This window comes from Pseudonaja textilis, chromosome 1, assembly GCF_049901715.1.
Source record: "Pseudonaja textilis isolate UNSWEBS1 chromosome 1, rPseTex1.2, whole genome shotgun sequence".
NCBI classification, from domain to species: Eukaryota; Metazoa; Chordata; class Lepidosauria; order Squamata; family Elapidae; genus Pseudonaja; species Pseudonaja textilis.
Window position 1 is genome coordinate 142,685,666 of NC_141990.1, and position 288,358 is coordinate 142,974,023.

The 288,358-nt window shown below is 40.0% G+C and overlaps 11 protein-coding genes and 2 long non-coding RNA genes across 31 annotated transcripts; 6 read left to right on the forward strand and 7 right to left on the reverse strand.

The window, feature by feature from the left end:
• The first annotated feature begins 6,178 nt into the window (after positions 1–6,178).
• On the forward strand, positions 6,179–41,663 carry LHFPL6 (LHFPL tetraspan subfamily member 6). 2 transcript variants are annotated; one of them, XM_026710464.2, is made up of 4 exons: positions 6,179–6,521; positions 8,737–9,335; positions 37,642–37,740; positions 38,841–41,663. In XM_026710464.2, the coding sequence occupies exons 2-4, from the start codon at positions 8,939–8,941 to the stop codon at positions 38,957–38,959; spliced, it is 615 nt and encodes a 204-aa protein (XP_026566249.1). In that variant the 5' UTR covers positions 6,179–6,521; positions 8,737–8,938; the 3' UTR covers positions 38,960–41,663. The 2 variants fall into 2 exon arrangements, with proteins under 2 accessions (XP_026566249.1, XP_087774507.1); XM_087918381.1 differs by lacking the exon at positions 6,179–6,521 and having other exon boundaries at positions 8,721–9,335.
• A 1,270-nt stretch (positions 41,664–42,933) lies between these two features.
• Positions 42,934–60,460, reverse strand: NHLRC3 (NHL repeat containing 3). Its single transcript, XM_026710456.2, has 7 exons — positions 60,284–60,460; positions 55,548–55,700; positions 51,229–51,382; positions 47,783–47,983; positions 46,330–46,421; positions 45,792–45,904; positions 42,934–44,196 (listed from the first exon to the last, which is right to left on the reverse strand). The coding sequence occupies exons 1-7, from the start codon at positions 60,386–60,388 to the stop codon at positions 43,968–43,970; spliced, it is 1,047 nt and encodes a 348-aa protein (XP_026566241.1). The 5' UTR covers positions 60,389–60,460; the 3' UTR covers positions 42,934–43,967.
• A 115-nt stretch (positions 60,461–60,575) lies between these two features.
• ESD (esterase D) lies at positions 60,576–77,714 on the forward strand. 5 transcript variants are annotated; one of them, XM_087918359.1, is made up of 10 exons: positions 60,576–60,767; positions 66,967–67,154; positions 67,686–67,756; positions 70,148–70,236; positions 71,559–71,657; positions 72,927–73,051; positions 74,088–74,207; positions 74,547–74,645; positions 75,510–75,677; positions 77,415–77,714. In XM_087918359.1, the coding sequence occupies exons 3-10, from the start codon at positions 67,689–67,691 to the stop codon at positions 77,493–77,495; spliced, it is 849 nt and encodes a 282-aa protein (XP_087774485.1). In that variant the 5' UTR covers positions 60,576–60,767; positions 66,967–67,154; positions 67,686–67,688; the 3' UTR covers positions 77,496–77,714. The 5 variants fall into 5 exon arrangements, with proteins under 5 accessions (XP_087774485.1, XP_087774483.1, XP_087774491.1 ...); XM_087918357.1 differs by having other exon boundaries at positions 60,576–60,706; XM_087918365.1 differs by having other exon boundaries at positions 60,576–60,706; positions 66,970–67,154.
• A 1,094-nt stretch (positions 77,715–78,808) lies between these two features.
• LRRC63 (leucine rich repeat containing 63) lies at positions 78,809–98,445 on the reverse strand. Its single transcript, XM_026710373.2, has 9 exons — positions 98,361–98,445; positions 94,992–95,441; positions 94,017–94,148; positions 90,307–90,464; positions 87,501–87,599; positions 84,488–84,624; positions 83,505–83,588; positions 82,051–82,290; positions 78,809–79,868 (listed from the first exon to the last, which is right to left on the reverse strand). Exons 1-9 carry the CDS (start codon positions 98,443–98,445, stop codon positions 79,709–79,711), a joined length of 1,545 nt encoding a protein of 514 aa, XP_026566158.2. The 3' UTR covers positions 78,809–79,708.
• Positions 98,446–106,830: 8,385 nt separating this feature from the next.
• Positions 106,831–152,669, forward strand: LOC148127849 (uncharacterized). Its single transcript, XR_015740471.1, has 4 exons — positions 106,831–107,081; positions 133,320–133,406; positions 135,264–135,319; positions 151,507–152,669. It is a non-coding gene; the product is annotated as an uncharacterized LOC148127849 (long non-coding RNA).
• PROB1 (proline rich basic protein 1) lies at positions 110,319–121,095 on the reverse strand. Its single transcript, XM_026710372.2, has 2 exons — positions 116,025–121,095; positions 110,319–111,490 (listed from the first exon to the last, which is right to left on the reverse strand). The coding sequence occupies exon 1, from the start codon at positions 121,093–121,095 to the stop codon at positions 116,713–116,715; it is 4,383 nt and encodes a 1,460-aa protein (XP_026566157.2). The 3' UTR covers positions 110,319–111,490; positions 116,025–116,712.
• On the forward strand, positions 120,552–124,491 carry LOC148127850 (uncharacterized). Its single transcript, XR_015740470.1, has 2 exons — positions 120,552–120,708; positions 120,997–124,491. It is a non-coding gene; the product is annotated as an uncharacterized LOC148127850 (long non-coding RNA).
• On the reverse strand, positions 130,644–139,734 carry SPATA24 (spermatogenesis associated 24). 2 transcript variants are annotated; one of them, XM_026710467.2, is made up of 6 exons: positions 139,429–139,734; positions 135,968–136,033; positions 135,594–135,724; positions 133,640–133,710; positions 133,257–133,359; positions 130,644–131,911 (listed from the first exon to the last, which is right to left on the reverse strand). In XM_026710467.2, exons 1-6 carry the CDS (start codon positions 139,645–139,647, stop codon positions 131,821–131,823), a joined length of 681 nt encoding a protein of 226 aa, XP_026566252.2. In that variant the 5' UTR covers positions 139,648–139,734; the 3' UTR covers positions 130,644–131,820. The 2 variants fall into 2 exon arrangements, with proteins under 2 accessions (XP_026566252.2, XP_087774617.1); XM_087918491.1 differs by having other exon boundaries at positions 130,644–132,319.
• On the reverse strand, positions 145,497–156,491 carry DNAJC18 (DnaJ heat shock protein family (Hsp40) member C18). The gene is made up of 8 exons (XM_026710453.2): positions 156,083–156,491; positions 154,368–154,554; positions 153,259–153,404; positions 151,354–151,539; positions 150,601–150,713; positions 149,169–149,278; positions 146,658–146,830; positions 145,497–146,188 (listed from the first exon to the last, which is right to left on the reverse strand). Exons 1-8 carry the CDS (start codon positions 156,117–156,119, stop codon positions 146,049–146,051), a joined length of 1,092 nt encoding a protein of 363 aa, XP_026566238.1. The 5' UTR covers positions 156,120–156,491; the 3' UTR covers positions 145,497–146,048.
• A 39-nt stretch (positions 156,492–156,530) lies between these two features.
• ZC3H13 (zinc finger CCCH-type containing 13) lies at positions 156,531–202,984 on the forward strand. Of its 11 annotated transcripts, none has more exons than XM_087918431.1 (20): positions 156,531–156,664; positions 170,954–171,079; positions 171,922–172,031; positions 180,407–180,518; positions 185,002–185,110; positions 186,690–186,829; positions 187,517–187,674; positions 188,372–188,572; positions 189,673–189,840; positions 191,277–191,587; positions 192,853–193,308; positions 194,204–194,389; positions 194,817–195,267; positions 195,549–195,652; positions 196,818–197,819; positions 198,773–199,276; positions 199,734–199,883; positions 200,854–201,054; positions 201,506–201,669; positions 202,498–202,984. In XM_087918431.1, exons 2-20 carry the CDS (start codon positions 170,963–170,965, stop codon positions 202,663–202,665), a joined length of 4,812 nt encoding a protein of 1,603 aa, XP_087774557.1. In that variant the 5' UTR covers positions 156,531–156,664; positions 170,954–170,962; the 3' UTR covers positions 202,666–202,984. The 11 variants fall into 11 exon arrangements, with proteins under 11 accessions (XP_087774557.1, XP_087774577.1, XP_087774560.1 ...); XM_087918451.1 differs by having other exon boundaries at positions 194,207–194,389; XM_087918434.1 differs by having other exon boundaries at positions 156,537–156,664; positions 170,957–171,079.
• Positions 202,985–204,687: 1,703 nt separating this feature from the next.
• On the reverse strand, positions 204,688–225,368 carry CPB2 (carboxypeptidase B2). Its single transcript, XM_026710449.2, has 11 exons — positions 225,267–225,368; positions 218,022–218,097; positions 216,232–216,356; positions 216,023–216,131; positions 214,727–214,828; positions 214,250–214,354; positions 212,398–212,508; positions 209,258–209,348; positions 207,972–208,174; positions 205,019–205,103; positions 204,688–204,928 (listed from the first exon to the last, which is right to left on the reverse strand). The coding sequence occupies exons 1-11, from the start codon at positions 225,341–225,343 to the stop codon at positions 204,744–204,746; spliced, it is 1,269 nt and encodes a 422-aa protein (XP_026566234.1). The 5' UTR covers positions 225,344–225,368; the 3' UTR covers positions 204,688–204,743.
• A 12,582-nt stretch (positions 225,369–237,950) lies between these two features.
• SLC23A1 (solute carrier family 23 member 1) lies at positions 237,951–259,775 on the forward strand. Of its 2 annotated transcripts, XM_087918503.1 has the most exons (15): positions 237,951–238,162; positions 238,884–238,945; positions 240,715–240,837; positions 242,147–242,304; positions 242,875–242,963; positions 244,339–244,406; positions 246,678–246,859; positions 248,478–248,598; positions 249,318–249,474; positions 251,387–251,534; positions 253,455–253,560; positions 254,790–254,919; positions 255,640–255,783; positions 257,797–257,892; positions 259,015–259,775. In XM_087918503.1, exons 2-15 carry the CDS (start codon positions 238,910–238,912, stop codon positions 259,260–259,262), a joined length of 1,806 nt encoding a protein of 601 aa, XP_087774629.1. In that variant the 5' UTR covers positions 237,951–238,162; positions 238,884–238,909; the 3' UTR covers positions 259,263–259,775. The 2 variants fall into 2 exon arrangements, with proteins under 2 accessions (XP_087774629.1, XP_087774637.1); XM_087918511.1 differs by lacking the exon at positions 244,339–244,406 and having other exon boundaries at positions 237,991–238,162; positions 246,799–246,859.
• A 2,044-nt stretch (positions 259,776–261,819) lies between these two features.
• PAIP2 (poly(A) binding protein interacting protein 2) lies at positions 261,820–281,907 on the reverse strand. 2 transcript variants are annotated; one of them, XM_026710466.2, is made up of 4 exons: positions 281,748–281,907; positions 269,228–269,387; positions 267,794–267,973; positions 261,820–262,914 (listed from the first exon to the last, which is right to left on the reverse strand). In XM_026710466.2, the coding sequence occupies exons 2-4, from the start codon at positions 269,363–269,365 to the stop codon at positions 262,858–262,860; spliced, it is 375 nt and encodes a 124-aa protein (XP_026566251.1). In that variant the 5' UTR covers positions 269,366–269,387; positions 281,748–281,907; the 3' UTR covers positions 261,820–262,857. The 2 variants fall into 2 exon arrangements, with proteins under 2 accessions (XP_026566251.1, XP_026566250.1); XM_026710465.2 differs by having other exon boundaries at positions 281,697–281,902.
• Positions 281,908–288,358: the final 6,451 nt, after the last annotated feature.

The following is a 288,358-nucleotide window of genomic DNA, read 5'->3' on the forward strand; positions in this document are numbered from 1 at the left end:
CCAAGGGTCGGTTTCTGGCAACCATTTATTAAAACATTCAGCTGAGATAAAGAGCAAGGAAGCAATGTCATTCTGCAAATGCCTTTTACATGTTTTACATTTTTGGGTGCTAAGGATGATATCTAAAACTTTGATGACTAGAGTAGATGACTTATTTGATTCTCCAACATTGTGAATTCTATCATGCCAAAACTAGATGCTTGACAAGAACGGGAGATAAAATGCAACAGAGATCTTATAAATATGGGCAGATAAGTAATTGGGAACTAAAGAGATACGTACTGTTGGATCTGAGAGACTTCTCAGCTGCATTCAATATACCAATGTTAATTTGCTCCTGGAGTTCTCTCTGAAAAACTCCCAGCAGGATTGGTGCTTAGCAGTGGAATGATGATCTATAGGATTTCTTGGGGCTTCACTGTCCCCTGTTCCTCATCTCAGCAGATAGAATACTGAACATGAAACTGATGTGCTTGTGATCTTTCTCCTCAGTACCTGACAGGCTTTCTCAACCCAAGTTCTTTTATTGATTCATTTTCAGACATACATAAAATAAAATTACCATAATAAAAGAAAAAACTTTAAATAATAATAAATTTGAAACTCACACAAAAACTATAATTACAGCTATACCCCAGGTTCACCTGATTTTGCAAATCTTTAAGATCTTTTTTGCCAGTAATGAATATGAATATTCCGAAGGAAGAGATAATGTGACATTTCCTGATTAACCAAATATATAATTTTCTCAAAAATTGCTAAATCATACATCTCTGAAATCTAGTCTTTCATACCTTGAATTATAATATCTTCTCATCTAAGGATTATACTTTTTGCTATTGTTAAAACATGAAAACCCTCCTTTGTTCTGAACATTTTAAATTCTAAGTAATTGGTGAATAAATGAGTACAATATAGGCATCTTTAAAAACTAGGATTTTCTCAATAATTCCATCAATATAATGGGTAACATTACTCCGAAAAGGGCATAACCAAAAATATAACCATAACGTATGATTAAAGTGTCCTCAAATTTCTTGCAATACCAATACAAATAATCATTTGTTAATCTTTTATAAAACATTCTAGATCAGTGTTTCTCAATCTTGGCAATATAAAGATCTATGGACTTCAATTCCCAGAATTCCCCAACCAGCATAGCCATCCATTAAGTGGTCATTAAGTGCGTGGCTGTAGAAATTGAATAACAGAATGAATAAATAAACATGCTGGCTGAAGAATTCTGGGAGTTGCAGTTCACAGGTTTTCAAGTTGCCAAGGTTGAGAAGCACTAGTCTAGATGGTGTCCAATACATATGAAAGCCATTTTATTGATGAATGAATTTTATTTTAAATCACAGGACAAGTCTCATGTACCTACGTGAACCTCATTATGATTATTAGGCAATAAAAATTACGTACTGGGACAATCTGGAAGCACAGTAAAACTACAGGTATTCTGATAGAGAATATCAAGGCTGCTAAAGTTCATCACATGTTCATCTTCTGATAAATGTTGTTTCGTGACTGGCTATATCCATCAAAATAGCATGATATGAATTGGCTTAGAACAGGGGTCTGCAACCTTAAACACTCAAAGAGCCATTTGGACCAGTTTCCCACAGAAAACAACGAAGCTAATAATTTAACAACCTGTGTGACAGGGTGGGTGTGGCCAACTTGACCTCAGTAAACTCCCACCCAGTCACCTTCTGCTCTGGAATATGGAGTGAGTCTCCATCCCCCACCATCACCCTTAACTTCTCAGGCCAGGTGAGGAGTGATGGGGAGGGGAGGGACCAGCCAGTGGTGGGATCGGCCAAAAGGGAGTTGCAGCAGAGGGCTGAAAGAGCCGCATGTAGCTCCAGAGCCACAGGTTGCAGACCCCTGGGCTAGAAGAAGTGATGTGATTAGATTAGATTAGATTAGAGCAGAGGCTTTTCAATGTCTTCAGGGTATGGAACCTCTAGGTTGTTGTGTTTTTTTTAAATGAATCCGTGATCAAAAAGCATAGCTCTGGTGACAGAAGATTTATTGTGTTGGGAGTCTCCCATGGAACCCCAGCAGGTCCTTATACAGGTAGTCCTCGACTTACAACAGTTCATTTAGTGACCGCTCAAAGTTACAACAGGACTGAAAAAAATAACGTGATCAAATTCAGATGCTTGGCTACTGGCTCATATTTGTGACAGTTGCAGTATCTTATGCGATCCCTTTTGCGACCTTTTGACAAGCAAAGTCAAGGAGGATGTCAGATTCACTTAACAACCGTGTTACTGCAGTGATTCACTTAGCAACTATAGCAAGAAAGGTCATAAAATGGGGCAAAACTCGCTGAACAAATGTCTTGCTTAACAACATCAATTTTGGGCTCAGTTATGGTCAGAAGTCGAGGACTGTCTATAGTGTTCTAGGGATCTGTAGAAGACAGTTTGAAAAATTCTGATCTAGACTTTTTGGAAATGGCTCTCAACATCGTGCTGATGTTACCCAGCTGCATTTCAGACCCTTGAAGTTCTGAAATGTTAATGACATATGATGCGATTAATAAGTTGAGGATCAGTCTATACAAGAGACCTCTGGCTTTTGGGGAAGATTGATTCAAAGAATAAAACCCGAGAAATGTCTTTTTCAGTTTATTTAATTACCAACATTCAAAAGGTACTAGCTCATGGGGTATCAAACTCGATTTCAATGAGGGCCACATCAGGGTTGCGTTTGATCTTGGGGAGCTAGGAGTGGTCACCTGGGGGCGTGGCCAGGGTGGGCATGGCCAGCTCAACGGTTCACTCGTCGAGGCTCCATTTTCTACCGTGATGCTGCAGCCCTCTGCCAATGAAAAGTGAGCGCACAACCTCCCTGGGCCTCCATTTTTACTGTCAGAGGGCTGCAGGAGACCGTTGTGGCCAAAAACGGAGCCTGGGTGGGCCTTGGGAGGCCTCCCTGAGCTCCATTTTTGCTGGAAGAGGCACCATGGGCCAGTCCTTTGCTGTTTCCAGGGTGGCCCCACGAGCCAGATCTAAGCATCCTGCAGGCTGGATCCAGCCCCTGGGCCTTGACTTTGACACCCCTGTACTACATGAAGAAAGATAGTGGGAAGCCGTTCCCTGAAATTATATTCAACAACTGCCTTCTGAGCTTGCAATACTCTTATCTTCATTGAGTTGGGAGCCCCTGCCAAGTTCTGTCTGAGCTCAGAGACAGATGTGGCAGAAGACAAAATAAAAGTACAAACTGTTTTAGCATCATGAGAGAGGAAGCCAAATCTACCCACGGTATAGTCCTCAATTGTGAATTTCCCCAACTACATGAAATTTCATCGGGACCTCTGCAGTTGCCTGGTAGATAATGCTTGATGTGCCAGTAAAGTATAGTCTTCAAAAGGTTTTGTTTCAAGTGCTCCATCTGCCATCTATTTAGCCTCTTTCCTTTCTCTCTGCACAGTCTAATTATAGGATTGGGATTTATATTTGGAATGTAGAACAATTCTTTCAGATGTATGCATCCACATTCAGTCTGATTTCTCAGAGTTCTTAAGAAATATTCCATCTGAATTGCCTGCCTCCCCCCCTCAACTGCCTCTGCCTCTGTCTGCTTCTTGCACAGGTACTCAACTCACCTGTGCTGTGTGGGCTGTGGCTGCTGTGAGACACCATTGGCCCGCATGTACTCACTGCCTTCAATGTTGGCCATGCCCAACCCCGCTTCACTGGGGCTTACTTTTGGGGGAGGGCTTATATTAGGTGCAGGCATGAAATCCCAGGTTGGGGCTTATTTTCAGGGTAGGTAGTATTTTGGGGGAAATACGGTAATAATAAAAACAATAAATAGGTTTAATGAATAAATTGAGAGTTCAGTCTTAGGCAGCGGCAAATTTTTCTTTCTTAGAGCTCAAAGAAAAAAAACATCTGCCGTGAACTCTGTGTGGCATCAGGAAGGCATCAGGCTGGCAAACGCTCAGTTCCATCCAGTTGACCCAACTTTACCTTGAGTTAAAGGATTACAGGGTTATAAAAAGGGAGTTTTTAAAATGATCCCTATATAAAATAAATCAAATTTAGCTCCCCCCATCTTTACTACAATTATTTTTTCAGAAAGTACTGGAGTCCTTAGCATTCAAAGGCCACATTTGGCCCCAAAAAAGTTGTGCTTATGAAGATGTTGGAAATCATGGTGGCACAGACATTCAAGAGGACGTATAATGTTACAAGGGCAAACCATAACTTAATGCTTGCACTTATTTTTGAATTTGAAGACAGAATTACATAGATGTGCATATCAAATTTCTTAAAAATTTACTTAAAAATGTACATGTGAAATGCAAATTGGACATGTTAAAACCAAGACCATCTTGTTTTCTATCAATATTACTTGATTTCTGAGAGAAAATAAACTATGATTCTGGGGCGGAAACCCAATTAATCTAAATCAGATTTAGATGCCTACTAAATGAGATGTAAAGTTGTTCAAAGTAGTGCCAACTCTTGTGCCAAATTTGAGATATATTTTAACCTGAAAAAGCAGGTTAGATAATAAAAACCATTTTTACTGGAATCCTTAAATACATAACAGGCAATACCGTAGTAGGCAATTCTCTATATTGACTTTTTAAGAAAAATAATATGCTGAAAACGATAAGTGTATTAATATTAACATATTGAAAGTCATGCTCATAAATTCAGTCATTTTTTAGCTGTCTAAAAATAAGGGATCCTTGTTGCTCTCTCAGCTTGGTTGTTTTCTTGCAGATGTTTCATTACCCAAACTAGGTAACATCATCAATGCTAGTACAGATGATGTTACCAAGTCTGGATAATGAAATATCTGCCAAAAAAAAAAAAAACCCAGCCAAGTTCAGAGAACACCAAGAACCCTTCATTTCAACCCTGAGCTACAAATATTCTCCTATATTGTCTAAAAATAATTGATTCAATGTCAGATTTAATTTAGATGGATTTCCATCCATTAATTTATGATTAAATTATAACTTCAAAAGCTGTAGGTGCTTCATCACGGGAGGTTTTTAAGAAGAGATTGGACAGCCACCTATCTGAAATGATATAGGGCAGGGGTATCAAACTCAGGGGTGCTTAAGATCCGGTCTGTGGGGCCGATGTGGAAATAGCAAGGGATTGGCCCGTGGTGCCTCTGCTAGCAAAAATGGGGCACGGGCAGGGGGCACAGAACCCCTACAACCACTTTTGACCTCCGGAGTCCTCTGGAGGCCTTCCAGGCCCAAAATGGAGCCTCTGGAGTCCTCCAAGAGGCTTTCCAGGCCCAAAACAAGGCCTTGGACTCAGAAGGTTATAAAAGGGAGGAAAAGTAAAAACTTTTGCCTTTCAGGCTTGCAGGATTCTGCTACTGTAGCCTATGTCAATAATTTTGTAGTTCTAGTCTTCCTATGGAGTCAGTTTCTTGATCTGGTCTCTCATAAAGGTGATCAAAGAAAATCACAGAAATGTAGGCCTCCCTATTTTTAGAAGTCTATGAAACCATGTCTGAGGAGGTGCAGTCCCACGTCACACCCAGCACGTCCACGCGCCCACCGGCCCTCCAAGATCAAACCCAATCCTGATGTGGCCCTTAATGAAATCGAGTTTGACACCCCTGGTATAGGGCCTCCCGCTTGAGCAAGGAGTTGGACTAGAAGACCTCCAAAGTCCCTTCCAACTCTGTTATTCTCTTATTATGCTAAAAGGCAGTTTCCTAACTTAAAACCTGCTCTCTTATATAGATCTCTCCTAAGAAAGCTCTATTCTGATCGATGGATGATTGATTGAATGTATGTATGAACTGCATTTCTGAAACTATAAAAGGGAAGGGTTAATTGCTCATCCTATTCTTTAAGAAACTGAAGAACCCAGAGATTCCCAGGGAGCCCACCCACCCACCCCCCTATCCGCCAGACAAATAAATCAATATTTCCAGGGATCTGGGGCGCTCAGCACTGCCTTTACTCCTTCAGACATTTCACGCGCTTAATGGGAAGAGCAATGTGACACTACCCTATTCCCTCGGCTCTTCAAAAAAAAGTGAGATTCGCACAGGTCGGGCCGGGCTGTTTTCACACCTGTGTCGTCCCCCCGACCCCCACCCCCACCCCCCTCCGTCCCCGCTCAGTCTTCTGCGCGGTCCTCCCTCCTCTCACTCCCCCACCCCCACCCACCCGCCAAGATGCTAGAGAGATGCGCTCTCGATTTCCGCCTCGCCGCGATCGCTTCTCTTCGGGTGTTGTCCTCCTTCGCCTTACAAGGCTGAGCGCGAAGCTCCCCCTTCTTCGTCCTCGTAGGTGGCAGGGGGGGCGGAGCTCCTCGCGCCCGAGGTTTTGGGACCCTGCTTGGTCTCTTCTCTCCCAGAACCGAGCGCGGCGGCCGCAGCTGGTCCTGCGCTCCGGACCAAAAGCCGCCCCCGCCGCCGCCGCCGCCGCCGCTGCAGCTTTCCCGGCTCCGACGCGTGCCGAGCAGCTGCAGAAAGGCCGCGCTTTGCAAGCTTCCATGTGTTGCCGGATCGGCGCAAGACAGGTTGGTAAAAAAGGCTTAGAGTTAACCGAGAGAGTGGGGGACGGGGAGGGGACGGGGACGCGATCCTCGTCCCGATCCAAGGAGCTGCCGCTGCCCAGCACCGCGGGCGGAGAAGCCGTTTGGGGCAAACGGTGGAAAAAAAGAGACCTTGCCTGCCCCAGATCCAAGAGCAGGAGGGGAGGTGGGGTCGGAACACCCGCCCGCTTTTCCCCCGCCTTCCCAACGCCAGCCCCGGGTCTTCCTTCTCTCAGTGCCGGGGATCGTCTCCTTTCCAGGCGGCAGTGGGAGAGCCCAGCAGAACCCAAACTTAAGCGGCAAGTTCCAGCGGGGCAGGCTTGGCAAAGCGCCCTCTCGGCATTGACGCCCGGCCGTCCGGAGAAAGGCCGTGACTCAGCACTTGGGGGTGGGCGGGAGAGAGACACCCCCTTCGCCCACCTCATTTCCCCGGATTGACAGCCAGCGCGGGAGAGTTTGCAAACAGCTTCTCTTTTTTTCTCTCTCTCTCTCTTTTCGCCGCCCCCTCCTCCCCCTTTGCGCCTCTTTCCCCTCGGTTGCTGCCCGTTCCAGTTTCCTTTGAGCGAAGCAGGCACCCGGGGGAGTGGAGAGGGGCGCGGCGTGCATCTCGCTTTACCGTGGGTGGGCAAAATATGTGTGTGTGTGTATACATACATACATATATGTATATGTGTGTGTATAGATAGATAGAGAGATAGAGATAGAGATAGAGATAGAGATAGAGATAGAGATAGAGATAGAGATAGATATGAATGGTATTCAGCTTTGTTCGGGTATTTTCCCACATCATTATAGTTGTGCTTTTAGAGTTGTAGCAACGTTTCTGCAGAATCTCATCTGCCATCATCAGGCTTCTGTATTGGGTTCCTCTGAACAAAGCTGAATACCATACATGTAAGTACCTGCGAAAACTTAAGAAAACACATATATGTGTGTGTGTGTGTGTGTGTACACACATACACACATATATACATACACATACACATACACATACACACACACACACACACACACACACACACACACACATATATATGGATGCTCAAAGAAGGCTCCTCTGCCTGATCCTGGCCTTCTTCCTTCCCAGGGGTGCAGCCTGGGTTTTGGATTTGACAGGACTGCCAGATTTTCCTCCTCCTGTTATCAAATGCGATCCAGCCCATTCTTTTCCCTTCTGGTTTGAAAGGTGATCCGGGCTGGTGTTTGTTCTCTTGTTGGGATCTAGGCAGGGGCTTATAACTCTGAGAAGAAAAACAGTGGGGGCAGAGCCTAATTTGTGAAAGTGTTAACTTCCCTCTTTTACAGCCTCTTCTAAAAGGCAAGACCATTTGGGGGTTTTGTTCAATTGTCTTCCTGATCTTTGAAAGCTCAGTTTATTCCTTTTAGGCATAAACAGGAATAGCAGGAGGAAAAAGTCTTGGGACATTGCTCTCTTATTTCTCCAATCTTTCTGCCCTAAGGGTTTTGTAGCCATTCCCAGGCGTTGTTACTGGCAGGGTGTTATTGAGCGCTTCATTTAACTCAGGATGGATATTGGAAGGCTAACTGGGCTGCAAAAATATGGACGACCACTTGCATAGCAGCAGTCAGAGCTTTTAGTATCTACTTGCTGCCCTCAATAGTCACCTTGGATTTTAGTAGTTCTTGGCTGTCTCGATCACAAGGCAAGGCAGATGTGGGCTTCCCAGCTGACTTCTGTGACGTGACCATGGGCTTTGTTGGGTGGTATTTCCAGGCTCCATAAAGCTTCCACTGCTGACTTCCTCATGTCAAAAGAACAAGAGAGCTCTTTTTCTTTTGTTTGCCAACTGACAACCAGATGTGGTAGGAAAGATGAGATGGACTGACCTGTTTCTTCACCAAACCAAAAGGTGGGATTTTGTCATTCATGGGTTCATTTCCACTTGACACTAAAAAGCCATAAGAACAGAGTCCAGGGCTGGATGTGGTGACCTCCCTGCAGCTTTTCCCAGCCCCGATGCCTGGTAGGACTACCCATCCTTTCATTCTGAACACCTTCATTAAATGGTGGTTGGATTGGAACAAGTTATCTAACCCAACCTTCAATTTTGCATTTCTTGCATGGCTCCCCAGCTTGGCTTCATAGTGAAACTTAATTTTCATCGCCTACTTTTCTTGGCCCCCTTCCCAATTTTCATTGTCCTGCTCCCGTCCTTAATGCTTCTCATTGCAATTGCAGCTTCCGTTGGGGATGAAGAAATAACAAGGAGAAGAACCATCTCTGCCATACCAGGAATCTTAAGAATAAAAGAAGTGAGTCTGACGGCGCTTATGGAAGATTTCCTTGGACTCCAAGGTTCCTGGGACTGAGGAAATACCTACAGATCTCCAAAACGAGTGTATCAGGTGGCGGATTTTGTTCCAAGTTCCTCTGAGTCATCATGACTGGGAAAATGGCCTCTAGCCTGACGTATGCCGGAGTGATCTGGGCCTTGCTTTCCTTCCTTTGTGCTGGAGCCTCCTGTGTGGGTTTCTTCATGCCTTATTGGCTGCTGGGTTCTCAGCTGGAGAAATCCGTTTCTTTTGGCACTTTCCGGAGATGTTCCTATCCTGTTCGAGATGAGAGCCGCCAGATTACAGTAATGGTGGAGCAGTGTGGACGTTACGCATCCTTCCAGGCCATTCCAAGTGTGGAATGGCAGATCTGCACAGTGGTGACCGGCCTGGGCTGTGGCCTGCTTCTTCTAGTGGCCCTCACTGCACTTATGGGATGCTGTGTCTACGAGTTGATCTCCAGGACTGTGGGCAGGGTGGCTGGAGGCATCCAATTCTTAGGGGGTAAGTACCTGCAAGCTCCTGACCTTGAAACTAATCCATGCCAGTGTAGACACAATGCTTCCCTTGTTCTTGCTGAATCAAATTCTTTCTTATATTCATTTTTCGGCTAGGGCCAGCCTACACAATATGGGAGGGGTATATTTATAGAGAAAAAAAGACAGTGAATGGAATTTCCAATGCCGAACCCTTTTATTACAGTACTATCGTTTTTCCTGTGGGGGAAAAGAACTGAGTTCAGAGTTCACTCTAATCTCCTGTCCCTGAAGTAGTGAGATCTTCCACCCATTCCTTGCAGGGAAAGAGTACTTGACTGCTACTCAGTCATGAAGGAATTGTTGACTGCTGCTTTGCCTGAAGGAGTTGTTCTGGTGAGGACACTATACACCACAGTTCTAACCATTAATGCCAAAGAGAAAGACCACTGTGTTTTTGGACATCCCCTCAACTGCTCCTATTAAAATGGGAAACATAACGTATTAGAAAATAGATTTTTTAGATTGTGGCTCATATCACATTTTGAAAGTTATTCTCCCTTCCCCAAAGTCTGCTCAAGTCTCAGAGACCATTTCCTCTAGTTTATTGTTTCTGACCATATGGTTTTAATTCTGATTTTTCCTTTGTGTCTGTGGCTGTACTCCCTCTTTTCTCTCTCTCTCTCTGTGTGTCTGTGTGTGTTTGCAGCTGTTTTCAATTCCAACTTCTGCAGCTGTGAAGGATAAAACAAACGCCAAGAATTATGTAAGAAGTCACATTTTATGACATTTTTTGAGGAGATAAAGTAGAGTTCTCCCTTGAGCTGAGGAGAACTTTTGGCTACAAACACATCCATGCAGTTTCCTGGTCAACAATGTAGAAGTGATTTTTCTATTACCTTCTCTGGTGTACTTTTTTTTACTTTTCCCCAATTTTGCCTCCAGCCTCGAAATACCCTGGTGATGTGTCATCATAGCACTGACCAGGTTTAAGCTTGCTTAACTTCCAGATCTGTATAAGTTATAAAAGTTATTAAGATGAGCTTATGGGAAGTTTGTCTTCTTTTTTTTTCTTTTTGTAAATTTTATTTGAGTTTTCACAAAGAGAACAAATAAAACATCTTTTTTTAAAGTAGCGTAATCCCGGGTTACATTTCTTCATACAGACACAAATTCAGGTTCATGCTCATTTTTATATTCTATTCCATATTTTATTACTATTTTACATTTTCTACATAGCTTCTCGCCTCTTTTAATTTTCTCAATTTTATTTTAATTATCTCATCTCAATTCAAATCATTGTATTTATATTTTATGTCTGTCCTGTTTCAATTATCTATTATCTTTTCTCATTAAACAAAATTTCTCCTGTAGTTACTGATTGGAGTATGATGCCTTTATATCTTTTCCCTAAAGTTGTAACATTCATTATAATTCAATTCAATATAATACATAACTTCCATTCGGATTCTGCTTGGTACATTCTTAAAATACACACTGTATTCTTAAAAAAAGAAAAAAAATATAAATGTATATAATTAAAACAACATTCCATTCCAATTCAATTCTATCATTAATATTAATATTCATTAAAGTCTTAACATCTTTAACATTTCAATTAAATATCATACTTCTATGGGAACAATTATAAGCTTTCCATAGTTAATTCCCCCCCTCTTCACTTATATTTTATAAAACATTAACTAATTAAAATGTTCCTGTTCCTTCCTAATTCAATTTTCTCATTTATTTTATTTCACTTATTTTATTCACAAACACTTCACTAAATTACACTAACTATTTTATCCCACATTTTAATCATACGTTGTTTCCAATTTTCTAAAGTTATTTCTATTACTAATATAACAATACAATCTTATGTACCTTTACAGAATCCCTTTTTCAGTTAGATTTTCACCCATTATCTCTAAATAGATCCTGTTTCTCTATATCTTGCCCCAGTCCTTTGTAATTTCTTTTCCTTTCCTTCTTCCCTCTCTTCTTCCCTCTCCCCTTTTTACCCTCTTGTCTCTCTACCTCTATTTCTCTCTTCTGTATTCCCCTTTTCTGTTGCTTTCCAGTATTATACTTATTTTTCAAATTATTTTTCTTTTCTTTGGTTGTTTTTTTAAGTCTTAAATTCTCCATTCTCTTTCCCCCCTTTCCTTTTTCTTCCCTACATAGAATTACTTGTTCATTAAAGATGGCTTCTTCTTTTGTCCTAGTCTTCTTGTTTTGCAGTCTTGTTGCTTCTCATAGTTCCAAATCTCCATTTCTAAGAATTGAAAAACGAAGCCAAAAGAACCTTTCCCTTCTTGTGCATCTTCTTTGTACTTTTTAAGTTCCATTTTCAATTCGTCCAGAAGTGGTGCCATTGTATAAATTTTTAAACAACCACCCGATTGATTTTAGTCATTCAAATATAATAACCAAAAATCCAAAGATCACCAAATAGTCCAAATACATGCAAGCTGTTTCTTTTTTGCTCTTTTTTTCCACTTTCTCTTCCTGGGGTTACTATTTAGTTGCAAAGTTTCAGTTAAAATGTATCTTTTAGAAGTCTTGTTGAAGTTTTACTTTAAATTCTTTTTAATTCCAAGCAGTCTTCTCCCTCTTCCAGATCCTGCCCTTATTCTTTTTCTCTCCCTTCCTGCTTATGAAAAAGAAAGTTTTTAATGTCCAGAAATCTTTATTATCCCTTTGGCATTTTGTTTTATTTTCAGCTTAATTGCCTATTGATGTCAAAGCGGATTTTTCCGATTTCTTATTTAAGTCTCTTAGTTGTCAGTATAGGGAAGGAGAGAGAAGAAGAAAAAAGCCAAACCTTTCCCTTTTCACTTTCCTTCTCTGCTTCCAACTCTTCTTTGGGAGCGATGTTATTTTTTGTAAGTTTAAATTCCAGAGGTGCCTTGGTTGTTGCTTTTACAATTTAACCCGGTCAGCCAAAACTCACTTCTTATCTTCCTCCTGCACATTCTTTTCCAGTCGAGTTCTTCTTTGTGGTGGGCATTTCTGACCACCGCTACAACTGCCTTCAGGAAAGGGAGTAATGGCCAGCTGAGGAGGAGAGATGCGGCTCTCCTCGACCCTGCTGGCGGTCTACCCTCTCTTCACCACCTCTACGGGGTGGCTTAGCCCCAAAACCAGTCGGCTCGGGGAGCTCCAGCGGTGAGCCCAGACAGAAACCGCACACGATCGTGGATTTCTGTCTGTCGCCAAAGCCCTTCAAACTGGAAGTCCGGGAAGTTTGTTTTCTGAAAGTGAGGTGATGGTGGTAGAAATGGAAATTGCTGATAAGGTCTTATCTCCTCCCTTTTAAGCATTCTAAAAGAAAGAAAATGTTGCGATGGAAAACTCATAGAATACATCAAATTTTTATTCTGATGGTAATATTAGTGTCTGCCTCTGCAATTTCTCTTTAAAGCCACTTCCACGCAAGCTGATTTAAAAAATGCAAAGATATAAGATGGATTCCAATGTCAGTAGAAAATATTACATTCACCTAATTTTTCCGGATTTCTTCTACTTTACAAGCATACTTTTCAAAGTGTATTGGGTGATAAAATAAATTAGCAATAAAGTAACACAAACCTGGTGTAAATTCAGTTGGATAATGCTAATTAAATTCTAATTAACTTTTCCAACTGACTTTTATGGAAACAGATAAATTTAGGTGCCAAATTCACACATGCTAAAATTAATGCTGTGAGGTGTAGTACTATCGCTATTATTTCTCTTAATTAAGGAAAATGTACTCAATTAGCTATGTTTAGAATAATTATAAGCATTGTAATAAAATAATTCCCAAAGAAAGGTTTTAATCTGAATGTAACATATTCATCTCTCTCCCAGTTTCCACTCTTTCTGCCAAATAAATTATTTATTTTCAGCTAGTAGAAGAAAGATTTTTGAGAAATTTACATAGTATTCATAATTAGCTTTGTTTTTACTATATTTAAATAAAAATTAACCGGTGATATACATTTTTCCATTGACTGAAGGAACTGGAAAACTTTTTTCAAAAGAGTCTAATGTGAAGTCTTCCAGAAAACTCACATTTCTCCCGAAGAAATAAGTGCTCAGACAGTAATACTTGTCTGCTTTTTAAATTAGTTTTGTACTCATTTTCTACCATAATTTTTGATAATTTTCCGTACAAGAGTTTCCTTTTGTGGCTGTTTTTTACCAAATTTCACCTTTTTCATTGATGGACAATCTTACCCTAACAATATGCATTTGTCTTGCAATCTACTTGAAACTAAGTAAACTTAGCTCCATAAATACTGCGGATGGAGAGGCAGAATGAAAGTACTTCAGTGTAGTTTCGATGTAGTCAAAGTGATTGGAACCATAGTTCTTTGCACTTATTTGTAAGGTACATAGTGCAAATTTAGCAACTTGATTTTTTTGGGGTGGGGGTGGGGTGGATGTCAGTGAAAAGCACTAGTAATATATCTTAAGGCAGTGAAAATGAAAGCAATCCAGTTCAATGCTTTGTATACTTCACTGTGAATTGTTGTGATTCAAAACTTCTTTTTAATTGTCTTATTAGTTATATGGTTAATAATATTAAGAGCTTTGCAGTCCTCTTTAGTTGACACACTGAAGAATAACTCCAACTCCAGAAAACGGCTTACAAATTCTGGTTACTTAATGAGGTTGTGAATGTTGAATTGGACCCTCCCTTGCCCAGTTGTCTTGTTCTCATAACAGTAATTGAGCAGTGCTATTCTGTGTCCTACTAAGATGGTTGGTGGAGAGGAACAAGTTGCCCCATGCAAATTAGTTAGTATCCTAGGATCCTTCATTCAGCAGCTGAACAATGTGACAAGGATAGCAAACATGGCAACTATAACTACTAGCCAGACAGAGACTATTCCCTCTAGTTACAACAACAGGGACAGACTACGCCCCTAGCAACCCTGGGCTGGAAAGCCCCAGTCAATAGGCCCATCTTGGACAGCAACTCAAACTGATGACGTTTAACCCTTTGTTTCCCCATCCTTTAGGCAATGGCTGGGGGCTGAAGATTAAGTGGGGGGGAAAAAGGCCCTTTGTTTTTTGCTCAGCTTTTGACTTGCAGCTCCATGGGGACGCAGTGACCAATGGGAAACAAGGGTTTGAAATTTTGCATCTTGTTTTGACTCTGAAACAAAGATAAGATAAGCACCAAGGTCTTAGTATAACATACAAAACATTTTGATACATAATTGTGCAGAAGTGTGACGGGCTGTGGAAAAAAGCAAGGCATTGGAGAAAGAAAATAATGGGCATATGCGTGTCTGCCTTTTTAACATCGTACAGAAGGGCTACGAAGGGAAGTTAAAATCTATTCTAACCCAACAAAAAGAATGGATTTATTTTACTAACGTGTAGCTTCACGGATGTGAATAAATATTTGAATTATTTATTCATTCATTGCTCCCCCTTTTTCATATGTGAACTTGTCCAGTCTGAATTAAATTTAGTCCTTACTGGTAACTTCCAATCTGTTGGCCAGTCTCTATGAAGAGCAGGGCTGTCAAACACCTGGTTTAGCGAAGTCCCGATATGTCATGTGATGCTGCCTATTTGACACCCTGGACGAAAAGCAACGGTTGCTGAATTACTGCATTGGAGCCAGGATGCAAAAAAAAGGCCAGAGGCACATTTCCTGGGAACTCTGTGTTTATTAAAAAGCAACTCCTGCCTACACCCAAGGCACGGCCCATCGCAAAGTTTACACATTCCACTGTTTTAATATCAGAGTGAATATAGCCAGCTAAAAGCAACCCAAATGGATGGTTTCTTCCTTCACACTGTATTTTGTAGTACTACCGGTATTACTTTGGCTGAATCTCTGTTCTTAAACCTGCTATGGGTGGATTTGCAGGGCATTTCATTGAGAAAAATAAACACTGGTTTGATTTCTATCTGCCTCTCTGTTCAAGGTAGCTAATGAAGGTTCAAACAAGACAAAATATAAGGCCTTAAAAATAAGGATTAAAATCAACAATGAACCTGAAACCATAATGACTGAGTGGTTGGTTTTGTAAGCTGTTTAGGGCTAGAAACGTCAATGCCAACATCTTAAGTGCTTAGTGTTTTGCTCTTCTTGCAATTAATACCACAGCTTATTTAAGGTGTTACTTTCTCTGCGCTCAGCTCAGTTGAGGAATATTCCACTACTGTATCATTCTTCATTCTGGAAATTTATATGATTTGGTATTATTAATTCAGAGGGACATATTGGAAGTTTTATTATATCCACTAGCAAGGGTAACTGTTCTTGATTTGTTCAGCCTCCAGATTGGTCGGTCTTTCTCTCCTGTCTATGGAGATTCTAAGTCATCCAGGTCATGGTTATTGCAAAAGTGCTTTTTTCTAAAGGCAACTGGACTTTATTTTTTCTTTGAAGACGTTTCGCTTCTCATCCAAGAGGCTTCTTTAGTTCAGTAAAGTCAACTGAAGTGAGGCTTCTCCAATGAAGTGAAGCTTTTTCAGTGAACTGAAGAAGTTTCTTGGACAGGAAGCAAAACTTCTTTAAGGAAAAACCACTTGCCTTTTGAAAAAAACACCTTTGGGTTTCTCTCCTTCTCTTCAGTTGTGATTCCTTGTCTGTCCCTCTCTTCAAGTTCTTTGCTGTCTCTAAGCTTCATCCACCCTAGTTTAATATGTCATTGCTTTTGAATCAAATGTATCTAATAGTAGGAATCAATGTTCAAGTACAGCCTAGAATACATAGGAGGACTGCCGGTGAATGAGACCCAAAAGTCTGTCAAATGTATATGATTGTAGTTACTATTTCTAAAAAATATCGTTCCTGCACCTTCAGATCTCAAGAGATGCCAGAATCCTATTCACCTCCATTTTTTATTTGATTTATTTAAATGATCTCATAACAGAGAGCTAGGTGAGAAATGATATCAGTTTTTCAACTTCAGATACATTATTTGTGTACCACATGTCAGGGGTGCGAGTCATTTGCTTTGAAATAATAAATAATGGGTTATATAAATGTAATTGATCCATTGGGAAGTTCCCCAGCAGCGGAAATATCTCAGTCAGCTAGTCCTGAGGCTTATATATAAAGCAAGCAACAAACTCCAATTCTTTTCTATAGGGGTAGATGTTTGTCTTAGGAATTCCCCCATGGCTCATTAAAATGTGTCAAAGCAATGAAACTCACACAGCCCTATGTTCTGTAGCAGAGGTGATTGTTGTTTGTTCTTCATTTGAAATGTTTGTCTCAGTTATTCTACATTTCTCTCTGTTGCTCTATTGCTCATCACATTTTGATTCTGCACTAGTTTTTAAGTGAATATTTTTCTCAATGTATCTTACAACAATTAAAAATCAGTGCATTGTGATTGATTGTGCATGACTGCCTTTTCCTCAGGCTTTACAGACAAAAATACAGGACATATAAGTGATAAAATAATAGGAGAAATGGAAAACACAGGAAATAGCAAAATATCAAATGTTTTCTCCTAAATCAAACCTTGCATCGGTATAGATTGCTAGCAGATTCACACAAAGCTCTGAACTACAAGTCAGACAATCACGCTTTTAGCATAGTCTTTGGGGCAAACCTAGCATGTAAGTTAGCTTATTATTCAATTTACAAAATAAATAAAGCACTTAGATTAATTACACAAATTACAGTGTACTGTAGGTGTGTGATGTGAACATTGACTGCATTTTCAAAATTTCAGATCCTTTTTTTACCCAACCCTGCCTGGACTTGCAGAGAGACAAAAGTGAAAGGGCAGGAATAAAGCATATGGTTAATTTTATTTCACAGGTAATAGAAATTGTGTTAAATACCACTTTTCCTTTCAAGTACAAAGGGATGCCTGACATATTCAGCCCACAGCATTTCATACATTGACATAGAATGAAAGTTGATTAGTTAGACTTATGAAGTGGAGAAGTTTATGAAATATATCCCAACGGTGCTTTTTCAGACCTGGGTGACTAAAAATTTCCATAGACATTTATGAAATATCTATTATTCAAACAATATTGCTCAGGGTTGCTCAGGTAATATTGCATGTTATTATTTTAATTGGTTTCTCAAGTCTCTTAAAAATATGTTCCTGTTGATGTTTTTCGTTGTTCCCCCTTCCCTCCAAAATCCCCAATTACCATAAAGCAGAAGTCTTTCTTCTACTTTCACACATTGGTTCATTTATTCTGCCATGCTTTGCAATTTAGGCAGAGCCTGAAGTTGTTGTTTTACAAGTATTTTTAGCTCATCTAAGCCTTTCCTTTTTCCTGATTACTTTTAAAATCTATATTGAGTATCAAATACCCTGGACCACAATGCTAACTAATTTCACCAACAGATATAACCAAGAGGTAACTTTTTGGAGAAGGTTGGACTGGTGTGTAATTGAATGCCAAATTTGTTTATAGGTTCTGGACTCTGTCCAGGGAAATGCATGGATATGAAAATTAGCACAAAAGAGAAAAAAAAAAAAAACAGGAGGGAACATTCCATCATCGTAGGATCCATACACAGTTCAATCTCAAAGTGATAAGCCAGGCACCATTAAATTGAAATATGGTGCATTTCCTCATTCTAAGACTAATTGCCATCCTGGTGCAAAGTCATCAAAGGAAACAAGCTTCTGTAAACTTGGTATAAACATTTATGAAAAACCCATTTAGGCTGCCGCAATATTGCTGAGAGCAGATAATGATACATGCATGGCTGGGAATCTAAATATATGTTCTGCCTGTTTTCCTGCTGATCTGCCCATCATGATCTAGTGGCACATTTCTTCGATGATATTCTACCTGCCAAGAACTCACAGCGTAGTAACCCAAAAGAAGACCTGTTTCAGGGGTCCTTCCACAAATACCTCCCTGCACGAATTCAGTTCGATGCAAAGCCATTCTCTGGTACCAGTTGAGGTCATCGGCTCCTGCAGGCTCTCTGTTGAATTTAGGTGGCCAATAGTACTGATTTTGGTTGCCATCACCATTGCTGTTGGTCTTGCTGTCCTGTAAAATGAACTTCATAATGTAATTGTTGTATTATATCTCTGCTTTGGGATTATAGTTACCTTTTTTAGTAAGGAAACATTTCCTAGGATATATATTTGGTACATCAATTGGACTAAGGTCATAGGAAAGCACATGAGTTGAAGAAAAGGTGAACAGGTTCTTTTTCCATAGAGCTGTCTCGAGTGTCCAGGTTGGGAGGAGCTCCAGTCTCGGCTCTCACAGGCTGAGCTTGAGATTGAGGCACGCCTCTCACCATCACGTGGTCCTCCGGGCGCGCCCCAGTTTTTTGCTCAGCCTCGTGGCAGTCAGGCTGGTTTTCCTTTTGCTCCTGGTCGTTCTAGCACCTTGTGTTTTCTTTTTTTTTTGATCAACTTGGACTCTCAGACAGCGCAGGAAACTGAGGTTTGAGCTCCCTAGGGAGCCTTTTTCTTCTAAGGGAATTGTTTCACTATCCTTTTAGGGAGAATCCAGCGCTTCGAGCGCTGCCCCCTCCGATTGCTGCCTTTTCGCTCCGTGCGAAGCTGCATCGCTTTCTTTCCTGCCTGTTTTTGTTCTTTGGCCGTTTCCCCACGAACGCCTCTAACCCAGGGAGATGCTTCCCTGCCTCTCCAGGTACTTCTTTGTGGCCTCCGGCCTTTTAACTTCTCCTGGGTGATAGCCGCCGCTGGGGATTGCCTCGTCATTGCGCCCTCCATTTTGGGCTCCCTGTGGCGTCAGCCATCTTGGGAGTGGCAGGAGTCGCCGCCATCTTGTGTGTGGCCGCATGGCCGGGCGCCATTTTTCAGAGGCCTATAACAGGGTTTTTCTTAAGGTTTTATAGGCAGACTCTGGACTGCCTATATCCTTGCCTGTTTGCACTTAGTTTCTATCAGGCTAACCAGGGTTAGTTGGCTCTGTAGCCCTTCCCCAGCAGGCGAGTTAGCAGCTCTGCCATCCCCTTCCCCGGTCCGTCCGGCAGGGGTAGCTGCCTGGCGTTCAACTTTTGGCTAATTGGCTTCTGGGCTAGGCCCTGCTGTGCAACAGCCTCCTATTTTAAATACAAAAATTTTTTTTGATCAAAAGGGGGTGCAAAACGTGCGCTAGGATACCCGGCCTCTACGTAGGCCGCATCCAAACGCGCAACTGTCCGAGGACCCGTGATGGCATTTTACTTTAAAATTTTTGGTTGGTAGCCCCAGGACGCCTGCCACTGCTCGAGGCCTACCTGCAGGCCGCATTGTGTTTGATTCCTGGGCAGATCCTTGGAATGTCCAAATCCCTGCTGGTACCTTGCAATCCTGCCTTGGTACTCCTCTAGATATAGGAGTCTACTGGCTACACAGTCTCTCCCCAGCAAGGGAGGTAGCAGCTCCGCCATCCCCTTCCCCGGTCCGCCTGGCAGGGGCGGTTTTTTGGCGTCCATCTTTGGCAAATGGCTTCTGGGCTAGGCCCTACTTCTCAACAACGCAAAAGCACCTCTGTTGCCCTTGACCTAGGGGGTGCGAAACGAGTACTGGGTTTCCCTGCCCTGCTTAGGCTGTGTCCAGCCTTGTTAATCACCTCACGTTAATCAAGAACTTTCCCTCCTTTCTCCTCTCCAGATGGCAGACGACAATGCATCTCGTGGCACTTCACTGAAGGCCAAGGCTGAAGTCTCACCACCTGCGCAAACAAGCACAGGAAACATCCAAAGCCTCTCAAAGGGATGCCCTTAGGCGACACAGGGCCCTTGAAAAGGAGATTGACAGATGCTCTAAGGAGTCAAGCTCTGTGCCTCTGGACCCTTCCAATCCCACTCCCTCTACCTCCACCCATCCTCCCTCCTCCCCTGCTTCTGCCTCTTCATCGCAGCCTGGACAGGCCCCTGAGGCCACCTTCCCCCCGCTGCTGCAGGTCTGCGCCCGGAGGAGCCTCACCCACCCCCCACGGTGGAAATCCCCGAAAATCTCAAACGAGCGATGGAGCTGGCCATCCGGCACGGGATAGCACAACAGTTTCAGCAGCTGACCGGTCTGGCCCCTAGGCCTGAGGCCCCGAGGCTCGAGGATCAGCAACTTCGCATGGTCAGGTAGCTCTCCACGGGGACTTGACCCTGCCCTTGGAGATGGAGGAGATGGAGGCCCAGGAACTCGGGGACCCTACCCTCTTTGGGGACGAGGAGGATCTCGAATTGGGGTCTGTCGTAGACAGTGAACTCCTCTCGGGAGCAGGCCCCCAGAAGGGGACATGTCGGAGGACGAGGGCCTCTCTCCAGGCCAGCCCGCGTTTCTGGGGCTGTTTAAACCACATCTATTTAGGTCCCTCCTGTTCAAGGCCAGGAATACCTCGGGCCTGAACCCTCCCCCACACCCAACCCAGCGGCATCGGGGTTCCTCCCGACTCCATTTTCTCCCAGCCTGTGGTGGAAACCGAAGTGATTCCTGTCCCACCCATATCCTCTGACATGGTCCCAAGGCAGCTAGCCTCCTCGGGGCCTCCTCCTCCTCCCAACGCCCAGGACAAGCGGTTTTTCAATCTTGAACCGCAGTTCTCTACCTTGCTCGATCCCCCTGTGGACGAGCCCGTAGTAGGTCTGGCCTCCCGCTCAACTCCCAGCGAGTCCCTCGAAGCTCTCCAGCCCGAGGACAAACGAGCTGAACTGGCCCTGCGCCGCGCTCATCTCTCTGATGCCTGGGCGGTCAGGGCCTCCACGGCCGCGTCTTTTTCACCAGAACCTCCATCAAGTGGCTCCAGCAGCTCAAGCAGCACGTCCCCGCAGCTAATCTCAGAGCGCACCAGGATATTGCCAAGATCCTGGCCGCAGCCGAGTTCTCTGCAGACGCCACCTTCCAGGCTGCAAAATTCTCCACCAGGGCCATCTCGTCCCAGGTTACTGCCCGTCGCCTTCTCTGGCTCCGCCACTGGCAGGCGGACGTAAAAAACAAGGCTAAGCTAGCATCAGCCCCCATCTCTGGGGGAAGCTATTTGGACCAGTTCTCGACCCATTCCTGGCCGAGACCCGCAACAAGCGCAAATATCTCCCTTCTCTTGCTAGGAGGTCTGATTTCAGAGGTTCCTCTCCCTCTTCTCGCCAAGGTTCTTCCCGCTCTTCCTCCTTCCCCAGGTACTACCAATCATCTCCCTACAGGCCTCCTGACCGATCGGAACCAGACAGGTCCGGAGGCACCTGTCCAGGAAGCCCTCCCGGGATCCGGGAGAGGTTCGTTCCGTCTCCCGATAATGCAGTCGCCCCAGGTGGCTGCCCCCTCCCCCAAAAAAGAAAGAAAGAAAGAAAGAAACAAGTATAAAAACGAGGAGAAGGAGAGCGAGAAAGCCTCCTCTTCAGGCTTCTCGCCTAGTCTGGCTCCACTCTGACACTTAACTCCTGCAAAATCTCTTTCTCTTCAGCCTTGCCCAAACCGTTGGGGAAGCCTAATCCTCATATCTGCCTTACCTCTCCATACCAAGACTCCCGGTAGACCATACGGCTCCCGGACGCAGGCTCATAGTCTGGAGCACCCTTGTCCTCCTCACCTTGCCCCAGGGCATCTGGCTGGCAACACATTTATCCCCACCCCATGTTAGCTGGGTTCCTTCTCTGGGCCCCGGCCCACAGCCTCATAATCCAGATACACGGACCCCTTGCCCTGGTCCTCACTACTACCCTTAGTTCCCTCTGGGGCGGTCCTCGGTCAGTTGGCTCTTGAGCAGGGCCGACCGCCTCGCTCTGGGCGGAACCAAACTTGGTCCCCACTAGCACAGGTCACAGTTTGGGAACTCCTTACGTCTCCCCTCCATCACTCTGACCTGGAGTTCTCTCAGGGGGGTTCCCAACAGGGTCTATCCCATAACACCCTAGGGCGTCCCATCGCCACCCTCGCAACGGTGACCCTCCGGTTATTGAGGGCGCCTCCCTCACTCTGGCTAGGTCTTCTCAGGGGAACTTCCATCCTCGCCTCTGCCCGGGCTCCTCGTGCACCGGGTCCCTAACAAGGTTTTGGCCGCTCTACCTAGTCTCCTTGCCCCACGGTCTCAGTAAGCATCCGTGGCATCCCGGCAGGGCTACCTTTAGACAGCCCCGTCTCCTTCATCAGGCCCTCTCGTTGAGGCATTCCAACCTCCGAGGGGTTCTCCTGTTGGGCGTGCCCTCCAGCGGGTCATCAGGGTTCCAGGAGAGGTCCCATTCCAGACGGGAGCCCGCCCGCAGGACTAGCCAAGCTTTGGTATGTCCCAACCTGGACACTCGAGACAGCTCTATGGAAAAGGGGCGTTGGTTCTTACCTGATACGCTTCTTTTCGTAGAGCTGTTGAGAGTGTCCAGCCCCACCCGTAGGCCGTCTGGTGGGAAACCCTGCTGTTCGACCGAGCAAACTAATATTTTTTTCCTGAGTAAGATGAGAACAGGACCTTCCTTCTCGTCTTCGCAAAACTGGGGCGCGCCCGGAGGACCACGTGATGGTGAGAGGCGTGCCTCAATCTCAAGCTCAGCCTTTGAGAGCCGAGACTGGAGCTCCTCCCAACCTGGACACTCTCAACAGCTCTACGAAAAGAAGCGTATCAGGTAAGAACCAACGCCCCTTTTCCCCCCTGAAGTCCTGTGTTTCTGTTCAATACTTGTGCATGGCATGCAGAAACATCAGTCAATGTGTTCTTTCTCTTTTGCGGGGAGGTGATATAATGTCAACTATCTCATTGGCACATGCCGCAAAAGAAACTTCTAGGGCGTTGTTTTCCCCAAAGTATAGCTTTACTGGTACAGAAAAAGCAGAGCCAGATCTGAGTTTTTTTCCACAAGAAAAGCAACTTAGGTGAAAATCCCCTTTTCCCTCTGAGCTACCCCACTGTCCATTGTCTACCAACATATACAGTCCACTCGGAAAGGGGTGAACCCAATGCTATTATGCACAGTATTGTTATATGCCACTTCCCCAAAAGGCAAAAACTCAGCCCATTAGCTCACGTAACACCGAAGGTACTGCTCCAAGTCAACCATATCTTTAATCCCTGGTATACTTCAGGTATATCTTTAGCAAATCAGCTGTAATGATTAAGCCCAAGTGCTTAACTAACCATTGCTCCAATGATTCCTCTGTAGAACGAACAGCACAAAAATTTCCTACTTGCTTAAGCTTTCATTAGGCTTTAGTATGGGAAATTTTCTTCATCCAAACATTTTTAGCTTCTTTTCACTTAGTGAGAGACAAGCTGTTGCAAAGTATCTGAAAAAAAATATACTAGCTCAGTATTGTGTTGTATTAAAAACAAGACCAAATATTTTATCACCTTCCACATTTCATGGGAATGTGTGATCTGTTAGCAACATCCCTATGGCCCGTAAAACATTTTTGACAAAGGTCTTTTTTCTAGTCCCCGCTTTTGCACACATGGCTGAAAGCTCTTTTTCCCATTTATGTATTTATTATTTCGATTTTATATGGCCACCTAGAGTCATGTATTTGTCATGTGTGAACACATTCCCATGAAATCTGGGAAATGATAAAATATTTAGCCATATGTCTAATGTTCTAAGAAATGGAAGATGATAGATTAATCCTTCACGGGCTGTCATAAGTCCACATCGGCAGACTATCATTCGTGTTGCCAAACTGCCAGGAGTAAAAAATTCCTCTCATTGCAGAAAAATAGCAGGGGATCATAATAACTCCTTGCTTCCCTTTCCAGTCATCATACCAGCCAGCTTAGGCAAGCGCCAGACATGCATTTGGCACTAATGCTGCCAGCGAATATCCCTGGCATCAGTAGGCAACGCTTTCATATAAGTGGCAAATAACAATTTGTCTTCCGAGAAAATCACTCCTTGGAGTACTGCATATAGGTGGTCCTTGACTTATGGCCATTCATTTGATGACAGTTCAAAGTTACTCCTCATAAAAGATTATTTACAACCTCTCCTTGAAATTAGGACCGTCATACCACCCCTGCAGGCACAGGATGCAATTCGGACACCTGGCAATTGGCTCACATTTACAACTGGATACAGCATCGTGTGGTTTATGCGATTCTGATTTGCAACCTTCATAGCTGGTCTCCAACAAGCAGTGCTAACTGGGGAAGCTGGATTCACTTAACAACCATGGTGATTTGCTTAACAGCTGTGGTAAAAATGGTGGTAAAATAGGGTCTGGTTAGGTGACTTGCTTTATGACCACACTGACATGTTGGAAATTCTAGTCCCAGTTGTGGTTGTATGTTGAGGGCTATCTATAGTAGCCAGAAAATGATCTAGAAAGTTAGCTGATAATTAATTTATGATTTTTTTACATCTGTGCCTTAGCCTTCAGTTGGGATTCTAGGAATTAGTCATTTTCCCTCCTTTTCCTCCTTTCCTTAAAATTGAAATACTAGATAGATTTTGTTCAGAGACATATATCTGTGGGGATTCTCAGTCATCCAGCGCTGAAGAAGCTTCTTGGATGAGAAGCAAAATGTTTTCAAGGAAAAACCAGAAAATCCAGTTGACTCTTGAAAAAGCCCCTTTGGGTTCAGAGACATAATTCTAAATTTGGAGATTCTTGCTAAGCAAAAACACTTCTTTCTTTTTTTTCTAATGTTGGCAGCTCATCCCTCTTCCATAGTTCATTAGTTCCCTGTGTAGCTTCATGTTTAAAAGGAGGAGGTTCCAATAACTTCTTAGTGTATTCCAATTTTATTGTATTTTTCTTAAGTTAATCATTAAACTTAGATGCATTTAAACACATGCTGCAGATACGCACACACAGTGTAGCTTTGTATAAATCTAACAAATAAAATGCCATTAAAAATCAATATTCTTTTGTTGGCTTAACTCCAAATTCCGGATAACCAATCCAAATAAGCAAACCTTGCAGATTCTTTTGAAAGCAACCTTGAAGGAGACCGATTGTAGTGAAGAGGCTTTAGGAATCTGGGGCAGGGAAAAGAGCCATCAATAATACATGTTGTGTCCTGAGCTTCCAGGTGAAGATTTTTGGAGGACAACCTTGTGGCAGATTGGCCCCCAGAAGGTGAATTCTAGCTGGCAAAGTCTTCTTGAACAAGGAGAGATTGTGAACCACCCACTCTAGACAGCTGCTCCTTGTGAAGAAACTGCAAGAATTGAGAGGTTTTGGGGGGGTTGACTCGTGAGTCAAGCAGCTGGGAATCAAGGAATTTGAATGAAGCACAGCTGTATAAAGCACTCTATCTGAACACAATGTTTGCAAGAGCCTCCCTTTCGTAAACATTTCTGGATGTAATCAATGTATAGCTAAAGAGAGATTTTCTGAGTGGCAGGATAAGAGCAATCCACTTGGTCAATCAGCACTCTGATTGGATTTATAAGAGAGGGAGGAGAGGGGGCCTCAAGGATACAACAACTTTTATCAAAAAGTTTAACATCTGCACAGATATTGAAACTGCAAGAGGGAGAGACTGCATTAGTGGATAAGGTGGCTATGCAAGAAACCATTTCGTCAATATTATTTCAATTTGCATAAAGGACAAGATATTTCTCTGGAAAAAAAAATATAGATGAATACTTTAAGAAACAAAATTACTGCAGATTGCAGAGGAACAAAAACAGATTGTGACTGGATCTGACTACATGGTGGAGGGACGCTTGCGAAACTTTAAAAAAGATTAAAACTGGAAAGTTGGTTGGACCAGATTCTTATTATAAATGTTTTGCAGATGTCTTTTATGACCTTTACAAAATACAGCAAATCCTAGTTTACAGGGAGGAAGGGTGTCAGAGAGCTGGAAAGAAGCCAGTACAGAATTAATACAAATGATAAAGAGGGAAAAGATTTGATTTTAACAAGAAATATAATTATTGATTAATGCCTATAAGTTTAGAACAATTTTGGCTGAATTTTGGTGAAAACAGGAATGTAAGGCTCTGTTTATGGTCTAAATCTGATAGCTAAACCTGCTGTTTTTTTCTATCTGTCAAATCTCAGATCTTACCCAGCCCCACATTAGGGAGATGATAGGTGGAAAAAAAATTTCACTTGCACAGAAATCTACCAATCATTGCTCCTCACGTTGCCCCAGAGTAAGTTTTTATGACAGCGCCTTTCAGTTGCTTTGTTAACAAGTCAGTACAAGGCTTGGCAGTGGCACACTTTGTGTTATCACTTGACTGGAGGACAGCATGCTAAAATAGTTGTCTAGATCAAGGGTGCCTAATTTGATTTCATTGAAGGCTTCATCAGGTTTGTGGTTGACGTTGAGGGGCTGGGGTGGGCATGGCCAGGGTGGGTGTGGTCACTCGTGTCGGAGGTGCCTATGGTGGCCCGAGCGCTCTGCCAACAAAAACGGAGCTTGGGAGCCCGTTTTCGCTGGCAGAAGCACTGCAGGCCAGTCCTTCGCTGTTTCCAGAGTGGCCCCACGGGCCAGATCTAAGCACCCTGCAGGCCAGACCTGGGCCCCGGGCCTTGAATTTGACACCCTTGGTCTAGATGAACCCTGGAGTAACAAAACATTTTTTTAAAAAAAAATCTGAGTTATTTGCAATGAAAGCAACAAAAAACTCTCCATCCCAATAAGTTGAAATGAGGATCGTCTAAAGCACAGGTGTCAAACGCAATCACGTCACTGGCTGGATTGTGACATATTGTGAGGTGTTTTGGCTTTGCGGTTGTGGGATATGTGTGGCCTGCACATGACAAATGGGCCATGGGCCACCAGTTTGACAGGCCTGGAAAAAGCAACTCTTTATGCAGATATAGGAAACTTCTGGCCAATACTGTTGCCTAGCAAACTCACCAGATTACCACTCCTATCCTGCCTGAAGGATCTCAACTAAAGTGCTTTTCACTGTTGTTCATTTTTCTACTTCTGCTTTGGGGAAATTACTAGGTGAGCCCTGTGAATCCATTTACCATCCACCCATTTTTTTCCTAACACTTTTCTCCATGTGAGAAGATATTCAGAATGATTACTTCAGATATTCTATATGGAGTATGAATATAATCTAATATGCACAAGAAGAATTCTATACACACACACACACACACACACACATGGTATTCAGCTTTGTTCAGGTATTTTCCCACGTCATTATAGTTGTGCTTTTAAAGTTGGAGCAACGTTTCAGCAGAATCTCATCTGCCATCATCAGTCTTCTGTATTGTGTTCATCTGTGAGTCAGACTTTTACAGTTGTTTCAGTTTTAAATTTGGGGCTAGCCTACTGCTGTGCCAGAATGGTTTTTTCTTCATCCTGATTGTTTGGGAGTCTTGGTCTGTATTTATTGGTCTTGGAGTTTGCTGTGTTCTGCTTGATTGGTGTTTCTAATATCTTCTGTCTGTTTTGTGGCTTTTTTTGTCTTGATTGGCTGGCAACATTGTGTTCCTGTATTGGAGGCTTTTAGTGCAGCTTGGCTCCAAGTAAATGGACGGCTATCATTTGTTAGGAAGCTAGGTTTCGTCTGGGTGCCTAGTTGGGGTGTGTTTGAGCTGGAGGTATCAGGGAGAGTCTGTTTGTGCCCAGGTGTTTGCCTGGCTAGTGGTGCGGAGATTTTTTTGTTTCTGAGTGCAGGCTTCCAAATAATTGACAGTCTGGTGGAATCATCTTATATATATATAAGTCTAAGTGCTATTGCTATTGTTATCCTGAGAAATGAAATGTTCCACTTGTAATTTTTGGGCTATTGCCTATTTTTAATCTCAAATTATTGCTCACTGGACTTTCTGTGACCAGCTAAGTTGCAGCACCTTGAGCTGTCTCAAAAAACTAAATGAGGTGGGACTTTCTTAGTTCTTTAATAAAGCAGATTGTAAATCAAGCTAAGAATGTGTTAAAAATTTCTGGAAGGAGGAAATAACAAATTGCTTCCATATTGCTGCCAAGAAGACAGTAAAATCCGTGACACGCCAGGAGATAAACTTGACTTGAGATTCTAATCTTTTTTGTAAACTCGTTCCAGTTTCCCCAATATTAAAACTGCTGACAGATGATTATACATAAAACATTGAAAGATCTCCCAACACAAAAGCATATCCCGCAGTAGATTTGCCAGTCTTTAAGGTGCCACAAGCGTCTTGTTATTGTTTTGTGGCAACAAACCTTGATTCCTCCTCTTCTGTCCACTACCCAGAATCCCATGGCGATTTTAAAGCAAACAATTGATATTTTGGAACGCCGGGATTTTACACAGCACCTCATTGTCCAGGAGCAGGAAAACAAGTCGCTGAAAAAAAGAAAGCTTCCCAGTTGTGTTGCACATGAGTGGATTGACTCGGTCTGCTGTCTGTGATGAATGTATGCAATCAACTGTATGTATGTTCTGCCCGTGAGGCATTGTCAGAAGCTTCAACTGGGGTGGATGAAATAGGATTGGCAGGAACAAGCAAGACCATATTTGGTAGTCACTGCCCTGACCATCCAGTTTCCAGGCACAAAATCAGGGGTCAAAATGTCCTCTATAAAGCTCTCAGAGTTTCTTTCTTATGTTAAGCGAACTTGCTTCCAATTCTCTATCCTCTTTTCCCTGTCCAATATCCTGTGGAGGGTGCAACATAGTTGATCAAGGAAAGGCAGAATTTCAAGTGGAGCTAACAGAGATTTTGATGGCTTCGGTTTTGTGAAACACCCTTCCAAAGGAACCCACTTTTTCAGGATTTCAAAAGGGCTAAAACCGTCCTTTTCCCCCACCCACCCTGTTAAAACAATTGTCCGGGTTGAACATTTAATTGCATTGTCAGACTGTGCTCCTTCTTCGCTTGTGCACCTCTTGCCGGAACGAAGGGGATTTAATTGGCTATTTTACGGTAGATGCAGTTTGAGAAGAGCAGTGCCGTGGTGTAACCTTTATTATTGATTTAGTGGCTTGAAGAGTCTGTCGTGAACACTTGGTTGTAAGATTTCTTTGTAGATGGTCACTTGGGAAACAATCATTGCTCTTTGCACAATGTTTAATCGCTAGGTTGAGAGCCAACAGAGGCATTTTTTAAATAGTCCTAACATTGCTTCGCAAAAAATAAAGCTCAATTTAATGGCAGCTTGGGTGTCAGTGGAGCTTTAAAAAAATCAATTCAGCAATTACTGGCACAGCCTTTATCCTCAACTGTAGTTGCTTGTGTCCCTCACAATCCATGAATATATATTACTAAATTAATTCCTGCTTTCTTGGACCCCTGCTGTTCAGAAATAATTGTTTCAATAATAAAGAGTTACGTTTTTGCAGCTGCATCTAAGCAGCAGATCAGATAATAGCTAGGTCACTTTCCTCCCCAGGCCATGGATCCTTGCCAAAGGTATTGTGTGTGCTGTATCAACAACAGTCAATGTTTTCCTGTTCAGCTGTAGCTAAATTTTTCATGAACCCTGGGCAATTTGCCTAATAAAAACAAAGCTGACTCACAAGCCAGCTTGCAGTACTTGCATGCAAATCTTTAGCAAGATGAGTGAGAAAAGAGAGAGGTGAACAATTCACTTTGGATATATATTTTTTAAAGTATTGGGATTGAGAAAGTAGATGATGCTTTAATGTTCATGAGCTGTACAGTTAGGCTTTGAATGGTTAAGATGGTTTTACAGTGAGGATATGGTTGCATCAATTAAAATTGCATATTTACTTGAAAGCATAAAAGCCAAGGGAAGACATTCTAAAATGAGCAGGATACAATCCTTCAATAGAATTAAAATGATGAAAAAGTGCTTTTAGATTTCTGATGAAAGCAGAATGCATAAGTTTATTAGATTCCACCTTGAAAATCCATTGCAACTACACTATGTATACGCCTTGGCTCTTTGGTAAAGACTTGCTGTTCTGCCTAACAAATAGTGAGAAACATTTATATTCTAGTTCTCAAATCATGCATGCATTTCATGCACCATTGAAGACAGTGGAATTCCAGTTCTAAATATCATAACATCAGCTCAAGATTATTTAATTCTAAACATGTATATATGTCTTTAAAGCCATTCTGTCTAAGGAATATATAAGACAACAACCACATTTTCCCCACAGTCCAATTTATGAACTCTCTCAGGACTTTTTACATTGTACTTTTTTGAATGTGACTTATATTTTCCATTCCTTTCCTGTATGATTGATGAAGCTTTCACAGGCAAATATGTAGCAGTTTGTGAATAAATGGACTCAGAAAAAAAAACTGGAATGGGAAATAGGTTTTTCCTAATTGTACAGAGAAGACTGTGTTTTTGTGTATGTGTCTCTCTGTGTGTTTGTATTACTAGCTTAGAAAAGAATCTACGTATGTTGTGGACAGGTAGAAGTTTGTTTGTTGATTATACATCTTACGTTAAAATAATTTTGAGTAACAGCTCAAGAGAGTGCATGTGAGTGTAGATGTTGAATAATATTTACTGCTCCCATTTCATTAGGATTTGAGTCCAAAGGTAGATACCCCTCCTTATTTTATACCCTAATTTTTGAGTCTATATAATCATGATATATGGCTAACCTTAGTCATGACAATGCCAAAATAATGTAATGTGCAGTGAGACATCATGATATTAGTTATATTTGTTGGTACTTCCGTTGTAACATGGAACACAAGTACACAAAGGATAGAGTTGCATTCTTTCCCATTCAACATTTCCCATTTTATGTATTCCAGATTTTCATTATAGATAGTGGAAATAATACAGTGACGTGCAAACCAAATCTTCTGAATATCAATTCTTGTGCTTCATGATTATAAGGAACACTATAATCTTAATACAGTAGAATCTTAAAGGGTCATCTTCAGTATTCCCTGGGTCTACTTCAGTTTTGAAATATCTTTGAGGATTTCTTAAAAACATTTATTGTGTCAATTCTGTCACTAATAAAGATGTGGTCTTCAGATAACAAAGAGCACTAACACTTATTTACTCACATTTTAAATAAGACCACAATCTTATTTTTCTACCAATATGCAATCGAGCACTGTGCTACAGTCAATAAATTAGATTGAATTGCTATCTCATTCTAGTGTGTTCAGTATTCAGGTGCGCTCCCATGCACGATTAGTCAAAAGCCAGTGCCACTCTTATAGTCCGTAATCCATTGTGTACGTTTATTATCCCTAGGATTTTAGTCTTAGGCTTTATTGACATCACTTCGATATTACAGTGGAATTGTAATATCAATTGTATACTTAATAATATCTGTGCAACTATTCCTAGACTAACAATGAACAATGTCATCCTTTAAAATAGGACACTATCAGCAAATTGAATTAGTATATCCCCTCACCCTAGTCCTTCATGATAACTAGCTGACATTTTTTAATTATTCTCCATCAACTGTAATCATTCTCCAAAAGGGAATAGTGTGATATATGATAGAGTAGAGTAGACTAGAGTAAAGTCGAGTCGAGTCGAGTCGAATAGAATAGAATAGAATAGAATAGAATAGAATTCTTTATTGGCCAAGTGTGATTAGACACACAAGGAATTTGTTTCCAGTGTGTAAGTTCTCAATGTACATACAACAATATAGAATATTAACATAGTCATTGTAAAATATACTCATCATAAAACATTAGATACAATACTTAGTGATAGTCATGGATACTAAATAAGCAATCACCATAAATCATACTAGGATATTAAGTAAGCAATATAAATTGTAAGATAAAGCAACAAAATTATAGTTATAAGAAGATAAGGAGATAGGGTATAGGCAAGACGAGAATAATGATGATAATACTGCCTATTTTAGATAGGTTGACAGTGTTGTGGGAATTAGTTGTTTAGCAGAGTGATGGCATGGGAGAAAAACTATCCTTGTGTCTAGTTCTTCTGACGTGCAGTGCCCTATAGCATTGTTTTGAGGATAGGAGTTGAAAATGTTTATGTCCAGGATGTGAGGGGTCTGTAGATATTTTCACAGCCCTCTTTCTGGCTCGTGCAGTATACAGGTCCTCAACGGAAGGCAGATTGGTAGCAATTGTTTTTTCTGCAGTTCTAATAATATCACCACACCATACCCTTTTGGGGCAAACTATGCTATTCCATATGCAAAAAGGAAAAAAAATAACCCCCAAAATCTTAAACGCGTAAGAAAAAGAAACACAGGTAGTCCTTGGTTATGACCACTTGTTCAGTGACTGTTCCAAGTCATACTACACCAAATGAGGGAGACTTCAGACTGGTCCTTAAAAGTTCTGGAAGTTGCACCATCCTTATGATCATGATTCAAGCACTTGGCAAACAGCTCTCGCTTAGGATGGTTGCAGCATGCAACCATCATGTGTTCAAGCAATCGCCATTTGCAACCTTCTTTACTGGCTCCCCACAAGCAAAGTCAAGAGGGAAGTGATCGAGACCCGTATGTTGCTCCGGCTCCTGATGCTTTTCCTCCAGAGGATCCCTTGGGTGAGCAGGCAGCTGCTGAGTGGCACCAAACTGGAGCAGCACCACTCCCTCTGTGCCCCAGCTGCACTGCAGCAGCAAATCCCTGCCTGCCCTCTCTTGCATACACTTCCCGCTGACCTGCCTGCAAGCTGCCTAAGGGAACGCCGCCTTTCGTGGTGGGGAGTTGTAACTTCTTGCTGGCTTCCTGATTGACTTTGCTTGTGGAAAACTGGCAGGAAGTCCCACGTCTCAGTTAGATGAGATCCTTGTTTAACAGGGTGGGATAAAAATTGATGATTTAAAAAAAAAATTAATGGGATTTTTAAAAAAAAATTAATGGGATTTATTTTTATTTTTATCAAATTTATTTTAATAAAATGCTTTCGGAGTAAAAATCTATCTAAAGATAGTTTTCTACTTAAGATACATTAATAATTTAGTTTATTCAGCATGAAATGGAGCTTAGTTACATAGCATGAGGCTGTATCTTCTGCAATATTATATATTATGCATATATAATATTATATTATATTATATTATAATATAATATAATATAATATAATATAATATAATATAATATATATTATGCATATAATATAATATAATAAATATAACATAACATATTATAAATATAATATTATATATTATGCATATAATAATATGCATAAGCACACCAATGTGCCTACCGTCCCTGTCCTATTGTTTCTTTTTATTTTTCTTATATGTACCCATTTCATGTATTCATAACTATGTATATACTTATACCTATTATCTTGCAAGCAATTGACAAATCAAAATAAATAAAATAAAAAATAAATATTTACTTTTTTGGTAAAGTCATTCAATGAATCCAAGCTCTGCACACTGAGATAACATGCACTCTAAATAGGAAACCTTCATTTTGTTTGCAAATAATAATATTAAAGATTCTAACTACCAGCAAGAACGAATCTTTACATTTAAAAGCACCTGTGGCAGTGGTGGGATTCAAAATTTTTTACTACCAGTTCTGTGGGCTTGGCTTGATGGGTGTGGCAGAGGAAGGATACAACAAAATCCCATTCCCTCCCCACCCACTAACCTGCTTTCCAGCTCTGTTCTCCTGTGCAGGGCAAATAAAGGAGACCCAGCCAATTAGCTGGGACTCAGGAGGCAGAGAATAGATGGGGGCGGGGCCTGTCAGAGGTGGAATTTGATGGTTGTCTGAACTACTCAAAATTTCCACTACCGATTCTCCAGAACTGGTCAGAACTTGCTGAATACCACCTCTGAACCTGTCATTTCAGATCCAGAGATGGCAGTGCCTGTTAGCGGGCATCCACTCACCTGCAACCCGCCACATCTCTCACCTTGTCGTGTCACTGCCCCATCACCAGTCTTCCCATTAAAGTGAATGGGACTGTCGCTGAGTCAAAAGCGGATCAGAGGAGGAGCGGCTGCAGGACAGAGATGATAGTTGCTCTTCAAAAATTATGATTTAAATCGAGTTGATTTAAATCAAGCTTTTTAACGAGTGATTTAAATTGTGAGTTAAATGATGATTTAAATCGACTTGATCCACCCTGTAATGCTTAACAACCTGTGGTCCTTGCTTTACAATGGGACCAGGGACTGCTGGGATTGCAGTCAGAAAGTGATGTGGTCACAGTGATACTGTACTTTATGTCCACATTACTTAGCGAGAGAAATTCCAGTGTCCCAATTACTATTATTAAATGAGAACTACCTGTATAACAACGAGTTTATATTCACCCTATTTATTATATTATTCCATTCCTTTCTATTCATTCAAACTACCAGTTCTGGCTTCAACCAAATCCATACATCGCTTTATACGCTGCCCTTTGTTCTATTACCTTTTGAGGATTGCATTGATTTGGCCATGATTTTCTCTTAACTTCACTTTCTTTTCCACCTCCCATTCATTCTTCTTTCCTATGTTTATTTTATAACTTAATCTTGATTCATTCAACTTGAAAAGTGGGCATTCATTTGTATAAACAAGATTAAATTGCTGTTTATTGTATGGAACAGCTTAGCCAACAGTTATTCCTTTACATTCTTGCAGTTTATTTCAACAGGATTTGCACATGATTTACATACTCTTCCTTTGTTTGAATTTTCACAAAGTTCTCCATATGTTGTTTGACCTTTGGAAACGGTTCTTTTTAGCTATCTTATGTTCTTGCTGTAACTGAAAATACAAGGAACAAAGGAACAATTTTCTAAATAGTTCTTCCTGTATACAAATCCCTCTTTGTCCTAATAACTGTTTTAATTATAATTCCAAACTATGAAAAAGATTTGTAAGAAAATATCTTGGGGTTTATGCCATGAATTCACATGCCATAACCAGTTCAGTTTTAGTTTCCTTTGTATTTATTTGTCCACCTTGGGGGCAGAAAAGCTGTTTCATCCATTCATTTAGCAGATGTGGGGAGCTATGGCCCCTTTATGACCATGCTGGCTCAGGAATTCTGGGAGTTGAAGTCCACAAGTCATAAAAGGGCCGTAGTTCCCCATCCAACTTAGAGCTTGAAGATGGATTTCATATTACTGCACAGACCCATAAGCATAGAAGATGACTTTCTTCACTCCTATTTTTTTTTTTTCCTTTTAATGATCCTGTGTAATCCCTTGCATCAAGGTGGAGTTGGGGCGACTGAATGGAGCTGAGAGTTTATTGGCTAGATGCCCTTCCTGCTGCCTCTGTGGAGTTCACAGCAGACAATTCATCATTGCACCCAGAGAGAGAAATATCTGCCACTACCAAGGATCAAACTCACAGCCTCCTGATTAAGAGACAAGAATTCCACCTCTAGGCTACCGCACTGCTCTTTGGAACTTCTCTTAAATGCTTACAAATAATTTAAAACAAGTGTACTGCTCAAGTGACATTTTCTACAGGTAGTCCTTGATATATAACGTTTGTTTAGTGACAGTTTGAACTTTGAACGGTCACTAAATGATGGTTTTAGTCAAGGACTACGCGTACCTCTTTTTTTTAACATTGGCATCAACTGCTGTGTTCCTGTGACTTCTTCCTTCTGGGTAGCCTGTTTTCTTCTGGTCAGCCGCAGGGCATTTCAGATTGGAAAACTTCCATCTGGAGTTCCTGAGGGCTCAAGAGCAGGTGGTTTTCTCATTTTGACGAACTCTAGTTGAACCTCTTGATCTCTAATTTCACAACTCATGAGTAGATTAAATTTTATGAATGAATATGACTTGGATTTTTCTATTCGGTTTCTATTCAGGTTCACATCTTATTAAAAAGGTGCAGCTTCATTTCTTCTGCTTCTGTGAGCAGTTCCACTACCCCAAAGGCTTGCCTCATCCCATCCTCTTAGCCTCTAGGCTCAAATGAGAGACATTGTTCTTCCATCCCACTCCCCCAAGCAGAGAGACTACACTGCAATCTCTAGCTATATATGTAGCTGTCTGGAACAGTACCTGCTTACAGAATGATGGTGTCATTACAGATTTCAGCAGTTTGTGTTTAAATATAAGAAGAAAGAAACCTTGATGGCCAGGAGCTTGGTTATTTTCCTCCTCCTCCTCCCAAATACATTCACACAAGTATGAAGCATCAATTTAATTTTACCCATGTCACTGTGAAGCAGGGGCAACGGGCTTGTTGTTTTACCTAGAAACTGCCATGTCTTAGGAAGTGGCAGAGTTATTAAGAGCTTTGTCGCTTTAGTCAGCTGGAGGGAGCCTTCATTGGCTGTTAGTTTCTCCTATTTTACCTCAGCATTTGAGATTTTAAAATGGGAAGGAAATTGTGCTAGATGATAGTTAACTGAAATTTAGGATCTTAAACAAAGCTGGTTTGGGATGATCACACTTAGAGGTCAGTCTTAGAAAAACATTTTTAAATATTACTCTGGTGCAGCTGATATAAGGAAAACCATTTTCTGGTAGACTGTGATATAAAGCTGAAATGAATGCAAAATAGATCCCACAAAAAACACTTCAAAGGAATAACCAGTGATAATCTGTCTGGATAGATACAGATAATCAGAGTTGGAAGGGACCTTGTAGGTCATCTAGTCCAACCCCCCACCCAAGCAGGAGACCCTACACCATTTCTGACAGATGGGAGTCCAATCTCCCCTTGAAAGCCTCAAGTGATGAAGCTCCCACAGCTTCCAAGGGCAAGCTGTTCCCTTGGTTGATTGTTCTCACTGTCAGAAAGTTTCTCCTTGTTTCCAGGTTAAATCTCTCCTTGTTCAGTTTCCATCCATTATTCCTTGTCTGGCCTACAAGTTTATTGATTTGATGTTAAATACATTGCATTTACTAATTGCTGTGCCTAAGGAATTGCATAAATTAAGGCACCCAATACATTTAGATTTAGATGATGTATTCTTAGATGCAAACACTTCTGAAGAATTTATCAAGATACCAAGAATCATAAATGCATGCATGGATTCTGGGCAGGGTGAATTGCAAAAATAATAATTATGTACAATTGATAGGATGACGTCTTCACTTGGATTGCTGACATGTGCTCCTTCTCAACATTTGTATTCGTTTTTTTGTGAGGCAGAGAATCAGAGCAGCTTCAGTAGATAGCAATACTTGATTGACCCTAACCCTGAGAAGCTAAGCAAGATAGAGAAACTTGGTTGTACTTGATGGGAGCTTTTCAGAAGACTCCAGAACTGAAAGCTGGATTTACATATTCTGGAAGAAGGCAGTTGTAAACCATTTCATATTGTTGTAAGGAAGATTACATACTGTAGGTGTGCCCATAACATCACCCTAAGCTAAATTAAACCTAATGGAAACTCTGAAGAAAGAGCAGCAATCTGGTTAATTTTGCTTTGGTCTGATACAAATTTCCCCCTCGCTGTCAATATAGCACATGATGTTCAACTCGTATACTTTAATACTTTACATTTGGATTTTTGTTTGTTGAGTAGAGGAAAAGTTAGAGGACTCAAGTAGTCCATTCTTTTCTCAAGGGTCCACCAACTGCGGACACAGAGACAGGGAGATAAAACAGAAAATGAAATCTGCCACCAACCTTCATTCATGCCATTCGTTGACTATAGTCCAGCTAAAATTATGTTACTTTCTTTCACCTATTATAGGTTTGTTGATTGGTTCTGGGTGTGCTCTCTATCCTCTGGGCTGGGACAGTGAAGAAGTCAGACAAGCCTGTAGCAATCTTTCCGACCAGTTTGAACTAGGTGAGTAATCCTAACCCTGTGGAAAATGTCCTGAAATGAAATGGATTTCATTTAAACAAAACCAGAAAGAGAAAAGAATGAAAGAAGTTACGAAAGAATCTTCCATTCTTTAAGAAATGGAACAGCTGCCCAGCCAAAATCTATACCTATGAGTAAAGTAAAGCCACTTCAGAAACTCATGCCTATATGCTAGTTTAACTGTGGTCTGATCTTGGCTGTGTTTGCATAACATGCTGAGATATAAATCATCTATAAACTGCAGCGATTGGGTTTGCTTAAATTGTAAAGCAATAATAATATAATTATAGACAAAATTTCCATCTTTTGATTACAAGAGGCCATGCAGCTTGGATCCGCACATATCCTAGGTTCTTGGGAAAAACTCAGTGCGTATGAAGGTCAGCACCAGCTACAGAGCTGGCAACTGTGATTTCACATTGTTGTGTGTATAATTAAAAAAAACAAAACCCATTTAGACCGTAGTGTGAACTGCGTCCTTAAGTATATTTTCTTCCTTAAATTCTGTCTGCTCTACTACTGCTCTACTGCTGCTCTACAAGTCTTGTAATTCCATAAACTTTAACTCATTTTGAAATGGTCATCCTGAGTTGAATGTGGGGATCCAACATACAGAAACCAAAAGGGATTGAGTCCCCCAAACCATACTGCAGTAGAGAGGGAAAAGCCCCTTTTTTCAATGATGGTCCATGATTCCTGAAGATATACCCAGGTGCAAGCTAAACTAGGTTTAGGGGCAGATATCCGGACACCATTTTTGAATCTGAAAGGAGTTGTTAATGCCTAAAAACTCTGATGAGTGCCTGTTTATATACAACCCTCTAAATTCCTAGGCACTTTATCTACGCAGGCATCTTTTGAAGGTAAGAAAACTTCAGACCTTGGCCTATCCTCATACCAAGGAACCAGCATGTCTACAAACTTGATGGGTGAGGAATAAATACATGTGTTTTCCTTCAATTATTGAATACAGCATTAAAATGCTACTATTATTCCAATGGGGGACGGTGGGGGAAGAGATCGAGAAAAGAAGGACAGCACTTTCAATAATACTGTCTTTGTGTCTTCTGTCTCCCCTGCAGGCACCTGTCAAATTGGCTGGGCTTACTATTGTACAGGAGGAGGAGCTGCAGGGGCAATGTTGATATGCACTTGGCTGGCCTGTTTCTCTGGCAAGAAACAAAAACAATATCCTTATTAAAGCCAGAGCAAAACAGAACAAAAGAAAACAGTTTTGGGGAGAGGGGTGGGGTGGGGGAACAGTTTGTATGTTTTCTTGAGAAGATGCGTATTAACTCTTTTATTGTAGCCAGATAAATGCAAACAAGAGTCAGTGAAGTTGGAACTGATGTGTGATACTGTGAATAGGAATGGGGGTCTTAAGGAGAATCTCAGATTGAGAATCTTAGCGGGGAAGGGGCTAAGTTCTAACTCTATTCTTCCTAGCCGTTTATGGGCATCGTCCAACCACATGAAGTATCCCCTCTCATGAAGGGTGTGGAGAAGGGATTGGATTTTAGCACACCATCAGTTGAAAAGAGTTGAAAAACACCTTCAGAGACAAGGATTGGGCCTCAGAAAAGTTTCTCAACAAATAGAGAAGAAAGGGAACATTTCTTCCCCTTTGTAACCTGCAGGTACTGTGGAGCAAGAGCCAATTTTCTTACAAGGGTGGCTATCACTTGCTTATCTATAGGGAGACCTGTTTTTAGGCCTTAATACAGTTTGCCTTTAAGGGCATCACGGGCTGGGGATTGGCCTCCTGCAGAGTATGTTTTTTCTTTTGAATTTGAATTTGAATCTGAAGTAGGCAGGGGCCTTCTTTGTGGGGACTCTTTAAAAGCACAGCTTCCTACATTTGCACAGACACTTTCCCCTCAAGCATACACAACAAACGTTCAGCCTCGTGGATCAGGTTTTTTTCTCAATGTACAGCCTTCAGGTATTTGACCAATCTGCCTGTATATATGTGTGTGTATGTGTGTAAAACAAAGCAGTTTGAGCAGTAAATTGCTGTGGCAGTTACTGTTACTCAGGCAAATTTCTAAAGCCAATATAAATCTTGTCACCTCTGCCTAAAAGCACAGAAATCCACTCTAGATATTTCTTTGTCTTCACCTATGCATGTTATCCGCTCATTGTTTCATTTATAGGATATATACAGATTTGGCCAAATTACCTATTTTATAAAAGAAATACACCTGCTTTTTCAAATGTAAAAAAAAACCCCTGATTTTAATGGACGGTTGGAAACAGTAAGCTGATGAGTGTTCTGTAGAATGAATTTAAGACCACACGAACATACTTTTCGACTTCCAAATGCCTCCTTGAGGCAGATTTTCACATCAGAAAAATCTGTCATATCACACACCTATAGTGTGAAGTGTGATCAGCCCTAATTTTCATACTATTGTAACGCATTCAAAAGACTTTTCATCCAAATGAACAAAGCCACATACGTTGTTCCAATGTATTTTCCCTTGAACTTCATTTCCCTATACATTTAAAATATTTATTAAGAAGTTTTTAATAGTTTTAAGGACAAATTTAAAAAAAGAAATGCAAGAGAGAGAAAAAAAAGGGGGGGAAGGACTAAATTTAAAGAATATGTGATTTCTGACGTGCTTTTCAGCAGGTAATCATAACCTTGTTATCCTTCCTCTCTCTTAGTTATTATAGGCCCCTTCAGCACCTTGTTTAATCCTTATCTTTCTTAATCTTCACCAATGTATTTTCCCTTGAATTTCCATTTTCATCTATGATCAAGCATACAAACTCTACGCCTTTTTCTTAAGAATAGTACACACAAACCCCCCTCCTTTATCAGGTAATTAAAGCAAGAAAAAGGGAACATTTCCCCTTCCTGCCAAGCTTTCCCTCTCCTCCTTCCCTTGGAGAGAATTAACCTAGGGTGTAAATATGCCTTTTTCTCCTCCAGTTCCTTCATATATTTACTGGGAAGGGCTAAGGGCAGCGGGGGAAATGCCACTACCTCTGCTCGTAACTCTGTGAAGGGTTGCACAATGCTTGCTGCAATGCAAAATCGGTTTTACATAGACAGAGCACACCTGATTTCGATGATGCACAAAGCCACAAAGCTCAGGCCACCATTTTTACTGGGCCAGTCTTATTTCTTTGCAACCAACTACATTTCCCGCGTTATCATTGCTACAGGATGCAAAGGCTGCAACCAGAATGTTCCAACCCAAATATTTCAGAAGGGATCGGATCCACAACCAGTATCAGAGTTGGAACATTCAGGGAGAAAATGCTTTGCCCCTCCCACTCCATTGCATTATGGGGGGAAAGACCCCCCCCCTAATACCAATACTGTGGAATAGAGCAGTTGCAATAAGTACTCTGTGCACTTAGTTTGTTTTTGTATGTGTGTGCGCGTGTGATAAATTTGAAGTTCAGTATTATGCCACATTTTAAACAAACGACTAATGGACTTACGGGCCATTTTTTTTTCCAGTATTTTATATAGTGTAGATGTGATCTCAAGTTTTATTGTCATTTTTCAGAATTTGATATCGATTTTATTAATCTCAACATTTTCAATGTTATTAAAAATGCAATATTATATACTCAGCATATGTAGCCTTTTAGATAAAAAGAGTATTCCTACAAAGGGACACCTCTGTCCACTGACACTAATGTGTACGGCACAGTAGAATATTACTACTTATACAAGGGCAATGAAAAGCATCTTCCAGGTTTTATTACTAATACTGTTAATAATTATTGTTGTATTGTGCTGTATTGTTTAATATTCATTTTTATAACGCAATATAAAATGTACTATTTTGTTGGTACTTTAGAATCTGTACGAATAAATGTCTTCTTCATCTGTACGTTTTTCCTCATATAATCAAATATTTGGCTTAGTCCTAAACCTAAGCAAAGGCTGACTACCTGTGGCTTAATCTTTCTCTGTATGGATCATAGAAGAGAGATATTTGCAGTCATGATGCCATGCCACACGCTGGAACAGAATGCAAGAGAATAAAGGGGAAATTGGTGTCCTTGCTTCCTTTGACAAAAAAGGGACGGGTTAAAAGGTCCCAACCACGTATGCCTCCTAATACAAAGCTGCCTGGCTTCTCTGGCAGCAGAGAAGAGAGTTACCCAGCAGTAGCCCCTGTCTCCATATGTGGAATCGAGTTCCAAAATGGTCATAAAAAGAGAGTTCCATCCTGTGTAGCTGCGATTGTACATGGGCCCTGAACGGCTCGTGTAGCTGTAGGACCTGAAATATCAGAATATATGTGAATATTTTGGAAAGAATATACAGGTAGTCCTCAACTTATGGCCACAATTGAGTCCAGAATTTATGTTGCTGAGTGAGAAATTTGTTAAAATGAGTTCGCTCCATTTTACGACTTTTCTTGCCGTGGTTGTTAAGTGAATCAGGCTTCTCCAATGACTTTGCTTGCCAGAAGGGCGCTATGGGGGATAATGTGACTCTGGGACGCAACAAAGGTCATAAATATGACCTCAGTTGTCAAGCATTTGAATTCTGATCGTGTAAGCGAGTGATGCTGCAACGGTTGTGTGAAATACGGTCATAAGTCCCTTTTTGGGGGAGAGGTAACTTCGAATGGTCACTAAACAAACTGTTGTAAATCAAAGATTATCTCTACTAGAAAGGGAAATTATTCCAGGGAATAGAGCAACTTTGATTAAAATATGGAAATGTTCCCGAATTAAGGAAAGAGATATGTCTCACGCAGGTCAGTTCCCAGTCAGCAGGAGTTCCATGACACGTGTGTGTGTGTGTGTGTGTGTGTGTGTGTGTGTGTGTGTTATTATTTAGAAGTGACTTGCCTTTGCCGCCTAGGATTCTTTTACCTCACAATCCTACAATTTCAGGTTCAAAGCAATGTAGGTCAAAGTTGTTAATATCCTAATATCTTGCAGGAACTTTTGGAGCAGAGTAACCCAGATGCAAAGTTCAGAGGAATAATGTTACGTAGTTAATTGATAAGACGGATTATGTGTCATCAGATTTTTGATTCTTAGGGACCATATCACAACATAGATGCATCTCAGCATTCGAATATCGTTTCCAAGGCCTTTGTCGCTGCTCTACAGAGCTCCAATCTGCAGCCCTTTTTTCTTGACTGCTTATTCCTGTACTGTTTGACAGTCGATTATAAAAGACAAGAGACTATCCACTATTTTGGCATCTTTACTGTCAATTCTAAAGTGGTCTACCTGCTGTTGTTAAGTTGTCCCTCTTTACATTTATGTCACAAATGGTTTACATATAATGCTGTCTTTAACATGTTTATAACATGTCAGTATCCCAAACAGTGCTTTTTTGTGCAGATTATAAATTGCTGTTAGCTTTGCTTTGCTTAAAAAGTAACAGACATGTTCATTGTTCAAAAAAGTTTCTTTAAAAGATAAGACCCATCACAATAATGAATATAAAACAAGGCAACTTATAATGTATGGAATTAGCTTTGGTAGGCTGAACAGTCACAACCTATCGTATTTTTAAAAATATTTATTTCAGAGAACCATACCAAAATATAACAGGAAAACGGACGAGCAATTGAAGGAACACTTTAAGTTGCCTTTGAATAGGGGCTGCGCTTAGAAAAACCTTCAGTGGACAAGGACTGCCAATGGTCCAAGCTCTGCTAATGCTGAAGTGCAGTTCATATTTTTCAAAGATGTTACCATATCTACTCATGGAGCAGGAGTTGCTTCCTGAGATAACTGCAATAGCCTTCCTTCCTTCCTTCCTCTTAATTAATTAATCAATCAAATATGCTGTTGTCTCCCATTGACTGTAAACAAATTTAAGGCTGGCGGTAAAACCACTGCAAGCGCGTAAGCCTGATTATGTTAAAAGAATGACAGAAAGACTCTTGGAACTGTATTGCAAGAGAAATAATTTATCTGAAAAAAAAAACCCAATTAAAACACTGTCTGTAAAACTTGGCTAAAATACTGAAAGACAGACCATTCCCTGAGATAAATGCACAGAATGCATCATTAGTTATTTCAAGTATTGCACAACTGGAGAGATCACGCCATCTAGGAGAGCAAAATCCCTCAGCCAGCTGTTCCTAAGGATACGCACACCAACCAGCACAGCCATTAGCTGTGAGACAGAGGAGTCCTAAGAACTGCAGCTAACCCCATCTGGTTGTGATGGACGAGGTTCCACACTTGCTTGTATGGCGTGAAAGATACCATTAGTCCAAAGGTACATATTTCTGTACTTGTTCAGCTCCAATTTCGGCCACATATATGGCTCCGGTACTTAGGCTGACATCCAGAAGATGAGGCTTGACTTCTCTTGCAAGCTGGATTGTGTCCACTACAATGCAATCCCCAATTAATCCTACTGGTGGGGCTGCCAAGATAGAAATCTTATCAATATTTAGGTGGGCCACAATTATATACTGCTGATCGGGAGTAAACCTGTAAACAGAAGGGGAAAAAGGAAACTTTTTAAAAAAGGAAACGTTGAATCTTAAAAGATCTCATTCTGTGAGCAAGATCCATTTCTGTTGGATCTGAGACAACATTGCTCTCTCTATAGATAACCACATTGCCTGAAATGCTATCCTAAGAGCTTTTTGAAAATCCTATTGGTGGGAGTCTCTTTTGGAGCCAATTTTCAATAGGCATGTTGGTGCAAATTAAGAAAAGTGACAGTTGCCCTTCAATAACAAAACAAAACAAAAATTGTTGTTTGGAAACAATTTCAATATTCAGAGGTATAATATTTTTGCATTTTTTAAAAAAACATCAATACTACTAAGAAAATGTGATCCACAGACTCGTTATTACAAACTCTTATTGGTCCATGACAAAATACAATTATTTCATACAGTTCCAGAATAGTGAGATTACTACACATGAAAAAGTATGTCAATAAAAGAATGCATAAAACCCCACTTTAATCCTCTTCACTGCAACTATACATTTAAACAGAATGGAAATTATTTAAATTGTCCATGATCCAAAACAGGGTGTGGGGTTTCTCGCTTGAGGAAACAATTTTCAGCTACACTTCCCTTTCCTAGAACTCAACCTTCCTTTCTGACAGCATAAAATACACTGGGGTGAAGAAGGTATGTGTGTGTGTGGTGAAACAACACAAATATCATCTCCCATTCTAGTTTGTTTCCAACTCCACTCAGTGAATACTTGGATCCCACCCAAATGCCACTTTAAAATATCAGGCAGTTTAATGGAAAGTGAAGTTGAGCTTTTTCAGGTCAACATCACAGAAAAAATGCCAGGGCTACCACTCCCTGGCAGCTCACTTTCAAAAAGGATATGAAAAAAATTATAATTAAGGTGATTCAAAATCAGGGGGGTGCAAATTGTTGGTGAACCCACTGGTGCATTCAGAGTGCTACATACAGTAACTCTTATCTGGCTCTATCCTAGGAATTGAAACCTTTGTCAGAAATCCTATACACAAAAGGTTCCTTGTTCAATTAGTTAGTTGAAAAGTTTTTCTCTCCCATCCAATGGACACACACTAGCGTGCATACACACAGACAGGTGGGATTCTACCAGTTTGCACCTATACGCTAGAACCGGTTGTTAACATTCTAAGTAGTTTGGAGAACTGGTTGTTGGAAGAAATTACTGGCCTAATCCTGTAAGGAAGGCAGGAAGGAAACATTCTGGGGTTGCTTACAGAAACTGCCTCTCCATTAACCTTTATTACATTCTTGGCAGGACTAGACTTCCTGTCTCTGGAACGTCTCTGGAGGTTTTTTCTCCTCCTTTGCTGGTACTTTGCTTGTGTGGAGTGACCATTCAAAGTTACAATGGCACTGAAAAAAGTGACTTATGACCCTTTTTCACACTTACGACTGTTGCAGCATCCCCAGTCACGAGAGGCCAGGCGAGGAGATGTGTGCCTTGATGTGAGTGATACTGAGTTGGCCACACCCAGCCAGTCACATGACCACCAAGCCACACCCACCAACTAAGCCACACCCACAGAACTGGTTGTTAAAAAATTTGAATCCCACCCCTGCACACAGATACCATACCTTACAGAGTAAGGGCCATCTTCTGTGAAGCAGTTATCCCAAGATCCTAACCATTCCCCAGTACTTTTTTCAAAAACTTGGATTCTCCAGTTGGCTCTGTCTGCAACCCAGACCTGGTGCAAACAAAGACACTGTTCTGAACACCGAGAAAGAAATACACAAACATTTTCTAACTTAAACGGATTGCACTCTAAATTAATAATCAGCACCTCATTAATCTATGTTGGGGAGGAACCAAATCTTGATATTCAAGCAATATGTACAATTTTTTAATCCACCCAAATGGTTTGAATAGCCATCAAGGCAATTTTTAAGGGCACTGGGAGTGGAGGGAGGTCTGGGGATTTTAAAAAGTCAAGTTGGCAAACTGCATGAGTGAAACCTTCCTTTTGTATGTGTGTTATCTTGCGCACATACAAAGCGCTGAGACAATGAAAGCTATATTGGCTGTTAGCTTTGCCAACAGTATCCTCATCAGTGTGATCAGTAGTATTCTAATGTTTATGCTATTATGTCAAAATTATCACTGCTCCCTTACCCGCCCAAATGAATCCACCGTCACACTGTGTGGAATCCTAAATTGTGTAGGAGCAGTACCATTCTCCCCACGTAGCCATAGAATCTTTAAGTCTGTGGATAAAAAGTTGTTGATCAAGCATTATTTCCTGCAATGAGTTTACAGTATAACATCAGAATTAAAACAAAAACAGGAGTAGAGAACCCACAGTCCAGGGATACGTATGAATCTTTTATTGTCCTAATTCATACACCTTGTCAAAGATATAAAAACGAGTGCAATGAGATGCTTTGAGACTTCTAACTCGATTTTTATTTTGAAAGCTACCAAACTGCTTCTGAAAAAGATAAACATTTTTCCCCTCATCTACAGCCAAAAAAGTTGCCTTGCACTTTAAAGGAGTTTAACATTTTGTATGGTATAGTCATGCTATTCTATCACAACAGAGGGAAACGGAAGAAAGCCTAACATTAGGGAAAATAAAGCAGGCACATTTGTGTCATAAAAATTCAGAAAATACCATGTTATATTTCATCAATATGCATTAAATATGATAATCTAGCTTTCCACTGCAGAATACATTAGGACTTCAGCTTTCTGACTATTAATATATCTATTCCATTCTGCAAAATAATGCTGTTTAAGTTCTTAAGATATCACCAGAATATTACTGAAAAAGTATTTGAATCTTATAAAAGGATAAGGTATCAGTAAATTTGCAGCATTAATTGTATACATATTGGTGGCTTATGTTTGCAGAGGCTCTAAGATCATAATCTATGAGTCACCAAGAATTGAGGTACATGGGAGAAGACTCAATTTCCTTATTTAGAATCTCATCGTCTGTGTAAATGACTTACAGCAAGTGGTTGCACCTCCAAAAATCTTGGCTAATCTCAAAAAAGCTAACCAGGATTGAATCTGGTTAATGCTTGAAAAAGAGAGGCTACCTGGAAGCCCCGTCACTGTAGGCTAGACGGCAAAGTTTAAAAATAATATTCCCGAAAGAAGAACAATGTTGGCATATTGTTGCCAAGAAAACCACATGGAGACATTCGTGTGGTCAACAGCTAATGCTGATTGCATCAAAAACACAAACCACTTAAGCACTCCTAATGTGTTCTGTTATCATAGAAAAAGCTACTAAGGCAGCCTTTCCCAGTCTTATGTCTCCAGATATGAGTCTCATATTCTATAAGTTATAGTCCAATCCAGGGGTCCCCAACCCCTGGTCTGTGGACCGGCACCGGGCCACAGCATGCCAGAAACCGGGCCGTGCAAACAAGCAAAGCCCCATCCTCAGGATGAGGCCTCATGAGAAACCACGCCCCGCTCCGGTCCCTGGAAAAGCTTTTCTTCATGGAACAGGGCTGCTGGTCCAGTCACAGACCAGGTTATGGTAGCCCAGAAAATGGTACCTCAGCACATTAGAAATAAAACCCGGCATCAACATTTTAAACATACATTTGCTTACCTTCTGTCAATTTGAGCAAGCGATTATTTAGTCCTCCATCACCGTCCACAATGTAAATGTTTCCGGTTGGTTCCACAAAGACCTCCGCTGGCTGGTCAAACTGTAGAGGTTCCGTATCAGAACCTGCTCTACCTGGAGTACCTATGACTCGGAGGAGTTCACCTAATGGGCTGTACTGTTTCACTGTATGTCCATATTTTCCTGCATCAAGGAGAAGTTGAGATTTTCCAACGAGGTCACAAGTATGACAGACTTACAGATAAAAGAAGGATCTATTCCCTACCTTCTTCTGAGGCAAATTGGTAGAACTTCTGGATTCTATGTACAGGTAAACCTTGACTTATAACCATGTGTGTGTGTGTGGTGATGGTTCAAAGTGACGACATCATTGAAAATAGTGATTTATAACCACTTTTCACACTTGGGACCATAGCAGCATCCCCATGGGCATATCATCAAAATCTGGACCCTTGGCAACTGGCTCATATTTATGATAGTTGCAGTGTGATGGGGTCATGTGATCACCTTTTGCAAACTTCTGACAAGCAGTCAATGAGGATGCCAGATTCACTTAACAACAGTGTTACTAACTGAACTGCAGCGATTCACTTAACAACTGCGGCAAGAACCGTCATAAAATGGGGCAAAACTCCATCATAATGTCTCGCTTAGCAACAGAAATTTTGCACTCAATTGTGGTCCTAAGTTGAAGATGGCCTGTATAGAAACTTTCTGCTCTGCATCACACAGGCTTCTTCATAATGAACCCTTGTTCCTGCCTTTTCTCTCCCTACCCCTTGATTGGCAACTCCTTTTCGTCTTCATTCTCCTGCAACTTTGAATAAATAACAAGATCTGCAGAGGTGTGAAAAGAATTCAATAATAGGGTACAGGCTGCAGATACCCCATATAACCAAACGTTAATTAAACGATCCATGCTATGATGTTTGGAAACAGATTTTTTTTTTGTCAAGCATAAAAAAAGAATCAGGCTGCAGCCATGTCAGTTGTAGTGCTGTACCTGCGAAAACACTGAACACATTCTGCCACAGTGCCACAAGCCTTTTGTTTTCACACTGCCCAAACCCTTCAGTGCTACTATCTATTAACAACCCCCTTTCTTCCCACTCTGATGGGGAGAAATGACTTACTAAAACAAGAATGCAGTCATCAGCTATTTGCACTGCATGCTTTGTTTGAGCTGTAGCCAAACTGCACACACATTTGGGCATTACCTGTAGAACTTTTCACAAGGTGTGTGAGATTCTGGGGTTAGCAACAGAGGTGCTATTCAACCAGTTCGCACCTATTCGGGTGAACCAGTAGCGGTTATTTGGCATGGGTCGCCGAACCGGTGGCAATCCCTGGCTGGCAACGCCCCCAATCCAGTTGCCTGGTCGCTCACTTGCCATCACTCTCCTAGCTTTCCATTCCCGACGTCCTCTTTCTCCCCGGGAAAAAGGAAAAAAGACATGGATGCTGCATGTATCGCTTTCCTCGTGTGAGTTAAAGTGTCGGGAGTGAGAAAGAGTGCGCTCTGACAGAGGGGGTGGGGGTGAATCGAGCCTTGGAGCACTTTTGCAATGTAAAAGAAATGCATTTTGGAAGCAGGTCTTTTAAAAACTTCTCCAAGGATTTCCCGTGGATGCTGCAAGTATCGCTTTCCCCTTGTGAGTTAAACTGCTAGAGTGAGAAGGAATGCGGTCTGACAGAGGGGGTGGGGGAATCCACTCCAGCCTTGGAGAAATTTAAAGGAGCTGCTTCCAAAATGCTTGTCTGTTAAGTGCTCTGTGTGTGTGTGTGTGTGTGTGTGTGTGTGTGTGTGGTGTGTGTGAAAGAGAGAGAGAGAGGGAGAGAGAGGGAGAGAGAGAGAGAGAGAAAATAGGAAGAGAGAGAGAGATAAAACTCTGTGCTATTATTTTTAATTGTTCCATTATTTATCATGTGTTAATATTTTACACTATCCCTACACCTAGAGTGATTTTTCTGCCTTTCTTTTGCCCAGGGCTACCACATATTTTTCAGGGTTTACATGCATTCAATGTCAATAGTCCAGAGCATAAAATACACATGTGTTTAACAAGAGTTGAAAGGGACCTTGGAGGTCCTCTAGTCCAACCCCCAGCTCAGGCAAGAAAACTGAGGATAGGTGAGAGTAGAAATCCTGGGAAAGGTGTCAGAATAATACTTAGAAGGGACCTTGGGGTGAACTCTATACCATTTCAGATAAATGGCTGTCCAGTCTTTTCTTAAAACCTTCCAGTGATTGAGCACCCAGAACTTCTGGAGACAGGCAGTTCCACTGGTTAATAGTTCTCACTGTGAGAAAGTTTCTCCTTAGTTTTAGGTTGCTTCTCTCTGTTCAGTTTCCACCCATTGCTTCTTGTTTGCATTCTGCTTCTTTGGAAAATACATTGTCCCCCTTTCTTTGTGGCAGCCCCTTAAAAGCCTCTTGCCTATCACACTCTTGAGTAAAGCCTATCACACTCTTGAGTAAAGCATGTGAGCCATTTCCTCGTATGCAGATAATAAAGTCAAAAAAGGTGAACAACATTTTTACAGAACAATAGATAAGTTGAGGCTGGGTGACAAGAAATGGCTGGGAGGGGAGGGGCCAGGTGAGGCAGCCCTTGATGTGAGTGACATTCCGTTGGCCATGCCCACCCAGTCACATGACTACCAAGCCACACCCACCAAATAAGCCACACCCACAGAACAGGTAGTAAAAAAAATTGAATTCCACCACTGGTTTGCACTGATGTGCTTCTCAGTCACAGAATTTCAAAAAGCACACCAGGTGCTGATACCAACTCCCATTATAAGTATCCTTACCATATTTTTCTATCACTGAAAACCCATTATGAAGATGAAATATTACATCAAGGACTTTTGACTACTATGACTAGAAACCTTGGTGGAAGCAATGCTTGGCTTGCTAACACTCAGTTGGAAAGATCACTGTCCTCTTTTATCTGAAAAAGGAGGGATAATAGCTTAAGAATATGGAAGAAAATCTTAAGAAACAAACTAAAGTGGTTAGAAGAGGGTCAACCTGGGTCAGCTACCTAACCAACTGTTCGGTTTTGAAGACACTTATTCTAGGTTTGATTATTGGTTATTATATGCTGACATTTTAATGGTGACCGATGCTTTTTAAAGATTGATATGAGGTCTTAAAATGACTCTTATCTTTCAGATTTCATTGTGCATAGTCCACACTCATTTGGACTTATAGAATTTGAAAACTGAAATAACTGATGAGTACCAGACTGATATATGTTTATTGTAAATATATATGACCTATGTTTAATCTTGGGTTCCAATTTATTTTTGGGGAAGGGCAGCAACTCAACTTAAATTCAATCCAAAATACACCTTCAGTTGCAAAACATAAGATACACAACAGCATTCTTTTTCCACGTTAAAACAACAATATTTCTACGCACCATTTCCTACATCTGTGATCCACACAGAACTTCCATTGGGTGTGGTCAGTGCAAAGATTCCATGGGGCATCTCAATGGTGGCTGTTTTCCATGTTTGTACAAGATAGCCTTCCTCAGAGTACACTGAGACCTTTGGTACATCTTCATTACCTCTCTCAAGGTGCGCAAAGATAACAAAAAAGAGAATAAGGGGGGTGGGGGTATGACAGACAGAAAAATCCAATCATTTTTTTTCATTACAGCTCCTCATGCAGTAAATAGCCTTAAGCATTATTATATTGTAACTGCAAGGAGCCTGACCAAGTGTAGTTACCTCCCCAAAAAATAAACAAGGAAAATAAACATATTAAATAAATACTAGTCATTTCACCTCTCTCAGGTTTCAGAGTGCGCCAGCGCAGCTATGTAAAAAGTAAGTAATTGGTGGGTCCAAGGAAAACCAATATTTCCTGAAAAGCCGATATAGCAGTACAATAAATGACACCCATCATTTTGTGTGCTGATTAAGGAAATTCTTACGGCTATTTTGAAAAAATTAGTCCACGCTTCCCTAACCCAAGCATCCTTCAATTATGCAGACATTAACTTTCAGGATTTTCAACAATGGCCATGTTGGCTTGGAAAGGCTGCATTTGGAATTCCAAATGTAAGAAAGGCGCCCAAGTATTTAGCTCAAGGCAAAAGACAGAGGAAAGTACTTTCAGATAGCTTTACAGCAGCCCAAGAAGACAATAGCCTTTCCCTTCTTACTTGTGCTCAGCATTTGAACATTTGAGATTCAGGTACCTAAATGAAGGTTCCAATAAATCCAAATTTAATCTCTTTCGCTATTCAATGAGAAGCCTTTCTGAAGGACAAACAGAATTGTAACTAAATAAAAATCACAGGTCCAGAAATAATAAGAAAATATTCCAAAAGAGCTATAAATACTGTATGGACAACATATAATAATAGAGGGTTCCAAATTAACTTTTGCAAAACTAAGAGTGAAATAAAAGCACGGTAAAAAAGTTAGAGCATCATGATACATTTTAAAAGATCCACTTATCCACTTATTTTTAAATCCTGCACTTGGCTTAAAATACCTCAAACTTGGCACCATGCAAACTTGCCTTCCATCCACACCGCTTAAGGATATTTCATAAACGAAAGAGCAGAGGGCAGACTATTTCCAACCAGTATTGCTTTATTTATTCATTCCTCAATCTGTCACATTGCTGCCACATAAATGCACTTTTTAAAAAATGCTTTTGAGTCATTGTTGACTCCTGGTGCAGGGGTGAAATTCAACCACCTCGCACCACCTTGGGAGAGGTAGTAGGGACGATTTGAATCAGTTGGCCCACCCATGCCCACCCGCCTTCTTCCTTTTAGACACTAAGTCCCACCAAGCCACGCCCACAGAGCCAGTAGGGAACATTTTTGAATTTCATGGTGACTGCCTGGACTAAACCTTGTAGTTTTCTTGGCAAGATTTTGGAAGTGGTTGGTCACTGCCTACTTCTTAGGAATAAAAAAGAGTGATTGGGCCAAGGTTACCTGGATGGCTTTGTACCCAAGGCAGGCGTAGACTCGTGGTCTCCAGTCCAATGCCTTAACAACTACACCAACAACATGGCTCTCTTTTTAAAATATCCACGTAAAAACGAAACACATTTCAACATATGTTTTTTTAATCACAAAGAATGCTAATGTATTTTAGCTTCATAAAATTAGCATTAATAATAATAGCCTAATAATAGCCTAGGCACTTTTCCCAAACTGAGAATTTTGTTATACAATACAGAGATATGAGCAAAATGAAGGACAACTGCATTGCAACTTACACAACAGCCTGGTTGGTGCTGATCATATTGCTTTAGATCAGGGTCTTCAAACATGACAGCTTTAAGACTTGTGGACTTCAACTTCCAGAATTCCTCTTCCAGTCATGTTAGCTCAGGAATTCTGGAAGTTGAAGTCCATAAGTCTTAAACTTGCCAAGTTTGAAGACCCCTTGCGTTAGATTGAGAATTCAAAAAGCCTGAACTCCCATGAGCATTCCTGTCAGAGGGTGTGTTTTTTTTAAAAAAAATGTCCTGGCTCTCCTAGTTACCTGTCGTACTCTAAGAATGGTGTTCAATGGGGAGATGTGGGGGGCTTTAAGTACAAACCCCCAAGTTAGGAAGTACATTAAAGATTGCAACCAGTCATTTTTAACTGCCCCAAGAAATTCACCAGGAATCCTACAATACTGGCTTAGGACATATACCGGTATAACGCTGGATTTTGTTTCCACTGTTGTACTGACCGCAAATTCCTTGACTGTTTTCAAAATGGCAGCTGTACTTATGTCTCTGGTTGACAGTCGCAAAATATTTCCCAAAGCAAAACTCTTTACAGAAAGGCAGCCTCTGCTGCTTCTGCCACGTTGGTATCATCTGTTAAAGCTACAGCTGGGAAACAGCTCACGGTTTCCAGCAATTCATGAAGAGATCCAGAAGTCTAGCTGTCTGGTCTTCAATTTTCCTTTTATCAATCTGTCTTACCCTGGCTGTTTTTCAATAGTTTGGGAATTCAGGCCAATTAAAAAAAAAATTACAGTAATTTTATTAAAGTTTTGTAATTACAACAGTGGGAATTCAGATTAATTTTAGACGCATTACATCCCTTAAAAATACATTTCAGGCTTTAAAGAGCTTTAGGCTGATCTTGAAATGCTGCAATTATACAAGGGCCTTTCAATGTTTAATTGTTTTTAGCCATTGCTGCTTGAAAAGTATGAGCACACCACGATTTAAAAATATACACAGACCTGCAATGTACTTATTGCCAGATTTACGGAAGAAAACTAGACATTAAGATGGATTACTTGGAGCTGTTCCTATGAAGAGATGACCAAACAGTACAGCAGCTGGTTCACTATTCTAGGGTTTGACTTTTAATCTATTAAGAAAATAACACAATAAACTTTAAAACAGCACGTTCACTTATCCAAGGTTTATAGAGTCAGATGAGAGGGATGTATCATTTGAGAGGACTGTATAAATTAAAGAAAGGAAATAATCAGATTCCTCTTTGGGGTAATGTATTGGGGAAAAAAATGGAATCTGCGTTACAGATGTGTTCACACAACACGCTAAAGATTGTAGATCCCAGTGAGGTATTTACTCAGCGAACATGTACAAAAGGCAAATATGGCATGGTATGGTTTCCCAGTCTTCAATCAAAATTTCTGCATGTTTATGTTGGCCGAATGACCAGCCCTTCTCATTTATTTTCATACCCACAAACTTACAAGCCCATACTAATCCAACTGGGGCTCACAGACAGCATATATAACGAGGAAGGGGTAATTCGCCCACTCTTCTGTGTCCCTAATTCAATCTTCATTTATGTAGGATTAACTCCAATTTATTCCTGCTACCTAGCCTCGTTTTCTTAGAAATACAAACTCTGTATGCTAGTAGCATACGCTTCAGATGACAGATTGGACCACCACTGGATAAATAAATTAAACCAAGTCATGGTTTCAGATCATGATCAGCCTGTCTTATGATCTGGGTTCAAACAGTATTTTAGGCCACGTCACAATATGTTATGCAAACCAGATCACAGACTTCAAAGGAAAACTGTGAGAAAACTTTGCACATCTGAGCAAAGTACCATCAGATGCTGAAATAGGAGAATCTGGATGCCATCTGAAAAAAAGCCGCCAAAATAAAATCACAGTCACATCTCCGGAAATATAAAATCTAGCTTTTAACTTGAAAATATCTCAATTTTTCAGTGAAAACCATAATTTGATAGACAATAGACAATAAAGTTATTGTAATAGGTTCGATATTAATAAGGCTGGGATGCTGTAATAAGGAACCACAGACACCGGAAGCCAAATAAAAGGCTTTATGTAGAATTGGAAGAATAAATATTTTAGATAATCTCAGATGCAGTAAAATTCTCTGCTATAAAATGTTGCTAATTTCAAGCACATTTTTGTGTGTGTAATTTGAAGAACTATAGGAAAAAGGCATGCAGGGTTTTTAATGTCATATTTTTTAACTGTATGAAACTGCCCAGAGTAATTTTGAAACTGAGAAAGGCTAAATGTAACAAAGAAATAATTCATCAACTTAATTAGAACAACATTTCCAAAGTCAAATCTTGTAACAATGTAAAGCAGAGGTGTCAAGGCTCAGGGGTCAAATGCAGCGTGCGGGATGCTTAGCAGCGGAATCATGCAGGATTACAACACTGTATTATTCACCTCCTCACTGTAATAACTATATCTTGGGTAAGTATAGTGGCTCCATAAACATTTTGATTTTGTTGTTTCTTACCTGTCCCACGTAGACTAATCCCTGGAGATGATCAACAGCGACACAAAATGTTTGACCAGTAAATTCTTCTGGAAACTTCGGCCACTCTAGATCAAGCTTGTAGAGTGGTTTCTGTATCTGCCACAGTGAATAAGTAGTCCACTGATTTAACACCTTACAAATTAAGCACAGAAACAATACCGTTAAACGGTGGTCTGATTTACCGTGAGGCATCATTCCGGCTATTAGTAAATTGATCTGTCCAGAAAGGGTTAACTCCACCTCTTTGTTAGATTTATTTGCTACACAGTTTCCTCTTTTCCCCAACAACAATCCTGTGAGGTAGATTAGGCCGAGAGAGCATTAAAAGACAAATGTTTAGGTCTAACTTGAGGGAACTCTCTTTCTTCAATCATATGTATTGATTTAGCTGAGGGGAAAAAACACTTTTAAACAACTTTATTCATTTACAAACAAAAAAAACTTCAAAGCATTTTCAAACAGCCCCACCCAGAGACAAGGTGGTAAGTATTGTTTCTTTCCAAGTTGAGATCAATTCCTCCCCCCTACATGGACGCATGCGTGCAGGTAATGCTCAACTTATGACCACAATTGAGCCCCAAATTTCCATTGCTAAGCAAGACAGCTACGTGCGTTTGCCCCATATTATGACCTTCCTTGCCACAGTTGTTAAGTGAATCATCGAATTTGTTAAGTTAGTAACGTGGCTGTTAAATGAAACTGGATTCTCTATTAACTTTGCTTGTAAGAAGGTCGCAAAAAGTGATCACATGACTCAGGGACACTGCAACTGTCATAAATACAGGTCAATTGCCAAGCATCCGAATTTTGATCATGTGACCATGAAGATGCTACCAGTCATAAGTCACTTTTTTCAGTGCTATTGTAACTTCAAATGGTCACTAAATGAATGGTTGTAAGTTGAGGACTACTTGTATACCTGGCAATAATATGGAACTGATTTTTCCATTCTTGTTCTTCAAAATTTTCTCAACTTCCTAGTCTAGCTCACAAGAGGAGAGGTCTCCTTGACAACTCTGCTGAGTTCAGTTTACTTTACTTTACTGTCATTGCACCTCGTACAATGAAATCAAACACCATCTTCAGTGCACATCATGACCATGACCATGAAAATAAACACACATACACATCCTTCACCCTTCACACATTGAACCGGAAACCCCCGACACCACACCAACACTGCACTATACACAGAATTCAAAAGAGCTACTGCCCTGGGATAGAAGCTGTTTTTCAGCCTATTTGTCCTTGTTTTTATTATTCTGTACCGTCTGCCAGATGGTAATAGTTCAAAAAAAAAAGGGTTGCCCAGGATGAGATGGATCTTTGAGAATATTTTGAACTTTCTTAAGGCAGCAGGAGCTATAAAGCTCTTCCAAAGAGGGGAGAGGGCAACCAATGATCTTCTGGGAAATGACGTTAATCCTCTGGAGTGCTTTCCTATCTGCCACTGTGCAATTGGCAAACCACACAGAGGTGCAGTAAGTTAAAATATTCTCTATGATGCAGCGATAGAAGGTCACCAGCAGTTTTTCATTCATTTAGCTTTGCAGAAATCAGCCAATGACAGCAACACAAAAATTGGAATGTGTCACTATCCATACACTCATAAACTATCATTTATCCTCATCAGTATTTATACTGTAAAGTCCAATGATCTGGCTTCTCTACTTGTCTAGAGAAGACCAAGTAATGCCAGGAAATCAACATCATTCTGTTAAGATCAATTTTGTTGGGACAGCGGCACATGAATAGGGATTAATTGGAAAAGATGGTTATATACTGTCAAAAGATGCATTTCAACTGCATTTCCTATCATTTCCATAATATGGAAATCTGGTTGAGACTTCTTAGAGTTGCAGCCTCAGTACAACTAAATGATATTCAACAGGGGAAGAAGGCTCATGTAAATACAATTCCTTGAAGGGAAAAAAATGCAGGCTTCAAAAAAAAAATCTAGCTTAAATTGATTTACACATAAATAATTCAGAATTAAAAAGGAAAGTGAAATCATTCAAAAAGTTCCCTTCAAATTGGGAAACTGAATGTTAAAACAGCAGATACGATTTGCTAATTAAGTGTGAATCTTGCATATTAGCAAAAACTTTCCAACATCAGAGGTGATACAGTGAAGTATTCTGAGATAATTACGACTGATTGTGAAGTGGTTGAAGTTGTCATTTATAAAAAGTACTAAGTAACACTTTGGCAAAGCTGCTCCTCAATACGCAGGGCACCCAAGCAACACACGATTAATACTTTAAAGCAAATATTAGTTGAATTCAGAATGTAAAATACGGGGCATTATACTTCTGGATTTTGCATGGATATACTTTGCAATCAGTTTGGTACAGCGGTGAAGGCATCAGGCTAGAAAGCAGAAGACCATTCTAGTCCTACCTTAGGCACAAAGGCAGACGAGTGACCCTGAGCCAGTCACTCTCCTTCAGTCCTATGAAAGAGGCAGTGCCAAACCACTTCCCCAAAACCACGCCAAGAAAATGGTAGAGATTTGTGTAGGCAGTCTCCAAGAATCAGACATGATTGATTGAGTGGAAGAAAAAATGTATTCACAATTGGAATATTGTACAGTATACAGCTTTGATTACTGCATTCCCGCGCCCCCCCCCAAAAAAATTAAAGAACCAAAAAAAAGCACTAAGCATCAACCAAAATTATCAGAGCACTAGAACACCTTTCCCTTGAATGCCCTACTATGATATTTACTCCTATAATTTTCAGCAATAATCATGCTGGCGGATTAATTTAGGGAGTTATAATCTACACATTCTTGGCAGAGTTAGAGCAATTCTCTTTGAGGAACCTCTGGCTGGGGTATATCTGGTTCTAGAAAAGCACTAAATGAAAAGATGTCAAGAGGTAGAGAAAAGTGTGGCATGTGGACAAATCTAGAGGCAATAAAGCTGGGCAATGGTTCAAGAACAGATAAAATGAAATAAAGTTTGATACACGATGTGTTGGAATAATGGAATTTGCTACAAGATGTAGGGATGGCTGTCACCTGTGGCAATCGTAAAAGGAGAGCAATCAATTTAATAAACAAGGAGCAGCAAACAATAGCTACAAGTCATGAGAGGAATACATTATTTTCCAGAATCACAGATCATTTCATTTTGAATATCATGAATCACAGATCATTTCATTTTGAATATAAGGAGATGTGGTTGCTTCAGTCAGGCCCTGCTTTACAGCTTCTTGTACATATCTAATTGACTAGATATGTGTAATGGATTGGAATTTTGGATCAGTTAGGCTTTTGGTCTTATGATTGTACTAAATTATCCTTATTCGGGGTTAATAGGCTGGATCAGCATCTGATGAAAGATGAGGTCTTAAATGATATCCTTAAAACTGATCCATATCAGAAGTACAGTTCCATTTAAAAGACAGTGAGAGACATCTTCCAGGTTAGGCAAACCCTATCCCTATCTCAGATACCCTAATGGTATCTGCAGGAGACAGGCAGTTTAGAAATACGGTAGGAAATATAAATAAAAATACATTTTCTTTGGATTAGGTTTCAGTGTATGGCTCTCACTGTATCCATTCCTAAATGTCAGACACTGGTTCAGATTTTCCATAGCTTCAATTTGAATGGAAAACAGGGAAGCTGATACTGCACTGTGCTTACTCACACTCTGAAGGTTAGTGTAGCAAAAGGAGTGATAAGATAAAATAAAATGGAATGCTATAACTATCTGGAGAAAAGTAAATTAAAACCATTTATGGATAAGCATAGCAGTTGGGGCACAAGGATAACACTCTAAACGGCATTAAGAACCCCAGCACTTTATAAAGGTATCAGAAATAAGGAAATGTCCAATTTTTTTCTCCTTATACTGAGCCTTTGCAGTGTCTTAAACTGTCCACAGATTTGCCAGCCTCAAACCTTAAGATTTTTTTAGTTAAATTTGGGCAGAGTGGCATGTGGAGAGGACGCAAGTTTTCCTCTTCTCCTGAAATATAAAGAAGAAAGTTATTAACTTTCTATTCTGAATATAAAGAATGTTATTAACTTTGCATTAGTTGGCCCAAGCTAACCTCCAACTATTTCTTTTCCCCCCAGCATCAAGAATATTTATTTAAGCTCTCGAAAGCCCTACTCAGTCAGTTCCCACACTTCTCTCTCTCATTTCCTTTTTTGGTTTCATTTTGAAGTATGTCCAAAGAAACTACTGCCATGTTTGCCCTTGCTCCATTTTTTTATTGACATGATGAACTAGACAATTTGTGTGTGTTTGTGGGTGGGTGGGTGTTTTAGATGTGTTATTTTATGCCACAATATTAATCCACTAATCATGCTGCCCGATGGTGAGGACAACTGTAATTCAACACAACTTTGAAAAGAATAATGGCAAATTTGATATACATATATATTTGGTTGATTGGACTCAATATCCAAAATTATTTTACCAAAGCTCTCACCTTATTCAAGAATTCTAAATCAATTAATAATTTAAGTTTGTCAAGAGATAAAACAATCGTTTTTGATTATTTGTAATTATTTTCTCAAAAATCACTTAGGGCAATCACGGACCCACTGTTAGATCTATGAGATCTGCGCTGCCAAAATCTGGCAGCCTCATTTACAATTGAACTCTGAGTGCATTAAAATCACTGCGAAGCCTTTTGAACACCTCTATATAGAGACATATATAACTGATCGTTGTTATTAATCCGGCTTGCCAACCCACCTCCAACTCGGACCCGACTCTATACAGGACTATCAACAACAGGAACAAACCAGCCCCTCCGAGTCCCGTAAACAACCGCACCCGAGAATGATCGTAAGCCCCCATTGAAGCTCTGCAGCGGCCGCCGACGAAAACAGGCACACTAACCCGCGCATGCTCAGTCCGCAGCGACAACGGGCGCGCGAAAAGCTTCTTGGGAGATTGAGTGCTGTCCTTCCTTCCGAATCAGGCGGGCAAGGGCTTTAGAGAACTACGAGTCCCATGAAAGCATCGGGGTTGGGTGGGCGAGCCTATCCAAAGTAAGAGAGAGGAGAGAGAGAGACTGATCAGGGTCCTATAATTCAGTGGCCTTTCTTCGTTCCATCCAGGGCCTGGAGTGACTAAATTGAAGCGCAACCAACGATTGCAAGTCCATTTAAAAAGGTGAGCGCTCCAGCAACGGTGCTGGTTTCCCGCTCTTTTCATGACCATTATAAAAAGATTGGTAAGCTGCTTTTATTTTTTGCTCATGCTGGAACGTAGGTGTGCAAGCTGCACTTCATGTATTTACCAAAGAGGGAAATGGGGGGAAACTATATGTGCACACTGCCACTTTGGCTTTGTATAAAAGGACCGGGGGTAAATTAAGTATATTTTCTCCCGCTGAGCTTTCTTTTCAAACGGTTTTATTAGTTGGGATAAATTAATGGTGTCTGGTTTTTCCCACGTGATTCTTGAAACATGGAGGTTACAGAGTTACAAGGCTATTAAAAAGAGAAGGCTTCAATTCTTTTGCTTTTAATAGAAGAAAAACAGCAAGTGAAGAGTAACGATAGGTATCAAAGCCCCCGGGGCAGCTTGCATTCTCCCAACCGTTTCGTTTTACAAATGCACACCAATTTAAAAGAGAAAAATAATATAGATTTAGGAGTCAGCCCAACCCACTTTCCAGCATGGCCTGTCTCACTGAAGTAATGCGAACCCACAGGTGTCTGTCTGACTGTGTGTCTGTTAAAACGTGGCAGCTTACAATTTAAAACAAAGCATGCACATACAAGTGCAAAATATATAACTGAAACAAGTAAATGAAAATGTATTAGTCAAATTGGATTCTATACAAAATAGATACTTAAGCAGAACTGTGAGTTATTTTTATGTTCCATTTATAATGAAGTCCCCCCATAATTATAGAAATGCTGTTGACTTTAAATGCTGTCAAATTCATGTGGCTAGCCAGGTTGTATTGTATATTGTTGCTGGTTTCAACCCATGCATTTTTCTTCCTAGTGGTTTTTTTTAGTGGAGGCCCTCCTTTTTTTTGTCTTTTTTAAGAAAGTGTTGATCCATTTATTGCAACAGAAATTGACTGACTGGCTTGTTGCCCAAGCCCTGACATCAAGCCTAAGTATAATGACTGGGCCCAAAAGTCACCCAGCCAGGTTTCATGCCAATGGCAGAACTAGAACTCAGGGTCTCTTGGTTCTACTCCCTAAAATTATATATATAATCTAGAGATTGTGTGCATAACTAATATGTGCCCTTCATTCCTTACTGGACTTGGGAAACAAGTATGAAAAAAATTCTAGTAGCAAGCATATATATTCTCTATGAAAAAATTGGATAAATTTTATACTGATAAGATTTTTCTCATTTGAGCATTTGTTTTCTTTAAAAGAACCATTCAAACTTAATAAAATAGGCTCAATCTAATTGTTTTCATATCGAGTACAGGTAGTCCTCAACTTAAAACCCCAACTGAGCCCCAAATTTCTGAAATATTTGTTAAGTGAGTTTTGCCCCATTTTAAAACCTTTCTTGCCACAGTTGTTAAGTGAATCACTGCAGTTGATAAGTTAGTATCCCAGTTGGAAAGTAAATCTTACTTCCCCGTTAGTTTTGCTTGTGAGAAGGTTGCAAATGGTGATACACATGACCTTGAGATTCAGCAATGGTCATAACTATGAACCAGTTGCCATGCATCTGAATTTTGACCACATGATCATGGGGCTGCTACAAAGATGGTAACTGTGAATACCGGTCATAAGTCACATTTTTCAGTGCTGTTGGTAAATTTGAACAGTCACTAAATGAACTGTTGTAAGTTGAGGACTATCTGTAATATAGCTTGTGTGGGCAATGGATATGGAGATGAAAATGTCAGTTGGGATAATACTTAAACAGTTTCCAGAAAATCTATATCTCTTGTCTGAGGTCAGTAGTATAGGAAAGGCAATATTTAAAAATGTTATTAGCAAGCTGTATAAGGACTCTTTCATTCCTATCAATTTTTAGAAGAACAACGAAGAATGTACTTCATGGACTTTTTAATGGATAAAATCATTCTTATGATATGTGAAAGGAAATGTAAATTGCACTAAAATCCTTACAGTATAATGTCATTTACTGGACATTTAGTCCTCGCTTGATGGTACAAATTCAGTGCTACTTACCCCACAGGGCATCTTTTTATAGATACCTGTGGGAAATATAAGATAATACTGGCAGAGTTTATCGTTATTATTTCATTTTATATAGATGGGAGAGAAAAATATTAGATTGTTCCATAACAGCCTGGCATATGAAAGTTAAGCAAGTTGATATTAAATAAATGACTCGGAGTTGCTGGGAAAGGAACCTCTGAACTGGCGTTACCTCCTGCCTCCACACATCGAGGAGGTCGAGCAACTGCCAGCGATACCCTCAGGTGAAGATGTTGTGAGGGGAGGCTCAACCCTTCCCCTCAGGAGATGCAAAACATTCACAGTTCTTCTGGAGTGCTTCTCTTCCTCCTCTCAAGAAGTGCTCACATGCCCAGCGGGAAGGAGGAGGTTTGGCAGGTACCAGAGGGGCTGCGAGCACTTTGCAGCTCCTGAGGGGAGAGGTTGAGCCTCCCCCTCACAACATCTCCACCTGAGGCCATTGCTGGTAGCCGCTTCGTGCAGCTCAGGAGGTCCGCGCTCTTCCCACTGCTGCTCGGCCTCCTCGATGCGCGGAGGCAGGAGGCAGCAACTATGACACGGGCTTGCTAGAGAGACTGCAGGATTGCCCCACCTCCCCACCAGCCATCTGGTCTTCAGCACGTGGCTTGTCAGCCTCCGGACATCAGATTCCCACCACCCACCACCAGTTGAAAGGTTCCTTTGCCCGCACCCCCTCGCAGGCTAGGGAACACCCGGGAAGGGCTCCGATGCTGCAATTTCCCATGCGCTGCCCTCCCTCCCTGCATGCATCAGTCCATCTGCTACCGGTATCACCCCTGTTGCAGATACGGGTGCGCTGTGGCCGACCAATTTTTTCTCACGGACCACCAGTGGGCCACGGCTCACCGGTTAGCAACCACTGTTCTAGGAAACATTAAAAGAATATTTTTCCCTAAAAGAGAAATATAAATCTTAGAGGGCACAGAAAATCAACCCCAGCAGATATTTTGGTGCCAGCTTATTTACAGATAAAAGGCTGGGCCAGCTTATCTACAACACAAAAGACCTTCACTCTCAGGACATGATAGGATTAGCCCTCACTCAGATCCAAACCAGGACAAAGCCATTAAGCCTTAATAGGAATTGCCCAAAGCCCCTTAACTACATCACCCAGCAAGATTCAACCAAGCCTGGGACTCAAGACAACCTACAAATTTACCAAGTCTGACAACCAATCAGGATACATTTCTTACCGTAGGAACAGGAAGCAAGTTCAAAGCCTAACAGAGGATATAAAATTCTCTCCCTTTCTCACCCAAGTGCTCATTTTTTTGCCCAGGACCTAAAAACCATGTGGTCCTGTCCACCATTAAACCATCCTTCCAAGCAGTCTCCGTGTTTCCAGCATTTTTCTTCCCACTTGGAACTGAACCCAAGTGAACATTTCTTCCAACAGTGCTATGGAAAATAATTTGACTCCCTCATCATTGGAGGAGCCCCTCAAATATTGGAACAGAACTATCATGTTTCCCCTAGTCCTTCTTTTCTTTAGATTAGACATACCCAGTTCCTGCAACCGTTCTTGGTACATTTTAACCTTCAGTCCCCTAATTATTTTTGTTGAAATTCTCTGTATTCTTTCCAGAGTCTCCACATCTCCTTTATTTTGTGTTGACCAAAATGAATGCAGTATTCATCCTCGTGTAGAAAAAAAATCTTATAAATCAAGGTCTTGTGGGAAAGAAAGATGTTCTGGACTGGCAATATTGTCACATAATTTATGTGATTTGGCCTGAATGTTGGTATTCTATTATTTATGTAGTGCAATATGTATAGTGCAATATGCTTCCTTGCTGAATATCATTTTCATACTTTTGTCTTTTTACTTCCCCATACTTGCAAACATGTGATTGTAAGAGCTAGAAAACTAAGAATTTACTTGCTTTAATGTCACAGTGTAAACAACGCTTGCTCTTTCTCCTGGTAACCTATTACCATTACATTTCAAATGTGAAATTTATTTACCATATCACTGAATGAATTGTATATCTCTGTTGATTGACATAATGATAGTATTGCTGTTATAACCCATCTTACATCAGGCTTAATGTAGTTGTGACCTTTGATTTTTCAGTTAAAGACCAGGTTCCTGCAATCTCTTGGCTTACGGACAAGGGTGCTTTGCAGACTTCCTAGAGAAAGAAAAAACCATTTAGTCTTCATGTTCAATTGCCCTCTCTGTTTTCTTCATACATTTTGTGTGGAGAAAACCTGGATTTATTTTTTAACTGTGGGTCATGCTGTAATTTAGAATGGGAGAAATGAGAGACACCAACCCCTTGACAGAACACGGAGGTCTGGCTGTGCTGGTGTCCTTGCTTTTGCCAAGACATTGCCCAGTCTTGCGCTTGAGTGCTGCGGTTGCACCATTAAACATCTGGATAATTCGGCTTCGCTCCCTATTGCATGCTTATAGCCCCCGTATTCTCAAATGTGTCCCTGAGATTTGCAGTTCTGAAGCTGAGGTGGGGCAGTCTAAGGGTTATTATTATTATTATTATCTTTGGATATAAACCAGCCTGGTGATATATGAGAATTTTTTTAAATGTAGGAAATTAAGATTAGGACAAGATTAAGAAAAGGAAAATATGATTTTGTTAAAGTTGAATCAATCTTCCCATATCTCACTGATTATAAGAAGGTTGCTTCTTGTTTCATCAGAACATTTTCCTCCATGATATGTTCTTAATATACCTAGTTTTTCTTAATGACACAACCCATATTCTTGCATCTAAGCGTAGCACGCAGAAACCAATAATGTCTGTGTTTAATTGGTAATCTTGTTTTCGGATGTTGTTCATTCTGCCCATGTTGCATCGGGCCATTTTAATAAATTTCTATAAAGAGCAAATAAAATTTCAAAATATTGTTTGTGGATGCTTCTGTTTTCCTCTTTGAGAAGTAATTCTGATGCCAAAAGCTTTGAATTTATGAAGAGCAAGCAGGTATTGCAAACTGCTCTGGGGGAATTTCCCATTTTCAGTGGTATCTAAATCAGAACTGAGTGAATGATTTACTTCCTGGTATGGATCCTCTTACACAAGAGAGGATTCAGGTTGGTTTTGCTCACTTCAGCTGCTTGAGAAAAATTGAACTGCTCCCTAGATAGCTGTAGGCATTTTGCTAAGCCATCCTGTGATTTATTTTATTTTGGTTTTGGTTTAATTGATTGGGCAGACTCCTACTATTGTGGTTTGCTGATCATGGCTTGTTGCTCAGCAAATCAATCAATGGTTTAGTGCAGCGTAGTTCTAAGTGTGCTATGTTAAATGGATGAAGATAATATAAGAGTTTCAAGATGTCTGTGTAAAATGGCTCAAGTGTGACAGATGAACCAAATCCATACTAAACGTTCATTCTCTAAATGATCATTCCAGAAATAAAACTAATTTCTACATAAAGTGGAAGTCAAGCATTATTGTAATTTTTATACCCTTCCCCTCCTAGGACAGCAATTATTATGGCAAAAATCATTTAGCAGATTCAGTTTGCATGGAGCACAAGTACTGGGAGGAAAAGTCGAAGTAGTGCTGGTTTATTTTCTGCAAAGTCTTGGGAAGAAATTGAAATGAAAATAGTAGAAAATGGATGTAAGCACTGTAACTGTAACTGCAACTGTAACTGCGAAAGAGCTGAATATTTGCCTTCCCTCTCAACAGCATTTTTCTGTTAGTTTCTTGGCAGGAACTTCTAAATGGAATTCAGTCAGATTTCTATCCCTGGCATGGAGCCCTACCTCCCAAAGTAGACCACGGGCTAATTTGAGATAGGCCTTAAGCAAGGCTGTGTTCCAAAACCTCTTCTCCTTATCAAAGGCTTGTAAAGCAATTGTAAATATTAATATAAGAGTGCATCTCTACCCGCCTGAAGGACCATGGGTTCAGACTGAAGTAGTAAGAGTTTCTGTGTCAAATGTTAAGCAAAGCACCAGGTCTGATAGCAAAAATCAAAAGGAATCTGATAGCACCTCTTGTAACTAACACATGTTATTAAAAGGCATACTTTTTGTGAGCTGTAACTCACTTCATCAGATAAATAGGATGGTTTGATTCATGTAGACTTTAAATTAGAATGTGGAGAGGGTAGAAATGGTATCTTGACAGCTTAAGCCTTTTAATCAACTCTATTGGTTGGAAAAGATCTGCAGTACTGGAATAATTCTGTTTTCTAAGCTCTATTTTATCTAATTTGGCTGGTGATTTCTGGCCCCATCTTTTCTTCCAGAAGCTCAAGGTAAGAAGCAGTGTGGTGTAATGGTTAAGATGTCAAACTAAGATCAGAAGACCCTGATTCTAGTCTACCCTCAGCCACAGAATTTCACTTGGAAATGTTAAGCAGTTCACTAGGTAGTGTTGGACTTTCTCAGCCCACCTCACACCAAGGAAAAAATGGAAAGAAATCTTAAGTGAAAGGTGGGTTATAAAATAATAAGCTATGTATACTAGCTTGTTATTTTTTGCTACATATTATTTTTTTGCTATATATTGCTCAATTTCTCTGTAGATCTAAACTAATTCAGTCAGTTTTCATTGCTGAGTGTGGACTTGAACTAGAGTCTCCTTGATCCTAAATCCAGTATCTTTAGTCTTACCAGCTCTTTATTCTTAAGTAGGTATTACTTGTGTCTTCTGCTCTTCCCTTTATTGGCTTACTGATTTGTGAAAGTTTCTGCTGACCAAGAAATACTATATGTGATGAGAGAGTTTTAATTGTCTTCAACTGTGAAGAGAAAGGGAAAAAAATGAAGGCTGGTGGGAGATAATGATAACAATTTTATGCTTGTTTTCATGTTAGCACTTTAAAACAATTTTGTTGTTTCAAAATCTATGAATTTTTTAGCAACTTAAATATTGCTAACACTTTTTATATACAGGTGTTATGTATGATGGTGTGATTTTGCTGAATGAAACGAACTCATGAAATCTCATTTTTCCTCAACACAGATCATGGCCATGAAGGAAGTTTCTAGCAACAAATGCTGTGGAGGTTTTCAGAAAGTGTTTGAACATGACAGGTTAATATGCTATTTATTTAAATAATTTTATACTGACTTCTTCTTAGCAAACTAATCACAACATACATAGACAGACAGATAAAAGGACTTAAACACTACAGTTGTAAAAGTAGCAGTGAAAACACTTGGATAGGAAGATCTGGGGTAATGAGAATATGCTTCTTTCAAAATGAAGAGAACAAGCGAATTTCCCTTGTAAACAGAATTCATCAAAACGAGAGCACTAACATTATATTTATTTGATTTTCTCCATGACAACCTGTCCATAACCTGTTCTTTCAAGTCTCTCAATGGTGCATTCATCTTCACTGTAACTGAATGTATACATCTTGCAGCTGGTTGTCTTCCTTTTTCCTTCTACCTTTCCCAGCAATAAAGCCATTTCTGGAGATCTGGATCTTTACATAATAGGATATCAGAGCCTGATCATTTTGTGCCTTGATTGGGAATTCTGGTTTAATTTGTTCAAGGATTCATCAGTTTGCTTTCTTGGCTGTATTCAGTATTCTCAAGAATCTTCTCCAATAGCAAAGTTCAAAGTGGGCCATATTCTTCTTGTCTTGCGTCTTTAAGGTCCAACATTGTATAAACCAAAATTAATTTCAGTTGCATCTAAGTTCCACTGTAATCAGTGGAACATAAACTTTTATAACACCAAAGTTCAACTACACTTGAGATTCTATGTACATTTATCTTGGAAGAAGTTGCATTGCGTATAGCAGGAAGGCTTGTGAAAAAACTTGGATAAAAGAATGCTGCTGGTCTGAATAGTCTGTTTATAATTAACGTGGGCAAATTTTCTTTTAAAAAATGACAGCTTGGATGGTTGTTCTAACATGAACCAGTAGTGCTAAATATTATTGAAACTAACATGTTGGCATATGCTTTCTTGGGCTTCCACATTTATAACCCTTTTCCAAAATATTGTTTTTTTAAATGCATTGAGACTAGAGCTTCTAGAATAGAGAGCAGCCCTTCTGTAGAAAGAGACCCCCGGAGTCTTGATATTTATGATGGGTTCTGGTTGGAGGAGGCTATGTGATTTAGCAAAGATTTCTGTGAATGGAAGGGAGCAGGGAAAGTAATATTTATCAAATCATCATTCCTTCAGCTACTCCCAGTGTTGTTCAAAATGGTCTCTTTCGAACAGAAAGTACAGTGGGTGAAAAAAAAAATCAGCAAAAATGCCACTCTCCCCCCTTAAAAAAAAAAAGGAAACCTTTACTGCTTCAAGATTCTTTTGTTAGTAGAAGATGCATTCCAAAAGCTTTATGCTTTTTTCTTTTAACTAAGTCTATTCCTAGCTCTTTTCCTAGTAGCTTAGTTCTGTCCTTTAAATCTAAGGTCCACTATGTGCTTGTCGTCTTTCCAATAATACGTTGGCAGTCACGATATTAAAAGAATAGTTAAATATTATTGTGTTCCTTAATGACATTAATTTATTTATATATCATTTCTAATCCCATCTTTGCTTTTTTTTAAAATCACTTAAGGGGCTGAATATACCTAACACTCCTTTCTCCCTTTATTTTCCCCTGAACAACAACTCTTGTGAGGTGGGTTGAGCTAAGAGAGGGATTGGCCCAAAGACACCTAGCTGGCTTTCATGCCTAAAGCAGGATTAGAACTCACCATCTTCTGCTTTCTAGCCTAATGCCTTAATCCCAGTGCACCACACTGACTTTCTGTTGGCAATTTTATTTTCCTATTGCATAATTTTGGCTTATTAGGCGTTATGGTGGAAATTGCAATATTCAAAATGTTGGTTAGTTTGAAAAAATACCATGTTATTTTTGGTCGGGGGTTCCTGCTCCGTTTCCTTCAGGCTTTGTGCTAGAGTCCATCCCATTCCTTTCATATACGTCCATAATTTAGCATTTTTCTTTAGTTATTTTCTGTCACATTAGCTGCATAGTCTCTCCCGCCAAGAAGAAAACACTAAATGATAAAAACAGCTCATTCAGAAATAAATTTTTACAAGCTCTAATTTAATTCTCAATTAGATTAGATTAAATTAGATTGGATTATTTAGTGCAGCCATGTCAAACCCGCAGCCCATGGGCTGTACACAGTCCTAGATAGCTAGTAGTAATGCTGCCCCACAAGGTATAATAAAAATATTAAAAATAAAGGAAGTTTGTTATTTATATCCATTAACTATATTATATATTTTATATGTGGCCCGAGAGAATTCCTCTTCATTCAATGCGGCCCAGACAAGCCAAAAGGTTGAACACCAATGATTTAATAGTGTATTATATATTAATCAGCCCCCAAAGCCAGAGTTCTCTGAGCAAGTTGCAACACTGCTGAAGCAGTAATAAACAGCCAAGTAAAAACATTACACTTTTAAAAAATGTTCTGTCTTAACTGCAATATTGTTGCTAACAGTGTGGAGCTGAAATGTAAAATGAAGTTTGGGATTTATTTACCGCCAAAGGCAGTAACTGAGAAATGTCCTGTGTTGTATTGGCTATCAGGTGAGTATTTTGAAATTATTTGTGAAAAGCATGGTTATGATGGTTAAAATTCAGTTGTTTAGTTAGTACAACTAAGTCAGGCCTTTAAAACAGTAGAATGTGTCCTTAGGTTACAGATCTTTGTGTACCTTTTGTATGTGAGTCAGTATTGAAGAAGACAGGTTTTCTTTTATTGTCAGCTAAGCCTTGTTGAGTATTAGGTAGAATTTGACATCTTTCTAATCCTCTGGCTTGTTGAAATAGCAATAGCACTTAGACTTATATACCACTTCACAGTGCTTTACAGCCCTCTCTCTAAGAGGTTTACAGAGTCAGCCTATTGCCCCCAACAATCTGGGTCCTCATTTTACCCACCTCAGAAGGATGTAAGGCTCAGTCAACCTTGAGTTGGCGGGAATCAAACTGCCAGCAGTCAGCAGAATTAGCCTGCAATACTGCATTCTAACCAGTATGCCACCATGGTTCAATAGATGTTTATATCTGGGCGAGATAGCGATACAGACACAGAGACAGAGAGACAGTGAGGTAGAAATAGAAAGGTAGAAATGTAGAAATACGTAGAGAGGTAGAAATAGAGAAATAAAGGTAGAAAGAGGGAGGGAGGAGGAGAGAGAGAGAGAGAGATGGAGACAGAGATGAAAGGCATCACTACTCAGGAGATGCCTTTCCAGATTTATCTTCTTGCTTATCTGTCACTTGTTGAAAAGTTCAGGGTCTTCCCTAGATCTCTTAGCAAAATGGAGCCATACATCCTATCTGTAGTATCAAAGGATTAAAGGCACTTGATTTTACTATTGACTTTCTCTTGCTTCTGCATTGAATGCTATTTCCCAATCTAAATTACTATACACAATTGAGGATTTATTGGACTATAGCAGTTCCGATTTGGGGGCTTGGGTGGAGCAAGGCGGGGGGGTTACTAGTTTTTTATATTTCTTATTTTAGCTTGCATGGGAATCATTGCGGCCGTTCTGTGAGTTTTATGAATTTATCTCTTGTTTATGATGACTGTAAACTGGCCAGAACCTGGTGATTGGAGCGGTATATACAGTGTTTTTCAGCCTTGGGAACTTTGCGTGGACTTCAACTCTCAGAATTCTTAAAGTTTCCAAAGTTGAGGAACACTGAGTATAAAAATACCTAACTTCGTCTGATCATTAGAATCTAGAGACCAAATAAGTGGTTCATTTTTTTCCCTATGAAATGAAAATGTAACCAGGAATGTGTAGCTTCTCTTATTTAGGCACAGAGGCTGCCTTCCTGGTCCAGATTAGTGATAAAGAATGTTTGTTTAGTATTAAGGTGTTCTGCTCTCTTCTCAGGATTAACATGTACGGAACAAAACTTCATAACCAAAGCTGCCTTCCATCAAGCTGCAGCTGATCATGGCCTTATTGTAGTTGCTCCAGATACCAGTCCACGTAAGTGGTTTATTAAAGAGCATCAGTTTAATTGGTTTACTCATGGCTTGGATACAGAAGTTCTGACTCTAGCAAACTTAAGTAACAACTAGTTACTTACCAACTATTCAGAGTTACAATGGACATCCCTGGGAGTACTTACAACTTGGTTCTGAAGTTCCAGTGGCTGCCATCCCACACCCTCATGGTCACATGGTCACGTACATGGTGTTTGTCAACTGTCCTGCATTTATGGCTGCTTGCAACATCCTGTGGTCATGTGGGACAGTTTTGCTGAAAACTGGAATTTATTTCCAGTTTTCTGCAAAACTGGCCCCACCACAAACCATTGGTTCGCTTAAAGACCACAGTGGTCACTTAACACTTGCTGCAAAAGGTCATAATGTTGGGTCAGTCATGCGGGTGACCTGATTTACAACTAGGCAGGCTTCATTGTAAGGCGAGGACTATCTGCATGTACGTGTGTAAATCGTACTTATTTTACCTGTTGAAAATATCACGTTTCAGGTATCTGCCACTACTTTTGACAATAACTGGTTTACATTTTCTCAACAGGAAAAATAGAAATTATTTTCTTTCTGTCCTGCCCTCCCTGCATTTTGCTCCTGAAATGAAGTATCTTGTCATTGAGTAGCTTCTCTGGCAAAAAGGGGCTGAACAGCAGATAATTAGGGGGGAATCGGCTTCCTGTGTATAAATATAGCCAGTTTATCAGTGACTGGGTGGTCCTGCTTCTCTGGCAGCCATTAAATTTAGCATATTGCGGGAGGTGGGGGGGTGTCTTTCATCAATATGAATGGTAGATAGATTTTGAAAGAGGAGATCCTGTAGGCATAACTCTTAGATTAGGTCGGGAACTATAATGATTACATTCCTATCTGGATATACTGTATATTTCCCCAGTGGGCTCTTTCTGGATTACCAGAAATCCAGTCATAATACATTTTTCCAAGAAGTGATCTTCTTTCTGAAGAAAAATATGCACTCGCATTGAATATCTGTCGTCTTATGACACACAAAGCTAATTATTGAGCCCTTACTTAAAGTTTCAGAACTGACTTTCCGCAGCTCAGCAAAATTCCTGCAAAGATTTTATAGTTATCAGGTAAATTTTTCTGCCCAGCCTTTAATTCCAGAAGATATTATTGATTTTGAGACAGATATTTTCCCCCTAGCCTTGTGGTTAGCCCTGCTCCACATGAAGACAAAGTATCGGCCCCCGTTCCTGTACTTTGCTGATTATTGATGTAACATTTCTTTCCTTGGAAGGTGGATGCAACATTCAAGGAGAAGACGAGAGCTGGGATTTTGGCACTGGAGCCGGTTTTTATGTAGATGCCACAGAAGAATTATGGAAAACAAATTATCGCATGTATTCTTACATAAAAGATGAGGTAATTTGAATTACATTAATCTAAATCAGTGTTTCTTAAAAATGAGCGATATTGTCCTCTGGAGGACATTTGAATTATTTAATGTGACAGCTGGGGGGCGGGAGGGGCGGGCATTAGATGACAAGAGGCCAACAGGAGGAGAGGGATTAGGATAATGGAAGCAGAAGATTATGCATCACTTATCCATCAAATGTTTATTGAGTGTGTAAAACTGTAAACTTTGATTGTTATAAATATATCAAACTTTAGATGCTTAAAATAGTGTCACGCTTAGGATTGTTTTGACTGCATGCTGTGAAGCATACAATTGTGCTGGTTATAGTAGTGCAACAATATGATTCACATGAGCTGCACATCTGGTTACACTTTATTAAATTACTACTATGATGACTTGTAATTTTATGATGTAACTATGTATTTGTAATTGTTAGGAAATAAATAAATGTGCAATAAATGTTTTTTCTTTAATAATTGCAAGTCATGCATGAAGTAAAGGGACAGGATGCCTACCCCAAATGTTGGAGAAATGCTGATAATAAGTGAATTGACGAAAAAGGGAGAGTGGGGAAAAAGTGAGGGGGGAGTTGGGAAAGAGAGAGAGAGATATCTACAATTACCATAATATAATTACACATTGTAGGTAGGTATTAAGTAAAGAAGTTCTAGTGTAATTTTTTCTCATTTATCTCAATCTGATCTCAGACCAGTGTGACTTTCTGGTTTACTTCAATGAAAGAAATACAACATACGTTTCATTGAGGATGGAAGAAATTACCATGCCTCTGGAATGCTCCCTTAATATATTAAGGGCTTTAAAACTACATCCATGATAAATTTACTAATGATTTATTTATCTGTATCTTTAAAAAAAGACTTGTATGCTGTAAACCTGCCACTTTTAGACACAGTGATTGACAAAGTAAACCATTATTTCTATGTAGATGAAAGTAAATATGTGTTTTCATTTTATGCAGGAGAAAATGGAAGTACGCTGACTTTCTTCTTCTCCTTTGTCTTTATCTTCTTTGTCTATTAGTTACCTAGTCTGATCAATGCCAATTTCCCAGTTGATTCTGGAAGGATGTCAATTTCAGGCCATTCCATGGGAGGCCATGGGGCTCTCATCCTTGCTCTAAAGAATCCTGGAAAATATAAAGTAAGATTCAAACTATTTAATGTGTCAAATTAAATCAAGGAATAATTGATAAGTCTGGTTGGTCTGGCACCTAGTGGGGGAAGAGTTGTTTTGTTTTTATTCTGGTTTTTATTGGTTGTTAAACCTCCCTAGGAGCACTGTGTGTGATAAGCAGCTATGTAGGTTATATAAATGTGTGTGTGCGCGTGCACACAATAATCCTGACGGTGGAATAATGTTGGTTTATCAAAGTGGGAAAATAACTATGTTCTGGAACTCTGTAAATGACAGCTTCATAAATGTTTATTTGAAGAAAAATAATTTCGCATTGTTGTGCATTAATCATCAATATTTAAATAGTCTGTTTCAGCATTTGCTCCAATCTGCAACCCAATGCAGTGTCCATGGGGGAAAAAGGCTTTTAGTGGATATCTAGGATCAAACACAACAAATTGGGAAGTATGTACTGAAAATGTTGACACATGTATAATATAGAATAAGTTGCAATTGTTTTTTAAAAATATCAATCTACCATTTCAAAACTAACCCTGTGGAGTCCAGTTGTGATTCCACCAGCAGACAAAGGTATGCAAGTCAGCTTTTAGCATTGAAGAACACTTGTTATGTCAGTTTTGTTAATGGTATATACAGTATTTTTATTTCAGATCATTTCAAATTTGAAACTTCCATTCTGAGTTGCAATCAGTTCCCCATTCAAAATTAACTGCTTTGTCATTTGTTTTCATTTTAGAAATGTTCTTGTTTTTCAGGTACAAGTGTTTCCAACTTAGATATGGTTGGAAATAGTTTGCTTGGAAGACAAGACATATTTTCAATTTGAAAACTTTTGTACACCTGTAGATTTTATTGTTTCTTATTCATTTATTTTTGACTGAGTTATTAATGTTGTAATTATAACTATCATATTATAGCTAACGATTTACAATCTGGATGTTGATTTTAAAGCCGCTACTGCCAGGAAAAAATAGATAATCTTTATTTGTTGATGCCCGGGAAATGTGAAGTTGGAATACTAGATCCTTCTGTTTAATAATTCTGACAGATGAATGCCAGATTGAAACTATTTTATTCTTCCAGCTGATAGTGGCTGCAGAGGAAAGGGAACTTGTTCCATTCTTGGGGCTTTTAAAACAGAAGAGAATTCAAATCATATGCATTTCATTGTAGCTAATAGATGCCAAGTGGTTATAAGTCTGTTGCATGAAATTGCCTTTTGTCTGCAGTCTCCCTTGTCTTTCTCACCTTTTAATCTGGCCAGGCTGATGCTATTGTTAGAAGCAAATGCATTTTTTTTTCTTATAGGCCTATGATGCCACACACATTGCAAAATCTTACCAAGGCTCTCCTCTGGATATTCTAATAGACCAAGGCAAAGATGATCAGTTCCTTACAGCAGGACAGTTGCTACCCGATAATTTCATTGCTGCTTGCACAGAACGGAAAATCCCAGTCGTTTTTAGGTTGCAGCAGGTAATGCTCCAGAACTGGGTTTTAATTTATTTGCATCTAGTGCTTAAATCTTATTTGAAAAGATAAGTAAAAAGTGATAATTTAATTAAATGATTTTTTTAAATGACTATATCGGTTCCTAGAATCTGAAAATCTAGCCCAGTGGTAGCTAACCTTTTAGGGCTCCTGTTCCAAAAATTGAATGAGCACTTGCACGCTCATACTCGTGTGCCAGCACCCAGAAGGCAATTTGCATGCCCTCCACTTCCCCTACGCATGCGCGTGCAATTTCCACCCACCTACCTCCACCATCCTCTTACCTGCACTGCGCCTCACAGCTAATTTTGGGCAATTTTGAGGCCTTTTTCGGCCTCCCAAAGGCTTGAGGAAGGCTTCTGCAGGCTTCTACAATCTTTCTAGGCCGAAATCTAGCCCCGTTTCATCACTTCCTGTTTTTCTGAAAATACTGGAAGTGACAAAACAGGGCTAGATTTCAGCCTGCAGAAACCTTCCTCAAGCCTTTGGGAGGCCGAAAAAGGCCTCAAACCCACCAAAAATCAGCTGTGAGGCACACACATGCACAGTGAGGTAAGTTTGCTTGCAGCTCGCGTGCCGGCACAAATGGTTCTGCGTGCCACCTGTGGCACGCGTGCCATAGGTTCACCATCACAGATCTAGGTGTTAGATTTGTGTATCATACAGATTTCTCCATCTTACTAAACGTTGAGCCTAAAGCATCTAGGAATGTTAGTGGTTAATCAGACTTTTTCTGGGCTTTGCTCCCTACCCTGGCAAATTCTAGCTTGCTAAGAATCAGCTGCATTTTTTTCTGCAGCCCATTCATTACCAGTAAAATGAATTGCTTTTCCTTGGAAAAAGGAGCTCTTTGTTCTGGTTTGTCGCTCCCAAACCAAATTAGAAATCATACAAAAAAATGTGTGTACTTGGATTATAATTTCTGTGCATTCCGTGCAATATCAATTCAAATAAAACCTTTTAGAAGGGAGAAGCAAAGTAGGAGAAAAAGAATTACATGTCAGGTACTCAACGAATTCATAGGAAGTCTTTCAGAAGTCCAGTTTATAGTGCAACGTTGCAGGAACAGCCACTGCCTGGTTAGGTTTAGGATTGACACTGCTTTCAGTGGCTTTAAAGATTTAAGATGTAATTTTGAGTTTGTGATATCAATGAACAAGAGACTGCTATGAGGTTAAATACTGTACACAGAGGAGAAAACTAAGGGTGTGGAAGACTTTTCAAATTCAGCAATTGTTTATGGTTTGAAATGGCTCCTCTAACTTATTCCAAGGAGTTTTGACTGTTCTGGAACCATTCCAAACTTGGAATGGCTGTTACAATTTACAAGTATTTAGAACATTTCCAGAATGATTGGAACAGGATCAGCACACTTACAGTAATAGTGAAGAGGTGTTTCAGGTTTGAAACATTGTGCACCCAGTTGGACGTTAATTACGTTTTAAAAGAAGTATTAAACATTTATACTACAATCCTATGCTTTCCTTTGAAGCTTGTTTACAACTGGGTATCTATTGTATGAGATTAAAGCCTTAAATTCTTGTTCATTTGAGAAACTCCTAAGGAGATGATTTACGATCTATGTGCTTGTAATTCAGCTTTCCTTAGTGGTAGAGAATATATTCTCCTGCCAGAATAATAGTTGTAAAGTAGTTTTATATGCATATGCTTTTGACCTTTTGCTTAGTTTTTTGAAGCCACCTGGTCTTTTTCTCTCTTTAGGGCTACGATCACAGTTACTACTTTATCACAACGTTCATTAATGACCATATCAGGCACCATGCCAAATACCTCAATGCTTGACTGAGTCTAGCTATGGGAATGTCTGACAGTGAAAAACCTTGAAGGAGATCAGTGGAAATAAACAACAAAAGCTCTGCCTGTGATTACTATTTCTGCAAACTGCAATGAAGTCCTGATTTGATGATTCAAAACAAATATTTTTAATATATATGTCTAACTTGAAATTAGACATCACTCTTTCAAATAACACAAAGCAATAAAGGCTGCAATTGATATACAGATGTATAAATGTACACACTTTCTTTCATGTTTATGTCCCTAGGCACATGTCATGCTTGCATCTTACTACATTATATGTATTTTTGAATGGAAATGAGAAAGTGGAAACATTTCGAAACCAATCAATGTTTTTTTTCAGTAAAAGGCTATTACTTTCATTTAGTTGTGGAGAGGTGGCAAGGAATATAATTAAGCACCTTCTGCACATTTTCAGAAGGGTTGGAGTCTTTTTCTGAATTCTGCCTTTTATAGCTTGCTATAGCAAATAACATTTGAGTCCTGATTTTATTTATTATAGCTTCAAAGAAGGGTTTGTTTTGCCAGATGCATAATGGGCAAATTAATAAGAAAATGGTATTTACAGCATCATATTTTTGCTTTAGAGTCAAAGGAAGTGATGCTGGGATTTTCACAAACAACTTGGGTTACAGTAACTTTGATTACCATTGGGGTAGCAGTCAAGAGAACTTCGTAATGTCAAATTTAATCTTAGACTCACAGAAAGTCTACATAATATACACATCTGCAAACAATGTTTTTCTAAGCCATGCAAAACTAAGATTTGTGCAAATGTTACATTCCAAAAGCCTTAAGTATAATTGGCATCATCTCGTATCCCAGGCTTGTCCAACCTGCGGCCCAAGGGCCGCATGCGGCCCAGGTCACCTTGTAATGCGGCCCAGTGCCCACCCCAAACTTCGTGCCAGAGCCAGCGAGGAGGAGGAGGAGAAGCAGGCGCGAGGCAGGGCGAGGCAAGCACCAGGCCAAGCAGCAACAGAAAAAGCAGGCGCCGTTAGAGCGCCACCTCCTGCTGTTGCCACCACCGCCATCGCCGCCGCTTCTGCCCCCGCTGCCACTTCTGCCCCTGCCGTCGCTGCCGCTTCTGCCCCCGCCACCACTGCTGCTTCTGCCCCCGCCGCTGCTGCTGCTGCTTCTGCCTTCCAGTCCTGCCTCATCCAGCCGGGCCATTTGCAGGAGGAGAGGTAGGCACGAGGCGGGCGAGCTTTCTCCCCCCACCCACCCCCCGCAAAATTTGGCCGGAAAATAAACCATGATAAAAAAAACTGTGATAAAAATAAATAATTTTTAATAAATAATTAATAATAAAAACATCTCACTAACTTCATTTCCAAATAAATTTAATATGTTAACTATGTTTTCTATGGTTTTTTTGGATGATCAGGTATCATTACTGTTATTTTATTTTATGTGCGGCCCAAACCAAATTTTCATCTTCTAATGTGGCCCAGGGAAGGTGAAAGGTTGGACACCCCTGTCGTATCCTGACCAAAGTGTTATCTATTGCATTCTAAATGCACTGCTTCTTACATTTGTTGGTTGATTGAGTTTATTTAAATTTCTACAAACAGCACAAGAAACTAATGAGTAAAATGGCTGTGATTATCTTGCCTCATACATAACAGTATACCATGATTCTAGATGCCCATCATTTAGTTTGTCCTAAAGCAGGAAAAGCACACTATCAAGCAATGTATCAGTACATACATAGTGTTTTGTTTTATTACAAGGCAGAATATACAGTAAAAAGTAGCATTATACCTATCGGATGCACACATATATCCCTTTGATCATATTTACAATCTGTCTAATGACATTGTAGGTTGTGCTAAGAAAAAGGATCCCCAAATCCTGAATACTAACTTACATTAAAAGACTTAAAATGTTACTCTCCTTTTTTTTTTTTTTTTAGTTAAAAGCTGGAAACAGTGCTAGGATTTTCACAACGTGGCTTACGGATGCGCATACTAATCAAGAGAACACCCAGAGTCCTCTAGGAGGGAGATGGGCAGTTTCTCAATGTGATATATAAATAACTGAACTTTGAATGTCACAATAATGCTTAAGACGCCCCCACCACACCAGAGATCTACATTGGGGGGGGAAAAAAAATCCCATACCCAAAGCACTGCTTGCTTGCTTTATTCAACTGGTTATTCACTTCTGAATCTCAGTTGGCTAAACATTAACTCCCATCAGGTTGGCACAGCTGACTTGACAAAGGCTGTATAGCAGTCTGGTGAGCAAGCTGAAAATTGATACGGGAGCCGTAGTCCGTAAGCATTCCTATAAATGAGGATAAAACGGAAGCCTTTTCCGTACAAGGGCCCCATGCAGCAATCGCAGCCTGTAAAGCTGAAACGGGAGAAAGTAGGTCAGTGTCACATACTAGGGAGAGCAAATTAAAGCAGATCTTTTAAACTCGCTACGGAAAATCTAGGGCCGATGTGCGGTTTGAGGTAAAAATGTGCTGCTGGCATTGCTGCTTGTTATCAGTTTCCAAGGGCAGCTAAGTACAGAGTATATCGGAGTAAACAAGTCTAGGAACCTTCCTGATCAGGCAATAGTAGAACATCTCCACACTTTCTTCATCAAGTACAGCTATTTGCTTTTGTAAGGTTTATAATATTGCAATGCTTTACCCTCCTTCACAGGGTATATAATATTACGATGTAATATTACCATACTTTACCCTCTTTTAACAGGTTGTAGCTTTCTTTGCATGGTGTTTCCATAAAGCAGGAACTTTTAGCAAATATGTATTAAATTCCTATCTGCCATTTAGAGGTGAAACTAGGAATAGGAATTAAACCGTGAGGGAAAAAGGGTATGGCATCTGTCATTTATAGTTAACACTGAAGCAGAACCTGTTTGGAATCAAGTACTGCATAAATATTATGCTAAGAAAAGACGAATTCACAGATGAGAATATTAGGTGCCAAATACACCCACAAAATTGGGCTTGGCTTATCCATGGATGGATTTATCCATGTGAATATACGGTAATATTTTTTTTAAGTACCCATATATAGTATCCTGTATATTTTTCTATATAAGCCCATCTGTGGATAAGCTAATCCTTGAAATTTTATTCAAAATACCATGAAAACTGCAGATCAGCTTATCCATGGGAAGCATATTATTTTTGGTTAAAATAACTGAGGATCAGCTTATCCGTGGATGGGTTTATACTGGGCTTATACACAAATATATACAGTAAATATATAGATATGAAATCTGCTCAAAAGGATTTTCTAAGTGTAACTAATACAAATCTGTAGCAGAAAAAGAAGAAATCTATCAAGGACTGTTAAAATATGCCTACGCCTCATATTGGGTTTCTGAAGAAGGAATTGACCTATGATTTGCTTATGCCCAAGGAACTGTTGTGGATACACAGTTGGCAATGTTAGCATTGCACACTAAAGAGCAAGGCAGAAGGCTGCCATTTTGTCTCTTATGAAATGAACCAAATATAAATCATCTTGGGTAAACATATATGAATGCACCTGGTCCACAGACTACTTTATTAACCCATACTAAGATTGTCTTAAAATCTAATATGCACTTGGATACTGTATCTTTAAAGTACGCAAAGATAAAATCTGAAACTGAAGTTAAAGTTATAACTTGAAATCAATATTCAAGTCACGTCTTGATAAACAAAATCATCCATTTTAATTTGATGCATTTTATTTTAATTTCAGTTACAGTGTCAGACTGGAACTTGGGAGTCTTAGAGTCAGTTCTTTTGTTCTTTGGACAAAACTGTATTTTCTGGTCTTATTTGGGAATAAGTTCAATTGGATTCAGCAGGTCTAACTTCTGACAGGTTCACATAACCAGCTAAGCAACAATAGAATTCGATTGGTTTGGGGTTAGCATGTTGCATAAATGCAGCCATTTTTATTTACAAATCTAGCCAATTCTGATTTATACAATAAACCATGACTAAACTCTAACTAAATATGTTGTGAGAGTGCATTCACAGGAATGCAATCAGAGTAGGATATTAATAAAAATTATTATGATTGGTGCTGTTTGTTAGCTCAGGGTGGCTTTGAAGAGAAAATGAGTGGTAGAGGAAATCATATGTATAATGCTGAGCTCCTTGGAGGAAAAGTGGAAATAAAAATGATACAAACATGACATGCCTGTACTTCAAACGTACATAGTCATTAAGTCACTCTTATTTATTATTTTTTTATTAGGCCAATGTAAGACCTTATTATACTATGTTTGCTTCACCCATTTCCTTCCATTACCTTAGCCTTATTCAATGAACTTAAATAGATGAGTGTCTATAGTCCATTACTTTAAGTACAGTATTATAGTTTATTGAGTCATAACAAATGGCTGTCAATGTAGCTCCACTCTATTTAAAACACTTTTCAGAACCTGGTCCTGCTCATTTTGGTATGGACTGGTGGCTCCCTCTGAGGAGACATTTTTTTTGGCCCTGTGGTTATTGGTGAGCTTTTTCATCGCCTCCTTTTTGCACTCAATAGAGCCCTTGCAGTGATGGCACCTTACTTACTCGCTTATGATATCGTGAATCTCCTCTGGCAAATGATGATATATTTTCCACAGCTGGTGCTTAACGAAGCACAAAGCAGCCATGTCTCTAAGGCGCTGAGGTTGCATCAGGAAAGTCTCAGACCAGAAACAAGCATGCAAGAAGTTGTTTTCCACCAGCAGGTGACTCAACTGAAGTTTCAGAATCCCACAAGGCAAGGAGTAAAGCAGATTTCCTTCCAAGTTCAGGTAGACGAGGCTTCTGAGAATTTAGAAAATGACACTCTACCATTTATGCATTCATTGGGTCTATTTGGGGCATAGTTCTCTTGGATACCCAGGTACGGGAGAACAAAACTATCTTGGCATGGAAATTTTACAGGCAAACTGGAACTGGCAGAATCCATCCTTTCAGCCCACACCAAGGAGCAACTGTTGCCACTCCACTACTAAGGGGCTTCCCTCCAAACAAAGACAGAAAGTTAAGACTCTCTGTTTGACTTTTCTCCCCACACTGTCAAGACGCACACAGGAGAAAGTAATCTCTGCCTTCTACCACATTAAATCTACGCATTTCTCTGTAACCAGACACAGTTGACAAGTGCTGAGAAAAGCTACTCGCAACACTCATCAGGAACCATGGCAGATGGATAGCTTCTTCCCCACACAGTGAAGCAAAGGAAGATGGATGAATGGGTTATGTGCCATCAAGCCACTGTTAAGTCTCAGAGAGTATATGGATTTTCTCCATGGTGATCTTTTCCTAACCTGATCTTTCAGGCCTTCACATCAATGAAAGTGGAGACCGTGGAAGTGAAAACAGGAAATACAAATCAAGAGTAGGTGTCAATCTAGAGATGTGGGAGTCCTGTTCTGCTGTTTGCCAACTCTTTTTGTCCTTTAATTCAGTGTTTTTCAAACTTGGCAACTTTTAAGATGTGTAGATTTCAACTCCCAGAATTCCTCAGTTGGTGTGCTGGCTGGGGAATCCTGGGAGTTGAAGTTCAGACATTTTAAAGTTGTCTGAAATACACTATTCTTATGTGAATTATGGGGGAGTTTAACAGAGCTTTTGTTAAAAACAGAGCATTCTGGCAGATTAAGAAAAGCCTCAGCATCAATGAATGCTTTTCTTAATCTGCCAGAATGCTTTATTTTAACAACAGCCTGCGCAAAAATTAACACTGTCCCAAGGATTTAAGGCATAAATAGCTCAAGACAGTCTCATTAAGTCTAAGCAGAATCCTGTGTCCCTTTCACACAGGCAAGAGTTCCACCTCTAGGCCACCACACCACTCCCAATGTGTCTTACTTATAAAATGGGGGAAATCCTAACATGTCACAGTTTCCAGACCACAGATGTCAGCTTGCCCAACTATTGTCTATGCTGGTTGGGCCTGCTGGAAACTACCCCAGCAACACCTGGAAGACCAGAAAAGACTTCCTCTTCTCAAAATTGGAAAATCAGTACAATACCTGAGATTTTGTATTTCATTAGGGATATATTCGAGTTCATTATAGGAAAGATCAAGACTCTGAAGACTTGGCAGGGTAAATAGCCTATAAAAACAGAATGCCTTCCTGTCATTTGTAATCACTGAAAAGCAGGAAAACTCTTGTCAGTTCCATAGCCTTTAAAAGCGAGTTTGGTCATTCTGATGTTGAGTTTTCCTAAGTGAGCTACACCTGTTGTGTGAACAGGTACATTTATTGCGACAATTTTGTTTTCTTTTCATTGTATAGTTAGCTGCCCAGAGTCAGATGGCCTCTACATTAAATAAACAAGCAAACAAACATTTGTGGCCCACATCATGGGCGGCTTATATCATCCCCTAGGCCATTTTTTTTGAAGCTCTCATAAGGTTCCTAACTGTTTATAAAGCAGAAATGTTCTACTGTAGCCATTTTGCCTCATCCAGCCTGTTACCTTCTTCTGGAATTCACTCCTGTTCTGGCCAAAAAATGTTTGCAGCAAGTAGAGATGGGATATAAAATCCATCTTACCACCTGAGCATACTTTCTCTAAGTATTGAAAGAATTGAAAAGAATTGAAAGTCTTATCTTTCTATAGATTTCTAAAATGGCTGTTTTCTTAAAAGTAAATTCACAGCCTTTGTATTGATGTATTGAAAACCAAGGAAATAACTTGTATCAGGGCTTCAATCTTTAATGGGACTAAGGCTCTGTGCTTCAGGCCTTTCTCCACTTGTACAAACGTAATTTCCTTTTTCTGTCAGAACCCAGTTTTGCCAGCTTCATCTCATCTGCATCCCCATGAGATAGACAGGCTTAAGGTGAAGCTGTGGTGAAAAACCCTAGTCGAAACAGATAGGCTTTTTAAAAAATAACTTTTTAAAAATACAATAATTTATGAGAAGTCTTTGCTTCCTTGCCCCCCCCCCAACTTGAAAGCTTCTTTCCATATATATTTCTAATTATTAATTAAAATTATTACACACTCAGGTGGGAGAGTAGTCAGCAGGTTGAAGGACATCGTCAAGAATTTAAGATTCCTCATATCAGAGATCTCCCCTGGGATGGATTTGATGGGGTTATTTCGGAGCTTTAGCACTTGTAAATGTTGCAGATGAACCACCTATAAAAGACAAATTAGGTGTAAAGGGGTTGAAATTACCATAAAGGCAGTATTTTAAAAAAACGTTAGTAAGTCTGGTTTCTTCATTGATGGGAATTCCTGTTTTATGTTACAGTGTACCTTCCAGCACTTTAAATTTAAAACTATGATTACAGTACTTTTCTTTTCCTCCTGATGTTTCCATAGATACAGGGTTATTTCAAAGAAACTTCATTGCAAGGCTATGGTTAGGTGACGGAACACTGTTCTTCAACTGAGTCAGATTTTATCTCTCCTTGATGTTGTCATTAACTACAGGGACAGCTAGATGGCTGTGTTAAAGCTCTTTTTCAACAGGCCTTGAGCTGACAGACAATTACTATCTTCGATTATAGTAAGAAAGCCAGCAATTGGGGCTCTTCTTGCAATTTTAATACAGCAAAAGAAAGAAATTGGTGGATTGCCCTTTCTTCTATTAGTCCATCTATATGAGTTTGTCAACCACTAGCTTCTCTTGGACTGGACTCCCTTGCACCATGAAGGCCTCCAAAAATGTATCAGCTATGAAAGTCAGCTAGTTTCATGTCTTTCTCCCTTCCTTTCAATGCTTGCATACATTTTGCTGATTCTGATATCACTTTGGTCTATGGCCATCCTAGATAGATAGATAGATAGATAGATAGATAGATAGATAGATAGATAGATAGATAGATAGATAGATAGATGGATGGATGGATGGATGGATGGATGGATGGATGGATGGATGGATGGATGGATGGATGGATGGATGGATGGATGGATGGATGGATGGGCAGGCAAGCAGGCAGGCAGGCAGGCAGGCAGGCAGGCAGGCAGATAGATCACTTATGGGTTGGGGCTGAACTGAAGGCTGCATCATGAGCTCATGTTATAAAAAATGAGTTACCAGGTTATGTTCCTGCTGTTGGACAAGGAGAGGATGACCCCAACAAATACTTTATTGTTTCAGGGTGAGAAAACCATTTACTTTTCTGTGCAAAACCCTGAATGTAATACATCTCAAGAAATATATATCTTAGTAATAATTAACCAGAACTATTTGAACTCTGGCTCAAATCACCCTCCCTTCTTAAACAAGGGCCAAGGTCATACAGCAATTTGGCTAGTTCCACAGGCAATAGGATTAATTAATGAATGGGCTACCCTGTTATATGAACACAGACGAAGTAAGAAAATTAATTCCCCCCATTTTTGTTTCTTTGAGTCTGCTAACCAGTTTATGGCAATAACCACATTGGTGGTCTAGTGTCCGTGTTTTTCACATAAATGAAGTCAGACACCATCATGTTATAACATCATGAGGAGTGCATGGTGAGGAATCACATAACTGATCTTTTCCTAATAGAGGTTCATAAGGCAGATAGGAACATGGCAATAATTATGATGGTAGATTATGAAGCAAAGATTTAGCTGACAGAATACAATGGAAAGAGTGGATTTTTAGAATGATGTACATGATAAAATTATATGTCTTGTCAACAATGGAAAAAGCAGAGCAGAAAAGGAATAAACTGAGAATAAAGCCAAGGCAAAGATTGTGAGTTACTCAATTGAGTAAGTGGCAAAGTTATTGACATATACCTTAAGAGCAATCATGGAAAGAATTGATAGGTGCTGAAAGATTCAGATAGCACAGTTAAGAAATCCTGAGCAAAGATAATTATGAGACAAAGAAATAGATCTTTTTTTTTCTCAACCTGATCCCCTCTAGCTTTTCTGGATATTGCTCAAGGTTCTCCAGTCAATGGTTATGGTGACTGGATTGAAATCTGTCTTAGAGGCAATGGGGATAGAATGGAACTGGCATTCAAATATAAAGAAGTGATTATTTAAAACACTGTTTTAGGGATGATCAGTTTTTAATATGCTCCATAAATTACCATATGCTACAGATGGCAGGCATACAACTTTCTCGGGGCCGAGGCCCATGCTTACACTACATTCCCTAAATTAAGGAATCGGCCAAGACAAAAACTGTTTTATAAGTATGATTTCATTTACATTTTAAAGTAATTAAATGCAGTTCTTCAGTCAAATTAAAAAAGATGTAACAATGTTTGGAGGTATCTGGTGTTTGTTTCAGAGGTGGTATTCAGCAGGTTCTGACTGGTTCTGGAGAACTGGTAGCGGAAATTTTAAGTAGTTCAGCAAACCGGCAAATACCGCCTCTGACTGGCAGTCCGCAGGTCCTTACTGGTAGATTCCTCTGCTTCTTTACTTTGTCACCCATATACTAGGAAAGCAAAGGCTTTCCTTTGCAGTGCTAGGCCTCTGAGGACATACAGTTTCTGTATGAGGAAACAATATGAAAGTGCAAAGTTGAAAAGGACTTTAGAGGTTTTGTAGTTCGTCTTCCTGCTCAGGGCAGAAGATGGCTTGCTCGCAATGACCTTTCCTCAGCCATCTGACATAGCTGGAGGGCACCAAGTTGGGAAAGTTTCATTGGAACATACAGTAGTTATGCCTTCTCAGAGAGCTAATAAGATGCAGCGGTAAAGACATCAGAGTGGAATTGGAGATGCCCAGGTTCAAATCTTGCATCATTATGGTGCATGCTCATTGATAGCTCCATCTATCTCACAGACTGAGTCTTTTGAAAATAAAGTAAGGGGGAAATTCCTTATATGCCATTTAAGCACATAGAAGAAAACTCATATAAAAATATACAGTGAAATAATTATTCAATGCGCAGTTATGATCAATTCAAAGAAACTTTGTGTATTGGCAGCTAAGCCACTGAGCAATAATTTCTAAACATCTAGCGAATCAGTGAGGAATATATATCACAAGTTATATTTAAGGATTATATAAACAAAAGCTTCTCTAATATACATTTTAAAAGCACATATTACACTCACCTCTAATGGAAAGCAATCCAAATTATTATATGACAAGTTTAGGTACAACAAGAAATCAGACAAACGCAAGAGGTCAGGAAGCTGAGAGAGAAAATGTGCCTAAAGATTATCAAGCAAAAAAAAAAATCAAATTAATGTTTATTTTAAGAAGAATAGGGATTTGTCAGAGTTTAGACTTCAAGATTTGAATATATAGAGATGCATCAACAGAATCTGTTTCCTAAATTAGATGATGTAGTTTCAGGGAATTTGTTGATTACCAGCCCCAATGAAGAGTGTGTGTGTGTGTCAGTCTTGACTCCTGGTGTTTATTTGGCAAGTTTTTAGAAGTGTTTTGCCATTGTTTTCTTCCTAGGGCTGAAAGAGAGGGACTGGCTCAAGATCATCCAGCTGGTTTTGTGTCTAAGGTGGGACTGGAATTCATAAGGTCCCCGTTTCTAGTCTGGTACCTTAACCACTGCATCAAACTGGCTTTGCACTGAAGCTAAATGTGTGGGAGATCTGGAATTATAATCACTTACCACCACACTTTTTGTTTAACAGCTCCTTGATACTACAATACTCTAAACAATGAAATGGTATTGGGGAAAAAAAATATTTCCTTTCACTCCTAAAATTAACCAACCAGACACTACTGATAATAGGACTGTGAGTGCATGGGTGGGATTCAAATTTTTAACAACCAGTTCTGTGGGCATGGCTTAGCTGGTGAGCATGGCTTGGTGGTCATGTGACTGGGTGGGTGTGGCCAACTCAATATCACTCACATCGAGGCACGCATCTCCTCCCCTGGCCTCTCATGACTGTGGGGATGCTGCAACAGTCGTAAGTGTGAAAAATAGTCATATGTCACTTTTTTCAGTGCCATTGTAACTTTGAATGGTCACTCCACACAAACAAAGTACCAGCAAAGGAGGAGAAAAAAACTCCAGAGAAGTTCCTGAGACAGGAAATCTAGTCCTGCCAAGAATGTAATAAAGGTTAATGGAGAGGCAGTTTCTGTAAGCAACACCAGAATGCTTCCTTCCTGCCTTCCTTACAGGATTAGGCCAGTAATTTCTTCTAACAACCGGTTCTCAAAACTGCTTAGAATGTTAACAACCAGTTCTAGCAAATAGGTGCGAACCGGGAGAATCCCACCCCTGTGTGAGTGGCATTCATGTTTGAGAGAAAGTGATACAAATCTAATCTGCAAATTCATCTATTACTTATTACTTATAAAAAAACATTTTTTTTCATCCCGCTGTCCTGCCCTGTAATGCTCATCTGGCTTTTTTGCAGCCGAGATATGTTGTCCCTACCATTTTGGTTTTTATGCTATATATAAATGAGACCCTATGATTTGTTCAATAAATTGTGATTGGAAGTGGGAAAAAGAGGTTGCCTGCCATACACTCCCCTTCATGTGAATGCACTGAAGCATCCTGTGGTCCCATGACTCATTTGCAACATTTTTTGCCAGTTTCTGGTGATTTTTTTTTTGTCACTTTCCAACAAAAAAAATGTGTCTTAACCGTGTGTTGTTTTTTTTAACAACCACATGACTTGCTTTAGGACTATTGTAAAAATGGCCATGAAATCAAGTTAAGTCACATGGTGACCTGCTTCATGACTGCAACAATTTACAACCAAAATTGCAGGCTTAATTTTAAGTATTAAGTGAGGGCTACCTGTAGAACATATATGTACTATAAGTCATCTCCCACAAAACTTGCCAGATGCTTGCTTGAGGCTTAGACCTTCTTCTAGACTAGATGGACACTATTTTGGAATAGTAGTAACCCGAGTAGAAAGCCACAACAAACCTTGGTTTTAAATTCTGGTTTCCACAAATCCAAATCCCAGTTAGGGACTGGAAAGTATACACTATATCTCAGGTAGCCTCCACGTGTGATTAACAAGCCAAGGATGACCAGAAGGTTTGCTGGAATGCTGACAGGAAGTAGATAATAGCATCTATGACTGTCAACTCTTTATAATGGATAGATGATTCCTCCCCCTGGGCCATCAGTCTACTGAAGACGTAATTCCCACAACACTACCTCATTTTTCATCTTTTCTAATCTTTCTTAGCATCTTCTCCTATTGGTTTCTTGGGTTTATCAATTGTAGTTTGTAACTTATGATTATTGATTGTAACTATGGTTTATGACCTATGACCTATTACTTGCTATTTTTATGTACATTTATGCACTAAACTAGAGACAAATTCCTTGTATGTCCGAACTCATTTGGCTAATAACAAATTCCATTCTATTCTATTCTATTCTGTTCTGTTCTGTTCTGTTCTGTTCTGCTCTGCTCTGCTAAATAATAGACAAGACAGACAGACAGGCAGATAATCTTTACTGTGGCTTATTGTGTCATGTAAATGAAGCCATTGTGTCATACATAATAGTGTTGGATTTTTAATGAGAGAGTCCAAAGTTCAATCCTTGCTTATCTATTAAGATCAGAGGGCAATTGTGTGCAGCCTAACTTTCCATGAAGATTTTTGAGTCAATAAATGGAAAATTCATCAGAAAACATTAGTCTATGTCTTGTGAAAATGGACAGAAAGTGTGTGGTAAGATTATATTACATAAAAAATAATATATGGCCTTATGAAATGGCATATTTATTTAATAGCCATATGCAAAATCTATTCTGTGTTTCGACAGAGTATTCTGAACTAGCAATTCTAGACATGATCTGGTGTTTTCTGGAAAAGAAAGTGATTGTGGCAATTTCAGTTATTACCAAATCCTAAAACTAGTGTAGAAAACACATTTACAAGACAGTATACTTGGCTGTTTGGAAACTATACCTTAAGATTAAGTCCAGTTTGTCTATGCATGATGCAAAACAGAATCGCCATTTCAGCCTTCTCTAGCAATTCATTGGCTTTATCTATTGCACTTAATTCAGTATTGTATCCAGCTCCGGAGACAAATGATTTAATGAAATCAATTTCTTCTTCTAATTCTGCAATCAAAATAACAAAGAGTATTAGGCAATATATATATATATATTATATTAGGCAATATATGTATCACATGTTTTATATATATAAAAACAGGTGAGGAGAGAAAAGCCAGAACAAACACAGGCACCATTGTCTATGGAGGTTCTCAGTCATTCAGGTCATGATTGTCCCAAAGATCCTTTTTCAAGAGGTAACTGTTTTTTCTTTGGAGGTGTTTCACTTCTCATCCAATAAGTTTCTTCAGCTTGAAGAAGTTTCTTGGATGAGAAGCAAAGCGTCTTCAAAGAAAAGCCAGAAAAAAACCTCTTGAAAAAACACATTTGGGACCCCAATTCTCATCTCACCCTGATCTCCCCTTATCCCAGCACATAGCAAAAGAGTCAGTCAAAAAGATAAAAGGGGAGGGGGTCTATCTATCTCAGGAGGGAGGGTATTTCATGGGCAAGGACTTGTTAACTTAATCCTGCGTAGCTTTTTCTCCGGTAATATTGTACTACTAACTAGAGCAGGTGTCTCCAACCTTGGCAACTTTAAGACTTGTGGACTTCAACTCCCAGAATTCCTCAACCAGCAAAGCTGGCTGGGGAATTCTGGGAATTGAAGTCCACAAATCTTAAAGTTGCCAAGGTTGGAGACTGCTGAACTAGAGCATACAAAACATTTGCTAGACCAATTCTCGAATACAGCTCATCTGTCTGGAACCCGCATTGCATATCGGACTTTAACACAATTGAGAGAGTCCAGAGATATTTCACGAGAAGAATCCTCCACTCCTCTACTTGCAACAGAATACCTTATACCACCAGACTTGAAATTTTAGGCTTAGACAACTTAGAACTACACCACTTTTGGTCCGACCTAAGTGTAGTACATAAAATTATCTATTGCAATGTCCTACCCATCAGTGACTACTTCAGTTTCAACCACAACAATACATGAGCACACAATAGGTACAAACTCAAGGTTAACCGCATCAAACTCGATGGCAGGAAGTACGACTTCCGCAACAGAGTGGTCAATGCCTGGAATACTCTACCTGACTCTGGTTTCTTTCCCAAACCCCAAAAACTATAACCTTAGACTGTCGACTGTTGACCTCACCCCATTCCTAAGAGTAGTAAAGGGCATGTATAAGCACACTAACGTGCCTACCGTCCCTGTCCTAATGTTTCCTTTTTATTCATATCCATTTAATGTATTAATAAACATGTTTATATTTATATCTCTTATCTAATACATGCTTGACAAAATAAATAAATAAATAAACAAACAAATAAATAAATAAAATAGACTGCAATGTATGTTTCTGAGAACCCACAAAATGGCAGTGCTTAAGGAAAGGGTTCTGGAGCATGCCTATCCTATGTTCCTTAATGGCATGGGCAGATACCCTCAAAGACAGGTGGTGCCACAGATAAACTGTTCCTCTGCCATGTAGGCATTAGGTATTAAAAAAGTAATCTCTTCTCTCCCAAATTAATTTTTCTGAACTCACATTTGAAATAAGTAATAGGATGGGCTGTTCCAGCCTTACCCTCCCTTTGACATGACAACTCTAGAAATATTCTTACTTTGAAAGAGGCAAGTACTTTAAAACAAATGCTTTGCTCTCAAACTAGGCTATTTCATACTTGAAATATTTCCAGAACAGTTGGAATAATTTTGGAATGTTTCTAGTCAGGTGGGAACAGCTGTTTAGGAAATGAAAGGATACCCTTCCAACTCATAACCTTTCAAAATCAAAACTATACATTTTGCACCTCAGGGGTATGATGATTAGCCAACAGCACTGTCAAGCTTCTCTTGACAGAAGATTAACATTTGATCATAATTGAATATTTAATACGGCTTGTGATATTCACCTCAATTTGGAAGGTGCTCAGTCTGACCTAAAAGGAAAGGAAGCCTCTCTAAAGAGAGCCAAAGATGAATTTTTCCAGAATTTTGCAAGCTGGTTGAGAGCAAAGCTGAAGAGCAATGCCTAGCGCATTGTTCAGCTGTTCTGCAGTTGGCAGCGCCACACACAGCAGTGGCAATGGAGCCAGCAGACTGATTCTTAAACTTTTACCACACACTGCTATCTATAATGCTGGGAAAGCTTAGAAAGAAACAGCAAGGAGGATGGAGTCAGTTACAAAGGCAACAGATGCATTGTTGGAAGACCTGAAGGGCCAAGTTAAGGACAAGAAGCCTTGGCAAAAATCTATTAACTGAATTGCTAAGTGTTGACACTGACTGACTTGATGGCACATAATAAATCATCAGCTCTTGCAAAACACAAGCTTCTGATATTGTTGGTGATATATTCATGAAGCAACATCATCCTGGATTTGTAAACATTTTCTTGCTTACTGGACAAATTACTTGCCACTCCCTCGATGTCACATTTCAATCCAGCCCAGTCCAGAACTCATGATGATATAGCATTTATGGTTAAGAGAAGGCTACAGGCGTCTATAAACGGATGGCTTTATCAATATACCTCCCTTGCAACTCTCCCAGATAATCATACACTGTGGCTTCACAAGGCTTGCTAATAGACCACCATAGTGAATAGTGAATAGTTTCAGGCCTTTGCATTTGCAAATGACCTGATTAAGGGACATCCAACTGTTTATTCAAGCAGGAAAGGTTTAGCAATATCCATGATAGGGAGTAGACTATGAACCGTGTCCCTTGCTTTCTTCAGAAAAGCAGTGCAGGGAAAAGAGAATGAAATGGGGACTTTGTATTAAATTTGGAATGGGAGCATATGAGAAAATGCATGCAGGGCTGAGAAGAAGGAGGTGTGGCAACACAGACAACAGAAATGGGCCAGAAATAATTCTATTTATTTCCTCAACGGTGCTACCCATACTTCTCTTTTGGGACATCTTGGCAAACATTGCTTTATCATACAAAATACATTTTTATTTATTTATTTTTGTCAATTGCTTACAAGATAATAGGTATAAGTAAAAACATAGTTATGAATACATGGATACATATAAGAAAAATAAAAAAGAAACAATAGGACAGGGACGGTAGGCACGTTGGGTGTTCTTATGCACGCCCCCTACGGACCTCTTAGGAAAGGGGTGAGGTCAATAGTAGACAGTCTACGGTTAAAGTTTTGGGGGTTTGGGGAAGAAATGTATGATATGAAAGAAAGGAGACTAAGGGGTCAGCTGTGCACATTGTCCTGAATTCAATGTATAATTAATTCAAATTTCCATTATGTGACAGGAGTCAGGACCTTGGTGTGATTTATTTATTTTTAGCATAATTGGTGAATGTAGCTGTGGTGGCTTGTAAATGATGTTTTATGTTTTTGCAAGTTGTGAATCTAGACAATTATGGCTTATTCAATAAACTATGGTTACAATCAAGTAATTGCATAATCATCATGCAATGTATAAATCAGCCAATGTGGTTTATGTTGAGTGGTATGAAAGAGAGGGTTTAATCATGGATCTACATTTGGCTGGGTTAGTACACCCTTTCAAGTCACTTCCACCACAGACTATACAAACAAATTATACCTTCCTAAAGCATGTTCTATTTTCTCATACCCTTTTCCATATCCATCTCTTCTTTATCCTGAATGATCTTCTCTTTCTCTTGCATGATCTGTTCCTCATCCTGCACGATCTGTTCTTCATCCAACATGGACTTTGGACTTTTTTTCCTCCTTTGTCTTGCTTCTGAAAAAACATTATCCATCTAACAACAGTTGGTTCATTCATAAAGAAGAGAAATCCTTGTAGCCATTTATCTGCCTTTGAATGTGTATCTGCCATTCATGGTAAAAACCCAAATAAGTGAGTACCGTATAAGGAATTTAAAAATAGGTTTTGCTATGCAAGATACATCCAGGGAATGTATTGCTGTGTGGTATCCTCCTATATTTGGAACTGCTTGTACTTCAAATTATCAAGAAAAAAAACCGAAATATTTTATATTGGCATCTGAGAGGTTACTGTTATGCTTAATTAGTGTTTGCTGTAGTCAATTTAAATATGTTTTATTTATAACTCAGCAAAAGTCATGCAGCTCAGGAAGGCTGGGATATATTTCATTTAATTTGTTCTTGAGTGTGTCATGTTTTCACCATTTTAGGAAGTAGCATATGTTTTTTTTACAAGTGAGGGTTTACAACAAAATGCTGCAGTTACATTCATGTCCCGTAATAGGAGTGCTTTTGTTTAAGTCCCAACTAGACTAGCGCAAGATTCCATATATACTCGGTTGAGAAAAGACAGAATTTCTCCTAATGTCTTCAACCTTTCATCTGCCCACTTTGCCCTATGACAGCTCAGAGTTCACATAAGAATATTATTAGAATCCCAAACTCGAGTTCTATTGCCTTCCCAGTCACAGAAACTCCTTGGTTGACTTTGAACCGGTCATTCAACCAAGCCTAGTTCACATGTGTGCTTCTGAAGGGATAAAATGAAGAGAGACCCCCACACCCACACACACACACACACTCCTTCTCTTTCTTCTCTAAAACAAACCCAAACTTAGGAAATGGAAGGACTCAATACCTGGAATTTCCAGTTTTCTATCAGACTCGCTCAGTTTTAAGTATATGGTGGCAACTTTCTCTGGACTTTTCATCTCTTTAGCAATCAGCTGGGCACTGAAGACTTCACAATTATAATGAGAAATGAATGGCTTTTTAGGGACATATTTTTGGACTACAGAACGGAGAGGAGAGGTTACCATAGTCACACCGCTCACCATAAATTCTGGCGGTAAATGAAATGGGTACAGCGTAGGATGCTGTAACCGCATAGGGGCACGGCGGTTTTTCATTGGGAAGCTAGGGGGACCAGTCAAATAGACAGGGATAACGAAATTTCTCTTAACGGGGCCTGGAAGCTGGACACCAAAATCATCATCTGGAAAGCACAAAGAAATTGGTTGGCTCTTTTCTGGATGGCTGTCAACATCTCCAAGCACTTTTTCAGGTTCTTTCGCTTTTTCACGAACACCTGCTTTGTAGAAACAAAGATTTTTATTGATTTATTTGATTTGGTTTGTCAATTGCTTACAAGGTAATAGGTATAAGTAAAAACATAGTTATGAATACATGGATACATATAAGAAAAAAAATATATAAAAGAAACAATAGGACAGGAACAGTAGGCACATTGGTGAGCTTATGCACGCCCCCTACAGACCTCTTAGGAAAGGGGTGAGGTCAATAGTAGACAGTCTAAGGTTAAAGTTTTTGGGGCTTGGGGAAGAAGATAGATGCCAAAAATAAAACAACACAACATCAGAATTAGACAACTGCAAGCTGAACATATATTTGCGATGTAACTATAAACGTTATCGGTAAAAAAAAAATGTATTAATTTGACATGAATTATGCAGAGCAAAATTGCTGGCTCCAGTCATTATATTCACATGTACGTATTCTCACACCAGCATCCAGCAAAAGATGATAAAGAACAGCCCATTGGCAATTGTTCCTGAAGCAGAAGTAATGGAGCAGTACAGGAAGTCCTTGACTTATAACCATTCGTTTAGTGACTCTTCAAAGATACAACAGCAGTGAAAAAAGTGACTTATGACCATTTTTCACAGGACCATTGCAGCATCCCCATAGTCACATGATCAAAATTCAGAAGCTTGGCAAGTGGTTCATATTTATGATGGTTGAGTGCCTCGGGGTCACGTTATCACCTTTTGTGGCCTTCTGACAAGCAAAGTCGATGGGAAAGCCAAATTCACTTAACAACCGCGTTACTAACTTAACAACTGCAGTGATTCAATGAACAACTGTTTATAGCTTGTATTTATCACTTTGAGAATTGCATCCCACTGCATCCCAAAAATATCTGCTTCGATACTCTGATGTGGGTTGAAACATTCCTGAAACCAGGATGGTGTTGAATCAGTACACTGTAACAGAGATGGTATTCAGCAGGTTCTGACCAATACTGGAGAACCAGTAGCAGAGATTTTGAGTAGTTCAGAGAACCGGCAAATCCCACCTCTGACTGGCCCCGCCTCCATCTATTCGCTGCCTCCTAAGTCCCAGCTGATCGGCTGGGTCTTCTTTTGTTGCCCTGCACAGGAGAACGGAGCTGGAAAGCAGGTTAGTGGGGTGGGGAGGGAATGGGGATTTTGCAGTAACTTTCCCCTGCCACACCCACCAAGCCATGCCCACCAAGCCATGCCACACACACCAAGTCACACTCACAGAACCGGTAGTAAAAAAATTTGAATCCTACCACTGCACTGTAAATACCTCCCCACCTTATGTTGGCTTGCATGGTAGGTGCTAGATTAGAGGTTTTAGCCTGAAGGGAATAATGTGAAGAGGTTGAGAATAAAACTGGGCTTTGTTGAACTTCTGGCATGTTAAAAAAAAACACAGAACCAACTTTGTTATGAGGAGGAAGCACTCTTCCTTTCTAAAAGTGTGATTATCTAAGGACTCCTGGGGTCCCCAAGGCTCTCTCAGAGATCCACAAAATCAAAATTATTTGCCCGATGTTGAAGACATTTGCAAAAATGTAAGACAGTGTCGTTCTTGTCATGTTTTACCTGTTAAAATAGATTATTTCATGAACAGTATTTTATTTATCTTGATTATATAATGGATTTAATATTGTTATTTTTACATAATTCAATAAATAAATATTCTACAAATGTGTCAATTTCAATTTTTAAATCTGGTAAATATTGATAAATTTATTTATTTGTTTATTTCTTAACTATATTTGCCACCCATCGCACCATGGGGCTATTAAAATGATAAAAATATAAATATGTAAATATTAACAATGATAAAACAATGAAACAATAAAAATACCAGTAAAAGTACACCAATATGATTAAAGGATGGGTATAGATAAATATAACCCGTTCAAGCAAAAACACTTTGAGGGTCCTCCATAATTTTTAAAAGAAGGAAAGTATAACGAGAGCAAAAAAAATTAAGAAACACTGCTCTACATTTATTTTACGTGCTTTATAAGGGTTTTTTTTGTAAAGAGCCAAGTCCCACCTTCTTCTATCTCCACAGGTACTGCTGGCAGATCTGTGCATAAACCAATATTTTTGCTCTTTAGCAGGTATTTGATATAGATACGAAAAAACTATTGCAGGTTTATTGATGTAGAGCAGGGGTGTCCAACCTTTCACCTTCCCTGGGCCACATTGGAAGATGAAAATTTGGTTTGGGCCGCACATAAAATAAAATAACAGTAACGATATCTGATCATCCAAAAAAAACATAGAAAACATAGTTAACATATTAAATTTATTTGGAAATGAAGTTAGTGAGATGTCTTTATTATTTATTATTAATTATTTATTAAAAATTATTTATTTTTTATCACGGTTTTTTTTATCACGGTTTATTTTCCGGCCAAATTTTGCAGGGGGGGGGAGAAAGCTCGCCCGCCTCGCACCTACCTCTCCTCCTGCAAATGGCCTGGCTGGATGAGGCAAGGACTGGAAGGCAGAAGCAGCAGCAGGGGCAGCGGCGGCTGGGGCAGCAGCAGCAGCAGCGGCGGGGGCAGAAGCGCCGGCGGGGGTGCGGGGGCGGCGGGGGCGGGGGCAGAAGCAACAGCGGTGGCGGGGGAAGAAGTGGTGGCAGCGGTGGGGGCAGAAGTGGCGGCAGCGGCGGGGGCAGAAGCGGCGGCGGTGGCGGCAACAGCAGGAGGTGGTGCTCTGACCACGCCCGCCTTTTCTGTTGCTGCTTGGCCTGGCGCTCACCCCGCCTCATGCCTGCCTCTCCTCCTCCTCCTTGCTGGCTCTGGCATGAAGGTTGGGATGGGCACTGGGCTGCATTACGAGGCGACCTGGGCCGCATGCGGCCCACGGGCCGTGGGTTGGACAAGCCTGTAATAAAGAGTTATGCTATATGTAGGTAAACTTGAACAAGAAGACCTTACCTTTAGTCAATTTCTTCTTTGGAATATATTGTTCAGGTTCCAACTTTGGAGACAAAGGTCTCCGGAGCAACTGAACCTGAGACATGGTTTTATGTTTGTTAAACCTGTGGTAAGTCAAGAGGTAATATAGGGAGAATGAAAATTTAAAAAATAAATCGAAATAATTAACCACCTGAAAGAACATTAAAGGAAGCACTAAGGAGATAGAGAATTGTATTATAAACAAATAGAACTTCCAATTTTAAAAATAATTTTGTTAAACAAATTGTTTGGGAAAAAATATTTTTCCTTGGTTCTTTATCAAAAAAACATTAGACAACAAATGAAACTAAGAAGGATATGTTGAGTTGGGAGAAAATTCAGTTATCATTACTGGGGAGAATTTATGTACACACACACACACACACATATATATTTGTTTTCTGAGGTTCTCGTGGGTATTTGTATGTGGATCTTTGGATATTTGGGTTTTCTCCCGCGTAAGATTGGCAGTATCTAGGCAACGTTTTGATGAAGTCTCATTCATCATCTTCAGGCTTCTGTATGGCTCGGAGGGGTTTGTTTTCTACGTGGAAGTGTGGTGGTGGCATCTTGTGTGGCTCTCATGGGTGTGGGTCTGGTGTCATTCTTCATGTTAGGTACTCGTCTGTTCATGAGGGCGGGTTTCCAAATGGTTGGTAGGCGGGAGGTGTCATCTCTGTGGCTTCTCTGATTATTCTGTTGTTGAAGTCTTGAGTTTTGGTGATAGTTCTGGTATTTTTAAAGTCAATCTCATGTCCTGTGGCTTTGAGGTGCTGGAGAAGATTCAGAGAAGCCATAGAGATAGAAAAACTCCCACACAGCATGAATAAACGAGATGACACCTCCCGCCTACCAACCATTTGGAAACCCGCCCTCATGAACAGACGAGTACCTAACATGAAGAATGACACCAGACCCACACCCATGAGAGCCACACAAGATGCCACCACCACACTTCCACGTAGAAAACAGACTCACACCCACTCAGAAGATGAGACATGACCACGGACCAGAAGCCGCACTGCAGCTGCATCACTACCCACTTCAAACCCCTCCAAGCCATACATGAAGCAAACCGACACCCACTATGAAGATGCAGCACAACCACGAACTCGAAGCCAAACAGCAAGATCACAGCTCACCAACTCAAATCCTCCAGCAACTAAGACTAACCTGAGCACAACCAAGCCCCCACCTGAACAGAACACGCCTCCAGCCAATCAGAACACGGCCAACCCCCCAACCAATCAGAACACAGCCAAACCCCCTACCAATGAGAACACACCCCCACCCAATCAGAACACAGCCAAGCCCCCACCCAATCAAGTCACACCCCCACTAGCAGTTAAAAGGAAGAAGCAGCTGCAAGCTCACATCACTCTGAGAAGCACAGAGTTGAAGACAGAAGCCTGAAGATGATGAATGAGACTTCATCGAAACGTTGCCTAGATACTGCCAATCTTACGCGGGAGAAAACCCAAATAACCAAAGATCCATATATATATATATGGATGGCCTGAGGTTTAGGTGGCATGGTGTGATTGGGGTTAATATAGATTTTAAAAATCAGTATATTAGAAGTGCCATGGATACTGTATAAAGCCAGGCAGTGCCTGAAAATGCCTTTGTGAGTCTCAGCATAAGAAGTATTTCATAGAAAAGGAACAGCAGGCAAAGAGAAACAGTTAACATACCAATAATAGAACAAGACACAGTTGGAACAACAATTGAACCCAGAACTTTTCTTGCTGGGACTAGTGGATAATTAGAAAAAAGGATATATATTTTTTGGTATATGATAAGTGTAGTGAGACTCCTGTATTCACAAAAATGGAAAAATTCTGAAATACCTACGATGGAAGACTGGTTGGTGAAGATGATAAAATTAAGCAGCAGAGATGGCAAAATTGACTTGTGAGTAGAGGCAAATAGTATGTGTGCATATGAAGGAATCTTTCAGTAACTTCATTCCTCTCGTTTTGAACCCTCTGTATGTATTTCCCAGTTATAATTGTCCAACCCATTTGATCTACTTTTCTAGTCATGCTATAGAAGTAAACCAAGGTCATGCAGCAGAAGTACCACAAGCTTCCTGATATCACCCAAGTATACAAATCATTGAAATAAATAAACGAAGCAGCTATTTTAAAAGGCAGCGGAGAATGTGTTTACTGTATGTTTTGAAGGAGGTCTTGGAACAGTTCGGCTTCTCATTTGCGTGGATGGCTTCCACTAGGCAGTCCTAGAATAAGTCAATGGGAAGCTGTTAGATCTCTCAGGAGACAGGGAGGCACCCATGCTTCCATTGCTGAATTTCTGTCTTTGGGGAAAGAGAAAGAGACAGATTTTCAAGTCTGGTTTGTTTGATCTGGACACCCTTCCCAACCATTGCTTACATAGGTTCTGCTCTGCATTCACTCAGGACGTTTGAATCCATTCTTTTTTTCACATTTGAGCTCTGACAAACCTAGACATAAAGTAACTCTTGGTTTTCTCTACTTAAAAACATGGAATCTCGACACACTTTTTTGTGTGCTTGCAAAATCAGTTTTTGATTCTTGGCAAGTCTTGTAATTTTCTTGGCAAGGCTTTTCAGAAGCCATTGCCATTACCTAGGCTAAGAGAGAATAACTGGCTTTGTGCCTAAGGCAGGACTAGAACTCACGACCTTTCCAGTCTTTATTTATTTGGTAGTTATCTTGCTACAAACAGACTATTGATACCTTACAAATATTATAGAAACTTCATATCCGTTTTCTTCATTTTTTTCTTTGACACTAATATTTATAGCATTCATTTCAGTTCCAATCCTTGAAATATCACTATGCACATTTCTAAAACATTTCTTTGAACTTTTCCTCACTTTACTTTCATTCCAAATACTTAGATTACTTTTACTTTTGCTTATTCTTCCCAGAGTTCCTGCTTTAACTCTTTTACCAGAGTTTCTTTGGAAAGAAACTCATAACTCCTAGAGCTACTACGTTCTACAGAAAAAAGCTAGTAGCAAGTCTCATTCTAGATTGCCTATATTTTATATAATTTGGTCCAAGTTCTAATTGTCAGGGATTTGCAACTATTGCCACAGTTGTTTGCATTAACTGAAGACCATTAGATTTTATAAAGGTGTAAGTCAGTGGACCTAGTATGATACACATGTCAAAGGTGACACGCTACAACATTTTGGGTGACACAGTAGTGTTTACCAATATCGGGGAAAAAAGAAAAAACTATTCTTGACACCATGCCCTATTCTCATACAAATTTTGGATGCTGCAGACATTGCATTTGAATATGGTGTGCTTTTGCCTGGCCTCTAGGTTTCACACGAGAACGGGCCATGCTATTACACCGTTTTCAGAGGCTGTGGGAGAGCATTCTCCAAAGCTGTTTTAAGAACCAAGGCTTTGTGCAGCCTGTTGACAGGGGCCTGTCAACAGAGAAAACGCTGCCTGAAGGTAAGAGACACATGGCATATCTTGAGAAGTATTGGACTTCGGAGGGCAATTGTGCCGTTCCTCACAGCTTGCACACTTTGGCAGAAATGGCCTGAGAGGCAGCCTTTTTGAGTGGCAGTGGTGTCACGCACTAGGGCTGGAACTGAAGGCGGCCCAGGTTTCTACTTCAGGCCCAGCCTCAGCTCTGCGACTGAGTGCTACTGTTCAGGGTAGCCTAGATAGGGGAAGAGAGAAAATTATTCCCATTTTGTAGTTAATTCGGGGGTGGTGGGGTGACACACCAGCAGAGTCAAATTAGGCCATTTCCAAATTTTTGACATGCCGAGGCCAAAAGCTTTGCCATCACTCACTTAAGTGCAAGAAAGTGATCAGAAAGGCAGAACAGGAATTTAGCCTCTGAATGAGCAGGAAATCTCCAAGTGCCAAAGAGCAGGCTGGTCCCATATTCAAAGTAATTTATATTACTATCAAAAAAGAGCAGGGGGAGCTTTTACCTAAAATTAGGTGGCCCTCAACAACTGTTTCTACACACAAATAGGCACATGCATCAGAAAGTTTCATACAGGCCCTGAAAGTTGATTCAGATCTATGTCACGTTTTATAGTAGTACTCCACTCAGCCCTGAAATTTCCTGCCTGAGATAATCTGATTAAACAAAGCTTCCTGAAGATGATTTTGTCCCATTTCTATAGAAGAAACACTAAGATGTAACTTTCAAACTGAGGATATAAATTCCCCGTGTCATCTCCCAGCTGTCTATTCAGAATTCCGATATAGATCAGAAGCACCTGTTAAGAAGGATCAAAATATTTATTTCAGTGGTGTTCGGGTTGCATCTTAAACAGTTTTCTTTCGTGGGTGGTGGATCACATAAGCACAAAAGGCTTTTGCAATGCTGATTTCCGAAATTAGTTGTGGAGTAAAAAGTGTTTTTCAGTCCCATGTGATCTAACCCTTTTAGCTCTTCTCAGGAAATGGAGAAACGAATGGTGTGCTATGCTGTCTAGTGAATTCTTACCTTCCAGTTGTAAGCTGAGAGAGCCATGCTCTGCTGGACTTAAACACTGGCAAGGTGTACCTAACATTCTGGGAGACAAAGGAACAATATGATGGAAGGATCTTTGTGATTGGCTAAGGGAATAAATGACCATTCCATTCTACAAAGAATCAGAAGGAAAGAATCCATATAATCGGTAAGGGAACTGATTCATACACTCTAGATCTCTTGCAGCTCAGAGGTTGAGGATTGTGGGCCATCCAAGCACTTAAGAGGAGATGTCTATGGAGATTTTCAGTCATACAGGTTGTGGTTGTCCTAAATGTGTTTTTTCAAAAGGCAGCTGAACTTTCTTTGTTTTTTTTCTTTGAAGATCTTTTCTTTCTCATCCAAGAAGCTTCTGCAGTTCTGACTGAGTGGTGGGAAGTCTTACTGAATTCCCCACCATTCAGTCAAAACTGAACAAGCTTCTTGGATGAGAAACAAAACATCTTTGAAGAAAAAAACAAAGAAAGTCCAGTTGTCTTTTGAAAGAAAGAAAAAACACCTTTGGGTTAAGTGGGTTAAACTCAGAGGTGGTATTCAGCAAGTTCTGACCAGTTCTGGACAATTGGTAGCAGAAATTTTGAGTAGTTTGGAGGACCGGCAAATACCCCCTCTGACTGGAGATTTAACAAAATCCTTCCCCTGCCAGGCCCACAGAACTGGTAGTAAAAAAAATTTTTTGAATCCCACCACTGGTTATAGTATAAATAGAAAAAATGAAATAAATGTAGGATTCCAGCTGCTCTTTAAAACTACTCAGTGGTTAATCTAGGACACGTAGTGGGTTAGATTATAAATGTAAAACGTCTCCAAATCTGCTCCATTTGTGAGAATTATATGGACTCAAGAACTGTAGTTTATAAGCTGTTGTTTATGGCTTTGCATGTTAGAAAAACCTAGCTAAATAGGTTCTTATTTTCCTCATAAATTGTGGTTGAAGAAACCATGACCAATGATTGGTGAATCCAGTTTATAAGCGGGGCTCTTCCACATGTTCTGCAAGCTAACAGTGCTTTAACAGTTTCACTGAAGTGCCTTCAATGGACAGTGTCGCCCTCAGCTTCTCCTTTTGTGGTTTAAGGGCCGCTACAATCATGCTTTCCTCCTCTGCTTCAAAACTAGTGTGTTACAACTTGTACCAGTATGAAATCAGCTTTGTGGATTCCACGGTTTAATTTTACCTAAGCCACATTTGCATTCCCCTTGGCTACCATATGGAGCTGCTGGCATGCCCTCTAGTCACTGGTTGCTGCCACCTATGGCCATTTTGGAGGTGTTACATCTCTAAGAAAAAAAATAGGGGCACATAAATTCTGCACCCCACTCTATGAGGTAGGTAGGTCTCAGATATATTATATGGATTATTTATATATTTCCAATACGTTTGCTCAGCTTACCAGTTCCTATCGATTTGAGAAATTGGTCTGCCGGCACATCATTTCTGGTCTTCCACATACATTTGATAAATATCAGTTTGCATACAGGAGAAATAGATCTACAGAGGACGCTATAACCATCACTCTTCACACGGCTCTGACGCATCTAGAATAGTGAGAGGGCTATATGAGGATGCTTTTTGTAGCTTTTAGTTCTGCATTTAACACAATTCTTCCACACAGTTTAGTGTCTAAACTTCTGGACTTGGACTTTCTTATTCAATCTGCCTTTGGATTATGGATTTCCTGTCTGGCCGCTCACAGGGGGACAGATTAGGTAATCAACCCTCTTCAGCCCTTATTCTTAACACTGGTACACCACAGGGTTGCGTGTTGAGTCCCTTACTGTATACTCTTTATATGCATGACTACGTTCCCACTCACGCTAGTAATACTACGCTAAATTTGCAGATGATACAACAGTGATGGGACTCATCTCCAGGGGAGATGAGTCTGCCTACCAAGATGAGGTAGACCGGTTGCTTTTGTGGTGTGGAGACAACAACTTGGTCCTCAACACCAATAAGACCAAGGAGCTCATAGTGGATTATAGAAGGAACAGATCAGACATCCAGCTCTTGCTTATCAGTGAAGACTGAGTGGAGAAAGTGACCAGTTTTAACTTTCTGGGTGTTACCCTAAAAGAGGACCGATCTGGGGTGCCTATATTGCAGCCCTGGTCAAAAGGGCCCAGCAGAGATTATACTACCTGAGACTTCTCAAAAAACAACAACTGAATAAAAAACTGCTGATGACCTGCTGCACCACAGAGAGTATTTTAACTTACTGCACCTCTGTATGTATTTTCAATTCAGTGTGTGGAGTGTGAAGGAAGTGTGTTTGTGTTTATTTTCATGGTCATGATATGCACTGAAGATGATGTTTGATTTCATTGTAGGAGGTGCAATGACAATAAAGTAAACTAAACTAAACATTTGTGCAACTAGTGTGTCAAACAGGCAATAAATAGTCAAAGACTTTTCTTCTTTTCCATTAGTGGACTGATGAAACTTTTTAAAAAAGCAGGTTCACCAGTGAATAGTAGATGTTCTCTTCCTTCTCCCCATTTTTCTTTTGTAACTGGGCTCTGTCAAGTTTCCCTTTTAGCCCAAATAAAAGGAAGAAAAGTCAAATTATGGTTCTTCACCTTCCAGTAAACACACTACACAGAAAGATGTTAGGTAGAAAGGGTCATGAACATAGGGGCCTATTCTAAAAAAATCTACCCATGAAAAACTCAGTGGACTTTCCAGAACTGGAACTTGGTTACCCACCATTTCAATAAATACACATATTGTAGCCTTCTGATTTAGATGAGATTCTTGCTACACACAAAGCCATGAAAGACGATGGACTATATTTACATAAATATTGACCTTTTAAGGCAAAGACACTCATTATGCTGTGCATAATGAACTAGATCTTAGTGAATATGGTGAAAAGTATTTTCCTTTTTTTTTTAACTTGAAAATCAAAACAGGTGCGCATTTGATATAGTCTGCTCTAGCTGATATGCTCCACAAGGCTGATAAGTAAATATATAACACCTCTGGCAATGCCTCTTTACCTATATAAAGTCTTTATTATTAAATTACAATATTCATGTCAGTTTTCATATATTATACCTGGTTACATACCCGGTGCATTTTCTAAAATCTCATGACTATTATTAAGAATAAATAATACACTGTAGAAACTTAAAGAAATATTATAAACATTGCATGATGTCAGTACTGTAGTAATTTCTCTTTACATATCACAGATAGAAGGACATCCTTCCAGACACTCAGCTTGTTCAAGTATATCCCAGTACCGTAAAACAACCAACAGTTACTTAGCCATGGGGTATTTAAGAAGAACCAATTTTTTTTCATTAGAAATTATCATTAAAAGCCCTCCAAGCCAAAGATATACGGTAAATCAATGGTGGGATTCAGCCGGTTCAGGCGAACCGGTAGTTATGATTTTGCGCAGTTTGGAGAACAGGCAAATCCCGCCACTGGCTGGTCCTGCCCTTTCCCTCCCAGTCACTGCTCATCTCGTCCGCTCACCCAGCATAGCTGCTGCTGCTGCTTTCTGTCTGGCTTTAGCCTTGGAAAAGCCTGCCCTCATAGTTGGACTCCCTTTCTTCCAGCACTCGTACAGGGAATCCTGGGAGAGGCAGCATATTGCATGCTTTTCACTCCAAGCAGCCCCGGACAGATAAATGCATGGCGGAGGAGCGGTCTTCCTTAACCATTCCCCAAATTGTTGCTACTGCTGCAAGCTCAGCTCTGGCTGCAAGCATACAATTGTGAGGGCAGGCTTTTCCAAGGCCGAGCATAGAGGAAAACAGTGAGTGCTCCTTTGCCTCTCCACGGCTCTAATTCTTTAAAATTTGGGGGGGAGGGGTTGCGCGCATGGGCCACTGGGGGGAATCGATGCCTGGAGTGAGAGGGGAGTGCAGGCTGACTGGGCGGGGAAGGAATACCGGACTTCCAGCGCTTGTGCGGGAAACCCAGGCTTGCAGCGGTAGCAACAGTTTGGAGGATTGTTAAGGAGGACCGCTCCTCCGTCCCGGCCATGCATTTTCCAGTCCGGGTTGCTTGAAGTGAAAAGCATGCAATATGCTGCCGCTCCCGGGTTTCCCTAAATCAGTGCTGGAAGAAAATCGGCCAGAGCTGGGCTTGGAAGAGCAGCAGACAGACTTCAGGGCAAACAATCTACTCCTCAACCTCCCAGTGCCAGAGCCAGCGAGCTGGAAGAGAGATTCTCCGTTGTGCTGGTGAGTATGTATGGACCGAGTAGGCTTTTTGCTCCCCACCTCCTCCTCATCCTGATCCAACACGGTGCAGTCACCCCAATAGAGGTGGAAAACGGGGTGTTTCCATTGGCCCTTCTCTTCCCCCGCCCCCATGCCTTCTTTTGCCAGCATTTGGCAGGTAGGCTGGGCAGTCATAATCTTTAGATTGGCTTTTATTTTGTCAGCCCAAGAGCAAGGGGGTGGGGAAGGAAATCGCCCCGTCTCTGCAGCATGGTCATGTGACTGAATGGGCGTGGCCAACTCGACATCAGTCACAGCAAGGTGCCGCCCCACCTTGCCATGAGTGACATCGAGTTGGCCATGGCCATTCAGTCACATGACCCTCCCAAGCTACACCTACCCAACCAGTCACTAGGAGAATCGGTTAAATCCCACCTCTGCAGTAAATATTACAAAATAGTGATCTCTTACATTCACTCTACCAAATACAGACTTTATCCAAAAACAAACTTTAAAGCTCTGTTTGAGTCTTAATCATTAAAAAGTATTTTGCACCACAAACCAAGTATTAAAATAAAATTGAAAAAAGAAAGCACAAACAAGAATCGTGTATGAGATTAACGGGCAGATTATGACATTAAATGCTTTTGTGGGTCAGCGTCCACTTGAGATGGATCAAGTGGATCTTCTTTTGGCAAATGTATAGTGCAGATTGGTCTCAAAGATTGTGAGAAAGGAGTCTATCAGTTTACATGCTGCAAAAGATAACAGTTCACCTGCTCTTCAAAGTAATCTACTTTGGCTCTGTGCTGCGGGCATGGCAGACAAACCCTGTTCGCGACATCCTTTCATGCCTGGCTGCCAATATAAGGTAATATTGGGGTATGAAATATGAGGGCGGTGTTGTTTGTCTGCTGTGGGGCTTACACAGTGAGACTCTTAGGTCCTGATGGATTCGCTTAAAACTCCCTTTCCTAGCCTTTTGCAAAATACTGCTCCTAAAACACATAAGGTTCTACAATAAGGGGGAAATCCAGCAGTGCCTGGGTTCTTGATTAAGGTTGCTCTGTTATTGTTGTGAATCTAGCTAAAAATCACCTCTCACATTAAATTAAAAATAGAAGAACTTTTCAGGATTTTCGGGATTCAGATGTTTTATTTTCAATACTGATTCTTTCTGTTTCTCACTCGTCTTCCCCCTTTCTCCTTTATATTACCTTCACTTGACTCTTCCTTCTACAGAAAGGCTAGAAAGGCACAACAAGCAACTCTAACACTTTGCTCCTGTGTGCAGTGGCCGATTAAGGTTCACTGGTGCCCTAAGCACTGACAAATCTTGGTGCCTCCCATCCTTTGTACATACTGTACAATCGAAGCCCTATTCTCAACTTTGTGGTGCCCCCTTTGGGTCTGGTGCCCTAAGCACGTGCTAAGTCTACTTAATGGTTAATATACTACTGCCTGAGTGGTTGGAAAACAGACCGCATCTTTCTTCATCTTGCTTGATGGCCAAAAATGAAAGCTCCTCTACCTTCCCCTTGCAGAATTTGTTAAGCCATAGTTCATAGTGATGATTGTTCTCCTACATGCAATACTTATGGCCAAGTGACTCTTAGCAGCTCCTGCTTGGAACCTGCTAGATCAGTGTCATTCAAACTTGTTAACTTTAGAATATGTGGAGTTCAACTCCCAGAATTCTCCAGCCAGAAATCGTGCCAAGAAAACTGGAAGGATTAAACCAGACCAGAAGGCAATACTGACTTGAAGGCACAAAAGAAAAAGAAAGGGGGGGGGAGAAGAAAGGAAGGAAGGAAAGAAAGAAAGAAAGAAAGAAAGAAAGAAAGAAAGAAAGAAAGAAAGAAAGAAAGAGAAAGAGAGAGAGAAAGAAAGAAAGAAAAAGAAAGAAAGAGAGAGAGAGAGAAAGAAAGAGAGAGAGAGAAAGAAAGAAAGAAAGAAAGAAAGAAAGAGAGAGAGAGAGAAAGAAAGAAAGAGAAAGAAAGAGAGAAAGAAAGAAAGAAAAAGATGCTGGGGAAAACTCATTAATTTAAAATTGAGCATTTGAAGTTAGCATTATTGCACAAGTCTTGGGATATTATTATCATGAGAAACAAATAGTCCTCGACTTACAACAATTGAATCCAAAATTTCTGTTGCTAAGCAAGACAATTGTTAAGTGTTTTATGCCCCATTTTACAGCCTTTTAGTAACATGGTTATTAAGTGAACCTGGCTTCCCCTTCTGCTTGTTGGAAGGTTGCAAAAGGTGATAACAGTAGCAATTGCACTTAGACCTATATACCACTTCATAATCCCTTACAGCCCTCTCTAAGCAGTTTACAAAATCAACATATCGACTCTACAATCTGGATCTTCATTTTACCAACTCAGAAGGATGGAAGACTGAATCAACCTCAAGCCAACTTTGAGCCCGCCAGGATTAAACTCCAGGCAGTGGGCAGACTTAGCCTGCAGTACTGCACTCTAACCACTGTGCTCTGGTCATATGACCCCAGGACACTGCAACCATCATAAATACATCCCAGTTATTATGCATATAAATTCTGATCACGTGACGGGGATGCTGCAACAGTCATTAGTTTGAGAAATGATTGTAAGTCACTTTTTCAGTGCTGTTGTAACTTTAAATGATCATTAAACGAATTGTTTTAAATCGAGGACTACCTGCATAGCAGGAGGGGTGTCATCTCACTCTGTTGATGAATCTATAGTCTAGTCTGTAAGCTTCAAAAATCATTCTGTAGCTCTTCCACCTTTTCCCATTTGAGATACTTTTGTGGGCCAAACAAAAAAATGTGGAAGAAAGAGTAAGAAAAGATACAACTGGCTAACAGCATCTAGACCTTCCATCTAAAACTGCTCAATTATCCTCAGTCACCTTACTAGTAATTCCTCTTCATGATCAGTGGATTCCCTATCCCATCTTCTTTCTTATCCAAATTAATTTTTAATTTTGTTTTCAACTTGCATTTATTTGTTTTAACATCAGAAAAGAAAGTCAGTTCAGCAACAAAGGAAAACAAAACATGGGTTTTTATATCCTTTTCAGTCTAAGGAAATAAGATTTGTGAGTATTCTATATATGCTGATCATAGCATAACGAATTATTCTGGGCTTGTTATTTTATTAAATTGTGTGTATGACTAAGCTGCTCTACAGCTTGAGAGCTTAGCCTACAAAACATACACTAAGCCTCTGAAAGTTGTCACTCTTTAAATAAAAAGTATTGAGGGATCTCAGAGATTGCATATAGTTTAATATCACATAATGCAACATAGCAAAGAAAGCTTTTGCTCAACTGGAGCACATAGTTTGTATGCAGAAGGTCCAAGGCTGAATCTCCATCTAGAGATAAGGGAGAGAAAAAAATCAGCTTGAAGCTCTGATGAGGTGCTACCAATTTGTGTCCATTACACCAGGCAATTATACCACTAGATGACTGGCCATATTCCTATATAGCAGTTTTTCTATAAAAGAAAAATTAAGCAGGTAGAATTGCCGGGTGACCATGTGGACAGTATCAAGCTTTGTAGCCTGGCTTAATAGTGAATTACGTACTTCCAGACATTTAGATTAGAAGTAGCAGGAATGACTCATCTAGATTAGAATCTTTATCACAGACAAGAATGAAGCTTCAAACACAGCAGTACAAGGAAGTGCAAAAAAGGCAATGCTCTTTGAAGTGCAAAGAAGTTGGAGACTTTAATAATGAAGTTCCAAAGTCTAGGCTTGTTCACCTCAACCATCTAAATCATGGGTGTCAAAGTTGATCATGTCCCATGATTGACATTTTTTTTTGCCTTTGCGGCATAGCCAGCATGTGATGTATCTGGCCCGCAGGCCCGAATTCTAAATTAACTGAAACTTGGCAGGTTGTTTGATGTCTAAGGACTTCCCAGCTGCAATAAAAGCTGTTGGTTCCTGCCTCACTAAAGCCAATTCTATTACGCAAATATTGATTGAAAGATGTACTCGGATATGTCAAATGAACCAGAGGCAGCAATGGACCCAAATTTTAGTTGCTTCGAGAATCCTCTTATTTATAAATTATACTCTTCGAATAAGACCAAAATAAATATCTTCCTTCTTGGTTTAGAATATAGAAAAAGATTCACTATCATATTGGACCAGGGTAAATAGTTAATAGATGTAACCTAGCAAGAAATTATGCTACAAGCAATAGCTATCACCATTTTTTTTACAAGTACACAAACGTTTGAGAACTGAGGTGTAAGCTTGCTTCAGGACAGCCGAACAAGATCAAACTCTGACATATTACTTGTACCGACTTGCTTGTGACAATCAGACACCAAAGATATTCTCTCTCATTTCAGAAGTAGCTTAATGTTACAAATTACTGCGCAGAAGAAAATTCCCCTTTCCAGCAGTGACGTGATCCTTGGGTAGCCTGATCTGCTCAGAAACAGATAGAAAGGAGAGAGAAAAAGAGAGATTGGTCGTTAATAAGGGAAAGGCTTCTGGTTTGCGGCTAACTAGAAACACATTCACGCCACAGTGTTTCCACCAATTTCGGAATAGTTTTTTTCTTCATTTCTCCTAATCTGAAATGCAGAGAACAGCGTAAACAAATTACTGCGCTCCTTCCAGCCAACCAGTAGAAAAGTAGAACCCTTCTTCTCCACTACTTTTCCTGGAATAGCCAAAAAAATCATGCATTCTCCACATTATTCTAAAACGATGAAAAATAAATTTCCAGTGCTAATCCTAGCATGTATTGTGTGCAATTTTCTAGACATTCTGTAAAAAGTCCTAACAGTTTCTGTCAAAGCATATCTGCAAAATCAACAAGGCACTGTTTCCTTTTTTAAAAAAAAAAATCTTTTGCTGTCTGCGATTGTGAAAGAATAGCATGCTGACAACTGTGCAACCATATGTTGTTGTTTTCTTAGTAATATTATAGTTGTACGATTACTGTGGCATGAGGTTGACTGGTTTGAAGTTCACTGTGTTCTGCAAACACAATCAACAAACGCTTGTGACCTTGAGGTAGTCTAACAGAGACACGGCTCTGAATGAATTTATCAGATTTCTTGATGCCTGAATCACTTTGCCAGCTTACTGGATTCCAGATCAAGGACCGTGGTCAAGGATGATAGGAGTTCTAGATGCACATCTTAGAGACCAAGCTTGGAGAAATCTGGTCAGAATAGTTTACATACCTGAGGTGGGATTCAGCAGGTTCTGACCAGTTCTGGAGAACTGGTAGCGGAAATTTTGAGTAGTTCAGAGAACCGGCCAATCCCCCCTTTGACTGGCCCTTCCCCCATCTATTCTCTGCCTCTCATTGGTAGTCCCAGCTGATCGGCTGGGTCTTCTTTTGTTGCCCTGTACAGGAGAACGGAGCTGGAAAGCAGGTTAGTGGGGTGGGGAGGGAATGAGATTTTGCAGTAACCTTCCCCTGCCATGGCCACCAAGCAATACCACATACACCAAGCCACGCCCACAGAACCAGTAGTAAAAAAATTTGAATCCCACCACTGTTACATAACTATGCAAAGCATCACACTCCCAGCATTTCTGCTTGTTGTCCCTTTAGAAGTTCCAAAGCGGTGGCAGAGGCTGGGCCTCCTCCCTCCTTGCCAGTTGGGAGAAAAACTAAAAAACAAAACAAAATGCCTATTGTCTTAGGTCCTCTGTCAGTTAACTGATGGGCAAAAAATGGCAGAATTTTCATAGTGCCCAGAGGAAACATTAACCCTTTCCTGTGTCCAGTGAACGGGACAGGTAACTTTCCACATCAGTGCTCAGTTCAGAGTAAGATTATGCCACCATCTGGTTGGTTTGGCTTTTGCAAAGCAGGTGTTATGAAATTCCTGCTATGGTTTGCTGATCATATTTTACAGCACCCATGCAAAGATATGCAAACAGAGACGAAAGTCATATTTTCAGCCATTCTTTTGCTGTGAGATTTTACTTTATTTTTTTCTTTTTCTACCACAGGGAAAAGTCAGTTGGACATAAGAGAAGGTATATGATCATAAATGGAAAATCATGTTATCTATGTATCACTAATGCCCATTTACAAAATACAAATTAAATATAGCTAATAAGACAGTGGTGGGATTCAAAAAAATTTCTACAGGTTCTGTGGGCATGGCTTGGTGGGCGTGGCTTGGCTTGGTAGGCATGGCAGGGGAAGGATACTGCAAAATCCCCATTCCCTCCCCACCCCACTAACCTGCTTTCCAGCTCCATTCTCCTGTGCAGGGCAACCAAAGAAGACCCAGCCAATCAGCTGGGACTCAATGGGAGGCAGAAAATAGATGGGGGCGGGGCCAGTCAGAGGCGGTATTTGCCAGTTCTCCAAACTACTCAAAATTTCCACTATTGGTTCTCCAGAACTGGTCAGAACCTGCTGAACACCACCTCTGTAAATAAGAGCCTCATCTGGAAGCATCTTTTAAGAGTTGGAGAAAGCTGCCTCTTAAAGGCTTGGCTGGGGAAAAAATCTTACACTTTCAAGCAGGCAAAAGAAAAAAGCAGTTTAACTGAAAAATGAGGCTATACCTTTGTAACATACATTAATAGAGACATTATTGAGTGTTTAGATGGCTTCAGTGAGGTTCATACACAACGCTAAGCCAAAATAATAATAATAAAAAATCAGATGATAACTTAGATGTTGTATGAATCCTTACATTATGGTTTGTGAAACTTGTTTTATGGCCTAATATGCTGAATGAATATGTTTTTTTAAATACATTTTATTGATTTTACAATTAAAACAGACCAACAACACATACAAAAATGCAAGAGAGAAAAAGAAAATAAGAAAAAAAAATAGAAAGAAAAAGATAAAAAACAATTAAAAACATTTTCATCTTCAATAGTTTGTGAGACCTCCTTTTTATCCTTATTTTATGCCATATACACACTTAATCCTTACCTATATCTGTATATCACTACTACGATTCTGAATGAATATGTTTGATGAACTATTATTGTGTAGCCATAGCTTATCATGAGGGCACTGACACATTTTTAAAAGAGGTCCAAAGAGATGCACCTTTTTCAGCTATACCACGCTTTATAGAGGGAAAGCAACACTGAAATTATATTTTCAAAATTGGCAGGGATCAACTACACTTAACAATTTTGTAGATCTTATCTACACAATTGCAGGAAAAATTGATTTTAAGAGTACAAATCAAAAGAAGGAGCTAGAAGTGATATTTGTAAATGTTGTGGTTGATTCCCTCTCCTCATCTTCACCTTCAATTCTTTTATTTGATTCTGGCACGACTTTGCTGTCTTTAAAAGCTTTACTATTTCAGAAACATTGCATGTTATTTTCCTAATCCCTGACATGTTTCTGACCATCATGTAACTTTGTATGTAGCTATACATTCCTGTGAAGGGGAAAAGGCAGAATCATCAGCAAAGGCTGAAGTGAACTAGTAAAGATTGTACAGGTCGCATATGGAGCCATTTGTGCAGGCACGCAAGACCCAGCCAAATTTACCTGCACTGCGCATGCGTGCACCTCCCAGCTGATTTTCGGCCCATTTGAGGCTGTTTTCGGCCTTCCTGAGGCTTGCGGGAAGCCTCTGCAGTCTCTGGAGGCCGAAAAATGGGCCTTCCTGAAATACCGGAAGTACCCATTTTCAGCCTCTGGAGGGCCTCTGGAGCCCAGGGGAGGCCATTTTTGCCCTCCCAGGGGCTAGAGGGAAGCCTCTGCAGCCTTTGGAGGCTGAAAAATGAGCCCGTTTCATTGGAAGTTTCACCGGCGCAGTGGGGGGGGGTGTTGTGTGCAGATGCACAGGGGGACGGGGTGCATTACCTTCTGGTGCTGGCACGTGCAATTTTTGGCACGGGAGCCCAAAAATGTTAACCACCATTGTACTAGGGAAATGTCTTGCAAAGTTTCTCTTATTAACAGCATTATGATGAGAAAAACTAACCTCACAGAAGTCTGGCCTCTATATTATTATACCAAAAGGCTGGGAATTAGAATAACTTAGGGACAAAAGGCAACAAAAAAGGGAGAGTGATTTTATCTCAGAGCCAGTAAATGTGCTGATCATGATCTTCTTACTCTAGTTTGGCGTCCTAGCCTTCTAAAGAATGGATCAAAGTAAAGGGCGGCAACAACAGATTGACTTTACTTCCACTTTTTATCAGCAGGAGTATTTTTCCTGTTGAAAGCAACTGGTATGGCTGCCACTGAAAGAGGCTATCAAGAGAAGAAGAGCTATTTTGTCTTCTCTAGTCCACAGGCAGACGAGATGGCTTTTAATCGGAGAGCTAGCAGATCTGGTCTGAAAACTCCAGATGCTCATGAGATTGCAGCAAAGATGGTTTAATGTGTCTCTTCCCTGACATCTAGATGTTTACAGCCCAGAAGCAATAACCCTCCTTTACCTCCTAATTCCCAGGGGTTTCACAACATCTGGTAATCAAATAGCAATATGGTCATAATGCTGTAGAAATGAAGATATCAACAGCACCTGCCCAGATTCTCTGTCCTACATAATTATTAAAGGAGCCTGCTTTTGTGCTTAGTTATCCTGTGTTGGGCATCACTCTAAGATATGAATGCATCATTTAGCTACATTGGTTTCATAAGCTACAGCTTGCTTTTTAATTACGTGAATGCAAAACCAAATCATGAACGTGCGAAGCCAGATATTAACTTGCTCTGTTAATCACACCTAAATATTAAGCCTTCTTCGATGAACTCTTTCCTGTCTATTGGCAAGGATTAGTCTCCCTTCTGGTACACTAGTATTGGCATTCGTAACGTAGGCCTTCAGTACTAGCCATGAAGAAGTTTCATGGATCGTGATGTCATCATAAGAATGACACCCTGTCATTTGTGTGATGATGTCCTTGCACATGTGATGTCACACACAATATCTTTTGCTATCAACTCACAAATATCCTCCCTTTTTTAAAAAACCATTTCTTTGGTAGTTGCGCTACTCACCAAGGCTGACGTCACAAGATCTCTGTCCCTTTCGTACAGAGCTCTGGCAAAGATGAAGCTCAGGGGATGATCCCAGCCTTCTCTCAAGTTGTCCAACCCACATGGTCTTCGGTTCTCATAACAAAAGCTTTACTAATTGACTCAACTCTAACGGCAAAAGTGGAATACTGATAAGAAACAACGATGTCTGTAACTATTGGTGATTTGTCCATAATATTCATAAAATTGACTGAATGAACATTTCATTTCAACAGAAAAGTTAAAGGTGGTGAACAACTGGATTCCTCAGGAGCAGAATCAACATTAGAATATTGAACTTTATGACATACCTCAAGATACAAACTGAGAACTTGTAAATGATCCTTGTAGGCTGATCCTGGCCCTTCCATCGGAAAAGCCTCCCAAAACTCCCATTGGGTTCACTTAGCACCAGAATGTGGCGTATTATGGACAGAGATGTTTCCATAAAAATACATTTATCAAGGAAGTGAAGTATGTTACCTCTTGAATCCTTCAGAACCCAACAAATTAATAAACTGAACAAAAGGCGGCCAACTTTCCTGCCATATCCTTTTCCAAGATTCAGGCAAAGAGGTTTGGCTTGACGTTTATAAGAAGGAGAAGAAGGAGGATCTGAAAAAACAACAACCCAGTTTTTGGCAGAAGTGTTTCTTTGTTTCATTGCATGTCACATCCTAGGCAAAGGACCAGAACTTGTAGACGGAGAATATAAAACTTGGCTAGGATTAGGACTCGAATTCATCCCAGTGGGAATATAATATAAACTTTCCATATAGTTGCCATCAGGAACTGAAGGAGCTTCATGCTTTGCAAAAGGGTTAAAATCATCACTAAAGTTTGCATTTTCTTGAACAGGGGCTTGGTCTTGGAGATCCAGAGGGCCAGGTGGTGCAGGTGGAGGGGGAAAACCTGGACATCCAGAATATGTCATGTAAGGTTGCCCATAACTTCCTGGATTCATGATCATTGATGGAAAAGGCGGCTGGTAAAGTCCACTGTGTGAGGGCAGAGAAGCTGGTGGTATTAACACTTCAATGTATTGCCCCGTCTCTGGGTCATAAAGCATCTTCAACTGAGGTTGTCGTGGGGATTCTACATAATAGCATTTTCCACTCTCGGGATCAACCAGCATTTTTCGATGTGCCTGTAGAGGAGCGGCGAAATGTCTTGTTGGGCTTGGAGCACTTTTACCCAAAGGGGAAACTCTTTCATTTCTTCTTGGGAAACTGGGGGACTCTTCATGTCTTAGGGGCAGTTGCCCATGGCATGGGGCATTATATAACAAATTATCAGAGGGAGTTTTCCTCTCCATTTGTTTTGGTGGGAAAAATTCATTGCTCATTTTATTTCCAGATAGGTCCACTCCTGGCTGGAAAGAAACGTTGGAGGTGAATGAAGTGTTATCCGTGTGCAAAGGTGGCGACTGCTTAGGGTCTGGCTCAGATGGATGTGTTTTCACAGGAATAGTTAAGTAATTTGCGTTGTCAGCTTGGGTGGTAGAAAAATACTGTTCATTTGTTGCCTGGTGGCTATTATTAAAGTAATCGCATCCCGAGTCGTGGACTTTTTCACCAGAGGTTTTTGGGGTAAACATCGAATTCGACACAAGCTTGATTCCCTCCATATACTCTCTTGCTGATAATGGATTATCTGAAATTATACTTTCTGAATAGTTTATGTGGTGGCCGTCTAAGGGTTTTCTGTCTTCCAATGCTGTTGTTTCATATATTCTATCAACGTATTGATTATTTGTCGGAGTTTGCATCTGCAAGTTTGGAGTATTTATGACCGAAGCTCGGGTAGCTTGTGGGTACCTATAGTTTTCACAGGATGGCAGAGATTCAGAAAATATATTTTCTTCTTTTGACAGGACAGAATAACCTTTACCGTCCTTGGGACCTACTGTGAGGGTTTCGCAGGATCGATGTTTCTGATAGGGCAATTCAGCTTCTTGCATTTTACAAGAGTCCAGCCTATGACTTTTAGTTGAACGATTATTTTCTCTCATTGAGATTTCTTGGACGTATGCCGATGGTGGGATCACAATGATCTCAGATGAAGCAACAGCTTTATTTTCTCTGTGATTAAACTGAGGCCAGGTTTCTTTGTTCGTCCTATCGTCTACTGCAGAATAACCCACCCAGGGGAAATGGTCAATTGCTGTTGTGTGTGGCTGCTTGGAGATAGGACTGTTCACTTGAATATTAAGCTGAGATTCTTTCTTGATGGTGGTGGAAGAAGGTGTGATGTTTAATTCACTCCGCTCACAAAGTACCGGCTTCTTTTCAACTGGGGGCTGGAATTCTTTATTTTCGACTGCTAACTTCTTGGGGTGAGTTGTAGTAATATGCACCCCAGATTCACCCATTGCTGAGCATTTGTTTGACACCATGGGAGGAAAATGGTCCCTGGACTTCTTTGTACTGGTCTCCTGGAGAGAAAGCATTGACATATCTAAGCCTTCAGTGTGATCTTGCTTTTTCTCCCGTGTGTGACTTCTTGCCGGTACATAGTCTTTCCTACATATGGAGGTGCAGTGTATGAAGAGAGGAGAGGTCGTAGTAGGTTCTTTTGGAAACCCAACTAAGTAGTCGTTTTCACTTTTTTCTGCACTAGAACTCTGGTCAGCACTGGAATCTTCTGTGGATTGAAAGCCAAGGTTGTAAGTCTCATTCACTATTTTTCGAACATCTCTGGATGGATGTGTCCTTACACCCTGTTTGTCTGGCATGTGAGTAGATCCCTCGGTGAAAGATGCTTCAGGACAATCGAATCTGCCAGTGTTCTGGAATTTGCCAGAAGCTGGAACTATGATTGAGGACAGCTTCATGCTCTGAAATGTCGGCATCCTCTTGGTGGCGAAACCTCTGTCCCAAGAGGTGTGCCTGAAGGCATTGGGAACACTGTGCTTATTCTTCATCTGTGGGACAAGTTTCATTTCTTTAGTTTTGGATACGAAGGTGTTCCTGGAGGTCTCTTTGGGCACTGCAAGGCTTGAAGGTTTAAAAGGAAAGGTATCTTCTTTTGAATGCAGGGCCTTCTTTTGTTGGATAGCTCGCTGCTTCAGATTTGGCCATGGTTTTTGTGACTTTGCAAACTTGGGGACCAGAGGCAAGGTTTTGGGGTCATCCTGCATGGCTTCAAACACGGCTCGGGCTCTCCAATATTCCTGCCTTTCCCCCAAGGCCTGTTTTCTGATGTTGCTCGATTCTAGCACGTCCACCCCGCCTTCTGCCAAGACAGGGAGTCTGTCCAATGGAGAGTCTTCTTGGTACTTCATTCTCTCATTCAGCTCATTAAATGTATTCTTCAGTTTGTAGACATTCTCCCTTAGCTGCTTATTAAGCACAACTCCCTTTGTTGGCCTTAAGGCATTTCTGCTGCCCTCACTGATAGCTAGAGGTTCAGACTGCTCGCTGTTGGTGGAATGGCTCTGCACGTCCTCGGTTGAGAAACTGCAATCAGATTTGGACAAAGAACTTGACTTGCCTTCTAAGCTATCCCCCTGGAGATCCGTACTGATGGAGGAAGGGACCGAGGAAGGTGAACTGTCCTGGATGGAAGCTTGTTCCATTTTAATCCTTTGCTCATATTGCAATTTTTTAGCTAAGACGTTTTTCACTAGATTGGAAGCAAGCTTAGTTTTGGTATAAGCGTTGCCTAGAGAAGCTGCTTTTAGAAACTGTTTATAATTGATCCGAAACTCATCACTAATATTCCTCCCCTTTGCAGACAGGTCTTTCCCTGGCTGTGTGAATGACTGCATGGATGCAGGCTCACTAGGAGCACAAAAGCCCGTCTCCTTCTTCTCCTTCCGTCTCAACTGGATCTGGCGTTTGGGCACCATTCTCTTTTTAGACAGGCTCTTTCTGCCATCTGCATTCTCTTGTCTGAGATCAATGCACTCAAAGCATTCCTTCCCCAGGACTCCGCTGAGCAGTTCTGTTTCTGGGTCTTTGCCTGGTGTTGAGAATGGCCAGTTTCCTTTGCTGTGGCCAACCACCCTTGTTTTCCTCTGATCACTGCACGCCGGCCACCTGTTCAGTCCATTACAATCATCTGGCAAGGAATTGGACAGGCTGGATGACGTCCCATTACTAGAACTATACATATCTAGGTAACTGCCTTGAGGACACGAGAGGCTCCGGAAAGACCCAGCGGTGAGCTTCTCCACTTCATTATCAGCCTCGTCGGAGTCACTCAAAACACTTGAATTTTCCACAAAATATCTGGGGCATGCCGATTTGCTACTTACAGGACCATGAGGTCGGCTGCCAAGGCTGCTCTTCTTCAGCTTGCGAGCACTGGGCAACATTTCCTTGGATTTATCAGCACTGAATTGTGCAGGATGATCCAAGTATTTAGATCCGCTGCTGTCTCCTGACTGCAGCCTTGGTGTGACTAGACCCATTCCGCTACTGCATACTGGGTCTGAGCTATTATTAGCTTTGATTGACGTCTGAACCTGTTGGCTTGCCTTACCATTGGAACAGAGTTTGTCTCTCCAGTTTTGATCTTTTATAGCACTGGGAAGGTCTGCTTGCAGGCTCGGCACTCTCGCCCCTTGGACTGGCATTGAGCCTCCTAAAGTCTTGCTCTTATTTGGGGGGAAATGAACTTGGACGTCTCCAGAAGTTGCAGAAGAACTATTCCTTTTTCCTTGGTAAGAGTTGTTGAAACCATTCAAAGTCCTGTGGGGTTGTCTGGCAGTAGCTGTGGAGATTCTGCTTTGGCGAGCAAGTTTTGTCTGATCTGCAGAGAGGATCAACATTGCTTGTTCGTATTCCGCGTCGCAGTAAGTGCATTGCATGATACGACCGCCTTCAGCGTCTTCCAAGTATTCAATACAGTCTTTGAAACTCTCGGCCTCTTCTGAGCTCGGCGCTGAACGGTAAGAGCTAGAAGTGTCGGAGGTGCAATTGCTAGAAACATGGCTCTCTTCTTTCTCTAGGGCTGAGTGGACTCTGCAGTTGTAGTTGCTAAGCGCTTCTTCGTTCACTCCATCAGGCTGAGAAGACAGCGGGCTCTTCCTTGTCACAGAGGAGAACATTTTTGGTGCTGTGGAGATCCTACGAGTTTGTAATGAGACAATAGAAGACTAGATCCTTTTTTCATCCGGGGTGCAGCTGGGACTCTTCCCACTCTACCCTGAGAACTTGATCTTCTAATTGAAGCTCAGGTTCCACCTCCACTCCCCCTGTCATTAATCCCCTCATGAGAAAAAAAAGGCCAAATTCTTGGTTCGGTCATGTGGCTTTGCAAACCGTGCCGAGAAAATAGAAACACATACACACACACAGGAACACACATATAAACAGTATGCTATAAAAACAGCATACAAACTAAAATATCACTGCGACCTCTGATTGCTTGGGGTGGGGAGAGAGAGAGAGAGAGAAGTATCATGTGTCAATATGTAATAGCTGGTTTCAAAATGCAACTTACTCTGAAAAGTGAATGCTTTGCAGAACACCTTTTGCCCATAAAAATGAGTTAATATAAAATGACGGTAACCTCTGGAATCTTCAGCTTGCAATCCAATTAAAGAAATGTTAGTTTTTGAATGGTGTTAATTTTATCTACATACAGTTGCATAAAATAGTAGTGAGAACAAAGGGGGAAAATATCTGGAAGGATCTTGTCATGGGATAATTTTTTTTAAAAAAATCCCTTCTACCTCTGTCTTTATATATCTAAAATGTTCATGAATAAGATTATGGGGGTGAGAAACTTAGTCAAGGAATTCTGTTGCACATCATTCACTCTATTAGCAATTCATCCTAAAGGTGACTACTAGTCTGGCAGTTTAGTGAAAAGAAGGACTAGGGGTGGCATAATAGCAGTGTTCCAATATTTGAGGGATTGCTATAATGGAGAGGGAGTCAATCTATTCTCCAAAGCATCTGAGGGACAAGAAACAATGGATGGAAACTAATCAAGGAGAGAAGCTACCTAGAACTAAGGAGACATTTCCTCACAGAACAATTAATCAGGGGAACAATTTGCTTTCAGAAGTTGTGGGTGCTCCAACACTGGAAGTTTTGAAGAAGAGATTGTCTGAAAACAGTATAGGTTTTCCTGTCTGAGCCGGGGGTTGGACTAGAAGATCTCCAAGGTCCCTTCCAACTCTTTTATTCTGTCACATCTGAAACCCAGTACATAGTTCGTTCCACTTTGTTTTCTCCATCAGATGATTCTTCGCGGCAATGAGTTTGCAGAAACTACTTCATCCTTCCCCAGCCCTTTCTCCTCCTCCTCCTCAAATCAGCCAATTGCTCAATTTTGAATCCACCAACAAATCTACATTGCCAATGTCTACTTTAGTCATGTCTCTGAGGGCTCCATTAAATCAACAAGTGTCCCTTATCTCTCCTGTAACACATCAAAAGTAAAACAAAAAAAGGCCTATTTTGGGTGGTTGTTGACCTGATTATGTGCTGGTGAAAGGCAGCTTTAGGTCAAAATGGCTTCCATCTGTGAACCATGAGGAGAAAACAAAATGAGTGTAAAGATTGATGAGGAAATTGGGTTTCCATTGGTTTGTTATTAGAGCCATATAAGTACCAGGCTTTTGTTTTGCAGTAAAAGCAGAAAAAAAATCACTGCGTGAAGCAGTTTGATATAATGATTAAGCCGCAGGTCTAGAAACCAAGCGACTATGAGTTCTCGTCCCAACTTAGACATGAAAGGAGGCTGGGTGATTTTGAGCCAATCTTCTTTTTTCTCTCTCAGCCTAACTCACCTCGCAGGGTTGTTGTTGCTGGGTAAATTGAAGGAGGAAGGAATATTACGTAAATTTGCCATCTTGAGGTAATAAAAAATGTGGGATGAAAAAAAATATAAAAATCTAATGATGGACTAAATCTTAAACTCAGATAGTAGATGGTTGGAATAGGGCTGTTTTTGTGTTATACTTTGCAAATGATTTAAAAATTGTAAGCTGCCTAGAGTGTAGTTGGGTATCAGGTGGCATTACTATAATTATAATTATATTATTATAATAGGAGCCTGGGTGCTTCAGAGGTTAGAATGCAGGTCTTGCAAGCTAACTCTGCCCAGAGACAGGAATTTGTTCCTGACCGGCTCAAGGATGACTCAGCCTTCCATTCTTCCAATGTCCATAAAATTAGGACCCAGATTTTTGGGGGCAATATGCTGACTCTGTAAACTGCTTAGAGAGGGCTATAAAGCACTATGAAGAGGTATATAAGTCTATTGCTATTATCTGGTGATTAATTTTTAAGATAAAGTAGAATGACTTCAAATCAGTAACTTTTGAGGCAAGAGACATGAGGATTGTCACAAAATGGGGTAATGGGAAATTTGGTTTTCCAATTCACAAAATTATGGAAATGATCAATCACAAGACAAAACGATAAACCAGCAATACCAAAGGAAAAGTAACTTGGCAAAAGGTAGATCAATTTACCAGGAACGCCGAGGCCTTAATTGCAGAATTCAGATCCCCTCTTTCTGAACATAGTTTTCTGCTCCAATATTCATGTTTCAAAAGACAATTTGATGAGAAACTGCCAACTCAACAAGGCAAAGCAAAGATGATTCAGACCCCCAAATCCAAATCACATGCCTCTCATGCATAGCAGACAAAAAAAACTCCATTTCAAAGAGGTGACATTAGGAAAACATTCACAGGAGCAAAATAATGGCCTATTGCCCAATCTTTATTTCACAGACAAATATGTGCAAAAATAAATAGGCATGCAAAACCAGGCAAATAAGTCAGCGAAAGTCCACACTTGCTTACACTTGCTTACTCAAACTACCCAAGGAGCTGCTGATCCAGTTCTACAGAGGAATGATTCAGTCTATCATCTGCACCTCTATAACTGTCTGGTTTGGTTCTGCAACCCAACAGGACAGACACAGACTTCAGAGGAGAATTAGGACTGCAAAAAAAACCAATTACTACCCACCTGCCTTCAATCGAGGACCTGTATACTGCACGAGTCAAAAAAGGGGCTATGAAAATATTTACAGACCCCTCACATCCCGGACATAAACTGTTTCAACTCCTTCCCTCAAAACGATGCTATAGAGCACTGCACACCAGAACAACTAGACACAAGAACAGTTTTTTTTCCCCTGAAAGCCATCACTCTGCTAAACAAATAATTCCCTCAACACTGTTCAACTATTACAAAATGTACACTACTATTACTGTTAATCTTCTCATCACTCCTTATCACCCATCCCCTCCCACTTGTGACTGTGTGGTTGTAACTTTGTCGCTTGTATCTTTACGATTTATATTGACTGTTTCCTAGTATGATTTGATTGCTTATTGTACCCTGTGACTATCATTAAGTGTTGATTCTTGATTCTTAACAAATGTACCTTTTCTTTATGTATACTTAGAGTATTTACACCAAGACAAATTCCTGTGTGTCCAATCACACTTGACCAATAAAGAATTATATTATTCTATCTATCTATGATACAAACAAAAAACACCAAAGCTGGCAAGCACAGAGTTTGAATAGGCACAAAATGAAATGATCTCTTCATTTGGTCTACAAGTGCCTTTGGATGGGTTTCACACTCCAGTTGTCTTTTTTCTGTTTTATTATTTTTTTCCTGGGCCCATGTTAGAACAAAGTGCATGCATACCTAGTGATATTCTGCTTCTCAGCCTCTCCCACTTGGTTTCTCCTGCCAGCAGAAGCTCTTTTCAGAGGGTGTTTAAGTGAGGTGTCCAAATTGGGACTTCTGGCTTGTTACTAAGGCAGTTTGGAAGCCACCCCCTCCTGCTTCACCCTTATTCCTGGTCTCCGGTCAGGACAGAAAGTTGACACTGTGACCACTTGCTGCTAGAACACTCCTGCCCTCTTCATTCCATTTCATAGCAGGCCAAATGCTTTGCATAGAGAAGACCTCGCTCCCTTTCTGGTGTCTCCAGATAGGACTGAAAAAATGTCTGTCTGAAAGTTTGAAGAGCTGCTGCCAGAAGATCAGATTGCTTCAAGAGGCATGAAGTTACGTCCCCACAAATTCATTCAGCCTGTCAGGCATTTGTTTTGTTTTTTTAATTGGAAAACTGCTTGCTAATTCTCCCCAGCCCCTAATTCACTGTTCTTAGTGGTGGCTCAATGGTTAAGACGCTGAGCTTGTCGATTGGAAAGGTCGGCCGTTCGGTGGTTCGAATTCCTAGCGCCGTGTAGCGGAATGAGTTCCCGTTACTTGTCCCAGCTTCTGCCAACCTAGCAGTTTGAAAGCATGTAAAAATGCAAGTAGAAAAATAGGGACCACTTTGGTGGGAAGGTAACAGCATTCCATGCGCCTTCAGCGTTTGCTCATGACCACAGAGACGTCTTCGGACAGCGCTGGCTCTTCGGCTTTGTAACGGAGATGAGCACCACCCTCTAGAGCCCGAAATGACTAGCACGTATGTGCAAGGGGAACCTTTACCTTAGCTATTGTTAAATGAATCCATCTTAGAAATGCGCCATTGTCATTGCAGCTTTTGCAGGAAAAGCCCTTGATTCAAACACTGCTGGGATGCTCAGCAGGACCAACCGGTAGAAAACCTTTGATGTGTCTCTTGGTGTATTTGTTAATAGTTTCTAAGATGAGTCCTACCCTCCATAGCAGCTTACCAGAAAGAATGTATACAATACCAAGCAAGCATCCAGAAACACCCACTTGCAGAAGAAATATGTGTGTCAAAACAAGCAAGTTGGAGGGAGGCTAGAAATGTAGTTGCTGCTCCTTTGTGAAGGGAAGGAGTGAGATCCTTTTTCACTCCCTGATTTTCTTAGAACATTATCGTTACTTTCATCAGCTTTGTTGAATAAGCTTATAAACATTATTTGCTTTCTCTCCCTTCTGACCCTCAGTATTACAGGCTGGCTTGATCCAACAACGAGGCCTATAATCTGATCATGGGGTTCTTTTCCATACTAGTTGAACAATTGTCTGGTTACAAGCAAAACATGACATTTTATTTATTTATTTACTTTACTTTATTGTCATTGCACATCGTACAATGAAATTAAATACCATCTTCAGTGTACTATACAGTAGAATTCAATAGAGTTATTGTTATTTCACGTATATGTCAAATTTGGAGGCTGCCCATTTCACTCACAGAGCAACTCTGGGGATTGGACAATTAGAAACATTTTAAAAACCCATATCAATACTATGTTCCAATAGGAGGCAGTTAAAGCAGAAATGGAATATTATACGGTATCTTCAAATTACAACAATTGAGCCCAAAATTTCTGTTGTTAAGTGAGACATTTGTTAAGTGAGTTTTGCCCCACATTAGACTTTTCTTGCCCCAGTTGTTAAGTGAATCATTTTAGTTGCTAAATTAGAAACCCAGTTGTTAAATAAATCTGGTTTCCCCGTTGACTTTGCTTGCCAGAAGGTCGCAAAAGGGATCACGTGTCCCCTGGAACACTGCAATAGTCATAAATATGAACCAGCTGCCAAGCATCTGAATTGAGATCACATGATCATTGGGGTGCTGCAAAGGTTATAAATGTGAAAAAACAGTCATAAGTCACATTTTCAGTGCCGTTGTAACTTTCAATGGGCACTAAATGAACTGTTGTAAGTCAAGAACTTCTTGTAATTAACATTAAAGAGCCAGAAAAAAAGTGGGGGACCTTCAAGACCCTAACTGACCCTAAATTTGTGTGTCTTCTTCAAGCATCAAGCGAATCTGCAGAACCAGGTCTTCAGATACTTCCGAAAGGCTAGGAGAGTGGAAGCTCACATCATCTCTGGTCATCAAAGCACTGCCTTTTTTCACAAGGACCAGAGGTGGTATCCAGCAGGTTCTGACCAATTCTGGAGAACCGGTAGAGGAAATTTTGAGTAGTTCCGAGAACCGGCAAATCCCACCTCTGGCTGCCCCTCCCCCCCCACCTATTCTCTGCTTCCCGAGTCCCAGCTGATTGGCTAGATCTTCTTTTGTTGCCCTGCACAGAAGAACAGAGCTGGAAAGCAGGCTAGCAGGGTGGGGAGGGAATGGGGATTTTGCAGTATCCTTCCCCTGCCATGCCCACCAACCCATGCCATGCCCACCAAGCCACATCCATGTAACCAGTAGTAAAAAAAAATGAATATGGCAAGGACCCTCTCTCATAAAGGTTTTATCACCTACTTAGAAGTACCACAATACTGCAGATGAAAACCACACTCCATACGGAGTGAGGAGTTTTCTGTCGCTATTATCTTCTCTAATTAGATTACAATTTATAATTTCAGATCAGGTCAGTGGAACAAGGGAGAATCATGGCACAATCGGTTACAGGGGGTTAAAAATGGGCACAGCTTGCTATGGTCACTTGCCTCAATTCCATTTATTGTGTCTTTGAACTGCTATTACTGTCTCAGAGCCCCATGTTGGATATTTAAGCTGATTTATTGTTTGGAGAAATTATAGGTCATTATTCACAACTCTCATATCCCTGGATGCCATGAGGTTTTCATGCCAGGCAAAACAACAGGAATAGTAACGAATTGCCACTTACCTATGTACAGCACTTGGAAGAGTTCCTACTGTGACAGCTGAGAGAGCGAGTTCAATCTGACAGTTGTCCCTTGGAGGATTGGATTCAACTGGTATGGGGTGGGGCAGGAAGAGGCTATCTAAGCTGTGCTCCTTTGGTGGGTCTACAAAGGCCCTGAGAGTGCAAATATCCAATTTGCTAACAGGAGCTCTTAATTGTACTGCATTGGACTTGTCATATATGGCAAAAAGGATAATTTATCTCATTCAAAGGAAGAGATTTATGTCCTAGCTAGGCTTGGCCTTAGGCCACTTAATCTGTGGCAGCATTAGCAGAAGTCTTTCTCACAATGAGATGGTGTAACAGTGAGGGTGAACCTTTTCGGAACTAAATGCTCAAACCGGAAAACACGCATGCACGCACTCCAGAGCACTAGAAACTCGAAGACCAGCTAGCAACAGTGCGTATGCCCACAGAGACGGCTCTGCATGCCATCTATGGCACCAGCACAGTGGTATAACCATCTTGGTTTATTGTTTGTATATTTCTTAATTATTAAAACATCAGTTTTCTTTCATATGTCTGGTGTAGCATCTTTTTCCATGTCATTCTTGTAGCCTGTCATTTATAAACCCCTTTCAATCAGACTTGATCTTGTCAGGTAAAACTTGTTCCTCTTCCATAACATCTTTTAGACACAGTCTTTCCATACTACTAGTATGAATTTCTGAATCCATTTTTTAAAAACAATATCCTTCAATATAGCCAGTGTTAGAATATTTTGCTTAATTCCGCAATTTTAAAAGTTGATGTGTTCTATTTAATTGTAATCTTTACTTCCCTCTAGTGTCCAATTTTTAAAATCGGACTTTTTAAAAATTCAAAACAGAAATATTTTGCTCTGGGAAGGATTTTTTATAATTAATTTCAAAATCATCTTTCAAATTTATCTGGACTCTTAGTCCATTTGTAACTTTCTAAATAAAAGTTTTAATCTCCCTTTTGTTTTTAAGGTTGTACTTAAAACTATCTCTAGCCAAGCATTCAAGGAAATACACCCAGTGCTGTCAAATTTGTTGATCCTAAAGTTTCTAGTAGCTGAAAAGCAGTTGGCAAGCAATTACCAAAAGTGAATAGAAAAGGAAGTATGCAAACTCAGTGTCCTTTCAAAGGTGCTGATGCATTTTGAACAAGATGGTTATTCTCTTATCTCTCAAAGTTGTAAACACACCAAAGACAGTTAGTTACTTTCTCACCTCCTTATGAGGAGCAACTATCTAGCACACTTGTGTGCAAACTCAAGTCCTCTCCTTGTCTGGAGATTTCAAAGAGCCAGTCTATTCATAAGTTCTTCATTCAGCATGGTAGTTGGCTCTGCTTTTCACAGAGATGTCTTCCGTCTGCCATTTTTGGGGTCTCTGTAAGCCATGGAGAACATGACTTTTGTGATCTCTGTCACTGAATGTGGTGAAATGAAGTTTAAAGCAGGGGTCTTCAAACTTGACAAGTTTAAGATTTGTGAACTCCCAGAATTCCTCCTCCAGTCATGTTAGGTCAGGAATTCTGGGAGTTGAAGTCCACAAGTCTTAAACTTGCCAAGTTTGAAGACCCTTGGTTTAAAGCAAGCTCATCGGTATCCTTTCATAAATCGTTCCCTGGGAACCAAGATCCCATGTCCTTTCATCCAAATAATCTTTCCCAGGGATTATTTTGAGAGAGGAGACATCCACCTCACTCTCCTATTCAGAACTATGCACATGCAAATAAAAAGATTTTTTATCACACTCTGGCTTCTACATTCCTTTCCCCAAATGACCATCTCTTGATTACCTAGATTCCCAGGCTGAAAGCATGAAGCTCTTTGTCTCTAAATGGTAAATAGAATACTATATCCTCACTGGGGCAAAGATAGATGCATTTTTTAAACCTGGTCCGTGATTCTGGAAACCTCCTGGCTTATCCTGGGACACTTTATGAGAGAGAAGTGGCTCAGCATGAAAGCACAGCTGCTCTCACCAGTGTTGGCTTACAAGTTGAAAATCTGGCTGTACCTGGCTGAATTTCTGAACCCTTTTGGCTACTCCATATCAAATATGGAGTATGCTGTCAAGGAGAGATGTTTCATAAAATGTGGCATCTCTAATTATTACTGTATACACTTTTCTGGTCATAGGATTAATACATTTTAAGGTGACTTTGTTCTACAACAAATTACCTCAGCATGTAATAGGAACGTACTGACCTAGACAGGGCATAGAAGTTAAAGATGAATACCATTTTGGAAGGGAGACCATGGAAATCCCAGTTCTATAAACCAGACTGAAAAGTACAAATATATTCTGGAAGGCAGGGGAAAGCCATTTCTCCTTGACTGAAAACAAGATGGACATTCCATATAAATACAGAATCAAGTTGAGTCTTCGCCTTTTTTAAATAATAGAAGCAGTGCATACAATATCAATACTATTTTGAATGCTCATAAAATAGCTTTTAAAAAATCCTCTTGAGTTACCTTAGGCTAAATGTTATTCACCAGGACTAAGGAAATTTCAAGCATTCTTACTTACTTTCCATGTCATCTTGTGTTTAATTTCTCATGTTATGCTTTGTCAGTGTGACTGATTCATTCTTCATATACAAGTATTGAAAATGTTTTTCAGTGGCAAGATTGAATGTTCATACCAAACAGTACTAGCAACAAAGCCTCCATTAATAAGTAGATGCAAAATTAAGATGCTTAATATTAAGTACTTGCAAATGTTTCAGCATTTAAATGTCACATGGCTTTATTGATCCAATTCTCCAAACATCACCTCAGTACTGAAATGTAGCCAAGATAATTAACTGAAGTTTACCTGACACTGATTAAAATGGCTAATTCACAATGGAGAGGTTCATCCATTTGTTCCTAAAGAGGGGACCAGAAAGGTTTCAGTTTGAGCTAAAAGATAGCTTTTCAAGCCTTATATAAAATATCCCTCTAAAGTTCAATATCCATAAAATAGGAGATTTTTTTTTCTTTCTCTTCGAACCAACCAGCAGATAAACATAGATATGTGTATATCAGTTTACAACATGTGGAATGAGACACAACAGGCTGCGCTTAGTGGAAACTATAGCAAAGTATGTTGTTTATTTATTTTTTTTCAAAAAGGGGGAGCAAAGGAACAGCAGCAGGTGCTAATCCACTACAGCCATGCCAAGATCATGCTACAGGATACCCTGGGTCAGATCAGTTCACCGATGGAGCTAAATTTAAAGGCTCAGGAATTAATTTGAAAAAGCATATAAATTTCACAACAATTTAAGGGAAACACAATATATTAAATGAGATTTTGAAGAACCAGAATCCAAAATGTTACCTAAAGTTGATCTCAACTCACATAACGCAGCCACTCATATAAATCAAGGGTGTAAGCTCTAAGTAAGCTGGGAGAATCAATTCATGGGGATCATATATGGAATAAAGGCCAGTTGGTGGACATTTACTAGGAAAACAACCAGCAGAGACTAAACTGAAATTGACCATTTCTGTCTGAAGTGGGTTTCACTTTTTCTATTGTCTCTCTTCCTCCTATAAATGGTACATTATATGGTTTTGTAAATGTGGTAAGCCAAAATATATTACTTCTCCAATGTATAGTGTCTTCAAAATAGGGCATATTTCCGGGAGATGTCATCTAGAACTAGCTGGTTACCTGAATCCCAAGAATCCCTTTTCCAAGATAGAGAAAATTATAAAGTATTTGTGATAATCTGTGAAGTACTATACTAAAATAGCTAGAGTGCTCCAATCTCATAATTAGATCTTTATATTTGCCTAGCTGCTTCTTCCTCATCTGTAAAACTTTTCAGATCCGCAGAACTGTTCAAGTCTTTTCTAGTGATGAGAAATTCAGAAGCTCATTTCTTAGTCACTAAGAAATATATGAAGTACATGAACAATTAAATGAGAAGTGTTGCACTAAGTCCAACACTTCTCATTTAATTGCTCATATATTTCACACAACATAATGAATTGGGATAAGATAGTCCTGTTGTTTTATTGCCCTTCCCACCATTAATTATGTTCCTTGATAGGAATTAAACAGAACATTCAAACAATAGGATTTCAGAATAGCGGTGTTGTATTCCCACTATTTTAGACAAATGTATAAATAAAGGATATTCAATTTTGGCCCAGAATGAGAAATGAACACTTCATATTTTGTGAACTTTTCAGTGAGAAAACCTGGAAAATTCTTTAGAGTAAGAAAACAGTCCTAAGCTGGTAATTTAAGGGAATACTTCTGTAGTTACTTAATTTTTTTCTTGAGCCTTTTTCCAAGTACATTTGCTATGTAACTTTCTTGTTGCATCTGTATTTTGAATTCAGATGCTTGTTTCCTGCAAAACAATACATAACCATTAACAATATAATAAGAGCCCCTACCATATAATGCTGGTGTGAGATCATATATCCAGGCAGAATTTTATATGTTGAATAAGTCAAAGAAATAAATGGATGAATGTCATTCCCAATATACATATTGTTGAAAAGAATTATTATCACTCCTACTTCAGTGATAACAATATATGGGTGCTTCGCCAGTAATGGAGCTGGTTTAGCTGTCATAATAACCATACATTATCGGAAAAGGAAGGAAGGAAGGAAGGAAGGAAGGAAGGAAGGAAGGAAGGAAGGAATTACAGCAATCCTTCAACTCCTGGGTTTGATCCATCATATTTTCCCTTGCTTTGGTATGATTGCTAAGAGGCTCACACTTTTCTATTACTTGTGATCATCATCAGCATCTAAGAAATCCAGAAGAACTATGTTTAATTTAGCCATTTTGTTAAAGTATGGTGATTTTACAACATATGGCAATTTTGAATTAAATATTACCTCATGAATATACTGAAGAAAGGGGAAGAGCATATACTTGTTTAAACCATGTTATATCAAAACAAACTGGAAGTTGTCAAAAATAAAGGCAGATAGAAATGAAGTGAAAAGAATAAAAAGCAGGTGACCTAGTTAGGAAACTAACAATGGATATAAATCAGATATAAGCAGGAATATTATGACCCATTAAATATTATATCAGCTTTTTCTTTGGTTTACCTTTTGAGAACTAAAGAACTAACAGACAGAGGACAGTTTGAAATCAAACAATATACATATAACAAAGGATTAAAATGGAAAGAAATTGATTATATCAAGAAAATTTAACAAAGCTGCCTAAAGGAATTGGGATGGAGCAGGTGGAAACTGTGGCCAGGAGGATCTTTGCCCATCTTATGAGCCATTTATGCCTATTCCTGGACTGGGAAGTTTTGTTCAGTCATTCAGGCCTTAGTCACTTTCTGGTTGGATTACTACAATCTGCTCTATATGAGGCTGCCCTTGAAGACCACCTATAAATTACAACAGGTGTAGCATGTGACAGCTGCATAATGCTGAACATCTTTTAGTTTGCCATATTGTTGCAAGATGAACTACACCGGCTTCCAGCTTCTTTTCAGATGCAATTCAACCTTTGGGATAAAGCCAGATTATTTATGGGACTGCCTTTCTCTGTGGCTATCTTCCCATCCTACTAGTCAGATATGGTAAAAGAGGGGCAGCCATACAAATATCTTAAATAGATAAATACAATTTCACTGAATTTGCTAAAGTATTTTAAAGCATTTGTCTCCGGCTGAAGTCAACAGTGAATAATAGAAAGAAATTTCTGCTTGAGATACTTACTTTAAGATTTCCTTTTGCTTGTTGACGAAGGAATGTAATTCCTCGATTTCATTTTCTTTGCAGCTTAGAATATTTTCCTGCTTCTGAATATGGGTTTCAATTTCTACAATGGGAAGTTGGAAATCTTTTAGCTTTCCTAAGTCTCAAAAGGTATAGTACAATCTATTTATGAGTTTCAATGAGCAGTACTATTTTCCCTCCTAATACTCAACATTCCCTTAGAATTCCAACCTTACATGGCAATTTTTAAGAGTAATGTACCTAAAAATATTAAGCAGACTGATCTTATTGCAAGATAGATGCTATTTGAAAGCATGCATTTAGAAGTTTCCCTAAAAAAATCAATGTGCCCTTCAAACATTTCAAATTTCTCTTAAACTTACCTATACATTTGCTTATAAGTTTGTCTTTCTGAAGTGATTGTTTTAGCATTTTACTGTTTACTTGAGAAAGTCTACAAGACAAGTAACAACAAAGTTTTATTTACATATTTGATGTACCAGTTATTAACTACAGAGGAAGTAGGGGACAAGCATTTTTGGTTGTATTTTGGGTAACATTAATTGTAATACATATCACTTAGAATTTTCCAGATTCATTTCTGAAACTATCGAATTGTCTGACCTCCAGAGCAATGTGAGTTACAGATAGGCCTAAACTTACAACTGTAATTGAGCCTGGAATTATGGTGGTAAGTCATGCTGGTTGTTTAAGTGGATCATCGTTTGTTTGTTCAATTTCTAGGGCTGTCCATCTCAGTCAATGACTCTGGGTGGCTTACAATTGAAAAAATATCTTACCTAAAAATGTTAACATTTTAAAACAATAAAATAGTAAGGCCAATAAAAACATACAAATTAAATACACGTAGGAGCACTCAGCAACACAGCAGGAAGAGGGACCCTTGATAGATTCAGCAGCCCAGCCTCAGGAACATAGCGAGGATTTTGGGCCTCATGAAAGGCTAAGGGACCACACTAATCTCTGAAGAGAGGATGTTCCATAGAGCTGGAGCCAGTGAGGAAGAAGCTTGTCTTCTGGTCCCCACCAGCGGACATTCTTTGGCTGACAGGATCTGCAGCCTGCCTATCCTGCTTGACCTGGTTGGATGGATAGAAACTCTTGAAAAAAGGCAGTTCGTCCGGTACGCTGGTCCCAAACCAGATAGGCCGTTACAAGTAACACCAGCATCTTGACTTGCAACTGGAAATATGCCGGTAACCAGTGCAGCTCATGCTGGAGTGGTGTTACATGTGCCGTGTATCTGGCACCATTTACTATCTGCATGGTTGCATTCTATACCAGTTGGGAGTTTCTGAATGGTCTTCAAGGGCAGCCCCATAGAGCATGTTACAGTAGTCTAACGTGGAAGTTACAAGGGTGGGAGTTATTGTGAGCAGGGCCTCTGTCAGTCCTCCTGGTGCTGGACTCCCTTTAAGCTTCTGCCATTTATTTTATATATGCAAGATGTATTTCATACGTGCAATATTATATTGTAGTGATTCAAATTCACATGTTCTTTGTAGCATTGAGTATTCTTGTTGTGATCAATTAATTCTACTAATATGTGGCTCCTAATGTGGGCATTGCCCAATGGCAGTATCTGGAAAGGGACTGTCAACAGGTTTGGTTTAATAAAATCTTTTTCAAAGCGGTCAATAGGGACTATTCGTCACTGTGTGATTAGTAGTATTATTCACAAAACTATTATTTAAGATAGCATTTATTAAATTATTTTCATATAATAAATATTTGGAGATCAACGAACAATCTGATACTTCATGAGAGGGTTGGTGAGTTGAAGAATTCGGGGACTCCTAGTCTAATCTCAATATTAACCAACAACATTCCACATTCCAGAACATTGTCGTAAGTTTTAAATCTGCTGGCAATATTTCCAGAAATAAATAGCTTCTGATTTAATGCAATTAAGTATGTCTAAGTTTATTGAAACCAGTGACTGAGGTGACCTTAACTTTACATATCTTCATGTTTTGTTTTTCCCAGCATTTAAATGATTGATCGCCAGGCTCAAGGTTGATTCAGCCTTCCATCGTTCCGAGGTGGGTAAAACGAGGACCAAAATTGTTAGGGCCAATATGTTGACTCTGTAAACCACTTAGAGAGGGCTGCAAAGCACTGTGAAGTGGTATGTAAGTCTAAGTGCTATTGCTATTGTAGCTGCTACCAGCAGGATCAGAAGGTGAGAGAAGGGCACAGATTGGCTCCTATTAGACTATGTGATGACTGACTTAAGGAGGGTGAAATAATTTACCCCAGACAAACGGTAAAACCACTTCTATTCATAGGGTTTCCCCCACCAAGTTACAAGCTTACGCCTTGTCAAATGCTTGTTTCTCCCACTCAAGCTGTTTCGACAAAATATCAATCTCTCCTAAGGCAAACTGCAGCCGTTCAGATGTTATAGCTAGGGTATTCTTGGTCTCTGCATGTTCTTTCTCTTCTTTCTGCAAATTAAAGTACAACTGAAGAATGTGTGTTATAGACTTAACGTTAGTCAGCATGTATCATGTTTGTTCTCACCAACTTTCAAGTATTCAGGTAACTCTGAAACCATTATAATCTTACAGTGTAATTTTTACCATTGGAAATAACAATACATGTTCAGATATCAGAGAATTTTTTCTTATCTCTGCCTTATATTTACACAAGAGAAGAAATATCACAGATTAGTATGGAAGCTTACACACCTCTAGTTTCTTCACAACAGTGTCATATTCCTCCTTATTTACTGAGTTCGCTTTCTGTATGTTTATCTATAAAAAAGTTACATTTTGTAAATCATTATCTGTATATAAGAATCTTATCATTAGATCAGATCTCAACTTTATGCAGTTCGATCTGTTGAGCTGAGTATACTTAAGTGCATCTAAATATAAAGTCAATCTGCTTATTTCAAAAATTGTTATCTATTTTAAATTACTACAGCTATGTTCACACAACATGGCTGACTAGGAATCTGTTACTCCAGTGAATTAACTGTCCGTGGAAGTGCATGACTTGGGATGTTCTCTCTCTGTTGTCCTTGTGGTCTTTTAACTCTGATACTATGTGCAAACGAAGCAGTCACATCCTTTTTAAATTTAATTTTCATTTAGCATACACACAAAAAACGAATATTTGCAATGGTCCAAATGGGATAAGAACCTCTTCAGATAGTCAAGAAATTCCTCATTTCCCTTGTACATCTTTTTTTAATCATTATGTTGCTCACAGGAGGAAACTGAAAGCAACAACAGAGTGCCTCGAGAATCCCCATTTTCATCAGGCCTACCATGTTGTCTCTTGAGATGTGCAAATGAACAATTAACCTACGCTGTTTGCTTTTTGCACAACAGACAACCAGACGAGAGGTTGATTTTTCTGACCACACTCTTCAGCATACTGTAATTGTAGCAGCAGTGGCATGAACAAAGAAATTTGTTTAAGTGACCTGCTCAGCTTGCAGTATCTGGGGTAGCTCCTTAAGAATCTAAATGTGTCCTACAGGCTATTGCTATATCGTAAGAATGACAAAACATGCTCAAATGATCAATGTTTTCAGAGATGGCTGGAAATGGCTCTCATACTTTATAGCCTTTTCTCTCTCTGTCATCCCTTATGTGTGACACAGAATTCACAGTCATCCATCATTTTTGGCAACACGTTGAAGGACAGGTCAGTCACAGCCTCTAAATACAACTGTCCTACTATTTATCATAACTTATAATTTATTATATACTGGACTCTTAACAAAATGTTGAAGTGGGAAAGGCTCATTTTAATACCCCTATTGGAAGAGTTAATTCTACTGCCCGTCCCTTGGATTTTCCAGTCCTTCCCAATAACCAGCATTAACAATATTTCCTGCTGAAGTGGCTTCCAGGCTTGAGTTTGCAGAAAAAGAAACCAGAATGAAATTTTGTGGTCACTTTTGTCAAGCACTAGGTTATTTGTTTCAAGTCACTGTTGTCACATCTGATTGCCCTCCCAAGGCAAGGAGTAGAGAAATTTTTTTTCTAGATTTTACACAATGCAATTTTAACCCTGAAACAGTTCAGCTAAGGGCAACATAAGCCGACTGGGGACATGATCAAGGGAATATCATGTAGATCTCACCAAACAAAAGGTCAAGTTAGATGTGAATAGGGAAGATCCTGTGCCCACAAGATATACGGTAGCATTTTAAGATACGCCTGGGCATTTGTTCATGTTGGCATTCTTCACAATTATTGTTTATTTATTAAATTTATATGGTGCACACCTGAGTTCAAGGCAACTCTAGGTGGCTTACAGCATAATAAAACATATGAACAGGAAAACAATTATAAAAACAGATTAAAATGACAGAAGGTTAAAACAAAGTACTGTACAGGTATTCCTCGGATTACAATTGAGCCCAGAATTTATGTTGCTAAGTGAGAAATTTGTTAAATGAGCTTTGCCCCATTTCACAACATTTTTTTTTGCCATATTTGTTAAGTGAATGACTGAAAATGTTAAATTAGTAATGCAGTTGTTAAGTGAACCCGGCTTCCCCATGGACTTTGCTTGTCAGAAGTTCACAAAAGATGATCACATGACCCTGGGCCATTGCAACCATCATAAATATGAACCAGTTGTCGAGCATCCGAATGTAAATCATGTGACCAGGGCAATATTGCATTGGTCATAAAAGTGAAAAATGGTCATAAGTCACTTATTTCAGTGCTGTTGTAACTTCAAACGGTCATCAAATGAACCATTGTAAGTTGAGGACTACCTATAAAACACGGGTTTGGAGCAGAGATGTGGTGGTGCCTTCTGTTACTGAATCGACTACTCAGCCAACAGCTTCTCCTTCAGGGCCCTATGTTAAGTTTGAAGGCTTTTCCTGAAGGCCAGGAAAAGTGGGTGGATCTCAACCCCAACTATAAGATGTTCGAAAGGGCAAAGGCCATAGTAGAGAAAAGCTCTTCCCCTGGATCTCACCAGCTGCAATTCCTTGGCTGATGGGGTTTGCAATTCTGTCTCTTCTGCCAGCGTGAGTGGGGCGGGCACATCCCACTGGAGCAACACAGCTTCTCGGATAGCCTGGATCCTCAGATACCCCGAAGCCACAGAGGGCTTCAAATATAATGGCCAACACTTTGAATTGAACCCAGTACTATAAACAAATCTTTTTTTATTTTCTTTTTTTGCTGAGAGGAGAGCATCCTCTCAAACTGTCTCACCGTTGCACTCAGTTGGCTACATTGGTTATGCTTGTCAATGATGTCTCAGAGGGGGCGATCAAAAAGCCACTCCAGAGATCAAGGATGGGTGCATTATCCCTATCCTGCTCCCACCAGCGTCATTGAGATGGTGGTCTCCTCTCAGCAAAAATAATTAAAGATTTGTTTATAGTACTACTGGGTCAGGTTAGTGTTAGGGTTAGAGTTAGGGATAGCGTTGGTTCGAGGTGGTATTTGGCAGGATAGGGTTAGGGTTAGGGTAGGGTTATGGTTAGTGTTAGTTAGAGGTATTCAGCAGGTTAGGGTTAGGATTAGGGTAGGGTTAGGGTTAGTGTGTAGGGTTAAAGTTAGAGGTGGTATTCAGCAGGTTAGGGTTAGTGTAGGGTTAGGTTTAGGTTTAGTGTTGGTTAGAGTTTGGGTTAGGGTTAGGGTTAGTGTAGGGTTAGGGTGTAGGGTTAGAGGTGGTATTCAGCAAATTAGGATTAGTGTAGGGTTAGTGTTAAGGTAGGGTTAGGGTTAGCGTGTAGGGTTAGGGTTAGAGGTGGTATCAGCAGGTTAGGGTTAGAGTAGGGTTAGGGTTAGTGTAGGGTTAGGGTTAGGGTTAGGTTTAGGGTTAGCGTTGGTTAGAGAGGGTTAGGGTTAGGTTTAGGGTTAGCGTTGGTTAGAGAGGGTTAGGGTTAGCATCGGTTTGGGTTAGGGTTAGTGTAGGGTTAGGGTGTAGGGTTAGAGGTGGTATTCAGCAGGTTAGGGTTAGGTTAGGGTTAGGGTTAGGGCTTCCCGCCCCTTTCTTGGCCAGACCAAAGACACTTTCAGCTGCTGCTTGGGCAATATTTTCAAGCATGCAGGACTAAAAGCCCCAAACTTCTGAGTTCAGCGCTTGAGGGCAGCTGCCCAACACGAAGACCAGGGGGTCTCTTCCAACCCCCTCCCTTCCCCCCCCCCGCCCTCTCCAGCCCAACCTTTAGTCTCAGTTTATCCAGTAAAGCCTCCTGGATCTCGATCAGATCTCTCAACTGTTGGGCTGCCGCTGATGACGACGCCATAGAAAGCCGGCTTCTTCCTACTCCGGCCAATCCAAGTTCGGACCCCGGCGCCTCGGGGGTCGCAGAGCCGTCCCTACGGCTAAAACTCCCGTGCGACGCTGTGCCCGATCCCGCTGCCGGATAAAAGAAACACATCAAGGGAAATAACCGGGAGAGGCGGGGCGACTCCCGCTTTTTTGAATCCACTCGCGAGGGAGCCGCTATTGGCTGAATAGGCACGAAGCTCCTCCTCTCCGTTCGAAAATGGAACTCTTCTCTATCCTAAAGGGAGGGGCCGAGTTTGAGCCAGGTGTATCGCGCCGCTTTGCTTAGTTTACCACAGAAAAGGTGTCCCAAAGGTGCTTCCCCCACCAGGAGGCAACTGGACTTCCTTGTTTTTTTTTTCTTTGAAGACGTTTCGCTTCTCATCCAAGAAGCTTCTTCAGCTCTGACTGGATGGTGGGGGAATGGAAGCATTTATATGATATACCTTGCAGGCAGCAGCTGGTCATTTGCATTCTTTTTAGGGGTCTTTGAAGCCCTTGGAGTGACCCTGTGTCCTCAGGGTGATCTGAGTACCTAGTGCTCCTGGGTACTGTAGTCTGCAATTTTTTTTTCCCCTCAGGGACTCCATTCCTACTCCCGCACCAATTCCAACGGTGTTCAGCCCAAAATTGTATAGCTAAAAGTCTATAGAGATTCTCAGTCATCCAGGTCATGCTTGCCCCAAAGGTGCTTTTTCAGGAGGCAACTGGACTTTCTGGGGTTTTTTTTCTTCTTCTCCTTTTGAAGACATTTCACTTCTCATCCAAGAAGTTTCTTCAGCTCTGACAGGATAGTGGAGAATGAAAGGTTAGGAAAGCTAATACACAGCAGTTGCCCCTGCTATTTGTGTTTAGTTGAGTATCGCCTGCTTGGTGGCTGAAGGATGGCCCTGTAGGCCCAAGTCAAAGGCCTGGGTTTGCACCACACACTGCCGCCTTAATGCTACCAGTACCTCTGGATTTGGAAGGCGAAAGAAATAAAGAAAAAGAAAGGAAGGAAGGAAGGAAGGAAGGAAGGAAGGAAGGAAGGAAGAAAGAAAGAAAGAAAGAAAGAAAGAAAGAAAGAAAGAAAGAAAGAAAGAAAGAAAGAAAGAAAGAAAGAAAGAAAGAAAGAAAGAAAGACCTCCTGCTCATTTTCTTCCTGGTTCCTGAGATGCTCAAATGGTGTCACTGTCACTCCTTTGCTTGTCCCACCTGCTACCAAGCACAGCTTTGGCCTTTTTCTTTCATGCTGCCCACATTACCATTTGCAGCCTGTTGCTGGCAGGCTGCAAATGGTAGTGCAAGGTAGCGCACTACCATCAAGAAGCGCTGCAAAGACTGTTACTTCGTTCGGAAAAAAGTCCGTTTGTATATATATGTATACTGTAGAACTTTCCTGTGACATAAACAGAGGAAGTTGTAAAACTGTCCTAACTGCACATTGAGGAGACACAAGGCCAATCAAGTGTTAATTCATTGCAGAAAATAATAAGTCTGGAGATAAAAGGTTGTGGAAGACTGGTATAGGTTCCCCAGCATGAGCAGGGGACTGGACTAGAAGACCTCCAAGGTCCCTTCCAGCTATTCTATTCTATTCTATTCTATTCTATTCTATTCTATTCTATTCTATTCTATTCTATTCTATTCTACTCTACTCTACTCTACTCTACTCTACTCTACTCTACTCTACTCTACTCTACTCTACTCCATTCCATTCCATTCCATTCCATTCCATTCCATTCCAAATTCTATTGTCAGGCCTTTGTAGATTCTCACTCATCCAGGTCATGGTTGTCCCGAAGGTGCTTTTTTTTCCAAGGGGCAACTGGACTTTCTGGTTTTTCTTTGAAGATGTTTCACTTCTCATCTCGACAACACTGGATCTTTGGGTCAAAGCTGGGTTGTTTCTTTCTTTGCTGGGCAAGGTAGTCCTCGACTGACAACAGTTTGCTTAGTGATTGTTCCAAGTTACAATGTCACTGAAAAAAAGTGACTTGGGGCCATTTTTCACATTGATGACCCTTGCAGCATCCCCATGGTCACCTGATTTATATTTGGATGCTTGACAACTGATTCACATTTATGACAGTCGCAGTGTCCTGGGGGCATGTGATCCCCTTTTGCGACTTTCTGACAAGCAAAGTCAATGAGGAAACCAGATTCACTTAACAACCATGTTACTAATTTAACAGCTGCAATAATTCACTTAACAAATGTGGCAAAAGTCGTAAAATGAGACAAACTCACTTAACCTATGTTTCACTTAGCAACATAAATTTTGGGCTGAATTGTGATCGTAACTCGAGGAGTACCTGTATTTCATTTCTCGCCTCGACTGCTACAGGTCGCCCTCAATTTAACGCCCACAATTGAGCCCAACATTTCAGTTGTCAAGTGATGTTTATTGAGTTTGGTCTCATTTTACGACCTTTCTTGCCTCATTTGTTAAATGAATCACTGCAGTTGTTCAATTAGTAACACCGTTGTTAAGTGAATCTGCTTTCTCCATTGACTTGGCTTGTCTGAAGGTTGCAAAAGGGAATCACGTGACCCTGGCACAGGGCAACCATCGTAAATACAAGTCAGTTGCCAGGCCTCTGAATTTTGATTAGAGGACCTTGGGCAAAGGTTATAAGTGTGAAAAACGGTCCTAAGTCACTTTTTTCAGTGTCATTGTAACTTCGGTCATTAAACAAACCATTGTAAGTTGAGAATTACCTGTATTTTCTTTGTCTGGCTTTACCTTCTCATTCTTCAAAATTCTTTATGAACATCAAGTAACGTTGCACCTTTGAGCTCTTCACAACCTGGGTCTGCATGAGGAAGCATGATTTTATTATGCAGTCCCACAACTATGGCATTGAAACACACCCATAAACTAACCACATGGCTCTTGAGAAAGTGTGGTTGCCTAGTTTGTGGCAAACTGAATTATCTTTTGGATTCAGAATAAACACTTCCTTTTGGCTTCTTAATAGTATCCGCTTGATGGCAATGTTTTGCCCTGTTAGAGGTAGCTAATGCTTTTTTCTTCTTCTGGATTTCGCCTTATGTCTCTATGAGAGGTTTTATCACTCACAAATCAGCATTTGTAAGGATTTGATTGCAGTAATCCAGCCTCCCCCCAAGCGCAACAAATCTTACTGGGACTTTCGATATTCATATCTTTTATTTCATTTTTTTAAAATTTTCATACAATAGAGCCACTAGGTGTCTTTTTAAAGCATTACATTTAATGATTTGTGTAATAAAACACACACCATAAACACACAAGATTTTGTTTCTCAATTCAAGGGTGAAATTTTCAACAGCAGATGCACTGAAATTACCCCAGAATGTGGTCAAATTAATGGAAAACTGTTTACTTCAAATTCACAAATTGCTCTAACGAAATATTTTTCTCTAAATAAGGAAAGCATCTTATTTATTAATCTTCTGGAATGTTACACATCTAACTATTTTCTGAAAAAAGTGAACTATACAGTAATGATTCAATGCTATCATGTAATCACCATTTTGCCAATATATATGTACATTCCGAGAAATAAATATCACCAATAACTTAAACATTTAAATAAATAAATAAACAATTGGTGCTTGATGTGAAAATAAATATTTTTTCAGAACTCATGCACATCTGAACAACATTTAAAAAGAAGCTATTTCACAAAGGCTGAACCATGCCTTTAGTTTATGCAAAAAATCTGCTATAGATTTACCTATTGCCAAATGGGCATATGACAAAATACAGAATTAATTTGGGATATCAAAATTCAGGAGCTTGGTTTTCCTGCAGTTTGCAATATAAACGTTTGTAAAACATAGTTGATGAAGTCTTTCAAAACAAATTTTAATATCAGTTACCATCTTTGAGAACTGTTTAGTCCTGAAAGGTGTCTTAAGAATATTTCTTATTGTATAAGCCTGCACCTTTCAGCAAGGATGCAACACTGGGATGTGCGGGTCAAGTGAATTGTGAGAGTGACATTAAAGATAAACAATGGATCTCAAGGTGATAGAACAAACTGTTTAAGCATACCTATTAATTGCCTTTGATGAAAGTACAGAATTTCATAAAACTCAGTTATGTAGTCATGTTACAATGCAGCACAGGATTAGGCCACATTTATCTCTTCATCTAATAATTAAAATCTTTAACCACACAATCACCTGATATAATGCTATTTTTTCCAAATGGTATTTCACAGGATTACAGGTAGTGGCTCAACTTACAATAGTTCATTTAGTGACCATTCAAAGTTCCAACAGCACCAACAAAAGGGGCGTATGACCATTTTTCACATTTACGACTGTTGCCACATTCCCAATTTAGGGCATGGCTCATCAAATTTTTCAACTTTTAATTTCTAAACCTTAAGGGTTTGTGACATTCCTTGGGGATTGTAGAGATATTTTGGTTGCTTTAATATAATTTGGTTAGTTTAATATGCTTTAGGGGTATGTGGTAACATACATAAATATCAGAACTTTTTAACACTTCGTTTGTTTCACATGATCAAGATTTGAATGCTTGGCAACCAGGGGTGGGATCCGACAAAGTTAACTACCAGTTCGGTCATTTATGAGGTTCGGTGCTTTACGATGTGCTTCCCTGCACGTTGTGCGGGCGCGCCTGTAAATCGTCATCAGCATGCTGCGTGCAGAGAAGCAGCCTTTCAAAAAGCCCTTTTTTCCTACTTTTTTAACTGCAGCTGTGCCTCGCACGGCAGCTGAAGTTGAAAAACATCAGGAAATAAAGCTCAGGTAAGAGCCTGGGTGGGCAGGTGGGCATAAACTTCATCAGACATAGAACCAGTTCTATGTCTGGTACTCTTCAGAACTATCAGTTCTACAGAGGTGGACAGAACCAGTAGAAAGCCACCTGTTGGCAACTGGCTCATATTTATGACTGTTGCAGCATCCTGGAGTCATCCTTTTACGACCTTCTGAGAAGCAAAGTCAATGGGGAAGCCAGATTCACTTAACAACCGTGTTACTAATTTAACTGCAGTGATTCACTTAACAAATGTCTCAAGAAAAGTCATAAAAAGGGGAAAAATTCATCTAACAAATGTCTCACTTAGCAACATAAATTTTGGGCTTGGTTGTCGTAAGTTGAGAACTACCTGTATTGTATATTTTCTTTTGGTTGGGAATTATTGATGACTCTGGGTTCATAAGTTTTACAAGAAGAACAAAAAAGCAAACCCTGCAGCTGCTATGCTATCACAGCCCAAGAGATAAGGCTACCCATTAATATTGGTAGAATAAAGTTATGCCAAATGCTTCCTGCCAACAGACCCTAAAAAGACATGGATTTTATCTCTAGGCTTTGTAATCAGGCAATATTGAGAGAACAATAAGGCTTCAGCTGGAACCCTCTCCTGTAGTTCTAGTTATAACCATTTTGCTTATATCATAAGGAAAAGATCTTTGCAAACGAATTTACCAATATTTGTGCACTGGGTTTTAGCATGCCCCCTCCAAACAAAACATTCAACACCCAGGATGCCAGCACCGTACTATGATAACATATTCCTTCGATGGCACCTCCACACACATTCAGTTTAGGGATCAGATGATATCTCAACTCACCTGGAAGGAACCAGCCTAAGTTGCATTGATAGCAAAGCTTAGGCTTACAGAAATGTAACCTAGATCCCAATGCTCTATTACTTACGTGGAAATAAGTTCCCTTGGCCTGCCTAGAACTTTCCTCTAGGCCAAAATTTGGAACTTAGCTCACATTCTGACGTCCGTGAGGACACCTGGTTTGGCTTCTCTCAGAATATATTTTTATAGCATGCTCTAGAGACCTAAGGCTGTTTTCTTTCTTTGATTACAAGTCTCATCTTGCAACCGGAATACTAATCCATCCTCATCCATTGGCCAGAAAAGCAATTAATGTTCCAGTTCCTGCTTTGTCTTGTCTCCCTGTCTTTTCATATTGTTTATAGATGATGAATCTTCAGGCAGCACTTCAGCTTTTCCAAGTGCTTTATTTATTGCAACGTAACACAGTATATATCCTTAAGACACTGCTCTGTGAAGTTCTCTTGAAACTGAACTGCACGTGTTTTGTACAGCATATATGTCTGTGCATGAATCTATCCGCACTGCCTCTGTATGTATCTATATACACCTACATACATACATGAAAGACTAATGCCATCTTTTTCTCTTCTAACTATGATGTCTTGCAAGATAAAAGTTGACAAACCATAGGCTCAGTAAGCATGGCTATAACCCTGTAAAGCACCCAATTGGCACTTAAACAGCGGCAAAGTATCAACATGAAGACTATAACAAAATGAAGGCAAATGAAGAATCACTAACACTGAAATAACTCTTGAAACGAAATGTACTGTATACACTACAGTAAGGGCTGCCTTTATGTCTCAGTCCATATACAGTTTCCATGAACATAATGATTCCGTGTGTGGTTTGTATGGGATGCTTTTCTCTCATTACGCCTTTCCTCTTCATTATAACAGAGAGTCCAATTCCTGCCCACAGAACAGCGTTGTTCTCTCACACCTCGGCCAATTGGTGACTCCTTTGAATCCCTATGAGGTTGGACAGCTTTTCACAGTTCTCAAGTTTTATGGATTCAGCTTTCTGTTTCAGTCGCTCATCTCGATATAGCTTGGCCAAATTAGATAACTCTGATTCTGAAAGATGAAATGTATATTTCAGTCATGGTTTTTTGGGGGTGGGTGGGGGGGAAATAATAGTTCACATTTTATATACATTTCAAATTCTGACTCACATTGGCTTGGTCAAAATGTAAAGCTACTTACACACAGGAAGTTAGACGTGAATATAATTCTTAGATACAACTGGCAGAACAGCATCCAGTAAAACTGAGTGATTAGAGAAATCTTTTGATACAGCTGGGGTATCAAAACCATAAACAAATATTTAGACAAATATTATATTAAGACAAACCCTTAACATCAAATACATAGATTTCATGTTGTCAGTAGGCAATGGCAAAGAGTGAATTATCTATTATTTTTGCTTTATATCACTACTAAACAATAGTTTTCTTGGCAGCAGAGCCGGCTATAGCTGATTCTTTCTGAGGTTTTTTTCAACCTAAATTTGAAAACAACGCAGGATGCTTGGAAAAGAACTTACTTTGTTGTTTTTCTTTCCTGCAACTAGTTTGGACATAGTCAATATAATCTTTCTCAATATGTTTTTCAAGTTCTTCAAGTTCTTCTCCATGATAATTATTTTCAAAGTTTTTATCCACGTAATAAGGCACCTGCAGGTTTTGTGTTTCTCTAACAACAGTGTGCCCTAGAGACCTGTAGTAGGGAATAAGGAAATAGATTAATGTCTTAATTGCAAACCCGAAATATCTTTTTCCCCCAATTAATTCTTCTGTTTAACATTTCCTGCTCTCTGAAAGCGAGCAAGGGGAATCACTGACATGTCCTAGCAGAGGCAGAGGATGGCTGATAATAACCAGGCCTGACACCCTGTCTTCCAGATGGTTCCAAACTCTTCTTTCAGGTTTATTTTAAAACAGCTGTGTCCTGTAAAGTGATCAGGAGCGCTACATTAAGCATCAAGTAGCCAGAAAGAAAAACCACTAACTCCTTAAAACAAACTGCAAGTTTTCCATTTAAAAAAAAAAAACAGCTCCGGTGGCCTAGAAGTGGAGCTCTTGCCTCACGATCAGGAGGCTGTGAGTCCAATCCTAGGTAGAGGCTAATAATTGGAATAGACTCTCCTGCTGAAGCAGGGGGTTGGACTAGACAACCTCCAAGGTCCCTTCCAACTCTGTTATTCTATGAAATTTCTATGAAAACATCTTTTTAAACGGAAGAAGCTACTGTTTGTCTTTACCTGATGCGACTTGAAGACAAAGCAGGACTAGTTGACCTGCAGCTCCAACACCTCAGTGAAGGAGAAGCTTTGACTCTGTTACCATAATAAAATGTATCGTTTTGTTCTAATCCATTTATATAATCCTATAAAGTTCGGAATCCTCCCCTTATGTCATGGCTTACACAACATAAAGGCTTTGAAATACTACCCACAAGAATTACAGATTTTTCAGTTTTCCAGTAATTAAATATCATAAGGTTTTTTTTAAAAAAACTTCATTATCTCATTTCTGAAAGGTATAGGCATACAATCTAGAACATGTAAAGAAATTATGAGAAGATGCAACATTATGCCTTTGTAAGAGTACTAATATGATTTAGCACGCTAAATCTCTTTGTTATTTTATTTGTAATAACTTTCCTTTAAAAATTGTCTACCCTGGCTTTGTGCCTAATTCAGAAAGGCATACAACACTTTAAAATCCTACCATTGTAAAAATTACTAAAAATTCCAGGAAATGGATTCTGCAAAGATTGGGGCAACTGCTTAGAAGATTCTAAAATTTGTCCCCATTAAGTCTGTTCTAAAGAAAATACAGGTAGTCCTTGATTTACGACCAGTTGCTTAATGACCATTCAAAGTTCCAAAAGACCTCCCTATGATTACTTACAACCCGGATTCAAAATTCTTACAGCTATCTCACTCACACACACACCAGCCACAACTGCATTTTGGTTGCTCAGAAATTTGGCCCATTTATACCTGTCTGCAGCATATGCTGCTGTCACATGACTGTAATTTTACAACATTATTTGGCCAGAAACCAGTATTTACTTCCAGGTTTCTGCCCCCACCCCCAAAAGCCCATTACAGAAAATGGATTGGCTTATTGACTGCTACATTCAGTTAATGACCACTGTGAAAAAGATCCTAAAATTAGGCACCCAGTGATCCATTTAACAATTGGCATGATTTACAACTGTAATTCCAGGCAGAATTACACACAGGGAAGGAAGGATGCAGCACCATATGGAAGGAAGCATTCCTACAGGTGCCCTGGACCTGTATCATTTAAAAGATATTAATATCGTAGATAGTAAATGTCTGAATTCCAGCCTCTGTTTAGTCCATTTTTTATTTGCTTTAAATGTAACTGATAACAGCTAACCACATTTCATAGGCAATGAAGCAACCTTCCATAAACCTGGGTCCTTGTGATATATTGAGATTACAACCCCCAAGATCCCTAAATTGCCATATAATCTTTGATACTGTTTTTTTAAAAAAACATTCTATTTAAAGTGGATACTTACAAAGTAAGACTGGCATTTTTTTCTGTTTAGTTTTTGTTTAAAATTGCCTGGTACAAAAACCATAAAAAACTATTTGATCATTTCCTCTCCATCCCTTGTCATTAAAATATTTAAGCTGAAAATGGATTTCTGTGAAGACATTGTGGAACTTAATGTGATGTATTCGGATAATAAAAGAAAAAAAAAGAAAATACTCACACTTTTAATGAAAACAAAATTGCTTTCTATAGAGCAACGTTTATAGGTTTAGTGTCCTATTCCTCAAATAATTTGCAGCACGGAAATTATTACGGTCTCTCTTCAAAAAGCTTTTAACTTGGAATGTATAGCCTATAGGTATGCCTTTTCCAAGATAAGAAGCTTTTCAAATTAACTGCTATTTATATATAATGAAGTAAGAGGCCTCTTTGAGCACCAAGATTAAACCTGGTGTTGGAAAGTTAGTGTCAAGAAGTACCTCTACTCTCCCAAGAGCAGAAAGAAACAGATCTAGACTTACGATTTAAAGAAGAGGCTGTAGGGTGGATTAGTAGCCATCAGCTGAGTTACTACTGATACAAGTATTATAATAAAGACTGGCAGTAACTGGATAAATGCTGAGTAGGTATTCTGAAAATGAAAACTATGGTTAGTAAAGCATGTAAGAAATATATGGTGAAAATGGAAACCGCAATGGTAACAGAACCATCCCAGATAGGGTGCTTCATTTTAATTTAGAACAAAAGTATTGGCAAAAAACGTAACATAAACATTAATATTTAATCTTATGCCCAAAAATCTCTTGTGGTTTTCAATTTTGGGAGGCTTGTTTTGTTTGTGGATGCAAGTAAATTTGATGGCTCCTGGTGGGGGTCAGTCTGGATTTCTAGTTTTTTGACAATGATAAATAGATAAAATGAAATAGTTATCTACAGAGTCATAAAGAGTTGAGCAGCATATAAGTTTTATTGTGGCTGGTCAACTAGATGTTTAGACAGGATTTGGCATTTTTGTCTGCCTGTCAAGTCCTTCCCAAGGACCAAGGATAGGCTATTTAAGACTATTAAATGTCAAACTGTTTCAAGTAAAGCCGCCTTTTGCAATTGATTGATGGTTATTTGGTCAATGCCAATGGTATTCAAGTGGTGCTCCAGATGTTTAGAATTGTATCCAAGGCACCTATTATTCCATTATTACCATTTTCTCCTTCTGCCTTGTACTTTTTAAATGTGTTCCAGAAAGTTTGATAGAGGTTTGATTTGGTAGATTTGGTACTAGGCTTACAATTAGTTCCTGTTCTAGCTCCAGTTTTCTTTAGAAGAAAGAATAAAAACTGGAGATCTGAGAAGCAGAACCATTTAGAATTTAGTCTGATTAATTAATTCAATGGAAGGTACATTATCACTGCATGACAGAATTGATCAATGTGCTTTGCAAAGGACAGCTTGTTATTTAGTCAGAATGTAACAAAGGAGAAGTTAGAAACTAAATATGCCCCATTTATAACAAAACAGCTAAGATTTTGTTAATCAGCTTAGAGAATTAAATTACTTCTCATGTTGTAAAAATAATTCAACCGATTTTGTCCTTTACGGTTCATTTCTCATCAGTGATATACTGTATTAACTGTATTAAACTTTGATTAATTCCTTCGTCCACCTACTAATTTTATATCTCTGAATCAATTTAAAAAAGGCCCTCCAAAGGAAACATGCAGTTCATTGGAATTTGTAGTCACATTTATATAAGGCTATAAATCTGCAAATGCTTTCAAAATCTTTCTTAAAAAGGCAAGTTACAATTAAGATCCTTCTAAGATTCATAAATATCACTTCACTTTAAAATAGTTCCAATATTTACTACTTCAAAATCCCCAAGCTCCCTTTTCTCTGGATAGGCAATAAATCAGCGCTGTTTAGGTATGATTGTAATGTCTTCCCTTCTCCATGTACCTGTGGTCTAATTTCTTCTTCCTGTTCATCCTGGGCCCATGTCCTTTCATGTCTGTTCCGCTGTGGATAACATGGGGGGTCCATTGAAGAATTGGAAAACATATGTATATTTCCTGTTGAAATAGCAGTAGAACAAAGGTGCAATTTTTATCCCGTATTGCTTGTGTCATAAGAAATTAAGATTTCATTTTATTTTTAAATTGCTAATTTCAAACATGCATTTTTAAAATAAATACAAGAGCTCTTTCAGTCCATTAAAAAAAAAAGAGAACTTCCCATGCTGTTTTCATTGTCCTGAATGGACTTTCAAGGAGCTGCATGTTTTAGTACTGGGAACATCTAAGGAGAATTTTACATGTGGAACTTAGGATCAAATATTCATCTGTCGTCTTGGTCTTACTAAGGTAAAAAAGGAAGGCAATGCTATTGTAGAAAACTTACTGTAGTATTAAGAGTAGGAACAGCCTAAAGAATTGAGAAAAACTATTTTATATTTCCTACCCTACAGATCTATAGTGCAATGTCATGGTCTAGTTGAAATAGTTGAGTAGACATATACACAGCACTTTGTAAGAAAATATAGCAAATTGGTTTCTGAAGTTCTTTGGAAACTTCAAATAGTCATCAGAACCGCATCTGGAGCTTCATCAGCAATTAAAGGCCCCATGAAGCAGGGGACAAAGGCTTGTACAGGTGACTGAACAGTGCCTTTCATTGCACTTTAAAGCATGGCTTTAAAAAACAACAACATACCTGTTGGAAAATTCCCTCCAAAAAACATATTAAATATTTCCTCCGGTGTTATATCTGCTTCAAATTCTCTGTAATAGTTATAGTGGTTGGGCATGTTGGTATAAAAAGTATCTTCCTTTTCTCCAAACTGATCATACTGTAATCTCTTTTCAGGGTTGCTCAGAACGGCAAAAGCTGTGCCTATTGCTGTAGAGTGGAAGAGAAAAATAAAGAAAACCAATCAAAAAAAGAAACCAAGTCTGATGAAATACATAGCCGTATTATAGAAGTAACTCCAACAAAACATCTTTTTTGTTCCACATCCAGCAGAAATGTCTAATGTTTGTATTCTATTATTTGAATATTAGGAAATCGTAATGGTAGAAGAAATAACCTGGAAGAACAGGGGAAAGATAACCAAGTCAATGATTAAAAAAATCTGAGTCTTGGACAGAAATGTAGTTTGAGGAAGTGTCTTAGATATGACCCTTTCTAGTTCTCATAAACATTTTACTCTAGCATGACATGAACTCCTCTATAGGCAAGGCCTACTGTTATTAATACCCAACTATTATTTCCAGTCTGATGTTAGAAAATAAGAATGTAAAGGAGTATGGAAGGATGCCAAAAAATCAGTAAGAAATGACATACTAAAATGAATGAAAGATGATAGATAGATAGAAACAGAATATCCACCAATATAAGATATGTGCTATCAAGATTTAGAATAGAGGTAGGAATTAGAAACAGGGAAATATTGTTATGTATATTCTTATATAATGTTTTAAAATTAATATATAGAGGGAAGGATCAGAAGCTAAAAGATGATTGTATTACTTTTAAATAATATTAAGGTTATCATGGCTATTAGCATTGAGTAATAAAATACTGAATAACTAAATGATGAGGGATTATACACAAGATGGAGCAAATATTACAATGTTAACAACTTTAATTGCATATTTATAAGGTTATGCTAATGATATGAGTATGACTAATGTAATTAATACAATTGAAATGGATAAGAGATGAAGGATAGAAATAGAATAACTACTAACATAAGATTGGTGTTACCAAGATACGAAATAGAGGTAGAAATCAGAAAGGGGGAAATACAACTGAATATCACATGTCAAAATCAGTAGGTAGATGAAAGAAGTTGAAAGATGATTGTATTATGTACAACGTTATTAGAATGATGTGAGTTTGATTAATGTAGGGTCATCAAAATTGTCAATTTTATTATTATTTGATATCAAAATTAATACCCAGAAGCCACATTGTTCATGGTATGTATGTATGTATGTATGTATGTATGTATGTATGTATCTTAATACAAAATGAAAATAGGAAATTAACTCTTTCTGAAAATTGGTTTTTAGCACAATATTGAACAAACACAATTGGAATTAGACCAGAGTCTTTACAAGCCAACTTGCATTTAAAAAAGTTCATCTCTCATACTGGAATGACTTTTAAATGAGACAGACTGCATTCATTTCACATCCTTCCTGGTGGTAACGATTATTGTACTTGATACACATTCTCCTTGGAATGAGATCCCAATACAGTGCTTGCTTTTACTGTTCTCTTAATTATGCATGGTCTGCACAGCCAACTTTAGTGTCCAATGGCAACACAAATATGGAATTTCAAATCACATGTTCTAGATTAGGATTCAGAGTTAACCTGACAAGTTATATCAATCACTGACGCCAAATGCTTACAAAGAAATACATATGAGGAATATGCAAGTAACACCTAAAGAGGTGGCAACGTTAGAATCTTTCTTAGTGTTTCAGTTAGAATTATGCAATGCTACAATTGTATGTAGGAACATGTTCTAAAAATCCCTTCCTGTTAGCCAACACAGCATTGGAAGATCTTCAAATTTTGCTCTGGTCCCTTTCAAGTTGTTCCATCTACCTTTGAATGCATCCGTTGCTCCCGGAGCACAATTCTTGTCAGGATGAAATTTAAGGGCAAGTTTCCGGTAAGCTTTCTTTAGTTCTTCATCTTTCGCGTCTCTTTCTACGCCTAGAATTTCATAGTAATTCTTACTCTCCTTTATTCTGCAAAATAAGCACAATTCTTTAATTTTGTAACTTTTCCCCAAGTACAACCTACAGATTCTTCTTATTAATACTGAAGCATACCTTCCAATCCAGTAAGGTGCTTTTCTAATGTTGTTAAACTTTGCAGATTTGCTTCACTGATAGAAAGGGTTTCAGCTGCTCTTGGCCATAGAGTGCAGTTCAAGTTCAAGTTACACTTCGAGAATTTAAAAAGGGAGCACCCACAATGAGAAGCAAGATGGGGTTTCAAAAGATGAAACCTGTGTTGCACTATTGTAATGCCAGGTCCACTGCTTTTGTACATACATTGTCACACATGTAATGGGCAGAGTTTGGGTCACAACACTGCTTTCATAATTCTGACAAAAGCCTCTGACCCTACAGAAGTTTGAGCGAGAACGCTTGTCCTATGCTTCTTGGACCGTGTAGCAACTTCTGGCATAATTAAGCAAGCTATATTTCTGCGGTTACTGAGCCAATTGTAATCTCACATTCAGAACAGGGCAACTACTATTCTACTGAGACTTCTTCTAAATATGTGAGATCTTTTTAGTATTTCATGGTATCCCCATGTTATCCAAAAGTGGCATAGCTGCTGTACAATATGTAAGATATGGATGGCCCCATTCCAAATGAAACAGAGGATTTCATTTCTTTGGTAAGCCATTATCTGAAGTCAGTAATGCATTATTTAATTGAAATTCTGTGTCCACAAAATAACATGCCCAGAGTGAACAGAACTTCCCAAATCAGGAGCTCTCCAAATGTCTTGCTCCATAATTTTCATAACTCCTAGATTTATTTAATTTAACAATGCCTAGATAATAGGACACACAGCTCAACCTATTTGGTGGGCACCAGATTGGAAAATATAGAGATTTATTTTATAAATTTATTATTTAAACGGGCTGCAGGTCTAATAAGTATGAATATATTCTAGTTAGGCAAGTTCCTATTTACCTTTGAACTCCAAGTAACTGTTCCTTGGTGTATGTCATGCTGCCTTCTCCAAATGTTGACTGGCTTCTTCCACTGTCACACATATGGCCCTTTTTCATTCTCATGCAGTCACTACAGCCACAGCAATCAAAATTGTTTCTTACTTCCTCCAATGGACATGGATTTCTTCTCAGCTCATCAATTAATGCTGAAACAATGACAACCTTCTTATGTATGTATATTTACCAAAGTGGATCACAAATGACATGCTTGTTTTGCTTAAATTCTAAAACTTTGCAATTGATTCTTTTTTCAGGAGAGCTAATTTCAAAGAATATTAAAAAGATATATTTTGAAATGATAATAAGCAAGGACAGTAATTCAGCAGTTCCCAAGAAACCAGCACCTAAGGTTTAGATCTTTGGAAACAGTTCACAGAGGTCTCTCAGTGTGTGAATTCTGTTGGAAACGTACGTTCTTCCTCTGGTTCAGAAGGACAACTTATTATAGCAAATTTCAATTCATTTCTAACATGTGGTCCAACAGCAATGCCGGCCACGGAAGATTTTCATTAGTAATGTGGATTAAAAAAACTCATACAACCCTATTTTTTATGGTATATTTCTAGCCGCCCTGCATGTACACCCAGTGTACTACATCATATGAAAGTTTTTCCTTAAAGTTCTATGTAGTTGCATAAATTGCAATTCCTTGGCTATATGCCCTTGCCCAAACTCGCAGTAGGTTAAACATCCTCCCAAAGTTCAGTTCTTTGCTTCCTCTTGTCCCTTCCATTATTCTTTTGCATCCTACAATCTATCCATGGCTTCTCAGAACTAAAGCTAACTTCCATTCTCAAATCTCATCCAAGCAACATTTCTTCCTGTTTTTACCCAGCTGTATTATCCTGCTGCTCTCCAGTCCTCTGTTGCCTGAGACATATCAAAGCGCAGCTATGTTTATCTGCTGCAAGAAAAAATGATTCTCAGAGGCAATTGATTTTGAAACAGCAGCACAAACCTACGCAATCCACATGTGTGAATGATTGTCCTACATTGGTAAACACCCCTCCCCACAATTAAGAACAATTGAAAATACCATGCAGGCAAAAGGAAGACATTTATATCTTTCTATTGAAACTCACAAACTTTGCAAGCTCAATTTTTTTTATACACCCTTTATCTGTCAACAGAAGCATCACTTTCCTAAAGTGCTCTCCTTTTCTAAATATTTTCCTAAGCACCCGAAGGCCAGACAAGGAATAATGGATGGAAACTGAACAAGGAGAGATTGAACCTGGAAATAAGGAGAAACGTTCCGACAGTGAGAACAATCAACCAATGGAACAGAAGTTGCCCTCAGAAGATGTGGGAGCGCCATCACTGGAGGCTTTCAAGAAGAGATTGGACTGCCATTTGTTAGAAATGATGTAGGGTCTCCCGCTGGGGTGGGGGGTTGGACTAGATGACCTACAAGGTCCCTTCCAACTCTGATGATCTGTTATCTGTTTTCCTTTCTTCCCACTTGCATTTCTCATTTGAAAAGTGTCCCCGTATCCATCCCTCTGATTAAAAAGCTGGAGCCACAATATGGGATTTGGTCCGTCTGTGATGTCCCACAAGGCTCTCTTCTCTGGGTAACCTGAGCTCTTAATAAGATTTAAGCCCCCTAATCCGGCTGTTTCTCCACCACCACCCCCAGGGCTGCGGCCCGCGTCATCGGCGCGGGAGCCTTACCTTCGGCCCAGCGATCCCCAGGGCTCAGTCCTGCCATTTTCCCATCTGGTGGGAAGGAAGGACCCACCAAGCAAGCCGGGAGGGTCACGTGAACGCGAGCACACTGCAGCCTGGATAATGTAGTCCTGGCCTGTTCGGTAGTTTCCACACAAACACACACACCCCACGCCCCTCCAGCCAAGGCCCAGCGCTTTTGGCGGGAAAAGGAGCGGTTGCCGCTCGAGCTTGAAGGGGACGGCAGAGGGTTCGGGGCGCTTCGCCTGTATAAGTCGCGAGCGCGCGGTCTCTTCCGAAAGCCGAGCCGTGATTTTTTTCACTCCGGAGTTTCTAGAAATCAAACCACTCGGGGTTTTTTACCAGTGAGATAAGAGAGCTAGAGCGGCACTTCCCCCCCACTTTTTTTTTTGGCGCCCATAGAGCGGAATCGTGAAGAGAGCCTTTTGCTTCCACATCCGAAGGGAGAAGGGAAAATATAAGAATGCTATCATTCGTGGGTCAGTTCCGCCGCTCGGAGGGAGCGCTCCTTTTCTCTTGCTGCGGTTAATGCACGCAGAACCATGAGGGCTTTTTATATCCCACAAGGTAGATAAAAGGATTCAGGTCTGGCGACTGTTTTCAATGGCCGCGGCCGCGAAGGCGGTCAGGTCTGGGGTCACCTATATGGCGAAAGTCCTCCGGGAGATTTTTTAGTACTAAAGAAAAACCCGGAGGAGATGAAATTCGGCCAACTGCTAGGCCAGAAGCACCCGCCATGACGTACTTTCAAACGCCTTTACGTTTGGCATTGACGTTTTACTTGAGGGGGGTCCCTGGCGCTCTCTGAGCTGGCTTGTTTCCTTGCAGACGTTTCATTACTCCAAACTAAGTAACGTCAAACTAAGAGTTTACCTAGTTTGGGTAACGTAACGTCCGCAAGAAAACAAGCCAACGGAAGAGACCGCCAAGGACCCCACATTTCAACCCCGAGCTACAAATATTCTCCTTTATTGATTGACATTTACGTCAAAAGCCTGCGCCGCGGCTTCCGGCGTTTCGCCTTGCGCCGGAAGTGGTAGAAAACCAAAGTGCGGGGGGGGGGCTGTGTGTGGAGAAGAGGAGGTTGGTCGCGCAGACGCATTCGGGGCGATTTGGGCCGGCTCTTTTCCCTCCCCTTCTCCCCGCCCCCCCCCGCCCCTCCGGTTGGCCTCCGCGGCGAACAGGATCAGCGGGCGGCCGCCGTCGGGGTGGTCTCTTCCCTCGGAGCGAGCCGCGCTCCTTTTTTTCCTCCCCGTGTGGCTCGACTTTTAGGCCCGGGAGGACGGACTCCCCCCTCGCCCTCTCCCCCCCTCTCCGCCCAGGGCGGCGGCGGCGGCGGAAGCGACGGCGGGACCGACGGCGGGGAGGACCAGGCCGGGTGCGCAGAGAGCAGGTGAGTCACGGCGCCCGGGAGGAGGAGAAGAGCGCGGCTCCGAGAAGGCGAACAGCTTCGCTCCGCGCCTCAGGAAAGTCCACACTTAATAAAGACACACCCGCCGTGACTAGGGGCGGGGTGGGGTGGGGGGAATGGAAGAATACCAACCCCCCCCCCCGTGAATTAATTCTGCGTGACGTTAGTGTGTAGAGAGACGTTGACCGACGAAGAGGGTAGAAAACGTGTGGCTTCTCTTCCCTTACAAATGGAGGGAGGGAGGATGTTTGTCCAGATGTCGGGGGTGAACTCCCAAGCAGCAGGAGAGTTGCATTCCAGCATCTGGAGTCCCATGGTGCTGAGCTACTCCGTAGCATCTTAGGTTTCCTGCTAAACGTCTCTCGCCCTCCGCTTCGCTAGGAGGGGAAATGAGTTTTGTAATGATTATTGTACAGGTATGTTTGAAAGCTGCAGATTATCAGGACATCTGGGTAAGCAGAGGACAAAGGCCTGGGAATGGGCCCCTGTGAGGATGGCTTTAGTTTTGCAGTGACCCTCACTGGATTATTTGTGAACAGGTGCTGCAGCTTTGCTGCTCCCCCCTCCCTTTCCTGTGATAAACCCCTTTACAATAGGGGTGTCAAACTCGGTGGTGTCGGGACTCCCCCCCCCCTTTGCTAAACTGGATGGGAGTGGGGCCAGCACATGACGCATCCGGCCAGCGGGCCGCAAGTTTGACACCCCTGCTTTACAAAGTGCTCTGTCCTAAATCTCATGGTCCCTGTTCAGGTAAGGCATTGTCAGATGTTCTGGATAATATTGCTTTGGATTTTGTATCCCCTGGGTGCAGTGAACAAATTTGGGCCAGAATACTTTGGATCTGGCAGCCTTTTTAGTTACAGTTGTTTTTCACTATGTTTTTGTATACAGGTAGTCCTCAACTTACAGCAGTTCATTTAGTGACCATTTGACATTACAGTGACACTTAAAAAAATGACTTATGACCAGGGGTGGGATACGAAAGGGTTAACTGCTGGTTTGGGATTTACGAGCTTCCCTGCCCCAAGAAGAAGCCTTTGAAACAGCCCTCTTTTCTTGTCTTTTTAACTGCAGCTGTGCCTTGTTTGGCAGCTGAAGTTGGAAAATCAGGAAATAAAGATCAGGTAAGAGCCCGGGTGGGCGGGTGGACAAAAACATCAGCAGACATAGAACAGGTTCTATGTCTGCTGCTCTTCAGAGCTACCGGTTCTACAGAGGTGGACAGAACCGGTAGAAAGTCACCCCTGCTTTTGACCATTTTTCACACTTGTGACCATTGCAGCATCCCAGGGGTCATGTGATTTATATTCGGATGCTCGACAACTGACTCATATTTATGACAGTGGCGGTGTTCAGGAGTCATTTTGTGACTTTCTGACAAGCAAAATCAGTGGACAGCCTAGATTCATTTAACAATCACATTACTAATTTAACAACTGCAGTGATTCACTTAACAAATGTGGCAAGAAAAGTCATAAAATGGGACAAGTTCTCTTAACAAATGTTTCACTTAGCAACATAAGTTCTCTTAGCAAATTTTTCACCTAACAACATACATTTTGGGCTCCCTTGTAGTCATAAGTTGAGGACTACCTGTAATTGTTTTAAAAATATGAGAGCTACATTAGGTTAATGATCAGATCCATCGTTCACATTTGTCAGGTTGGCAAGCATGATTGGGGAGTTGAGAATTAGTTATAAAGACGATAGCTTTTAAAAAATTATTTTCATATATTTAATGTACAACACTTGGTGTAAATTTGTTACAAAGGAGATAAGATCCTTAAAAAGCTTGCACTAGCTTACTGAATTTGGAAAGGAGAGCAGCTGATTTTAGTGGGAGATATTTCTCAGTTTCAGTGTTCTGGAAAGTGATGTCATTGTACTGTTTTTAATTCTACCTGCCATCATTTCTTCTTGCTTATACAGTTGTGATGTTCCTATTTTAGAAAGACTGGGGGGAATCTGGCACATTTTAATGTTTATGCAGAAAATGAAAAATTGTTCACTTTTATTAGAGCCATTTATATAGGTCTGACTTGGAAGAACGTTTCTACAAATTGCAGAAAATTGTAGGGTTATAGATTCTTGCGCATGTAAGTTTTACTTCACTAAATGAGACTTTCTTTCAAATATTTGCATGGGTTGCAGCTTAAACCAGTCGACCATATTCATCAACTATATACAGTGTAGGCTTGCTTTTAACCTATTGGTATGTGTTTTTGCTGCTGATTTTCCTCTACTTTGTGCCACTTTCTCTACAAGGTCAGCTGTGTTTTAGCCTACTGATTTTTGTTTTTAAGTTTGCGATTTGTTTTGAAAAAAGTGTTTTGGATTTGTATTAGACTTATTACAATAATTAGATACAATTGTTGTATTATTACAAAAAGTGTTTTGCAATAATGTCAGATTTCAATTCTTTGTTCCAGTATTTAAGTTGGAATAATAATAATAATAAAGCTTTTATTATTGAATATGTTAAACAGACATTCACTATCTATAGAATATTACAATGAAAAGCATTTAGTCTGTGTTCGTGTCTGCTTCATTGCTATGAATGAAGTGCCGATTGTCAAATTTAACTTTAAATATATAGGTTGACCTGATGATGTAGTTTAACTGTTGAAACATATGGAGATTGTCGCATTTATGCCACCTATGAGATGAAACTCCTCAATAGGAAATTGAAGAATACTGATTTTTGAGCAGAGTTTCTAGGAATTCTGAAGATTCCTAAAATATAAACGTTAGTACACTTTGCCTGAAATACAACTATTTACCATAGTTCATGTTTTGATAGTATTGTATGTAGGTTGAGAATATTTAGTAGTATTCTTTGCTACATGAAAAGGTTATTTTAAAATTAGTACAATTTACCGTTGGTAGTATGAAAATGCATCCTTCAGTACAGTTGTAGTTTTCAGTTTCGAGCTTACAATATAAGAGTGACAGTGATCGTGTTGTTGGAAGTGAGAAAATATGAGTATCTGAATTCTTAAAACTTAGATAATGATGCTGATATGTATTTGGTTATATCCATAGTATAGGCTTAATTATGTTTAACTGTCATGGTGTGCATTATTTTTGGAATTGTATGTTTAAGAAAGCTGATGAATTTGATGATTTTTTTTTAAAAAAATGATATTCCTGAAAAACTAGTTATCCATTTATTGGATTGTAATTCTAGCAAATGAGCAAGTACAGTAAGTTGAACTTTCTCATGTTCTTTGTTTATATTAAATTCAGGTTTGGACCCAGATATTTTAAAAATATAATTTAAAAAGGCACCGTAATTTAGATTTAGTAAAATTATATTTATAAAGGTATTGAACAGGGTATTCATTATCCCCTGTTTTCAATTTAATTACAGAAACATTAGTCACCCTAATAGTAAACAATTAGTTGTGATTGTAAGCTTCCCGGAGTTACCTTATTTATTTATAAATAAAGGAATAAATAAATGCATTCAGGAAAGTTGTTTATTAAATGTATTTGAACATAGCATTTTTCTTAATCCTCCTAATGTAGCACACGAAGAAATGTGAAGCTTTATGAGGCTGTCAGGCTTAATGGTTAACTAAAAAAATTCTTAGTTAACCTGCATTCACCTGATATTAAAAATGTTAGGAAATATTTCAGATAAAGCTTTAAATGCCCAGGGATATATGTAGGGGTGGCTGTTGGGAGTTCACAGCGGTTCGGGAGAGCCCCTAGCTAACATTCTGTGCAGTTCAGAGAACCCCCAAATCCCACTCCTGGCTGGCTTCTCCGGTCTTACCCCTCCCAGGAGTCCCCATGAAGCCCGTTTTGGATGCAGGAAAGTGCAAGGCATGCACAGAGGCTCAGGGACGGCAAAAAGCAGGCCTTTTGGAAGTTTGGGAAGGCCAGAAATGGGCCCATTTCCAGCTTCCAGAGAGCCTCCGGAGCCCAGGGAGGCCATTTTCACACTCCCGGAGGCTCGGGGAAAGCCTCCAGAGTCCAGGGAGGGCAAAAATACCCCTCCCCACCATGGTGTAGGAGTCTGACGTGGCCACCCGCACCCAGCAATCAGGCAGAGAACCCATTGCTAAAATTTTTGAAGCCCACCTCTGAGTATATGTATCCAATCAATTTTAAAATCAAGATAAGTATTACTTTATTAGCACGGATTATTCTATGTATTAATACAGAAAGCTGATTCTGGACCAATGTAAAACTGGAATAATAATTAGATTAATTACAAAGGAAGATAGTGCCATATTTAGCTAACTGCTACATTTTTAATTTGGAGAAATTAATTTTTACTTACCTCAATTTAAAAACATGCTTTCTGAAGTAAGTCCTAGTTACAAATAAAAATAACAAACTTTATTTGTGTGTTGAAAATAGAATGGGAGATGTAAATCCTGAATTATTTATATGGCTATCTTTAAGGTTGCCAAAAAGGATACATTAATACATTAGAAAAATTATATCTCATAGTTTTATATTTTTATATTTAACCCCAGAAAAGTGTCTTATAAAGAAATGTTTGATATTTTTTCTTCTCTTGTGGACATATGATAACAATTTCAAAATTTGTAGGCAATGTTTTTGATGAAATAGAAGTTGCTTTCCAAGATCAGGTTTGTTACGCATATTCAATCATCAGAATAAAAATATCAGCAAGCAAGAAGTAATAAAAATTATTTTTCAGAGTTGCAAATATTTGAACTATTTCTATTCATATAAGACTCAAGATGATCACGTCGATTGCTGTGTTTGGAAAGGTTCTAAGAAAAACTTATTTACTGGACAAACAAAGCAGAAAAGACTACATGAGAAATTGTATGACTCTTAACTCTGTGCAGAGACCCAAATTTGTAATGCAAGTTGTATTTTGGGATGCATGTATGCTATATCTGACAGGTGTTCCTTAGCGTAGTTGTATTTTTTTTTCTCTTGGATTCATGCAACTTTCTTTGTAACTGGCCATGATGTAAGAAGAGATGTGTGTGAATTAAAGTGTTCTAATTGCATGACCAAATATTGTTGTGCTCTTTGATTCCCCATCTCTGCAGCGTCCCAAGGACTTCAGCTCTTGCACGAAAATAAAAATTAATCTTTAGAAATGTATCAGGATTTGTGTAAATGATGCATGTATAATGTGGATATGTAAATTATATCATTTACTTGATAAATAATAGGCCTAAATAGTATCTTCAGAAAAATAAAAACAATTTAACTCAAATAATATGTGAGTGCTAGTAGCCAAGGTATAATTTTTCTTCGAGTAACTAGAAAGTGCATATGCTTTTTTTGCTTAAATCTATGCTTTTTTGCTTAAATATAAACCTAAGGAAGCAAGCGTTATTAATATATTGTAAAATGGTAGCTTTTGATAGAGATAATTGTAAGATAAAACCAATATTTCTATTTGTTATTATATTTCCCTAATCAAATATTTCAGTGGAATTACTTTAGCTTGTTAGTGTTTTATAGTTATTATGCAATTCATGAAATTGGTATGTATTTTCAATATTGTTTACTAAATTTAAAGCAGACATGCAGCAGATCACTAACAATTTAAGGAGAAGAAAAAAGTCTGATTTTGCAGTGCTGACAACAGACAAGCTTTAGTGTTTTACTTAGATAAAATTTGTGTTGGTCTAAAATTCTAAATTGTCTTGCTGATTGAGGTGAAAGTAAGTATGGGAGCAAAGAAATAGGGATAGAATTGTTCACTGAAATTCCTCTAAAACTTACAGATAAGGCATTCAGTTAGTTGCCTCTCTCTTCTATTGTTCCAGTGTTGTTTCATTTAATATTAGATCCGAAGATAAAAACGACATATTAAGTAGACAGATAATTCACTCTGATGTCATTGAGAACAATTCTTTTATTCATAACCAAATGATTTTTGAATATGTGAATAGTTTGAATATGTGAATTGTTGCATTTCTTGAAAAATTGTCAAGAAGATAGTGCTGCTCCCTCTTAAATACTTTTTCCATTGTCCAGGTTACTATGAACCCATGATTGCAATCACTTGCTATCATGGGAATGTCAAATAATTATTCAAGTTATACTCCAAAACCCCTGGAGGGAAATGCAGCTGAATCATGCACATTCATTCATTAATAGGAAGCAATATAGTAGTTCATATTTTAACTTTCATTAGAAGAACATCTTACCACTTCTTGGATAAATCACAGTTTGTTAAATAAGGGTAAATGCTTCAGTTGACCTCCAAATTACATTCTTAACTCCTGGGGTCTCAACAAAAATTTCCTGCAGCAAGTCTGTTTATTCCCACTTAATTCTTTTCGTATAAGCTTTAATATTGTTAAGTCTGCTGAGCAGATATTGGAGTGTATTAAATATTAATATTGGAGTAAGTGAGAATACACTCCCCAATTTAAGGAATTCTTTTTCCCTGACCCCATTGAAGATTAATTACTGAAATTTAAGGAATTAAGAATGAAAATAGGGGTAGTCCTCCAGTTATGATGGTAATTGGAAGTAGAATTTCCATTGGTAAGCAATGTGGTTGTAAAGCATGATTTCACATGACCATATTACAGTGACTGCAATCCTGGCATTCCTCATCATTACCTGAATTCCACTGGTTATTAGCTGAGGACCCACCCATCCCAACCCAAACCTTTCCAGTCTTGATCCCTCCCACCTTCAAACCTCAGTTCTTCCAAGGTAAAAAGGACTACCTCCCCTTCAGCTCCCATCAATGGTCCCCCTCCTCATCTGTGTCCTTTTGATACCCTGCATTCTGCCTTGAGGGAATGGTGGCAAACAGTCCCTAGGATCATGCTGTTCTGATGCTTGTCATGATGCAGTTCAAGGGCATCTTGGTATGTTGTAGCTCTGGGGCTTCAAGAAGCACCTGGATAAAGCGCACTGCTGTCCCAGCCTGGCTTAGCAGTGCAGTGTGATGTGAAGCCACAGCCATACCAGGAAGTCCCAGTAGTGCAGTGCAAAGCTACAGTTGCCCTAGAAAGCCTCAACGATATTGCACAACTCTGCAGCCATCAAAGCCCCAGCAATGGAGCACGCAACTTCCCAGGAAACCTTAGCCACCCCAATCCTAGTCCCAGCTTCACTTGCCCTAGCCACCCTGCATACCTCTGCTTCAGTTCCCTCTGCCACCCAGCTTTCCATTACCACAGTTGACATTTGGTATCATCTTGCTCTTGTTATTGACCAGTTATGCCCATCCTGATCCTTTGCAAGGTAGCTGCTGGTCATCTAAGGCCATCTTCCTTAAGACTTGCTAGGAAATGGGCATTGGTAGAAGTTACCGTGAACGCCCTTTCTATCTATGCTGTGAGAGAGCCCAGGATGGGTTGACTCCTTCCTATGACGTCATAGCTGAGTCTGTACTAAGATATAAAAGCCAGCCCCTGGGAGAGACCCCAGCTTTGGCGAAGATACTTGACAGACTGAAAGGTGTCTCTGAAAGCCCAAAATAAATACAGAAATATGTCTTACCCTCTCCGGACGAATCAAGGGAGGGGCTGGGCTCTCTTGTAGCATAGATAGAAAGGGCGTTCACGATAACTTCTACCAATACCCATTCTCCTCCATGCTGCATCGAGAGCCCAGGATGGGACATACCAAAGCTTGCATGTCCACGGGCAGGTCCTCGTCTGGCTCATCACACTGACTGTGGAACCACTCGTTGAAGTACCTGTCTGCCGAAGGCTGCAGTCGCCGAGGCAAAAGCATCCAGACAATAGTGTCTGATGAAAGGAGATGGGGATGTCCATGTGGCCGCACAACAAATCTCCAAGGATGCTTGGGTCGCCCAGGCAGCAGAAGTGGCTGCGCTTCTGGTAGAGTGTGCCGTCAGACCTCGGGGAACCGGAAGGGCCGCAGCTTTGTAGGCCTGCTCTGACATTATATCGATTTTTCACCTTATTTTTCCCTTTCTTGATTGTTTTTTTAAATCTTGAATTTTCCATTTTCTTTCACCCTTTCCCCTTTTCTTCCTCAACTAAAGTTGTTTGTCCATTAAAGATGGCTTCTTCTTCTTCATCCCAGCTTTCTTGTTGTTGTATTTCCTGATAAGTAGAAATCGCCATTTCTAAGAAGTGAAAAACAGACCCAGAAGAGCCCTTGCCTTCTTGTTCCTCTTCTTTTAGCTTTTTAAATTCCATTTTCAATTCTTCCACAGATAATGTCATTGTGAGAGGTTTTTTTTAAAACAATCCAAATGTTTTTAGTCTTCCAAAAGATAATTTGCAAAAGTCATCCAGCAATCAAAATCAACACAAACTGTTTCATTTAGCACTTTCTTCTTTTAATACTTTCTCTTCCTGGGGTAGAGTTCAATTACACAATTCCAAAATGATTTTTTAGAAGTTTTATTGCAGTTTAGTCTCTGATCTTATAAACTCCAAGAAGTCTCCTCCAGCAAAATCTTAGTATAAATCATTTACCTCTCCCTTCCCACTTATAGCAAAAAGATTTTGATTTTTAAATATCAAAGTTCAGAAATCTGTAATGTCCCCTTGGCTTTAATTTTCAAAATTAGTTACCTTCTGTTGCCAAAGCGGGTATTTTCGATTTCCATTTGCTATCTCCGTAGGGAAGGAGAGTGGAAGAAAAAAACTTTCCCTTTCCACTTTCATCCACAGCTTTTTACGATCTTCTTGGGAAACAATGTATCCTTTAAAGAACTAAATATCCAGGGTATTCAGATGTTGCTTGTTATCCTGGTTCAGCCAAAAACTTTCACTTTCTCAACTTCTTCCTGCACAAACTTGTCCAGCTGAAAGGTTCTTTGTGGCGGCCATTGCTGACCGCCGTTCCACCACCTTTGGAAAAGGGAGTTAAGCCGGCTGGAGAAGGGGGTTGCGATGCCTCCAGACCCCTGCCCGGATCTTCCCTATCTTCAGTTATCTCTACAGGATAAGTATAGCCTCCAAATCCAGCTGGATCGGAGGCACTCCAGCAGCGAGTGCAGCAGGAATTGCGCACAATCGTGAATTCCTATCGCCACCGAAGCCTGACAAACCGGAACTCGCAACAGAAGATGCCATGGCCTTGGATGCAAATTTGGCGGAATCGAGAGTGGCATCCGCAGTGAATTCCTCTGCTGCAATAATCTTATTAAGGTCTTGGTGAGACCGAAGGTCAAAAGCAGGCAATCTATTCTGGAGTTGGCGCAGCCACCGTATGGATGCCCTGGTGAAGAAGGATGCTGCTGTTGAAGCCCGAACAGCCCAAGCAGCAGCCTGGTGATTGTGCTTGAGGGTCTGTTCGGAACGTTTATCATCTGGTTTCAGGATACCTTCTGGCTCTGTGGGAATGAGAACGAGGCCAGAACCGGAATGTCAACAGAAGGCACTGCCAGGGCATTGTCCAGAGCTGCGCTGACATTGTAGAAACGGTTATCTAGAGAAGATGGACGAGGACCTGCCGAAGGAGAAGCGCACTGTTCCTTGACCATGTCCAAGAACAAAATGGGAGAAGGCAAAACCTCTGCATGCACTACAGGCTTGGAGAAGAGCGAATCCACTTGGCTAGAGGGATTTCCTTGTGGCTCGGGAGCCACTTCCTCTGGCTACAGCTTGGCAGTGACCAAGGCCTTGCTGAGTAATGGTCTGAAGAGAGTAGGTTTGAAGACCAATGCAGAGGATGTCTGCTCTGGGCAAGAATCATCTTCCTCTGAAAGATTTTGGTCAAAAATCTGATCCTCTTCACACTCTGAATGAGAGGAGTAACTGTGTTCAGATGGTGAAGGCCTTCCTTCCTCATCAACCTCCTCCTATTCTGGTAGAGAAAAATGGACCCTGAGGTCCTGAGGCCTGTGTAAATCAGGATGATGAGACAAGGAACTTATAGATTGAGAAGGGCCTGAACCCTTTCCAGAGGTTGAAGAATTTGCTTGAAGCCTTGCCTAATGGCTGATGAGACTACATCTTGGATATCCCTTGGTCTATGCTCAAAGGTAGAGGCAGAAGGCCGAAGGCCCGCTGCTGTGGGAGTGAAGGTAGCTTCAGGCCTAGATTGAGGAGAGGTTCAAGGCCTGGAGGGAGGGGGAGGAGCATAGAGCACAGAAGCCTGTTGGAAATAAGGCCCAAATCTGCTTAAATCCTGAGGATCTGACTGTACAGCAAGAGCCTCAGGAGACCAGGATGGAGGATGGAAAGGCTCATAGATAACTTCTCCTCCCCTGGGAGGGCTTGGTTGGGGCCCACGAGTATCACCTGAAACATGCTGTAGTTGCACTCCCTTCTGTTGAATAGTTCTGTTGAACTGCCTCTCTAGAGCTGCATGTCTGCGCTTCTCTGCCCTCAATTCAGCCTGAGTTGCCCTCTTAGGGACTAGAGCCTTAGCTTTGATTTTAGCAGCCACCTCTCTCTGGACTGATTGGGTGCGTTGCCTACGTCATTTTCTCCTATTGAGCTTAAAAGACTGTTCCACTGGGGGGGAAAGCTCTGCCAGAGCCTTATCTTGCTCCATTTGTAAAATAAAGGCTCTTGTGTTGGAAAGGAGCTGTTTAGAAATTTTTCTATTAATCCCGTTAGGGTATAAATGGCCCCCAGGCTTACAAAATGGCCACTCATCTCGTGGTGGAAGGCTTGAATCCAAGATGGCCACTGACTACAGGAAAACAGGCTCCAAGATCGAAGAATTGCTCCTTAGGCTATACAGAGCCCCGAGCGAAGTCAGCAAGGGAAAAACACAGCAACCAGCTACACGATCAGCTGGCTTGAGCTCTTATCAGTTTGCCGATCGTGTTTACGATCCCTCCAAACTGCAGGCGTGGGGGAGGTCTGCAGACGCTGCCCAGCTTGCCTGCACAGAGCTCTGTAAAGCTGCTCCCAACGTTGCAGGAGAGAGCGAGAGAGAGAGAGAGAGCGCCCTGCTCTCCTGGGAGCTGCTTGAAGAGAGGAAAAAAGGTACTGAAGATCGCTGGTGATTGCTATCTAACAGAACGCTTTCAGAGACACAGCTACTGACTGAAAGGAGCTGAGTCAAAAGCTGGGGTCTCTCCCGGGGGCTGGCTTTTATATCTTAGTACAGACTCAGCTATGACATCATAGGAAGGAGTCAACCCATCCTGGGCTCTCGATGCAGCATGAAGGAGAACCACTGTGTGCAACTCTAGGAAGAAATCCTCATGTGGCCAGCAACTGCAGGCCAGGGAAGCTTGGTTAGTAGCGGGAACAAGAAGACAGAAGATCAGCTGTTAGCGTTGCAAGGACCATGGATTACAGGGGGCCAAAAGGTCATATATGAGGGGAGTTGAAACAACTCTATAGTCATAAGTGGGCTACCAAGTATCCAAATTTTGATCATGGGACCATGGGACCACTGCAACAGCCATAACTTCAGGGAATGTCATTAATCCTTTTTTTTTCAGTGCCACCATAATTTCAAATGGTCACTGAATGAATTATCATAACTTGAGAGCTGCCTCAAGTTTTAGTACTGTATAAATAATGGGATGAAATTTCCATGAACCTATTAAATTGTGTATTATTCTGAGTGAGATAGTTTTAAACTTCTAAATAATCATGCTGCTCTTTTTTACACTAATATTGTATATGCAAGGTATCTGTTTGCAATTTGCACATGTTTTATAAATATTGTAAGCCAAATGATAAATATCTGAGTATGGTCAGTATGCCCCTTGATTACTGGATATTTTGCTTGCATACTGAAAATAAGTTCAATCCCTGTGTGTGGGAGGGAGTGGGGTTTATAGCTTTTGAAGTAAGGTCTCTTAAAATCTTTCTACATTTATTTGGACGTTTGCCTCAGCCATGGTACAAAACATGACCAAATAAAGCACAGTTCAAATTTTTCCTCTTCTTTTCCACACAAAGACACTTGAAAATAATAGAATCAAATTATATATAGTGAGGACCTGTGTAGATATAATGTGATCTCTTTCCTGATGTACTCCTTTTTACCGAAAAATCTTTAGGGGCTTCAGAATAGAAGAAAATATGTATTTATTTCTATAGCGTTGTATTCAATTGGGCCTCAATCTCTGTTTATTGCAGTATGACAAAATTTTAAGATAGAAAATTCAGTTTACATTATAACTAAATTTTATACTGATTCCATTTGTTATATATTATAGTAACTGAGTCAAATTGTTATTGTGATAATGGTATGTATTGGTGCTGATTTTATTTCTGCTGATGTTAGAAATACCTTCAAATGATTTGCAAAAATTTCAGGTTCTTTAATTTGATTTTTCAAATCATATATGCAAAGTATGCTAAGCCAAATCTAAATATTTTTAACCGGTTAATTTTAGGGATTATCTAATGTAGGAAGAATATCAATTTACAATAATTTAGAGTTTGGGGTATCTTTCAGATCTCTTCCTTTTGTAGCACAGTGCTTCTCACTTTCTTGCCTTTAGGCATATTGAATAATAGTTCCTAAAATGCCTAATTGCTGTGTATCGTTTTTTGGCTAGAAGTTCCTATAATCCAACACTTTGCAGGGCAATAGAAATAGGGCATTACTTTAACTAGTGATCAAGGTAATTCCTTGAATTAGAGATGCTGCTCGCCTTTAATAAAAATACAAACACAGCTTAAAGCGAGAAAGGTTCAGAACATATTAGGATTTCAGATGGCTTTCACACAGACCTTGTAGGATATACCTGGACAATTTTTTTTACTAGAATTAACATTTATTCTCTGGGTGGGATTTAGCAGTGATTCTTTGTATTTATCCTGTAACATGTTGCTAGCATGATCACATACTTTAAACTTTAAATTTCCTAGTTTATTTCAACAGCATAGTAGCTTTGATTTCCAGCTGAGATTGATTTATATTATAATTGAAAAATTCATTGAAGTTTTAAAGAGTATGTGTTATAATGACTACTCAAGAGGAAAGAATTTTACACCAATCTTCCCCCTCTTTTTTTTTTTTTTTCATTTTGTAAAAACGCAGAGAGTGAAGGACATTCAATAATGGTGGAATTGCTCAAACTGAACACGAGAACTTTGAGAAATTCCACACTTTTGCAAGATTTGGAACAGTTTATTCATTCTATGTACAAGTACATATCATTGAAATCTTGTACAATGAACTAAATAATGTTCTGTCCTCCTTGTCTATCATGAGAAATTTTGGGGACGGTACAGTGAGTTAGAGAATAAAAAGGAGAAAGAAAATAATAGTTTGCATGGGCTGCCTTCCTCTGAGTGAGCTATCTTCAAGTTGTGTCTTTCAACCCAACACTGTGTACCATTTATAAGAATATTTTGGGTTTTTGTGAATAGTTGGTATAAAGATGGATTCCTCATCTTGGAGTGTTCACTAATGAATGGATTAAAATATTCCTTTGAAATAAAATTCTGTATTTGCTACTTGAATAATTTCTACAGAAAATTCTGACAATTAATAGTGTTAACTAATTTTTTTTCCCTATGAGTTCAGTTGCATAGTTCAACTTGAGAATTTTACAGTGTTGCTTTTTTTTTTGGTTGAAGTAGTACAAAATGTCAAAAATTAGAAGGAAAGTCACAGTGGAAAATACCAAGACCATATCTGATAGCACATCGAGAAGACCCAGTGTGTTTGAAAGACTTGGACCCAGCACTGGAAGTTCTGCAGAGGTGAGTCCAAAAGTATTCTTGGTTCTTAATGTGAAACTCTCATAAGCCAGAGATTATGGCAGGGAATGCTTTTCTCTTTTCTTTCTAATAGAGTATGTCACCTTATTTAATGGGAATGCTATAAACCTATAAAGACTTTCTTATCTTAGACTGATATATTACGAACTCTCACATTGTTTCAAATGGGATAAGATGAAGAGGAACATCTTTATTCAGTACTTGTTCCTGATTGAATAAATGTTTGTGTCCGTAGTCTAAACATATTTGATTTCAAAAAAACAATCCCCTGGTGAAGAAGTGGCTCCTAGCTTTTTTGTTGAAGTTGTGTCTCTATGTAATGGGGTTTCTTTAAATATTTGAAGCCATCGGGATAACTTTCTTGGATGCAGAGCACCATGTTTAGCTCTGCTGACAGCTGATTATTCAAACTGGTTTAGAATGCTGCAATTGGATATTATCTATTTCCAACTCTGATTCTCTAGGTCCAAATCCCCCCATATTTGCAGGATGAAGCATGTGGATGGGTGAATTGTTTAGCTAAAAACAAGACAAATTCCAACATTTGAATGCATGCCTCACATTTTTGGTGATACATGTCATTGCTCATGGTCAGGAAAAAAACCCGTTATCTTTTAGTTGTGGGTGAGAAGAGATCTTAGTTCATGTCAATATACCTTGAAATGACTTCTGTTATCCAACATCTGGTAATGAGCACTGTCAGATTTTGCACTAGATAATTGTTTGGTTTAGAATGATATGTGGAATTATTTATTCTGTGAGTCTTCACGCAAGCAGTATTCCAACATTAGTTTGAAATTCACCCAGTAATGTCTGTCTCTTAGACACAGTGCCGTAACTGGTTGAAGACTGGCAACTGCCTCTATGGGAACACATGTAGATTCGTACATGGCCCTTCACCACGAGGTAAAGGCTTTAGCAGCAGTTACCGAAGGTAAATGAAGAACTCAGCTTCCTATTCAAATGCTCTTTCAAGCTGTTTTCTTGTCATCGTAAAAAAAATACAGTGCAATGATGTGCTTTATAAAGAACATATTTTGGAAATATTGCTATTCCCTGACTTTTTGAGTGTTGATCCTGAAAATCAAAATGTTTTTGTTACTGGTTAATTTCTGCTTTAATAAATTTACCAATGATAATCAGAAGTGAAAAAGAAATTATTGCAGTTTTGTTTTGCTCAAATTCTCTCTGGTAGGTGATTAAGACAATACCAAATTCTCAATCTCTCTTCATAAAATTTTACGCCTGGCAGTGTGATCAGTAAATAACTATGCTTTCACACTTTTATGACAAAATTATTTTTCTAGTTGTCAGTATAAAACAAAAATGACATACATGACAAGTTTATTTTCTTTAGTAACTCATGAAGTGCTTTGGCCTTAGGTTTTGTTTAGCTAAAATGTATGTATATAGCCTGGAATCCCAATTAATTCCTTCCACTAACAGATTTGCATCAGGTGAGATGGAACAGTAGCTAATTTTTGCTGTCTCCTATACTTTTCCATACATTTTCTAAGTTTGTTCATGGGAACAGGGATTGGAAGACAGATTTTGAGGTATGAAAAAGTAGTTTATAAAAGAACTAGACTGCAATCCTATAAACTTCTGCGAATAAGTCACATTGCATTCAAGGGGCTTACTTTGGGAATTATTATTGCAAAGAAAGTGATTATGATTCTTTCTTTAGTTTCAGAGGAAGCATGATAGTACTACAGTGTAACTAGCAAACCATATTAGTGGAAAATTTAGGCCTTACATGCCACAAATGTGGGATGGTTGAGGATAGGGTTTCTAATCAATAAGACAGGAGACATACTCAGATAAATTTCAGGTTTACAGAAACATATAAACATACAGTTTGTTTACAGAAACATAAAAACACCTAGGAGAATAACCACTTTTCCCTCAAAAGCAAGGAGAGTACCTAAGTTGAAAAAAAACTAACAAGTAAAGATAGTTCTTGAAGTTAGGCTCTTCAATTAAGTCTCTAGTTAGTTAAACCAGAATAGTTCCTCGGTGGGGAAATGGAAACACCTTAGAAGGAAATCAAGAAAAGAGGGAGGCCATTCCAGCATTTAAGTGTTGGACAGGATGGGAGCAGAAACAGGTGGAGGAAGCACAAGATGTTTAGAATAGGAATGTGAAATTAAAGTTGGTGAATAGACATTAATCTGTCATCTAAATTGTATACAATTTATCACACAATCTTTTCTGAAAAATTCATTCAAGAAACAAGCTTGATTTTATATATTTTTTACTTATAGTTTTATCGCTTTTTAAAATAATGACTAGAAGCATAAAGACAAAAATGCAAAATGCAACAAAAAAGAAAACATATATAATATTTAATTATGTATAATATTGTGTATAATCACAAAATGATATGTTATGATTTTATATTGCTTGTGGAATAGTTAATAAAAATATTAAGTACTAATCACTGCTCTTATTGCATAAGTATAAATTGATAAATAGATATTGTAGAAATAAGAATCCTCAGTGATATTTGGGGATTGATGCTATAAAGTCTAGACTGATGACCGATCATGGTGAATTGATTTTAAAGTAAAGCAGTTCAGATCAATAAATGAAATCATTCAACACTATGAGGACGAAATGATTTAAAATAAATCCCATTGTAATATCTGCAGTTCTCGTTATCCACAGTTCTTCTGAGTACACATATTTTTTGTCATATGGTAATTAATGTATTTCATGAAGAAGTACATTTTCTAGATTGAAGAAAGACAAGACTTGATTTCTGTCCCCCCCCTCACCCGCAAGCATGTAATTCTCTTGAACTCTTTAAATAATTAAATCGTCAAATATTAAATAATCATTAAATCTTTGGGAAAAGACTTGTGAACTGCTTCGGCCTCCTCCCAGTGTGATTTCTGTCCTGTTTCCTTCTCTTATTTACAATATTGATTGGGAGCATAGGAAAATTTGTATAATCCTGTTATTTATGGATATTAAATGAATATAGAGAGTAGAATAGAGATGGGGATCTTGTATCCCTCCAGTTATTGAGACTCCAATTTTATCTTCTGTCCATAAAGTTAATAGTCAGAGATGATAAAAATTTTAATCCAATAAAATCTAGAAGGAAATCATGTCTCTCAAAATGTTTGGGAAAATCAAATGTTAATACTGTTAATTAAATAATCCTGTATATTACATGTTATATTATTAATATACATTATATAGACAGACGTGTGTCTGAGTGTATGCGTACTGACAGAAATACTATGCATACACAACCATATATCTTTATATACTTTCTTACAAGATAATACTCCATTCAGGTGGGAAAATGATTCTCTTTTTACAGGAATGCATGGATAAGACCTTTTTCAGCAGCCCTTAATTGCTTATTAATATTTTTCTATTAATACTGCTGGTTTTTAATATTTATAACATTTTTATTGTCTTGGCTCTTACATGTAGTTGTTTGGTTTTTGTTTGTAAATCATTCCAAGAGCACATAGCATTTGGACCAGATATAAATAGAATAAATAAGAATCTTCCTTTAGTATCAAGATAAAATAAATGTATTCATGAAATTATATAAATGGATTATTATAGACTCATGTTTGTGTGTGGGCTGCATTAAGCTCTATGTAACTAACTTAAATCTTGAGTAAAAATCTATTTAACTTTTTGTTTTCATCTGTATCTCAGTTTCCTAAGGATATGCACTTTTTATTTATTTTTAAAATATAACTCATTTGAGGGCCTGGTGTACAGGGATAACTCTAGGTAATGTTTTTCTGTTACGTTTTTCCTGTTAAGAATGGAGACTCAGTTCAATTGGGAATAAATCAATAAAACAGGACAGGTAGGAAGAGTGAGAAAAAGGCTACCCATGCTGGGGTAAAATGCAATTGTATTTTCATTCAAAGAGGCAGAGATGGTGCTCTGCACATTCTGCCAATATACGGTACTTGTTTGATAGGCTGTGAAAAGTGTAATGAACCTGTAGAGGAAAATTAAAACCTTTTTTCCTTTTCTGCCTCCCTTCCCAATGAGCTTGACCAAAATACTGGTGTTCTTCTAGCTGTTATAGGGAAACAGTTACTCTGAAAAATAATGATGGGGAGTTTTCTTGACTAGCTGTGTGCAAAAATTTGAAATGTTTTAAATTTAAAATACCAGTCCTATCTGTTTTGAGAATTGTTTTGTGTTTAGAATAGCGTAGTTCTACTTCAGTACTGAATGTTTCCAATTGTTTTCAGTTCTTATCAACATTATCTCACTTTCCCCTTTAGCAGCTCTTTCCCACAGGATAATTGCTTATCTTGTTAACAAGATAATTGCTTATTAACTTACTATTGAGAGGATAAAATTAGCAAATGCATGGGAATCCATTTTAATATTTCTAACTACATTAATTTAATATCTTTTAAATTATAAAGAGAATCTTTATCTTAAACAATAGCATAAAATAGGACCATTATTTAATTTTCTAAAGTTACATCTTCTTTAAACATCTGGAGATAGTGAATGTTTACATCCATTTTTAAACTTCTAACCATCTTGGATTTTCTGCTTCATTTAAGTCCTTGCCCTCCTGCAATTTAATATTTGTTTAATATTTGTCTTACTATACCTCAGAGTATAGTTACTATACCTCAGGGTATAGTTGGGCCATATCTGAATGTCAAAATAATAAGCATTTATATCTCATATTCAAAAAAGTAATGTGCATTTTCCTATTAGTTCATCCTTATAATGGAAGAGTAAGGTTGGGATACTGTTTTTCCTACAACAATATGGAGAATTTGTAAATTACACATTAGCTTACATTGACTTTTTTTCACAATAGACAACTGCAACTAACTATATTTTTTCTTGTTGGAAAAAAAGATTCTGCTACATTTTTAAAACTAGAAGTAAATACTTTGCATATCACATAAGAACAAAATGAGAATGGTAGCAAACTAGGATGTGCCAATGAGTGATAAATAAAGAGTGAACATTCCTTGAAAGTATTTCTATAGGCAGTTCCTGGGTAAAGAACAAGTACTTTTCCTAATTCTGTGTTTAATTGGAAGTTGTATGTGAGTTGGAACAGCCTATTACTAAAAATGGTAGACAGTGTTCCCCTTCCTCAAGCTGATGAACTGCTGACGCCATGCAGGGCTTTCAGGATCTGCTGAAAACAGGCTTTATATTAAACACACACAGCTTTCTGAAAGCATTGTGTGATTTCAGCAGTTCATTGGCTTGAGGAAAGATAACACTACCATTTTTAATTATAGACAGCCTGTTCATATGTAGTGGTGGCTCTTAAGGCAGATGTTCCTAACCCAGGGACTGCCTGTTATTTTTTGATATTTGAAGTCTTTAGATTGCCAATATTTGCTTTCAGGCAAAATAGATATGGTATATGTTGCATTCTCTTTCTACCTGTGGAAAACACCCATATTTTTGTATATTAACTTTTATTACAGTTTAGATAAGCTCAGTTATTCAAGCATAGGAAAAATGCGTGTGAGTTGCAGATGCTTTGTGATTTTGAGATATAGATAAAATTTAATCTGTTTGTCTTTGTTGCGTAGCTATACATGTGTGTATGTGTTTCAAACTGGGTATATACCGAGTTTTCAGTAGTTAATGTAGACAAAGTGACATTGAATATTCCCTCAGATTTGAATTCAAATCATCTTCAGATTTGAAGATGCAGAAAAAGAAAGATACTAATTACTCGAAGTTATTGAGGTGATCAGTTACTGCAGACATCCCCCAAACCAGGTTTTTTTTCAATGCAACTGATTATTTGTAAATATTAGGTACTTAAACGTAAAACTGCTTCTCTGTATTACTTACAATATTCTGTAATTTCAAATATGTGGGAAAATTTTTTGTTGAAATAAGTAACAAATCTGTAATCTATCTGTTTCTAATCTGTGTCTTAATTCTAATTGATATATACCCTCTTTAGAGAGCTTACATATCATCTCTTTATTATTTATTTATTTATTGAATTTATATTACTGCCTATTCGCCCATGGCGACTCGTGGCGGCTTACAGAATGTAAAACCATATTTAAAACAAAAAAACCCAATAAAAACTAACAAAAAGAATCAAATAAATTAATAAAGTACAATAGAACAAAATCTGGAAAAAAAATTCCCCCCCAACTCCCCCCCGATGACAGCAGATCACACGAGCCATTTGATGGGCTCTATCCCGCTCTGGGTTCCCCAGGCCCACTGGCAGAGTACCAGTGAGTTCCAAGAGTATTAGTGAGGGGGCCATTCTAATCTCTGGGGGAATGATGTTCCAGAGAGAGGGAGCCACCATGGAGAAGGCCCTTCTTCTGGGTCCCACCAGATGTATCTCCCTCAGGGATGGGACCTGCAACATTCCCTGCCTCCCTGCTCTGATGGGTCGGGTAGATGTGACTTTTATACCAAAGTATTTTGTGTGCAATTGAAGGCAGTTCCTTTGATTGTTAGAAATGAATGCCCACATCTTTGTGCTGGCAGAAAAGAGCTCCTAGTAGATAACTTACTAGGACTTTGGCAGCCCCAAAATCTTGTAATCGCATTGTTTTCCTAGATGTAGCAGTCTGTTTAGCAGAAAGTTGATGTGTGGCAAATTCAAAAATTAGGGAATAGCCATATGTGATCAGGATTCCCTCTAACTAATGTTAGATGTGAACCAGTGATGGAATATATTTATTTATATAATTTCTATGCCACTCATCTAATTGATACAGCAACTCCGGGTGATTTACAATGTAATAAAAAGTACCCCAAAGCAATAAAATTACAAAAAAATATTGAGTAGAAAAGTGAAAAAACGAGGTGTTGGGTGGCCTGGCGGTGGGGATCTTCTCTACTTGGTCAGCTGCCCCAAACATAGCAGACCTTTGCTGGGCCCCCAGACAAACCAACAGAGCCAATTTTTTAGGCTCTTGTAGAAGGCCAGGAATGTGGGGGCAAACCTTAAGAAAATATTCCAGAGGGTGGGGGCCCTAGCAGAAAAGGCTCTTCTTCTGGGCCCCGCAAGCCAAAATTCTTTAGCCACTGGAATCTGAAGAAGGCCCTTTCTGCTGGAACAAGAGGGGCTGGTTCCATTGGGGTGAGGCAGTCCCCCAGATAGGCTGGACCCATGCCATAAAGGTCTTATAGAAGTGTCACATGTACCACCCGAGGAACTATCCATGCCACTGCATTCTGTTCCAGTTGTAGCTTCTGGATACTCTTCAAGGATAGCCCCAGGTAGAGCGTACATATTGTCACATGAAGAAAAGTTGCTGCAGTGAAAATAATACTTGCGACCTATGACATGCTTGCTACCTATGACTGATAACAGTGACATTCAGAACACTAGTCCACTGTTGTTGTTTTGCCTCTCACCACCCTTTGCTGTGTTGTTGCTGTCTTAACTAACTGCTGTGTCTTTCTTCTCCCAGGCAACTCCACATAAGCATAGCGTTACAAGAATCCTATCTGAGCTCCTTCACATGTATAACTTGTCAAAGAAATAGAAATGAAAGAGATTTTTAAGATGCAAGAATTGACAGACTAGACCAGGGGTGTCAAACTCAAGGCCCGCAAGTGAGATATGGCCCGCAGTGTGGTCAGATCCGGCTCGCAGGGCCGTCCTGGTTTACCCAATGTGAAGAGGAATGATCAGGCCAGTGTGACTTCGGCCTGATCTACCCACTGCAAAGAAAGATCAGGCCAATATAGCTTCAGCCCGGCCTATGCAGTGCAAAGAGGAAACATGCCAGCAATTTGGGGAGTGGCATCAAGCTGGCCACACCCATCCAGTCAGGCATGGCCACCTGGCCCCCGAGGTCAACCACAGCCCTGATGCAGCCCTCAATGAAATTGAGTTTGACATCCTTGGACTAGACAGACCCAATTTTATCAGGCTAAATAAAATAAATACTATGTTTAAATAAATGAGAACTTTTCACCGAGTATTAATGCAGTGACATATAAATGGCAACATACTCATCATTCAGTATATTTATCCCTCTCTGGGATATTGCTATTACTGCAGTTTTCTAATTCTCTGGAGTTTATTAATTGCCATTAATGATGACCAAATGATGTCTGCAATATTTAAAAATGTGGCACCGATTGCTAATATTTTTCTGAGCTTAATTCAAGAAGTTAATCTCAACCTTTAAGCAATTTAAACATTTGATCCTATCCTATTTTGACTATCCAGATATTAAAATTTATTAACAGACCCAGAGGGCTCACCTTGGGGGCATATGAGAAAACTTTATGCACCATTTTCAGCAGTGGGAAACTCCTTCAGAATTAAGATCAGTTCTCGTTCTTTAAACTTCTTTAGAAGGTGGAAGAACAAATTTCTTTAATCACATTTAAATTAAATTAATTAAATTAATGTTTATTACTTTTTAATATTTTTAAATGTTCATATTGTTTTGTTTCCATAGACTTTAATTTAACAAGCATACTACCTTGGTAACATTTGTACCATGGTAAGGAAGACATGGAGAATTATTTTTTAATGATAAATATAAAGAGTTCAGATTATTTTTGATTTATTTGAATAATTGATTTATATTTATCATGCTCCCAACCATTTTTGAGAATAGCCAAAAAAGAAGTGAAGCTTGGTCAGGAATTGGATGCTGTTGGAGATGGTTGATTAACATTAACTGGCTTCGTTAGTTTGATTAGCTTAAATCCCATTGATTAAGTTATGTTAATCTTTGATTAGCTCAGCTCTAAATCTTAGTTAAGTCTGTCATGGTCCAATTAATAATACCCTTGTTTATGCATTTTGTGTTGGTCGTTGGTTAGAAGGGAAAATCTTTAATATTTATTCAGAAATTTTCTGAATGGAAAATTAATGAAAATGATTCAACTAAAAGGATTAAAGGATTGAAATACAGGTTCACATTAAGGTTTAATAACTCTTACATGTTTGTTCAGTCCACAGTTTTATCCGATATGGTTAACTAGCTATTGTGTGATATCATAAAACGTCTATTTGTGTAACTTTTTCTTCAGGGAAATGAATTAGTGTCTTTGAGAATATGCCCAATGATTTTTTCAGTGTGCTTGCATTTTCGCTACTGTTGTTAATAGCAGTTTAGCTTTATTAAAATAATCAGACAATTTCCCTTCACCTCGGGCAGGATCAGTTGTGATTTGTTATGCATTAACATGACAGGAACTGTGTTAAATAAAATAGAAAGATTGGGAAATGAAACTGAACTACAGAACTGAAGGACTTAAAACCTACAATTAAGCTATCTTTTTTAAATAATAAACTTTATAGAAGCAGCTGTATTTTCTGTCTTCATTATACAGGTCACCAGAAAGGCCTACAGGGGACCTTCGGGAAAGAATGAAGAATAAGCGGCAAGACATTGAAAGTGAATCCCAGAAACATAATACAGAAGAACAGCCTTCTCCTGTTAGGGTAGGATGCATATGTCTCCAGGATTTCTACAATAGTATAAGAAACAGAGAGGTGTGTCCTGTAAAATATAACTGGGCATAATAGGTTGGATCCAGGTTTGTGTCTTGATGAGCTTCTTAGATTTATAGAGGGAATCAAGAGGATCACTGCTGATCTAAACGATGGTTGATTTTCACCAATTCCCCATAGTTCTTGTATCCCTTGGTACTACTTTTCACAAAAACTATCCAGAGCGGTTTCTCAGAAACAGTGGGTCTGCAAAGGCATGAAGGACTTTGCAAATTTACAATCTTTTATTTGGAATGCTGTCAGGCTTTTATGCGCCCCTACCTAGTGTTGATTTTTACCACCAGTTATTCAAATATAATAAGTAAACCACAGTGATATGGGAGCAGCTCCCCAAATTTCCTATTAAGTAGCTGCAAAAATGGAGAAGTGTAGAGTGTTTGGTGCTATCTGAGCTTGGTGGTTTTCTTGCAGGTGTTTCATTACCAAACTCAGTAACATCATATTTCTTTTGCATTTCTGGGTGCTGAAATAATCTTTTTGATGTGTATTTTTCAAGCCAACCTCTCTCTTCTTTCTTTGTATACAATTAGTCTTCAACTTACGAGTGGTCCCTTAGCAACCAATCAAAGTTACAGCCAACTCAAAGCACAGGACCTATAACCTGGATTCAAAGTTAATGATGGCCGGGCTCCCTCTATGATCATGTGGCCAAACTGTGGGCAGTTGGCCACACAGCGGCATTTATGGCAGTTTGCAGCTTCCTACAGTCAGTTTAACAATGATTTTACCAAAAACAACTAGTTACTTGCGATTTTTGACAAAACTATCCAGAGGAAACCACTGATTTTGTTTAATGACCATGGCAATTGCTTAACAGCCACTGCAAAAGAAAAGTTATAAAATTGACCCTTTTATGACCCAATATGACCTATGTACTGAGCAAGCTTTATGACAGTCGTATGTTGAGGACTACCTGTACTCTTCCTTTGGAACTGAAAAAGATTATCTTTAATCAAGCAGTTCTTGATTAACCACAGTCATTGGGACTGGAATTGCCATCACTGAGCAGCAACAGTCGTAAAACATGATGTTGTAAAGCACGATGGCAATTCTAGCACCTCTCTCATTGATGTTAAATGAATCACCATGGTCGCTAAGCAAGAACATGGCATGGTGATCATTTTTAACCCAGTCCCCAATGATTGCTTGTCAGAAGCCAACAAAGGTTGCAAATTGTGACCATGACCTGCTGTGATGTTGTAACTGTGAGCCAGGCATTGAGTACTCAGATTGCAATCATGTGACCCTGGGGAGGCTGTGATGGCCAGAACCTCAAGGACCGCCCGTAAGTATCACTTATTTAGTGCTGTTGCAATTTGAACAGTCACTGAACGAGTGGTTGTTCAGTGAGGACTGCCTGTAAGAGTTTGTAGGGATGTTGTTAGGAGTTGTTATGCAAAGAAAAGGATCTCATTCTAAATACCTAACTTGTTGAATGACTGAATAGTTTTAATTTGCCCATGTGGGGCTCATACTTATGGTCACTTCAATTTCTACGTCTTTTCAAATGTTTTACTCAGGTCAGGTGTCTTTGCCTGAATTTCATTTTTTTTTTCTTACGTATATATGCCTCTATAGTTTTCAGAGTCATGTGGCAGATAAATTTAATAAATAAATAAATAAATAAATAAAATAACAGCTTATATTTTTAAATCATTGTAGGAAGTTGGAATAATGACCAATGTTAGATTGTATTATTTGTTAGAAAGTTCTGAATTCAATCAAATGTGGAAGTCTTTATTGTTTTGGATAGGAAAACTGGCTGATTCATCTGGGAAAATTGTCATTAAAAATCTGTATTTGAGGAGATACAGTTTGTATTATATTATTTAAATATATGTTTAACTTGTTAATTTAATTATTGGTGTCATAACACCGTCTTACTTACACAGCAACTGAAAATTAAATATTTCATATCTTGTTAATCATGTGTTAATGATTGAGAGTTTGAATAATAGGATTTTTAAAATTCCTTTCAGATGTAACAGAACAGTAGTTTCATTATGTGTTCAATGAGAGAATTATCTACATACTGTAAGAAATTAACTAAAGTTTCTTTTTTAATTATAATTTCTTATAATCTATCATCTTCTTGAACACTTATCCTGTATTTAAGACTACAATTTGGACCAGAATTTTCTATTGTTAAGCAAAACAGTATTTATGCATGCATGCCACCCATCTTAAGAATCAGGGCAACTCTGATTGGCTCGTATGTCATGGTGAGTTGGAAAGGTATGTTTGTATGTCTTCCTGAAATATCTTCAGTTTCTTCACCAGCTGTGAGGCATTAGCTTTTAGGTTATGTTGATACAAAGTTGGAGCCATTCTTCCTTCTATGTGGATAATATATTGTGACGCTGGCTCCTGCGTCAGATCCTCAGATCATAATAGAGCCACCTCTATCCATAATAGCTAAGAAAGTGTTCGTTTTTCAAATGCTTTGTCTTTTTTCTCCAAATATATCTTTTAGTCATGGGCAGTTAAATTGTTGGTTTTTCAGTCCAAAGCACTTAATTTCAAAAAACATTTTAGGTTTATCAAGGCTTACTTTAATATTTTTGTGATGAGATCAGAGTACCCTTTTCTGATAATTTTCTCTTGATCATCATTGTATAAACAGTGTTGCACTATGGACCTGTAGATGAGTGTTTTGTTTTTAGTTTTTGAACATGTCCGTAGCAATGATCTGTGAGTTCTGTTTTAAAGATTTGACCAGCAGAATTTTTACAGATCTTGCCATAATCTCAACAGTTTCATGTAATTTCCATTTCTTAAATATATTGCTCATTGTTAAACTTGCTAGCTAAGTTTAATAGATATTGTTACAACCTTCCTATACTTGATAAGGGTGAATTGTCTTGGTTTTCAAATGCTCAGACAGCTGATGAAATGTGCCCATAGTTGTTGAAAATAGACAGAAGAATGATCACAATCAGAGAGGATAGAAGGTTCAGCATTTATTCATCTGTGAAATTGTGTTTACGTGGCTAATTGTAGGTCTAAAGAATCAGTTAACCTTTTGGAACCTTACTAGCAACTACATTAAACTAAGTATTACTGTATCCAGTGGAAGGGTGTCCAAACCTTGTCACCTGCTATACTCACTTTTTTAATTGAATTTGTAAACAACTTCATATATGTATGCATTAGTTGTTCTGAATTATGTTGTTTACAAAGTTAAACTTCCTTACCGTATTGAGATGTTAGCTTCTTTTCGCGTAAAGATTCAGGGAAATATATCATTTGACCAGGGATTGCTTTTCATGCAACTGTAGAGATGTTAGGGAAGTTTGTTAGAACCATCAACAGAAGGTAACAACATTGGGAAAGAGCATTATATGGTTGCTTTAAAATATATATATTTGTGCACATTTTATACATTTAAATGTTAGAAGCCTATAAATCCAAAGCTACTGTTGGAAGACTTGCAGAACCAGGTTGAGAATTGATCATTTTAGAGAAAATCTATCTGCGTGGTCACTAAATGTCAACATCAATCAATCAGAACAAAAGTTATTTTAGAAATGCGTTAAACCATGTCTTAGTTTAAAAGAACGTGCAACAATGAATGTTTGGGTTTTGAATACTTTCCTCTTAGTTTATTCTTCTCCTTAAACTTCTATTTTAAATTATATAGAAATTCATGGGATACAAAATGTAGCATTCAATTTTAATTCCAATTTTTGATTTGTGAACAGAATGTACCGTCAGTAAAATACAGGCCTATTTTAGGGGATCTTAATTTTAAGAGATAAAGAAGTCCTTTGCATGTCAAGGCTGCCCCATTGCTGCCATCTTATATTTCCCTTAATTACTGCTTCCTGTAATGTGCAGTGGGAGTAAAACATTACAAAATAGTCCTCAAGCCACTTTAAAAACTGGCTTCCAAATTGTGATTTCTTTGTTAAATGCTGTTTGCTATAACTTCTACTTCACACATTATAGGGAATTTGGATTACCTGCAAGGTCTAGGTTTTAAACTTTCATGAATGGAGTGAAGTAGCAACTAACAGTTGGACATCTAAGTGCAGGAAATTTTCTGAAATTACCCATTTATAGAGGGAAAGAGCTTGTCCAAATCATAATCAGTATTAGCCTTCAGTTTCATATTGATATACAAGGATTTTAAAACCAAGGGCTTGCTTCTGCTTAACTTCTGGAATTCTAAGCCACGGTTTAGCATTTGATCTGGAGTTATACTCTTCTCTGAGTAGGTTTCTTAATATATATTATTAAATATATCAGAGCATTTTATCTCTTTAACATTTTATTTCACCATAGAGTTTTTGAAAATTAAGAGTTATGAAGTCAGCTGTGAACTTACACCACAATATATGAAAGTAACATTAAAATAGATTTCATGTTCTACTTTGAAAAAAGCTAAGTAACTTTTTAATGTTTTTTTCTGTAGAAAGAGTCTACAAGAGGGAGGCACAGGGGAAAGGAAGATATTAAAATTACTAAAGAAAGGACTCCAGAAAGTGAAGAAGAAAATCCCGACTGGGAAACAAATAGAGACGGTAAACAGAATATGCCATTAAACCTTGCAAACAAATTAACATGTATTTTGACTTGCCATTCTAAACTTTTTATAAAGGTCAAGCAAAAGATAGATTCCCTGTAGAAATTGCTTGATTTTTCTCATCTCTCCCCTACCCCTGTAGAGTGTATGGGAGGGGAAGAGAGTTCAAGAGAATACTCTAAGCCAGGGCTCTCAAACTCCTAGCCCATGGGCCAGATGCGTCATGCACTGGCCACGCTCACACCCAGTTTAGCGAAGGGGGGAAAAGTCATGTGATGCTGCCGTGATGATGGGAGTTTGACACCCATTCTCTAAGCTGTCCACAACTCTCATCCCCAGTTGCCAATGTGATTGCATTGCTTTTGATGTATAGAAGAGCAAACAGCTTCCTCTCTTCCTCTCCCATCTCTCTACTTTTCTTTATCCTGTAGAGTGCTCTGTTTTGAATTTCAAAATAATACTATAAGCTATTTATGTAGCCTGCAGAAATCACTCCCCACCATGCCACAGAGTAGAGAGATCGGAGAGAAAGAGATTTCAAGTGAGTAGTGCAAGCTGTTTGCATCGTAAACCCACAGCTCCCAATCCTAGACTGCCGGCATGGTTGCATTGCTTTCTGTGTTCAGAAGAGCCAACAGTTTGCTTGTTTGCAGTCTCTTCCCCTACAGTCTTATCTACTCTGCAATGTGTGTGTTTGGAGGCGAGTGGGGGGGGGAAATGCAGTTCAGGCACAGGACAACACATACTAACATATGACTGAGAGGTTGTTGTGATGGTTGTTAAATGGTTACAAGTGAGCTGTAAAGTTATTCTTTCAGTACCATCGCATTTTGGTGAACAAATGGTCGGCAAATGAGGATTATCTTTTTGCATTGTACCATAGATTTACAGATTACTTAATAGCAACCTTTAAAGCCATTAGGATGCACTCCTGGTCTTGCCTTGTTTGAGATGTCATTAGTATGCAAATTTCTAGAAGAGCAAACCTTTGTATGCTGTTGCTACCTAACTTGGGAAGCAAAAACAGCAGAAAAGAGGATAAAAGGAGGAGCTGGGAAGGGTCTGTGTTCACATATGAAAAAGAGGGCAACACTGAGGGATTTAATTGGCAGAGGTTACTGATTTTGATTAATACTCTAATGGTCCCTTTAGTGCTAAAAGAGCCAGTTTGATAATACAGAAGCAATAGCAAAGGCACATGTTTCTGTTCCTCTCTTCCTATTATAAATATTTTTTATCTTTTCTCGCTTTGGGAAGAAAATTTAGATTTGCATTTAATACAGTCGATGGCTAAACCATGAGAATGCAGATTGTTCCAATAATTAAATGGACAAAACACATATTCTCTTTTGAATCTGCTCCCAGTCACAGACTGCCAGACTACTGCCACCGCTGAATAACATTCAGAAATCATGTTCACCGCGTAATTGGAATCACTCTTAAATGAAATGGGAAATCACAATGGTGGTGTATATTGAATTATGATTATTATTTTTAGAGTGTATTTATATAAAGAAAGAGTTTACTTACCAGTTTTGTTCCCCTTGCCCTTTCTGCCGCCTTTTTCATAACTTAAGATTCTGATAACGGAGATGTTAATTATGATTATGACCATGAATTGTCTTTGGAAATGAAGCGTCAGAAGATCCAGAGAGAGTTAATGAAGCTTGAAGAAGAAAACATGGACAAAAGAGAAGAAATAGTAATTAAAAAAGAGGTTTGTATCTTGAAAAGTATCACTGCATAGTCATAAATAGCTAAATCAGTGGACGTTATTGAATAAAGCAATTTTCAAATCCTCAGGATAATAATTCCTGTTAATCAGATATATACACATGTGTGTGTGAGAGAGAATGACTGATAATACCATATAGATACTATACACACCAGAGTTGGTATTCAGCAGGTTCTGACCAGTTTTGGAGAACCACTAGTGGAAATTCTGAGTAGTTCGGAGAACTGGCAAATCCCACCTCTGACTGGAGATTTTACAGTATCCTTCCCCTGCCAGGCCCACCAAGCCATTCCCACAGAACCAGTGGTAAAAAAATTTGAATCCCACCACTGATACACACGTATACTTACCCTTGCTGTAGTTCTGAATCTGAACTGTTACATGACTCCTAGCATGGAAAGCTAATGACATGTATTGATATTTTAGAGTACATTTTAAAATGTCTGATGAATGCCTATAAGTTTGTTTACTTGCCAGATAAATAATAAAATTTAAAACTTACTTAATTTTTGTCTTTCAGTGGTTCTTAGAGGCTATGTATGCATGTGTATAATGAATATTATATAAAGAAATTGCTTTCTGGTATGGATCAATTTCATTGATTCTTGGTTCTTATCTGTGGCAAGGCCATTGCTAGATTTTATAAAATACTAATTGTTTCTTTTTAAGATTTCTCCTGAGGCAGTTAGATCAAAATTATCGTCCTCACCTTCACCGAGGAAATCAAGTAAATCTCCAAAATTAAGGACAAGCCCTAAATCTTCCTCCACTGCCACCAAGAGAGAGAAAAAGGTTTCAGCAGTATCTTCCCCGCTCATGGAGCAGAGGTAAGTAGATTGGCATATTTTATAACAACATGGTTATCTCTTACCATGATAGTTGTTGTGGGTTTGTGCCTTTGTTTGCCAAGCAGTCCTATGGCTTGGGGGGGGGGGGGGGAGGTATTCCCAACATAAGATGACCAGCAATATTGGCAATATATGGAATAGGATTTTTGTGAGGGAGACTTCTACGAAATTTGTAAAATGCTAAACGCCTGTTGTTGATTCCAGACCTGGTTTTTTAGGTGAAGACTGCTTACATGACAAGGGTTTCTCCTCCACTTTTCCCTCAGTGCATGTTCCCTTCAGATCTGCTTTGGCAAATACCTCTGGAGCAAGTTCTGAGGATGTAGATGGGAAAGTGAATTTTTTTTCTCCTGGGTGATTGGATTTCACTCTTTATATGTGTACGCTTTTGCCAAATGGAAGTTTGTGTAGCAGGCAGGCCTATGCAACCAGCTCTTAGACAGAGGCACAGGCAGAAGATTTAGCCATGGCAACCCCATCAAGAACCGCAATTGTTCATTTGAATAACTATGGGAGACCTTAGGTGGACGTTTAATGCAATGTTTGTGTGCTCAGCTGCTCGATCTAGACTTTTGTACTTTAGATGTCAGAACATACTGCATGGGCATTCAGGAAGTATTGTTATAATACAAGCTGATTAAAATTTTGAAATACTGGCTTGTATATTGGTTTTTAGAAATTCAAAAAATAACCACAATAAAAAGAAAGGTCCTCGCACGCCTAGCCCACCACCTCCAGCACAAGAAGACTCCACCCAAGGGAAAAAACATAAGGAAAAATATAAAGCTAAAGAGCGAGTAGAAGAAAAGCCAAAGGAGGTAAAGGAAAGGGGACGTGATTTTGAGAGACATAATAAAGAAAAAAAAGAGAAGCAAAGGTAAATGCAGTTTGTTTAGTTTTTTTTCAGTGTCGTTATCATTTTGTTCAGAACATCTTCAGATTACTCCTAAAAGGCTAGAGCAAAATATAACATTCAACAAGAATGTCCATGGTCTCGCTCCACCCAGTTTTGTGATCTTCTTTCTCTCTGTGTTGCCCCCCCCTCTCCCCCAATGCATTCCCAAACTGTGTTTCAAGAAATCCCTCCATCTTCCAAAACAAATGTGAGACAAGTGGGCTTTGTGTGTGAGAAAAGGAAGGGGAAAGGGAATCACTTCCTTAATGGAAATATGCCTTGGATGCTTAGTGTTAAGGGATGCTAGAGAGGGTCGAGTGTGGCTCCTGACATGCAAATGTGTTAATGGTACCAAACATTGGGTGGCTTGGCTTTTTTTTTTTTTTTTTAATTTGTGGAAATAGACAGCAACCAGTTATCCCATCTTCAGGTCGCTGACAATTTATATAAAAGACTTTTTTAAATCCTACCTTTGTTACTTATAAGTAACTTAATGCAACAAACATACCGATAATCCTTCCTCTTCCTATTTTCTTCATAACAACAATCCTATAAGGTAGGTTGAGTTGAGAGAGAGAGAGAGAGAGAGAGAGTGACTTCATCCAGCAGCTTCCATGCCTAAGGTGGAGCTAGAACTTGTGTTCTCCTGGTTTCTAGGCCACCACCTTAAATCATAGAATCATAGGGCAGAAAGGGACTTCAGAGGTCTTCTATCTACCACCACCCTGTCAAAGCAGGAAACCTTATATCTTCCTGGTCCAATGGTTGTCCAATCTGTTTTTGAAAACCTCCTGTGATGGTGCATCAATAACTCCAAGGTGCAAGCTATTTTATTAATTGTTTTCACTAACAGGAAAAAAAAAATTGTTGGATCTCTCTTTAACAAGCTTGCATTACTTCTTGTCGTGCCTTCTGGTGCTTTGGAGAATAAATTATGCCAAACTGGCACTTATAGTATATTTTCTAGGAAGGGGTATGTTTTTCCCTTAAGTGGAGATTTGCTCCCTCGAGCTATAAATCACGGTATTCATGCTGTTGTTAATGACAGTTTTGTATATGTTGGCTATATGACTCTTCCTCAGGGATCCCTCAGAAAGTTCCCACAGACAGAGGCGTTCACCTAGTCCAGAAGACCATTCTGGTAGCAATTCTTCTTCACGAGAGTATTCTCCTGCCACAAGAAGAAGGCAGACATCTTGGGCTCCATCTAAGTCCAGCAGCCATAAACATTCTTTTTCACCCCCCCGCAGGTAGGATTTAAACAAAAATTGTGTATTTTAGACTTTGTTTATTCATGAGAGTTTGCTGCAACATGAAACTGCATTTTATTACATTTTTATCCCACCTTTATTACTTTTTAGAAAGTAATACATACATAATATTCCTTTCTCCTCTTGTTTTTCCCCATAACAAAAACCCTGTGGAAGGGGCTGGGCTGAGAGAGATTAGCCCAAGGTCACCCAGCTGGCTTTGATTCTCTTGTTCTCATTGTTTGTCCCACATGGTTGTACGGTCTGCTTGCTTTTGCAGTGTAATTGCTTACTCTCTGCACTTGAAAGATAAAATGTAATAAAACTGTAACTGTACATAAAGATGTAAAAAAAATGTATTTTGAACATCAGGAAGGACTGAAAACAAGCACAATTTAATCATAGCATACCAAGTATGGGTAATCTCTCTCCTATATACAACTCATTAAAGTCGCCAAACTAATACTCATTCCTCCCACCCCCCACCCTGTTTGATATTCTGACACTTGACATTGTCCTACCCCACCCCCCCTTACTGGGGAAGAAGAGATAACCATTCTCTTATCAGCTCCAATGATCCTCTTTAAAAAATGGATTCTTCCTCAATGTTTATTCTAAAGCCTAATTCCTGTGTGGGAGACCGAGTGTGTGAGAGAAACAGAATATTGGATTTTCCTTTGTGTTTGTTACAGAGAATTTTGCAGGTTTCCAGGGATGCCCCTACCCATTTTGGATGGTGGCCTCTCTCAGAGTTGGGATGCAGGCCCTTCATGATTGCCTAAGGCAAGTTAGAAATAATCATCCCATACTGATAATACTGTGTTTTCCCGAAAATGCAGCTTACCCCGAAAGTAAGTCCTGGTTTGATTTTTACACGTGCGCCCAGTATAAGCCCCACCTCTCCTAAAATAAGCCCTAATTTGAACCCCGCCCACTCCAGGCTGCACGGGTGCATGGGTGAAAATTAAGCTGATGCCTTTTTTGGTAGGGGAAAAAAATATAAGACAGGGTCTTATTTTCAGGAAAACACAGTAGAAGAAGTAAAGCTGTAGGTAGAGTGTTTCGCACACAGGGTAAAATCGTGAGCTTTGAGAAATGCTATTGATAAGAAAATGAAAATTGACCTATAATCCAACAAAGTTTGCCCCGGGGAACGTTTGTTGTTTGGTATACAGTATATGGATATTTTAAAATGATTTGAATACTGCATATTTTTAGCCACCCAAAGCCAAACATACTGTTAAGTTATTAATGAAAACAAATGCCTTGCCAGGAAAATTGTGTACAGGCAGGAATAAGCTTGGCTTTGGAACGACTGCTCTACTTTTGGAACCGATTTGAATGCAATTTTAACAAGAGATCATTATAAAGGTTTGTGTGGGTAGTGCTCAAAATGTATGTAGCACCAAGATGTGTATACAGTTCTGTGTTTGCAGGTCTGCTTCACCACCAACACAGCATCATTCCCCTGTTTCATCGATGCATCATTCCTCTTCATCTCAGTCGAGTTCTTCTATTCAGAGACGTTCTCCGTCACCACGTCACAAAAGAACCCCTTCCCCCTCTTACAAAAGGACCACTTCCCCACCTGTAGGTCGGTCTTCTTCTCCTTACCCTCACCGAGCATCGCCTTCTCCGCAGCAAAAACAGGCGTCTTCCAGGCACCGTTCACCAGTTCGAGAGAGAAGCCGGCATGATCACGAGCGGATTTCACAGTCACACGACCGTCGCCATGAAAGAAGAGATGGTATGAATAATCATCAAGACTGTATGAATACAGATAGTCCCTATTTAATGGAACCATTCTTGGTTGCTCAGTCGCTAAGTCTTGTCCACCTCTTCACAATCCCTTGGACCGGCGCATGGCCTAAAGGCCCCCCCCATCCTCCACTGTCTCCCAGAGTCTGCACAAACTCACGCCCGTTACATCAAGGACACGATCTACCCATCTCCTCCTCTGCTGTCCCCTTCTCCTTTTGCCTTCCGTCTTTCTCAACATCAGGGTCTTTTCCAAGGAGTCCTTTCATCTCATTTGTTTATGCCTTTTAATAAAATGGGTTAGCTTGAAAAGACGCTACTAGAGTCATGGAGCATCAGCTTTCAAATGTGTTTTTCAGAACCAATTCCCTACCTTTGCTCTGAATGTGGATGTTAAACAAAGTATTATGCAGACTTTCAAAGTGGGCAAGGAGGACTTTTTAGAACTTTTTGGATGAGGAATTAGAACTGTTTTAAGACTAGCAAGGGTAGAATAAGAATTACGCTTAATCAGCATCAAACCTAAATATGTGTCATTCACTACAAAGATTCCTTTGAAATATTTTCTTTTCCGTGTTCTCCCCATGCTTTTTAATACATATAGTCCTCGACTTAATGACCCCAATTGGGCCCAGAATATATGTTGCTAAGTAAGAAATTTGTTAGCATGAGTTTTGCCCCATTTTACGACTTTTCTTGCCACATTTGTTAATTGAATCACTACAGTTTTAAATTAGTAACCCGATTATTAACTGAATCTGGCTTCCCCATTGACTTTTCTTGCCAGAGGTTTGCAAAATGACTCGACACTGCAACCGTCATAAATAAACTGTTATAAACACGAACTGTGAAGCATCCAAATGTAAATCACGTGACCTTGGGGATGCTGTAACAGTCCTAAGTGTGAAAAATGGTGATAAGTCCCTTTTTTCAGTGCCGTTGTAACTTTGAACAGTCACTAAATGAACTGTTGTAAGTCTACCGGTAGTCTACTACAGGACTACTGTAGTACCTTCCAGGCTCTGATAAGCAGATTTGCATCGCACCCTAAGAGACGGGTTACTTGCTTTGTTACCTCTGTAGTCTATATGAAAATTGATATTTTAGTTCGTAGAACAAAGCCAATATTTATTCAATAAATCACAGTTAGAAGAGTTATTTCACTGCATATCCATTTAAAGGGCCTTAACGAGGACTACCTGTAGTACTATTAAGTTGATCATATATTTACATTTGAATGTATTTTACTTCCAGAAACGAGAGGAAAAAGGGGAAGAGAGAGAGACAACAGGGATGAACGGGATTATGACCAAGAGCAAAGTACCCCCAGAGATCACCGAGATGATCGAGAATCCCGGGATGGACGGGATCGAAGGGAAACCAGAGACAACAGAGAACGCAGAGATCCCAGAGAATCTCGGGATGCTCGGGACTCACGGGATGCCAGGGATTTCAGTAGAGACAACAAAGAAAGCCGGGATCAGAGGGACTTACGTTCGACACGTGACTCACATGACTACAGGGACAGAGAGTGTCGGGAGCATAAGAAAGAGGAGCAGTATTTGGAGGAATCGCGTAGCTATGCAAGAGCCCATGGCAGGGAAGATAGTTCTCGAGCTGAAAGTCGTACAGACTCAAGAAGTGAAACAAGAAATGAATCCAGAACTTCTGGAAGAAGCAGAGGGAGGGGTCCTGAATTAACAGACAAGGGTATGTAATACATGAAATAATAGGAATGTTACACTATTGGTTTACATTAACATCTGTTTAATCAATAGGGTAGAAATGAATTACACTACAGATCATTTCTTTTTATGACTTCACCAAATTGGGTCACTATTATCCATAGGACGATGATCCTATATGTATATCTTAAAAATTATTAAATAATGTGGAACAGATGGCAATAATTATCACATGGATTTCTCCTTTTAGTAGGAAAAAAAATGCCCCATTTATCTTAAAAGAAGATGAGTTGATTTTAGTCATACATTGCTATTGAGGAGGTTTTTTCCTTTAATTCACTGTTATGAAATGAATAAGTTTTTGAGACACAGTTTGGGAGATTGTATGAATGCAGACTTTTTTGCCAAAGCAAAACTGTTGAAAATTAGTCTAAAGACTAGCTTTTGTTTGAGCAGATTTGTTAGCCAGATGATTTTAAACCTTTCTGTTATTGTCAAACAAGGCTTCCCTTTTCATAGTGCTGGATTTTGTTTTGAGTCTGTGATTTTTTTTTCAACATTTGTTTTCTGAATCTGAATTCCTTTTAATTCACCACCTCTGCTTAACTGAGATGTTGCAAGCTGACAGATCTTAAATTGCTTTGATTTCTGCATGTGGAGTTCTGTAGTTTGAAATTTATAATTGAAAAGGACAGGCTTTTAAGCAAAGCTTCCTTATATTTAGCATTTTTATGGCAAATATATTCCACAAACTATTATCCTAGATCAGGAGTTACATTTTAACTTGCCTGAATGCATATTGGCAGTTCTGGTCCATAATTTACCAATCCCTTTATGAAATGCAGTTCTTTTAGTAAATCTGTAGTAGCTAATTTTGGCAACAGAGATTCTTCCATGTTTTCTGCGTGTCTCGTTTTCAGTAGGCAGTCGAGGAACAAGAGGCTCTCAAGTTGATAGCCATAATTCTAGTAGTAGCTACCATGACAACTGGGAATCACGGAGCAGTTACCCTGACAGGGATCGCTATGAAAGCCGTGAACATGCAAGAGATTCTTCTTTTGAAAGAAGACATGGAGAAAGAGAGAAGCGTGACAACAGAGAAAGAGGTAAGTACTCTTCAGGAGTTTTTTTGAACCATTAACTTGTTAATGGATTCTTACTAAAAGGGCATAACAGTAGAATAACATTAAAGATGAATGTAGCTGTGAAAGCTACACTGACATGATGAACTTTAATTACAAGCACTAGTAATTAACTAGCTCATTTAGCACAATATTGTTTACTGAGAAAAGTTCCCAAAGAAATTTCAAATTCAGGGTCTTTTTTGCTCTACAGTGGAGTTGTCATTTCCCTCTCAACCTTTGATTTCCCTAGATTTTTTATCATTGTGGATACCCAATCTAAATAATACCATCAGAATTAATTATTTCACATCTGTTGGAGTGATTTAAGATTAAAGCATTTCTATGCACAAATATTGAAAAATAAATTAGGTGATTATAAATTGGAATTAAAACCTGTTTATCATTACAGATCAGAGGCAAAGCTCACCCATACGGCACCAGGGAAGAAATGATGATATTGACCGCGATGAAAGACTAGAAGAACGAAGAGTAGACAGGAATGAAGACAGGAGGGATGAAAGACCTAGGGAGCGAGAAAGGGAGAGGGAAAGAGAGAGAGAAGCAGAACGTGATCGGGCCCGTGAGCGAGAACGTGAGAGAGAAAGAGATAAGGACAGAGAACGGGACCGGGAGCGGGATAGAGACCATGACAGAGAACGGGACCGAGAAAGGGAAAGAGAGCGGGAAAGAGAAAGAGAACGAGAAAGGGAAAGGGAGCGGGGCCGGGAAAGAGACAAAGAACGGGAACGACAGAGAGAATGGGATGACAAAGAGAGAGGAAGAGAAGAACGCAGGGACAAGAGAGAAGATGTCCGTGAAGAAAGGACCACAAGAGACAGTCGTGAAGAGAGGAAATCAAAGTGAGTTTGTTGTTTTAAAAAAGAAAATAAATAATTATGCAGCCTGAGACAGTAAATGGAATGAACAAGCTATACCCAACATTATCCAAACAAACATTGACCGTTCATATGTCTTTCTGTAAACAATTTTTTTGGAAAAAGGATTCTTGACGTTCAACTTAAATTTTGAAAGTTGGTGTGTAACAGGGCTGTTTGTATTTATGCTAGAAGATGGATGAGACTCCTCAGAACTTAAGTACTTCGAATTTAGTGACTAACGTTTTCTTTTTGTGTTAATGCAGAAAACGTCACAGAAACGAAAGTAGCCCCAGCCCTCGGAAATCTCCTAAACGCCGCCGTGAACATTCACCTGATAGCGATGCCTACAACAGTGGAGAAGATCAGAGTGAGTGGAAGCACGTACTTCCTGGCAAGAGTTGCCCACACAGTTCCTATGAACACAACAGCCACTGTGTTCTAAGATAGGGTCTGCCAACCTTCAAAGCTTGTCTTTTCCAATTTACAAGTTGTTTTGTTCTCACTTGAGATTTGGGAAGATTTTGACCATCCTTTTATTTATTAATTTGTTGGTCCATTATTTTTGGTACCTAGAACATCATGTGAAGTTGTATGTTGGCACCTGCAGCTGAGGAAATTAAGTTAAATTGTACAGTTAAACTCTTGTATTTGCAGGTAGTCCTCACCAGTGGTAATTGGGACCAGGAACTCCCCGTCACTAAGCAACATTGTTATAAGGCACAGTGTCACGTGGCTGCTTTGACTTACAACGGCAGTCCCAATCGCCATTGCCATGCTTAGGTGAATTCTACATGTTCACAGTTCCCAAAGTCACCATTTGCAGTCTCCTGCATGCTTCTCCATTGGCTTTGCTTGTCCGAAATTGGCAGTGAAGATCGCAAATGGTGACCACATTATAATTGTGGAGCTGCTTCCCGAGTGCCCAAATTGTGATGACATGTTTTCGGGGATGCTGTGATGGCTGCCTTGCAACTATGGCCTACTTCCTTCCTTTTAGTTCCAACAATCTTTAGTTCAGTCCTATAATGTTGTAGAATTTGATTTCACTTCTTTTTTGCCCTTTCTCACAACAGTTTCAAAACTTTAATAAGTCTCTTTTGTAAAGCCAGTGTAAAAACAGTTATCCAGGTCACTCTTTGTTTACTGTTTGTATATCCCATTTAACTATGACGAGGAATAAAATCATTTGTTGATATTGCCTTTGTGAAGAAGGCTAAAGTATATTCTAGAAAATCTATAAATCGGTAGTGTTTAGCAGTCTCACTTTATTAAAACGGATTATTTTTTAAATTCATTTGACTTTGAAAAGGAGGAATGTATTTTTAGGAGGAGGAGAATGTGTATATACGTGCTGATGATTTTCCTACAAGTAACTTTCATGTCAACTCTCCAATCTTACAGAATAATTTTCTGTTCTCATCACAAAAAGTATAGCTGGAAGTTTTTCTTTTTTGCTATAAGTTAAAGAATATTCCTAGATATAAGAATTGGTTCCAAAATGAGGTGTCGTGACATATTTTCATTTTTTATAGATGAAAAACGGCGTTTATTGAGTCAGGTTGTACGTCCTCAAGAATCACGTTCACTTAGTCCTTCACACCTCTCAGAAGAGAAGCAGAGCCGTTGGAAAGAGAGCGACAGAAAGCCAGAGCGAAAGGAAAGCCTGAGACATTATGAAGAAAGCGACTACAAAGAACGGAGTACTTCTGGGGACAAACAGCGAGATCAGCGAGAGGGAAATGAGAGTACAAGGAGCAGAATCCAAGATAATGTAAGCAAACGGGATTCTGAAGAGCACGAGGCAGTAGATCACATGCACGAAGACAAGAAGAAAGCTAAAATACAGAAAAAAACAGCAAAGAAGAAGAAAGAGGAAGATGGTGGTGGGTTAGAGCGCTATATCAGCGAACCGCCAGCAGAGAAGACTCAAGTGTTTTCTCCCAAGAAAGGCCAGAAAAAGAAGAACGCTGAAAAGAAGCGCAAGAGATCCAAGGGAGATTCTGAGGCTTCTGAGGAAGACAGTGGCCCCCATCAGAAGAAGAAAAAAGGCCCCAGGACGCCACCCGTGACCACGAAAGAAGAAGTGGTGGAAGCAGCGCCCGAGAAAACTGCAGTAGTGGAAGTTGCTCCCAAGAGGGAGGACACAACGTTTAGTGACTGGTCAGATGAGGATGTTCCAGAGCGTGGGGAAACGGTTCTAGAAAGGACTTCTGAGGAGCCCCATAGAACTAGCCACCGTACACGAGGTGAGACCATGGAGGTTTCTCACGGGGTTGAAGAAGCCACTCACCTCCACCCCGCAGAGCAGAAGCGTAGCAGCAGCCTCTGTAGCAACAGGAGCCGTACTTCAAGTAGACTCCGATCACCCTCTAATGATTCTGCACATCGCAGCGGAGATGACCAGGCTGCAGTGAAGAAGATCTTGCACAGCAGTTCGAGCGACAGAGACAGGAGATGCCTTGAAATCGCAGGCGAGCGGAAATCCAGAATCGATCAGCTGAAGCGAGGGGTTGCCAGCCGTAGCACCTCTTCTGGTAATTTCAGTTGGGTGGTTGTCTTTGCTCCTGTGCCAGATCCCTGGGTTGTCGTTGGGAGGCCCAGAGTTTGGGATGGGGATTTGGGATGAGGCTCAAGGAGCTACTGTGAGGAGGGATTTGCTCTTGCCAGTGTACAATGGCTAAGCCTATAAAATTGCTTTATAAAGGGTAGTAGTAATAACTTGTTTGGGGATAAGGTCATTCAAGCAGAGCTTGGAAACCCTCAGCCCGCCTTTCTTTCCTTCATAGCCTACACTTAGGCTTTTTAGAAGTTCATTTGGTACTGCTAGTTTGCAAAAAAATCTTAATCAGTAGTCCTAATGCAGGGGTGTCAAATTCGCGTCGTCACTGCAGCATCACGTGATGTATTGGGATTTTTTTTTCCTCATAGGTGTGGCCAGCGTGTGACCCATCTGGCCCATGGGCCACGAGTTTGACAGCCCTTCCTAATGGATCTATTTTAAGTGAGGGGGTTGGAAAAGAAAGGAAAAGTTAATTCCCCCAATATGCTTCGCTTCTCTGGCTCCTTGCATGGGTCATTGAGCTCTTAGAAAGGTATATTGGGATCGTTCGAATTTTTTTCCAAATTTTATTTTGGGGATGAGTGTGACTCGAATGAGAGAGGAAACATGAAACTGTTTGTGGAATGGATGCATGAGGAAGGTGAAACAGGAAGGGAGAACTAGGCATTGATACTGTTGGCCTCAACTCTTTCTATCGTGTCCCTGGCAGATTTTCTGCAAGGTAGAAATGTTCCTTTAGAAGCTATAAGGAAAATAGGGAAAAGCAAAGGATTTGTCTTCAGGTCAGTAAACCATGAGGTTGTACAATCTGGTGTAGTGTCTGGATTTGTTGTCTAACAGACCCTTTCCTTCATTCTGAGTTCTGAGGTTTTTTTTCTAAATGAAAGTCTGATCGTCTGTTTTGATGGGGTTGATTGTGTGTTCTAGATCGACAGGATTCAAGGAGTCACAGTTCGAGGCGAAGTTCTCCTGAATCTGATCGCCAAGGTCACTCCAGATCTGGGTCCTTTGACAGCAGAGAAAGAGTGCAGGACAGAGACCGGCATGAGCATGATCGCGAACGGGAAAGAGAGAGACGGGATGGGAGGCAGAGAGATTGGGACCGAGATGCAGCCAAATCTGATTGGTTGAGGAGCAGAGACCGGGACAGGATTCGGGAACGAGACAGACAACGAGAAAAACGAAGAGATCTGGACCGTGAAAAAGAACGTCCACTCCCTGAAAGTCTGGAAAGAGAGAGAGGTGTCAGCACTTCCTCTCAAGCAGAAATATCCAAGCACAGTGAGACCAAAGCAAGTAAAGATCATCAGGCTTTTGAGGCCACCTGTCTGGATTCTGCTTCCCAGGAGAAGGAAAGGCAGGATAAAGACCTGGGTGCTTTGCAAGGATTTGAAGATGGAATTGAAGCAGAGAAAGTGGAAAACATAGAAGGTAAGTCATTCTGAAAATACAAATGCTGGCTGTTTTCCTGCTTTAAAACAAACATAAATGGCCTCATGTAATAATAAATCATCGTATTTGAACATTCTGAATTTCAGGTTTCCTCATGTAGTTTTTTGAGCAGCATAGTTACTGGTGGACTCCACATGAAGTAGGTTCTTTAGGAGATTGTACAGTAGCTAACTTTACTGTCAAAACTTTTCCCAGTACAAATGATATTTTTGCTCTCTGAAAACTGATGGTGGTGGAAGAGAAACCGGGAGGAGAAAAGAGACACAGAAAAGATTAAACCCAGAGTGCGGTTTCTCTGATCTGGCTCCAGACACGAACAACAGGCAAACCTAATTAGGTCTGCTGCATCATCTCATTTAGCGGGCCATTCCTGTTGGATCTTGTAGAGAGTTTGACGGAATAAGTGCATTTTGCAACATTTCTGTCTGTTTTGCAGGTGGAGATGATGAAACAAAAATAGATGATGTGCAGTCAACGGAATCTGGTGCTGGAGAATATGAGCCAATCAGTGATGATGAATTGGATGAAATTTTGGCAGGTGATGCTGAAAAGAGAGACGATCAGCAAGATGAGGAGAAGATGCCAGGTAAGCTTAGCAAAAATCAGGTACATCAGTCGTATGTGTATTAGAAAGCCAAATTATTGTTCCAAAATGATTATTCCTGACTTGAAACAATAACCTGAAGCCTGCCCAATCTATGCACAAAGAAAATGAATCGTCTTGATAAAGGTAATAGAGCCGTTCCAATTTAGCTGGTCATGAGAAAGAGGAGCGTAGGAAACTATATAGTTTAAGAAATATCAGTGCCCTAGTCAAGAACATAAGAGGCAGGCCAAAGGTGGTACAAAGTTACCCAGATTCCCCAATCGGTTTTGTTTGGATTAGGCTATGACCCATGAATCCGTGCATCTTGCATTTTTAGATAAACATTTTTAAAACGGAGACAGGCCAGGCCTGGTCCGGTGATTCAGTCCCTGGGAGTTTTCCTCGAGAAATGACAGGGTCTTGTCTTAATTGAAGAAGGCTGACTGTTACGGGCGAAGGAGCTCCTCTCATTTCTTCCATAAAGTTACTTTCCTTTGGCCTCTTCAATGGTTGGGAACAGGTCAGAGTCTACTTTCTTTCCTGGATCTTTCTCAGGAATCAGATCTGAAAGAAGATAAAAACAGCTGTACCCTAAACAGGGGAAAAGCAAGTTTCCTACAAGAGTCCTAAGCCAACCGAAAGGAGGTCTCATCCTGCTTTGTTTTTTCTTTGAGCGGGATAGTGATTGCCTCAGAGTGAGATTTGCAACTGATCTTCCCTGTTTGCAGCCAGGAAACCATTGCAACAATCTTTGTGCCCATACTCTAGTGGGTACTTTGGTATCTAAGAGATAATGTTATTTAAGAGTAAACATTTGCATTTGTCTTATTCTACAATTTATAGTCTCCTCTTAGGTTTTACTCATTTGCTTTAGTTACAGGTTTTCTGTTGCTTATTTAAGAAAAGGACTGAAACAACAAATGAAAATATCTTCAGTTTTGTTTTGTTTGTTTTTTGTATGTGTTTGCAGATCCGGTGGATGTCATTGATGTAGATTGGTCAAGCCTGATGCCAAAACAGCCAAAAGAGCCCCGAGAGCCTGGAGCTGCTCTTTTAAAATTTACTCCTGCTGCTGTTATGTTGAGAGTTGGCATTTCCAAACAACTGGCTGGCCCTCAGCTCTTCACAAAGATAAAAGAAACTTGTCAGAGATCTTTGGAGAAACCTAAAGGTAAATTAGTTTATTCCCAGCAGATCATGAAGTTAGAAAACCCTTCAAAGTTCGTATTAATTTTTGTTTCTGAGCACGTGTCATTCTGAAAAGACTACTTCTAATTGTGCAGGGACTGTTTATAAATCAGAGCAACATGCTCACCAAGATAAGGCATGCAGGTTTGTAAAGACCTGATAGAGTTGTTCTGTTGAAACAATTTTACTCCGTCTTTGTGTGTATGAAATCTCCCTTTCTCCCAAGGCAACCAGGTAGCCTGTTCCTCTTCCTGCTACGGAGAAGGGAGGTGCTCCGAGGGAAGTGGCTTGGACTAGATTCAGGGAACTGGATATTGGGAGAAGAAGTAGTGACTTCGCATGATTCTCTAAAGATAGTGTCTCGGCTGGTATGGGAGATCTGAATCCCCATTGTAGAAGACTTTAGATCTCACCGTTATATTGCCTCTTTGTAGATGCAGAGAGCCTTTTTGAGCATGAATTTGGGGCTCTGAATATGTCTGCCCTATTGCGAAAAGAAGAGCGAGCCGGACTGCTGTGCAACCTGGGCCCTTGCTGTAAAGCTCTTTGTTTTCGGAGGGATTCTGCAATCCGCAAGCAGCTTGTGAAAAATGAAAAGGCGAGTACCGGAAATGTATTTTAAGATATAGTAAACTTTGATGCAAAAATCATTGGCCATATAGTCATCTCATTACATAGCTGCAACATATTTTGCTCATTTTTAAAGTCTTTTTTCCTCCTCTTTGTGAAAGCAACATGAAGTTAATAAAAGTTCTAAAAATGGGATTATCACTTTGTTGAGCAGCTATTGTTCCACTGAAATAATATTCAGAGCTTTTCTGTGAAATCCTTGGTATTCAGAAGTGCTTAATATTCGAGCAAGCATAATCTTCAAAATGCATTTATTTATTTATTTTTATGTGTCATATTTGTATGGCTGTCCATTTCCCAAAAGCACGGCTGTGTTCTCCCAGAATTCTGGGGCAGAATATTTCTTTTGAAAAGTGGATTTACATTTAACCTTACAAAAAGGGTACCTGATTCTTAATATTTGGAGTTTCCTGCTTTGACTTCTTCCTCATCTTATCTGTCTTCAGGCTTATGATTGTTTTGGACATCTTTCATCTAGAAAAGGGGGTCCCCAACTAGGCCCAGTGTGAGCTGTGGGCGCCCACAAGCTTCCACAAGTAGTGGGGCCAGCACACGTGCCTGCCACTCGTGCAAGTCGATCACACATGTGTGCCGGCCCACTGTTTGTGCAGCCCAGTTCCCCTCTTCCCCCCTAGCCAGGCCTGCTGACCCAGAACTTTTGGTGCTGTGTCTCCAATAATTTCAATTGTGTATATATTTTTACAGAATAAAATATGCTGCTTCTGAAATGCTAGTAATCTTACATTAGAAAACTTATGCAATCATTGCTAATATAAGTCATATCCTGTCTTAACAGGGCACAACAAAACAAACCTACACAAATCCTCCAGTGGTGGACAACGAGTTGCTTCGGCTAAGCCTACGATTGTTTAAACGCAAGACTGTGCAGCAAGGGTCTGGGCCAGATAAGACAGAGGATTCTAAACTGACACAACCCTATGTTCCAGAAATGTGCCTGTCCTGAGCCAGAGCCTCCTGCCCTATGGTTGTTTTGTTTCACTGTTTGATAATGTTGATGTTTGCAGTCTTACTTCCTTTAAGTATGATGTTGCCACAAGAATGAAAATACTCAAAAAGAGTACCTGTGTGGATTCTGAGACAGAATGACAAGGAAAAGTATTTAGTACAAAAACCGAAGACCACTTTGTCTGTTTTTTGCTGCATGTTTTATGACAAGAGTTCTAACCATGGATTTTATTTAAAAAGTCACTTGTGTTTAAGTGTGTAAAAACGTCCATTTTGGGATATCTGTTTTATCATCTATTAAATTTTTAAGAAGAAAACAGTTCTGATTTTTTCCCCATTTCTTTTTTCTCTTCCATAACATTTCCTTTGTAAGATCAACAAGCTAATAATCTTTACCATCCAAAAAAGAATCATAAAAAATACAATGCATGTTATCTGCATGAAGTCCTTTTTTTTTAATTATGAAGGTGAGATAAATCCAGTTGCATGCTCGGTGGAATTCCTCAGATGCTAGAGGAAAAGGTGGGATTATTTTTTCCAGATCTTCCTCTAGGTCAGGTCTCAGAGGGGGCTACACCTGAAACACCCTTGATGTTTAGTTTAGTTTGTGGTTAATATGCTTTTGAAAAAGGTTCCATTTGAAATATATCTAGACATCCTCACCAAATGTTCTTGAAATGTATTAGGCCATAATCTAAAAGTGGCGATGCTAATAGTGTTTTACATATATTCTTTTTGTTTGTTTGAACATACTGACTTTGCTATTTAGCTGCTTGTTTTTACCTAACTGCAATTATCTCTCCAACCAAGGATGCTTTGTATGATCAGTCAGTAGGAGGCACCTACATTCCAGAAAACAGTTGGAAAATGTGGTTTTGGGTGAGATGTTTCTTCAGTTTGCATTTCAATTTGGTTTCACCCAAGGCCATTCACAGATGGTCTTCAGACTGTGACCAGAGCTTCGGAACCCTTCTGAAAATTGGATTGTTTTATTTCTGCCTTTTCTTTTGTTTTCTTTCTCTAAATATCCCACCCCAGTATTGATCCTATTTTTTCAGTTTATCAGTGTTCTGCGCCATTGGATAATTTGAGGAAGAAATGCCGCCCTGGGGTCTTTTTCTTAAGATTTGTTCTACCATCTGCGGTGTTAGATTATAATTATCTCTTGCACACAGGTGATGTTATTTAAGCTGTTTAACAAGAACAGGAGGCTTATATCATAAAGAAGAACAATATAAATATTCTCATTGTCTATAATGGACAAAAGATCCAGTTACAGATGTGATCTATTTGTGCTACTAAGATAATTATAAGGTATTAACACAGGTTTTGTTTATTGGTCCTTGTTAAAATTGCTTAATGTTGCTGACTGAAGCACTGGTAGAGTGTCTCAACACCACATGGTTACCAAATTAATTAAGGAAAATATTCTATATTCCTCCTAAACTGGAGATCAGTACCACTACAAAGCTTCATTTTCATACATATGTTTGATCCTCCACTTGCAGGTTCTGTGACATTTTCACATAGTGCACTGTTAACAACACAAGGCTGAAAGGCTGGGTTCTTTCTTTCTAGAAAAAGGCCTAAAATTTGGCCGTTTCCCTTTGAATGTACTTACAGACAATAGATGGAAATCAATTATTTCTAATAGAGCCGCATATTTCAGAAATGATCTCAAGAAAGGTTTTGAACCTTGCATAAGGATAGCACTACTTTGCTACTCATTAAAGCAGCCATGTTTTTTTTTTAGGCTTCCAGCTTAGCAAACCCCCTCCCCCCACCCCCATGCAGCTACTTTAAGAGTCCCAGTTGACTTTTAAAGCAGTAGCAGCCTTCTTCAGGTTTGTATGGGGAAAAAGTTGCAAATGCTTTTAAACAGCAGCTGAGCAATGCTGTGTTCATAAAGCCATTCTTCAGAATCAGGTTTGAACGGCCTTCATTATCCATACTGTTTATCATAGAAAAATAACATGGAAAACAAGTCCTATTTAAAATTAAAATAGCAAAACGGCATGAATTAAGTTGTCCGTATGTAATGCTGTACTGCCTAATGCCAAAATGGGATTGCATGTTTTACATATTGTTAATCACATGTGAAGCTATGATTTTGATTCCGGTAATTGCTTCGTAGCAGGTTGGCTTAATGAGATGCTGAGGAAGTAAGAATCCATATCTTCCTTGGTCCCGAAGCTCAAAAGTAAAAGAATACTTAATACCTTGGTCATAAGCCCAGTCATCCGAACCACCCGGGGCTAAATCTATGAGGGAAAGCAGAAGTATTAAGGACCCAAGGTCAGCCATGGCCTGTTGATAAACAGAGGTACTTTTTGATCTCTCTCTATACTTACAGATTGTCTGTGCACTAGAGCCTGCCACGTAGCGGTTGCGGTAGGCGTTTCTAATAGCCCCCGTCACTTGGTTTGCCACCAGTTGCTGAAAAGAAGAGATCTGGTTAATTAAACCATCACGGAGAACGTATATTTAAAGTCCGATCGCAAAAAGAGAGTTGTCCAGAAAAGACTTGAATCTTGTTCTGGATGTTCGTGAGCTGCCTTTAAAACTAAGTTTCCCAAGGATGGCCCAGAGAGTTTGAATTCCTTCACAACACTGTAACGAAATTAAAAGATGTACATTTTTACAGGAAATATAAAAAAGCTGAAGCTGCACATAAGCAGAAGAGGTGTCAGTCCCAGACCTAGCACGCTTGATATTAAAATCCTATCTGTGGTTTACCATGATGTAAAAACTAGGCTGTTGTGTGCCCGTGGCTTTTTATTAATCTCCCTCTATCCAGTGATCGCATGCTTTTGGATTTTACCCTTTTGTGTCCTTTTCACAAGTTCTACTGTCTTTGTTTGCTTTGGTTCGTAGTCTGAAATCCATTTTGTTACCGGTATATTATGGCTGACATTGTTTTCTGTGTAGACAGGGGGGTGGAATCTAAAATGTGTAGGGCAACATGGACTTTCATTTAGCAAAGACAGCATAAAAGGCGACTGTAGAAATAAATTTAATTTTAAATGTAGGTATTTTTGTCTGGTAGTAGAACAGATGCTTGTTGACTGACACGCTTTTGAGTTTCCCAGAATTGAGCTGCAACAGATTGTGAGATTACAGGAGGAGAAGAGCAAAAGAAGAAGTTTGTCCTCGTGGGGGCAGCACTTTTATCTTATCCAATTGCACTTCAATTTCAAACTTGGAAGCTTTTAAGATGTGTGGGCTTCGACTCCCACAAATGAATTCAGCTCCCAAAAATGCTGGCCAGGGAATTCGGGGAGCTGAAATCAACACCCTAATGTTTGAGATACGCTGCTCTAAATGCAGCAATCTTACAGTTTTGAGTTACGCAGTGAAAACTCTTGAAGAGCACAGGACAAGCAAAATCCTTTTGTCAGGAAAACCAAACCATCTCAGCGTGTAGACTCTAATAACAAAGTTCTACATCCTTGGAAGATGCTATTATTGCTGAGAGTAATTAATTGCTCACTATAGCGATCCTCAGTCTGATGGGCTGGCCATTTGATCATTCATTTTTCTTTACAAAAATAAATAATTATTTAGATAAATACTCTCTCTGGCTCCAAAACTTTTTATGTGGGCATTTAATTTAATGCTTTGGGCATTTTAGTTCCTGAATTCTTTTTCATTATTTGTACTAATTAAAAAGTAATCTATCATACTCACTTCTTTCTGCATTATACTAGTTTAATATAATGTATTAAAAATACTTTTCTGTTTTAATACATTATTTCTCTTATAGTATATGTTGTAATTGGTCACAAACATCCAACAAACCATGATTTCAGTTCTTGATTCATCCTAATGGGATAGATTCCCTGGTTTGGGGTTTGGAGAAAGCCTGGCTTACAAACATTCATCTTAGGAGAAATACTCAACATATGTTTACTTGCTTGGACCTAATTAACATGCATACATCATACAAACTTGCTTCTGTGCTATGTATGTCATGTTGCCTAGCTGCTATTGTACTATAACCTTCAATGTAATCCCACTGTAGTTAGATATGAAAAAGTGCAAACACTCTGAATTCTCTCTTACAAGAATCTGAGTATTTTTATACATCTGTTCTGAATATTCTGTATTCCTCGCAGACTTGAAGCATCCTTCAAAATGATAAATACAGAGGATACATGGATCCTGATCCAAAAGTCTGTTTTCTCAGTAAATACTATGTTTTTCACACAATAAGATGCACTTCCACCACCACCCAAAAAGTGGGTGGAAATGTCTGTGTGTCTTATAGATTGAATATTGCGGTGGCGGGGAGGGAGTTGGTGCACTGCCGCTGCCAAGGAACGCTGGAGTCTTTGCTGCCGAACAGCTGATTGGCAGCTGGATCGGCCTCCCGGAAAACCGCCGATTGGCTGTTCTAGGCAGTGGGGACCGTAGCTGCCGCCTATCGCCACCCATTCACCACCTATCACCATCGCCCGATCACTGCTGATGGGTGGTGGCGAACAGGCAGCGATAGGCAGCGGCTGTGGTGATCCCCGCCACCTAGAACAGCTGATCGGCAGTATTCCGGGAGGCCAATCCAACTGGCAATCAGCTGCTTAGCAGCAAAGGCTCCAATATCTTCCGCCGGCAGCAGCAGCTCAGATCAGTTGACTGGTGGTGGGCGCAACGGAGCGGTGCCCTGATGAGCCATGTGCTGGGGCTGCAATAATGTGCTAAAGCTGACCGGGCTGTTTGCTGCAAGGACGCTAGCCAGATGAATATCGGATGGATGCTGGGAGGCGGAGGCAGATTTTTCCCCCCCTTGTTTTCTTCCCCTAAAACTAATGTGTGTCTAATATCCCGGAATGTCTTATAGTGCGAAAAATACGGTGCATGAAAGCCAAAAATAAGGCATGTGGGAATAGACAAGTTGCTTGTTATGAGAATGATCACACAGGGGAAGAAGTTAGAAACTTTTGGTTGCAGCTTATAGCAATTTTCCATTTTAGCTGAAATGTAGCAAAGTGTTTTATAGAAAGCATGGTGTATTTTCAGACCATGGTTTGATTCCATTTTGTAAATAATGACTTGCTGCATTCAAATGAAAGACGTGGAGGAGGAAGAAGTATGGAAACCAAGCTAAGGTGGCATTGCTACTTGCTTTTATAACAACAATATGGCCTGCTACAACTTCTTGTTGACATTATGAGCAGGCACTCATCATTTAGCCGCTTTTTTTTTAAAGAAGTGCCTTTGTACTCCTTTAAGTAAGAAAAAATCCAAGTCCAAAAACCAATTTGCAAAGGCCCTCTTGAGCTCAGACTTAAAGAGAAGGGTTCTTACCAGCTCATCATGATCTTTAGATAAATTTTTAGTATATGAATATGGAAACAGAACCATCTGGGAGTAAGAGTGCATTGTTAGGTATGCTTTAATACGATCCTTGCGCTTTCTGAGAAAATTAACCATGGCTTTTACTTCTGGTTCAGATTCGGGGTAAGGTCCGCAGTAAATCTCTTCGCAGTCATTTCTGGATCCACCTTTTCCTTTAAGAAAAAACAAGAGCTTTATAATTAGCTTATAATTATAGGACCTTCTGTCAAATCTCAGTCTGCTAATAATAATCATGTATTATCAGAGCATTCCCCCTTTTTCAGGTTGAGGTGTGTGGACCTTTAATTCACATGGGGTTACTGGCAAAGTGCAAAACTTAATTTGAGTCATTTAAAAAATATATCTGTGTATTTAAGCAATTTCCTTTCTGGCTCCTTAAAGGTTACAGTACAAGTTGACGACAAATATGGAAGGGCATGAATGGAGCCTTAGTATTTTCAAAAAAATAAAGGCACAGGGAAGTAGTTGCCTTCTCTTTGTATACTATGGCTGTTTTGTGTGTGGCATTTTGCTGCTTAGCTTCACTTAAAGAAAAAGACAAACAAGTCACCAGAATATAAACTGACAGCAAACCGCACTCCTTACTAGCACTCCTGATGTTACCTAGTTTGGTTAATGAAACATCTTCAAGAAAACAAGCAATCTCAGAGATCACCAAGGACCCTTCTCTTAAGAAAAAAGACAATTTGCAATAAATAACCATACAATTTTTTAATCACCTTTTCATCAGTACCCATCAAAATCTTATCCAAGACAATTTCATTTGAGGATGAGAACAGGGTACCATCTGCCTCCTCCAGCTAACTAACTGAAGCCATCAGAAAACCTTCGTTACTGGGTGAAACTGGATGCTTTTCTGATGTTATATATGGAACCACATTTTGTATTCTTGTACATTTTTCCAAGCTATTAAGCTCTAGTTCAGCCTTCTCCAGTCAAATATACACCAGAACTGTTGGGATGATACCCCTAACCCTGACTCTGACTACCATGGACTGATGATAGTATATGTAGTCCAACACAACCTTGAGAAATCTTCTGAGCAATTCTATACCTACGTATTGGAAAATAAAATGGATTTTGGTGGTGTTTAACATAGGATAGGTTTGGAGAGCATTTTATATATCAAGTAAAGTATGAAACTTGTTTTCCCCAAGTATATGTAGATCAGTTTATACTTGATGCAACCAATATTCATAGTGTCTATGTGTATGTACAAACAAACATCATCTTACCACACCAGCCTGCATCAAAATTGCGATTCAGATCTGTCCCAATGCACTTGTTGTTGCCATGCTTTGAGCGGTTTTTCCTCCACATTCGATTCTGTAGATAACACACACACACACCAGTATTTATGTAAAATATTTTAATGTTAATATCACCAATGCGTAATTTGTAACCTAAAAAATCTCATTGCACATAATTGCACTTTTGAAAACAAGGCTTCCCAAAGAACAACTTGTTGATATCGCAGTGTTTTCCGAGCAGGCATTATTGTAAATGTTAAGGTTGATCCACGGACGCAAGTAAATGTGTGCTTAAATGAGTCTAAAATGCTCAGTATTTGTGTTGATTGTGGGCATCGCAGCCAAAGTAATACACACTGCAGACAAAATGGGGGCGTGCTTGTAAGAGCATGAAGACTGGAATCTAGAACTAAGGCCACCAATACTCCAAGTGCTGTTGGCAATCCCAAGCTTGAAAAATACACTGCTCAAAAAAATAAAGGGAACTCTTAACACAATGTAACTCCAAATCAATCCCACTTCTGTGAAATCAAACTGTCCACTTAAGTAGTAACACTGATTGACAATCAATTTCACATGCTGTTGTGCAAATGGAATAGACAACAGGTGGAAAGCAGAGGCGGTTAGCAAGACATCCCCAATAAAGGAGTGGTTCTGCAGGTGGTGACCACAGAGCACTTCTCAGGTCCTATGCTTTCTGGCTGATGGTTTGGTCACTTTTGAATGCTGTCGGTGCTTTCACTCTAGTGGTAGCATGAGACGGAGTCTACAACCCACACAAGTGGCTCAGGTAGTGCAGCTCATCCAGGATGGCACATCAATGCGAGTTGTGGCAAGGTTTGCTGTGTCTGTCAGCATAGTGTCCAGAGCATGGAGGCGCTACCAGGAGACAGGCCAGTACATCAGGAGATGTGGAGGAGGCCGTAGGAGGGCAACAACCCAGCATCAGGACCGCTACCTCCGCCTTTGTGCAAGGAGGGACAGGAGGAGCACTGCCAGAGCCCTGCAAAATGACCTCCAGCGGGCCACAAATGTGCATGTGGCATGAGGGTGGTATGAGGGCCCAACGTCCACAGGTGGAGATTGTGCTTACAGCCCAACACTGTGCAGGATGTTTGGCATTTGCCAGAGAACACCAAGATTGGCAAATTCGCCATTGGCACCCTGTACTCTTCACAGATGAAAGCAGGTTCACACTGAGCACATGTGACAGACGTGACAGGGTCTGGAGACACCGTGGAGAACGTTCAGCTGCCTGCAACAGCCTCCAGCATGACCGTTTTGGCAGTGGATCAGTAATGGTGTGGGGTGGCATTTCTTTAGGGGGCCACACAGCCCTCCATGTGCTCGCCAGAGGTAGTCTGACTGCCATTAGGTACCCAGATGAGATCCTCAGACCCCTTGTGAGACCATATGCTGGTGCGGTTGTCCCTGGGTTCCTCCTAATGCAAGACAATGCTAGACCTCATGTGGCTGGAGTGTGTCAGCAGTTCCTGCAAGACGAAGGCATTGATGCTATGGACTGGCCCGCCCGTTCCCCAGACCTGAATCCAATTGAGCACATCTGGGACATCATCTCTCGTTCCATCCACCAACGCCACATTGCACCACAGACTGTCCAGGAGTTGGGGGATGCTTTAGTCCAGGTGTGGGAGGAGATCCCTCAGGAGACCATCCACCACCTCATCAGGAGCATGCCCAGACGTTGTAGGGAGGTCATACAGGCACATGGAGGCCACACACACTACTGAGCCTCATTTTGACTTGTTTTAAGGACATTACATCAAAGTTGGATCAGCCTGTCGTGTTTTTTTCCACTTTAATTTTGAGTGTAACTCCAAATCCAGACCTCCATGGGTTGCTAAATTGGATTTCCATTGATCATTTTTGTGTGATTCTGTTGTCAGCACATTCAACTATGTAATGAACGAAGTATTTAATAAGAATATTTCATTCATTCAGATCTAGGATGTCTTATTTTTGTGTTCCCTTTATTTTTTTGAGCAGCGTAGAGGACTGTAGTAAGAAAACCATGCTTGTTGAGCGGAAACATCTTTCCGGTTAAAGTTAAACCTTGGTGAACACGTCTATTTCAGTTTACAGTAATTAGACCAAAGAAAACTTAGGACCAACATATCTCTCTATCCATCTACTCATCTATTTTCCTGATGAGTTGAGGAGGACTGCCTTCTCACCTTTTTCCTCCCTGCAACAATCTGTGAACAAGGTGAGGTCGAGATTCTAGATTCCCACATTGGGCTAAACATTAGTGTAAAGGTTTATACTTAAGAGAAAATTGTAACCATGTGTACAACCACCCTGGTAACGTTCACCATGTGCTAAGCTAAGAACTAGCTCCGTTAGAGTTTACCAGGCTTCTGAATCAAACCACAATGTATAGCTCAAGGTTATCTAGTGTGAAGTGAAGATATAAGTCCAGGTAGCCTGAATATTGCTAAACCCATCATGCAGATCCATATTGAAAAGTAGAATTATCTTGCCTTATTTTTCTGTATGGATATACAGTACACTGTCAAACAAGTCATTCTTGATACTATTCACTTATGGGACAAGATGAATTCCTATTCCCTGCTTTCACGAGGTGCAGAATTTTGTTGAGTTGAGCACCAGCTAGGAAAACCAAATGTGAAGCTCATTGCTAGGTTTGTAACTTACACCAAATTTGGAAATATTTTTTTCCTGCATCAGGCACAAGATTAGACACAGCAAAATACATTTCTAAAAGTATTCTTTTTTATAACTATATTTCTAAAGTGAATACATTTGATAAATAATGTGTAGTGAGCATATTTATTTTATTTATTGGAACCAGCATCTAATGCCCAGAAAATAGGGTCAAAGAATGAATCATTCTGTAAATGATCGTAATTAGAAGCTAATGTTTTATGTGTGATCTAGCAGGAAATTTGCATTCCCTCCTCTGGTAATATTTTAAGAAAAGAGGCAATCCTGCAGCCCAAAGCTTACTGATGTGAATACTGATGTGTTATGACACATAAGGTAATGCAACATTGTAACAAGTCATCTCAGTGAAGATTATTTGGAGTTTCAAACTTTCCAGACCAAATTTTTTAATATATCTAGAAAAAAAAAAGTATACTTACAGTAGTCCATGTATACTCATAACCATCCACATTCATGATCGGCATGACATAGAAATCAAGGCGCTGTAGGAGTCTTGCCATTGTTACATCCCTGTCTAGAAATTGTGTCACCTAAAAGTGGATGCAAAAATAAGATTTAATGGAAACTGCCGAGTACTTTGCTGTATCCAATCAGTTATTCAAGCAATGCTATATTTGAGCATAGCTACATTCTAATTTGCATAATTCTATGTAGAGGGGTTGTAGCCCACACTCATTTTTAGGTTGTCTTTTGCTATCTCTAGTAAACAACTGTGCTTCACCAACAGGGTCTGAACTCTTTATTAAATAACTATGGAGTTATTTCTCCTGCACGTATTGGAATTATCTTCCCCCCCTTTCCTCCAAGAGCTCAAGTTTGCATGCATAGGACTGGAAAGAATTTATAGGTGGGAAGAAAAGATAACTTATCCCTACTCCTATCACTTTTTGTCCTGTTTTCAGAATTGAGGACAGACTTCTTGTGCCCGCCTTCCCAACGTAGTGCTAGTCAGATATGTTGGATTACAACTCCCACCATACTAAGTCAATGGATGATAAGGGAGACAGCTTAACACAAGCAGAGTGCAACAGACTGAAGGAGCCCCCGCTGGATTTTTACTCCGCTAATTGTTGTTTGACTATTAGAGGCAATGCTCATCTCCATTTCAAGGCTATTGAGCCACAGCTGTCTGATGACATTTCCATAATCATGTGGCTAGCATGATGTCACAGAACACTGTTACCTTTCCACTGTAGTGGTACCTATATATCTACTTGCATTTGCATGCTTTCGAACTGCTAAGTTGGCAGGAACTGGGGCAAGGACGGGAGTTCGTGTGTCTGGGCTTTCCAGGAAGCAAGCCTACCGTCTTAACCACCGAGCAACTGCACCACACCTGAAGAAGAAGAAGGCTTGCCTTCCACCACCCCACCACCCCAAAAAAACCCCACAACCTTTTAATATAAGGCTCTGAATTATTTAATCACCATAAAACTTTCCCACTGTGCCTCAGAGTCACACTCTGGGGGCAAAGTTTAAAGATGAGTAGATCTAGTTGCTTACTATTTATCGCCATTGCTTCTCACTTCTTAAGTTAATGCTTTACTCTATGTCCCATGAAGAAAGAGGAATTCCACCAGGGAATATAGACATTGAACTGGTTTTGTATACTTATAATCTGCTCCCTACTTTACCCGTTTAAGCTGATTTATGCAAAAGCATAATACATGGAATTATCTGAATTTGCATAGTATGAGAAATTGCATGACCTGATCTCTTGTCTCACTCTAGGCTTATAGGGTTGGCTAGTTTATGGATCAGGGTGTTACATGAACACAACTGTTGTTGACCTACTGACTTTTTCGTTCTCTGAAATGATACGTGGGAATGACTTTTGGAGATGAGAAAGAGGAAACTTAGCCCACAGCAGGAAAAAAGACATGTCAACCATCTCAGAAGAGACCCTCCCTAGTTTCTTGGGCTGTAAGGCAATGGGAGAAGTGTACTTTTCAAGTGTGCAAGGTTGATGTCAGCCTTACATGGTTGACGTCAGCCTTACATCCAAACGAGAAGCACACCCAGATGAATTAAGTACTTTATTGTAAGTTTTTACTTTCATTAACAGAATCTCCCTTTATTTTTATCTTGGTCTTCTACCTTCTCTTTAAAATAAATAAAAGACTCCAAGCTCCTTGGGATCCAGAACTCATGTTTATTTATCAAATTCTGAAAAGTACACCCTTTTTTTGTCTCCTTCCTTGGTAGGTATGTAATGTATGTGCAAATTAAAAAAAACCCCATCAAGTTTTTTAAAAAAACCCATCAACTTACGTGTCCTGTAAACCAGAGACAACAAGCTGGTGAAACCCATTCCCTTGCATGGATTCCACAATCAATCCAGATGGCATTTTTGGGAGTTCTGCTTCTATGTGAAAACTAATAAAAGGCAATTTAATGGCATAGGTTCCCAAGAAGACATATGGCTACTTGATCACATTGATTATCCTAAAGCAACATTGCTTGTAAAATAATTTCCAAAATAACATGCTACTTTCAAGTTTCAGTGCAACAAGCAAAAAAATTAAAATTGTCCCTCTCCTGAAAAGGAAATCAAAATCCAGTGGAAAGTTTTTGGCTCTCTTGAGTCCATTTTCTCAATAAATCAAGTCAGTTGCAATTGGACGTACCCACTTGGCATGCCCAGAGGGGTCCCAAAATTGCTTCAATTCCACCTCTACCTGGTTCCCTGTTCCAGGTAGCATTTCACCTTCTGAATCTGAAGGAATTGTGAAGTTTGGCCAAGCATACCTTCAAAACATAAAGCGGACGTTTATCAAAAGAATATCCAATGTGTATCTTTTGGACGATATCAGGATGTCTTCTGGCTATTTCATCCATCCATGTATAGATCTAAAAGATAAAATGGCTCTTTCAGCAGAGATAGGGCATTTTAAATCTTTGAAGTAACAACTTCCTTCTATTATTCCTTTTATTATTCAGTTAATTCCAGATGATATCAATAGGATCCCAACTACTATTTGTGTCCTTCCTTATTTTTTTCCAGGATGGTTGTATATTGAGCACAGACTAAACCAAGTTCCACAAAATTGGGATATAATCAATATTTCTGAAGGTCAGGACAGCTATTTAGGCAATTTGTGTGTTCCAATAATTAAAAGAATAATGGAAGAGGCAGGAAAAAGCAACTGGTGTGACCTAACTGTTTCTGCAATATACTTACAATACCAAGTTAGCTTATTTTACAGGTTTAACGTAATGATTTGAAGAAGATAAAACATGGAAATATTGTTGCGTATTTTAAACCCAATTTTTTATTGTCGAAAAGGTTTTTGAGCTGATTAAAAACATTACATTAATGGTACAAGATATGGGTCATAAAACTCGAGGAGCAATTACACCAAAAAGTCTTACCACTTTTAGAGAATTAAATTATATCCTTAGCGGATGAAAAGAAGCATAACTTTGGACTTGTCTCTCTGGCATAAAAATAAGGAACAAAATGACAATAATTGGATCTTTCTCTAGCAAACCATAAAGTATTACTTTAAAGGCCTTGTGAAAAAAAAACTCAACCTTAACAGTCTTCCCAAAAATCTCCAAGGAAGATGTCCTTATAATTTTAGGCTGGTTGGTGGCAGTCAGAATTTCCTCTTAGCTGCATTTTACACCAATTGACGTTTCCAAGCACGCTAATCTTCAAACCAAATCCAGCTCTTAAAAAGTGGTGTTGATTAAAGTAGTGGTGATGAAGGTGTGCACTCCAGTAGGATCCCACCTGGTAAACCAGCCAAATGTGGGCGAAGGCTCCCCTCTATAATCATACTCTCTCTCCACGAATCCAGAACTCTCAAGTTGCAGATCCAAGTTGCAGCCAACCAGATGAGAGAGAGCAACTCTGTCTTCTTTCCGTTCAATTTGGTCACTTGCACAGAGCAATTATTGACTCATGGCATCCAGGGAAGATGTTTGTTTGTTGACCTAAACAACCTTACAACTATTTGGCTATGAAATCCTTGGTTAGTAACTCCCTGAGAACCTACCACAGGGTTTAGGAATAAAGGGACCAATTGCACCAAGTCTTACCACTTTTGGAGAATGATATTGCTCATAGAATGAAATAGAACTGCGGGGGGTAACAGTGTCATTGATGGTTTGTAGGTCAATAATTTTCTGAACATCATCCAGAGAAACTCTGAAAAGAAAGCGCATAACGGTTCATCATCTTTGATATAAAAACAAAAATGATAGTAGCCTTCTTGCAGGCTTGGAGAGCACAACAGAAAGTATCATACCTGAATAAAATGGCAGATCGGTTAAGCTCCGCTTTCACGTTATCTACATCAGAAACATTGACATAAAAATGTACCTCCTTATTCCTTACAATGTTCTCAGGGGAAACAGGTTGCCAAAGCACAATCTATTTTGAAGTGAAAGAGAATGACACGCAGAATGGGGTCATTGATTACTTCTTATACTTTCTCACGACAATCTATTTTATCTTGCAGCTTTTAATTTATGCTCCTTTTATGCAAAATATTTTGAGAGAAGTAGTTGGGGGCTTCCTTTCTACTCGTTCTGAAACTAAACTCAAAACTAGTAAGGTAGAAAACTAGTAATTTTCTGTCATATCTATCTTGATTTTGCTACTTCAGTTTACATATTAATTCTCACTGCATGATAATTATCGATCTACTAATGTAAATTGCATGATGCAATAATGATGTTTCCATTGCCATCACCATAAGTATGTATATTCCTATAAATACATTAACTAAGGGGACATCATGAATCTTTATTTTACTCCCTGCTCAAAATTGCTAATCCTAATCTGTGTTTTTACTTCAGTTCTACAACAGTCTAGAAATAGCTTTCAACACCACATTTTTGCAAAATCTTCCACAAAGCTTGTTGAGCCACGGTGGCACAGTGGTTAGAACGCAGTACTGCAGGCTACTTCTGATGACTGCCAGCTGCCTCAAATTTGGCAGTTCAAATATAACCAGGCTCAAGGTTGACTCAGCCTTCCATCCTTCCAAAGTCGATAAAATGAGGACCCAGGTTGTTGGGGGGCAATAGGCTGACTCTGTAAATCTCTTAGAGAGGGCTGTAAAGCATGGTGAAGTGGTATATACCGGTAAGTCTAAGTGCTATTGTTATTGTTCATTTTATTATACACTTTTTTCTATCAATAAATGTAATCCATCTTTCTCACATTCAAACACTTCTTAGTGACCCACTGGCATAAAACTGCATGTCTCTTTCTGAATGTTGCTGTCATCCCTCGCAGTCTGTCAATCAAACTTCTGCAAAAGACTTTCTTAGGCACACCTAACTTATTAATTCCCACTCTCACACACCCCACCCCAGTTTTTGCATGCACTCCTGCTACCTTCACCTTCATGAAGGGGAACAATAACTACTTTCTTCCAGTTGTTAGACTGAGAGATGCAATCGTCACATGTACTTTTGGTAAGGGCTGAAGATGGCAATGTGACAAATAGGATAGGCAGAACCATTGTGTAAAGATGGAAAAGATGCCAATCCCGCCATTAGTGTAACTCCACACATTTCTATGTGATGATGATTCAGATTTAATGTAGCTGCCTACTCCATTAGATGTACAACTCTTCATTTTGTTCCAAGCAATTTCTACATGCTCTTTTAAAAAGTCTACTTACTATGCATTTTATTGGGAGATTAATCTATCCCCCAATATATTTTTAAAAATATATTAAGGGATAGATTAATATATACCTATATAAACTTCTGTTTCCTGCAATTTTTCTACTTTCACTCTTTTGTTTTACCTTTTCCCCCCCTTCTGTGTCCATTTTTTTCCCTTAAACTCCATTCCAAATATTACCAAAAATGGTCGCAAATGAATACTGTTTTCTGACTAGATTTATATATCACCCTTAGCTGCTTTTGGCTGGGTTAGTCCTAAACTGTTTATTAACCAACATGGCTCATTTCACATCACACTAAGCCAAAAGCAAATTCAACCCCTTACACTTTAAAGCAATGTGAAAATCCAGCTTTTCTGCACTATGGTTCTGCACTATGGTTTGCCAAAAGCTATTACCTCAAAAGCATTGGTCAGATTCCGTAGAATGTCCGCTTCTCTGTCAGATTTTGGAAAAGCCCACAAAACCTGATCACTGAAAGAGAAAGAATGAGAATGCAAAGATCTGAGCTGCAGAAACCATGGACCGAAATTATGAGTTTCCCATTCTGAATGACTGAGCAGCCATGAATGTACAAAAGAGCCTTGTTGGCACGGTGGTTAGAATGCAGTATTGCAGGTTAATTCTGCCCACAGCCAGCAGTTCGATCCTTATCAGGCTCAAGGTTGACTCAGCCTTCCATCCTTCTGAGGTTGGTAAAATGAGGACCCAGATTGTTAGGAAGGGCAATAGGCTGACTCTGTAAACTGCTTAGAGAGAGGGCTGTGAAGCGGTTTATAAGTCTAAGCGCTATTGCTATTGCTGTAGACTTCAAATAATGTTGCAAGAAGCCATTCCAGGAGCTTTGGCTCATCTAGCATATTTTGGAATAGCCCACATTGACTGGGAAAGTCTGATTGATCTGCTGGAATGGAGTCTGGCTGGAACTGGAAAAAAATATTGCACATTTCTCATGGTATATGGTGTATGTGATGATTTGAGCCTCTGCAGGCCTTTGTCTTAATGTCAGTGACCCTACATAGATGATAGAACCCAACCAAACAGGAAACTCACTATGAGCAAATGAAATATCCTGAGGATGCCGCTAAATATACTGCCCTGCAAGCCAGATAAACCCATGTTGGTTTATCCAAATGTGGCTTTGAAGAGAGTTACGAATAGATATGCAAGTAGTCCTCGACTTACGACAACAACTGAGCCCAACATTTATGTTGTGAAGTGAGACATTTGTTAAGTGAGTTTTGACTCATTTTACAACCTTCCTTGCCACATTTATTAAGTGACTCCCCACAGGTGATAAGATAGTAACATGGTTGTTAAGCGAATCTGGCTTCCCCGTTGGTTTTGCTTTGAAAAAAGAGGACACGTGAATGAGGGAACTGCACATTTGTTTTTGTTTTTCCATCCTTGTGAAAGTGTAATTAGGTCATTATATCTGTTTTATTTCCTAGGGCCATTTTCATTTAAAATGAAAAGTCCGTATCACTTATAAATCACATGGTTGTGAAATCAAGAATCAGTACGAGCTTAAAAAAACACGACTTGTATGAAATCGGAAACCATATGAAATTTGGTACCTGAAACCATATTTGTTAAAGGAGTGGTCTCTGGGCTTCTTTCCTGCAAGGACCTAATCCCCAACTGTGCTTCCTGGAACCATATAGCTAGGAACGCCTCTTTTAATTTTTAATTTTTTTTAAATATACAAATTTAGAAACCATCTATCTCACTCACAGAGCAACTATTTATATCAGGGGTCTTCAAACTTGACAGGGTTAAGACTTGAGACTTCTGGGTTGAGCTTCTTCGGTGACAGACTGAATCCGCGATTGTGCATGGTTTCGATCCGTGCTCGCTGCCGGAGTGCCCCGAGCCAGCTGGATTCGGGACTAAGTAGAGGTGGTGAAGAGGGGGGAGACCACCAGTAGGGTCAAGGAGAGCCGCATCTCTCCTCCTCAGCTGGCCATTACTCCCTTTCCTGAAGGCGGTTGCAGCGGTGGTCAGAAATGGCCACCTCAAAGAAGAACTCAACCGGAAAAGAATGTGCAGGAGGAAGATAAGAAGAGAAAGTTTTGGTTGACCGGGTTGAACTGAAAAAGCAACAACGTAAGGTACCCTGGAATTTGAACTATAAAAAATAACATTGTTCCCAAAGAAGACTTTGGAGCAGCAAAGGAGAGAGGGAAGGGAAAGAATTTGGCTTTTTTTTTCTTCCCTTCCTTATACTAATAGCTAAGAGATTTAAGTAAGAAATTGACAAAAATCCACTTTGACATCAATAGGCATTTAAGCTGAAAATAAAATGTCAAAGGGATAATAAAGACTTTTGGATACTCAAAAACCTTTAAAAGCAGGAAAGGAGAGAAAAGTAAAGAATAAAAGGGCGGGATCTGGAAAAATGGAGGAGACTGCCTGGAACTAAAAGGAACTTATAGTGAAACCTTAACAAGATTCCTAAAAGATACATTCTAACTGAAACTTTGTAACAAAATAATAGAATCCCAGGAAGAGAAAGTGGAAAAAAGAGGCAAGAAGAAACAACTTTGGATTATTTGGATTACTTGGTGATTTTTGGATTGTTGGCTATTGGATTTGACTAAATGAGTAAAATCAATCGGGCGGTTGTTTAAAAATGTTTAAAGTGGCATCACTTTTAGAAGAATTGAAAATGGAACAAAAAACAGAAAGAAGGTACACAAGAAGGAACAGGTTCTTTTGGCTTCTTATTTCAATTTTTAGAAATGGAAATCTGGAATTATGAGAAACAACAAGAAATGCTTGTAGAACAAGAAGGTCAGGACAAAGAAGAAGCCATCTTTAATGATCAAGTTACTTTATGTTGGGGGGGAGGGAAGGAAAGGGGGGAAAGAGAGTGAAAAGTTTAAGATTTGAAAAAACAACCCAAAAAAGAATAGTTTGAAAAATAATTACAATATTAGGAAGCAACAGAAGAGAGGATTACAGAAGAGAGAATTAGAAGTAGAGAGACAAGGGGGCAAAAAGGGGAGGGAGAAAAAGAGGGGGAAGAAGGAAAGGAAAAGAAGTTATAAAAGACAGAAACAAGATATAGAGAAACAGGGAAAAATGTATAAGGATTGAAAGTATAAGCCTATTTAGAGATAATTGGTGAAAATTTAATTGAAAAAGGGATTCTGCAAAGGTACATAAGATAGTACCTTTGGGGTTTCTAAAACACTAATTGCTAGAACCAAACGCCTGGCAGACAAGACACACATAAAGACTAAACTATGCACCCTGACTAAAGTACTGACAGCCAAAAGCAAAATCACTGGCTTGATCCACAAAAACACACTGAGACATAATGGAGACCTAGAAGATGAACAGACCTATGGAACAGCTGTCCTGCCCTACATAAGAGGTACTACAGACAAAATCAGTAAGATACTACACAGGCATCACATCAAGACTGCCTTCAAAACAGACAGAAAAATAGCAGCCATCCTTAGAAATCCCAAAGATAAAATTGACCTGGAAAACCAAGGCATATACAAAGTCCCCTGTGCATCATGCCCGGCCACATACATTGGACAGACCAATAGAAGAATAAGTACCCACCTGGATGAACACAAAAATGCAGTAAAAAAGCTGGAACACACTTCCTCACTAGTCCAACACATGAATCCACAGGTCATAGCATCAACTTCAATGGCACCAAAACCCTAGCCACTATAGAAAACCCCAGCCACAGAATGATCAGAGAAGCCATAGAGATTGAAAAAAGACCTGAAAGCATGAATAGAAGAGATGATTCCACCAGACTGTCAATTATTTGGAAGCCTGCACTCACAAACAAAAAAATATCCACACCACTAGCCAGGCAAACACCTGGGCATAAACACGTCCCCCCTGATACCTCCAGCTCAAACACACCCCAACCAGGCACCCAGATGAAACCTAGCTTCCTAACAAATGATAGCCGTCCATTCACTTGGAGCCAAGCTGCACTAAAAGCCTCCAATACAGGAACACAATGTTGCCAGCCAATCAAGACACACAAAAAAGCTACAAAACTGACAGAAGATAATAGAAACACCAATCAAGCAGAATACAGCAAACTCCAAGACCAATAAACACAGACCAAGACTCCCAACCAATCAGGATGAAGAAAAAACCATTCCGGCACAGCAGTAGGCTAGCCCCAAATTTAAAACTGAAACAACTGTAAAAGTCTGACTCACAGATGAACACAATACAGAAGCCTGATGATGGCAGATGAGATTCTGCCAAAACGTTGCTACAACTTTAAAAGCACAACTATAATGATGTGGGAAAATACCCGAACAAAGCTGAATAATATATATTATATTATGTTATGTTATGTTATGTTATGTTATGTTATGTTATGTTATGTTATGTTATGTTATGTTATGTTATATTATATTATATATTATATTATATTATATTATATTATATTATATTATATTATATTATATTATATTATATTATATTATATTATATTATATTATATTATATTATATTATATTATATATAATTTATATATTATATATATATTATATTATATTATATTATATTATTATATATATATTATTTTAAGAATGTACCAAGCAGAATTCAACTGGAAGTTATGTACTATATTGAATGTTATAATTTTAAAGGCATAAATTGAAGTTTAAATAAGAGTTGAATTGATAAAATTAAAAGATACAAAAGTGTCATACTCCAATTAGTAACTACAGGGGAAAATTTGTTTAATGAGAAAAGACAATATGAAATTTAAACAGGACAGACAAAAGTATAAATATAATGATTAGAAAGACATTGAAACTTAGAAAAAGATATATAATTGAACTTGGATATGAGAAAAATAACATTGAGAAAACCAAGGGAGGGGAAAAATTATGGAGAAAATGTTAATAAGATATGGAACAGAACACAAAGATGAATATGAAATTGAGTTTGTGTCTGTATGGAGAAGTGATAACCCGGGATCATGCTATTCTCAAAAAAAGGTGTTTTATTTGTATTATGTTTTTGTGAAAACCCAAATAAAATTTATATTAAAAAAAAAGACTTGTGGACTTCAACTCCCAGAATTTCTCCTCCAGTCATGTTAACTCAGGAATTTTAGGAGTTAAAGTCCACAAGTCTTAAACTTGCCAAGTTTGAAGACCCTTGGTTTATATGGTCTCTCCTCCTGGTGGCTATTCAGAGGTGATATTCAGCAGGTTCTGACCAGTTCTGGAGAACTGGTAATGGAAATTTTGAGTAGTTCAAATACCACCTCTGACTGGAGCTTTTACAATATCCCTCCCTGCCACGCCCACCAAGCCATGTCTACAGAACCGGTAGTAAAAAAAATTTCTGAATCCCACCACTGTGGCTATTGATGTTGTATGGACCACCACTGCTTGAATCCTGGCTATCTGGGAGTCATTTTCTTCTCTGTTGAATAGAACACAAGAGGACTTGCCAAGAAAATCAGCTTTTTTGATAATTCTAGCTAATATAGGCTTGAGTTTCAGGTCAACAAACCAAAATGCTGGGTGTTGATTTAGTTGTGTGCTTGTTATAACAAATCTCTGCTTGCCTGTCTGAAGGCAATTTTTTTTGCCAACAGAAGTATGGCAGGTGGTGAAACCAGTTGATCTGGCTCAAGGTTTTGGCTAGGGTTGTTTGGCAAGTCCTTCTAGGCTTCAGCTGAAGTATAAAGCAGAGGTCGGTGTGAACTGGGTTCATGAACTGGGTTCTCTCCTCTTTTTCTCTAAGTTCATATGTAGATCGGGTTCTTCAGATGAGAAGGAAGAGAATGAGAATAATCTCTCCTGATTATGGATAGAAGTATTGAAGGCCAACAAGAAATCCGAAGAACCAAATGGAAACCCACCCCCCACCCCACTTTTCCAAGATCTTACTTAAATCACCACCAGGGTGGTTAAGGATGTTTTAACCCCAAAATTGGCAAAATGCTTAGCAATAAGTAGATTGAAAGTCATTTAATCAATTGCATCCTATTTTACTTGGAGTTGAGATGACATGCTTCCCCAAGGCCTATAACAGGTACGGTATACAGTTAATTTAACATCTATAAAAATGCAGAGATTCAGTGTATCGTGCTAAATTTAGTTTTGAAATATTTTAATCAGTTTTATTATGCTAATGCAGGTAGACTCATAACCTAGGTCCTCAATAAGGTTGGTGAGATATTGGGCTTTGAATTTCACTTGAGGCAGTTGGATAACCTTATAAAGATAATGGAAACTTCTATAACTGAAATTGTTCTGCTGACGGAACAAATATTGGCACTGAACCTCAGAGCTAAATAATACCCCTTCCTAATCAAATTCCAACTTTGAGAAATCATCTGGTGCACTTTATAGATTCATCAAGAAAATGGAATTGAAGACTTCTGGGGTGTGTGATTATATTGTTACAAAGTTCTTGCATATCATCTGTTTCTTACTTGTTTTTCAAATTTAAATCATCCATGCATAGATCCACCAGCAGTCCCTCCCAATCCTTCCACTCCACCAGGCACCTGCCGTTGTGCAAGTCTTGGATTTCTTGCTTCAGTCATGTTGTTGTTCTGGGCAAAGGGAAATTCCCCATTGTCCCAAACCAACCAGATGAGGAAGTTGGGCCCTGACACGACCAAATCCGGTAGGTGATGATGCTGTGGAACATATGGGGGGGAATAACCTCTTTCTCAGTTGATGGATGGCTATTCATCCCTGAAACTGGAAACTTCGGGGGCGAAATGATTATCCAAGTTTCAAAACAATGAGCTGATTCTAAAACTGTGATGATCTCATTCTCAATATCACGTGATTCACCTGATCTCTCAGGGAACAACCATGCAGTCTGTTCTTGGGAAATCCCTAGATCAGCCAAACTTGGGCAGGAAAAGCACCCAAGTGGTAAGATTAAGGCTGCATCCCTGAATAAACATACAAAAGGCAAGGACTAGAGAGAGTAAAGCATTCACTTGCACGGAATCCATTCGTAAACATTTTGGGTAAAAATGGGATTTAACATCCAAGGAAAAATAGTGCATGTAATAAATTATGTTAATCCACTTATAAAACGAGCTTAAGGATTCCAGTTTGATGGCTAAATTTATTCATTATTGCAATATAAAGTTTTTTTATTAACTTATTAAAAACTGTTGTGATCTGAAGTTTATTATTAACCTATTAAAGTTTATTTTCTTTTGGAAAATCCCTTACAATGATTTATTAAAAATTTGGGACCTGAATGTTAAGAAATCAATGAAGATTTGGATTACTACCCTCTTATTAATTACATCATAAAAAGTTAGCAGAAACCTAATTGCTTGAGAGAAAGAAAAACAAAGAAGAGGCTATAGTATTGTTTTTATAAAATATATATTCTGTTTCGATCAGAAGGAAGAGAGTCATTTTCTCATTTTAGGTGGCAATTTTTTAAAACTTTACTCTAAATTGACTTGTTGAGTTTAGTCTCTCTGTGGCATATATTGACATTAAATTGATATGTAATTTGTCTATGCTACAAGTTTCTCGTTATGAGTCTTCTCCCCATAATGATTTGATAATATAAAGTTCTGATCTCTTCATCCATTTGGGCATATGTCCGTATTGTCTGAAAATATTTCTTATCTTTTTTGCTAAAAGATAAATACATACCTCTGGGAAGCAGAAACAGAGGTCTTTTGATTGAAGATTGATACCAAACAAAAAAGGAAAAACTTTAGAGCAGCCATTTGCAATGAAACCAAGAGAAATAGTGAAGGCTGGTAACTCACTTTGTTGATTTTCTAAAGTCTATATTGAAAGAATGGTTAAAATTTAATATTCTCTCTCTCTTTCTCTCTGCAGTTTCTTTCCCCCTTCTGGCAACACCCTTTTCCACTGTCTGAATTTGGGCAGTTCATGTCTTTATTAATAATGATCATTGCTAGTATATGCAGCTCTGATTGATTGCTAAGATTAACACAAATTATACTTTGATCCCTGTAGCATGAATTTTATGGTTATCTTTAATTGGGCAGGAAACAAAGCACATTCTTTTCTCACTGAATACTTTATTCATATCATATATGTGACATCTTCCCATTGACATTAAGCGAATCATAATGTCCTTATTTAATCAAACGATGTAGCTATGTTTTGAATTCAGTAGGTAGTTCTGGTCATGGTATCTCATATGCTGGAAAACATATTAACCAAAATGATTAAGGAGTTGTAGCAGAGAAATGTAAAATTATCCATCAGCCTGGAAAAGAATGAAGTTTTTCTTTCTTTCTCACAATGGTGTGATGATCAACAAATTAGTGGAAAGGTTGCGTAACTCAATTCACGGAGTCTCTCTCCCTCTCTCCTTCTCTCTCTCCCTCTCTCTCTCTGTCTGTCTGTCTCTCTTCAAATCCTGGCACGTGCCTGGATGTATCCTTCAATTTTTATGGAAAGCTTACGGGAAATGGTTTGCTGTAGCTTCCTAGCTGAGACAGAGAGACTGGCCCAAAATCACCCAGCTGGCCTTGTGTCTAAGGAAAAATTGGAATTCACCACCTCCTGGTCGCCTGGTGCCTTAACCACTACACTAACTGGTTCTCCTCTTTTATATACTGTATTTATAAAAGCTTATTTTATATATTTATTTAATATAAAAAAATTATATATTTATGAGCTGGATTTTAGATCAGAGCAGTCGTACATGAGCAAGCAAGTCATCCAGAGGTGGTATTCAGCAGGTTCTGACCAGTTCTGGAGAACCGGTAGCGGAAATTTTGAGTAGTTGGGAGAACCAGCAAATACCACCTCTGGCTGGAAATTTTACAGTATCCTTCCCCTGCCACACCCACCAAGCCACGCCCACCGAACCAGTAGTAAAAAAAATTGAATCCCACCACTGAAGTCATCCCATTACTAGTCTTCTTCTGATAAGCACCCTTGACATGTTCTCAACAGTCCAGATGTTCCCACTGCCCAAAAAGGACTTGGGACTACTCATATGCCAGTGTGTAATTTATTCTCCCATGGGAAATCATATTTATACAGGACTGTCCACATACTGTATGTAAGATATAAGCAACAGTCTCTTTTTTTGTTTCATTTTTTCTGACCCATTTGGTTCCTCAGCATTTTTCTACAGTTCTTCCTCCTGAAACATCTCAAACATTTTCCCTGCATCTCAGCATTACCAAATCTGCAATCCGATATACACTAAGGCACCATCAGACACAGTGCGAGATGTATTTCTATAATTGTGCCATAGAAGGTGTGGTTAACAATTGGAACAAAAGATCTCCACAAAAACAACAGAAAATCTTTAGGTTAGATGTTGAATTTCCTAGTTTTTTGTTTACTCAAGGTAAGTCAAGAGGAAAACAATAAAATCTCAGACTGGTGAACAAGAATAAGTGAAAATGTCATATATATAAATGCATGCTGTATATACCTGTTGAGAGATTGGAGGAAAAAGAAACGAGCATGTGGTCAAATGGTATTGGCCATTTATTGCATTATACTTGGTACTGTACCTATTACAATAATTATATATTTCTTAATTATTTTAATTTTAGTACAGTTGGAGTCATACTTGGTGTGAATATTTGTTAAACTTTGTTTCAGGGCATACAGCACCAGATCACTTGGAACCAGCGATGCTTCAGAGGACTGTGCAAACATAAATAGTTAATTCAGAGGAATGTGCAAACATGAAATAGTTCATGTTTGATTGTTTTCATAATTCTAAAGCCCTGAATTATTTATGCTTCCTGGGAGATATCCATCCGACCAGTGGTGGGATTCAAATTTTTTCACTACTGGTTCTGTGGGCGTGGCTTGGTGGGTAGTTCGGCGGGTTCTGACCAATTTGAGAGAACCGGTGGCGGACATTTTGAGTAGTTCGGAGAACCGGCAAATACCACTTCTGACTGGAGATTTTACAATATCCATGCCGTGGCAGGGGAATTTGAGTTCTCTCAAATTGGTCAGAACCTGCCGAATACCACCTCTGCCTCCAACATTACAAAGCAGGATAATTAGAAATCATCTCATCACTGGATACTCTTTTCCTAATAAGTTGAGCCAGCCATTGAAACAATAAACTTCAAGAAATAGGGAAGAGACTCAGAGGAAGCATTAAAAAAAGAGGCGATAAACAGACAGACAGACATATGATGTAAGATACGTTATGGTACATTGATCTGATCACCATTTTCTTATCTTAGCTGTTTTTAACAATATGTTTTGCTTTCTTTGAATTTGATGACTTCTTTAAACTACCCAGAGATGATGGATGAACATATAAATACTTAAAACAAACTAACTGATTAACTACATGGAGATTAATGGGCCCAAACTGGCACCCAAGCATGGGAAATTTCCTCCTGTTACAGTCTTTATAGTTGCAAATTAAAGATGCTAACATTCGCCCAGGCAAGTGGACAATTGTTGCTTTTATTTTCTTTAATTGCTTTTTGCACTTTGTTATTCAACCAAACAATTTGTTAATCATTTGTTGCATTTTGTTATGGTTATTTGTGGATGTTATTATATTGTAATTGCACATGTGCATGGATATTCGCAGCTGTATACATTGTCCTAAAATGCCAACACTTACGTTTTATTTAGACAAATAAATACTGTACACAAATAATGTATAACGTCTCTGAGAATGCAGGATCTGAAGATCAAATCACCGTTGGCATTGCTTACCATTCTTTCTTGAAACTAATAACTGCAAAACTGCAAAGTCAACTCATGAAAAATCAGGTGGGATTTCAATAAAATCTATCCCTTTGCACACCTCAGAGATCTCATAAGCAAAGGTGGAATAGCATTCCTGTTAGGACAGTTATTATTTCTGTAACCTAAGTTTTACACTTTTACAAAAATAATATCCTGCAAATAATATTAGCATGGAAGTACTGCTAATGTCACAAAAATGGTATTCACTCTTCATAAAGCTGCCCTTAAAAGTCATTCAGAAGCTGTATCTGACTCAACCAAAATGCAGAGTCCTGCATGGACCAGGATAAACTAAATTATAGAATAGCACCAATCCTGGAGAGTCTGCAATGGCTGCTAGTAGAGTTCCAGATCCAATTCAACTTCAAGGTATTGGTATGTATGGCTTGGATCCTTCTTGTCCTTTTGCTCCAAGTAGAATCAAACCTTCTAAGATGTTCTGACCAAAGGGATATGTTTCAGATCCCCTCATTTTGAGATTTCTTGGTCATAATTACTTTCTTCTAAGAATAGCCAAAAGCTATTCTAGATTATTTGGCCATTTTTATGTAGTCTTTCTAGAAAAGCTTTAAAAGAATTGTCTTGTAAGGATCCATCCTTACAAGAATACTACTCAACTGGAAGAAGTTATTGAGTGGGAATCGCTGAAAAGTAATTGGGCAGCATACAAATTTGTGTAATAAGCAAATAAGCAATAATTTTAACAGCTTTAAGTTTCAATACAGATGTAATAAAGTTTGTTTCTTTTCTTTATGCTTTTCACATGTTTCATAATATCAGAATAGCCCCACTCAGATTAGGTGCTGGTTCTACCTACTGAAATCCTAAAGCGCTCTAGATTCAGTTGAAGTAGCACATTCCGGAGTATGTCACCAAGCTCATGGATTGTCAGCAGTAACTTAATTACCTTGAAACAACTCATTTTAATTAATTACACAACTAAGGGGAAGAGCTATTAGGCACAATTACGCAAGCTCTCTGCTGATTAGATTTACCTCTGATTAGAGTTTTCAGAAACTTAACAGCAGCTGTGTAAGTTTGAAGACATCAATTTCTGTTACACCATTTACTGATATAAACCAAGAATCAGTCCCCTTGAGCTATGAGTTATTCTATGAAAAAAACAAAATAAAATATGCACTGCCTTCTTCAAACTAGAACTTACAAGATGCATTCCCAGACAGTATGGGTTGCAAATTATGGGCATCGCAGTCTCAACATCAGCCTGGTGAAGGCAGTAGCTATTATCTCTAATTAGTGAACAACAGGAATAAAAAGATTCACTTCCTGGGAGATTCTACTGAAGTGGTAATGATAATACTACATAGAATGCTCTGCAGAGCATTCTATGTAGTATTATCATAGTACATGACAGAACTAGTTGATCTTCTGATAATATAACAAAGAAGATCCCAGGAGTACTTCATGTCAATGAGAAAAACAATCCTGAAATCAAATCGGCTACTTGCAATGTTCGGATTACAGAATTGGCCCCCAAAACGTTACCCATTCTTGTCGTATATCTCATACGAACAAAGGACGCGAGTCAGTGACTTGGTTCAGCTCATTTATTAGGGTAAAAGCACAAGTGGGGAGAGTGGGGAAGAAGCGCGGCTTAAAAGGCTTTCTGCTGAGTGTTGCGGCCAATCGGGTCGTTTTGAATCGCCCGCGATCGGCTCAGCCAATCGCGGTCGATTCCGAACGACCAATCAGTGCCGCGCACTCAGCCAATCCGGTGGCCGTGGCGCTTTAGCCAATCCGGGCTGCCGGATTTCGAGTATGCAGATGTCTGTACAGAACACCCTCCTCTTGGTTTGGTCCTACGTGACGTAGTCCCGTAAGTAGGCGGGGCTCCGTATTTTCCGACTTGACTTGCGCTGGTCAGTTGTCTCCTGGTTGTCGGCCGGTTCGGGTGGGACTCCTGTCGCTCTCCGCCTCGTTGATGGAACCGCCTGGAAGGGTGAGTCAGGCCTCTCGCCGCGGTTCTCTCCTGGTCTTCCCGGGTTGGTCGAGCTGCTGGCTTCGCTGCTCCCGCTCGGCTTTTCTGGGCTGGTTGAGCTGGCTTGGCTGCTCCCGCTCGGGCTTCCGGGGTCGGTTGAGCTGGCTCGGCTGCTCCTTCCAGGTGAGGCTTCGAGTGGGTCACTCTCCGGTTCTTCAGGTGGTGAGTATTGCTGGTTCCTTTTTGGGTGGGTTTGTTCTTTTTGTTCTTTGGGGCCTTCCCTCCCCTCTTGGTTGGTGTCTTGCCGGTTCCCTTCTGTACCTGGTGTCTGCGTGTCGGTTGTGTTTCCCGCGGTGGCTCTTGATCTCAGTTGGTCGATGTGGCGTTTCCACGCTCGTCCGTCAGCTGTTTGGAGGCGGTACGAGAGTGGGCCTGTTGCTTGGGTGATCGTTGCCGGTATCCAGAGGGGGTCTCCGGTGAGGTTTCTTGCGTAGACCTTGTCTCCCGGTGAGAATGTTCTGTGTTTGCTGGTGGAGTCAGGGGGTCTTTCCGGGTTGTATGCGGGGTGCAGGCGGTCGAGCGGGGATCGCAGTTTTCTTCCCATTAGTAGCTCCGCTGGGCTTTTGTTCGTTGTGGTACTCGGGTTATGTGTTGAATTAGGAGCATCCGATTAATCTTGTCCTGTATGTCCCGGTTTCGATCTTTTGAATGGTCTTTTTGTAAATTGAACCATTTTCTCCGCTCTACCGCTCGCCGCCGGTGCGCCGGTGCCGTTAGTGCGTGCCGGATCCCTCGTTCTGCTAAGAATTTCTCGAACGGTAGTGCGGTGAACTGGGGGCCATTGTCTGATACGATGACATCAGGGAGGCCGTGGGTTGCGAAGAGTTTGCTGAGTTGTCTGATGACGGAGTCTGTGGTGGTTGTCTTCATGTTGCTTACCTCCAGCCAGTTGGAGTAAGCGCTCACGGTTACCAGGAAGGTGTGTCCTCTGGTTGGTCCCGCAAGTCTCACGTGGATTCGGGACCATGGCCCCCTGGGGGTTTCCCACTCCCGGATTGGGGCGGCTGGGGGTTTGGTTTTGATTCCTGGCACTGCTTGCAGGAGGCCACCCAGGCTTCGATCTCCTTGTCCATCCCTGGCCACCAGGCGTGGCTTCTGGCCAGGGCTTTTGTCCTGACGATGCCGGGTGCCCTTCGTGCAGCATGCTCAGGACTCTTTTTGCAGTTTTTCCGGGATTACGACCCTGTCCCCCACAGTAAGCAACCTTTTTGTATTGACAGTTCTGTTTGTCAGTTCCGGTAAGCTTTGAACTCGCTGTCCCGTCTTTTTCCGCCAGCCTTTCCCCACCCATCTCAGGACCTGCGCCAGACGTTTGTCTTTATTGGTTGCTAGGGCAATGTCTGACGCGGTCAGGGGTAGGTTGGGTAAAGTCTCGATGCTCAGGGTTGACGTGGTTGGTGCTGGGTCGGCGTCCAGGGTTGGCAGTGGTGTGCGGCTGAGGGCGTCTGCGTGCGGAATTGTCTTACCGGGGCGGTGGATTAGCCGGTAATTATAGGCGGCGAGAAATTCGGACCACCTTGTCATCCTTGGAGAGAGGATGATTGGGGTGGCCCGGTCTCCTGCCAGTATTCCCAGCAGCGGTTTGTGGTCCGTGATTATGGTGAAGGTCCTGCCGTAAAGGTATTCGTGGAATTTCTTTACGGCCGCGACGATGGCTAGAGCCTCCTTATCCAATTGGCTGTAGTTTCGTTCGGGTTTTGAAAGGGTCCTCGAGAAAAAGGCGATGGGTGCTTCTTTTCTGTCGGCGAGGGTATGGCTGAGGACGGCTCCTACTCCGAAAGGGGATGCGTCGCACGTTACCGTGATGGGGAGTGTCTTGCTGTACTGGATGAGGACAGCGCCTGATGTGAGAAGATCCTTGGTTCTGTTGAAGGCGTCCTCTTCTCGCCTCCCCACGTCCAGGTGGCTGCCTTGTCGAGCAGCCTATGCAACGGCTCCGCCACGGTTGCCTTTTGGGGCAGGAAAACATTGTAGAAATTAATCAACCCCAGGAATGCTTGTAATTCCGTTTTGTTTCGGGGCTTCGGGGCTTCTTTAACGGCTTTTATTTTGCCCTCGGTGGGGTGGATTCCATGCTGATCTAGTAAGTACCCCAGGAACTCGACCCGTGCCATGTGCAGTTGGCACTTCTCTCTCTTAACCTTGAGCCCCGCACTTTGGAATCTCTTCAGTACTTCCCGTAGGCGGTCCTCTAATTGTTTCTGGTCAGCCCCGGCTACCAACACATCGTCGAAGTAAGGCACTACCCCTTTATGCCCCGGAGGAGTCTTTCCATGAGGCTTTGAAATACCCCCGGGCTACGCTGACTCCGAATTGGAGCCTCTTGCAACGGAATGCTCCCGGTGGGTAACTATTGTCTGCGCCTCGGCGGTTTCCTCGTCGACCGGCAATTGCTGATAGGCTTGGGCCAGGTCGAGTTTCGCGAAACCCTGCCCCCTCCCAGTGAGTGCAAGAGGTGTTGTACTACTGGGACGGGGTAGGCGCTTTGTTGTAGCGCGCGGTTCAGGGTTGCCTTATAGTCCCCGCAGAGATTCTCACAGACCCGTCTGGCTTTATCGGGGTGACTATAGGGGTCTCCCATCGGGCATGGTCTGTGGCTTCGAGGACTCCCTGTTCGATGAGCTTGTTTAATTGCTCATCGATTTTGGGTCGGAGAGCGAAAGGCACTCGCCGGGGTTTGAGGCGGATGGGGGCAATGGTGGGGTCTAGGCTGAACGATATTGGGGGCCCCGGTACTTGCCTAGATTGCCGTCGAAGACCTCCTGGAACTCGCGCACGAGCTGTTCCTCCCAGTCCGCCTCGGCGACGTGGTTGGTTCCGGTCACTTCTAGTCCCAGCGGCGCAAACCATTGCAGTCCCAAGAGGCTGGGGCGGTCTCGCTCGACGACGGTTAGCGGAAGTATTTCGGTGCGCCCTTTGAATGTAACCTTGAAGTGCCCGGTCCCTACCACGGGAATGCGATTCCCCTGGTAATCCTTAAGGATGAGCGTCTGGTTCTCCAGCTCGTGCCGCTTCATGGAAGGTACCAGTCGCTTAATTTCCCGCCACGCGACCATGGACAGGTACGATCCGGAGTCGACCTCCATTTTGCAGGGGCGGCCTCGATTTCGACCTCCACGTGGACTTTCCGGCCGTCCCAGTTGGAGGAATGGCCGACGATGACCGTTTGGTGGGTTTCTCGCTGGCGGCCTTCGTGGAAACGGCGGCTCTCGATTCCCGGCTCCAGCGGCTCTCACCGTCCCGATCGCGGTTCCTCGGCGGGGTGTTGTTGCGCCTGGCATTTTCGCGTCTCCGGGGGGTGGTGTCGCGGTGGCGGGGGCTGTGGTTCCTCTTGAAACGGCAGACCTTGGCGATGTGTCCCCGTTTGTCGCAATGGCGGCAGATCGCGCGAAAAACGGCATTCTGACCTTGGGTGCTCCCCCAGCAGCCGGCACACTGGAACTTCGATTTTCGGTTCCGTGGCTCGCGCCTGTCTCGTCCCGTCTGCAGGCGATGGACGCCTTCCTCGCCGTCTTCCGATCCGGAGGGGGACTCGAGGTCGCCGTGGTGCGTGGATGTGGCCGCCCGGTAGTTGTCATCGGTCCGTTTTTCGGGTGTCGTGGCTGCGGCGGGCGGCTGCCTGCTGTACCGGTTTGCTTCAGTTGGGCCGCTGATCTCCGGGTTGCTTCTGCCGCTGTGGCTTCTGCGAGGGCATCGGCGAGGGAGATGTCGCCTTTCGCCATGATCCGGCTTTGCAGGACGGTGTCCCAGAGACCGAGGACGACGCGGTCCCGCAGAGCCTCGTCTAAGTCGGTAAACCCGCACAGCCCTCCGAGGTCCCTGAGTTCAGCCACAAATTTGCTGACGCTCTCACCCAGCTTCTGATCGCGGCGATAGAATTCGTGCCGCCGAATGAGGGTGGGCACAGCGGGCGCGTAGTGGCTCCTCAGCAGGGGTTCGAGATCGGCCCAGTCCATGATCTTCACATCGATCGGCTTGGCAAGGGCTTTTGCCATTTTGAAGACCGCGGGGCCGCAGTGTGTGAGAAAAACGGCTCGCTTCCTCTGTCCATTTGCGCCTTGAGATTGCTACTCTCTAAGAACATGAGGAATCTGTCGATGTAAGATTCCCAGTCCTCGGTAGCCGCGTTGAAAGGAGCGGGTGGCACGTTGCCGCTGGCCATGTTGCCGGTTGCGGTTCCGTGGGCCACGTGCGATGTGGGATTTTGTTAGGATCCCACCTTCGTCGCCAGTGTCGTATATCTCATACGAACAAAGGACGCGAGTCAGTGACTTGGTTCAGCTCATTTATTAGGGTAAAAGCACAAGTGGGGAGAGTGGGGAAGAAGCGCGGCTTAAAAGGCTTTCTGCTGAGTGTTGCGGCCAATCGGGTCGTTTTGAATCGCCCGCGATCGGCTCAGCCAATCGCGGTCGATTCCGAATGACCAATCAGTGCCGCGCACTCAGCCAATCCGGTGGCCGTGCGCTTTAGCCAATCCGGGCTGCCGGATTTCGAGTATGCAGATGTCTGTACAGAACAATTCTGATATAAAACTAATATTATTTTAATTGTTAATTGCAATTGAATGCATGATTTACAAATGGATGGATGGTGATGGCAACGAATATTTTCCCAGACTGAGTGCAGTCTGGGAAGATGGTTGGAGAAGACTTTTCTTGGATTCTTAACTTTATGCAGTGCTGGTGCCTCTTCTCTGCAAAGGATCACTTCCTCCATCACACAGCGGCAAATATTCTTTGGAACATAGCCAAGTAGTTAATTCTTAATTTCATTGTCTAATTAATAGACTGCTAGTTAAAGAGCTACTGAGATGGACTTTGTCCTGCACATATAACAAAGTCTTCATTCCTTGCCTCTGAGTCTAGACACAGAGAGCTTAAATATTTGTTGACCGCAATAGCCAAAAACTGAATGGGTAAATGTGAGAATATATAATTCCCCCCTTCTTTCTCTGGAAATTCCTCTGTGGATACCCCATCTTATTTTTCCACTTAAACTTGTCTTAGATAGTTCTTTAATCTCAGTAATACTGTAAAACACTTTAATATTTCAAGATGGTGAGCATTTTGCTCTGGCCATCTTATTGAAAGACCTCTCAGCTATCACAGTCCTTCTGCTATTAATTCATTACTCATCTCTTTACTCATTAATTCAGAGTTGGATGCCCAATGACGAGAGAGAGTAGGAAATGCAATTCAGCTAAAACTGGAAGGGTTTGGATTTCCTGTCTCTGTATAGTTAGGATTGATTTTCTTCTCAGTGCTTAATTTTCCAGTTTTGTCTGTTCACCTTGTCCTGTGCCATATTTTAATTGAGATGGAGACCATGCATGTTTGAAGCACCCCTCGTTCTTCTGCTTAGGCAAGGAATATCAGTAAGAGAAATGTTGAACTGATAGCTCATTGTAGCTGCTGGCTCCTGGAATACATGTTTGGGGCATATTTCATTTAAAAGACCAACACAGATTATATGGCTTAACATAGGAGAGCTAGATTGGTGTTGTTGAAAGGCTGGAAAATGCCTTTCTTCTGAGGATTCGATTTTCCTGCTGGGAGGGCTCCGGTGCAAGGACACAGACAACTGCTTGGAAGCTGGTTTATTTTTCAGGAAGGCAAGAGATAGCAAGAAGTCTGCGTTCCTGGGGCTAGCCATCTTTGTATAATAAACCCCTGATTTTTATACCTTTTCTCCTTTTGTGTGTGTGTGCTTGTGTTTGTATTTCTTAATGTTTTAAATCCTGTCAGGGGTTGTCTTCATTTCTGCCAGAGGGTAAACTCTGCGGGGTGGTTTGATTGGATTATCAGTTTCATCCTAATGTTTTCTTATATTTGTTTTGTGGCAATCTCCTGTCTGCTATGGAATTTATTTCGTGTCTTTTGTCTATTTGTTTTGCTGATTTGGCATGACCTGTTGTTTGTAAGGGATTTCTTTTTCTTGTTTCCCTAGCTTTCTTAATTACTTGGCTTTTGTCTAGGGGGCTTCTTTCAATACCTTTTATTAAATCTCTTTTCCTATGCAAGTTTGTTTTATGGCTGGCCTGATATTCCCTTTGGGCTTTTCCTGCTTGGGTGTCACTACTGTCCTCATGAAGTTCCCTTTCCACAGTGTAATGATTGAGATTCCTGGGCTAGAATCCAGGCAACCGTGAGTTCCAGTCCTGTCTTGGGCACAATACTAGAGGAGTGACCTGGACCCAGGCACTGTCTCTCCACCCAAGGAAGGAGGCAATAGTAAGCCACTTCTGGAAAAGTTTGCCCAGAAAACTAAATGGCCTTGTCCAGGCAGTTGCTAGGAATCAAGACTGACTTGAAGGCACCAAAAATAAAAATAAAATCAGAAACTACCCAGGTAACATGATCATTTTTCACATTTTAATAGGATAAGCTAATATTCCTCTAGCTCAGAACAAAACACAGCTAGTTTACTTAATCAGCTAGTTCACTTAATCATGGAGAAATCAGATTTAGCCATAGTCAAAGATATACAAATAATGCAAATGCCAGTCCTTGTGTGATGAAGATTTATGTATTTGTTGGTGGTTACAGCTAATGATTATGTGTACTATAGAAGAGCAGTGCCAAGAAGTAGGAGTCTGAATCAGATATTTACATCCTTTTCTAGTTTCATGGTAGAAGCCCCGGAGTAACATTCTGAAAACTTCTGCTAAACTCAGGCTGGATCCCTAAATCAAAGAGAAGGGTGCTGTTTTATACAGAATGGCCTGAAATTATTTCAAGGTCATTTCTGGATTTCGGGGTAGTTCTGTGATCTGGATTAGGCAATTTGGCCAAACAAGTTTGGATTTGTCCAGATCAATACAGAGTGAGATCAAGGCGTGAATTATAAAGTGCGATTGTCTAAAACTTTACATATGGATTAGAGAGGGTTTCAAGTATTTCAAGTATTTTTTTTTACAATTATGATTAAACTACATACTGTGCACTTCCAAATGGCACAGCAACGTTAATTCTTTGTGTCTACATAATTCTACATAGAAATGTAGAAGTCTAGCCATAACACATCTACAACAAAACCATTTTGCAACTATAAACATATAGACTCCTGTGTTGATTTCTACATCTCTATGTATATATCTACCTTTTCTAGGAGCAACCTATTTGTGGAGAAATATCACCGGGCACATTGCCAAGGGTGGAGAAAGATAAGGAGTTATATGGTGTATCTTAGGGAGTAAGGTGGCTGTGCCAACTGAAGAAAAATGGTTTCTTTAGAAGAATATAACTGTTGGCAGAATGCCTGCTCATTTGTCCACAGCCATAAAATAACTAAAACATACTTTCTTTGGAGCTTGGGAGAAAGTTGTTCTTTCTTTCTAACAAATGGGTCTGTAAATCAATTGCATTCTACACGGCAATCTGCGTTTTGATCATTTCCATTTTCTCTTTTGAATTACCAGCCAATCCTTCTGGTGATTCAATTATTTGAACTGCTACTTTTAAAGTAGATTTTTGCCCATATTCCACAATTCCTCCAGAATAGTTACCTTATTCTTTTCTTTTGGAGAGAGAAACTACCACGACCATTTTGCCATCCCACAATCACATGGTGATGTCTGTAAATACCTCCACAGACTGTAGTGGGTGGTGCTTTTCCACAGTTCTGTAAGCCAATTATGCTGGCTGGTCTTCTGCATACATATCGTTTTCTGTTTAAGAAAGTAAAGCCCCAGAGTTCATGAGTCACAATCTGGAAAGGAGAAAAGTTCTTTTACACTGGAAATCTTCTCCAAGAACCATCTGGTTGCTAAAGAGAGGCTGGCAAGCAACATCACAGATTCAAGTGTGACAAATAACAACAGGAAGGAAAGGTAAGTGCTGGTGCAGGTAGGCTGGTATACATGACAAATTCTCCTAAAGTTTAATTGGAATCCAACTTCACCAGTAAAATATAGAATGTCTTTTCACTTAACTTTGGTCATAGCAAACATTCAGTCCTACTACAGTGGTTTGCTTATAAATGAAAACCAGTTTGATTTATCCAGGTCCTGATTAAAATTAATCTATGGAATTGTTGAATTATTATGATCATAATTAATACAATTCAGGGGAGGATATGATATTACATGGGGCTTGATCTGTCAATGGTTGATGAAAGTTAGAAAGACTTGTCAGATGGGTGATGATGTATTGGGAGATAAATTAACATGTAAGTTTTCTTATCACTGGTTATCTAAGATGACTGCACTGACATACTTCCCAAAATATAGATTCCGACAGGCTGCCATATATTGACTCCCTGGTCCTTACTCATCGCTGCTGCAATTTAATGTAAATAGTCAGCAAATTAAACATATGGCAACTGTTCTTATGTTTGTCCCACAAAGGTTTAAAAAACTATCATTTCTAAAAATGGGCGACAGTTTCACCCGGTAATATTCTTATGAAAGTGTGAACTTTCCAGACCATGCAATTTATTATATAAATCAACAGCCAATAACTCCAGTTACAGATTGACAAGCTGTGGTGCATTGTCTAAAGTCCTTCTCAAGGTGATAAATACGTTTGCTATTACATTTTCTCTTCCTTTAGAAAGTCTGATCTTGCTTTGTGCAAACATGGGAAGCAACTCTGAAGATTCTTCTCATTGCAAGGTAAATTTAAAGGATAACATTATTCTTTCTCAGAAATACTAAGCACAATTTAAAACGAAGAAGGTGATAGGCTGTTTTTATTGACTGTTAGCAGAGAAACAAGCAACAGGAGGCTGCCATAAAGCCATGCCCGACATAGTGTCAAAGGCATTTCCATATAGCATTAATCTTTCTGCATATGGATACATATGGACAATTTAACATCATGTAATTTCTAATGTAACTTTTTTTTTGGCTGGATGAATTATTTGTCAGTATGTTTTGTGTAGTTCAAATGCATGGATTATTCTTAGATTAATTGATTGGGCAGATACCAAATTCATGGCAGAATTCTTGTGGGCTTTTCTAAAACTTGTGGACTTTTCTAAAGCATACATCTAATGTGGCCTCCATTGTATTAAAGAATATTGTTTATACATATGGTGGTATATCTGATTATGACCTTGGAAGAGTAAGTTGAAGATGTATTGCTCTGCACTCACACTTCTTTCCATGGAATGCTTAAAGGCAGCAGTGAGAAATGACTCAAAGAAGTTGGATTCCACGTTCATGGTGGATTCCTTCGTTGTTATGGAGCACTGGAATTTAGCATAGCAACGGATGTAATTCTTGAATGTTCAGTAGGTCTCCCTCTATTTATTTTTCTACTGGTTTCATATTGTGGATGTAGCTTTATCTTATTATTTGTTTATTTACTTATTTATTTGATTTTTACGCCACCTTTATTTTTATCAACTAATGGTGTTGTTCATACTCAGTGCTCGTTCCTCCCATTTTCCCACAACAGCAACCCTTAGAGATGGGCTGGGCTGAGAGAGAATGACTGGCCCTAAGTCACCCAACTGGCTTTCAGGTCTAAGGCAAGGCTATAATTCATAAGTTTCTGGTTTCTGGGCAAGGTTCTTAGCCACCACACTAAATTGGCTTTGTGGTCTACCTCTGAGTAAACAACTGGATGGAATTATTTATAAGAAACTGGAATTTCTTGCATGAACTCTGGAAGTTGTAGTAGAACATACACCATCATCAAGAATATGAAAGAAGATCATGGTTGGATAAGGCAGAACACAATGATAAATGCAGCATGATTAATATATCCATTTTTGCTGTCCACATCTGCCTCCCAGATTCCTGTATTCATTTCTCCCTTAGTTCTGCTTCCACCTATGATCACGGCAATCCTCAGAAGTCCCAGCCAACTATAAAAGTAGTAGTGCAATATGTTCAGCAGATTCCAGGTTGAGGAAAGTTGCTTTTGAGAATTTGGGAGTTCCTCCATGACCAGAGATTACAGAAACCGACTGTGGTCATACTTTCATCATGGACTCAGAGGATACACGTGCAATTGGATCCCACTGTCTTCAGTTTGGGAGGGAGGGGTGATCCACCTTTTCTCAGAATTTTCAAAGATATCCAAGAGATGGCAGTTATTGTTAAGAAGTGGTAGAATATACAGACTTTCTTTATTCCTGAAGAATCTCCTCCTTGGATTCCAAGAAGGACTTTTCATTTTTCCCATAACAAAAACAGGAAGAAATATCAAGTGTAAGAATAACAAAACAGGTAATAATGTCAGGCATTACTGTGAATTTCAGCACTCCTATCCACTCCTGCTGGCTATAGTTGAGATTGTAACAAGTGTGGAGGCAGTGTGTTCATTTCTGGTGCATCGTTTTCACTGTAGCATACACAAGGATTATCATGGCACCTGCTCCAGTTATAACAGAAATCTTCCTAGCCTTTTCTTTATGGCTCTCTTTAATTTTCAGCAAAAAGCAGCAAATGGGAATTGTGTGGCTCCACCAGTCTCTGAGGAGCGGAAGAATTTTGATATGCTCTATACAATCGAAGATGCGCCCCCGTGGTACCTCTGCATCCTCTTGGGATTTCAGGTAGAAGAAACTGGGTTAGCTCCTTCCGGGCTCTTTTGCTGTTCTCCCTGACTTGTTGAAATGAACAAATATTTGGCATGGCGATTGTTTCTCCACCCACAATAACAGAGTGACTCTTTACAAGTATTTAGATGTTACTATGTGTGTTCCCTCATCAATGGGTGCCATTGTTGAAAAGGTACAAGACGTACCTTGACTATGACTCTTATGCTGAATGGTGATTGCATCTTACTTCTATTGTTCATTTATCTCTGCAATATTAGCATTTATAGAACTTTTACACCCCAATCACATCTTGGGACTATTTCAGATGCACTTTAAACAAAATTGAAAAATTTATAGTGAGAAGAAAAATACGCCATGTCACCCTTACAAAGCCACCAAGATTATGATCTCATCTGTTGGCTCAGTGCTAATAATGGAGCTACAACAAGAATGAACACAACATTGTGTGCCCCATTCTCTACATAGGATATGTGGTTCCTGGTGGTCAGTGTCCCAAATAAGTCATACATATTTCAGTGCTTTGCTCTGATTTCTTTTTTTTTTTTTTCCCTTGGCAGAAATAATTTGGGGTGAGACAGGAAGCAAGGGATTTGGTAGCTGAGGGAAGTAGAACGGGAAAGGATAAGATGGGAGCAAAGGAGACCATTCTTGCCTCTTAGTTTTTTTTTTTTTTTTTTAAGATTGCAACAAATCTCAGAATGTGCCAAGCATGACGACTCCTCTGTTTTGCATGTCATTAGTCCCATTTCGGCCGCACTCTTGCAGTCCTCACCACTGAATTCGCAGATTAAAGAAAGGCCACAGAACTCTCAGGAAACGTCTTTGACTAATATTTCACAGGGAGAGAATAAGCCCTATTTGGGGAAATTACTATCCAGATTAGAACAACAGTTTATGGCTTCAGTTGTATAGAATTGTATAGAAGAGCCTCGGTGGCGCAGTGGTTAGAGTGCAGTACTGCAAACTACTTCTGCTGACAGCCAGCTGCCTGCAATTTGGCAAATCGAATCCCACCAGGTTCAAGGTTGACTCAGCCAGCCTTCCATCCTTCCAAGGTTGATAAAATGAAGACCCAGATTGTTGGGGGCAATAGGCTGACTCTGTAAACTGCTTAGAGAGGGCTATAAAGCACTGTGAAGCAGTATATAAGTCTAACTGCTATTGCTATTGCTATTTCAGCATTCCTACATAACCAGTGAATATATAGCTGAATCCCAAAGCTGTGGTGCCTGTGTGTTAGTTTGGAGACATCGTCTGATCTTATGCTCGTTTGACACATCCTCCACCCTAATCTTTCCTCCAGCACTACTTGACATGTTTCAGTGGCACCATCGCCGTTCCCTTCCTTCTGGCAGAGTCTCTCTGTGTAGGGAAGGACCAGTACACCATCAGTCAACTTATTGGCACCATCTTCAGCTGTGTCGGCATTACCACCCTCATCCAAAGCACTGTGGGCATTAGGTACGGCTTATCTGGTTTGCTCCTTGGTGAATGTAACGGAAAAGAGACCGCTATGAGGGGGAAGCTGTTCAGGTGTTTAAATTTAGTAGCTGAAACAGTGGGATTGTACATTGAGCCAGAACACACAATTGATTGATTGGAGAGTGCTGGCTCCTGTGTGAGGCAATCTGTGCTGTGATTGGTTGCTGTGGCTGGGGGGGAGTTTCCCTTTTTTCCCGCCTTTTTCTTCTGTGTGGCCTGCGTGCTCTGTGATTTACCTCATGATGCTCCTGTTTGCCTGACTATCTAGTTTGCTGTATATAGAGATGTAAAATATATTTATTTATACAAAACTACAAGTTCATGTTTGCCTGACTGTCTAGTCTACTGTATATATAGATGCAAAATATATTTATTTATATAAAACTACAAGTTTGTGTTTGCCTGACTATCTAGTTTGCTGTATATATAGATGTAAATATTGATTTATTTATATAAAACTACAAGTTCACGTCAGCCTAACTTCATCTGGACTTCTGACAGCAGCACTGAATCCATGCACTTTTCTCCCGCCATCTTTCCGTAAGGCAGGCTTCCTCTGTTTCAAGCCAGTGCCCTGGCATTCCTGGTTCCTGCCAAATCCATCTTGGCCCTGGAAAAGTGGAAATGTCCTCCAGAAGGTAATTGAAACTTGGATAGCCTGTAAGTTGAGAGGATCTAGAACAGAAATATCTTCAGAAGCCTTTCACTGAGTGAAGGAAGTCAGTAGCTTTCCAAATGGCAAAAGAGGTAAACCTCGATTTACAAACATTGATTTAGTGATTGTTCAAAGTTAAAATGGCACTGAAAAAAGGGACTTATGACTGTTTTTTTCACACGACCATTGCACGGTCACGCGATCAAAGTTGCTGCGCGGCAACTAGTTTAGATTTATGATGGTTGCAGTGTTCTGGGGTTACGTGATCACCTTTTACGACCTTCTGACAAGCAAAGTCAATGGGGAAGCCAAATTCACTTAACAACGGAAGAAAAGTCATAAAATGGGGCAAAACTCACTTAACTGTCTCGCTTAGCAACAGAAATTTTGGGCTCAATTGTGGCCGTAAGTTGAGGGCTACTTGTAGATGTGACGTGATGTGACTGGAAACAAGAACCAGAATTTCCCAGCCAGACATCTAGATATGTTGTCAAGGTTGAGAAACGTTGCGATAGACAAATTGGTTGCCTTCCAGATTTTCTGATTAGAATTTCCTAAGATTCTTTACCCTTGACTTTGGAAATTACAACGTTTAGGAGGTCTACGAAAGTCCAAAACACATACATTCAAAGTCATCTTGGGGTCTGGATACGAACTTTCGGGGTTAAGCAATGTTATGCAGAGTATAAAAAGATAACTAATTATAAACCAAAGTCATCAAGCGCATACAGTAAGAAAAGGCAATATAGATAGATTTAGTTCATTCACTATAGCTTTCCATATCTTTCTATCCTTGCATCCACCGTGGTCACACACTTTCCTATATTACTTTTCTTTTTTTTTTCCTGTCATAAACTCCATTCAATAAAGACCTTCTCTGTCTTCTTCTTCTTCTCAGCCCATTCATTCATTCTTACTTTATAAGTTAGGGTTGGAATCATAGCATTTCTTTTACCCTGGTCCCTCTGTTTTCCAGTCAGTTTACATTCAATCATCAGCCTCTTCACCTTGACCCAAGCTTTTCCCGTTTTACTACACATACTTCTTAAGGACTCCATCCTCATTGCATTCAATTTATTTTGTTTCTCCTGGCATACCCAACTGCCATTTCCATATAAGAAAATCAGGAAAAGCATACATTTATACCCAATTTTTAACAAATGTTTATTCCTCAACACATACTACCTACCACCATAATATCAATAAATGGGATGGAGGGAGAAGAAATATACTGTCCCATGTCCACTATTATCTCTGGGATTCAGGCTGTTCTGAAATAGAATTACCTTTCTCTGGAAAAAGAAAGTTTATTGTCTAGTTGTGCTCTTTAACCCCAATATCTTGCTTAATTCACACAGACCAAATCTATGGCAATTGGACATTACCACTGAACACTTCTCACATATGGCAACCAAGAATGACGGAAGTAAGTTTGACCGCAGCCTTCCCTGGTATACACCCAGCCACATTTCTCAGGAAACCGGTCATCGGTGGGAAATAGTGATCCGGAGGAATTCTTTATAGCCTTCAAATATTTTTTTTTAATGGCAGGAAACTCCCACATCTTCTACTTATAAGTACAGTCTCCAGATGTCCTTTATTATAAGGGACAAACCTTCAATTCAGAAAGCTGTCTTTTAGATTTATTAGATTTAGTTGTTTATTTTCTTGCTTTTGCTCTGGAATTTTCCCTTGGAATACAAAGTTATAAACATAAATATTTTTAATTCTTATGAATCCTCTTTCAGATTTTCTTCTTTTTTAGGTTTGTCTTTTATTTATTCCAAGAAAATATGGTTATTGCACTTATAAATAATTTTCCATACCCATTGAGCGCAGTGTGTATCAGATTTTACCTTTTTCCATTTCTTCTTTGTTAGCTAGATGGCATGTTAGGCAAGATGAAGCAATTAAAATGTGCTATTTACTAAGATTTCAAATATGTCCCAGAGGTGCTTTGTCAAAAGACATCTGGACTTCGTTTTTCCTCGAAGATATTTCGCTTCTCATTCAAGAAGCTTCTTCAGTTCTGACTTCAGTTCAGTCAGAACTGAAGAAGCTTCTTGGATAAGAATTGAAATGTCTTTAAGGCAGGGAAAAATCCAGTTGTCTTTTGAAAAAGCACCTCTGGGATAACCATGACCTGGATGACTGGGAATCTCCATAGACAAGATTTAAAATAATTGCTTCAACTGTGTCCTATTATGAGGTGTTGAGCTATATTTAGTATGTTTTTGGAGGAACTAAGGTATACAAGGTTAGGGTTAGGGTTAAAATTAGGTCACCAAGAAGTTTCCTAAAAATTTCTATATTTGTTTGGATTTTGGGGCAGTGCGAGAGAGGGGAGGAAACTTTGTTGGTAGGGATTGATGCAACAAATGTCAGGGAGCCCCTATGTGCATCTCATCAAAATATCTTTCATGGCTGACAGAGTGGGTGGGGCTTAAAATTTGGATTCACATCTGTGGGAGAAGTTAATTTGATTTTAAAGGAGAAAATAGATGCTTTAATTACTTTTCTTTGAGGCATCCATTCACACTTTAAATCCCCAAAACCCTGAGTCTCCTGGGTTAGAGTGCAGCCCTTCGGTCAGTGGTGGCTACCTTTTGGGGCTCCCGTGCTGAAAATTGCTTATGCGCTTGCATGAGTGCGCTTGTGCGGGCAATGTACATGCCCCCCCCATGCCCCCTGCGCATGCACGTGATTCCCCTGCACCGCGTGTCCCTGTGCATGCATGTCTATCTCCCACACACCCCCGTACATGCGCACCAGATACCCAACAATCAGCTGGCGGGCAGGTGGCACGTGCATGTGCAGTGGGGCTCTTCTGGGTGACCTCTCACGTGCCGGCAGAAGTGGCTCTGCGTGCCATTTCTGGCACGCATCCCATAGGTTCGCCATCATGGCCTTAGGATAGCCTTCAAGTTGAAGAATCTCTGGATTAGACTGACTAGTTTTTCATTTATTGCTCAAAGCTGGCTAGCAAGAAACTATACTGGGTGATTGCAGGACCCAGGTATGGAGGCTCAGGATTTATGTATTTTAAATTCAGGGCTTGCTGGAAGTCCTCCTGTGGCTCTTTGCTACCCTAATGCTAGGGATTAAGGTTGCAGTGAATAAGGGCAGGTTGGGACCCAATTTGTACAAAAGTGTTCTTTTACAAAAGGTTATAACCCAACTCAAACCAGTTGGGCACATACATGTGAAGGACCAATAAAGTTACATACATCCCTGCAAGAAAGCAGGCTTTTTGCCTTAAACTACAGTTGCTAGCTGTTCATCTCTCAATGAAGTGACAGTGAAGAATATCATAAAATGCATTCATTCTTCTAAACATTTCTATCTTTTTAAATAGTAAGTTGCATCTTATCATGGTTGGCCGAGAGGAAGAGGACAACCGAGTGGCTGCCTTGGCTTCCTTAGTCTGCTTGTTCAAGTGCGGACAGATTATAGCCAACATTGAAACATCTGTTTTCTCTTCCCACTTAAGAGTTCTTCCTCTTAAGCCAGGCTTCAGGAAATCAGTCAATCTGTGAAATGTCTAACCTCTTTAGATAGAGGGCTCTCCTTGTTAAATTATTATTAGGATTATTACAAGTATCGTGGGTGAAATACAGTCATGCTGGTCTTGCTGAAACACTGCAAGTGCAATTCATCTTTATCAAGTTAATTCATCCTTTTCCTGTTTCTGCCCTAGATCCAAGGAGCCATCATCATTTCCAGCCTTGTGGAAGTAGCCATTGGATTTCTGGGCATTCCTGGAGCCTTGCTCAGCTACATTGGGCCCCTGACAGTCACACCTACTGTCTCCTTAATAGGTCTCTCCGTCTTCCAAGCAGCAGGAGATAGAGCTGGATCACACTGGGGCATTGCCGCCTTGTAGGTGCTCCTTTTTCAGTACAGCAGATTTTCAGATTGATGTTAAGAGTGAGGCAAAAGCCGTAGAGTTACAGAACTACTGCAGGATCTCAGAGGAGTGAACTGCAGAGATACAAACTGGCCCGTTGGCCCGATGCCCTCTCATCTCCTCACTCAACTGCCAGACCAAGCCAAGTGAAGCAGAGTGTGAGGTTCTGGATGGTTGGTTGCCAGTGGCTCAAATCTTCAGAAAGACTGTGCCTGTGCACACTTATGAGTGTAAGTGTGCATGATAAGTAGGATAGGACAGTGGCAATGTAAGAACATGATGCATCTCTTATTTCTATTCCTAAGGGGTTTGTAGCTCTGCAGTTCTGCTATATATTACAACCAAAGAAAGACCACATATTTTTACAAATTAAGGAATAACCTACCCATGAGTACTGGTGGCTGAACTATCCATAATTCACAGTTTAAGGATCATGAATAGAATGTGTAAAATAGATATTATGAATCTTTCAGTCACCACATTCATTCTCTGTGATTCCGACTGCTGACTTCAGAGAAGTTTGCTTTACGGACCCACATTGGAACCTCATATTTTATACTCACCCATTGGTTCACGATGGTTCTGTCACTCTAGACAGGCAAGGAAGCAAGAGCAGGAAGAATATGTTGTGGGAAGAAGCACTGAACTTTTCTTGGTAAGAGCACTGAGAGTTATCTGATTTGGCTCAAGTCCAACTGCTACATTTATCATATATTTGCTCTGACCTCAGCAGGTCTCAGCTGAATGCTGTTGGGCTTGGACTGAGGCTCATTAACCTCTCAGGGCATCAATATTCCAAGGCTGGTGAGTGATGAGCACAGGCAGAAGATGAAAGCAGATTCTAAACCAGAGGTCTCCAAACTTGACAACTTTAAGTTTGTGGACTTCAACTGCACCAAAAGCTATGCTGGCTGGAGAATTCTGGGAATTGAAGTCCACAAGTCTTAAAGTTGCCAAGTTTGGAGACCCCTGTTCTAAACCCACCAGCCAAAACCCTGGCTCTGCTGAACCTCAAATCTGATTCTCAACTAGTACGTTTGTTACCTAAGTTAGCCATGATTAGATATGCCTATGCAAAAGATCACACAGTTGCGAGAGGTAAATTCACAAAGATGTTGTGTTAACACTTGTCTCAGTTTTGGGACTTGGTGGTGGGAGGGAATGAAGTACTTTTGTGAAATTACTCAGCACAAATCAGAAAATCAGATCAGATGCTCTCTGAAGTTGTCAACCCAGGGCATATGCAGGGCCACCTCATGTGACAGATGGCTGATCCAACTGGTGGTTTAGTAAAATTTGCAAAACCTGCCTTCTTTTAATCGGATGCCCTCCAAACCATTTCCCTCCCAAGATTTCTAATAAGCATAGCTGCTGCTCTGCCAACTGGAGTTTGGAGAGGTGTAGTCCTAATATAACTACAAGGTATCAGACTTGTGTAAGGAAATGCCTAGATAATGGGAAGTTCATGATAAATAACTACCTCTGTATAATCCAATAAATTCAGTTTGAAATTATATGAATTGATCCCAGGGTTTCTGCATCCAATTGCTCCTAATCTGTTCACTCATATCTTTTCTCTCCTTTGAACAGGTCTATTTTTTTAATTGTTCTGTTTGCTCAGTACCTACGAAATGTTTCTTTTCTCCTTCCTGGGTATAAATATGGAAAAGGCTGCATTTTGATCCGGATACAGATCTTCAAGATGTTTCCAGTAAGGAGATTGTCGTTTACTCATCATTTTATTGTGGGCACATTTTGTATGCACCGCCCCCCTTGAAAAAAATTTGGTCAGAATATGCTGTTTTTTAATCCTGCCAGGTTCCCCAGTTGCATCAGTTGACAAAAACAGCTTATCCTTCTCCCGTGTAGAAGGTTACTCTGAGCATGCATAAATAAGCCATTCGCATGCAGTATTCTCTCTTATCCACCATAAAGGTCAATTGACTCAGAAACGTCCCATGCAGCAAGAAGGCGAAACGGGCCAAAGGAGAGACTGGGAATTAATTAAACCTAAACATAACAAAGAGAGGAAGATTGTAAAAGCTTTTGCCAATCAATCGTGTCCATTTGTTAGGAATAAAGGAGAAGGAATGTAGAAGAGATCCTTAACACGAAAGTTTGATTTGGGCTGAAATATTCAAATCTACATTCTTGAATATTTAAAATTCTCAAATCTGCAATTTTAGACAATTCTCCAGGAATAAGGTTCCCTCAGCTCTGTGGGATTTATTTGCAGTATAAATACTCCCAGGACTGGATTACAGAAGTCTCGGAAGTGAAAACTAGGCAGAGTAGCACAGAGTAGATGGACCATAGTTTAGAAATCCATGTTCTTTTCCTACGGTCACTTCCTGTCTTCTGACTTGTTTTCAGTGTGGATATATAGGTGGGAGATTATTGTGTTCTGTTCTTTCTATATCTCCTCTTCAGATCATACTAGCCATTTTGGTGGTCTGGCTGCTTTGTTACATTCTGACAGTGACGGATGTGTTTCCTCGGGATGCCAGTGCCTACGGATTCAAGGCCAGAACAGATGCTAGAGGAGAAATCTTGTCCATAGCACCCTGGTTCCGCTTTCCCTACCCCTGTAAGTTGGCCTCATAGTTCTCTTCACCTCACCTCAATCTTGGGAGGGAGCTATGGAATATGCATCCACATCAGTGGTGGGATTCAAAATTTTTTACTACTGGTTCTGTGGGCATGGCTTGGTGGGTGTGGCTTGGTGGGCATGGCAGGGGGAGGTTACTGCAAAATCCCCTCCCCACCCCTCTAACCTACTTTCCAGCTCCGTTCTCCTGTGCAGGGCAACCAAAGAAGACCCAGCCCATCATCTGGGATTCGGTAGGAGGTAGAGAATAGATGGGGGCGAGGCCAGTCAGAGATGGTACTCCAAACTACTCAAAATTTCTGCTACCGGTTCTCCAGAACTGGTCAGAACCTGCTGAATACCACCTCTGATCCACATGACAGGCTAAGCCACACAAGATTACACTGAAAACGGGTCTGATGCCCTCCTATCTCCAATCCCTCCTTCCCTGTTATTCTTTCTCTTTTATTTGCCTATTGCATGAGAATGGGCAGGATCTTCCCTCTTTTATCCGCTGTTACGTGCTCCCTTTACATGGAAGAGATCTCCCTGGGCTGATGGACAGGCATGGATTAGCAGTTCAGCCAGTGATGGAATTGTTGTCTTTGATGTGCAACAAGGCCCTCCTGCAACCAGGCCCTTCCAGAAACAGGCTGAATGGCAGAGTACGTTCTCATGAGAGAGCCTTATGTTGTCCCCAAACCTCCCAAGTCACCACTTACATCCCAAGACACGAGTTGCATGTGGGAGTTTAAATCTTGGTGGACCTGGAAAAAAGGAAAGGTTTTCTCATGTCTTTCAACCTTCAATCTCCATTCCTTTGCCCTTTGCTCTTTTCATTCCTTCCAAACATGGACACTGTGTGTGTATATGTGTATGTGTGCGTGTGAGTATTTGTGTATATGTGTGTGTGTATGTGCACGCGCACACGCACACATAGTACAAAGGTAACATTAGAACATATTGGGGTTCTACCATAAAAGTGTGTCTGTATGATGTGTGTGTGTGGATAGATAGATGATAGATAGATAGATAGATAGATAGATAGATAGATGATAGATAGATAGATGATATAGATAGATATATAGATAGATAGATAGATAGATAGATAGATGATAGATGATATAGATAGATAGATAGATAGATAGATGATAGATAGATTGATTGATAGATAGATAGATAGATAGATAGATAGATAGATAGATAGATAGATAGATAGATGATAGATAGATAGATAGATAGATGATATATAGATATATAGATGGATGATAGATAGATAGATCGATGATATAGTTAGATAGATAGATAGATAGATAGATAGATGATAGATAGATAGATAGATACATAGATACATAGATAGATGATAGAATGAACAAACATCTTGGAGTTCTATCATAAGTGTGTATATATACCATAAGTGTGCATATACTGTATATATAAGTGGTACCACTTATATATACAGTATATGCACACTTATGGTATATATACACACTTACGATAGAACTCCAAGATGTTTGTTCATTCATTCATTCATTCATTCATTCATTCATTCATTCATTCATTCTGTCTGTCTGTCTGTCTGTCTGTCTGTGTCTGTGTCTATCTGTATACAAACACATACACACTCATACATATACAGACTTATGGTAGAACCCCAAGATGTTCTACTGTTACCTTTGGTACTCTGGAAATGTTTCATGCTGTGCTTCACTCTGGAGGCAGGTTTAGGTAATTTGTCAGAGAATTCATATGGGCCGGTGTGAACTTGTGTGTGATTGAAAGAGACACTCACACAAAGGGAGAAGAATCTGGGCTTCCTGGTTTTTATTTATTGGACTTCAACCTTTGTTCCTCCTACCTAGAGGAACATTTTACAGCCAGCTGATATTTGTTGTGTTGTCTGCTTTCCCAGGTCAGTGGGGGATGCCCACAGTGACTGCGGCTGCTGTGCTGGGAATGTTCAGTGCTACATTATCTGGCATCATTGAGTCCATCGGAGATTATTATGCCTGCGCCCGACTTGCAGGTGCTCCCCCGCCACCAGTCCATGCCATCAATAGGTAGGGTGCATCCGGCTCAGAGATGTCTATATTTTTTATAAGGGTCTGTTCTGCTTTTCACCGGTGAAACAAAGGTAATATTTTAAGCAGATTTCTACAAAAACTGTGGAGGATGATACTTCAGTAACTAAAGGCTCTTAGAAAAAAATGGTTTCTCATTTTGTGATGCCAAAGGTCAGAAGAAGGAAATTGGAAAAACTTTGTTTAAAAAAAAATCTCCATTTTTGGTGCAGTTCGAATGCTGATTTCTTTACTCATTTAAGAAGTCTGGGAATATTTTTTTTCACCATGGAAGCACACTGCCTCATTAACGTATCCACAAGGCCTTCCTTTTGTCATATTCTGTCAATCTTTGGAGATCCTTGTCTTAAGGTTTTCTAGACTGGGAAAAATGTGGGTCATGTTATCCCCATCATTCTAAGACACAGATTTTCCATTATGTTGGCCTCTGGATCACTCTTCGGGTGACACTTTCGGGAGTTTAATTCTTGCAATGCCCATCTGTTCCCATTTCCCTTGCATTCTGGCATTCACAATGCACAACTGGTATGAGGTAGAACAGCTTTGCTAGCTCACTTTACTGATTAAACCTTCAGATCTAGTCAGCATCAATGTGTGCAACAAGAATAGCTTCACAACTCCTTAAAAGCAGCTGCTTCCCTCCCGTCATTTTCTCAGGGTGTTTTATGTACTGTATTATAGAACAACTTCACTTGGTTTCTACATTAATTTGTTCTCTTGGTATGCAGACTACCCTGGCTGAACGGTAAACATTTGAAGAGGCTGGGTTCAGAGGATTTACTAAGTCAGCCATCAAAACTAACAATTTCCCCCATTTTACTGCAAGGCTACAATAAAAGGGTTTACAATATTGTGCAAATACAGCTGTGAGGTTTGCAATTGACCTGGTCAAGATTGTCATGTGAGCATAACCAGCAACCCAGGCCAGTAGGTCAAAGTGGCTGTTCCTCGGAACAGTTTCAAGAGACCAGATTTGTTTCACTGCTGAAAACAAAATACTGTGACTGCTCCCTTCTTAAGAAAGAGGCTGATCAATATTTGAGATCTAACTTAAGAGTAAAAGTGTTTCTCATGGGTTTCTTTCAAAAATCTTTCGGGGAGTCAATAGACAACATGCACATTAGCCTCTCCTACACCCACACTCTCTCAGGCCGCTTCACAGTTTGTCTGGGATATTTCACGGAAGCTTTCCTAATGTAGGGTGAACCTTGTGGACCCTTTTCATGTTGTCTTTTTAATGTACGCACACGTGCACACACAGTGTGGTGCAGTTACATTCAGAACTGATCATGCTGAATCCTGTGGGTGTATGAAACACTAATGGATTGTTTGTGGTATAAGCAGAGGTGGAATATTACCCCAGGAAGATTCAGCCGTCAGGCCAGAGGGATTTAGGAAGGGATTATCTCTGCGAGTGCCCGTGGGTGGGCAGAAGGTCTGTATCGTTCTGTGTGCTCGATTCCTCTGATGTTTCCAGTAGTTCAGGACGTGGTTGCTACCTGCGTATGGCATCCCCAAGGACTATGACCAGCAGGAAGAAGTATCACAAATGTCATATTGGGTGGGGCAAGGCAGGATTTGCTCTCTCTCTCTTTTTTTAATCAGATGGTTTCTGTCTGCCAAGGTCAGGGAATAGGATGAACAGGTGATGAGAATCCAAAACACCACAAGTCACCAGGCAACCACATCTGTTTACGACCAACAGTATCTGGCTTAACTAGCAAGTGACCCTCATCTAATTCTAATTTTGGGAAGTTATTCCTTTAAAACGTTTGACAAGATCTTCATGTAATTTGCTGGGTATCCATCCACTGAAATGCATCACCCTAACATTGCTAGGAGAGAGAGAGATGGAACATCTAACGCAACTCTGAGAATTCTTCTTTTTTTGCCCCTCAGAGGCATTTTTACCGAGGGAATCTGTTGTATCATTGCTGGGTTGCTGGGCACTGGCAATGGTTCTACTTCCTCCAGCCCGAATATTGGAGTCTTGGGCATCACCAAGGTACCACCCTTCACTGTTCTGATAGCATCTTCTGTTTCTAGGCTTTTAATGGATTTACACACAGCTGCCTGCTTCTTCTGGTGCACTGGGAGGAGCACAAGGCTTCAGTTTTTAGCACCTGGGCAAAATCTGCAACTGGGATAGATAGATTGTATCTTGGCATCGCAAGGTAATTTCGTAGGATGAATTCTGAGGTCCTTTGTAAACAAGCTGCACTTATGCCATTCTAGATTCCTGAGAGGTGTTTTTGCTCCAGCGTTAAGGTAGTCTAGCCCATTTTTGGTGCTGTGTTGTTCATATCATGGGCCCAGTTAAGTATGCAGAATTGTGGCCACCTTTGCAAAAGTTAAATTACAGTATTGTTGTTTTCTAAAAATTAAGGAACTGCAGGATCAGATCAGGCTACTCAGCTAACCCGCAAAACATCTAGTCAGATTGCTAGTAGTTCTCCAGGGTTTGGATTAGACAGAGACTCACCTTCTTGATTCTCTTAACTGGGGGTCAGTAAGGCCTCCGGAAGGACCCTCATTTCTCACCAACCTCTTTAAGCTGAGGTCCTCCATTGTTTGCACTGCTTCACTCCAAGTGCACCGCCTGTAATTCGAATGGGAAATTTCCTCTGAGATGTGTCACCGTTCTGCTTGGCTTGCAGCCGGGCTGACCAGAGAAAGCAGCTGCGACAATTGTTGTTCTAAAACAAATGGGTTTGCTGCTCTTATTTTGCTCAGAAAGCTCCCTGGAAATCCTACTGAAAAAAAAAATTAAAGCTTGTATGTGCCAGATCGTATTAAATACAAAAAGCCCTTTCAGGTTCAGTGTGAACCTGGAAGCATGACTCATATGTTGAGCAGAGACAGCAGAAAATGTCACAGAAGCAACATATACAGATTAATAATAATAACCAGCTCAAGAACTGGCAGCTGTGAATGATATTATTGTGAACAAATAATTATAATACTGAATAATTATAATTATAATACTGCTGATTGTGCCACAAACCATAATAATTTACTTTACTTGGAGTTTCACTTGGAACAGCTTACATCCTCCAATGATATCGGGAACTCCATCAAACATCCACATCTGCCTATCCCAGGTCCTTGGGAAGGAATTGAGGGGCAGAGAAAAATGCCAAATCCAATCTGTACATCTAACTGACTGTGAGACAAACCGTAATCATTCATAATGAACATATGTTGATTATTTGTACCCCTGCTTTTCCTCCACAGGTGGGCAGCAGGAAAGTGGTACAGTATGGCGCAGGAATCATGCTTATTTTAGGAACCATTGGCAAATTTACTGCTCTGTTTGCCTCCCTCCCTGATCCCATCCTTGGAGGGATGTTCTGCACTTTGTTTGGTAAGCCATTTGTAGAAATAGCTGTGTCAAGTGACAGAGCAACTTTCTGATTGAGAGGACGGTTGAAGTGAATTGTTTACTTTAAAAAACGAGGTTTTTGCAATTCCATGCAGCAATGGGAGGGAGGCGCCAGTTAAAAAGAAAACGTGGGTAATTTTCTACTTCCCCTGCTGCTTTCCAGTTCTGAATATCTGCTTTTCATAAAACACCCTAGGTGCCATTTGTTGCAGTGTAATGCACACTGTCTCCACACAAGAGCTCTAATTTGCCCTTCTAGGATAGCCTTGTCTTCATATCATGTTCAGATTTCAACCCAGAGATCCTTCTGCTGAAACCATATCCAGGAAAAATCAGTCGACTGAAATCAGTAGTTCTTATGGTCTTTGTTGCCGCCTGATTTTTAGTTTGGGGCTTAACTACCCTTCTCAAGCATTCTCCATTTATTTGTTTAGGCATGTATTTATATAGCACTAGCACTTAGCCTTATATATCGCTTCACAGTGCTTCGCAGTTCTCTCTAAGTGGTTTAGAGAGTTAGCCTATTTCCCCCAACAATCTGGGTTCTCATTTTATCAACCTCGGAAGGATGGAAGGCTGAGTCAACCTTGAACTGGTGAGGATCGAACGGCTGGCTGTGAGCAGAGTTAGCCTGCAATATTGCATTCTAACCGCCGCGCCACTAATATATTTATTTATTTAACTTTTTCTTTCTTTCTGCAGGTATGATCACTGCAGTGGGTCTCTCCAATCTACAGTTTGTGGACATGAATTCCTCCCGCAATCTTTTTATCCTAGGTTTTGCAATGTTTTTTGGGCTTACCCTTCCAAACTATTTAGATTCACGTCCGAATGCTATCAATACAGGTACTGACAACTCAAGAGTCTTTGTCTAGGGAGATATGCAAACTACGTCAGGCTGTTTGAGGTCAGAAGTGGCCTTTCCCAGATTCATCTTGAGCAACTCTGAATTTTCTTCCGTTCTTTTGAACCAATGATCTGGGAGTAGCTATGTTTGTTGGTTGTTTAGCATGTGGCATTTCCTAGTTGCTGTCTCACAACATGTCATTGTTAGCATCCTGGACTGAGAGAGAGAGAGAAGGAGGGAGGAAAACCCACCACATTTTAAGGACAGTAAATGGATAATCAAATTGGTGAGGCGTCTGGAAAGAGAATGTTATGAAAAACAATAGCAATAATTTAAGCTGGAAAAGATGTTAAGGAAGACATTAAATATTTGTCATTCAATGCAGTGGCCCCCAACCTTTTGGGCACCAGGGACCAGTTCCGTGGAGAGAGGTTTTTCCGTGGACTGGAGGGGATGTGATTTCACATGCTCCCTGCATCCTGTGGATGGGTTAGGCCATCTGGCCGATGCACATGCGCGTGATGGAACCCGGAAGAGAGCAGCTGGCTGCGCATGTGTGCAACGGAACCCAGAAGAGTAGCTAGCGATGGTGGGTGTGCCAACAGAGAGGAACCCAGAGATGAGATGTGCCACTCTGGCATGTGTGCCATAGGTTCGCCATCACGGGGTTAGGGTTAGGTCCCCAGGGGACCACAACTCATAGTTTGAAAATCTCTGCCCTACACAAAGGAAAGTTATTAAGAGTCAATGCAAAAACTACCATTTATTTCATGTACCATGGGAAATGTTTGGCAGAATTCAGATCAAAAAAATGCAAAAGGTGACAACCTGCATTATTTGGAAAATACAACAGTCTGTTTTTACACCAGGCAGAGGATATGCAGATCAGATTTTTACTCTTCAGCAAGTTACAGAGATGGATGAATGTAAGAAAGCTTTCTGATTTAGAGAAAATATGTGACAAAGTGAGTAAGCTTGAGTTATACAATCTGTGCATGTATGTCTGGGAAAGATGGAAGTTAAGAATGTGTGTGATTTCTTTGGTTGTTAATGTTGATAAATCTACAAGGAATATTTGAGGTGATAGTAGAGGTGGATGAATTTGGAATATAAACCCAAGTAGAATTTTTTTTATGCAGCAAAGCCAAATGAATTCCTGTGAATGTTAGATTTTATGACGCAGTGAGGAATTAATGTGTTAAAACCCAAGATAGCTATGTTTGAGTGAAAATGCGGTAAACAATTACAGGTTATGCCTATACATGATAAAAAGTGATATGTAACTAATGTGTGCCCTGATGAAATAAGATGGAAGAACAGATGGAGAAATTTAAGATATGCAAATGCTGGTTGAAAGATTGCAGGGAGCATATATTGTTGAGAAAAATAAATGTCACAAGTAAAAATGACTACATACAACAGCTTTGCTTACTTTATTATATGGAAGTCAAAGTTGGGTAGGTTGGGTGGAACATAAAAGCTAGGTGCAGATGAATTGGGGTGCTTCAGATACCCATGTAGTAAAAGGAGAGAACGGGTGCTGAATCACCTTGAACGACAATTATAGTAGAATTATGTGGTGGTTTGATTATATGAAGTGAACGAATGAATGAGGATCAAATCAAACTGAGTCAAGAAGGGGAAGAACCAGACAGAGTTGGATGAAATTGATGGAATCCTCAGAAAGATGTGAGGTTTAAAAAGCAAAAGCCAGAGTATGAAGTGATATGCCGTACGGTCATGGTGTAAGCATGGATCATTTACAAGGAAGGATTGAAGAGATGTAGGGAAGGGTGTTTAGCTAAGCCAGATTTAGCTATATTTCCCTTTCTTTTCCTGTCATTTATAACTTGCATTGCTTACCTTTTCTTTTGTGTGCTTTACAATATATAGTGTTTCCTACTAAAAAGGGAATAGAGTGAAGGATATAACAAAGATAAATTTGAGAAATGCAGAAATATATTAAGCATATTTTGATAACATTTTGAACTATAAATTATTACGGTTTGTAGGCATTGCTGAAGTGGACCAGATATTAAGAGTACTTTTAACCACAGAAATGTTTGTTGGGGGCAGCATTGCATTTATATTGGACAACACTGTTCCAGGTACACCTGATTCACTGTATTATTTTGAAGTGTTTAGCCTGTATTTTAAAAGGATAGATTTAAGGAACCCCAAAATTCATCCAAAGTAATATATATATATATGATCTATAGAGATTCTCAGTCATCCAGGTCACGGTTGTCCCAAAGATACTTTTTCAAGAGGCAACTGGACTTTCTGTTTTTTCTTTGAAGACGTTTCGCTTCCTGTCCAAAAAGTTTCTTCAGCTCTGACTGAATGGTGGGGAATTCAGTAATGGATGAAAAGCTAAACATCTTCAAAGAAAAACCAGAAAGTCGAGTTGAATCTTGAAAAAGCACCTTTGGGACATATATGTTGATCACTGTGTGCTATACTTGATCATTTGGTACTTTCTGGTTACTTGCATTAGTGCTGCTACACTAGCTAGTATGTTCCTCATACATAGCCATGGCAGAAAATACAGAATTAGATGTACAAGTATTGCATTTATAGCCATTTCTTTTTTGTTACTGCTTTTCCAGATTCATTAAGAGGTAGATGGCTCCCAGCGTTTTAACCTTCTAATACTGTAGCCCGACAGATGTAGTGAATATGATTTTAAAATTTGGTTCTTGCAGCCCTGTCTCATAACATAGGCCTTTTCATTTTGTAACTACCTCATAGCATCATAAAAAGCTAGAAAATGTATTATGGCAGGGATTTTCAAGAACCAATTGCTTCTTAGTCTACCAAAAACTCATGCCACAATATGCTAAACGTTAAGGGGCTGGAAGTTGTTTTTTGTGGTATCATAACTATCTCCCTGGAATTTAGGGTAGGGACTTCCCATCTGTCACATAGTTCTTCATTAGGGAATGAAACCCTATTGAATACAAATTATGTGTGTTCTACCGGTATCCAATTGATGGGATGAGATGCAAAAAGCAGACACTTCTGTTCCTTTTAACTGTTGATCTCATCACAGGTAAATCTACCATGCTCTTCCCAGAAAGTTTATTATTTCAACTTTTACATTTCTTTAATCTCATGTCGTGACTCTCTACTTCATGGTTTGTTATTAGTACAGTTTTCTTTTGTGAATTAGATCACTGAAACCTTTCTTCCCAAACCGCCTGATTTCCAAGACATATTTTCTTTTCTAGGGACTCAAGAGGAACGTGGCTTAGTACAGTGGAAGGCTGGAGCACACGCCAACAGTGACGAATCTGCAAAACTGAAGAGTTACGATTTTCCCTTTGGGATGGGTCTGATTAAAAGGACTCACTGGTTAAAGTATGTACCAGTGTGTCCTGTTTTCAAAGGTTTTAAGTCAAGAACAAAGAAAGATCCCGCCATATCAGAACAAGTTGCCAATACAGTGGATGAATTAGGGATGTGTACCAAGATTTGAAGGGGCTCTTCATAGTATAATGAAAAGTGAACAACCGGGACTGCAGACAAGTTTAGCTGTATTTAAACTATTTCAGTGAAAGTGTCTCAGATCAGTCAAGATCAATAACTGAAACACATCAGGGGATACTTGTGTGGCTGTTCAAGAACTATTATTCTTATATATCATATTCTGTTAGAAAAACCTGATTTAAGAGTTCACTTAAGCACGGTCAAAACATACTAACTCGGAGGCAATAAGTTTGTTCACTTTGATTTGTAAGTATCCAGTGTGTGTTTAGAAGGAAAGCAGGTACTTTCTTGGTATTGGAAGATTTGAAGACTGCCAGAGGTGGGCCACAAAAAACCAGCAGACGGTAGATGACAAAGATCCCCCAAATTTTCTTTGTCCCCATCCAGATCTTAAACAGTCCAGATCTGATGGAGCTGATCATGTGATCCAAGGTCAAATTACTGCAGTCAGTCCTAATTCTGTGACATTCATTCATACTTACATGCAAGTAAAACCTTTTTTTTTAAACTGGCCAGTTTTTTTGTGGGGGACAACTATGGGGACAACTATGTCCATAAAAGTGTAATGTCTGTGAAATATAATAATATATATTTATGTCATTGGCTGTTTCTGACAATTTCTGTTCATTGTATAATGAAGCAAATTATATCTATTGTTGGGACTGTGCCATAAACACCTTTTTTCCTACTTGTTTAGGAAAAATCTGAACTAAAATATTGACCGTAGCATTCAAAATCAAAAAATGAGGTTTTAACAGTAATTTGTTTTGCTTTGATAAGTCAGAATTTTTTTTTTGTTAAAATATTAATTAATAGGTGGTAGATAATCTGAAGAACACTCTTATCAAGATTTTCTTCACAAGTTCCAGGAATCAAATTCTTTTTTTATATATGCACATGAAATGGTTCAAACACCCAAGATCCATTTATCCTTTTACAATCATTAACATATTTGTCTTATAAAGACAACCAGGAAAGGATGAAAACTAAGAGGAAATTTTAAGAAATCTAAAGTGGTAGTTTAGGAAATTTTTAAAAAAAGAGAGAGAAATGGGAAGCTTAACCTGTTGTCAAATTTAATTTTTAGCATCTTTCTCCATTAACATGGTGGGAAGGTAGCTTGGGTTGAGATTCAATGACATGTGAAGAGGCCCAAACCCCAATCCATACCCATTCAGGTATTTCCTTGTATACTTGTCAAGTACATACTAAACAAAATACAGCTGTATGACTTCTCAATGTGAAAATTTTAAGGTCAGTCCTCTTTCAGCTGATGTCCCCCATTGTTTGGACTGCAGTTCCCTGCGGACTGCATGACTACTGGGAACATGCTGTAGTGCAGGAAGGGAATTATAATTCAGAACATATGAAGTGCAGCACATTAAAGGGCAGTGACGCAGATTATTAAAATACAGTACAGGTAGTCCTCGACTTACAACAGTTCACTTAGTGGCCATTCGAAGTTACAATGGCACTGCAAAACGTGGCTTATGACCATTTTTCACACCTATGACCGTTGCAGCAACCCTACGGCCATGTGATTTACACTCAGATGCTTGACAACAGACTCGTATTTACGACAGTTGCAGTATTCCCAAGTCATGTGATCCCCTTTTGCAAACTTCTGACAAGCAAAGTCAACCGAGAAACCAGATTCACTTAACAACCAGATTATTAATTTAACGACTGCGGTGATTCACTTAATAAATGTGGCAAGGAAAGTCGTAGAATGGAGCAAAACTCACTTAACAAATTTCTCACTTAGCAACATAAATTTTGGACTCAACTGTAGTTGTATGTTGAGGATTTCCTGTATCTTCATCTGTTGATTATAACTGTTTTTAAAATTCACTATTAAACCACCACTTATGTCCTGGGTTTTTCAGTTCGTTTTTCCCAAAACCACTTTTGCCCAGAGCTCTTTTTTGGTGTACATCTGCAGCAAACCAGCCCTGTTCTGTTTCTTTCGATTCCTAACAATCATTAAGCAAGGGTACTATAAAGCTACCACAAGTAGAAAAGGAGCAGAAGTGCTGAGAAATTACACGCCAGAACTACTACTATAAGCTTTGGTCAGGTTTTTATATATCAGCTAATTGGCTTTCATGGTTGTCCACTTGAAATGCTGGCATCTTTTTTTTGCTGCAAACATTCCTGATGTTCTGCATGTAGTCAGTCTTGAAGGCCTGCACCACCAATCTTATCGTTTCATTGGCAGCTTGCAAGACTATAGCCACTTTCAATCCTAAAGGGTCGCAATTGCATTTAAAAAGCTTTCACATTTATGGCATTTAGTACTGTATAAAGACAAACCAGGATATTAAATAAAGGGACAAAATGAATACACATTTGCACCTACTTGAATTTGCTTCTTTTATAGAGGACTCTCTTTTTCTGACAAGAATGTCATTTGGGCTATTTCTGAGAATTTTTCATCATTTCCAGCTTTCATCTCAGATTCTGGGTTTGCATTGGTGGTTGTAAATGTAATGTGTGAACAGGACAACAAAGTCGTTCTCACAAGCCACAAATAAGATGAACACGCATTTTGTCATTTCTACTGTTATTTATTTTTTTTTAAATATTTTTGAAAAAATATAATTTTTTTACAATATTTTCAACTTAAACACTATTCACACTGAACACATAAGGCAGCGTAAGCTACCCAAATATGAAGTTTAAGAAGCCAAAACTGTACTAGGTGTTTTTTAAAAAAAGCTGTGCTGTAGACTATTGTGTAGTGATGATTAAACAAAGCAAGGGAAAAGCACCACTCAAATCACTAATGCTAAAATTTACAATTGAATCCAATTTTTAAGATTGTAAAATTTTACAGAGGCAGTGCCATGTTTCTGGATTCCTGGAAGAATCTGTGATGTGCAACTTCACATCACGTTAAACTCAGAAGTGGGACAAACATTCCAACATGATAACTTGCTGCAAATATAATCTCAATTGCCAAATTTTCTCCCCTCCCCCTCCCCCCCCCAACCAGATTTGTAGCCGAGAGAAAGGATTCTATACAGGCCTGTAAAAGTGATTCAGGTATTTTTACAATTCACACTTTCCTCAAAAAAGAACAGTGTGGAGTAAAGTTTTGCTTGATAATGGGAGGAATTAATAGCAGTACTGAAATTCAGCTAATCTGCATAATCAGATAAACCTTGCTTTTATTTTCACATTAAGGCATTATTGGGTGCATATCAACACCGCCATAAGTTTTTAAGTAAAACAGACCACTCTTTATCAAAGTCTGAATCCTTCTAAAAACAGAATTGCAAGAGTTTCTCAGAAACTTGGTACTTTTCTCAACATGACTGGTGCTTCCTTCCTTATTGTCTCCCTCACAAAAAGCCTGGATCCAATTAGACTTTTCCAATTCATTAACCTCTGACAGCAGTTGACTTAATAACAGTCTCAGCACTTTTATTAAGCATGCAAGACTAACAAAACTTTGGCAATGCGTAAGTGTAACACAGTGACAAGAAGAGAGAGCGTTTTAACAATTAAATCTTCTAATACTGGCTTCACAGTGTGGAAATTGTGCTACATCCACCAAAAGAGGGCCCAGTCTACTCATATATTTAGTACTTCACCCCAGGAACAAACTCCTTTGCATTGGGATTCAGATTACTCTTGACCTGGAAGAGAGAGATTTTAAAAGCTTAGACTGTGGAGCCTAAGGTTTTGTTTTGAACAAATTTGCACGTTTAACAGGTGTTTTTTTTTTCAGTGAAAACACTCCTGAAAATAGGTCTCAGTGGAGAAAGCAAGATACTCTTGCCAAGGAAACAGCTTAGTCAGCTTACATGCCAGACAGACAGGATCCCCTGGGTTGATTGATAGCACCCAATCCAGGATCTCAATCTCCTCCTTTGATAGAGCTAAACCAGCTTTCACAACAATAACTGAATATATCAGTGAACAACATGTAGCTCTCCAGATGATGTTAAATTGGAGTTTTCAGCATTTTTCTCCACTGGCTATTGTAAGACAAACAGAAGTTGTAATATAGCAGCAGCATCCAGAGCAAGGGTGTCAAACTTGTGGCCTGCGGGCTGGATGCATCACGTGCTGGCCATGCCCACGCCTGGTTTAGCAAAAAGGAAAAAAGTCACAGGTACGTCACGTGACGCCGCCATGATGACACGAGTTTGACACCCCTGATCTAGAGGATCACATATTGCTCTCCCTAAACTAATTTTCTAGACTTGTTTTGACAATATTAATAAAAACGTAGAGGAGGAAATCCATCAGACACTGTGTGCACTTTTGGAAATGTCCCTTATTAAGAGGTTCTTGAGCAAACTTGGAAGCCAGGCGATTAAAAAAGGCTTATTTTCTTAGGGGTTGGAAATTGGCTTAAGAATAAGAAAAAAAGGAGACAAGTAGACAACAGTGCAAAGTGAAATTCCTGTGGACTGGTGGTAGGATCAGTGCTTTTAATTAGTTTATAATTGAACTGAAGTTAAGGAGTAAAGTGATCCAATCTGCTAATGACATAAAGATCTGCATTTTCATAACAAAGATATTGTGAAGAGCTCCAAAAGGACCTCTCACCAAACTGAGTAAATAGGCCTCAAAATGGCAAATGCAAATCAATATGAGCAAGCAAAAAGTAATACAGATGGATATTTATAAAATCCAAATGTAACTTCCATGAATGGGAGTTGAGGTTGCTTTGAATGATCAGAAAAGAATGATGGACTCTGGGTGCACAACTCAACAAAACTCAAAGAGCATTTCTTGTTAAAAATGACACTTCTCGTGTCCAGATTTAAGAAAGAAACTGAAAACGTGCAAAAGAAAAAAAAAGGAATGCCATTTATTTATCTGTCTAAAATTGAGACTGGAATACTATGCACACTTGGGATTATACCTTGAAAAGGTACAAAATAATAAGTATATAAATGGGCAGCCATAATTATAAGGGGGCTGAAATAGGTTCCTTAGGAGGAATGACTACTTGAGGGTTTTTTCACTTGGATTAACGTAAATAAGGAAAGACATAATAAAGTGGTATAACATCATGCATGGTGCAGAAACTACAGATCCAATTCTTCTTTTTATTTACAATATTGGAAGTTGAGGTCATGTGAAATACTTCGCCCAATACATATATAAACTATGGAACTTCCTGCCAACAGATGGAATCCCAATTTAGACTTAAAAGGAGACCAGGTTACCAGTTCTCAATTTGTGGGCCAGAGATGATTATGCTCCACAAAGCTGCTCTATGGTGCAGGTATCCAATATAAATAAATAAAGTATTGCAATTTTAGAAAATTGCCATATCTCTCAGTATTTGGTAATGGCATTTGACATTTTACAAGATTTTGATATTCTCACCCAAAATATGCAAAATCAATCTTGTGAGATTTGGCAAAGTCCTAAGATTTTAAATCTATTATTTTCCTATCCACATTTCTGGATTCATGTGTATGGCCATGATACGAAGCAGAGCATGATACAGCGGGAACTTTCATATATTTTTCTTACAGTACACAAATCCTGCTCTTACAAAATGACGTGGTGCCTTATAAGATACAACCCAACTTATAAATTCAGAGCAGAGTGGATGACCTTAATATGCAGGTAGAGGCAATTACAAAAGAATTCAGTTTGTATTGAGGTTAAAAAAATCGAACTTTAAAGGTGCTATATTAAAAAAAACTGCTTTAAGTTGCTCTCAGTCAGAATACTAAAAAGACAGGAAATTTACCTATGATAAGAGCAACTGGATTGGTTCAGTACATTTGGTATTCACACAACAGACCTGCCCATCCATATTAAGTGTTCAATTCACACACAGAGGAAGGGTAATATTTCAATGTATTAATGCAAATATCAAAAGCACAATAAATTGTCCCGTCTGCATTGGGCTGGGTTTAGAATTTATCATTTTAAAAAAAAAAAAACAATATCCCTGTAAGTGATAACAGGCTGAAATTTCAGCTAAAAAATTAGTTCATCTTATACAAAATTCTAAGCTTTTTAATTTACAACCAAAGCAATAGAATTTTAAGAATACCTACCAAATGAGAACATCATCAGACTATGATATTGTATCTACTATATTGTAAGGGAGAGTTTATGTGATCTTTAGAACTATTTGTAACCCTGCAGACTTACAACGGGATCTGAGCTTCACTGAAAACCTATTAATAGATAAAGAGAATCTGGTTAAAACACTGCATTCTGTCACCTCTTTACTCAACAGTCTGAGCCAACGTTTACTGTCCTTGCTGGAAAAAGTATGTGATACTTTAGTAATATAGTAATAGTAGAACCTTCTTTCACAGAAATGGCTTCAATCAAATGCTTCCAACGCTAGTTGATCAATACATCAACTTGCCTTGGAAGAATTTTGGCCCACCCCTTTTTACAACCATTTCAATTCATGGATATTTGTGGACTGTCTAGCATAAACTGCTCTTATCAGCACTTCAAGATTTCAGTTGGGTTAAAGGTCAAGACTCAGCCATTCCTGAATGCAACATTCATTTTGCTTCACACACTCTGTTATAGACATACTTGTATGTTTACAAAATAGTGAACTGTGTTTTTTTAAAGTATTATTTTACATATAAAGAAATTCCATGCAAAATATAAAAAAAAAACCCTTCTTTTTAAGCCTTTATCCTATCCCAGAGGGTAACGTTTACAGGAATGATTCCCATCAATGTCAAAGAAACGTCTATATATCTCTTACTCATATTCAGTATAATTATATGAGAAAATACCCCATGGAATAAGAATATCTAAATAATTGATAAATTCAGTACATACATGAAAATCATAATGACTTAAATATGAGATTCAGAGATGAGGAACAAATCATAATGATGCACTTCGAGTAATACTTCATGAAAGCATGATTTTATCTTCTTGGAAGAAATAATTTACATATATTTTGACTTTGAAACAAGGTTTATAATTTTTAGATGCAAACATTCTTTTGAACTACATACTGACCTCAAGGAAACTGACAGATGAACAATGGAAATGAATTCTCCATGTCCTTATTATTCCCAAGAGGTTAGTTCTTCAAACTAAATTTAAATTTAAGACAAATTTATGAATTACCCAGTAGCCTGAAGATAACATGTTACATGCATCCTATAAATGAGTTGGCTATTGACATAGATTATGCATGGACAATTACAATGAAATATTGTTATCTTTTATTGAAACCTTTGTGGATGAATGTGTGTATATGTACATACACATAAGAAGCTCTCATATAAATTACTTATCTTGTGATAATCAATGTTTACTCTTCAGTTATTTTAAAATAATGTTTCTCTTACTTTTTTTCTTGGATGTTTTAAATGAAGCAACGTTTAAAAACATGGAGAGCACCTCTAAAACTGATTGCTCTCTCATTAACTGGACCATCTGACTCAATTGGCCTCTTAATACAGTTATTTCACATACTTTTTCCAACAAAGACAAGCAGGGTTGTCTGAATGTGTCTAATAAAGACACAACACAGAATATCATTTGGAATATTATTTATTTAACCATAACCTCTTTATCCATTAATAAGACTGCAGGATTATGGATGGCACCCAAGGATTCACCAACTTTCTCACCATTGAAGGATTTTAATTAGTTGGATAGCTAAAAAAATGTACCAGGACTTTGTAAAAAAAAAAGTACTTGCAAAAAAACATGGACAGTGGGTGCCAATCTGGGACCCAAGTTCCTTCAAGACACCGCCTGCTGGTATAGGAATCATTTAAAAGCAAAATGCATTTTCTTCAGAACAGGAGCTTGCTTTATTAGTAAAATTTATGTAAAATTTAACTTATCAAACCCAGTAAATACAAATAAACCAATATTGTAACTTTGGGAAAAATATGTGCATGCTGAATATGAGCTAAAATGTAATGCTCCACAGGCTCCTGTATTTAAATAAGTTACCTCATTTGTAACTTATCAAAGGAACCACAGGTTGGCTTAAAAATCATGGAAATATTTAAATGTTTAATGTTCTAGTTATCCTTTATGATCTATACTCATTTTCATATTCTCCTGATTTTACCCTTTCAATTTAAAAGTAATTAAAGCCTATATATTAGAAAATAGTACTACGCACCATGGCCAGTCGACTTAACTACAGCAAATGCTAGTAAGAAAGTGCTTCCTGGCTCTTCTCATCTACCAGACCTTCAAATGGTATCAAATGCAGAGGGAAAAGTTAAAATAGAGAGACCTCTGAACCCTACAAGAATTAAACCGCTTTGCTAATCACTTAGCCACATGTCCAATCTTTGCCCTCTCAAATGGTTCCATGTATTCTTCTCTCCCAATGCACACCTGTGCATTTGACAAAAATAAATACTTTCACCTGGACTATATGAAAAGTTTAGAAGAAGGAGAATAAGATGGTACACTTGTTGTCAGGAGGCCACATCTCAGCTAGCTTCTGAGTGAGACGGCTGACAAAGTACACTGGTAACATTTGAAGAAAGGTGCTTGATTAAAATAATTCAATTTTTAAAATGGGATGCTTACCACCAGATCTTCCAGTGACGAACTGTCACCGATAACAAGATCATTAAACTGGTCTTGAATTTGATCCATCGTTTGCGGAAGATCTCTTGCTGGGATAAACCATTCGTGCTCTTCCTCTTCTTCCAGCATTTCTTGGAAGCAACGTTCTATAAATTCTTCTTCCCACAATTCCTCTTCAATCTTTAATTGGAACGACAGAAGGAAATCTATTATCAAGGGAGCTGAGTAGAACTGTCTGAGCCCTGAGGAAAAACCTCTCAGATGGATCGTCCCCAAAACGTTAGGAGAGCTCAGGTGTTGAGCTCCCTCCCATAAGCTGCGGCAATTGAGGGCAGATGCAGAAAAGGAAAAGGAAGTGTAGATGCCTGCTTCTTCCACACTGCCACAACACTGGGTCTGAGCCCTAAAAGGCTCTTCCTCTGTCACTCAAACTATCCCTTCCCCCTCCCACCCATTGGTGTTCTCTTAGCTTCTTTTTCTGCTGTAGCGCTTAGACTTATATACCGCTTCATAGTGCTTTACAGCCCTCTCTCTAAGTGGTTTACAGCGTATTGCCCCTAACAATCCAGGTCCTCATTTTACCCACCTCAGAAGGATGGAAGGCCGAGTCAACCTTGAGCCACCACTATCATTACTAAAAAATAAGAGATAAACCTTATCTGTGTACCATTAAAATAATTAACCAAAAGTCAACCCAGATAACAAAGCCAACATCTAGATAACCAGGAAATAGCACTAGATAAACAACTGGAGAGAAACTAAACTCCAACCAAGTTTGGCAGACTACATATAAAAACTATACCTCCACTCTCTGCTGCACTAATGATGTTACCCAGCCTGGCAGTGAGATGTTTGTAAGGAAATAGCACCAAGAACCCAACATATAGCATTGCACATTAAGTGGTAGTTAAACAGCAAATGCAAATAGACCTACCATCAAAAATCTACTATTCTTCAATCCAACAGAGTTAAAGGATCTTTTTTGTTTAGAGATTCATAGTAAACACTGGAAGAATACTAGATTAACAGGAAAAAAGTGGGATCTTTCCAAAAATGCAGAAGAAAAAACACAAGAGGCAATGTATCCTCCTGTAGAGTTGTAATTGCAGGAATGTTCCTATCTCGGATGGCAAACCTCAGATAAAGAATGTGTCCAAGCAAATACAACTCAGACAAACAAAGTCACTAATCTAGAGGAGGATTAGAGAGAGGAAGTAAACATATGTTAGACTTTAACTAGAGTTAATTAATTGTGTTAATTACTATGCTAAACAGTAACGAAAGTTAAGCAGTAACCAAATTAACCAGTGATGGAGGATAACTAAAAATGTGTATAAATGCTTCAAGACTAGACTCTAATAAAGATCATCATGATTCAGTTGATCATGATCAAACAACTCGACTGCCTCGTCATTACAACATCCTCCCACTTACCTGCCTGTTGAATTCCTCTTCATTTTCCATCCACATATATTCTGCAAATGGATTATCATCTTCATGAGAGTGACCATTCATGATCATATCTTCACTGATAATGCTTGGACTAGTACTCCTACGACTTGGATCTTTCATGGTTGTGCCTTTGAGCTTAAGCCTGAAAGACAGGGTCCCCAGAGGTTAAGATTTTTAGTTGAAATTATAGCAACATATGCTTAGATGTCAGACCCCTGTGATGTCACTGATATTTCCATACAGGTTTGTTTGTCTGTCTACTTGAACTTTCAATAAACTAGGAAGACAAGAGGAAGATAAGGAAAGAAAGGACAACATGAGCTTGGGGATTGCTCTTGTGAATTTACATTGTCTTCTTCAAGCAGAGGTCTAGTTCTAGTATATACAGGTCTGTATCAAATAGGAACCCATCCAGAAATTTGGCAAGGAGGACATAAAGGCATTATTTGTGCTATTCAAAAGCAGCCAAGCACAGTGATCTTCCCCTCCATCCATTGTTTCCTCACAGATCCTATCGACAAGAAGTCTAAATTGGTCAAAAGCTTGCAGTCTCTAGTTATTTTGTTCTCTGGGTTTCCCAAACCTGTGGCTATGCAGTACAGGAGATTATATGTTGGATATAAATTCCCTAGTGCAGGGCTGTCAAAACTCGCAGCCCACAGGCCGGATGCAACACATGCTGGCCATGCTCACACCCGGTTTAGCGAAGGGGGGAAAACTGTGATACATCACATGACGCTGCGACGTGCATTTGACACACCTGCCTTAGTGAGCTATTACTTTTTTCAAGCTTTTCCTCTTTTAAATATTTTTTAAAAACTCTTTTAAATTCCTCAAGGTTTTATATGTTTTGATTTGAGCCTGTTATTTTCAATGAATTCTTGGCAGGCAAGAATTAAAAACTAATAATAAAACATCCATAATACAAGAGCCCTCATTTCAATCGTGAGCTACAGATATTCTCCTGTGGTATATACATTGTGTTACTGTCTAGCTCAATATGGTTTTATTTAACCAAGTGAGACATCAGTTTTACTATTAGTATCTGTAAAAGCTTTTCAATCTCACTAAATTGGTTCTACAGCAACAAATATGTAACGTGCACATCATCCTTTCAGTCATTAAGCTTGCAACCGAGGCATCTTTGATTATTTTATTTTTTTTGCATTTGAAGGATTTCGCATCTGCAAGTTATCAATTCATCTTTGCAAAATACAGTTTTAGAATGCTATATACCAGCATCAGTGCTTGCACCAAACTTCAATTACTTTCTCTGAACAGAACAAGTATCCGGGCTTTTGAGCTATAATAATGCCCAGCTATAACAGTTCCATGAATCCAAACAGTAACTGCATTTTTTAGTCTGCCAGAAAGTGCCTTTCTGACTACTGACGGTCCTCATTTAATGACTACCTCATTTGCTAACTGTATGCAGTTACAACAATAGTGAAAAAATAACTTTAGGATCAATCCTCACATTTACAATTTTTAAAGCAGAAGAAAACTGAAGTAAGATCATAAACATAGGTGTGGATTCACTTAGCAACTGCTCCATTTAATGATGGAATTGCTGGTCCCAACTGTGGTTGTTAAATGAGAACTACAGGAATATCATAATGTGTTAAGACTCAATAATATTAGCAATTTTGTGTCACCCATTAGCTGTCCATCCAAATTGAAAAAAATCCAAAAAAAAAATGCCACGAAGCTTTGTTATTTAAGGTAACTTTAAATAATAAGCCATAATGGAACCATTTTATTTCTAATATTTGTTGCTTCCAGTGTAAACACAATGGAAACCGATATATTTCACAGTGGGAGTGGAAAACCTACTATCCTTCAATTCCCATAAGCCACAGTTAAAGTCAGAAGTTTCTCCTGTCCAGTCATGTCTGTCTCGAGGAGGTGGTGCTCATCTGTTTCTTAGCCGAGAGAGTCAGCATTGTCCAAAGACATTTTCGTGGTCATGTGGCAGGACTGGTTATGTGCCAAGGTGCACAGAATGCTGTTACACCTTCCCACTAAAGTGGTACCTATTTATCTACTCACAGTTGCATGCTTTCGAACTGCTAGAAGTGGGCAGAAACTGGGCAAGTAAGGAGAGTTCACCCCATCACACAGCACTCGGGTCTCAAACGCAGGCTGTCAGCTCCAGCTGACAAGCTCAGCATCCTTAACTGCTAAGCCATCATGCCCCTGTTAAGCTATAGTTAGAAGGGCCAATTATCAGGGAGGAGGGCACCAGAGATCAAAATTCTCTGGAAGACACCACATATATTTATATTGCAATCCAAAATGCATTGGCTTGAACAGAAAAATGTTACACGCATTTCCTTACTGGAGGAAGGAAACGATGCTTTTCTATCAGTTGTTGGAGGTTGTCCAGATCAGGAAACAGGTTCCACAAGAACTAAGCTTCGTTGAGATAGACTGTAATAATTGCAAGTCTTTTTTTTTTCTTTTCTTCCCGCCTGTCTTATATCACAGTGAGTCAGGGAAGAACCCACCTAGGTCTCTTCCTAATATTCTTTCCTTTCCACTCTTTTAAGAAAAGCTTCTGTCCTTTTACCTTTTGTAATGGCTTCAAAGTATCTCTCTCAAGGCCAAGACTCTCTACACTGTTATTGCATCTTTAGCCTCTTGAAAAACTGTTCCGCAAGACAAGTGAATATTCTGGAACAGTGATTGCTAAACTTTTTGGCACCAAAGTGCCCAAAGAGCACGCACATCCCCAAAATGCAATGTGTGTGCCCCGCACGTGCGTGTGTGACCTCTGTAGATGCCCCCTGGACATGCATGGCAGACACCCAAAGAATAGCTGGCCATCAGGAGGTGTGTGCACACACGTGTGGTGGAGATGAGTTGGGGTGACCACGGCTGACGTGCCGAGGGAGAGGGCTCTGTGTGCCACCTCTGGCACAGGTGCCACAGGTTCATCATCATGGTTCTAGAACAATGTAAGTGTATTAGAAAGAGAGAACTGGACTGACAAAAATAACCTTCTTATTCCAGCAGGGATTCAGTCTTTGCTGTAAATGAAATACACCACAATGTGTTTTTTGGGGGGGATGGGGAGGGGCAGGGAGAGAGAATGATATCCAAAGATAGGTTTGGCTGGCCAATCAAAGGCCCTCAATTTTTATGTGCATGCAATATGCATGATACTGCAGGGCTTCAATTTCCGGGTTGCATCCCCATTTTAATCTTGACCCCCGCCCCCGCCCCCGCCCCATGGATGTCCCAAAACCTCCTTCCCTGTACAGAAGTAATTCTGGCTCTAGTCCACAGAGAACCTGAAAAATCATGTTATGGTTTGCCGAAGACATTCACATATTGTCTTGCCAACCCAGAAAGAAAAACCAGCTTGTTAAAGATGAAGAACATTGAAATTAAAAATAAGTTGCTGTTTTAAAATATGATTCAAGTCTTAAATATATGAGATTATTAAAAACACAGCAGTAATATCCAAGGTGATTTTTTAAAAATAAGAATGTAATGCTAGACCTGCAATTTTAACTGTGCTTTTATTAATCTGACTACACATCATAAAAACCTTAAATATTACATTGTTCTTCAGCCATTATTAGCAGTGAAGAAATGATGTTCTTATAAAATTTCTCAGACACCACCTATTGGAAGCATACATTGCATTATCAGTGGTGGTATTCGACCGGTTTTGCCTGGTTCTAGAGAGCCGGTAGCAGCGATGAGCAGTGGAGACCGAACCGGTTCTCTTTGCTGCTCTGTGGTTGGCCCACCCGCCTGCCCGGGCTCCCATATTCACTTTTATCCCCAGAATTCAAAGCACAGCTGCTTTGCGCGGTGCAAAATAGCGCCACGTGGCAGCTGCTGCAGCGACCACCATCGTGCAGGCTTGCAGGAGGCAAGTTAGAACGCCTCTGCACCTGCGTAAAGTGCGTGTTTGGTGCGCGTGTGCACGCAAAGCGTGTGCATGCGCGCAAAGCGCGGCCACCAAGCCACGCCCACCTAACCGGTGGCAACTTTATTTTGAATACCACCACTGATTATTATAATCTGCAATTTAAAAGCCAAATTTACCATTGTACCCATAGGGAAACAAAAATACTCTTTAATGAATACTTTACAATATTGCTTAAAAAGTAAAGATGTATTCAAACAAACCCTTGTGCTTACTTCAAATTTTGTTTAAAACATATAGACTCTATTACTCAGTTTGCGGCTAGTCACCTTAGAAATTTCATCATGTTCCTCTCTCCATTTGCAACAATCAAAGGGAGCTGTGTTTAAATACAGACTTCCCTCTGGCAGCTCTATGTCTCTTCCTGATTTATCCTGCTATACAGGAGTTCATGGGATTCTGATGTCAAATGAGACTATGACCTCACAAAGCTCACCTCTGAAGGATGATTTAAAATGAGCAAATCCCAAAAACCTGTATAATCGCTCCAAAAGAACAGGTTCCCAATTATCTCTGCCGTATTAATTACAATTGTCCGTATTGTATAACATTATGTGATGGTGGTCTCAACAAAAGATGAAAAACATGTTTTTTTCAACTGTTTAGGGGGTAAATTAATAATTATATTTTTGCTTTTCAAGCTCAAATGAAGTGCTTCAAAAGCTCCACAACAGAGCTAAACACAGTACTGTATACATTATACAGTATTATTTCTTTTTTCTTTTATGAGCTAAGAGACAAATGCTGAAAATCAGTAAAATCAATGGAAAAATAGCTGCCTTCTTCCTTATATTAACTCCAAATATTTAGAACTATTAACTTGTAAAACATTTTCTTGGATACAAACTTAAATCTAGATTAGAATGCCAGTATTCAAATTATAAAATATTTTAACAGCCAAAGCGTCCTTTAAATTTGATAAAAGATGCCTTATAGATAGAAGATAGAATACTTTATTGGCCAAGTGTGATTGGACACACAAGGAATTTGTCTTGGTGTAAATACTCTCAGTATTTATTTCAGACATTTGTGAAAAATTAAAAGCAGTAAGTCACACGGTAACTCTTAGCATCAATGCAGATTTATTTATTTATTTTAAATTAAGCGAGGTTTGTACACCTTATTATTCATCATATTCTTCTGAAAGGGTCCATGATGATTCTGAAATTTTGTAATGCCTTACTTTAGCCAGGCTGGATGCATTTCCCTCAATAGTTCTTTTTGGACATTTAAGGGTACTCCCATGTCTCTCTGGACACATGGAACACTGGCTCAATAGAAATGCTACTACGTACTTCCTACCTAAGCACTGAAGACTGACTTTCATTTCTCTGATCTTGAAGAAATTTCCAGGCAGGGAGTGTGCTTTCAAACTTCTTTTCGATGAGGATTCCAAAATATCCTATGTTTGCACTAGTAGTCTGTATAATGGACCACACCATTCATTAACTGTGGACAAACGTTTATTAATCAATTTTTATAATATATTTTATTTTATTATGTATGTCCCTAGTTTAGATTGTATTATACTCATTGGTTTCTGTTATTCCCAGGTTAGGGATGCCCCAGTTTAAGGATGACCCATAGTTAAGAACTAAGTCTACTGCAGCAAAATTCAAATTAAATGCAGAATAATACAGTGTTATATGGTAATACTGTTCTGGCTTACATACATATTTGACAAGGATAGTCCTTGGGAACAGAACTCAGTCTTAAACTGAGGATTACTTGTATATATAGATATAACACAACAGTTCTACTATTAGGCATTTTACTATATTGTAGCTATCACAAACTGATTTGTAAAGTGATTGTGATTTTTTTTGAGAAATATAATTTTCAAATAGTTAGAAATATTCAGGATCTTAATGCTGGTTAACTAAATTATGATTTAAGAAAACTGAAATGAGGCCTGCAGTACTGAAATGATAAATTAAGAAGCTGTGTTTCATATTACGGTTTAACCATGACTTGATGGCTATAACTCAGCCTCCTCCTACTGCTGGGAGGCTACTGTTTAAAATAAGCCTTACAGCAGCACCTGTGTCAGATAATATACCATACTTGAAGTGATATAAATTATTTCAAGCAATAAGGAGAAAATCTATGAGAAATACTTTGGAAACTTATGAAATGCTTTCAATTATTGCATTTCATAGACCATTATCTTAAAGGGTTGCTTCCCTTAGATAATCACAGTTGTTCAATATCGAAAACCTGAATCATAACTTTCAAAACGTTATCTTGAAAAATCCTTGCCCTAATCAAACAAGAATGTTTTACAGGCAATAATAAACTTTTATCAATTTAAGCCCTAGCATGTGTCTGTGTCTCTCTGTATATGTGATTTAGGCTTGAGCGATTCTTTTCACATTATTTACTAATTCTCTCATCTACATGTATTCACATCCGTTTGTGAATTCATCAAAAGCAACTCCTCATGGAAACGGTCAGGAATAGTGTTTGTGCACATCTATCTAGTGAGCACATAGCAACTATTCTTTAAACAATAGTTTTTTGTATGATACAAAAATGTGTTATGTGCATTTTTTTCAGTGGTTTGAAAGTGAAGATTTTGGCCTCCAAGCACATTCCAAAGGGTACCTAAGTACAAATTGGGCAATTTAATATTAACACAGTGATTGGATGGCCTTGCAACTCTACACTCCTAGTGTACAGCTCTACTTTCATTTGAAAATTGGAAAAGGTGAGAAGCAGTAAAATTATACCATAAGCTCCAGTGAGTGGAAATACTTGATAAATATGCTAACGCATATGGAGATACAGACTTTTAGCCACGACTATATGCTTTTATAAGAATCAGTTTGGGGTAGTGGTTAAAGTACCCAGCTAGAAACAGAACTCTGAGTTCTACCTTAAGAATAGTCAGCTGGGTGACCTTGAACTAGTCACCTTTTCTCAGATGTAGGAAGGAGGCATAAGCAAATAACTTTTCAAAAAATCTGCAAGCAAATTGCATGGACTTCCCTAGGCAGTCTCTGAGAATCAGACATGACGGAACAGAAGGGAAAATGCTGTTATACCTACAGTAACGGCCGGGCATCAAGAATTCACTGGAAGTAGTGGTTGCCTCTAGTGCTTATAATAGCTACTGTATTAGTATTATTTGTTATCATGGAAGCTCATATATCTGTAAAGCAATTCATTCTTATCCAAATAATAAGATTTTGATTACCAAAAAAGTGCTAACATTTTAAAGTTGACATTACCCTTACCGATTTGCTTTCCCACCAAATCTCAGCTCCACTGTATTATTTTAAACATTAAAAACAGCCCTTTCAGATGACACAAAGAAATATTTTTATTTTTCTAAATGTGACACCACCAAATGGACAAAACTAAACTCCAAAACTGAATGTTTACTACAAAAAGAACCCCCATCCCCACCCCACCCGCAACAAAATAGAAATGAGTTGCTATATCTTTTTCCAGGATGTAGCTTTCATCCCATTATTAATCGGGCTTAAGACTGCTGTCCTATATATCCATATGCTTTTCCCAGAGACAAGATCCTTTTTATTCTGTTCCACTACAGAATTAACTGAAAACAAGATGCAGGAAATGCATGTCTGATCTTTCCAAATACCCAAGCAGAAGTTTGTTTTTTAGCTAATTGCTTTTGATCTACAGAAGATAGCATGATTTATTCACGTATGTCGGGATAAAAAATAAAGAATATAGCATCTAGGTTCAAAACTTCACTTGACCAGATTCTTGCTGGTAACATTAGCTTAAGCAACTATCTTCCAGCTTTAAGTATCTGGTAGAATTCTTCAGAGGATAAAATTGGGGAAAGAACTCACATAGAGTCTAGACTTATCCTTCTTCTTGGAAAAACAGGACACTTGCAAATAAATCCAACTGAGATCATTTTTGAGATCATTTTGTTTCTTGGAGTGCTACAATTAAAACCAACTCTGGGAGATGGTCACCCAGAGTTGCCTTGTGTGACATTGGGGGGGGGGGGGGGTATAAATGTGACAAATAAAAAAAATAAAAAATTAAAAAATTAAAAAGATTAGCCCATCTGAAAAAAGTGTATCATGGAAGGCTTTTTAGTGCTTTCTCTCGACCTTTCTTCCACCAGAAATTTAAGTCAATAGTTAGTATCTAAGCAAATCAAAATTCTAGACATTAAAGGCAATTGTTTGCTTTTAACAAATCAACGGCACTAACTATCCTTGTACATTTAGAATTATAATTCTTTATTGGCTAAGTGTGATTAGACACACAAGAATTTGTCTCCGGTGCATAAGCTCTCAGTGTACATACAACAATAGCAATAGATCATTATCATAGTCAGTGTAAAAATACATTCATCATAAAACATTAGATGCAACGCTTGGAGATAGTCTAGGTGCAATTCAAGGTGTTGGCTATCACCTTGAAAGCCTATCATGACATGGGTCCAGGCTATCTAAGAAACCAGCTGACCCTGATGGGATGAGCCTGCCCCACCCATGCCGCAGAAAGGGCATGCTGAAGATCCCGTCAGTCAAGGAACTTCAGCTGGTGGGTCCACAATAATTTTTTCTGACATGGCTCTTGGTCTCTGGAACACCTTCTCCCCTCCTGAGGTCAGATCTACTCCCATCCTTTCGGCTTCCTGAAAGGCCTTGAAGACATGGCTGTGACAACTTGTCAGGGGCCCCAATGGGGTATGGGACTTTGGAGGTGGCTAATAGGGTAGGTAACAGCTCACTGCTTGCCTGGGAGCATTTTACTCCCTCCTGCTAGTTTTATTTTAACTGAATTTTAAATTTAAGGTCCTTATTTATTGTTTTCATGTTTTAGAGTGTATTTTATTCAATGTCTGTAAGCTGCCGAGTCAGCTTCAGTGAGATGGGGGTCATACACAAATAATAGTTTGATAAACATCTATCCAACTGCACAAAGAGTTTTCCCCTTTACAGACCGGATGTGTTTTGACGCCAGTGGTCTAACTCACAGATCTAAGATTCAATTTTGGGCATAAGCATAATTGCATGCAGTTGCTAGGGTTCATGGATGATTTGTGAATTAGCACAACTTCCAAAGAGATTCTGTGGAAAAATTAACAGGATCCACACCTCAGTTTTCTGAGGTGTCGGATCGACTACTATAATAAGTACAGGTAGCCCTCAACTTAAGACCACAAATTTATGTTGCTTAGTAGGAAATTTGTTAAGTGAGTTTTGCCCCATTTTACGACTTTTCTTGCCATATTTGTTAAGTGACTTTGCTTGTCAGGAGGTTGCAAAAGGTGGATTGCATGATCCCAGGATGTTGCAACTGTCATAAATGAGAGAGTCGGCTGTCAAGCACCTGAATGTAAAACATGATCATGAGGATGCTGCAAGGGTCATAAAGGTGGAAAAATAGTGACAAGTCACTTTTTTTCAGTCCACTAAGTGAACTGCTGCAAGTTGAGGACTGCCTGTAATTCATGCAAACGGATGGCAAAACAATGTCTATGGAGATTCTCAGTCATCCAGGTCATGGTTGGCCCAAGGGTGCTTTTTTTTTTTTTTTTAAGAGGCAATTGGATTTTCTGGACCAGCATGAGAAAAGTTCATTTTCTCCTCCTATCCTTACCACTTTCTCTAGGGCACTTGACAGCTTTAAGACTTGTAGACTTCAACTCCTAGAATTCCTCCTCCAGGCACGTTAGTTCAGGAATTCTGGGAGTTGAAGTCCACAAAGTCTTAAACTTGCCAAGTTTGAAGACCCTTGCTCTAGAGGGACAATCGAGAGCATCCTGTCAGATTGCATTACACTCTGATTTGGAAACATTACTGCTTCAGAGAGCGGTGAGGATGGCAGAAAAGATCATTGGCAGGTTACTCCCTTCTATCCAGGACCTATCACATAAGAAATGCTTAGGCAGAGTCTACGGGATTATCTGAGATGCTACACATCCTCTTCATGACCTCTTTTTCCTTGTTACTTTCTGGGAGGAGGCTTCCTGGTGCCCGAAGCAGAACATCCAGATTCAGCCTCAGTTTTGTCCCAGACAGCATCAACCTTGTGAACTCTCAAGTTTCCTCTTTTTGCTACGTACTCAAAATGGACAGTAATTTATATTTATATATAAATATACGTGTGTGTGTGTGTGTGTGTGTGTGTGTGTATACACTGCTCACAAAAATAAAGGGAACACTTAAACAACACAATGTAACTCCAAGTCAATCCCACTTCTGTGAAATCAAACTGTCCACTTAGGTAGCAACACTGACTGACAATTTCACATGCTGTTGTGCAAATGGAATAGACAACAGGTGGAAAGCATAGGCAGTTAGCAAGACATCCCCAATAAAGGAGTGGTTCTGCAGGTGGTGACCACAGACCACTTCCCAGTTCCTATGCTTCCTGGCTGATGGTTTGGTCATTTTTGAATGCTGGCAGTGCTTTCACTCTAGTGGTAGCATGAGACGGAGTCTCATGCTCAGGTAGTGCAGCTCATCCAGGATGGCACATCAATGCGAGCTGTGGCAAGGTTTGCTGTGTCTGTCAGCGTAGTGTCCAGAGCATGGAGGCGCTACCAGGAGACAGGCCAATACATTAGGAGACGTGGAGGAGGCTTTAGGAGGGCAACAATCCTGCATCAGGACCGCTACTTTCGCCTTTGTGCAAGGAGGGACAGGAGGAACACTGCCAGAGCCCTGCAAAATGACCTCCAGTGGGCCACAAATGTGCATTTGGCTGCTCAAACGGTCAGAAACAGACTCCATGAGGGTGGTATGAGGGCCCGACATCCACAGGTGGGGGTTGTGCTTACAGCCCAACAGGACGTTTGGCATTTGCCAGAGAACACCAAGATTGGCAAATTCACCACTGGTGCCCTGTGCTCTTCACAGATGAAAGCAGGTTCACACTGAGCACATGTGACACGTGACAGGGTCTGGAGACGCCGTGGAGAACGTTCTGCTGCCTGCAACAGCCTCCAGCCTGACTGGTTTGGCAGTGGGTCAGTAAGGGTGTGGGGTGGCATTTCTTTAGGGGGCCACACAGCCCTCCATGTGCTTGCCAGAGGTAGCCTGACTGCCATTAGGTACCGAGATGAGATCCTCAGACCCCTTGTGAGACCATATGCTGGTGCGGTTGGCCCTGGGTTCCTCCTAATGCACAACAATGCTAGACCTCATGTGGCTGGAGTGTGTCAGCAGTTCCTGCAAGACGAAGGCATTGATGCTATGGACTGGCCCGCCCGTTCCCCAGACCTGAATCCAATTGAGCACATCTGGGACATCATCTCTCACTCCATCCACCAAAGCCACGTTGCACCACAGACTGCCCAGGAGTTGGGGGATGCTTTAGTCCAGGTATGGGAGGAGATCCCTCAGGAGACCATCCGCCACCTCATCAGGAGCATGCCCAGGCATTGTAGGGAGGTCATACAGGCACGTGGAGGCCACACACACCACTGAGCCTCAGTTTGACTTGTTTTAAGGACATTACATCAAAGTTGGATCAGCCTGTCGTGGTTTTTTTCCACTTTAATTTTGAGTGTAACTCCAAATCCAGACCTCCATGGGTTGCTAAATTGGATTTCCATTGATCATTTTTGTGTGATTTTGTTGTCAGCACATTCAACTATGTAATGAAACGAAGTATTTAATAAGAATATTTCACTCATTCAGATCTAGGATGTCTTATCTTGGTGTTTCCTTTATTTTTTTGAGCAGTGTATATATAGGTGTGTGTATGTGCATGCGTGTACATATGTGTGTGTGTGCACGTGTGCATATAGCATGTGTATATGTGTGTTATGTGTTTGGGTAGATATATGCTTTCTCTTATCTAAAGTTCAGTTGGCTCTTGGGGGAAGCACCTTTGGGGGACGATGGGAGAAGTTTCAGATGATCCCCCTGTCACAAGGCGTCAATCTCCTTGGGTCCCAGCCTTAACTGTCACCTTATTACCTCCGGGTCTCCTCAGCTGCCTTCTGGCCTGTACAAAAAAACCAAGACCGAGCCTTTCTGCCCCAGACAAGAGACGTCGAGACACCCAAAGCCTGACTTCAGCTCCGCCCCTTCTCCAGGCAAGCCCCGCCCCGGCCGCGCGCCCCTGCCGCGCCCCGCCCACTCGCCCTCTTTGTTCCATTCCTTCAGAGAGCGCGCGCGCGCGACGGCTCCGCCCCCCCCCACTCCCCACCACCCCCACGGGGAGGGTGAAGCTGTGGAAAGCAGCGGCGCTATCCCATCATGCACCACGCCCCCCCCATAGACAGGTAGTACACTTCTCCAGATACCCGGATGGATGGGGAGTTTTTTTTTGGGGGGGGGTTAGGGGGAAGGGGAAGAGATGGAGCAAACCAGCGAGAGAATTCGAGCCCCGAAAAGAGGCGAGGCCGTTGGGTTCTACGAGCTCCCCCTCTACCCTCTTGAGCCGTGGCGTCCTTCGTCTTTCCCCTCAGGGGCGCTCGTCGTTTCTGCCCAGGAGTTCAGGGGCGGGGTTGGGGGGGTGTTAAGGGAAAGATAAAAGAGGCGAATGGAGAAGAAATGGAGGCACCTTCAAATGGTCGGCCCCGCCCCTCCTGCGCTTCCGACCCTTGAGGCGCACCTCGCGTAAGCAGCCTTTCAGACACGGAGGCTCCAAGCTGGCCGTTGCTTCTCGCCCTTCTTTATTCAGGTCCCTTTCTCCTTTGCCACCCCCTTCCTTTGGATACACAACAAGCGCCCCCCCCCTCATTGGCCGGATGTGATGTCACTTCCTCCGCCTGCGTGTGTTTTTTTTTTTTTTTTTTTGGCGAATACCCGTTTCTACGCAAGTTCTTTCACTTCCGGCAACGACCGTAGATCTACTAAAAGTCTAGAGCGATTTCTGGCTGGGTGAACAAGGGCTCTTTTTCCTTGGAAGGCTTCTTCTCGCTCTCGTCCCTGAGGAGAAAATTTTGAAAGGGCTTTCCCTTTCAAACTGGCTTAAGAAATATTTTGTCATATTTGACGCTGTCTGTCTAAGCCTGGCTCGAGAACTGCGATGAAGCATTCTTAAGAATACTGTCTATGATATTTTAGAGAGCGAGCCTTTAAGACTTGTGGACTTCAACTCCCAGAATTCTTCTTCCAGTCATATTAGCTGAGGAATTCTGGGAGTTGAAGTCCACAAGTCTTAAAGTTGCCAAGGTTGGAGACCCCTGAATTAGAAGACTTCCAATAGCCTTTAAAATTAAACCACATACATGATGAAATTGCTAATCGATTTACTGAATAAATCTTGGCTGGGTTTGCTCCACAAACTAAAACATCAATTTTTCATACAAACCACAAGACATCCAATAGGTTTAGGGGGGTGCAATGCAACCTCTGCCTATCGGAGCCTGGCGGGTACTACAGGTAGTCCTCTACTTAAAACAGTTCACTTAGCGACCATTTGAAGTTACAACGGCACTGAAGAAAGTGACTTATGACCATTCTTCACACTTCACGACCATTGTAGCATCCCGATGGCCATGTGATTTGCATTTGGATGCTTGACTCGCATTTATGATGGTTGCAGTGTCCCAGGGTTATATGTGATTCACCTTTGCAAACTTCTGATCGGCAAAGTCTGTGGGGAAGCCAGATTCATTTAACAACCAGGTTACTAACTTAACAGCTGCAGGGATTCGCTTAACAAACGTGGCAAGAAAAGTCGTAAAATGGAGCAAGACTCCCTTCACCAACTGTCAGTTAGCAATTAGTCTGTTTCATCATTTATGTCTAGACTGTGGCTTCTAGACCTGTACATAGATTTCCCATGAGGACAATGAGATATTCTAGAATTCCCATTTATCTGAGCACATTCCACTTGATGATCATCGCAATGAAAAGCTTTTCTATGATCAACGAGCATCTATTGAGTTCATTCTATTATTTTTGTCTTTCTCTTTTTCTAAAAACTGTTTTATTGAAAATTTTAATTACAACAGTAAAAGACAATGCAAATGAACTTCAAAAAGAAAAGAAAAAAATGCAAAGACAAAAGAGGAACAAATAAGAGACAGAAAAATATTTAAAGTAATGACTTTCAATTATTACAAGTACAAATTTAGTAATTTGTCATCATGTATCAGGATACTTGCAGGTGTCTCTTCTTTCTATAACTCATCCCTTATTCATGCTCAAAACAATCAATCATTAATATTTCAACGCTGGTGTTAGCAAACACTTCCTAAGGGTTCTGGAAACATGTTTTAACTTTGGTTAAACAAACTTTTGGTTCTACCAACCCTGGACTTCAATTCATTCAAATGTTGCTGTAGAATTTGATCTCTCTTTAAATTTTCTTTTAAAAGAAATTTAAAATAAAAAGACAAAATGGCAGCCAGCATAAAGAGAATGCATCAGTTAACAATCAGATAACCATGCTAAAGGCTCCATTCTACCATGTGATCTCCAAGCTCATTTACAAAACCTTGTTTTGAGGGCCATCAGAAGGCCAAAAGGGTTGGAGCCAGCTTTACTTCAGGGAGACTGAGATTCTATAAGTCGGAGGCTGCGGCAGAATAGGGCTTCCTTTTAGGACAAAATTCCATAGCTCAGTGGTAGCTAACCTTTTCTGGCTCCCTCGTGCGCAGCACATCCCTGCGCTTGTGTCTCAATGCGCACCCGCCCTCCACCCCCTGCGCATGCACGCCAGATACCCAACAGTCAGCTGTCAGGTAGCAGCGTGCACGCGCATGTGCAGTGGGGCTCTTCCGGGCAACCTCTCGTTTGCTGTGGGAAATGGCTCTGCGTGCCACTTTTGGCACGCGTGGCATAGGTACGCCAACACATCCATAGCTGATAGCAGCCTCACATGCTTCTCCTGTCAGATCTGATGGGACAGGTGAGAGCCACTGAGGAAAGGTAATCTCTCAAATAACAAGGGTCTCATGCCATGTAGCACTTTAAAAGTCAAAAACCAACCTACTCTTCTGCATCAGGAGCACAGGTTTGGATAATCAACATTTTGAATGGTTCATTAAGTCTAATCGATATTTTATTTTGGTTATTGTTTGCATTTTAACCAAATACTGTCCTTGCTATATTGTCCCCGATTATGAAAGGAGCACAGCTTTGTCTTTGTTTCTCATGTCCTGAATTTCATTATCTTCTCATTCCAGTCCATTTCAATGTCCCAGTGCCTAAGTTGTTAATATTGCTTTCTTTCAACTTTTGCTATGTGCTGAATTTCCCCAGGTTCATGCTTCTTATTTCTTGATTTCCTCTGTAATTCTGTCTATATAATTTTGGACTTTCTTTTTCTACGTGACAACTTTTAATTCAATTAATCACTCTTCTGAGTGATAAGCAGTGAGTGATTAATGTCTGAAAGGTCAAACAATTGGCAACTCCAAATCTCAACCAACAAATGCTCGGTCCTACACATTGGTAAAAAAAAAATCAGTACACCAAATACAAGCTAGGCGGATATGACCTCATTGAGCTTCACTCTGTCAAGGACCTTGGAGTACTCATATCAAACGGCCAAAGCGCCAGAACTCACAGCATTGCCAAAAAGGCATTAAGAGTTGTAAAACTAATCTTACGAAGCTTCTCCAGTAATATTGAATTGCTAACTAGGGTATTGCTAGACCAATACTCGAATACAGCTCATCTGTGATGACCCGGGGCATGGCATAAAGGCAACACAGTCACATAAGTAAGAAGAGTCCCTTTAATACCTAAAACTTTGCCTCCAGTGTCCAGGTTACCTTCGGCTGGAGAAAAGACTGTTCCCAAGAACAGTCTTTAAATGGAGGAAATTCAGTCCGAAAACAAAGTACATACAAACTGTAAATAAAAATCCACACAAACCATGCTGCAGTAATTAGCTTGACAGGGCAGGATAAGAAATTGCATACTTGAAAGGCTGGCAAAACACATACAGTTGGGAAGACTCCAGGAACCCAGATAAGCCTCAACAATAGCAAATAACTCACAATTTGCTCTCAACAATTTGCTGTGCGCAGCCTCCCTTTTTAAATACTGTGTTCCCAGCTGCAGCTAATGAAGGAAATCGGGGCCCTTTCCTCCCCGGTAAGCCATGTAACTCATGTTGCTCCCTTCTCTGTTCCTCCTTGCGTGCCCTAGGATGAAGAGGGGGTGCACCTGGATCTTCCTCTGAATTCCCTCTGCCTTGCTCTGCCTCTCCCCTGCTTTGCCCTTCCCCAGTTTCTTCCCCAGCCAATGGAGCCACACTCCCACTCCCTGTCAGCTGCTCGGCCTCCCGCTCGGATTCCAACAGGGGCATGACATCATTTGTCTGGAATCCGCACTGTATATTGGGCATTAATACAATTGAGCGAGTCCAGAAATATTTCACGAGAAGAGTAGTACACTCCTGCTCGCAACAGAATACCCTACACCACCAGACTTGAAATTTTGAGCTTGGACAACCTAGAACTACACCAACCTACAGTTGGACTTAAGCGTAGTTCACAAAATTATCTGCTACAATGTCCCACCAGTCAGTGGTGGTGTTCAATTTTTTTTACTACTGATTCTGTGGGCATGGTTTGGTGGGTGTGGCAGGGGAAGGATACTGTAAAATCTCCAGTCAGAGGTGGTATTTGCCAGTTCTCTGGACTGCTCAAAATTTCCGCTACCGATTCTCCAGAACTGGTCAGAACCTACTGAATACCACCTCTGCTATCAGTCAATGACTACTTCAGCTTCAACCGCAACAATATAAGAGCATACAACAGATACAAACTCAATGTAAACTGCTCCAAACCTGATTGCAGAAAGTACGACTTCAACAACAGAGTGGTCGATGTCTGGGATGCGCTACCTGACTCTGTTGTTACATCCTCAAACCCCCACTCCTTTAACCTTAAACTATCCACTATTGACCTCACCCCATTCCTAAGAGGTCTGTAAGGGGCATGTGTTGTGGCTCCGGGCTTGGATTCAGCTCCTGTGACTGATATGAGTTCAAGTGAGGAGGACATGGCAGAAAAATATGAGCCGGCATGGCTCAGTGATTGGACTGGTAACCAGGATGAGGAGATGGACATGACAAAGGACGACAGACCTGATGTATTAGAATTGTCAGGACCTTTGACCTCCTCTGGTTCCTTATCTGATCAACAGCCGGGAATGGCTGACAGGGAAGTTTTGAGAGAGTCTTCTAGTGGAGATGAGAACTTGGAAAATTTGTGGTTAAATGTAAGGAACAGAAGACAGTTGAGAAGGCAAAATCAGCTGGAGCGAATGAGGAGAGCGAGTCAGTAAATTAGCACGTTGCCTCAACGAGTATAAAAGGACACAGCTGGGCTGGTACAATTTGCCAGGAACAAAGTGATTTATTGAGTGAGGACGTTACAGCAAGAAGCTCTGAGATGAGATTTATTGCCAGGACTGGTTTGCCGGACAGAGTAAAGATTTATGCTGTGGATTGTGATTTCTGCCAGCTGTTATCTTGTAAGACTTCTTTCTGTTTGATTTAATTGTGAAACGGCTGCTTTCTGTTTTGTTCGTTTGAATTTTGAAGGGGAGTCATAACAGGCATGCATAAGTGCACAATTGTGCCTACCATCCCTGTCTTATTGTCCCCATTTATGCGTACCTATTTCCTCTATTCATACTCATGTTTATTCTTATATGTATTATCTTGTAAGTGATTGACAAGTCAAACAAATAAAATAAAACTTCCACATTTTTTGAATAAACTTATTAGGGATATTATCAAATAGAACTTATGCAACTACAAAACAAATACATTAAGAAAAAAAGGTGCAGAAAACAAAAAGATAAAAACGGGAAAAAAAAGAATCCTCCCCCCTTCATTCCTAGCCAATGTAATCAACATTAAGAACTTGTCACTATTTCTTAAAATAAAACCAAACACATCTTCTTTCTATATCTTCCCCCATTTTCTATAGACCCATCTCTAAAAGCTATTAATAAGCAAAATTGTAATAGGGATTACCAATATAATACGAACATTAACATTAAACTTACCTCACACAACCAGTATCTATCCTTTCCCTTTAAACAAATTCCTCTCCCCTCCTTCCCAGGTTTCCTCTCTAAATAATCACCAATTAGTCCCATTCAAAAATAAAAAATATATAAAAAAAGGAAAGGTGGTTGGCAAGGATAGAAAGGTACAGTATTGCAAAATACAGTGTATTACAATACGTTGGGATGAATGAAAATTGGTTAAAAATTTCCTTTTATTTCCTGCATCCAATTTCTTTTGGTCGCTACTTAATTCTTTTTTGGCACCTTACATAGTATTTTCTGCCTCAAAAAGATATCATGATGAGTCTCTGGATAAACGTGAAACAGAAAATGCATTTTCATTATATGAATGAAGCAGTCATGTGGCGTGGGTACAGATATTGAATTGGTTTGGTCGCTTCAAACTATGAGATGGGCGGCAAGGTTTTGATAATATTAAAAAAAAAAACCAGAAGAATTTGGTTTTGCCAAGTTTCAGATGAGACGAAGCCAGAGGACTCTTACAGCATAGGTACACTCCTATACTTCTTGCCTTTCCTCCTCTTTTAGCCTGTACACCCACAAAGCCACCAATCTTCACCCCTTCCGTCCTCTTAAGTTTTTGCATTTGAATTTAATCAGAGCATATCTGATTAGCCTACAATCCTCTTCTCTTCCCAATGTCTTCTTTTCCTTTAGTCACTTCCCCTGGCTTGCCTTTCCCCCACCCGCACTGCCTCCCACTCTAGAACATCTGTACCTAGAACTTGTGCCCTTTGGGTTGTATCCAGATCAAATATATGCACTTGGGTTTGGGCAGACTACCCAAATTGGTGAATTGTGTACAGAAGTGACAAATTCTTAGTACGTATAAAAAAGCTGCTATTTACTTGCAAACTAAGCTGGTATACTATATTTTAAATACTTTGCAATGTCACAGCTAAATTCATTGATTCTAATGTAATGTTGCCCTTGTATATTTTTGCAATACCCACCCCACATTAGCTGCAAAATTGTGGAAATAGTTCATGCTGTTAATGAGGGTTAGGAGTGCATGGTATCATTTCTGTCAATTTATACAATGTTAATTGGCATAAATTATATCACATATCTTTTATAATTAGATATACAAATGATATAAACTGGAATGCTAATTTATGTAAATTGTTAAAAACAACCCATTATTATCTATTATTTTGAGGTAATGTTTGGACACAAATTTTGACTTTCCCATGTAGTCTGCTAGAATGAGATTTTATTATA

What these genes read in the sequence shown, in the direction of transcription:
- LHFPL6 (XM_026710464.2), top strand. Translation starts at nt 8,939, where the DNA reads ATGACTGGGAAAATGGCCTCTAGCCTGACGTATGCCGGAGTGATCTGG. An exon ending in AGGCATCCAATTCTTAGGGG is followed by an intron (nt 9,336 to 37,641) that starts GTAAGTACCTGC and finishes CACCTATTATAG; the next exon opens with GTTTGTTGATTGGTTCTGGG. An exon ending in TTCCGACCAGTTTGAACTAG is followed by an intron (nt 37,741 to 38,840) that starts GTGAGTAATCCT and finishes TCTCCCCTGCAG; the next exon opens with GCACCTGTCAAATTGGCTGG.
- NHLRC3 (XM_026710456.2), bottom strand. Translation starts at nt 60,388, where the DNA reads ATGGGGGCTTACGATCATTCTCGGGTGCGGTTGTTTACGGGACTCGGA. An exon ending in GAGTCGGGTCCGAGTTGGAG is followed by an intron (nt 55,701 to 60,283) that starts GTGGGTTGGCAA and finishes TTAATTTGTAAG; the next exon opens with GTGTTAAATCAGTGGACTAC. An exon ending in GATCACAGATGTAGGAAATG is followed by an intron (nt 47,984 to 51,228) that starts GTGCGTAGAAAT and finishes TCCTTGATGCAG; the next exon opens with GAAAATATGGACATACAGTG.
- ESD (XM_087918349.1), top strand. Translation starts at nt 60,747, where the DNA reads ATGACCATTATAAAAAGATTG. An exon ending in AGAATCCTGGAAAATATAAA is followed by an intron (nt 74,208 to 74,546) that starts GTAAGATTCAAA and finishes ATATTTAAATAG; the next exon opens with TCTGTTTCAGCATTTGCTCC. An exon ending in CAAACACAACAAATTGGGAA is followed by an intron (nt 74,646 to 75,509) that starts GTATGTACTGAA and finishes TTTTTCTTATAG; the next exon opens with GCCTATGATGCCACACACAT.
- LRRC63 (XM_026710373.2), bottom strand. Translation starts at nt 98,445, where the DNA reads ATGTCTCAGGTTCAGTTGCTCCGGAGACCTTTGTCTCCAAAGTTGGAA. An exon ending in TAGAAAACTGGAAATTCCAG is followed by an intron (nt 94,149 to 94,991) that starts GTATTGAGTCCT and finishes ATGTTTTTTCAG; the next exon opens with AAGCAAGACAAAGGAGGAAA. An exon ending in TGGATTGCTTTCCATTAGAG is followed by an intron (nt 84,625 to 87,500) that starts GTGAGTGTAATA and finishes TGTCTTTTATAG; the next exon opens with GTGGTTCATCTGCAACATTT.
- PROB1 (XM_026710372.2), bottom strand. Translation starts at nt 121,095, where the DNA reads ATGTTCTCCTCTGTGACAAGGAAGAGCCCGCTGTCTTCTCAGCCTGAT.
- SPATA24 (XM_026710467.2), bottom strand. Translation starts at nt 139,647, where the DNA reads ATGTGTTTCTTTTATCCGGCAGCGGGATCGGGCACAGCGTCGCACGGG. An exon ending in AAACAAGCATTTGACAAGGC is followed by an intron (nt 133,711 to 135,593) that starts GTAAGCTTGTAA and finishes CTTGTCTTGTAG; the next exon opens with ACTTTCTCAAGTAAACAGTA. An exon ending in ACTTATAAGCAAATGTATAG is followed by an intron (nt 133,360 to 133,639) that starts GTAAGTTTAAGA and finishes TTCCCATTGTAG; the next exon opens with AAATTGAAACCCATATTCAG.
- DNAJC18 (XM_026710453.2), bottom strand. Translation starts at nt 156,119, where the DNA reads ATGGCAGGACTGAGCCCTGGGGATCGCTGGGCCGAAG. An exon ending in TGGAGGGAATTTTCCAACAG is followed by an intron (nt 150,714 to 151,353) that starts GTATGTTGTTGT and finishes CTATTTCAACAG; the next exon opens with GAAATATACATATGTTTTCC. An exon ending in AAGAAGAAATTAGACCACAG is followed by an intron (nt 149,279 to 150,600) that starts GTACATGGAGAA and finishes TTTCATTTTCAG; the next exon opens with AATACCTACTCAGCATTTAT.
- ZC3H13 (XM_087918458.1), top strand. Translation starts at nt 170,963, where the DNA reads ATGTCAAAAATTAGAAGGAAAGTCACAGTGGAAAATACCAAGACCATA. An exon ending in CTGGGAAACAAATAGAGACG is followed by an intron (nt 185,111 to 186,689) that starts GTAAACAGAATA and finishes TCATAACTTAAG; the next exon opens with ATTCTGATAACGGAGATGTT. An exon ending in GAAAAAAAAGAGAAGCAAAG is followed by an intron (nt 188,573 to 189,672) that starts GTAAATGCAGTT and finishes ACTCTTCCTCAG; the next exon opens with GGATCCCTCAGAAAGTTCCC.
- CPB2 (XM_026710449.2), bottom strand. Translation starts at nt 225,343, where the DNA reads ATGGCTGCTCTAAAGTTTTTCCTTTTTTGTTTGGTATCAATCTTCAAT. An exon ending in ATCTGACCAATGCTTTTGAG is followed by an intron (nt 216,357 to 218,021) that starts GTAATAGCTTTT and finishes ACTTCAAAATAG; the next exon opens with ATTGTGCTTTGGCAACCTGT. An exon ending in GTCCGCTTTATGTTTTGAAG is followed by an intron (nt 214,355 to 214,726) that starts GTATGCTTGGCC and finishes GCCTTTTATTAG; the next exon opens with TTTTCACATAGAAGCAGAAC.
- SLC23A1 (XM_087918503.1), top strand. Translation starts at nt 238,910, where the DNA reads ATGGGAAGCAACTCTGAAGATTCTTCTCATTGCAAG. An exon ending in AAGATTCTTCTCATTGCAAG is followed by an intron (nt 238,946 to 240,714) that starts GTAAATTTAAAG and finishes TTTAATTTTCAG; the next exon opens with CAAAAAGCAGCAAATGGGAA. An exon ending in AGATCTTCAAGATGTTTCCA is followed by an intron (nt 248,599 to 249,317) that starts GTAAGGAGATTG and finishes TCTCCTCTTCAG; the next exon opens with ATCATACTAGCCATTTTGGT.
- PAIP2 (XM_026710466.2), bottom strand. Translation starts at nt 269,365, where the DNA reads ATGAAAGATCCAAGTCGTAGGAGTACTAGTCCAAGCATTATCAGTGAA. An exon ending in AAGAGGAATTCAACAGGCAG is followed by an intron (nt 267,974 to 269,227) that starts GTAAGTGGGAGG and finishes TTCCAATTAAAG; the next exon opens with ATTGAAGAGGAATTGTGGGA. An exon ending in CGTCACTGGAAGATCTGGTG is followed by an intron (nt 262,915 to 267,793) that starts GTAAGCATCCCA and finishes TCTCTCTTCCAG; the next exon opens with GTCAAGAGTAATCTGAATCC.